The sequence below is a fragment of the Pelmatolapia mariae genome, linkage group LG6 (genome assembly GCF_036321145.2).
Source record: "Pelmatolapia mariae isolate MD_Pm_ZW linkage group LG6, Pm_UMD_F_2, whole genome shotgun sequence".
Classification (NCBI taxonomy): domain Eukaryota; kingdom Metazoa; phylum Chordata; class Actinopteri; order Cichliformes; family Cichlidae; genus Pelmatolapia; species Pelmatolapia mariae.
The window spans coordinates 38,741,759-38,952,011 of NC_086232.1; the positions used below are offsets into that span (position 1 = coordinate 38,741,759).

At 39.0% G+C, this 210,253-nt stretch overlaps 9 protein-coding genes across 10 annotated transcripts; 3 read left to right on the plus strand and 6 right to left on the minus strand.

The window, feature by feature from the left end:
- Positions 1–70,738: 70,738 nt before the first annotated feature.
- si:ch73-109d9.3 (zinc finger protein 880) lies at positions 70,739–78,830 on the minus strand. Its single transcript, XM_063476882.1, has 4 exons — positions 77,999–78,830; positions 77,762–77,904; positions 77,429–77,531; positions 70,739–76,482 (listed from the first exon to the last, which is right to left on the minus strand). The coding sequence occupies exons 1-4, from the start codon at positions 78,300–78,302 to the stop codon at positions 75,281–75,283; spliced, it is 1,752 nt and encodes a 583-aa protein (XP_063332952.1). The 5' UTR covers positions 78,303–78,830; the 3' UTR covers positions 70,739–75,280.
- A 1,918-nt stretch (positions 78,831–80,748) lies between these two features.
- On the minus strand, positions 80,749–86,446 carry si:ch73-109d9.2 (uncharacterized protein LOC565042 homolog). Its single transcript, XM_063476883.1, has 4 exons — positions 85,724–86,446; positions 83,785–83,918; positions 83,189–83,285; positions 80,749–83,038 (listed from the first exon to the last, which is right to left on the minus strand). The coding sequence occupies exons 1-4, from the start codon at positions 85,986–85,988 to the stop codon at positions 81,870–81,872; spliced, it is 1,665 nt and encodes a 554-aa protein (XP_063332953.1). The 5' UTR covers positions 85,989–86,446; the 3' UTR covers positions 80,749–81,869.
- Positions 86,447–87,265: 819 nt separating this feature from the next.
- Positions 87,266–99,947, plus strand: LOC134629508 (mucin-2). The gene is made up of 5 exons (XM_063476884.1): positions 87,266–87,904; positions 92,775–92,935; positions 93,024–93,117; positions 93,821–96,180; positions 96,358–99,947. The coding sequence occupies exons 1-5, from the start codon at positions 87,634–87,636 to the stop codon at positions 98,389–98,391; spliced, it is 4,920 nt and encodes a 1,639-aa protein (XP_063332954.1). The 5' UTR covers positions 87,266–87,633; the 3' UTR covers positions 98,392–99,947.
- Positions 99,948–103,014: 3,067 nt separating this feature from the next.
- On the minus strand, positions 103,015–132,402 carry vwa11 (von Willebrand factor A domain containing 11). The gene is made up of 19 exons (XM_063475500.1): positions 132,305–132,402; positions 117,824–117,855; positions 115,335–115,525; positions 114,517–114,653; positions 114,271–114,415; positions 114,043–114,136; positions 113,543–113,677; positions 107,553–107,739; positions 107,265–107,434; positions 106,943–107,055; positions 106,704–106,820; positions 106,432–106,605; positions 106,170–106,302; positions 105,849–106,001; positions 105,620–105,712; positions 104,940–105,211; positions 104,626–104,759; positions 104,092–104,251; positions 103,015–103,950 (listed from the first exon to the last, which is right to left on the minus strand). The coding sequence occupies exons 3-19, from the start codon at positions 115,515–115,517 to the stop codon at positions 103,570–103,572; spliced, it is 2,781 nt and encodes a 926-aa protein (XP_063331570.1). The 5' UTR covers positions 115,518–115,525; positions 117,824–117,855; positions 132,305–132,402; the 3' UTR covers positions 103,015–103,569.
- On the plus strand, positions 127,120–128,472 carry LOC134629814 (prostaglandin D2 receptor 2). The gene has a single exon (XM_063477327.2). The coding sequence runs from the start codon at positions 127,120–127,122 to the stop codon at positions 128,470–128,472; it is 1,353 nt and encodes a 450-aa protein (XP_063333397.1).
- Positions 132,403–136,978: 4,576 nt separating the features above from the next.
- Positions 136,979–158,016, plus strand: cabp2a (calcium binding protein 2a). Of its 2 annotated transcripts, none has more exons than XM_063476886.1 (7): positions 136,979–137,125; positions 137,457–137,636; positions 152,544–152,574; positions 154,013–154,147; positions 155,735–155,844; positions 156,784–156,931; positions 157,083–158,016. In XM_063476886.1, exons 1-7 carry the CDS (start codon positions 137,066–137,068, stop codon positions 157,106–157,108), a joined length of 690 nt encoding a protein of 229 aa, XP_063332956.1. In that variant the 5' UTR covers positions 136,979–137,065; the 3' UTR covers positions 157,109–158,016. The 2 variants fall into 2 exon arrangements, with proteins under 2 accessions (XP_063332956.1, XP_063332955.1); XM_063476885.1 differs by lacking the exons at positions 136,979–137,125; positions 137,457–137,636 and adding exons at positions 147,838–148,376; positions 148,607–148,828.
- A 21-nt stretch (positions 158,017–158,037) lies between these two features.
- On the minus strand, positions 158,038–173,721 carry LOC134629815 (up-regulator of cell proliferation-like). The gene is made up of 6 exons (XM_063477328.1): positions 173,649–173,721; positions 172,810–172,867; positions 163,006–163,256; positions 162,657–162,923; positions 161,098–161,220; positions 158,038–160,508 (listed from the first exon to the last, which is right to left on the minus strand). Exons 1-6 carry the CDS (start codon positions 173,719–173,721, stop codon positions 158,038–158,040), a joined length of 3,243 nt encoding a protein of 1,080 aa, XP_063333398.1.
- Positions 173,722–180,564: 6,843 nt separating this feature from the next.
- LOC134628747 (CD209 antigen-like) lies at positions 180,565–184,913 on the minus strand. Its single transcript, XM_063475502.1, has 7 exons — positions 184,804–184,913; positions 184,493–184,621; positions 183,747–183,845; positions 182,849–183,643; positions 182,620–182,762; positions 181,337–181,446; positions 180,565–181,246 (listed from the first exon to the last, which is right to left on the minus strand). Exons 2-7 carry the CDS (start codon positions 184,587–184,589, stop codon positions 181,108–181,110), a joined length of 1,383 nt encoding a protein of 460 aa, XP_063331572.1. The 5' UTR covers positions 184,590–184,621; positions 184,804–184,913; the 3' UTR covers positions 180,565–181,107.
- A 2,511-nt stretch (positions 184,914–187,424) lies between these two features.
- nat8l (N-acetyltransferase 8-like) lies at positions 187,425–190,560 on the minus strand. The gene is made up of 3 exons (XM_063477329.1): positions 190,344–190,560; positions 190,078–190,242; positions 187,425–187,819 (listed from the first exon to the last, which is right to left on the minus strand). The coding sequence occupies exons 1-3, from the start codon at positions 190,558–190,560 to the stop codon at positions 187,425–187,427; spliced, it is 777 nt and encodes a 258-aa protein (XP_063333399.1).
- Positions 190,561–210,253: the final 19,693 nt, after the last annotated feature.

A 210,253-nucleotide genomic window follows, 5' to 3' on the forward strand; every position in this document is an offset into this window, starting at 1 on the left:
CAATTACCTTCTTTGAAAAGTCTTTGAAAATGTGGAACTATGTATTAATGTGCCTGTAATTTCTAAACATTTGATAGGAGTTTAATAAAACAATAGTTCTGAAAATCACAACTCAATTGATTCAAAATCCACTGTGGTGGTGTACAGAGGCATAAATATGAAAACTGTTATTGTCCCAATATTCATTGACCTAGATATCCAATATCCAAAATATCCAAGCCCAAATATTTACATATATTGGGCTTGGATGAATATTTTTTACACAAGCCCATAATATTTTCAATTCGCACACTGACAGAAAAGAGTACGAACGTTTAATTTAAAATATGGCAGCAAAACAACCACTATTGGGTGCTACAAAATAATAAAGAATAACTAATATCAAATGTAAACAAACAAGCAAGACATGAATTCTGAAAAAGAGATTGAGAGACTGAAAGAGTTAATTCAAGAGTTACTTTTTCTACCTTATTTTATATTATTTGTATATTTTTATCACTTTTAGGAGACCATAAGTCCTCACTGTTACACCAAACAGCTAAATACAGCAGATCAATAGAGCATTTGACTTAATATATTACCATCTAATGTGACATGTGTTAATGTGTAGTAATAAACAGTGATCAGCGAAATAAGCAAATGCTCAGTATTAGTCGGGATAAAGAAATAAGAAATCAATATATCTGTTAATTTCAGACTCTACCACAGACATTGTAAAGCATCTTATATCCTGACTATCTACAAGTCCAGCACTAGGAATCAGTATCCAAAAACTCAATTTAATTCTTGCATTATGAATTCCATCATTTGGTCTTACATTAATGATAGAGGTGATTGCCTACAGCATTGCTGTAGAATCTCCCATTAGTCTAGTCTACTGGGTTTGAAATCAGGTGAATATGATATTATTGGCGCTCCATTCGTAGCTCTCTCCTCAGACCACTCACTGAGAAAGACTGTGGCTGATGGCAATCATAAAATGTTTAACATCTTAGAATGCATGTAATTATATGATGTAGATTAGGTTCTACTTTTCAGTCCTAAGTTTTGCATTACTTTTAGGCATCTGATAGCATGGATGGTAACATTAGTAGGTTTGCCAAACTGCTTTATTGATTGTATCTTATGCTCTACTTTGTCATTAGTGGAATTTATTGTTAGCATGGCAATATGCCAAAATAGGTCTAAGAATGTATCAAATATTATAATACTGTATAATTAATATAACAAGTTTATTGTAATACTTTTGCATCACATATTATTAACTTGTAATTACTTGTTTAACAAATGGGAAATAAGGCAAAGATTTCCCTTCAAAGACGGTGCATGTTTCCACAGGTTTGACATCAAGTTTCTTGATGGTGATAACATTTTTACTGCTTCAGGAGGAAATACTGTTGCATTTCCACCTCTAAAGGGGCCCTGTTTTACAAAATGGGTCCAGTGTGAGTGTCGCAAGCACTGGCAGACCCTCAATAATTTTGTGAATGAATTACATACATGTATCTTATTGTTACATCTCAGCAGTTTACACCTGAACACTCAAACAAACATGATGACTACACCGTGCTACACAAACACTTGTGTCATTCTTCTGTTCTCTCTCTTTCTCCTTCCCTATTCACCTTTTTATTCAAAGCAAATGTGTTTTTGGCACGTAGTCCATCCTTCACTCGACTGGATTACCTGCCAGCACCAGCTGCCAAATGTGTACAAGCTTTTAACACTGTGGCTCAATTGGCTGGTTTCCATGCCTTTTAAACACACACATGCCCGACTGCACAATAATGAGACTCACACACATGAAGATGAGTGCAATCCTCAACAGCTGCATTGAGATTTGTTTTAAAATCGGCACCTGAACACATTATCTGTTATCTCAAGTTTCTCTAGATTGTTGAACTGTAAAAGATTAACATACAATTAGGTCAGAGCAAGAGAATAAGAAAAGTACCTGTGGTTTCAGTGTAGAATGTGCAGGTAATTTCTAGTTAGGTATAAACAATATAACAACAGAATTAAATTATTTAAACCATACCAATGATATGAAGTAATGGTGGTATAATTTTTATATAATATTCCAATGAAGTGAAAAGTACGCACATATACATATAGACATATAGGAACATATAGCTTTTTTTCCTTTGGCTGGTCAAATTACAGGTCAAAACAGTGGATGATCTGCTTACATCTTACCTTATTCCTAATATCCTCTTCTCTCACACATCCATGATCAACCTGATTGAAGAGCTTTGCATAAATAAATCCCCACAAACCTCAATGTGTAGATAGAGCACTGGAGAAGAGAGTACAACATGATGCTTGGGACAGTGAGCACCGGACACACCTCAAATTGTAAAAACCAGTGTTGAAAAACAGTCTGGTCACTTATTTCCTTTGTTACAAGTTATTCCAGCTACAACAAAAAAACAGAGTCCACACAAGTATAGTAAGCATTAACTATTATATTTATAGAAGATGAAAATGGAAAAGCCCCTTAACCTGTTAAGCACCACGCCCCCGGTAGCCAGAAGATGAGGGGAGCAACAGCAGTAAAAGTAATAGTAAAAAAAGAAAGAAGCCAAACAGAGCAGCAAACATATTTTTTCCCTCAGGTTTTTCCACTTCTGTCTACATTCCTTCATGTCCATTCCCATAGTTTCTGTGATTTGTGGACATAATTGTTGTTGCGTCCATGTGACGTGTAATGACATTTTATAGGGAGGTGCATGTCAGGTTGTGCTATAATTTTTGGGAGAGAGTTTCAGATGGGTTTGGGGTTGTGACGTAGCTATGGCGTAAATTTCCTGCTAAAGCACAAATCCCAAGAAACTGACCAAGTAGCTCCAACCCAGCCTTTGTACTGTTTGGTGGCTGATTGCTGAGTGGGACCAGGTGCACACTGGCTCCTCAGGGAAAATAAGTGGCAGCTTGCACAGAAGAGAGCAACACACACACATACATACACACCGCACTACTGCATCTAACATCAGTAAATCAGTGGTGTGGCGTATGCATGAATGAATGAGCAAAGAGTCTATATCTGTCAGCCCAGGAACCTGTCTGGCATGTGGGGGAGAGAAGAAGAGAGAAAGAGTGGTCAGGCCAGCTCCTTTTTTCCTCTATGCCATAATAAGCCGTTGATGACAACAAGCCGGCTAGACTACCTCAGTCCCCCATAGCCACATGACTTATACAGACAAACTGATAGTGGTCATCACACTTTATTGTTACTTCAGTTTGTCTTTGTATTGATTGTTGCGACCTGTTTGACAAACCTACCTTTAAGCCCCAGCATCTATGTCTTAATTTGTGCCTGCAATGGTGTAGTAGTTAACACATCCACTGGACAAGGAAAAACTTGCCAGTTTGATTTTAGTTGGAGAAAAAAAATGACCTTTAGAGTTGCATTGGGGGAATAAAATCTCTTGTAAACACTGCAAAATGACACAAGTGGTGATGCCTGTTGTGGTGACCTCATCTGGCAAGGGAGCAGCTAAAAGTAGACTTATCTTTTTTTTAATATGCATAAACAACTGGATTAAAATCCGTGTAATGTTGAAAAATAATTATTGCAATCTACTTACTTAAATAAGTTTATTTTTCATACCTCCCAGAGGTAGAATTTTTCACCTTTTTTACTTTTGTACTATTCTTTATAACAATAAGTCTGGGGACCTGCAATAGACTGACAACCTAACCGAGGTGTACCCTGCATGTCACCCCATGCCAGCTGGGATAGACCCTGAATTGTACAAGGAGAAGAACATGGATGGCTGGACAAGTCTGGACTGAAAAATAACAGTAAAGATTATTACAGAACTCTATATGCATTTGCAGTATTCATTGCACAAACTCCTGCTGAATAAGTTGTTGTTGTTGCAGCAATCAACATTATTTTATCTGCCCCGGTAACTTTTTTGCAGTATGTTTTTTTTTTCTTTTTTATATCAAAATGTTCTGATAGTTTCCTGTCTGTCAGCACGTTTTGCAGGTGAGTGTAGCACCAAAGGGAGAAATGAGTGGAACCTCCTTGTCAGTGTGGCATGATGCTACTGTTAGGAGAGAAAGTAATGAGCACAGAGGTCAGCACTTTCTATTTCTGCGACTCTACACACAGAAAAACAATGCAAACACACATTTATAAATGCACTCTCTCACTCACACACACACACACACACACATCCTAAATGACAGGCACTTCTGTTCCTTGGGCCCTTTTCAAACCAGAGTTTTGCTCCACTTTATTTTCTGCCAGTTTCAATATTATGCTACCATCAGTGCCCGTAATCTTTTTTTTTTCCGTATCCAAGCTGTGACTGACAGTCTGCCTTGTGAGTGTGCCTGGCAGATTGGAGTAATAAGGTAGAATGGAAATGTCTCTTTTACACAGACAGGAATGGTTTTACTGTTTAGTAGACAGTAAACAAAAAAATCTGCCTATTTAGTATATATTTTTAAAAATCTACTGACATGCAGGCATACACACACACACACACTAGTTAGGAGTAGAAGGTTCATGCAGTTGCATAATGTAGTACCGTGTGAGAATTGTGACTCATGCAGAGTAGAATATTTGTATTATTCTTCGTAGACATTGCTGTTGATTCATGAATTTCAGAGATTTTGGGATACGGAATGTGAAGGAAATCCAAGAACGGAGTGTAAAGGAATGTAAATCTCAGATAAATACTCTTCATGGCCAAACATATTGAATAAGCAAACAAAGTATGTGGACAACCAAATATTACACCCATATGTGATTGCTCAACGTCTTATTTCAAAGCCATGGGTATGCATCATTTATTAATGTTTATATTTAGGAAAAAGTATGTTGCATGAACTGGTATCACATATATCAACATTTATACCCTAAGCTAGTTTGCTCCATTCTTTGCAAGACAAACCTTTCAGCAAACAGACAACAACAAAAACAGCACAAAAAAAACCTCATAGGTCACAAATACCAAAAAGATAATAAGTCTTTTTAATATGAGAAAATGACATTTTTATGCTTTCTCCAAGATTTTGGAACCTGGCTGCAGGTATTTGCTCACATTTACCTAGGAGATCATTTGAATATATTAGTCCAAATGGGCTTTTCCCTCTATAATGGGAAAACCACTTTGTACACTGAGATAATGCTGTAAGTACTCTATCGAAAATATTTTTGTATGCTGCTCTTTTAGACCGACCTCATTTTTAAATAAAACAGCAACGTCCAGCAGTGATAAACAGCTGCCTCGCCATCTATTTTAAGGGGCGTGACAATAAAACCTTTATCTTCTGTGAGCGTAGACTCAGAATCCTGGACTTCACTGCACTTACAATTGATGGGCATGTTCCTAGGAAGTCCACAGATGTCCAGGACTGTCCATGCCTTTCTCCAGACATGTGACTAGCTAATCTTCTGAGTTCAGAAGATTAGCTGAAAGAAAAATAAATGCCTGCAATACCTGACATCTTGTACTTTTTAGATTCGTAGTGAAGGACAGAGTGGTTAAGAACCCCTAGCATAAGTCATGGGGTTCTTGGGAATCTTGGCATATGCTTTGTGCATTGGGGTTATTTGGTATTTACCATGGCTGTTTACCAGCAAAACTCTCCATGTTATTGAACTAAACTGATTAAATGATTTACTCTACTTCCTGTAAATTTCAACACGCACAATTAAAATTCTGCCTATCCATCATCTCTTTTGTGTGTTCAGGTATCCTGTCTTTGCCCCTCTGTCATGGACAAAGCATCTTCACTGTCTCCCTCTGTCCCACACTCTTACCTGTATCCTCCTTCATTCTTCTCTTATTTAGCCTCCAGCCCTGCTGTCAGCTACAGGCTACTAGTTTCACCTGAATGCTATTTTATACATGGCTAACAAAAACCTGTCATAGTTTAAATTTCCATTCTGTAATTTGATCAACAGTATGTATATCTGTGTATCAATTAATAAAATATTAATATTAACAGAAGAAAAAGTCTAGTCCTTCAAAGTATGGCATTTAGGAGACATACTTCTTTTTCTTAGAGTTAATTTAGAGGGTGTAAATTTGGACTAAACATGCTGATGTTGGGGTGGTAGTGGGGAATCTGAAAATGATTAATGAAGAGTAGCAGCAGTTCCAAGTAACAGAATAGCTTACAGGTGAGCTACTAGGCAGCAGTCGTGAGTGAGGAAACCAATGATGGCTTAATTATGGCACCATAATTACGCCACACGTGTTAGAGCGAGAACAATATGCTCTGTCAGGGGGCAGCCTGAGCAAGCGCACAGACTTTGCTTCCTTTTTGGTTTATGAGTTTAGGGCAAAGCCCCGCCCCGCTTGCTGGTTTCTTTTCACAGAGACGCAAACTGACAGCTAAAATGAAGGTACACGAGCATGCACTGATACATATGCACTTGTAAAGCTGCCTTGTTTTTTTCACCAGATCAAAAAGACTTGTAACATCTTGGCATCAACCTTGAACTGCATCCCAATGGAGAAACACCAAAATAAAAGCAATTTAACAGGAAAAAGAAAGAGAGAAGAGGAGAGCCAGGGACAGAGACCAGTGTTAGAAGTCCTTATATGTACGATTTGCCTTGCCCTCATAACAAAGCAAAACAAAACCCTATTTCATAAATAACATCTTGTTTGCCACTGATAAAGTAAGTCATATTCTTTCTCCCAACAAATGTGGCTCCCAAATCTCATAAACCTCTTCTAACCTTTCATAAATCTGTTTTTTTTTTCTTATATCCTTTCATTCTTTGCTTTCTCTCTTTGTGACCCTCTCCCTCCCTTTTGGATCTGCAGTGCTGCTTTATTGTCTAGATAAGTTGACAGCAGCAGGATTTCTTTTTTTCCAAGCACAATGCGCTTTTGTTATGAAGGTGGAGGAATTAGTGTTTGAGATTAGCTGATATCATCTCTATATCTTACCAGAGAGAGCACAGAAGAATTTGAAAGAAAAAAAATCACTTTCGTAGCTTCTCAATTACCAATCGCTGACCTTAAGGTTTCAGACATTTTCTCACTGCTTCTCCATATATTACTGTTGACATTTCTACATTTGATTAATAACTTGCAATAACATTCCTCTGAATCCATGTGTTAAAAGAAGACTTCAAAAGAGGAATGAGCAGAGCTCAGAATTGAGATAAATATTGTCATGTCCAATCTTCTACTTGTTCTGATTGGTGTAAGATAAAGGTTCTCGTGGTGTTAGGTTGGATTTGGACCCTCCTGAATCGTGGCACATTGACAGGGTTTAATAGGGGCCAGAGGCTTTAAAGGTCCAAGTGCATCAGAGTTATGATGTTCCTCACGTCGTTATCGCCATCAATCTGAATTTGATAGACGAGAGCACAGGAGAATAAGGAGACAAAGAGACAGCAAAACAGACAGACTGTGTGTATTTGTGCACTTCTCTTCAGGCTGCCTGATTCCTGATTCTTCTCATTATCTTATTCTTATTTTGCCTCCACTGTTTTCAGAGAAAAACACTTTTGTTCCCTGAACACAGCCCTATCTTTTTGGCTATCTCCCTTGAGATGAGTAGCCAGAATAAACTCCTAAAATTGAATTCTTTGGATTTCATTTTTTTTTCTCCCTCCCGCCTGAGGTCTTAAGAATACCGTCTTTGCCAATATCTCGTGGCAAAGACAACAAAGACAGCTTTCGTAAATAATGACAGAGGTAATAGAGCTTTAAATTCACTATTCACTAATAGAAATAGAGAAACACGCGGAATTGATGGAATAGATAGAAGAAAGAAACGAGGATAAGAAACAAAAAAGAGAAAGACGCTTTTAAAACCAACAAGTGTATTTCTTTCCAACTTTCTCATTTCTATCTGTAGAGTGACCTTGACTTTCCTGAATGAATGGTGGAGGAGAGAGGTGTTTTTAAAACATGCACTTACCTTGCATTGAGGTGATTTTAGCAGTGCATACAGTCTTACACACATGCACCAGCTGTCTCCATGCCATCTCTGTGTCCCCACCACATCCCCCTGGACTGAAGAGATTGTTTTCTCTTCCCTCTAACCGCCCACTGCTGACAACCCCCCATGTGTCCCTTCCTTTTTCCCCCTCAGTCTAATTATTCAGCAAGTGAGGGAGGCAATCTGCTCTCCCTTGTTGCTGCTCAAGTGCCCATTAGAGGGAATGTGCTTCATCTTTCTAATGAACTGATCACATTAAATGAGTTGAAAAACTCTGTGGCTTTGCTCACGTGTATTGAGGGAAACTGAGGGATGTGGTAGGTAGGGATGAAGGGGATTTAGGGGACAAATAGCAGCAGTGCATGAGTGCAGTGGAATAACGGGGGGAAAGGATGAGGTAGATACATTCATTGTGCTTTCCTTTCTCTTCAAATGCACGCTGATTGTAAAACAGGGAAATTTCCATTTCTTTTCCGCACTCTGAATGTTGATCTTTCACAGTTAAATCCTCTCTGGCGCTGCAGAGCAAAACAGCTAAAGTGATGATTTGTATTAAAATATGGTTCGTTAAAAAATAAAATACCGAGAGATTGTATTGATTTAGAGAACCTAGCTGACCTTATGAGTTCAGATCCGTGTACCTCACCAGATTTATACAGCGGTGAATGCACTGATAATCACAATAAATCATTATTAAATTTTAAAGGATCCACCTAGAAACCAATGTTTTGTTGTTTGTTGGTGTTGTTTTAGTTCATTTATTTATCAAATATACTCCAGAATGTTGGAGATGTCCATATTTTTCAATATTATTATAAAATAAAAGCCTTTTTGGGGGGGGGAAATTTCAAAGAACTATGTTAAAAGCTGTTAAAAAAAGAAAAAGTAAATTCACGTTCTGTTTGTCTCATTTTTGTGCTATCTCTTCAACAGGAACACTTGCTTGACAAAAAGATCTGAAGGCAAGTTGCCACAGATGGAGAGGCCTAATGCACTTAGCAAATTGCATTCTGGTTTTATGAAAATCTCATTTGCCTGAATCTTTACAACACAAGTCTGTGCCCCATAAAGGCACAATAGACACACTCGTGGGAAACGTGTCATTAAAGAACAACTAATAAATAATAAATTCCTGGAATTTAATAAAGCCCTAAAACCATATCTTGCAAATTTATATATTTTGATTGTGTTAACGGGAAAAAAAAACTTATTCATGCCTCAAAGTGCTTTAGATTTTTCTAGTCACTCCCTCAGTCCTTTACCACTTGCCTGTAATGAATGACCAGAATAACCAAATCAACAGTAAGTAACAGACGTTGATGTCTGTCACTCCTGTCTTCACACACACACACACACACACACACACACACACACACACACACACACACACACACACACACACACACACACACACACAGAGTGGAGCAGGAGATGAGAGAGAAATAACAAACATGGATCCTGTGAAACAAAGAGCAGAGAAGAGCAACAAATCAGGACGATAGACTCTCACGCTGAACTAAAATTAAAAAACAGAAAAATGAATCAACTTGGATATCAAACAGTCTTTAATAAAATGAATCACCATGAAATAATTAATAGCAATATTATAAGTATTATAGTGTCTTTGCCTGATAAGGGGTTGAAGTGAAAAATAGCTTCTAAAAGGTGTGCGTGCGTGTGTGTGTGTGTGTGTGTGTGTGTGTGTGTGTGTGTTTTAATATCCACAAATATTATACCTTCAGACTCTGCAATTGACTGGCGCCCTGTCCAGGATGTTCCCTGCTTCTCTTCCTATGACAGCTGGGATCAGCTCCGGCACCCCAATGACCCTGGATTGGCTAAGGGGAAGAGAGTGGCTAGATGATGGATGGCTGCATGGATAGATGGATGGATCTTCAACAAATATGACAAAATGATAAAATAAATAAATGTATAATAAAAAATCACAAACATCAACATATTACAATCAAAAACTAGAAATTGCTCAGTCGAATCTCTACAACTTATGTTTCTATGAAAGTTCAAAATGTGCTTTACTAAATAGCTGAGAACTAGATCAGATTACCAATCTCGACAACATGAAGACACTGTCCACTCGAACTGTGAAACATCACTAATAGTAAATTCTAAATTTAGTGCATGAGAGATGACATGAGGTTGGTGGTGATCAATAGCAAGAGTTTGAATTGCCACCAGTGCAGAAAATAAATGGCAATGCATAGTGACAAGAGAATGGGAGGAAGAGTGAGAGATGATGGGAGAGGAGAGAACAGAAGGGAGGGAGGGAAAGAAAAAGAGAGAGGAGGAGATGGTGTTGGTGGTGAAGAGGAGGAAAGAAAAAATGGTCCTGTCCCCCAGTTTGGGTTAGAAACACTTATAACTCAGGACCATAGATTATGACAGTCCAATCTTCTGGGCTGCTGCCTGAAAAATAACCACGAGCTTCCAGCTGCCACGCACACAAACACACACACACATACACACATGCATGCAGAGGGAGATGGGTATAAAGTGGAGCAGCGAAATGAAGGGCCAGGCGAAAGAGGAAAAAGTGGGAGGCAATGGAAATGAAAGAAGGATATGGGTGTATGCAGAAAAGGTTGAAGTAAAAAGAAAGCAGAACTGTAAGCGGGATGGATGAGAGCATAAAGAGCAGAGGAAGTGTGAGTGTGATGGGAGGGTTTGTGAAAGTAGCAGATGGAAAAATAATGACAAAAGAATAAAAGAAGCAGAGCAGATAACAAACAGAAAAGGAGGGTTACTTGGTGTTAAAGGTGCAATCTTGCTCTGCAGGATACAGCACCATTTTTCAAAAGATTTTTGCCCTAGCATGTGACTGAGAGATTTATTTATTTAATTTCATGTAACCCTGCACCATCTCGTTGGGATTAAAAATCTGTTTTGCAAGACAGACCTGGATAACAGGGCAGAAAAACACCTTAAAATCAACATCAAAGTACACAAACTAGAAGAGTGAGACAGTGTACCAGTACTGACAATTGAAATTATATTATTACTCTTAAACTGATTATTTAAGTGATTTCACTGAAGACTTCACTGACTCAAATTAAAAATACTGACTAAATAGCAGCTAGCAGAGGAACACCGATATGCAAATGTAGGGAACTGCAGCCATCTTTAAAAATGTTGTGCATTTACAAGTCATAATGATCAGTCTTTTGTAAAAAAAAAAAAAAAAAAAGTTATATTGCCTTTACTTCTATGTGTTTCTACTGCTACAGAAAAGATGCTGTATGTATCCATTGTACAATATCTTGCTTACTGTTGTGCCTTTGCACTACAACATCTGAAAAGCTCTTCATTAGATTTGTGAAGAGGATGTTTTCATGTTGAAATCACCCAAGGATTACTCTTTTCATAAAGGTGGCCTCACCTCTGTATAACATTTAATACGGTAGAGAAACAACCTAGGTTTTGTGCTGATTTTGTGAATATTTAGTAAATAAAATGGTCAAAATCCCTCCATCACTAAACAAATCTCTTTCAAGTGTAACTTTATTACATCTGCAAAATAAATAAATAACAAATGTGAGAATAAATAAGTAATGCAACATTTTGTCAGTTATTGTTTGTACTGGTTGAATAATAATTTTCAAAGTGCAAAGCAAAATAACATCACTTGTAGCTTACTGATCAGCAGGAAGCAATTTTGTATTTTTGATGAAAAGGAGCTCCTTTAAGCAACTGATAGATTTTTCTTTATGAGGACAGTTGTTTAACTGTGTCAGGATAATAATCGTAATAACAGTATTATTAATAATAATAGGATAATAAGTTCATTTAAGAAATAAATGAACGTTTTAAACATAACCTTTAAACTACCAAACGTTACTGTGGCTCTCCTCAAGAGATACTTTCAGAACATATCTGGAAAAGCTGAGTCCCAAGATCATCCCAAGAATCCTGAAATTGTATTTTATGATGAAAGGAACGCCCAAACTCACACACCTCACCATTAATCAGAGACTATGAAGGAAGTTCCATTATGAAAACCTTCACCTGGACCTGTAGTTTTGACACATCTCAGCCTCTAAAATTAATTAATCTTTCCCAAATGGCAAAATTGATAAGACTAGAGAGAGGCTTAAAATATTGACATTATTATTATTTTACCTTCAACATCTCTCTCACCAGCTGCAAGACAATCCTTCAGCTGTCTCCCATTTGCCCTTTCCAAGACACAACATGAACTCCCCCTCAACAGCAAATAAGTCTAAATACCAAATGACAGACTTTACTCGTATCATACAGTATGTTGTGGGACCAGTGTTTTCCAACATTAACATTAGCAAATGTCAGGGCAGTATACCGCCGCGCTCTCAATCACAGCTGAACCATCAGCACATTACAGTACAGTAGTACATCAAAAGGGTTCATGCATTTAACTTTGAAATGAAAGATAAGATAAGATAAGATAAGATAAGATAAGATAAGATAAGATAAGATAAGATAAGATAACCTTTATTAGTCCCACACGTGGGAAATTTGTTTTGTCACAGCAGGAAGTGGACAGTGCAAAAGTTATGAAGGACAATTAGAATAAAATAAAATAAGAATAAATACAGTACACAACTGTACAGAATAGAATAAAAATAGAATACTATATACAGTAGAATAAAATAGAATAAAATATACAATAGGATAAAAATAGAATACAAATGCTATATACAACAGAGTGAAAAATACAACGGTGCCAGAAAGATCATTGCACATTTGTGTTATTGCACATTTGTGGATGTGTGTGTTTGATCAGTTAAAGTCTTTGTTGTGGAGTCTGACAGCAGTGGGGAGGAAAGACCTGCGAAATCTCTCCGTCCCACACCGTGGGTGCCGCAGTCTCCCACTGAAGGAGCTGCTCAGTGCTGTCACAGTCTCATGCATGGGGTGGGAGATGTTGTCCAACAGGGATGACAGCTTAGCCACCATTCTCCTGTCACTCACAACCTCCACTGGGTCCAGAGGGCATCCTAGAACAGAGCTGGCCCTTCGGATCAGCCTGTTCAGTCTCTTCCTGTCCCCAGCAGAGATGCTGCCATCCCAGCAGACCACACCATAAAAGATGGCTGAGGCCACCACAGAGTCATAGAAGGTCTTCAGGAGTGGGCCCTCCACTCCAAACGACCTGAGTCTCCGCAGCAGGTACAGCCTGCTCTGCCCTTTCCTGTAGAGGGCGTCTGAGTTATGAGTCCAGTCCAGTTTGTTGTTCAGATGAACACCAAGGTACCTGTAGCTGTCCACAGCCTCAATGTCCATACCTTGGATGTTCAGTGGTTGCAGTGGAGGATGTTTGTGCCTGCGGAAGTCTACCACCAGCTCCTTGGTTTTACTGGCATTGATCTGGAGGTAGTTCAGCTGGCACCAGTCCACAAAGTCCTGAGTCAGTCCTCTGTACTCCTTGTCGTCCCCATCAGTGATGAGGCCGACTATAGCAGAGTCATCAGAGAACTTCTGCAGGAAGCACTGGGTGGAGTTGTGGGAGAAGTCTGCAGTGTAGATGGTGAAGAGGAACGGAGCCAGAACCGTTCCCTGTGGGGCCCCCGTACTGCAGACGACCCTGTCCGACACACAGCCCTGAGTCCTCACATACTGTGGTCGGTCGGTGAGGTAGTCCAAAATCCAGGTAGTGAGGTGATGGTCCACTCCAGAGTTCTCCAGCTTGTCCTTCAGAACCGAGGGAAGAATAGTGTTGAAGGCACTGGAGAAATCAAAGAACATGATTCTCACAGTGCTCCCAGCGGTCTCCAGGTGAGCGAGGGAGCGATGTAGGAGGTGAATGACGGCATCATCCGCTCCAATGCCAGGCTGGTAGGCAAACTGAAGTGGGTCCAGTGATGAGCTCACAAGGCGCCGAAGCTGAGCCAGGACCAGCCGCTCCAGGGTCTTCATCAGGTGGGATGTCAGAGCCACCGGCCTGTAGCTGTTGAGGTCCTTGGGGCGTGAAGTCTTTGGCACTGGTACAACACAGGAGGTTTTCCAGAGCTGTGGGACTCTTCCCAGCCTCAGCCTCAGGTTGAAGAGGTGCTCCATCACACCACACAGTTGGTCCGCGCAGGACCTGACGACCCTCGAGCTGATGCCATCTGGACCCGCTGCCTTCTTGCCATTAATCCTCCTCAGTTCCCTCCTAACCTGGGTGGTTGAGAGAGACAGGCTGGAGCCTTGTGTTGATTGTGTATTGGATGCTGTTGTTGGGGGTGGGGAGGAGTGAGCAGGGTGAATAGAGGAGGTGTGAAGTGTCTGAGGTGTCAGAGGTGGAACAGCAGCAGTGGGGGTGGTTGAGTCTGCAGCCGATGTTGGAGACTGCCTCATGGCTGAATCAAATCTGTTGAAGAAATGATTCAGTTCATTTGCCCACCTCACATCCCTCCCAGGCAGAGAGTTCTGATGTTTGTGGCCCGAGATGGTTCTGAGGCCTCTCCAGACTTCACCAACGTTGTTTTGCTGAAGCTGGTTCTCCATCTTCTGCCTGTAGCTATCCTTCCCATTCCTTATCAGTCCCCTCAACTCTCTCTGCACCCTTTTCAACTCCTCTTTGTCTTTGGATTTGAAGGCCCTCCTCTTCTGCTTGAGGACAGCTTTAATTTCCGGGGTAATCCAAGGTTTGTTGTTGGAGAAACACCGTACAGTCCTGGTAGGTACGGTGTTATCCACACAGAAATTAATATAGTCCGTAATGCATGTAGTAAGGCTGTCGATGTCCTCTCCGTGGTCGTCACAGATCACCTCCCACACAGTCGACTCAAAACAATCCTTAAGAGCCTCCTCGCTCTCCTGCGACCATCTCTGTACTGTGCGGGTGGCTGGTGGCTCCCTGCGCACTAAGGGCTCATACACAGGGACAAGGTGCACCAGGTTATGATCAGATCTGCCCAGGGGAGGGAGAGGTGATGAACTGTATGCCTCTTCAGCATTGGCATACAGTAAGTCCAGTGTTTTATTGTCTCTGGTTGGGCAGGTCACATACTGGGTGAAGGTGGGCAGTGTGGAGTCCAGTGAGGCATGATTAAAGTCCCCTGATATTATGAGGAGGGCTCTCGGAGATTGTGTTTGCAGTCTGCTGACCACTGAGTGGAGAGTGTCACAGGCTGCATCCGCGTTGGCCGAGGGGGGGACATACGCTGTTATCGCGATAACATGCGAGAATTCCCGGGGCAGGTAGTACGGACGCATGCTAACGGCTAACAGCTCAATGTCTCTGCTGCAGAGTTGTTCTTTTGCAGTGATGTGCCCAGGGTTACACCATCTGTCATTCACAATCACTGCCAGTCCCCCTCCTTTCCTCTTACCGCTGTCTCTTGTCCTGTCCGCTCGAAGCAGCTGGAATCCCGGTAGTGTCACACTCGTGTCCGGAGTTAGCGGTGTTAGCCACGACTCCGTTAGCATCATGATGCTACATTGCCGGTACTCCCTCTGTGACCAGGTTAGCGACGTGAGCTCATCCAATTTATTGTGCAAAGACCGTACATTTCCAATAATTACAGAAGGAAGAGATGGTCGATAACGTCTCCTTCTCGGGCGACGGCGCTCCTTCCCAGCACGACACCCCCGTCTTTTCCTCCTCAGCTCGCTGGGAATGTCGGGTCTGTCCGCCGGCAGTACTGCTGTGGGACGCAGCGCTAACAGCTGATCCTTACTGTAAACAAAGGATCCCTGCTCTGGGTCCCCACACACGGGTGAAAAAAGTAGAAAAAAACTAAGAAAAACGACCAGAACTAGCACAAAACGGTAGAACATGGTTGCAGAGTCTAATTACTAATACGTTAGTTATAGAAAAATTACGAGAAGAAAAGATAAGAAAGAAAGAAACTCGGAATGAGCAGAGCTGCTGTAACAGGCTGCCGCACACGGGGGGCGCCGGAAGAACCGGAAGAAAGACAGAATACTTCATTTGAATTTTGGCCCACTCCTCTTTACAATGTCACTTCGTTCATTCAGGTTTGCAGACTGCATAGTCCCGTGAAAACTCTCTGTTTGTTACTTGTTTGTTTTTAAAGAAATTGTGGCAGCAATTTTCACTAATATTAGTTACATAGTCACTCAATAAGAAATATTAACCATTTGAAACAGTTTAAAATTATTTTTTGATACATGGAAGTAGCGACAGACACCAGTATGTTTTTCTAACTTCAAAGGAAAGTTTGTTGGTTTGTTTGTTCTGTTAGTTTTGGTAACAATAAAAAGCTCTCTAACTTTACTTTTAACGTGCTACCCTGACACAATTATGATTATATTTCAGCAATAATTTCTTTATGCGTTAAGAGTCATGGGAGGAATCCAACTGGGCATTTTTATCGAAACAATGTTATCTTGCCTTGAAAAACATTGCCGGCATGTTTTTCACAAAGGATTTCCATAAAGTTTGTTACCTTCAGCTTCAAGGTTTGTTGATTGTGACTGTACACAAGTTAGACCACAGCACAGAAAAAACATCTGGAATTACGTGGAGCATAAATGCATTATTTCAGTCAACAAAGACAAACTTACAAAAGCAAAGTGCTGTGTATTAGTGGAATTATTACATAATACAAAATACAATATAATAAAAGCTATTTCAAATTCTTCAATGTCTTTTTACTCTACACAACCTTTCACTAAAACACTATGGCATTTATTATAGAGACAGGCAAAAATTGCATCAGTCTTTAAAGAAAGAGACTTCAGTCAGCTCCACAATTATTTGGACAATGATACATTTTTCTGCCACTTTATACTATGACTGGGGATTTTAAATGCAGACTTTCAATGAGATGAAAGGAAAAAATGATTGTATTAATTGTTTAGAAACTGCAGGAAATCCTTACGATTTTACAATCAAGAGACACTTTTGAATGACAAGGTGCAAACTATGGGATACATGCAAGAAAATATGTTTGTTTTTTCCAATAACTTTTGGGATTCAGAAAAGGGTGAGTTATGTTCAAGAATGGCTATAATTCCTAAACCAACAATAGTTTTTTCAAACCCCTTGATTTTTAAACCTAAAGCTGAAAGTTTGCACTTCAATCACACCTTGATGATTTGATTTAAAATCCACTAAGCTGGTGTACAGAGGCAAAAATTGGGACATGGTTTAAATGTTTGTTAATCTGTAAGTGCATTTCCCAAAATTTTAGATTATACATGAACAGTGCTTGGATCGTTACTCAAAAAAAGTTATGTCTTACACATTACTAGTTAATTTTCTTTAAAGTAATATAGTGCGTTACTTAGTTACTGGCTTGAGAATGGAATTTGTTACAATACTGATTACATTACTTTCTTCTTACTCTGTAAAATGATCTGAAACTTATTGTTTCTTATTACCAGTTAACAATATATCCCTGAGGCTTCAGGTCCACAGACCAACATAAATTAATATAAACATAACATAAACCGATTTTTCCGGGAGAATCCCGAATTTCAGTGCCCCTCCCGAAAATCTCCCGGAGCCACCATTCTCCCGAATTTCTCCTGATTTTCCACCCGGACAACAAAATTGAAAAACCATATCCCAGAATTCATAGCACGGCCCAGCCAATTCCAGTTTCCAACAATGGCGGCAGCTACTTAGTTTTAATATTGCTCTTATTACTCTTTCTGGGTCGCAAAATAAACTTTTAACATATTTTCAGGCGAGAATGTCGCTGTGTAAACTTCAAATATCTGAGCCAGGGATAACAGCGAACCCCCACGGTCTTTTGCTACTCAGGTTAAACATGATGTTTAAGTCACTTAGATAACTTAAAAATGTTATTGTTTGAATGTCTCCCTAATTCTGAGGTCTCAAGGTTGGCACGTATGGTGGTGTTGGAGGAAAAGGACCCAAAATGCAGGCAACGACTGATGATATGAGTGAGAGTTTATTTACAAGTGGCAGAGTGACAAAAACAGGCAATGAGACATGAGAAGCTACTGAAGAAATCTAAACTGGGAAAACTAAAGAGCAAACCTGAAATCATAATAAAACGGGGCGAAGGGCAGAGAGACGCAGACCAAAGAACAAAACACCATGAAACGCAGACAAGTCGACAAAGAGCACAGACCGACACCCACCATATATACAAGCTGAACACAGTGATAACAGACACAGACCTTCAAAGCAAAACAGGAAATTCCTAACTCCACCTCAGGGAAACGAACAAAGCACGGGGGGGGGGGGGGGGGGGGGGGGGATGACACAGAAAATAAATCTTAGAACTGGAAACCCTGAGAATGAAACCTACATACTAATAACCATGAAGAACTTAACATCAAATGAGATAATAATAATAAACATAATCACAAACACAAAACCCTGGGTCAATGACCCAGCACCATGACACTATCCTAATAAGGACACACACATATATATATATATATAAAATTGTATTTAATTTGTTGTTTTTACATATTAAGACAAAGCTAACAAGAAAAAACAAGAAAAACTAGCCACAGCCAAAGATCACCACAGTGATTTTAGAAACATGAACAGGTAGAAATGGAGGCTACAGTCCTGACTGCTCATCAGTGTGTTACCTGTTGAAATTCAGGCTCTGGCTGCTGAGCTGGGGTCAGCATTCACTCAGCTTCTGTTGCAGTTTGCACTTTGCCGTCATGCTCCTTTTGTTTTTGCAATAAAAAATAAATTAAAAAGTAAAAGTAATGTCCATATCTCCATTCCTACAAAGTTCCACATTTGGCCAACATTTGCCTTCTCCTGCACACAAATTAAAATCAGTTGATTTTTTTGAAAGTGCACAGGAATAATAAAAAGCATGTTTGTTTGATGTTTTTACATTTCTATCCACGTTATGTGCAGATAACTACAGAACATTTGTAACGCAAGTATAAAACTACACATAAATAACCTTAACCATACTTTGATTACTGAATTTAGTACAGTAATGTACATTACAGAAAAATGTAATGTAATTATACTATTGCATTAACACGTTACACCCACCCCTGTACAAGAACATTATGAGCCTGTGCTAAGGTGCTGTAAGTTTATTATAAAATACTTTTAAGTCATCAGTTCCTCCCAGCTCCAGTTCATTCTGGAGGCTGCAGTACTCCAGCCCCATCCCAATTCCCATATAAGATTTCCAGTTTCATTTTATCTGCTACAGGCAGCTCATCAACTATGCAATATGGTGACTAGCCTGGACTGTGATTGCACACACTAATAATGTTATTGTGCCAAGAAAAAGGATGAATTTCTGGAAAAGAGATAATACAGTAATATATATTAAATTGTTATGTATATCTCATATTACATTATAACACTGAAAGCTTTAGTATTCTTATACTTCATATTAGCTTTTTAAAAAAAATAAATACACAATACAGATCAATAATTAATGTGCTTTTTCATTCTTCCCAGTTTAAGAATTATTCTGCAACAGACTTAAGAATTTCTAATGTTTAAAAATGCATTATTCTATTCTTTCTTACTAAAAGTCAAACTTCAAAGCAATTTTAAATCTAAGGTTTAAGATGACTATTAAAGGGAGAACAACAGAGGAAAAAGAGACTAAAGTAGAGATAAAGAGTAGAGAAAATAGTCAAAGGAAAGGGGAGCAAGAGTTGATGAGAGGGTGGAATAAGTAAAGATGGAGGAAGGGAGGGTCGGAAAAGATGAAGGGGAGGAATAGTTAAGAGTAATAGAGGTGAGAGGGCAGCAGATAAGAGAATGGACAGAGTGTGGCAATGGAAAGATATACAGCTGCAGGACTGTGAGAGGTGTGTAGAAGGAGCCGGCGGAGCTCATTACTGCTTATCTCAGTGGTAGAGGAAATATAGTGTGCGTGAGTGTGTGTGTGTGTGTGTGTGTGTGTGTGTGTGTGTGTGTGTGAGAGCAAGAGAGAGAGAGAGAGAGAGAGAGGGGAGGTGTGTGTCACTCAAACACACACTCAATTTACATTTCAGCTCACCTCACAGCCATTAATATACGATGAATTGTGGAATTTGATTAAGTGGGTATGCTATCTGGGGCTGCTTCTGAACTATGTAGAGTAAATGCACATCCCAGCATGCACTTAGCAGCGAGTTACGTGCTCACTCTGCATGAAAGTGGAGACTTGGATTTGTCATGAGAGGCCTGAACATTTCAATTCGAATGCAGCGCTCTTTCACCGATCCCTTCGTCTCACTCGTGTCTTTCTCTCACAGCCTGCTGTACCTCCCTGCACTTTGCCATCAATCTCCAACCTCCCCCCCATTCAACCACTCTTACTCCAACTTTCCATCCCTCTATCTGAGGCCTCATCAATCTACTGTCTCGCTGTAGACCACACTCATGACACTGAACTTCTCAACTCTTCCTCTCACCCCTAACTACCCGTTCTCTCGCCCTCTTTGGTCGTCCCCTGCCCTGAGTTGCTCCCTCCATCAATCATGCATCCAACTCACGCATTACCAGTCTGGACCTCTTCCCCCCCTCTGCCCACCCACTCAAGGCATTAATCTCTATCAGCTGTCTACACTCAGTAAGCCAGACAAGAGTCTGGGTACACTCTTTGCTCTCTGCTTTTGTCCTCCTTTTTCTGTCTCTCCTCTCTTTTTCTCTTTTCTCTCTTTGCAACTTTAGAGCTGACCCCATAATTCGGCTCTTGCTCCACCTGTGTAATAGCATTCATTTGATGGAACCACCTACCCATACTCCATCTAATTTTACATCTTTCACTCTACTATTTGTTGAATTTCCTCCTATCTTTTTATTTCTACATCTTTCCTTATATTGCTTCAGTTATTTTCTTATTAATTATTTAGGAGTTTTTTATTACTTTATGAAGTGTAAACTAAAATTGGTCTTACTCTTTTTATCTGTTTACATTTATTTTAGCTCAAGTAAATGTATATTCATTGTTGTTGTAAGAGAGAGCTGGCAGTAACATTATTTTATCCAAAATTATAGCATATACAAACTATATAACCGTAACAATTAGCCAGTTAATAAACCAGGTGAAAATGATCAAATAGCGCTTACATTTCAGTTAATACATTTATAATCACATCAAACAAAGGTGCCAAATTCCTCATAATATATTATCGAAAGCTCTGTGATGTTTCTGCATAACTAAAGATCAAGATGATTGTCTTTTGGGTTTTGTACTGCTGGTCAAACTAGAGTTAAGGATGATAATATGTTTAATGGGATTGAGCAGGAGGGACAGGAATAGAAATGAATACATCAGAGGAACAGCCCAGGTTGAGCGGTTTAGACACGTTAGAGAGGCAAGGCTGAGATGGTTTGGACATGTGCAGAGAAGGAATGGAGGATATGAGATAAGTAATAAAATGCATCATAGAAAAGTGATGGGTTATCAATAATGGATCATTACTTCTTATACAACATGCAGACACTTAACATTTTATTGGGTACACAATACTACTGATGCATGCTGTGTCGATTATGTGAGGTATTGGAAGTATTACTAATGGATTCTAATGGATATATTTTGACATGATTGGATCACGTTTCCTGCAAACCACCTCACTAGATTATTCTATAGAATTCAGATGCCACTGAAATCCACTCAACTCTTTTTCAGATAATCCAATAGAATTCTGCGAGTGAGAAGCTGTAATGTGTGTAATTCTCTCCTTCCCCCATGATGAGTCCCATGCCCACTCCCATCCACATGCACTTCAGTATTTAGCAAATATTTGCACGGTGTCATCCTTCATTTATCCAGGAAAAAAGTCTCCTTGGGATTTAAATCTAATTTCCAAGAGAAACCTGACTAACAGGACAGCAAACGTTACAACAAATACAACACGTAACATCATAACAAGTAAAAAACAAATACTATATTCCATAGAGACAAATGTGTGAATAATATGCAATAGCAGAACATTAAGGACAACCTTAAAAACAGTCACACTGACTAAAAGAGTTATTCTCCAATAAGCAAGAGAATAACTCTTGGAGTTATTCTCTTGCTTATTTAAAATGCACTTACCCTCCCCTAGTGGTAACTATTTCTGACAATTTCAGTTCCTTCTGTAGATTATTATTATTATCAAACCAGGAAACAGAGGCCGCATATCTAAAAGCCTGTTTTTCCAATTCTGTTCTGATTCTTGGGAAAATAATTTGTATGACGTTGTGAGAGCTGAAATGGTGAACATTGTAATAATAAAATATTTTTGCATAACATTCTGGTGTTAGCATTTAGCCCAAGGCACACTTATGTCCATGCGTTAGTACTGAAGTCAGCAGATTCATGTTCCAAGTCCTGCTTAATGTTTGCAAAGCCAGGGTAAAAGAGGATAAAAAATAAAGCAGTTACAAGATAAGATAAAACTAATAGCACAAACTTAAACCTGGGTCACTCATAAAATAGATTCGATTCGATTCGATTCGATTAGCTAAAACTTTATTAATCCCTCGGGTGGGTTCCTCTGGGAAATTCTGTTTCCAATAGCACAGCACCAACAGAAGTTACAGAATGTGAATATACCATATATACACATATATAAATACAGAGACATACATAAATACAGAGTATACAAAAGGGATAAATAGAATAAATAGGAATAAGAATACAAGGGAATTGCACATTTCAAGTATTGTGAGTCTATTGCACCGTTGGATATTAACAAAAAGTATTGCACAGTGAAAAGGCACTACAGCTTAGTTTTTCCCCCCTCCCTTGTCCTCCTGTTTCCCCTCCCTCCCTCAGAGTTTTTAAGTCTGTTGGTTCTTGAGAGAAGCAACCCGTCACTGAACAGACTTCTCTGGTTGTTTATGGCCGTGTACAGAGGATGCCCAGCATTGTCCATAATGTCCAGCAGTTTCTTTAGTGTCCTTTTCTCTGCCACTGTCACCAGAGTGTCCAGCTTCATGCAGACCACAGAGCCAGCCTTCCTGATCAGTTTTTCCAGCCTGGATGAGTCCTTCTTTGCTGTGCTGCTCCCCCAGCATGCCACAGCATAGAACAGTACTCCAGGAACCACTGACTGGTAAAACATCCTCAGGAGCTTCCTGCAGGTGTTAAAAGACCTCAGCCTCCTGAGGAAATACAGTCTGCTTTGGCCTTTTTTATACAGGCACTGAGTGTTGCATGACCAGTCCAGTTTGTTCTCCACCCACAGCCCGAGGTACTTGTATGTGTTGACCACCTCCACCTCTTCTCCCTCTATCTGAACTGGCAGTGGACCTGCTCTGGACCTCCTGCAGTCCACAACCAGTTCCTTGGTCTTTGAGGTGTTGAGTTGCAGGTGGTTTATGTGACTCCATGTGACAAAGTTCCTCACCAGACTCCTGTACTCCTCTTCCTGATCATCCCAGATACACCCCATGATGCCTGTGTCATCTGCAAACTTCTGAATATGGCATAATTCAGAGTTGTAGCAGAAGTCAAAGGTGTACAGGGTGAAGAGAAGAGTTCCCTGTGGTGCTCCTGTGCTGCTGACCACAGTGTCAGACGTGATGTCTTTCAGTCTGACGTACTGTGGTCTGTTGGTGAGGTAGTTTGAGATCCAAGCTACCAGGCAGGGGTCCACCTGCATCCCATTTAGTTTTTCCTGAAGCAGACAGGGCCGGATGGTATTAAAGGCACTTGAAAAGTCAAGAAACAGGCTCCTGACCGTGATTTTCCCTTGTCCAGGTGTGAGTGGGCTCTATGTAGGAGGTACAGGATGGCATCTTCCACTCCGACATCAAATAAAAAGGAGTTCAAGGTTTTCGATGCTGCTTTGGATGCTTCTTATTCTAAGAGCCAACAAAGCAAGTAAGTACGTGCTGAGGCTTCCAGCAGGTAACTACGCAGGGGGGATGAACCATTTTTGCATCCCAGTATCACAGCAAAACGTGTAATTGACACACCATTCCTGCTTTGCCTCTCTAAATCATGAAATAGACACAATGGCAAAATTTGTTCCAGTAATCTGCAGTAAGACCAGAGGGAGATATTTACAGATATTATTACAGATGTGTCAATAACAGACACTATAAACACATTTACATATTTGCCACCTAGTTTAATCATTTCCGACGTTAAGGAGCCTGGAATGTACTTCATGTGTTTTTTGCTTATTACCGACTTTAAATATATTATCTAACACTGCTGGTAATTCAATCTCTGCATGTAGTAATGCAACTTCTGCATGCATGTCTATGTCCATCCCATCATGTCCATTGGACCGGTGTATCTATTACACATTTTGCCGTGATATCAGGTTGATTCTTCAGTTGGATGAAGATGTGCAGGATGTGTTCTCATCATGCTATTGACTCATGGAAGAGAAGATGGAATGCCGACGATCTCGCAGCATCCTTTTTGAACTCACTCCAGTTCCTCTGGAGGGCTTTTGTCAGCCCAGCTCAAACTGGGCTGGCATACACAAAGACTGGACAAATGAAGGTCAGATGTACTTGCTATACAATTTCACACAGGAGATCAGAGGCCTATCCTACAAAGCAGAAACGGGTTATTAATAAGGTTGTACTCAGTTTATCCCTGCTATTTTTTTTCTTTATATATATATATATTGGAGTCTAAAAAGGTCCCTATATAGGGGAATAACAAAGAACACAATGCTAAAGCTTTAACCTTATGTACTATTTGCAAATGAACCTAGTTAACAGTTTTGTGTAACATTGCTTCTTGCTTTCTCTTACCTGCTCTGAGACTTCCAGAGTTGCAGCTGAAAGAATAGCTAAAATAAGGCACAGTTATGCATCTGAGCCCGAGGGAGAGGAGGCAATCAGACACATAAGGCTTCTTATTCACCTTCCTTTCAGTAAGTCCAACTTTTCTTTGCTCTTAGAAGCATTCATTGTGACTCCCCACTAACCTTGTATTTATTCCAATGTAAAATGGGCTCAGGAAAGGTTCCACTAAAAATGTTAACTTTTAACCAGCTCACACACAGGAGCACAATGAATTGTTTTTCACTCAAAGACTGTGTAAGTTATTGCATGTGCTGTACAGCGAGTGCACAAGGAAAAAGAGGACTATAAGGTTATAGAATGGGAATAACCCAGGGATACAAACAGTCTTTTCCTGGTTAACTGTGGTTCAGGGCCAGCTACGGTGTTCTAGAAAGATGACAACTGCAATTGTATATAGTGAGCAAAACATAATGTTTGAATCTTGTTAGTCTTTATAGACTAGTATAGAGTTTTACTGGTTTCTGTGTTGTATAAGTGACTGTTTAACTTTAATTACGATGAAAACATCATAGTTAGCTGACAAAGGCTCCAAGTTATGCACCGCTAATGCAGCTCTTTGTGTCTGTGTGCTGTATTCTGTAACCTCAAGAGTCTGCCGACTGTCCCAGTTATGTTCCTTTGGCTCCTTAAACCTGTACCGATGAGTGTAAATATAGGACTCATAGAATCCCCATTTAGTTCCATTAGCAGTGACCTCAGTGCCATTTGACCTCCACACTCCACAGACCTGTCATAGAGAAACATGGCAGAGCCACCACAATAGGGGTTTTTCACCCACGCACACAATCCAGAGCTCTCTCTTACTTTCTGTGTCCATCTCATATACACACGCAGCTACACACACAACACAAACACACACAGACCCTTTGCTTCCGTTCTTTCTTTCAATCATCACAAGTGTGAGAAATGTGTACGCACGTTAGCAAAACAGTAGAGTGTATACACATACACTTGGACTGACCACACACGCGCACGCACACACAAACACACTGGGCTCTAAGGGGACCCAGGGAGACATACAGGGACCACATGTTTCAGCTCCATTCATCACCACTAAGCCCACCTCTCCATTTCACCACCTTCTATCCATCCATCATTTTCTCTCCCTCCCTCTCGCCATTGTATTCTACCTCCTTCCTCTCCCCTCCTCTCTCCTCTCCTTCTCCTCCTCCTCCCTCTATTTCTGTCATCTCTTCCAACTCTCTCTTTTATGCTCTCACTCGTCTCTTTCCCACTAACCTTTAAGCCAACCTCTGCCTTTGAGCACTGTGCTCTCGATCCATCTTAGCCACATCTCTCCCCTCTGCTTTCCCTCCCAATCTTCTCCATCTACCCAAAATTTCCTTTAGCGTGTCCATCTGCTTGCTTCACTGTCCTCTCCATTTATCTTTCTCTGAGCCTGCTTCTCATCTTCCATTTCTGAATTTCTCCCTCATTGGGCGCTTTCTACCCTTTTTCCAGCATGTTGCTTTCAATCTTATTACTTCTACCCCTGTTCCATGTCAGCTTTTCTTACCTTTTCTTCTACAGCCATTGTTGTTCGGCAATACACCTACATCCCAAATATCAAACCTGCATCAAACAACATTCACATGAAGATTATTTTGGAGGTGTATGGTAAATCAAAATTAGTTTTTTGTTTCCAAGACAACTCCTGTCTTCCACTGGCTTCACCCATTTTAGTGCAATCATGTTTCATCATGTTTCAGTTGTTTTAGAGCATCACCTTTCATTGTGAACCTGCCTCCAGCTGTTCATCTTCATCAACCCTGACTTTAATTTATCAAGTGATCTGGATTTGATGTGGATTTAAGTGGAGAAATCAATACTGGATCAGGGCTTTCACCTGGATTCTCTCAGTCAATCAGTTTAATGGAGCAAGTATTTAGAAAGGTAGCCTCTCTTTTACGATCAGTGTTTTTCCATTTGAGAAACACAGTGAACACACAAACAAGCTTCTGTGATCCTCCCAAAACTTTCACGAGTCCTGCTGGTGTTATTATGTAGCTCTTTGTGAGTGTGGTGGTGACGGTGGACCTGTGTGTATGTATGTGTGTGCGTGTGTGTGTGTATGTGTGTGTGTGTGTGCGTGTGTGTGTGTGTGTGACATTTAATATCATAGCTCTCCCTGGCATGCTCTTCATTACACTGCACTCAGTCTAATTTCATCGGGGCCTGCAGCCGTTTGAAAACAGGCCAAATACTCGATGAGAGATGAAGAGAGGAAGAGGAAGGAGGGGAAGAAAATGGGAGAGGTGAAACTCAGAATGGGTTGTTGATATTAAACAGCAGCTGGTGGGACATGATGTAGCTATGTTCGGCCACGCATCCACGTCTGCTGCCTCCCACACAGTTCTGCATTAATCCAATTCACAGAATTAAAAGCTGAAGGATGTTTTGCTTCTTTACCCCTGTAACCCCCTTCCTCCTCCTTTCTTTCTTTTCCCTTTTCCTCTTGCTCTCTCTCTCACTCTCTCTCTCTTGCTCTCTCTCTCGCTTTCGCTCTCACTCGCCGTCTCTCTCTGTCTCTCAGCAAGAAGGATAGGCGCTATGATTAATTCCCTATTTTTCCTAGGGTATTTGATAAACAGCCATTCATCTTTGGGACATAGGCGAAAGACACTGTATAAATCTGCATAGAGAACAGAGAGAAGCACCAAGATGAGGTATATGAGGGAGCAAAAGTACAGGGGAGAATGAATAGATGGAGGTGAAATCAGAAGAGCAAATGAGAACGATTAAGAGAGGAAAAGTTGGGGGGAAAGGCAAGGACGTGAGGAAATATGTGACTGTTATAGCATGAGGGCAACAGATTAAGATCAGATGAACAGACCATAAGCTTGCCAATTCAAGAAAAATCGAATTGAAACTTCCCATTCCTGTTTAAAGAAATGAGAATACAACAGAGATACCTCTACTTGTTTTATCAAGACATTTCAGCTCAGTTGGGTCCAGTATGATCAATAAAAGAGCAATAAATTCTTATATGGTTGCACAAATCTGTTCTAAAGACCCACCTTTCAACTTTTGCATGTGCATACGCTGATGAAGTTACAAACGGCATGAAAAGAGGATTTGGAGGGAGGTTGCAAAGTGGCTTGCATATGCAGAACAACTGTTATCAGGATTAATTAATGTGCCTCATCTGATATTTGCAAGTTAGGAGAGCAGTAGCAGAAACATTAGCTGACACAAGCTGGCACTGAAATCACTGGATCTGCATTACAGCTGAGCCCGACTTCCTCCATTGTGACATTTTCACGGTTAGTGTGAACCTTTGGTACTGACCTATTTACCAGCTGTGGCACTAACAGCAGCTGCCTCATACAGTTTCCCTCTTTTACACTTTCCTCTTTGTTTTGAGCGTTTGGCCTTGTGTTATGATACCAGCTGGGCAAAACACTAGCTAATTAGCTAGCCAGCTTGCAATTTTTTTCGAACGCAGGAAGAACACAACACAGATTGTGCAGAGGTTGCCAGTGACTCAGCAAGGGTGGTGAATGAAAAGTGAATGAAAGTCATTTCATGTACTGTAATCACTGCTTACATTAGCAAGACAGTCTAATGAGCTTGGCATAGTTTGCCAAGCTCATTTAATTTCCACTTTACTTTTAATCTTCTCTCTTTTTAATCTTTTGACAGGAATACTGGAGATGGGTGAGGAATTAAAGGTATAATAAAAGGTTATTTAGTAGGTTATTTAGAAACACACCACACCACAAGTGTGCTCAAAAAACACTTAAGCAACTTTAACTTTTGATTTTTGCCGTGAGTCAGAATCCAGCCGTCAAAGAGTTTCCACTGCTTGTTGTTACATCATTTTGTTCTCAACAAACTACATGGTGTATGTCATTAAATATTTTCAACTTAAATATTTCATTCAACAAGCTCTGATCTGCAGTTTAGGTGTAAATTTTTAAGCAGTTTATTTGCAAGCATGATATAAGCCCAGATGTACATATTGCCCTGCCTCATGAAACCCACCCAGCAAAACGTGAATGCAATTCAATTTTTAACTGTTTATTAGTTTGACTATCTCAGCTCAAAGAGTTTTGTGTATGTGTGCTTATGTGTGTGCATGACAAGTGCTTCAAGAAGTGAATGACAGCTGTCGTTCAGCTGCTTACACTGGACCGTCTTGCCACACTGATAGAATTAAACAGGACATTTGTGCCTCATTAACAGTTTGAGTCCAACCTCTGGTTTATACTTGCTGCATTAAAGGCTGAACCTCCTCTAACTTCCTGTTTGAAAACTCTAAAAAGATAAGGTGTATTTTTGTCTCAGAGCAAACCGAGGACATGTGTTTGAAAGCTCTAATTGTGTTATTTTTATTGATAGATGCTGGGAGGCTGGTGTATCTCAAAGTGTTGAAATAAGGTGAAAGCGCTCTCTCAGCCCCTGTGCAAGTCAATATCTTGACTTTAAAGCAATTGACAGGTTGTTTTTGTGAACAAATCCCTCAGTTTTGACATGTAATCCTGTCTGCGTAGCGCTCCGTCCCTCATCTAGTCTTTTCCTTGTCAAACAGGGCTAGTGCCTGATTTTATTTGGCTGCCACAAAAAAGGCAAAGCCAGTGACGACGGGAGTGGAATAACACAAATGTGATGTTCTTTTTTCTCAGCTGTCTCGCTCTCTCTTTCTTGTTGACTGTTTGTTTTCCACTTTCATTTTTTTATTTAACTCTGCCTAACCCTAGTTTTCTCTTCTGTCCTCCAATTTTCCATCTCCCCTACCATTTTCCTCTCCATAGTTGTTTTTCAGATCTCAATGAAGAAAGAAGTAATTGTTATTATAAAAACTCTGGCCTTCTCCTACTCCACTCTTGCTTCACTCTCTTCTGACAGGCATTTAATTTGTTTCTCAGACAGCCTTTCACCTTGACACTAAATCCTCCAATTAAATCACCCAAATTGGCACTGTGGGCACAGCCAGAGGTTGGGAGGGTGAGCAACAGCAAAGGTGATATATACAACACCACTATATACCATCGTTATGTGTGTGTGCGTGTGTGTTTTGACAGCAGGGATTGGCTATAGCTGGTGAGCTGAGTCCATCTGTCAAAAGGCCCCCAGCCCAAGGCTAAAGGTGCTATCTGTCATGCCAGATGACAGGGACTGGGAGTCCATGACAGGGGGGTTATCATATCACAGCAGCTAAGAACGGAGGCAGAGAGTAGTAGAAGAAGGAGGGAAGAACTGTAAACTAAGAAAGGATTATGGTTAGACTGAGAGAGAAAAGATAAAGAAAGCAAAAATGGGACAGTAGAGGGGAGCAGAGGAAGGAAGAAATTGGATGTATTGTATCATAGGAGGAATTAACACGTGTCTTGGGTGATTTAATCACAAGATGATCATTCTCAGCATCCAAAATCACACTGAGAAAAAAAAACAAACAATAATGCACCACTTTGGGTACCTATGGCTATCGTCAGCCATTTGGCCACTGTGTTGTGCAAGTAAAAAATAATCTGCTTTAGAGTGAGTGACTGGCCAAGCTTGACTCAAGATTATTAGGGCTAAAGTTTGGCTTTGATAGTTTATAAATCTACGCAGGTTTGCAAAAAAAGGAGCTGTGCAAGGCTATGACATTTGACCTTGTCCATGTTCATTTGCAAAGCATAGAGTAATAAAGTGAGATCCTATTTCAAGTCATCTACAGGCGTATATGGAGAAGCATTCTAATACTAAAAACTAATAAGCTCTCAGCTTGTGACTGGATCAGCCAAGATGCATGTCAATGTCAGGTACAAACAAGGGTCAAACATGCATAGATGGAGGACGGATGAATCGAGGAAAGACCTGCTTGGAGACTAGCAAAGAGGAGGAAAAGAGAATCGGGGTGAGGAAGAACACTTTGACCAGATTGGACTTGAATCAGTAATAAGACAAGGTAGGAGGTGAGGTGAGAGATGAGCTACTGTATCTATGACCAATGGAGGATGGAGGATGAAAGGGGAAGGTATAGCTGGCAGAGAGGCGAAGGAAAATCGAGGAAGAGGAAAGTGGCGTTAAAATCAGAGAAGATTTGCTTGGATGTGCTTTCAGAAACTCACACAGCCCTTGCACACACACACACACACAAGCACGCACACACACCTTAGGTGTAACTCTCTTTTCAATTACTTGTGACAGCTGCTGTCCCCCTGATCCATGCAGCTACTGTGGCAATGGTGACAGGAATTATGGTGGAGCAGACAGGTGAGTCAGAGGGGAGCACGGGGTGGGAGAAGTGGGAGAAAGGCGTGCAAATGGACAGAAGGCCATGGATAAGTCTGGAAGGTATAAGTTGGACAGGAGAGATTCAATAACAAACTTAAGAAACAAGATGGAAAATACATTATTCGTAATATTTAAATAGAAGATTTGCTAATAAGCATGGATGATTTATGTACTGTGGCAGTGGTGCCAAATTTTTAATAAATAAATAGACTGATTGAAGAATGAAATGGAGTTACATCTATGTAGTGTTTTCTGTTACTAATTACTCAAAGCACTTATCACCACTAACTGCATTTCGGCCACCTTTTTCACACAGTATACAAACACGGCACTTTATTCTATTCACTTAAGTGCTTTAATTACCTTGCATGAATACCAACGGCCAGTTTTGAATCACCAGTAACCTGATAAACACATCTTTGGGCTGTGGGGAGAGACCAGAGTACCTGAGGAAAGCCAAGAGACTCAAACAAAGACGATTCTTGCTGAAGTGCTAATATATTTCTATGTATTTGAATAAAACAGCTTACCGCTAATATTGATTGAATGGTTTGTGACCTACATTTACCTTTACAGGGTGCAATTTTTGCCACTTAGTTTAACTACTTTGACCACCACACTTGAGCAGACTTTATGCCAGCTTACTTATTTTGCTCTTTGAATTGTCTTACCCTTTTTTATCACTGTTTCTTACTCGCCTTTACGATCGTCACACTGCACAGTCTCTTTTGATGTCACCTGCCTCACCATTGAGGTTTGTCTTTGGGTTCAAGCCCTGACAGTTATGGACCTTACAGGCTCAGAATGGCTCTAAAGTGTTCTCTCTTCTGCCACTTATCATGAGGAATAACAACTTCCTTTAACCGAATGACTGGCTGCCTCCAAGGTATTAGCTGCATAATCTGTGGTGTCAGCGTAGTTCTAGAAACAGTTTTTCTTGTCTATAGCTCTTTGCACCTTTCCAGGTCTACATTTCAAGGTTGAACAGACAAGCTTCTGTCACATTTGCTTTGCCGTGAAGATTCCTGTTACCCAGCTTATGTGATAACTGTTTCATCTAATTCCATTGAGCCTCAATCAGCTGAACATGTTCCTATAAAACCGTAAGTCAAGTCAAACATCCTGATCATCCAGGTGGACAGGATGGTTCTTCTTGCCTACACCTCCAAGAGACATATCTGCAGAATTGTGCCCACCATACACTTCACAGTTCCTCCCTCAGGCTCTAAGCTTTTCAGTGATTACCTGCCTTCTCCTTCTCAACCCTAAAAAGCAAGTCAGCATCCTTTCACTCAAGCTGTACATGCTGTCACAAGTACAGTACATGTTATAATTAGCCCTTTTGACTGAATGCCAAATGTCAAGAAGGTACATCTTTTTTTAGGAAGAGAAAGACAGGAAGCGTCCACACAAAAGCAACAGCAAGTGCTTTTAGCATTTCTTTCTTCTGCTAGTCACCTAACGTTGTCACTTCCTTCCTGCTCCTTACTATTTTTGTATTTTTTTTTTAGTAAAGGAGACTTCACCACTATCTCTGTTGCACTTCAGTCTGGCTGTCCTTGTCTTGACCATCATTCAGACTTCTACTAGTTGCCTATCCACTGTTTGGTTTGTGTGTCTATCTGAGTATTCTGAGCTAGGAGAGCTTGAATAAAAATCTAATTTAACCACTGTATCTTGGGTCATTTAATCTAAACAACACAGATGTGCAGTCATCAGCAAAAAAACTGTTGCTGCTGTCATGAAATGTTTTGATAACAGTATTAAGAAGCATAGAGAAATTGGAAAAGAGGAAAAACTATATGTAGTATGTGATTTGGCCTCAAGATGTTTGGACTCCATACGGTTGTCTAACACTTTAGGGGAGAAAGAAACAAGAAGTTGTTGGGTTTTGTTTTTTGTTTTTTTTGCAATCTCTTATTTTTAGTTCTCTCTGTTAGACAAGAGAGTATCACAGAATCAACATCTGCAGGTACAATTTGAACTGGATACTGCAGACAGGGTTCAAAACAGAGAGTGGCGGACAAAGTGAGAGACAGAAACATGCCTTAACTGCATCTCTGTTGGGCTTTAAACTTATTTCAGTCATGTTCGGCTGATGTTTCAAACAACCCAGCGTAAACAGTGGGAAGCATCGGTGGTTGCCTGTTAGCTATTGTTATACAGTAGGGATCACACACGGGCATGCATGTGTGCACACAAATACACACAAAGATGAATGGCTTTGGGATCTGAAGAGAGTAAACTGTTTGCTCCTTTGGAGAAAGTCTTCAGCATGTCTGTGAACCCGGTGCTGCTAGAGTGTGTTGCTCACTGTATGTTTAACCCACCACCCTTTAGGGAGGCTTGTGGGTGGTTTTGGAAAGGGATGACAGGATCAAAAATAGGTGTACCATGCATACGCTAGAACACCTGCACACCCAGATAGACACACATGCATGAACACATGCCCCGTACACTAACTGACTGCTTGAGCTTGTTCCACTGGGTGCCTGCAGGCCCACCAACATACCCATCATTAGCCAGGTCTATTTTAAGAGATGAAAGTGATTTTTCCACGAATTGTGTAGACTCCATATATGTGATTATTATTCATGTAAGTATTGTAGATCCAAACAGAAAAGAATTATTTGATATCACTAAATTTATTATAACCGGGAATTTCCCTGTGTTATCAGTGAAATCGTGTTGAAAAAAAAAACCAATAAAAGTGATGTTACTTTTTTGGTAGAAAAAGTATATAAATATGTACATTCTAAGTGTGTAATCAGAATTTAATGATCTTTTTAGTAACATGGAAAATGATGCGCTCATTTCTCCACAAGTATATTTTCATGCTTGGTGAAGCGCACGGTGTTGAGAATCTTCCCAGAGATTCTGAGCACAGCAGACTGATCCCTTTGAAATGTTTGCTGTAATTAGAGTTTTCCTAAATGCAATGAAGTAAAACAAAATTATGGGAAGACTCTGCAGTCTTTATGAAGCAGAAATCACTGATCACGTGCTAAGTAAATGTGGCAATGTGTCAGCTGGAAACATTTCCTACTACATTAAGTTTCAGATCATCTTAAAGTGATTCCTGCATATGCACTCGCACACAAACAACCCTTACAGGACCTGGAGGTGTGGTTTGGCTCGCTGTCCTTTTGAAAAGACATAACGATGCAACGAAGCTTAAAACAGATGAAATGGCATGTTGCAGCAGAATGCTGTTGCCTTGAATACTGAAAAATTGACCAACAGTAGTAGCCCCAACTAGACAATAATTCTCCAACAAAGCAGTAAAAAAGGCACATTGCTAACTTTTTCCTTGTGTTGTGCATTTTATCAAATGCTCTGTTAAATGAAATGAAATGAAAATTAAATGTTAATTGAAATAACACTAGGCTAGGCATGAATAAATTGATAATTTCCCTTTACTCTCATAGTCATAAATGTGCAGTATGCACAATAATAAAGTGTCCAATAATATTCTTGAGGTGACTTCAGATTATGTGTATATGGTCATATAAAGGTGAACAGTGAAAGACAAAATAAAAAGGACGATCCAAAGCTCAGTGTTGGCAGCTTGGCTCGCAGCTATACTGCAGCTACACAGCAGTTCATCTGTTCTTATAAGAGTTGGATGCACTGAATACATATTTCACAATATAATCACATCTCAGCACACAGACTGGGCGCTGTTTCTTCCTCATAATTCCTAATCTAAATATTAGACAACACACACACACACACACACACACAGACACACACACGTGCACTCCCATCCATGATAACAAAGTGTGACCTGGCCTCTGTTTATGAGCAGATGTTAATATTTGTCAAATTACAATCATCTTGCGCAGGGTTTAATAATCACACAGTTGCACACAAACACACACACACACACACGTTGTCCAGGTGGAGCACTACCCCCAGCATTCAAGAAGAAGAGGCAAAATTACCTCGCCGTTGGCATGGCAATGGCTCATTGGAGAAAATGGCTTCTGCTCCTCCCCAGCTGAGCTCCTCACATCCTGCCAGGGATGATGGATCCGAGTGAATAAATGAATACGATAAAAGAGCACAAGAATAAAAGAAAAACAAGTAAGAATGTTTACTGAGGCCAAGAAACAGACGAACAAGCGAATGAGGAGAAGACAGAGCAGTTGCTGTGATGAGAAAAAAAAATGAAACAAAGTCTAAATGAGCAGTTAGTGGTTTTTCAGAAGCACCTGTGGCTCCAATACTCCTGCTCAGAAAAAGGCTCTCTGTTTTGATGCATTATGTAAATTTGAGAAATGATATCTATTTGGCTATTTACGCAATAGATTCAAAAGATTGAATCTGTGCAACTAAAACTATCAAGTTGATTTCTGTAGTGCTGTGAAGGTCCAATAAACCCATACAGTACTCCAAAAAACAACCAAGGTATGATGAGCTTGAAAGCATCACAAGATGGTTTAAATTCATCTCACTCTTTTCTTCTAATGAGCAACAAATGATCCTGTTGTTAAATTAAGGCTCAAGAAATGTACCGTCCCTCTGAGCTCAGTGTTTCATCTCATTATTACAAAGGCTAAGATACTTGGGATATTCACTTCGTAATTAGGCCATACTTTAGGTGTGAGGTGCCCAATTAGAGCGCCACTGTATGCTTATCATCTAATGAGCAACATATTTTGTCTAATTTGATACAAAGTACACAGTGTTGTGTATTTTTAGTAACAAAAAAGGGGCAATCAAATTATGACCATAAATATTGTCAGTCTGGTTTGATTTTATCACAATCTTAAAAATTATAACCTCAGTGAAAAAACATGTATCCACTAAAATATCGAGGTATTTCATCTCCGAAGCCCAGAACACAAGTCAAAAACAGAACAGAAAAGAAAATAAGCCTAACCTTGTTTTTCTTTTGGAGCCAAAAGGAAACACAAAAAGGAGCGCTGGGCCACAGGTGGTAAAATGCTTCAGGTAGGAACTACTACAAATTGTTCCCAATTGACATTTTTCTCCATTCCACATCTTTTTGGGATTTGAATCTCCATGGCTACAGGGGAGAGGAGTGGATCAAACCTAATTCAGTTCACTTTGAGCCCTGTTATAATGCTGGCACTGTTATAAACCAGCTGTTCACGGTGAGCAATCAAGTTCAAAAGTGTATCAGGGCCTATACTATGAGTGAGCCAGAGCCACGCAGGTATCTTATAGTACAAATGATCACACTGTTAAATAAATACATGTGAGCATTCAGCAGTGAAAAGGTCTCAATGTGTGTGTAAAATCAGGTTCTTTCAGCAAACTTTCTTTTCTGATTGGAAAAAGGCACCTATTGCCTTACCTCTTGTCTGGATATGTGGAGCATTTCTTTGCTCTACTTTTAGTTCCGACTCTGACACTCCCGAGCCCACCCAGGGAACCATTTAGGAGACGGAAAGGCAAAGAAAGACAAAGAAAATGCCTTTACTTCTACCTCATCAAAGCCTCCACAGGGGACCTGTCTCTGTTTTTTTGTTCCCTTTGTATCGCTCTGCCCATCAGCTCCAACAATGCTTCACAAAGCAACCAGAACAGGCTGTAATTTCATTGCGCTACCTGGTTGTCTTGGAGATTCCTTCTGACCAATCAACAACTTTGTATCTTGTTTGCTCTCACAGCTTAAAAGGTAAAAAAGAAAAGAAAAAAGGCAGAGCTCACTATGTTTTTTCCCCTCCCCTCAGGGGTCAACTTTAGTTTGGGCTGGCTGGCTTCTTGTTCTACACTTCTAATTGGGCAGAAAGATCACTGATCAGTTGACACAAGTTTACACCAATTCTTTCTAATGAGTCATACACTATAGTGGGCTATAGCTAGCCAGGGTTAAACCACAGTCCACAGAGTTTGAGTTCTCTGTTCAGGCTAAAACCATAAAAAATACCCTTGTACTGTACAAATATAAGATAATTGACTTTTGTGTTCTTTCGAATATAAAGTTTGAAGAAAATAACTAAAAGTTTGAACACTGGGAACAGTTTGCAGATGATTTTGTGCCAAAGATATAGTATATGAATTGTACTCGTCTAGCCCAAAAGATATCTGCCCTTCAAATTCAAGGACATAAATTTAAAGCAGGAACAGTCAGTATCAGACAGTCAGCAATGATTACAAGGATTCATTGGAGTAAAATATGATTTTTTCTTTTCTTACTTTTATTGCTGCACAAGGAAACGATGCTGTGTCTAAGATTTTACCAAGTATTTCTGTTTGATTTTGTGTTAATTTTGCATCCGCTTATTCTCATTCTCCCACCATATGTAAATGCAAATGCAAATCTGTGGGGATTGTCTTCAAACAGTCTATCCTGTTTGTGCCTGCATTACCTATTGTGACACATGACCAAGAACGTCTGTATTTGCACTGCAGAGAAGTAAAAACTGAGGGATTTACTTACAATGTGATTTGTCAATAAATGAGCTGTACATCCAAAATTATATTTTTAACAAAATTAAATATAGCAGTCAACAACTTCCGGTGGAAACTGGTTGGTTGTTGCAGTTCAGTGGACACAGAGGTCACTAAAAGAATTTTAGCCTTTCCATAAAAATGTGATGCTTAAGACTTTGGTTATCAGTGATTTGATGGCATGTATAGTTTTGGCTGTTTCAGCACACAAGTAAGCACACACACTGGTAACCACCAGTCACTTGAGGAAAATGTGTATTCCTCAACTGGTTGGTAAGTTGTTGCAGGAGGCTGCTTGCTGCCGCACCAACAACTTTCTTGTGTTTCTGTTAGTTGCTGACAGATTGATGAAGTTAAACATCATTTGAATGGAAGACACCATCTTGTCTGCAAGCACTTGTCAAGTGGTGAAATGTGCAACGAAAACCAGAAACAGGGACATTAGACCTTCATAGAAAAATTCCACTTGTTGAAACATGTTGGTTTCAGCTGTAAAGCAAAACTTTTACTTTGAAAGAGAACAGTCTCCATTTCCACTTTGCATTGCACTTTTTCAAGTTTCATTGAAGCTCATGGGTTAGTTAGCAAGCATTTGCAGATAAGCCGGTGTCTTCCATGTGCAACTATATCAATCTGCTAACAACCAATGCAATCACAAAAAGGTTTTTGGACACAGAAATGTCTTTGTGGCCAATTTCACAGTGCAACCCCCAGCAACCAGTCAACACCTGGTAAGGGGCTATCATTTTTTTCCCTATGGACCAGAGGTTTCCAACGGTTCTGCTACAGGTCTTTAGGCCTGTGTGACTAAGACCAAAGTTTGCTCAGACAAGCTACTCAACTGATGCAGTGCCATATACATTACAAATGCAGTATTTTTCATCTCTACCTGTAATGAACCATATCAAACGGAAAATGCAGAACACGGGATGCAACAATAAAAATCCATAACAATCCTGGACTTTCCTTCCATGTAGAGGAAATACAAATTGGTCAGTCAGGACAATCAAACTATGCCATAAATCTACCAAAGGTCACTTTCTGCTTCCCTGTGAGATGCCAGTGGTTTTGAAAAAATAGTAGCATCTGACACCACAAGAATGACAATGGGTCAAGTTGAATCTAGCTTGGGAATGCCAAACTTCTAAAAAAAGAGCAATGACAAAATAGCCGATGGCTGAAGCTAATAAATGGCTTCTGGTTTGTTCCCTTGGGTTTGCTGTTTGTTTTTGTAAACACAAAAGAAGATGAACTACTATCAGAGTGAAAAGTTTCCCAAATACTTTGTTCTTTAAACAAAAAAGCTTTATAGCTCAGTGTCAGAACAAAACTGTAAGTGGCTTCATGAATTCTCCTGAAAACTTTTATGCGTCTGAGTTTCTCCATAACATATCAAAGGTAAGGTAGATTTAAAGCCAAGCTTTTCTTTTTCATAAGCTTTGTCTGATAACTTTCCATTTGGTACCTGGTGCTCTTTTCACCTTCTACCGTTTACTGAAATTTGAGCTTCTGAATTCTAAAATGGAAATTTGTGCACTCTGTGGTGGCCTCAGAAGTTTCCACAATGGAGTGTAAAATCTGGTGTCAAAAGCATTTTTCTTCTTTTTGATTAAAATCCCACAATTCGAGGCTTTGAGGGTGCTGCAGTGAATCCACAGCTGCAGCATTTGTTCAGTATAGTCTGAGGAGAGCAATCTGAGAAGCTGGGAACACTGTCGATTAATAGTTTTTCAGGGAAGACATACACGAGAGAGACAATACTCTTGTTGGAGAATGCCTGTTAGGTTTGCACTTTTACACTTCAGACGAACTCAGAAATGACAAAAACAGTTTCCAGAAAGATTTCTATGATATTTATGGTGGCATTGGCTGTCAAGCTAAACAACAAAAACTATGTTTTGAAGAACAACAGAGACACACAGCAGGAGCTATTTACTGTCGCACGTAAATACTGAGATTAGCTCTTCTAGTTTTAAACATTCAGTTATGGTTTTGTAATCTGATCATTCACAATGTACACAGGCTGGTTTTCTCAGGCTCAGGCTATCCAAAGAAGAAAGTTCATCAAGATGAGGAAATTTACAGGGGTGCCTCCTTGACCAACTGAGGTGGAGGATAACAATTTGTAAAACACTGCTGCCTTCAGGCAAAAAAGGAAATACGATGAAAAATATGTAGGGAAGATTCAAAAGTCTGATTTTTTTTCCTTTCTTCTCTTTTCATTCTTATCTATATTTAACACCCCCTCCCTCCCTCCCTCCCTTCCTCCCTTCTTCCCCTCTGCAAAGCTCTCTGTGCCTCTAACTCTTTCTTGGTATCTTACACCTCAAATGGTGCAGAGACAGACTCACAGTTCACTTCATCTACTCTGCTTCCCAACAGAACAGACAGTTATGTGCCCTCACAACACGCGGTTATGGAAGCGCACTTACGTGTAACTTCCACACACACACATGAATACACCCTCTGACAAGCACTGAGTTGCGCATGGCTATGTGAAAAGTGGTTCACGCACACAACTGCCTAGTGGTAAGCTACATAGTCACTTGGCATGACACTCACATACACAAGTACACACATACATGAGTCATTTATATGGGCAGCCAAATGGACTACCAAGTGCTGCTTCACCTCCCATAAAGCTGCCATAAACCCTCTCTGCCTCTGACAGTTGACTGATTGGTGTTATAACAAGGCAGGTATGTGTGTGAAACTGGTGGCATATATGTGTGTCCATACACTGAGGTGGACAAACTGCCTCTTACTGCCAGGTGTGGATCTAAAGAAAGACAAATGTTTCATAAGGCAATTATCTTAGTAAAAATGGCACCCACAGTTAATAATATCTCCATAATTATTGGTGTAAAATGCAAATTTCAGCTCTTGTGAGCCATATATAATAGTGGGTGGTTTTTAGTGACATTAATGTTTCGATTGTCCATCTTAATTTATTTTCTGCTCATTCAGAGGTTGTTTTCCCAGTCAAATCAAAATATTCATACACCTGAAACATATACTTTAAAAAGCTGCATTGTCTGTGTTTCTCTCCCTGTAAACAAGGTCTAGATTTTTTCTCTCTCTCCTCCATGATAAATGTGTATTTGCTTGGAATTTGAAGCAAAGTTGCAATGATTCTTTCCCATCCAGCCACAAGAGCATACTGATATTGGGCACAGGTCGGGCATTAAGGTCACACAGTGATGTCAGATGTTGAGGTTTGCTTCACAGTTGGCATTCCAATTTATCCCAACGATGTTATATGGGGTTGAGGTCAGGGTAGTGTGGAGTCTAATTAAGTTCTTCCTCGACAAACCCAGAAAACCATTTCTTGTTTTAATTTTTTTTTTATTCGATATCTTACACTGCAGAGGCAGAGGAAGGAGGAAAGAGAGACACAAAGAAGGTCCCAGACAAATATTAAGCAGGCCATATTAAAGTCCCACAGTAACAAAGTGTTAGCCACTCAAGAAAATGGAGCCATAGGGACTGCTGTTGTTGTGTCGTGTATGAGAACGCTGTCATGTTAAGACAAGACTGAGATTTTTCTAAACTGTGCACTATTGTCTGTGATTCCCAACCAGGGAAGAGGATAAGATACCCTTAGGGGTATTTTTGTAGTATCCAGGTGTTACATGGGAAGATTAGCAGGCCAGAACAACATAGGGCAGAAAAGTAAATGGTACTTTTACTGTTTTTTAAAAGTAAATCTAGAGAGCTAAAATTGGTCATTGCATGATGAAAACAGAGTAATGCCATGCAGTGACTAAATTGTATATTTGAATCAAAGTTTTTAAAAAGTCAAAGTGGTTGATAAAGTATGGGTAAACAGCTGAAGTTTTAATTTATCACAATGGATGAACTAACTGAATGAATTGTTAGCTGGTTGCTAATAAATTAGTAGGTGAAAATAGTAGAGGAATGGTTAAAATGGTGAGTCAATAGTTAAACAGTTCATTGACAGTTCACTAGCATAGCTCTATGTGGCATATATGAAGGGATCCATCCACCTCCACAGCCCTATTCATGTGACAGGGAGGTGGAACCGCTAACACATAATATAGTTGTAGGTTTTTAGAATGAAGTCCAGTCAAATTGCATTTTTAACTTCTACTGTCATCTCATGGAAATCCGCCCAGCTAACTGAACTTTAACAAAAAGCATTCCTGGACACCACCAAAGACTATCGGCTGACCCGATGCATCCATCAGTGTGTGTGAATGTCAGATAGAAAGTGCTCTGACAGTTTGCTTCCAAGGAGGCTCAACAGGTAAGTTTTTCTTCTGGATTGTCAGCCAGGTTTCTCTACTGACAAATAAGGTTAATTTAGCAAATTTGCAAGCCACACAAAGGATGTGTTTGTGTTAACACAGCTAAGACCCAATACCCTGACCATTGAATGAAAACCAATCCAATACAATTTGTAAAACACCAAATGATATATTCAAACACATCAATCACAAAAGCCAAACAAACACACCAGTCAACCAGAAAATTCAGTGCGCAGAGCCCATAATTTTGCTTCATAGCAGTTGCTTCAGTTCATTCATAAAACAGAAAACAAAGAAATCCACTCCAGGGGTTTTTTTTTATCAGTTCCTCGGTTCATTCCAGTAAGGTAATATAGATCCCTCAGAATACTTTTTGTTCCTCTGCTCATTTATTACATTCTTTATACAAACAGCCGAGACCCTAAATCCACCAGGTTTATAGTAAGTTATAGGAGATAACTTACGGCGCCCAAGCAAGCTGACAGTCCCTCCTGGTCTGTTTCTTTAACTGTTTCCACTGTATTTCAGGGGAAATGCATGTCACTAACGCAAGGTTAGCTTAGCCTGTGAACTCACTGTGTGAGGAGGATAAACAATGGCGAATTTCTGCCGGTACGCACATTTGTTTGGCCACAACAAACACAAGGTCTGTCTGTTGATAATTACAGACAGAATTAGTGTATAATTACAAAACTAAAAAAAGAAGGTCTTTGGCAGTGACGTCTGAAGAACCCATGGGCATCACCGAATGCTGCTTTTCCTCTCATGAGATGCTCTGCAAGGCCTTCAGTTGTTGATTGTTTGTGGAGCTTTTTGCCTTCAGTTTGTATTCAGTTACAGAAAAACATGTTCTACTGGGCTGATACCTGTCCACTGAAGAATATTGCATTACTGTACCTTGAGAAATTCTTGGATTTGCTTTTGCATTATCCATTTGCACTGCGGACTACTGTGCAGTTTTGTAGCATTTAGCTCAATCTGACTGGAGAATAGCCTTGTGCACTTCAGTCTGGTATTTCTATCAGCAGTCACGTCATCAATAAATTCTAGAGATCTGGTTCAATACATTCCCTTGCCATTGCATTGCCTCCACAATGTTTGACAGAACTTGTGGTATTTTGGGGATTATGAGCTCTCACTTTCCTTAGTTCATCTTGGTTTCATCTGTTCAAAGAACTATGCGGAGATTTTTCCTTCTAAATTTAATCTGGGCATCCTATTCTCAACCAATGGCTTGCACCTTGTTGTCAACACTCTTAATTTAGATTCATGTAGATGTTTCTTGATTGCAGACTTTGACAATGACACTACCCTCTGAAGTGTTCTTGACTTGGCTAATGTGACAGGGTTTTTCATTGGTAATCCACTTTCTTTGTCTTCTGTGGTCTCACAAGCCTTTTGATGTTGCTGAGGAGGCAGAGTGCATTCTTTCTTTTTAAAAATACATGAGATTGTTCAATAACCACTCTTAAAATTGTTTGCATCTCTCTGATGGGTTTATTTGGTTTATCAGTCTAATTATGCCCTCCTTCACTTGCATCCGCATCATTTTGGACCACACATTGGGAGTTCAAGCGAACAGCTACCAAATGTTAATTCAACACTTGGAAACAACTCCAGATGTTTTATCAGCTTATCAAACACACACACACACACACACACACGTGTGTGTGCGCGCGCGCTTTTGCATTCCTTAACCCTTCAAAAATGGAGCAGTGGTCTCTCTGATTCATATTTTCTCTCCTCTGCTCACATTAAAATTGGTACACTCACTCTTACTGACTCCCTCCCACTCTCTGCCTCGCACACACACACACGCACACACACACACACACACACACACACACACACACACACACACACACACACACACACACATCTGGCACAGGCACACGCACACAACAGCCCACAGCAGTAGCAGTGCTACCCGGTGTGGACAGCTCCATCTATTGTCTGTGAATAATGTCCAAGGTCACTGTGTACTCAGAGGGTGATCATAAAAACCATACGGCTGCTAACCACAGGCCCAACCACTGAATTAGACAGATGCTGGATGAAACAGGGAGAGATGAAAACAGAAGAAAAGGAGGAGGTAAGCGAGAAAGTGTGCCAGTAAGTGAGCGATGGAGAAAGAAAGGGTACAGCACAGAGAAGAGGAGGGATAGTGATAAAGGCGGAGGAGGAGGAAAAGCAGGGAATGCAAGCAGTAGATGAGCATGGGTGAGGAGGAGAGAGGCATCTGATACCCTCTCTCCCTCTCTCTCTCTCAGATCAGCTTATCAGATCACAGATCACGGAGGAAGACAGCAGATCTGCACTCCTAATTTCACTCTTGCTTACTACTTGCAAATGTGGGAGCTTTTGAGCTTCTGTCACATCCAGGGACCAAATCTGAACTTCACGCCAGTTGACCAAGGACAGCTTGTCAAACCAGAGACACAATCTATTTTCCAAATTTGACTTCAGTGCACTTTCACTCAGCACACTAATAGATGGTCTCTCCCTTAATTGGGGTTTCTTAAGGTCAGGCCTCATGGAAATTAACAGAAAAGATTGTAATATTTGCTAAACTGACTGTGTGTAAAAAAAAAAAAAGAAAATCCAGCAATTTTTTAAAACAATTTATCAGTCTAGGGTTGCATAGAGCCTGGGGCCTATTCCAGCTGGTTGCCAGAGGTTGCCAGACCATCACTGGGCTAACATAGATGTGTTTGGATTTCAGAAGATAACACATAATGGCACACGGAGAGCTTTCAGTTTCCTAATGAGTTAGTTAGGAGACCAACAGCACTCCGATGAATGCAAGGGTGCAGTTAGGAGCTGGTTAGAGTTGTTATTATTGTAGATGTATACTCTAGGTACAAAAATAGTCAAGAATATGAAACTACAAATTAATACTTTGCAAAAAACAACAACAGCAACAACAAAAATACATTACCAGCACTGAAGGTAATAAATAGTGGTTAATGGTTCCTGTTTGCAGTTTCCGTGATGCAAGATTTAGTTAAGATTGTAAGAAAGGCAATAGCAATTGTAGGTAACAATACTAACTAGTGGTAAGTTGAACAGCCAGTTTGCACATATAGTGAAATGCAAGTACTGCCATTTTTTTCAAGGTTTTGTTCATCAGCTTGCAAAAACTCTTGAACTCCCTCCATCTTTATGAAGTCTCAAAATCTGATCATACTTTAGTCAAATCCTCATGAGGTAGAGCAATGCTAAAAGATATACAATCCAGGGAAAACCCAATTTTGGTTGTACCATCACTAGCATCAGATTAAAGGTTCTAAAAATAAGCAAATACAGTTCAGATTAATTATGTATTTTAAGAGTCTCATGCACCACTACTGCACCACTACCACTCTACCACTAAAAATGGAAGGCTTAATTTTAAGAAAATGTAACAATGTATATATGACCCAAATTGTCTTAAGGCTTACAATGAGTCAATCACTGTGAGGGTACTAGGATCACATCTGCAGAAAAAAAAAAAGTTGTTAATTCATATTTATCTCATTAATTTATCGTGTTTTTTTATTCTTGAGCTTCTCATTTTAAGAGTTCATGACAGAATATAACTTTTACAGGAATGTTTAGCAATTTTTTAAAAAGGAACACATGAAGCTAAAACCAAGACAGATAGACAGAAACATCACTGACTGGTAATGTTGCTGTGTATCTTTTGTACATAAGCGTTTGTTACCAGGTTCAGCCACTTAAGCACTTAAGCTTAAGGCCAGGTTATGCTCTACAAAATCTAGTTTATATGCAAAAGGAGTTTATGGTTTCTCTGAACAGTCATTGCAGTCACAGACACAAACAAGATGATACAATCATTTAAATATGGAGATGAGAGCACATATTTTTTAGACAGTTTCTCCTGGAAGGCATTAAGAGTGTTTCACTTGGTTGTTCATGTAAAAAATAACCGAAATACTTGTGTAAATGATCAAAAACCAGGGCTTAAGGGAGAAATTCAAACTCTGCCTCTTTTTGCAACAACACCTTGCCAGTTGCTGCATAAAATAGGTGGGAATGCTGGATTGTTAGTAGTAGAAACTTAAAGAAATGGTCAGATAAACTCTTCACACCTTCCATCACAACCACCAGCACCACCATCAATAAATGGACACATTTCATATTCCAGAGTCGCAGCTGCATTTAGTACAATCATTATTTCCTTTTCTTTCTTTCTTTTTAAATGAACAGCAGATAACAAGTTTAAATTTTGGGGCTGCTGCGTATTATATTTTCACACTTAGAGGGTACACCACAGAAAAGGGAAACCAGATTCATCTGTAAACTTTTCTTTTGTAGTCCACTCTTGGGAAGTTTTCTTACAACTAGACCCTCAAATGAAGCTATAATACACTCACTCTAATTAATTCAATTTGAAAATGATATTGTGGGCTGTTGTAGAAGTGAAGAAGTGTTGCTCGTGGTGTCAATGTCTAAACCCAGAAATAAAGATGCAGAAGTGTGTCTGCTTGGCATATTGGCAAAGTAAGCTGCTGGATACAATTTTCACTCAAAGCAACATTTTCTTTCATATTGGAAGGTATGCAAATTAAGATGTACCTGAGGCTACCAATGATGAGGAATTTGTTTGCGTGTCAGTCATGAATGAGATCATTTCAAAGCACAGCGAGAGCATGAAAATGGCATACCGAGGCACAGCAGGCAAAATATCTCCAATTAGTGTCTGCACAAAATGTTAGCACTGATGAGGGAATCTCATATATGTGATCACCCAAACAACCTCTACCTTGCATGTGTAAGTAGTTCTCCAGGTCCAGTGCCATATACAGCCTATGTATGGAATGCACACGATCTTACTCTCTTGGGAAAGATAATAATTTAGTGGCTTTGACAAATTTGGAGAAAAGAGAAAAGGAACTATAAATTCAAAAAGACATTTGATGCTCTAAAGGTCTTTTAAAGGAATCAAAATAGGTTCAGCTGAAATAACTAACACAACAGCCATGGAGACGTGTGCAATAACTACTACATGTTTATGGATTACTCTACTGACCTTTTGTTATTGTGAGTGGTTACAATAAAGTATATTGAGCATTCAATCATAATATACAACAAGAATTATTAATACCTTTAAAAAAAAGCAATTACATTGAAAAAGTTACCTTTAATGTTGCATGTGATTAAGTGTCATTTTCATTTAATAAACTGTATAATTATGGCACCAGGAATAGAACTATTTATTGGTTTGCTCCAGTTTAAAGATCATGACACAACATATACTGCTCAAAAAAATTAAAGGAACACTTTCTTTCTCAAAAATGAAAAAAAAAAGTCATGCTGGATATCTATATTTATATGGACTGGGGAATTAAGGCATGAAACAATAAAGCATGTTAGTTCAGCTGAAATGTCATTGCAGCAACTCAAAATGGGACACAGTAGTTTGTATGTCCCCATTTATCATCAGTTCCTTCATCCTTCAGGAGCTGTGTGCATGCTCTCACTGATCTGAATATATATCTGAATATAAGTTCAAGAATTAAATCCTGATACCTAATGGCATTCAGTGCTGTTGCCTAATCTGTACAACTCTGTGTGTCTCTCCATGAATATGCTTCCCCAGACAATCACTGACCACCACCAAATTGGCTACCAACAAATTGGTCATGCTGAACAATGTTATAGGCAGTATTATGTGCTCCACAGCCTCTCCAGGGCCTGTGCTGGACCTGCCAATTCTAAATGACTCCACTGCACCAGGAAGTGAGCGCAGGGCTCACTAGAGGACGCTGGGCCCTCAGGCCACCCTCATTAAGTCTGTTTTTGATTGCTTGGCTTGAGACTTTCACACCAGGTAGCCTGCTGGAGGTCATTTTGTAGGTCTGGCAGTTTTCATCCTGTTCCTCCTTGCACAAAAGAGCAGATACCAGTCTCGCTGATGGGTTATGGACTTTCTACAGCCATGTCCAGCTCTCATAGAGTAACTGCCAATCTCTGGAATCTCCTCCATGCTCTTGAGACTGTGTTGGGAGACGATGCAAACCTTCTGGCAATGGAACAAATTGATGTGTCATCTTGGAGGAGTCCTACCTGTGCAATCTCTGTTCCTCATGCTACCAGTAGCACAACACCAAAGCAGCAGAAACTGATTAACAACCCCCTCACCTATTTAACAGAACTAATCAGTATCCCAGAAGTTTTAATGACTTGTTACTATACCCGGATTAAAACGAGTTCCTTTAATTTTTTTAGGTATTTTAGTTTAAATAGCTAAAACTTTTTCACACAGTAAGAGTCGAGTTCCATTGGGTACAAAATTCTTTACCTTGAGTTTAAAATGAAGTCTGCAGTGTCAAAATAATTTAAAAATATGCCGTCTGCATATTTATTTATTTAATTAATTTGGCAAAATTTAAATAAGTGTGTTTGGAGGACATTTTAAAAGGACATTTAAAAATTAATTTAAACTAGCTGGTTATAAAAGCAAGCAAAGTTTTTAATGTTTGGAAATTGCTTCATAAATACAGAGGTTAATATAAGGATTCATTGTAAAGACAATGAAAAATCATAAATTATTCTTAAAAATGTATCAAAAATATAGCAAGCAGTATGTTTTATGCTGTACTGCTCAGTTATTGTTACATGAATAGCTCGCTGCTTAGAAACACAAAAAAGCTTAGAAGGTCCTGTAGGCATTTTTTTATTTTAAAGAAAAGAGTTTTAGAATATTTACAAAATTACAGGCATTTATATATAATAAACAAATACGGAACAAAAACATGAGAGTAAACCTATATGTGTGGTTTAAAAAATAAGACCAAGATTTCATACTGACATTTACGTGAGTTAGACAGTATTTAATTGTGTGATGTGGTGAGAATAACTGTATTTAGATGTGTGGGAAGTCCAAGTATGTACGACAGATGTACACTATTACATGTTATGCATATATCATTATATGGCATGTATGCTCATTTTTAATGTATTAGGGGACCAAGATAAATTTAAATGCTATACACTGCCCATCAGTTGAAGTCAATAAAAATCAAACAATCATGGGATGCAGCCCCTTAGTCAAAGTACGTAATTTAAAGTTAATGAGCACCACAAAAACCTAGAAAAAATTATTACTATCGCAAAATCTACTGAAATGTGCTGTACAGCACACATATAGAATACATTTTGGGATACTAAACATAAACATTTCACAACAAGCCCAGTAAAATACATTATATTATAATATAATATATCATTATGTTCCAAAGTAATTTATGACAACTGAATGCTAAAGCAAAAAATAATTTATGAAGAACTCTGTAGCAACATCAAAGTCAGAGCAGCTTATATAAAGCCAAGTAGACGTGAGGGTGGAGAGTGAGGAAACGATTTAGAGTGGGTATTGCAAATCAGAGGGATTCACAGGGGAAACCCTGAAAGCACCAAGGGTCAAAACCAGCTGGGGGAATACAGGCACCGAAAGAGAGAGCTAGAGAGGAGATAAGGAAACGAGGCAAGTATAGTGATTAAGTAAGCATATGAAAGACACTAAACTAGAGCCTGACGTTTACCACTTAAGCATCAGTGCAAGCTGATGAAGAGTGGGTGAATGAACTTGCTGTTAAATGGATAGGAGGCTTGTGAGCTAATGGAAAACAGGTGCGCAGTTGGAGGATCGGCCAGGCGCTGACTGCGAGCCCCACCTCCTGACGGGCCTCACCGGAGCTGGAAGATTCACCTACATGAGCAGGGTAAGAGATTAAGAAGATAGAAAGTGCAAAAAGGAAAGAGGGAAGGAGGAAGGATACTGATACTGCCAGACCGTGACAATATAATATTAATTATAAAATACAGCAAGTAAATGAGCGACATGAACAATGGGAGGATCCATAAATATTGAACAGAACCATGCCTATAAAATACATGTAAAACATGAAGAAGTAATGAAAAACCTATTAACCTGCTATAAAATATTTGTTTTGTATATGTGCATCTGTTTTGCATTTATTAGGTACGTATCATCTGATTTTATTGGATTTTAAAATTGCAATGTTTGTTTTTAATGCCACTTTTGTTTTTTTTATTCAACAGGTGTGAAGGTGCCATATTTGTCAGAATGCGTGTTACTGCATGTGTGAATTATTGTGTGTGTTTTGCCTGCTTTCCCCCAGATCCCCATGCACCTTCGTAATTAGTGTGTTCTTGGTAATGTAGTCTAATGGCTTCACGGGAACACTCTGAAATGCTGATGGACATCTGTTTGGCAGAAAACTCAGAAAACACACATTCCGTCTATGCTGGTCTCAAACCCAGATAGAAATGCACATTTCCTGCAGTTTGCCATCCAAGTGACTTTGTGTGTATGTGAATTTATGTGAAGAACATAAATGTCATGTGCTCGGAAGAATTCATCCAGCTGAAAAACTTAAACACCTGTAATTATATTCCTGCATAACATTTTGTTTCGTTATTTTGGCTGCATAGCAGAATCAATTAGCATTTTAGACATGCTCAAAGGTTTAAGTACACACGCAGAAACCAAATCCTTCACTTGTTTATCTCAGCGGTGAAGAAGAGAATTGTGGATGATTTTACACTATTTCCATTTCCTTAATGCCCATTAAGACACACACAGTCATGCTGAATTCATAGCAGCTCTCTTACATGGAACACTTTCTACATGAGAACAGGTGGCTGTGTATGTTTGTGGCCTTGTTAGGGCTGTACAGTGTGCTGCCCCTACCAAGGTCAAAAAATGTCTCAGCACATCCTAGGAGAAGGAGCAGGGCATTTTGTGTGTGTGTGTTGGTGTGTGCATCCCTGCCAGCTGGCAGGGACCCAACCTGCTATCAGTGTCGCGCCTTCTCCTGGAGACAGATCCGCTGCCTAGTTAAGAAGGTAAGCAGAGAATCTGATGCCTTCTCTCACTCTGGCCTCTCCTCCTCTCTTTTTGTCCTTCTGTCATTCTCTCAAATGTCAGGGCAAAGCAAAAAAGGGCAAAAAGTGTGCATGTGTGGGTGGTTGGCTCTGCAGCAATGTATTATGGTGCAACCAGCCATAGTCATGTCTAGGATCCAACAGTTTGCATGCTATAACCTGAGGCACATCCTTCAGAGGGACCAAAACATACAGTTATTGTGACACAATATGACTGACATTCATTTATTTCCTTCTCTTATTCTCAGATGCAGGATGGACAGATGAAGGGACGGTGGGATGCAGGGATGAAGGAGAAGACGATTGCCAAGAGAGGGAACCATGTGACGACGGCGGCTTAAACAAGCTGCCTAATTGGACACAAGAGGCCTCACAAGTTTAGTGGCAGAAGACTTCAAAAACACTTTTCTAATACAAATACAACCAGGAGAGGCACATAAAGGGGCGCAGATAATTACAGACAATTGGCAAAACATGTACATAAACACACAGCAATAAATGCAAAACAGAAACGGTGGTGCGAGCCGCAAACTTGTATAAAATAATCATTGTCAAAAAACAGAGTGCACACACACACACACGAACAGAAAGTAAAGAGCAGCGCTGTGGAGGGTTTGTGTCTTCCACTGACACATGTACATGTATAAGCTTACCAGCACACACACATACACACACACTTAATATAATAGGAGTCCCTCAGATCACAAAGCAGCTGCATTATTTAACAGTAGGACTAGGATAGCCTCCAGTGTGTGTGTGTGTGTGTGTGTGTGTGTGTGTGTGTGTGTGTGTGTGTGTGCGTGTGCGAATCTCCTTTTTCCAGCTATAAATACACCTGCATCTGAGAATCCCCTTGTTCTTTTTGCTGTTTTCCTCTGTCTCTCCTCTGCTTTCTTCACTGTCTCTCTCCATCTGCACCGGAACTGTTGTACTCCACAGCGATTCATCACCACTTGAAATATTTTTCGACTTAAATCTAAACGTTACCCAGCATGGAAGCAGGAGTCAGTAATGTATGATATTATAGGAGACGGAAAAGTCTAGTGTCACTGTCTGCTGTTTTTATTCAAAACCTGCCATCAAAATGATATGTATCATTGTCCCACCAGGTTAGGGTGTGATTTCACCTATGTTTCCTGTGAAAATGATTGTTATCTCTGCATTACAAACCAAGAAGTACTATAAATGTCACTGACATGTTTCTAGAGTAGAATGCAATACGAGCTTTCGCACCCACACACTGGATCAGTCTTAGGCAGCGTCTGATTCAGTGCTGGTTATAGCACCCATGTTGTAGATGAAAGACATATGTTTCATTTCTAAATGGAAAATATTTTAATCAAGAACACGTCCCTCCTAAATGAGAGATTTTTACACTTGTTTACTGGCGTATTTATAAATATGGTTAATATGCTTTTACACGTATAGTATGACGGGCTTTCTCTTTCACATTCCTGAAGCTTGCAGATATGTTTAATTGAGCATCTCATTTACATACTCCACTATATCCGGACAGACATTTCCTAAGGATTGCTACTGTACTGGTGCATAACAAAATAGCTGATCTCCTGGGTGATGCATTTCAGAAAACCCATTAATTTCATGTCCTGCTACTTTGAGGTCTGTTCCAAGTTATATCTTGTTCTTTTACCACTTCCTGTTTTATTTTGTGTATTTAGCTCAACTCTGTGTCAGATCCTCCCCTTTCTGCCCTTGTGTGTTTCCTTATGTTGTGACTGTGCGCCACCCTATTATGTTCCACCACTGCCAAATTATCCTTCCCCCTTGTGTATGTCTCCCCCTGTCTCTATGTCAGATTGTCTTTGTATCATGTGTTGAGCATTACAACGGTTTCCTCCTTGTGCAAGGCTTCCTGTGAGCCTGACATTGTCTGTCTTTGATTTTTATTTCTTCTGCCTTCTCCCTCTGGTTGTGTTTGCATGGTTCAACTGATAACCCATGTACCGAACGGTTTTTGCCTCAAGTAGAGTTTTTCTTTTTCAATTTTAATACTGCCTCTGGTGTCATGCATTTAAGTCTACCTGTTCCTGCCAACCAATCATTACCGGTATCTGTTATCTGTTATAATTCTAACATATTGACTGCAAGATTAATTTACCATGACAATCAGCTTTTCTCATATTTTAAAACTGAGTTGGAGGTAACAGTTCACCTAAAGAAAAAAAGGACTTCTTCTTGTTCTCGCATGTTAGAGAAAATTTGCAGTAAGAGGAAAATGTTCAGATCATCGGCACCAAATTTCATTGCAGAAAACCAAATTGTTACTGAAATAATGAACAAGAAAATCAAAATAAAATCTTATGATTGTCCTAGAAGGAAAGTTGTGTGATGACTACAGTAAATCGATGTCATCATCTGAAAAACATTGATTCTTCTACAAGCATTTATGGCCATCCATCCTATAATTGTTATTCAAATTCTAAAGAGGAAAACAGCGGCTCATTAACAGAGCCACACAAATTAAAGCTTAATGATCTAATTCCATAAGTGTTCATGCGACACTGAGTCTTCAGAATCCTTCCGTTTTCTCTGATTCATCATAAATATGAATTATAATCACAAATGAGTGTCAGGGGAAGTTTGCCAGTTCACTTGAATTTAATTAGTGTATTGATAACTTTCTGAGTTTCATGTTCTGTTCTCTTTTAATACTATGTTGCAGATATTTTGTAGAATCAATCCAGTATCTCAAACTGAGAGTAAAGAATATCCAGCAAACCAATACCTTCGAATTTTGTCACATGGGAGGCAATTAAAATAATGCCAAGCAGCGTACTTTAGATGGGCAGACGTGCATGCATGTACACTATCAACTTATGACTGGATGTGGTCTCTTTGACTCTACTAACTATCAGAAACTGTGGCAGTTGATGAGAGCACAGCTGGATAAATATTCAGCTCAACTAAAAAACCGAGACACAGCTAAAGACAATCTTGCAATTTGCTGTACCCAAACCCCCTGACTTGCCCCTTGCTGGACCACACAGTCGTGTGGGAACACACACACACACACACACACCGAGTGAAATGAAAATATTTCAATCTGGAGAAATTATTACACAATATAGCCTGGACTAAAATGGAAGGGAAGTCGATTACAGCTATCCAAGGTCTTCATTTTGTCATAATATTTTATTGAACTTGAAGTGAAGATAAAGTGAAACAAAACCAATAAAAAGCTGCAGCTCTATTAGAAGTTGTGGAAAAAAGGGAAAACGTCTTGTAAAAACTGGAAGATTGAACTATAAAGTATAAGTCCACAATTTATTAGTCAAAAAAACCAATCCACTGGATTCGTGTCACATTAGACGTAACATATATTATAGATGATTTATTTCATCTCAGTTACTTAACAGTATTGTTTTCATAGTTAGGTGGTGGAAGAAAATTCTTAATAAAATATCACTGGGGTTAAAGTATGAAAAGGCTGTGATCTCAGGTGAAACTAAAGTCACCATGGAAACCTCTGTTTGATGGCGCCAAAAGGAGTGTATCATCAGCAAAGAGCAAAAATGCAATTTTAAGGTGACTAAACCTTAGTAAAAAAAAATAAGATTATTAACATTCAAAGGATACACTTGGGCTCACACTACCTTTCATCAATATTTTGCAGGTTAACGTGTCAGGAAAGATTCTAAGAAGATGATTGTTACTTTATTTTAGCTATTCTTATTTAAACAATATTCATAGAGTTTTTGTGCATTTTGTGACTCTCGACTTTTACCAGCATGTTGCTGAATCTTTTCCCCGATGATTTTAGATTGCTCTTGAAGGAATAAGGAATCTTTTTTTGGCAAAATAAAGGTGTATTAACAGACATGTGAGCCCGTTCTCACTCCCGAGGCGTAACATCCCGACGTTTTGTCACGTCCTGCGGCGTTCCTGAGGAACGCGAAAGGTGACCTTCCACGTTGTTATGGTACGCGGCGGTTTCCAGCCCTGTACTGCAGCCCTAAACTTAACCTTATCACTAAGCCTAACCATAACCTTATGCCTAACCTTAACCATAACCTTATGCCTAACCATAACCTTATTCCTAACCTTAAGCATAACCGTATCCCTACGCCTAAACCTAACCTTATCCCTAAACCTAACCATAACCTTATGCCTAAACCTAACCATAACCGTATACCTAAGCCTAAACCTAACCTTATCACTAAACCTAACCATAACCTTATTCCTAACCTTAACCAGCAGTTTAATGAGGTGAAATAGTGTTTTCTAAAGCGATTTTAAGGGAAAAAGCGAAGATGTGTAGATTGAGTCCAAACGGTTCTCATGTGTCCGCAGTTTTCCGATGTCGTGACGTAGGAACGCCTTGGGTGCCCGAAAACGTAATATGTTGACGATTTGTCAGCTAGCGTAAAATGTTACGATTTGGGAGTGAGAACGGGTTGGACATGTACACTCAGTGCACATGAGTCAGTGTTGATGGGACTGCTGATCGTGACGTTCAAGTCGTACCCCTTCACACTCACATGAGAACACACAGGCCATTAGGACAGAAATGCATTTGAGGCACTTTGTGGTATTGATTTTTGTTTACTAGTAAAAATAGAACAACTTTCAAATGTAGATCAATAGTCACACTATTTCTGCTTTCACGAAACAGTACCAAAAGGAACACAAATGTACAGATACTCAGTCTAAGAACAGTCTTGCACTTACCGTAGATGAGGGGTGGCGAGGTCCAGGAACCAATCAGATAACAAAAGAGAAGACAAAAGCATGTGTGGGGAAGGAAAAATATGAGGACACAATAGCTGAGAACAGGCACTTCGGCTGCGGGGTACAAATGCACTTAAGCTGTAGCCTACAATCTGTCAGTCCACTGCAAGGAAAAATAGAAGATGATTAAGAAGAGAGCACAGTGAAAGAGTATTGTTCTTTTTCATTTTTTTCGTTCAATAAGACCAACAGAGAGCAAAGACGTGTTCCACATAAAGCTAATTTATTTTTGCTGCCTCTTGCCACTAATATGCCAAAAGAGGGATTCTTGTCAAAAGGGTGAGATATGAAGTGCTTGCTCTGACACAGGCAATTGACGGAGTCCAGCCACAAAAATAAGTGGGCCCAGTGCAAGTCATTGTAAACTGAGAGGGTAGGGTAAAGGAAAATAACTCTGTGTTTGTGCCCTTCTGGCCATGTAAGTATTTCACCTTCTGAGCCATTCTGATAGTTGTTTTTTATGCAGATGACTTGTAGTTGTCTAAAAAACTTTTAATATTAAGTAGAATTTGGCCTCAATTTTTTTAGTGTTGCTAAAGGTTTATTTTGATTTGTCTCCTGTTTTTACTTTTCCCCGCTGTTGCAGCTGTTTTCCATGGACAAACATGGAAAAACAAAACATGTTTTTTTCCTCTCGTTCTTTCATTCCTAGCTCAGACTTCTTTTTCAGTAACAATGTAGAAGAAAAAATATGTGACGGCATTTTCCATCACATGCAAACATTCAAACATGTTCACATTTGAAATCTTTTAAAATGCATAAATGTGTATTTTCAAGCAGATTTGGAGACAAAATTCTAATAGTTTTGCCCGACTTTGTCTCTCAATTATTTTTGATTAAAATGTTGTTGTTGTTATAGACAATCTGGCTGGGGAAACATAAACTGGGAAGCAAAACATAAGCTTCCCACAGATTACCAAAAAACATTTGACAGCAATCTTCTTCCCTGGAATAAACACGCAGAGACGTCTCCTGAAAGTTTCTGTAACTACTCTAATGGAAGAGGAAAAACAGATCCAATTTGCCATCTTTGAAATGAGTCAGGTTGACCTATGGTTAGGTCTGTTCTGCCACAGAGGATTAAATAGCCAATATAACTCTATTTTAGCTGTTGGGCTTACTTCCAGCTGACTTTATGTTTCTCTTTTTAAGGACTAGCTCTTTAAATTAAAATAAAACATTACATTTTTAACCATTAGTGACTGAATTGAATTACATTCATAAAAACAGAGGACAGCGCATATGCTGTCTTTGAAGAAAACTAATAAAAACAAGTTTTTTAAGTGTTTAAACAGCTGCAAATATGAGGGGTTTTGGGAGTGTGGGAGACACTTTCAGAAACAGGCTAAAGTGTTCAAACTGTGTAACCAGTGTGCTTTCATGTAGTTTTAATGGACACCTGCTTTCCAGTCAGAAACAAGTATTCACTGCAGGTGCCGTAACACAAAACTCCCATTATATCTCTTGCAAGAAATGGGTATTTCTTTACATAGACCAAAATGTTTAATGGGTAACTAGACAACAAAAGGCAGGCTTTCATCTATGTCTGTGTGCACGCTCTACCTCTAGCCAATGAGCGGCATGTATATCATTTGAGTATCGTGTGTACTGCACCCCACAGACAGTGTCTTCGCAGTGTAGCCAGTTTGTCAGCAGACCCCCTTTGGTGCTTCGGTCACTCTGTTCTATTACTGCACAGTATGCATGAAACCAAACAAACACCATGGCCAATAGGCAAGGCAAACAGTTTCTCAGCATCCTGCTGCCATTTAAGGCACAGTATGAGGTCTGTGCTATGCGCGTGTTGTGTATTTGGGATAATGGTAGTTGGTTAGCTTGAGAATTTTTCCAGTAACTGGATGAAGTTGAGTGTGTATGTGTCACAGATGTGGGAATATAAAAGAAAATTGAGCTTTGCAAATATGAAAATTTATGAGCATTGTTATGTCGCCGTGTGTATTTCTTTGCATATTTGTAGACGCTGATGATGTCCTGCGGCCAGAGATTCATTGTCCTTCTGCAGCCGATGAGATCAAACTCCATTCTGTCCTATTAACACCATTGTCTCCTGCTGATAATTATCTGCAACACTGCACTCCTCTACTCAGCTGTAGTTTAAAAGGGAGAGACAAAGAGCAAGTTTGTAAAACAGCCTGAAAACTTAGTTAGGGAGTAAGCAGGGGGAAAGAAAGGCAGAGCGACAGTGAGGTGGAGTGGCGTGGAGCGGGGAGGGTGGGGGTTCGGGGAAGGGGCAGACAGACGAAAGGAGAGGAAGGAGAAATGATGATGATGAGTGTGGATAGGCAGGGAGAATTGAATCTTTTAATCTCCCAAAGTGGGAAGAAAGCGACCTGAGGCATTTGTGATTGGATTTCCTTTAAGTCCACAAGTAGGTCAATAGAACTAGCATTGCTCATTAGCAAAGAGGGAGGAGAGGGGTAGCGAGGAGAGTGAGGAGAAAGTTTTTTGTCAATACAGTGAGCATCATTCATTTGCCCTTTCTTCAGAAAAGGAGGAGGAGCAGGAGAGAGGAGACGGAGCAGCAAGCGTGCACTGGGACATTTAGTTTTGTTGACTCTCTGAAAAGGGTAGAGGAGTGACAGCAAATATAATGAAGCAGAGAAGACTTGCAAAACTGTATTCACACTAAATATTAGCCACCAGGCCTGCAGAGGAAATAAAGATTTCTCGCTGTAAAATCTAAGTGAAAAACAGAGAAAAAGAGAGGCCCTATTAAGTCAATCGAAAATCATCCAAGGTTGCTTCTAGCCTAGAAGGATATAAATAAATAAAAGCAAGCCAACATGTATAAAGTCTTGTATTTATCAAGCCTTAAAATGACTGCCATCTACACTGGGATGTGAATGAAAGCATTAGCCACTGGTTTTGACATTTGGCTGAATAATAAACAAGTACTAAAAGCTCGGGATAATTCTTTCAACCCGGATTTGTTTCTGCACAATTAGATCTTCCTTTTAAAGCACAATTAGCAATATGGTGCCAAAGCCAACTAGGGAGAAGAAGGAGAGGTGTGGCAGAGCTCAGGGAAAGCAATAAAGAGAAGCAAAAAGGTTAAGTTGAGTGGCGCACAGTTTTTATGGAAATGTCACAATGTTTTTAAAGCATTTATTGTGCCTGGGTGCTAGATGCTTTCTAAACTGAAAGCGCTTTATCCTAATTCATTCCAAAACAGCCTCCAAAATAAACTGGATAGAACAGCTTAATTATGCCTCTGGTAAAATATTCAGTACATGTTTAATGCAAAATAAACCTCGGAATTATCGTATGGAACGACTTAACTCGCAAGAATGATATGTCCACTAAATTAAAATTATTCTTCTACTTTATATTAAAGAGATGCTAGTGATTCATTTTATTCTTTATTTGGATCTCCACTATTTGTTACCACAGCAACAACTATTCGGTACAGTACAAGATATTCAAACATTACACTATATTCAGTAACCAAGTAAATTGAAAAGAACAGCGTGAAGTTCCTTCAAGAGTCAAAAGCAAAACAGTGATGCCACAGATACATACATAATTAACTCATTTGTCTTTTATTTATTTCTACAATTTTTATTAATCCAATTTTAAAAAGCTGTTCCAGTCTGACACGGCCCTCTTCAGTAGTTTATGGTTTTCTTTAAAGCACAAGATGCCATGAAGAAGCATCTGACATTATGACACTGCCCCTCATTATTGTATAATAGCTCTGAATACAAATACACAAATGTTTGTCATTTAAAAGACCAGACCAGAAGCCAGCATGTCTTTTACCCTCATCCAAAAACAGTGCATCTCTTCTACGGTGTCCCTCATTTAGAGGCAAAGAGTGAAGACGGTGAAGCTCTGCTTTGAGTGAACTGGATCTTAATAAGGTCTTGTTTTGAAGTGTCAGACCATATTGCTGGACAGTAATTAGGGTGGCATAAGACCATGGATTGCAATACTTGTTAAACTGCTATTGTTTTTTATATACATAAAGAAACATTTTTTAATCGTGGAAACGCTCATTTTAGCACCTATGTTATGAACATGAGCTGACCATGAAACGTGACACTTAGCAATTTGGCTTCTTTAATCTGCTCAACAGCCTCCTGTTCCAAAAAATGCACCGCCTGTGATCTGTCCTGAGAGCATGCCTCGAGCTGAGTGCAAGAGTCTTTGAGATGTTAAACTTTAACCTGCTCTCCAAAACCCTTTGATCAACTACCATCAAGTCTTCTTGAAGCATTTTCTGAAGTTCCTTTGCATTTTCAGCATATATTTACATTGCAGTGCCATCAAAGCACATAGCAAAGCGTAAAGATGGAATAAGGTAGAGTTCTTAACAGCTCCTCTGGGGAATTCCATATTATAATGACTTTAAAGTTGACACAGTGCCATTAAACATAAAACGCTGCTAACTGTTGAATAAATTATTCGTTCTTGGGTTCTATCTGAAGTCTAGTTTGTTTTAATTGTTTCACTCCTGCCACTTAGCGATGCTTCCAACTCACTAGACATCCGTGGACTATGGTTACTATGGTAACTGATGGGCACTATATACAACAACAAATCTGACATTCGTTGCACAAATGGGTACTTCTTTTACAATAAATTCAACCAAGTTGCATTCCCTGACAGCGTGTGACTTTTTTTTTGTATCATAGTTAATTTTGTATCACTGACACACTGACAACTTTTTACAAAGAAGTTTTCAAAGCAGCTTTTATTAACTCTCTTTGGAGCAGTTTTGAGAGAGTTCAACATCTTCCAGTATGCAGTAATTGATAGTTTGACTAGCACTGAATTTTCTTACCGCTTGTTGAGCTGGTCTTGTCTGATTTTGGGTTTTTCCTGTTTTACGTTGCCTGCTTGCGAGTAGAATATATTTTGATCTTTAATTAAAGCAGTTAGAGTAAATGACACCTGCCTACCAGTCATGTCTGCATTTGGTTCCTCCTTCTTGCTCCAACCTTGGCACTAGATTATCACGTTGAGTGTTTTAAATCTAGCACCTGGTTACATTCGAATTGGATACCATTGTCTTATCAGAGAGCTAAATATAAAAGCAGACAGCAGGCAGTAAGCTTAGATTAGCAAAGGATAGAGGCAGGCATTAAACCATGGTAAAATAACTACTTTTACTGCCATTTCTAAGACTTATTAGTAATGAATATAGTTTCATTTATTTGTTTGATACATTAGGAGTCATTCAGTACGACACAAATCAAAAAAAAAGGATTGTGTTTGTTGTTGGCGTCATTTGTTTTTGTGTTTTGTGAGATAAGAGCTCACAGTGCTTTTTAAAGAGTGACAGTCCATTAGAAAGAAGGAGAGGTGCAATGATTTCTCAGCCACAAGACTCTTGTTCTGTCTGGGAGCTTTGTTTTCACTTGCTGATTACTTTAGCTTTCACCTGCTTTTTGGATTAGGTTTGGGCACTCTAACTATGTGGTTAGGTTCCCAGACAAGCCTCCAAAATGTTAAACTTTAGTGCTGCCTGGGCCACGATGCCCAACGTCAAAGGATACCTTGTCTGTAGAACTGAGATGGCTTTAACAAACAGCAGTACTTGACGATGTGAAAAGCATGATGTAGGACTTTGCATTATGAGATAGGCCACACCTCCTAACAAGCAGCAGAGTTTTGTCTTTGTGTTCAAAGATGGAGTGGTGTTTCTGTACAGTAATTGTATAATAGCAATCATTTTGGTGCTATTTTCCTAAATTGGGCCATATTGGGTAAATGCATGTGTTGGAACAAAACATTTCAAAACAGTTTCAACAAATTGCAGCTCGACAAATCTAAATGATGGACAGCACCCTTGCTCTGCTTGCATAAATTAATACAGAGGTTTACGGCAATCACAAAAAAGACAAGCTCAGTCGAGCACACATACACATATTAAACATTTACACACTCAGTCCTGTGCATATATTCATAGACCTTGTCTCTGTCCCCCTGCCAACCAACACACACACACACACACACACGCGTGTGTGCACGCACATGCACTAAATGTACAAGGAGCTGATGCTGATGAAGCAGTGGCAGCCTTTGGGCTGAGACAGATGATGGATGGATGGGAGTAGATGACTGTGTTGGGTGGCTGCTCGCTCCCTTTCTTTTTTCTCTGCCAGCCCTCCCCATAAAGTATCCTCGCTTTGTCCCTCCTTACTTCTTGCTATACCCTCTCTCACTCTGTCCTTTCCTCCCTTCACACCTACGTCCAAGTCTTTCTTTTTCCCTGCTGATGAGTGATGGATTGAGGATCTGTTCTGGCTCCGTGCTTCCTTCCTGACACTAAAGGTGTCAGCATCTCCACTGTTTGGTTCCTGTACAATTTATAAGACCATTGTTGGACAAGAGGATGAGGAAACCAGACATGTGCTGCAATGGACAAAGAAGGAGAGAGGGATAGAAAATCTAAGATAGATGAGGGAACAGACAGAAGAAGGGGAAGAAAGTAGTGGGGCAAGAGGAGGTTGCCACAGTGGGCTGAAATGTCACTGAGCAATGAGGAGGAAATTTGCCAAATGTCCATACAATTTATACCCAAGAATCTCCAAGTTAATGATCTCTAAAGCTGCAATTTATTTCAATTTTAACTTAAAAACTTTCATCATAAGCGTAAATCTAACCTTAGCGACATGGGAGACTTTATGTCAAACCACACTGATGCTGCGGTTGCTCCAGAAAGTGACAACCGATTAAACTGTGTGAGATGGTTATTAGGATTAGCACAAAGTGATTAAATGTTAATGATATAATGAATAATGGGCCCCCACTCATTCTCATTAGCAACCAGTTGATAACTGTATACAAGGCCACTGTGAGCTGTAGCAGAGAGGGAATGAAGGAAAGAGGAAGCATAATTAGAAAAGGGGGTGAAAAACTTGAGAAATAAGGGAAGGAGCTGAAGATGCTCGGCACAGGGGTTGTAATAATACTACTTAGTTGTGATTTTTGGATTAGCACACACTATGGACACTTTAATCCAAAGTCAAGCAGGCCTGCCTCAGTATACTTCCTGACATTTTGTACAGACCCGGAGCAGGTTGTAGAACTATGCAGCTGCTCTGGGAGCACAAAATCATTTCCTGAAAATGCCCAGAAATCTGAGACACCACCGATAACAAAAGTAGTCTTCTCAAAAACAGGATTTTAATAGGGGGTTAGGTCCTGTTTCTTACAAGCATGCGCTATTTCTTGTGAATAACCCATTTATATATTTATTTCTTTATTCGTTTGGTTGTCCCGAGGAGCCGATTTATTCGATATAACCAGAGCACCCCCAAGTGGCGAAGAAATGGAACTGCTGACTGTCCAGAGGGATGAGCATCACTTCGGGGACCTGGCAGCAGAGCACAGGAGTAGATTAAGGGGGGAAATTATTTATAAATTTCCCTTCAATTATTTATTAAGCAATTCCTCGCAGTGTTTACTAAGGGGTTATTAAATATTATGCTGCTAAGCTACTCAAAAGACAGAATCGTCAGAGGACATCCCGGGATACTTTTAATTCCAGCGCTCAGAGAATTTAGAGCTTCTAAAACCAGCATTCAGAATGCAATTAAAATTGGGGCTGCTCTGTCAGTTTTCATACCATTTCACTTTTCCATCTCTCTCTTTCTTTATTTTTTCATTTTTGTTCAGCAAGAAAAACTTGCAGTCTCTAGCCAGACACCGTGTGTGTGTGTGTGTGTAGACACACATGTGTATGTATGGCTGAGAGGTAATGGAATAACTGCAACTCAGCTAATCCGATCTGTCTCTCCTTCTCCATCTCCAGTCCCTGTCTTCCTCTCTCTCTCTCTATCACACTTGCTCAGTACACTGAGAGACAGACCCCTGTCTGCTCAATAGTTTGTCCAGATACTCGCTCCAGGCTTAGCCAGGAAGAGGTAATGTAGCCTTGGATTTTTTTTCCTTCTCAGCTTCCACAATAAGCCATCTAATAGACTTTGTTAAATGGGAAATGGAGCAGGAGAGTAACTTTAACCACACAGTACAACATTACGGAGTCAAAATTATTCTGGCTGACATGTATAACACACATTCAGATACATGTCCACATAGATACACTGGTCCATCCCACAGACACTTCCATTGTAAAATGAGATAAAATTTACAGAGAAATGGACACGTTCATTCCAGTATGCTTCTTAAGCCACTCTTCCTGCCTGTTCCCCCCTTGTTAGATCTGCTAAGTGCCCTCATGAGAAAAAAAAATTGTATATATCTTTCTGTGTGTGCACGCCAGTTTGCTCTAGGTGGATCCCTTTACCAAGAGAGAAAAAGGGGGAAAACACAAAACCATAGCTATCATCCCTCTCCACTCTCACCCACACTCTCAGCCTGTCTTGCTTCTCCTCCCTTGCTTTGCTTTGCTTTGCTATCGAGTGTGTCTTACTCAGTGTGTGTGTGTTTGTGGTTGTGTGACCAGAGGGTAGAACACTTCAGAAAGCAGAAAAAAGACCAAAAAGTTGGAGAAAAAGAAGCATGAAGAAGCATCCAAAGAAGAAGAAGAGGAAGTGTCATCTGCTTGATAGTTCTGGGAATCAGAGCTGGAAACTAGATTAAAGAGTGTGCTTTTGTTTGTGTGGTACCGTGTCAATTTGCATTGTTAAGATTTACTTTTTATGGCACATTTGCACATGCACACACACAGCTCAATCAACACACCCCAGAAAAGACTCGCAGTGTCACAGTTTTCCATGGAGCAACACTGACCCCTGCTGAATGCAGCCTATTTTTTAAATACACCGCATCACTATTGGTATGACGCTCCTAATCGCAGCATTTCGTACCGAGCCAGTGAATACCTAGACTCAAGGAATAAGAAGGCTTTCAAGAACAAAGTAATGAATGCGGCTAGCAATAGTGATGTAAGGTAATGTAACAGACAGGCCTAATAGAGAAAAGCAGATGTGAGATGTCCAGTACAGAAATGAGTCCTTTGAAGAGAATCTTCTGCTGTTCTATCTGTACAATCAAGGATAACTGGGTTGAGAGGTTTATCTTTTTCTTTGAAATGATTAATTTTGACTCTATCAATTAGATTGACTTTGAGAGCAAATGTAGTGAATTGGTAGGAAAAGACTTAATTTCCTGTATTTTCTCTCTAAACAGTTAAACCCCACATTAATTATGCTTGGTGTTATGGGTATAACTTTTAATCACTTCTCAGTTTTCTTCAAATGTAATAATTGTTCTGGAGCGCAAACTGATATAATTCTCACGACATTTTCAAATGGCAGTTTGGGGATTCAGCAGATGTTGGCTGATTGAGCCTCTAATGTCAGAGTGCTTTTGATTTCTGTCGGCAAGTGCGCGTCTCCAAGTCATTGAGTCAGACAGGTTTGCTAAAATACCAGTAAAACAGAGTTTTCTTTCACTGGTTTGTCAGGGGTTTTCTCCTGGATACTGTAGGATCTTTACGTTTATTTTAAGTCCCTCGACCCTTTGTAAATAAACCTGAACTGAACTGGGTGTGAATCGATGGAGCCGGTTTTAGTTAAAATTTTAAGAAAGGTTTTTATCTTCATCACTGCACTTCACCAATTCCACCGATGCTCCGTTCTTGTGTTGTTTTGGGAAAATAATAATTGTAATAATTAACACTACAAGCAAGCATTTTGCCCATAACAAAACAGGGAAGCAGGTGCTTCTTTTCAGCCCTGAGTAACGCCTGGAGACATCCTCTCAGGACTCCAATAACCTCCAGTAAAAAGATGGGGTAGAAAGCCACCTGAGAGTCAAACTCAAGGAGGAAAAATGCTTGACAATCACATGGCTGCTGCTAGTTAACTTTATTGCTCTGCGCACAAGGTAATAACTGAACTTGATTCAGATGGATGAATTTATCAGCTCATCTCTTCTCTCTTCTGCCATGTCAGAATATATTTAAAAGGGTTTCTGTTAGAAAAATGACCTGAAACTTACCTAGCTGAAATTATACCTTTGCACAGAGCTCTAACATCTCGTTGAGCAGTATGTTGTATATTCAAACTGACTGAACCTTCAGAAAGTCTTGTATAAGAAGTATGTTTTTTATAGATTTATTTCAAAGGTGAGTATTACGGTATACATTTTTACTTATTCCTTGAAATATTTCAGTATCTACTGGACAGACTGGTACAAAGCCATTCTAGGTTATAAGATGATGAATAATTTTTTTTTTTCTTTTGAGGTTTTGAGAGAAATGTTTCAATAATTGGAGTCTATCTTGGCATTCAATTTGTCAAACACATTGAAGCCCCTCTAAGAATACATTATTATCACATTTAATGTCCTCTGAATAGTTCCATTCATTATCAAATACCAGCAAAACTAATAAAATTCCAGTGAACTTTGGCCAGGTTTTGTGTTTAGAGTTGAATAGAAAGCATAAGCATAGTAACATGCCTACTACGATGCTGAACAATTTATTTTCATTGAAGACAGATTTTAAACTATACATCTTTCATTTTTAGCATTAATAATTGATCATTTTTACCGTCAGTGGAAGTATTTTAAATCTTGTAACGTTGTATGTTTAGCATTGGAAGAAACAAAAGGCAAAAAGGGAATCCTACCCTTTTAACTGTAAATATGCTGAAATTCCCTACGTCACAAAAGTACCAGTTTCATCTTCTTGACAAGGACACAGAAAAAGTAGTTAAACATAGTTTAAAAAACTGCTGCAATGATGACAGCTGCAAACGAAGCCACTTTACTTTGAGTGTGTGGGAGGATATGTGCCTACAGCTAAACAAGGGGAAATGACAAGTCAAAATGGCACTTTTTAAAGTCCTGGATCCTGCTATAGGCAGATTTTCAGATGCTACCAGAGTTATATTATGATTGGCTGTGGGTGGAGAAACGTGTGCAGAAGGAAGGATGAGGGTCAAAGAGGTGAGAGCAAGAAAACACAGGAGGTGGGGAAAAGGGAGCTGTACAAATGAGGACAAAGAGAAAACAAGAAAGATCAAGACATAGAATATAGCATGCGGATAACATGATGAGAAAAACAAATGAAAATGGACTTTAAAGGAATAGACACGGCCAATCTGTACCACGCCGGACGCCGATGAGTATTAACAAACATCGACAAACACTGTTTGAACAGAGAATGCTTTCAAAATCAACATTAGACAATTAACAGCGCTCCAGAGAAGAAAAAAGAAATCGTCAATGTCCAAATTACCAGGTATGGATTAATGAAACTGCAGAACAATCCAGTGTGAAGAAGGAACTCTCTGGACTTCTCAAATGTGCAAATACTGTGACCATGACAACATGACAAAATGCATTAGGAAAAAGGAACAAAGGTCAGGGAAAAAACTACATAATGGTGCCAAAATTGATCTACATCATCTCTCGCAGCATTTGCACAAACTGTACTGTGCTTAATGATCATTTGATTGACAACAGAGTGGAAAATATTTCGTATCCGAGCTCAGTGTATTCAGATTCAAAACTAAAATGATGTTCCAATGGAAGCCTGGTGCTGGATCGAGAGTATGTCTAAATATGTGAGAATCAACAATCAACAGGAGATTACAGCTGCTCTATTATTATTTAGTAGTAGTAAAATGGTTGAAGTGCTTCCTCCTAAATTATCACACTGGTCACAAATATCACCTCTTCAACACCACCAAATCAAACCTCGCAAAGTAGCAGGCCTCAGCTGGTTGAACATGATTTGATTAGCTTTGCTAATATAAGCAGGTCCTGGATTTTTATAACAAATGCTGTCATGATCTTTGTTCCCATATAATCTTTTAAGAAGCTGAAGCTGTTATAACATCGTTTTGCAGAGTCATAACGGTGACCTAATACACCCTTACAGACTTGATAGCTTGCACTGATTTGGAGTCATATTTCTGTCTTTGTTACAAATAAATGTCCATTTTATCCTGTTTTAACTTCTACTAATTCCTGCAAACAAATGTTAGCCAACATTTATTAGGACAGTTTGCCAAATTCCTAGTTTGTAATATTTATTTGGAGGCTAACCACTAAAACAAATCCCAACACTGTTAACAAAACGTTTTCCATTTTGTTTCAGGAATTTTCGATTTCCCAGGTCTGTTTGTTGATCTTTTGCCATTTCTGTATACAGTGGAGGAAACAATCGTTTCAGATCCTGTTGAATTTGTAAGTTTGGTTTGCAGATATCTCAGGAAGTATTTTGGTGTACAGAAATGCTCTAAATCCTACGTTTCTTGGCTGCTGTTCACGTTGAAGCTTCACTTTAGTTTTGGGCTGATCCACTACCTTTCTCATAACCATCTTCACGCTATGAAGCAAGATCTTGCGTGGAGCTCTTGATCGCAGGTGATTCACAATCATTTCTTCCATTTCCAAATAATCATACCAACAGCTGTCACCTCATCACGAAGCTTCTTGCTGATGTCTTGTAGCCTATTCTACGGATTGATTGTGATCTGTGTGTCACATGGGCACACAGCAAATCTGTAGGAGCCAGAATTTTGCCTGGGTGGTCGGGGGATCAAATACTTCTTACACTCAATGAGATGAACAAATCAATTTGTAACTTTTAAATAATGTATTTTTTCTGGATTTTTGGTTGGTATTCTGTCTCTCTACATGTATAGCGGCACAATAGTGTATGTGGAACTGACAATAATGGTGGCCAAACACAGAGAATTATGCAACAGCTAAACTGGTTGGTACCCATATCTATAACAGTTTATTAGATTGCTTCTAATATATTCAGGGACAAAAGGATATGAAATTATTACTAAGAGAAAACACTCCAGGCTCTCTGATTCATTTCAGAGACCTTGTTAACAAGGATCTTGTTGACCCTGTGCTACTCTTGTCCATGCCAAAGGTTCTCTCCTGACAAATACATAATGAATGGACATGTAAGGTGCTTAATATTACAAATGTAGTACATTGCTAGTCTTTATATAAAAGGACTATTTAGGCTTTTGGATTTATTCTTGCATAGAAACAGATTTTTCTATTATTGTGCCTGTCCACTGTAGGTGCACTTACACACACAGCAAGACAGGTTATGTGATTTCAGAAGCTTTTGCCAAACTTGAAGGACAAACAAGCATCAAACTGTGAGGATGGCAGGGGAAAGAGTCAAGCACAGCTATTATTACACACACAAAGAGCGATGAAAGATGTGCATGCCTGTCCATTGGCAATGACAGTGTGAACCCCACCAGTATCCACGATTCTCCATCCCTTTCTCTTGCTTTCTCTCTCTCTACACACAGGTGTAGAGAGAAACAGACAAATAGAAATAAATTCCTTTTTCATAAATAACTCCCAATGTCAAGTGGCTGCTCTCATTGCTATTCACTGAGTATCAAAGAGAAATGCTTATTTGTGTCCGGTAACAGTAATCACAGTGTGTTTTATCTTACCACCAGGAGTTCTCCTGAATGTCACTAAATATTTTTGTCTAAGCTCCTCAGAGCAACGGTTATTTGTCAATGAAGAGAATACTTCATCTAAAATGCAGTGAATGCTTCTTATTCGGGAACATGAAAACAAGTTCTTGAAAAAGGATCTTGTTTCAAGGATGCTTTTATGTATGCCAATCAACCACAACATAGAAACCACTGAAAGCAGAAGTGAATAATAACATTGATCAATTTCTTACTATAAAATGCTCGTCATTCATTTGGATGTTATTCTGTCCAGTACCGCCCACACTGTTGCAGATCAGCAGTGTAGCAATGGCACTTCCCAAAGGCAGTGGCCTCCCCAGCAGGGCGAGGCGCTTCATGAAACTACTACAACTGATCCAAACTGCCAAGATCTCAATCTGACTGCACATGCATTGGATGCTTGGTGAAAAACACGATCCGCAAAGGACCTACCCCGCAACCCACTGTGCCCATAGGATTTGTTGCCAATGTTCCAGTGCCAGACTCCACAGTACATCAGTCAGCCAGAGCTATGTTGATGGCATAAGGAAGACTTACACAATATTAGGTAGGTAGTTACATAAAAATAAATTAAAAAAGTGACAGGGCTTTTTTAATCACTTACTAAAGCTAAACACTCATGTTAGCATTCTAAAATACTTGCAGTAACAATGTCATTATGCTGATGCTTTTTACACCGGTCTTTGTCACTGTTCAGCAGACTAGCATGTAAACATTAACAGCCCCTAAACACAAAGCGCAGACTAGGCTGATTGGAAAAATACTTCTAAAAACAAAAAAACAAAACAAACCTGAAGAGAATGAAATTTTGACCTGACAATTCACATGATATTGCATCGTTATAGAAAAGCCCACCTGCAGAGCAAAACAAGGCTTTCCTCTGCAGCCTGACAGTTATTTCAGATTTGTTTAGCCAAAATGCTGGATAGCTGTTAAATTGGATGCACTAACAAGCCACTTAGTTTGCTCACAAGCACAGAGTACAGAAAATAGTGCACACCGCTCCCCTAGTCCTGTTATAAAATGCCATCTCACATCAATCCTCCCCTTCCACAGCAAGACAGGTTGTCAGTGGTGATCCCTTAAACTGACTTCGATTAGATTTATGCCATTAAATATTACTGCCTTTTCACTACAGCTCCAGAACTAGCTAATATTTGCTAATTAGCACTCACCATTGATTGGAGTTTTGAGTTTTGCGTCATTCACCTCTCACGGCAGCTTTATTGGCCTATCCAAATCAAAAATAGAGATAGGAAACCAATGGTTAACATCACAGTGGCTACATCCATCTTTCATATGCAGTCTATGATTGTACCAAGCATCAGTGTAACCCCCTACTCAATAAAGCAGTTGGCAAAGCAATTCATTTAAGCCCACAAATGGAGGCCTTGAAAAGGAAAGGTCAGGAGTTCATGAAAGACACGGGGATTGATCTTTACAGAAAAAAATCTATATAAATGTTGGTAAGGCAATGGTTGTAAGGTAGGTGTTGAAATAGGAAAGGAATAAAAGAGAGTGATGGGTTGTGCAAGCATTTCTCAATTGACTGAACACCATATCTAAAAGATTCAAGTCCAGTTTTCTATCAGATTTGAGTCTCTATGAAAACTTTCAAGATCTTCCCTTGAGTATTCTCTAAATGTCTGTGAATACAATCCATGTTCATATTATATTAGGTAAAAAAAAAAAAAAAAGTAGTCCCAACACCATAGCTGTACTTATTCATTCATATGAAATAAAATTAAAGAAGGGAAGCTCAAGGTCTTCAACTCCCATCTTAATAGCTTCAGTGGCCTTACAACAATGAATGTTAAGACATTTCAAGGGTGGGTGAAGTAGATTGAGACATTTTAGAGAAGCAGGTGAAAAAAAGCAAAGAGAGTAAAGAGAGAAGAAATTAATAATGGATGTTACTCGTTTTAGTGTGACAGATTTAATAAATGGTCATCAAAATGTTCTCCAGTATCCCATCGTAATAACTAAAAGATTAAGCTCCTTTCTGAATATTTTCATAATGAAGACGGGCTGAGTGTGGAGCATCCTGAAAGTATTCTCTAAATGTTTCTGAATACAGAGCCTGCTCACACCACCTTAGTATAAATAAGCCATAGTAGTGCCGTGTTCATAGTTGCACTTACTCTTTAATACACAAAGAATAAGGTCTCAAGGTCTTAAACTTACTTCTAAATAGTTTTAGTGAGCATACAAGGAAGAATAAACAGAGAATAAAGGTTGGAATGAAAAACACATCATACTGCTTTTATGAAATATGAAGGTGTGATGAATAAGGCACACTAGCCTTGCAACATGACATAAATCTTCCACAGTGCGCTCCTTGGCCTGGAAAGTACTGAATATAATATTGAAATGGTTTGACACAGCAGAGAAAAGTGCTTTTTTCCTTTTATTGTATAGCCATCACTTCAGCTATGAAGACAAATTATTAGGTCCAGTCAAGCACTTCTACTGTTATTGTACGAGGGGGTGACGGTTCTTTGAATATTAGGAATTTTACATGTCTTCTTCATGGTGCATTCTTTCAGCATCCTTTCTTGTCAGCTTCTTTCAGATTCCTTTGTCTCTCTCCCAGCTTTGGGAAGTGTTAACAGGCTCAAGGTAATGAAAGGCAGTAGCTAAAAAACACTTGACAATGCTGAATTGCATGTTACAATTAGGAACATATTAAAAACAGTGTGAGATGGAAAGGCAAGGCCAATATGAGTCTTGATTGTGAAGGAATATACTACAGGCTTTTGTGTATTTAAGCTTAAATAAAGGGCTGTCACAATAAAGCGTCATTTACTGTGGAGGAAGAATAGCTTTTCTGGAAGAGCATGAAAGGCTTCTTGCCCTATTGATTTTGTGTGATGTAGTATTTTGCTATAACCTACACCTGGTTCACTTACTTGACTATTATGCCCTTTTCTTGAACAACTCAACAATAGCAGGTGACTACATTTTTTGACAACTCCTCCAACTTAAACATGGCAATACACAGTTTGTTTATGCTCTCCAGTCCAAACATTTCTTAAAAGATTCACTGGGCGATCATTTCTTTGGTTCTTGAAAGCCACGAAAGGATCAGATCAGCCAGAGTCACAGATGAAAAGAGACATGGTGATGTGGTAATAACAAGTGCAAGGACTTACAGCTTACACCAATAAAATAAATTTTACAGAGGTGTTTTATACTACAGGTGAACTCAAACAGCAAGAAAAACAAGAAAAAAACATTTGCAGGCCAGGGCAAGAGAAAACAATCTATTACAAAAGGTTTTAGGTAGCTTATTATTTAGACCAAGATACCAGACACCAAGGCCATTAAAACAAAAATGTAAAATACCAAAATATTGTGCATACAGATGTGCTTGATTTTTCTATTATGCTACAGTCACACTAGGAAAAACTGACTGGAGACAGCAGCCCAATGAAAATATTTGCCACAGGGCCCTGGTCTGTGACCACTCACAGTCAGCTGTCTATCACCAGGTGACCTGCGCACTCACATTGAGATTGAAAGTGGTTGTTCACAGGTGGAGAGTGTTGCACACTCAGCCTTTAAAGAACCAGCTGGTTGTCACACAACTTGCAATTGCTTGCAAAGTGCAAAGAATTTCAATAAAATCCGCAGGCCATCCCTGATTTTTTCTAGTTGCCATCAGTCTCTGTCCTATTTTTGCTCTAGTTTGACTGAGCTATTGATTAGTAAAAATATAGAGAAATTATTATCACTCTGCTTTTAGGAAGAGGAAGGTGACAAAATTAAAAGAAACAGCAGCACAGTAGCAATGATGACTTTATTTCCAGTAGATCAACTTACTGCAGGCCTTGTGGCATGATTTCTTTATTTTGTTTTAAGCATTTAAAGTCAGTGGCAGGAGAGCCCACATTTTTCCTTTTATAACCACCATTACAGGCCTTTGTGGGGGCGATTACAAATGTTCTATTTCTAACTACTGGACAAACAAAAATGTATTTCATGCTTGAATAAATGAAACTCTACTTAACAAAATTGGTTTAAAAATGCCTGTATTATAATTCTTGTCTTGGCTCAGAACAAAATCTCTGTGGAGAAGTGCCAAAAATTTCCTCCTCTCTTAGAGTATGTTTTCTTTTTTTAAGCCAAATCAAGCTTAACAGCGTCCCAGCTTGAAGTGGCTTTCTGATGTCACCAAAGAAAAAGTCAGAAAGACCAACCTGCACACAAAAAAACAGCTTCCTATTATTCATAAGGCTACCGACTTAGTGAGGCTTATGATTCCCTGACAGGCCAGAAAGAGTCTCAGAAGAAAGGGAAACGTGTTCAAATCAAAGTGCAAAAGAGAGCAGGAAAGGGAAAATGAAAGTATAATTGTGGTTTGGTCTTTTTTGTATTTGCTTTTTTTTTTTTAACCAAATAAACATCTTCAGAAAAACCGCTTCAGCGATGGAATTAAAACAAAACGATGACTCATACAAGAGTGTTTGAAATGCACAGGCAGAAGGTAAATGTTTGCGCGATGCATACAGCAATGTTTAGGTATACTGAGCACCGCACACATTAAACAGACTAGTTTCACAATCCCCCACAAACAACAAGCACTATCTATTATGCTCACTGCAGATTCAGCTAAGTAGGTATTTCTTAATTACACCTCACAGATAACTTCTCTTGTTATTGGGTTCAAACATCAAAAAGGAAAGATACCATCTGTAGACAGAAGCACTGCTTTAATCCACATTTTCTCTCTCCACACACACGCATACATGTACACACGGAGAAAGAGATCAGCCTCTGCTAGCTTTTTCCTCACCTTGAAAATAAGATTAAAATGTTATCGGTTGTACCACCTGCACAGTGCTGCTCTGACTTCACAGATACAACACATCAAGCCTAATCCTGAGTGTAAGATATGTAACACACACAGGTCTGGGCACACAGATCAGCTAAAACAGTGCTTACAGACACTTGTTACCACGGATTGTTACTCTAATGGAGGGGTTTTCTTTTAGAGCGCCTCTATATTCCATTATTACATTAGAAGCAAGACAAGAGGATACGAAATCCTCAAAAAAAAATCTCTGCCAAGGTCCTCATTGCCAAAATAAGTTTGGTGAAAGGATGACACCAAGTGTTCAATTAAGATACTGCAATATTGTTTAAAACCTTAATATCAGGGTTATTTTAAGGCTTTTTTTTTTTACTTAAACAGATACGATTAATGAATATTTAAATATGAATGTAGTCATCACTTATGATACATCATTTTTCAAAAGAAACACTTTTCAAGACATTGGTAAAGAAATCTTTCCATCTTGAAATATCAGATCATCGATCATTGTACAATTTTAAAATAAAAAAAGGATGCATCTACATTAAAACTGTTTCGTTACCGGAGGGAGGGTTCTTAGATCAAATGATTTGGGCCTATATTTATTAACAAGTTTTAAAGAACAACTTGGAACCATTTATCAACTTACTCTGCAGGCAGTAAACTCTTGTATTAAAAATTATATGCTAAAAATTAATTAAATGGATGTTCTTCTAGATTATGGCAATCGCGACTTTTCTTACTTTATGATGTAATCAATAGGGCAGCGCTGTTAACACATTCCCTCAACATGAAAGATCCCCGGTACAAGACTGGGAGGAGGCACAAATCCCCGAGAGCAGGCACAAATCCCTGGGAGGGTTGCATCAGGAAGAGCATCCAGCTTAAAAGTCAGTGCCAAATCAAATATGTGGCTCCATCTGCTGCAGCAGCTCCTTACAAATAAGGGAGCAGTCATAAGCTTTTTCTTTGTGATGTAATTTTCCTCATTAAAAACAAAATCTAAGCACCGATCAATAAACATCAATCAGCGACCAGTAATTTTTTTTTAACGCAAAGTTGGCATAACGAGAGGTATAGCAAGAAAAGTTGCTGTTGCAGACATTAACCTCCTAAGACCCGAACTCTTCCACGGCATGCATTTTTAATTTCTCTTTGATATTTTGGCATATTGGGACCCGATGAATGCACAAACAAAGAACCACAAGATTTTTTTTTTTTTACCCGGTTTTTGTTTCTAAGAAAAATGAGAGCCACATATGAGGATATTCGTTTTAAAGTTTCATAAAACAAAGGCAGTATAATGTCCTCATAAGTGGATATCGGGCCCTTGTAGAGCAAAATTGAGTATTTTGGTCTAGACAACCCAAAATGTGATGTCCACATATGTGGACGCCAGGTCCTAGGAGGTTAACTACTGCACCTTAACCAATTTCAGTGTCCTGTGGATATCTGTTTAAATTTGTAGTATTTTGCAAAGTATTTTTAGAGCTAGGCTTTCCAGTTTGAATAAATGTTACAGCTGATAAATGTAGGATCTGATCCATGGCTGACAAGTGCTTGTGTGCTCACAGGCACATTGCAGTTGACACAACACGATAATATGCATATTCACAGTCTTTTACTGACCAAATGTATCAACTGACCTATCTTTGCACACGGTAAACGACACAACACATTCTTGTTTTTCATCCTTTAGTAACATTAAAACATTTTTATATGTTATTAGATTAACCTTTCTGGAATGCACAGTATTATTCAGGACAATCACTTTAAAAGATAAATATACAAAAAGAAGGCCTGCAAAGCCTCACACAGACTGTATTGCAACACAACATAGCTCTGTAGCATCTTAAAGAAATACACATATTTAATTTGTCCTTTCATGATGTATGTTGGATCTCTATCAACATGCATCAAGGTGGATCCTCTGGTGGCGTTTGAGATTACATTTCTGGGTAAAGCGTTTGCCACAGGCCAAGCAGCAGTATGGTCTCTCTCCAGTGTGGACGCGACGGTGCGCTTTAAGGTTGCTCAGCTTGGTGAAACTCCGGCCACAGAGCGAACAGCAGAAAGGCCGCTCACCTGTGTGAGTCTGCAGGTGGGCCTTCAAGTTACTGGGGTGGGGGAAGCACTTCCCACACTGCCCACAGCGTAGGAGATGCCTTGGAGCGGCGTGAGACTGAGAGTCTGGATGGGTACCAGGACTGACGTGGTGAGAGTTTGCAGGATGGTGCTGGGTTCTGTTGCTGACCCAGGAGTCTCCAGTTCGATTAAGGGTTGATGTCTGTTTGTCACCCAGGTGAACTCGCTGGATTGAGGATACAGCAGGAGATGCTTTGGATGTGGAGGGAATTCTTTGAAGGTTATTTAAGTTTACAACTTGAGAGGGAGCTATAGACAGTGCCGCAGCAGTACTGTTCGAGAGAGTGTGAGAGGGCTTTTTCATCGGTCGGTGGAGATGCTGTAAAGCGGCTTGCAATCTGAAACCTGAACCGGCTTTGGAATGTAGCTTCATAACCTCTTGCACAGCAGCTTTTTGAGAAATGTGGTTTAGTCTGTGTGCTTCTGAACTCACCTTGTGCTGCTTTACTGAACATGAAAAAGAGGACATACCTGAGTTTGTTATTTTCTTTTCTATATGCTCACCTTCCTCACATCCATCAGAATCAAGAATGACTTCCTTCTTGATAGTCAGGCCTAAAACATCACTGTTTTTTAGTCTTGCCTTAGGGGACCCTGAGGATGAAATTTTATCTCTGCCTGGGGTAACCTGAATGTCCGCTCTGACAGAATCAGACAGCTCATGTTCTGCTTTAGTTTTGACTGGATCACGTTCCGTTTCAGCTCCAAGTCTGGGATTCTGCAACAACTCAGCACCTGTGACAGTCAAGCCAGCCCAACTGGTATCTATTTCCAAAGATGAAACACGCGGTCGATCTGTAGACAGGTGTTTTTCCTGCCTGTCTTCAGGAAAGACATAACCGGCAGCTATCTGTGGGTCTTTCTTCATGACATTTCTCAATAATTCCTCACTGTTTTCTTCAGTCTGTTTGGGTTGTACCTCAACTGTCCCACTCTCGTTGTCTGATCCAGGTCCCTCTTCATCTAGAAAATAAGGATTTTTCTTTTTAATTAAGGGAATAAAAATAAATTAATTAAAAAATGCAACAATGTTATTGTTTCTTTCGGGCCTGAATTCCTTTTAGGTGCACTGAGGTAAAGTAGACAACAAAAATTCTATATTCATTTTGGAGATAGGGACCAGTCACTTTAATGTCATCTGCTAAATTTGAAAAAGCCATTTTATTCTAATTTATTTTATTGAATTTACTATACTAACGTGTTGTATTATATCCTACTATTTGCATTATATTCTATTGTACTTTATTAAGATTTTTACCTTATATTGGCTACTTTGTTTTATCATATTAGGCTTATTGAAGAAAAAAACTAATCTTTTCTGTTCTAGGTTGTGTTTAATGTTTTGCATGCTGTAATAAAGGAATTTCCCAACTTTTCAGATGTTTAAAGTCTATTTGAGCGTATGTTAGCATGCACATCATTGTAGGTACCATTAATGCTGAAAAACACCAACTGCAAATCCAGGTGACACCTTTCTGAGAAAATGTCTTGCTTAATTCAACACTCTTCATGTAAAAGAGTCTGAATGTTAAAGTGGCCTACCTGCAACACAAACCTGTCATGTACTGGGGTGGGGGGTTTGAACAACAACAAAGGATGTGGAAATTGCCTAGTGGTCACTGTTTGTCTGGCAATTAATTTTCCCCAGGAGCCACAGAGATAAAAAAAAAATTATATTAATTTATTAATGTTGAGCAGAACTGAGTTGTGGTTAACAAGTCAAGCTCTCCTAAAGCAAAGAATAAATTGTAAAACAATGTGTCAACCATAACACCTGCTTGAGGGGGTAGGGAGCTATATCACGGCACACGATAGGGTCGAGAGGGTATGTGTTTGTGCAATAAACAATGCTTAATGTTCCTTTACTATGGACAGACTGAAAGAAAGATAAGATCCTAACAATACGTACCACTACAGTTCCACCCTCCCATATGCACAGAGGAGCAAGATGGCTGACTAATTTCTTCCTCCTTCGTAGCAACAGCTGATCTCACATCCTTTTCTTCTGCTGCCTGAAGACATACAGTGCATGAAATACTGTGAATATCTACTGGTTACATTTCACCAATTTTTAGAGCCATTATCGATACTGTTGTTTTTTTATACAACATTACAGCTCTTATAGCACTTGAAATGTGTCCAGAAGCACCCAATAAAATACAGATACATAAAGAAGATGATGATTATTTAATGTCAGTACAACATCATAACTTTGCTCTGGTAGTCATTTAATCTGGCTCACCTCTGACTCCCTTTCAGGGCTCTGTGCAGCTGTAGCACTGTCTGCCTCTGGTAGCGACTCTGATGTGACTTCTAGTCTGCAGCTTGCTGTCCATCTTTCAAAAGAATCACTCTCTGTCTTCACACTAAGGCCCCTCACTTGTTCTTAAAAAAAACAAACAGAAACACAGCAGTGTTTACAATATTTAGGGCATCCCATGACCTATATAAAATTCATTTTACGTCTGTTTCTTCTTACCTTCCTGATGGTTTTTAGGCCTTTCTTCTGCAGTGTCAGTGGACAGTTCCACACCATGCCTTGCACAGTGCACGCCCCTTCCAGTCTTTCCTCCTTCTTTCCCTGCTTGATCCTTGAATTTGCTCTCAATCCACTGCAGCTGCATCCTCAGGGACTCTATCTCCTGGCTCCTGCGCTTCACCTCCACCAAAAACACATCTTCCACCAACCTGGTCACCTCAAACATGGCTGTCTTCACTACAGCCTCCATCACATCTGAAAGCTGGGTCTGAAAGGTGACTATGAGGGTGTCCAGGTCCGACATGGTGCACTCTATCAGCCTCTCTTGTCTATTAGCTGTTACTCACAGGGCTTATGTGCTTTAGTGAATGAATGCAAAGGAGAATGACGTTTGATGTTTTTTAAATTGGTGTATTGTGAAAATCCTGCTACATGTTGTAAGCTGAAGGCCATAACCGCAGAGCAATTTCTATTCAACAATACACCAATTTTCCGCTGTCGGTATTCCTCGTGAGGAGGGATAAGCTTTTATTAATAACATTATTAATAGTAAAAAGCAGCCTAACGCGATGTTTACTGATATGAGACGTCGATTTGAACTGTCAGCTAGCCAGCTAATATTTAGCGGTAGCATTCGTGTGATATCGTTTCCGGTACGAGTGCTACAGACACTGTAAACGGGAGTGAAATCTTAATTGTCGAGATGTTTCACGCGTGGGTTTTTGCTTTCGATTGTAACAGCTGTTTAGATAAGGGAATTACATTGCGTTGAACGGAGCTAGCTACTCATCACTCGCCTGTGGTCCTTGTTTTTGCTCGTGGCGTCACGCACAACGCAGTACGGTGGCCTCGACTGGAGACGAGTAAAAAACGAAACGCGTTTTACTAAAGTGAAACCATCAGGCTGCACCTGGCAGTCAGTTTAATCGTTTTGCGGACATTTTTTTTTCATATTTTCTTTCCGGCCGACTGGACAGCGTTTGAAAATGTGAAGAAGAGTGTAAATTTTGGACTTTTCATACTACATGAAAGTAATTAAGTATTAGATAATTAAATGACAGAAAATCTCCATTTTTTTTTACTGTCTACTACAGAATTTATGGGCAGTTAGAACAGAACTTATTCTTTTGCACATTATTTCTTTCTTTTACTAAAAAACTATTAGTTTTGTCGTAGTTTTTCTATCATGTAGAAAAACTAAGTTTTCTTCCTTTTTTTTTTTTTTTTTTTGTATCTTGAGAATTAAATATGTAGCTAAACTTCTTTACACAAACATAAGAGGCAGTGGTTTTTCCCACTTGCCTGCTTTAGGCCAGTTTACAGTTCTGTCTGATATCCCCACAACAAACCTTTGAGCATCAGAAAATTAACTTCCAGCATTCTTGTGATAATATGCACCAATTTTTACCACCTTGTGGTGGAAATGTCTTTAAGGAAAATGCTAGTGTATATAATACTAATAATAATATTACTTTTTTTAACAGCAAAATAAAAACATTAGGTAAACAAATGAAATCATAACTATAAAACGAATCAAAGTAATTTGATTGTACTCTTTGTGTTCCTTTAAAAATATATATTTAAATGTATCAGGCCCTAGATTTCATTAGGCAATAAACAGGCAACATGACTTTTAAACTATAAAAACAGTGCCTCTGAATTTGTTTTGAGAACACAGGCTCCTAATACACATGGGACCAAGACTATTCAGCTGCTGTCTAGATCACAGTGCTGTTTGGTGTGTGTGGTAGGGATGGTTATATTTACCATAAAAGATTCATCAGTTGTATGAATTCATATTTCAGGAGCAAACAAAACTGACTGTTGAAGAAAAAAAGCCCCTGTTAAAAAAGTATTATTCTGACATCTCTGCTTCTTTTATGCGCTTCATGAAGGCAACAAATGTGTGTATTTTAAATATTGGGCAGAACATCTTTGAGTCTGTATCTATCAGCTGTCAATTGTTTTATTTGTATGGCTCTTTATTATATACAAACATTTACAAAACAAATCTTATTTTGTCATACAGGATTCTCTTTAGTAGCTAACTTTAGACAATAAAGGTTAAAACACACACACACGTGCTGCATCTTATGTTTTTCCTGAGTCAACCTTTTCTCTTTACTCTTGTAAATCTAGAAGCTCTTGTTGACTTTTCAGATCAATACCAGATCTTACAGCATCAAATAAAGCATTTGAAGAAGCTGAGGTCAGACTTATGCTAGGTTCAGTCTACAAACTACAGATGTTTATATAATTTCTTGCTCCACACAGATGGTGAATTGACCAAGAAACACAACAAAGTACACATAGATATCCATCCATCTCTTCGACTTATCCTTTCCTGGGTCGAGCGGGGGGGGGCCCTATCCCAGCTGTCTAAAGGCAAGAGGCAGGGTACACCCTGGACAGGTCGCCAGTCTGTCGCAGGGCTAGCACATAGACCAGTGGTTCTCAAAGTGTGTGCCAGGTGGGGCGCAAGTTACCTGGCAGAAAAGTTATGCGGAACTAATGATTAACATCGGGATCACTTTTATGGCGGTACAAAGAAATTCGCGGCAGTTACATAAATAATATGCGCATCCGCTGAAAAGCTGCAGCCGTTTGTGTAAGTTGATAGTCGCAATAAAGAAGTGTACTGAAAACTGCGAATATGTGGTCGGGTCTGTCGGGTCAAACCCAGAATTGGAGCACGAGAGACCCGACCGCGTTTGCACTTTTCAGTACACTTCTTTATTGTGGCTGTCAACTTACACACGCAGCTGCAGCTTTTCGGCTACAGCCTACACACATCAACAACAACAGGACCTAGTTCAAGCCGGCGAGACGTGATTGGGGATGCCGCTCAGGTGCGTCCGCCTCCCCCACAGACCATGCCCCACCACAGCTCTGCAGTCAAAAACAGGCTCACTGCAGCCACTAAGTGAATAGTACTAAACTCGCACTAAATTATATATACCCTTCATTTCTGTTCACAAGTTTATGGATTTGTTTTTTTTGTTTTGTTTTTTTTAATAAAAAGTATTTTAAGACTAAGACTGAACTTATTTTTCCATGTTTGGCAATGTTCACATTCTGTTTAACTGGTTGCTTTTTTGAAGAAGTGTTGCAGAGTAATGAAGTAGTCTAGTGACAAAAGTTACAAATAGTTGTTTGAAATGAAAGTTGTTTGTTTAAAGCAAAAATTACTGAAGGATTCATTGTGAATCAGTTTATTATCTAAATAAAGTTGCAGCGAGGCTTTTCTTCCTTTGTTGTGTTTAGAGGGGGCGTGTCATGTGGGGAATGATGTAAAATGTTTGAGAACCACTGACATAGACAGCCATTCTGACTTACATTCATGCCACCGGCAATTTAAAGTTTCCAATTAACCTATTTCCACTATCTGCATGCCTTTGGACTATGGAAGGAAGCTAAAGTAGAACCCACACAAACACATGCAAACTCCACACAGAAAGACCCCTGCTGATGGTGGAATTGAACTAAATACCTTCTTGCTGGGAGGCAACAGTGAAAATCAAAACATTAAAAGCTCCATTACTACCTGGGTGACGTCATTAGGAAGTATGTGCCAAGAACTAACTTCAGGAAACAAGAATATAAACAGACGATCGCATCTAAAGCCAGTTTTATTTTCAATCAGCTGAGTAATCACAAAGATATTGTTGGTTAAGTTTTTCAGTTATACTCCAAGGCAGTATATTTTTAATGAGTATAAAATATGCAGCAGTAACTGATACAAATAAGACTTATTTAACTGAATGTGATAGACCTTATCTATCCATCACAGGCTCATTAATATAAATATTCACTTAAACCTTCAGATATCACAAATAATATTAAATAATTTGATACTTCTTCTCCCAAGGAATTATAGATCTGTCATGTGCTTGCGTTGATGGGATTTCAGATGATCCAGGCGTTTGAAGCTGAGACCGCAAACAGAGCAGCAGTATGGTCTTTCCCCTGTGTGGGTACGCTGGTGAACCTTCAATATGTCTGCTCTTGTGAAGCTCTTGTCACACATGGTGCACCGATGAGGTTTTTCCTGTGTGTGAATTCTCTGGTGCAACTTGAGATTCCATAGACGGCTGAACTTATTCCCACATACTGTGCAGCAATATGGTTTGTCCACTACTTGACCACATTTGTGTGCCTTTAGGTCAGAAAATGAAGGAAAACCTTTACCACAATGGCTGCAGAGGTGAACCCCTTGCCCTAAATGAGTCCTTTGGTGGACTTTAAGGTTACAAGCTTGAGTAAAGGTCTTTCCACACTGGTTGCAGGAGTATGGGGGCCCTTGTCCAGTGCCTTTGTGTGTGTGTTTGTGAGCCTTGAGGGAAGCAGAATCCGGGAAAGACATGGAGCACTGGTTACAAGTGTATCTCCTTGCTCCTCTCACTGTTGCCTGATGTTGTATCTGTTGTCCCACGTTTAAGGTATCGCTGTACGTATCTGAAGGCTCATACATATCCTCAGTGCTGTCTAGAGAAGGGCCAATGCGAATACCCTGGCCGCGGAAGCTGTATCTACTACCTGAATCACTGGACACTTGTTCAGGGTACAAGACATTTGTGTCCTGCAGATACCCCTCCTCATTAATTAGTAAACAGCTGAACTCTCCACTTACATCAATGTTAGTCCTAGAGGGGGAACCTGAGGGTGAACCTTCCTGATCCTTTCTATTCCGCTGAGTGCCTGTTTGGTAAGCTTGATGATCAGCTCCTTCTGGTGCTTCCACATCCTCATCATAATGGCCAACATAACTCAGATCTTTGCCCAGGTGCGATGGTGAATGTATCCCATCAAAATTACCCATGTCTATCATTCCAGTGTCTCCATATCCAGACTTGTCAATGCCATCTAAGTCTTCCATGCTGTACCTGTTTGGGAACAGAGGTTCAGTCGGTTCACCCGAGTGTCCATCATTGTTTGATTCTGCTCTCTGCTCAAATCCAGTTTCCCAATTTACTTGGCACTTTGGGATCTTTTGGTCATTAAAACGTTTACTGGGTCCTGGAACAGCTGACGCATCTGTTTCTGAAACACGAGTAGTGAGAAAAAGTTAAAATAGCCTCACTGCATTCAATATACACCATACATTGTGTTGTCTCTATTTGTACAGCACTTGAAAAATTAACGAGAAATTAATTTGTTAAATTTTCTGCATGTACTTGCACAGAGACTTACCATCTAAGCTGATGTGCCACCCTTGTGACTCATCATTTTCTGGTGGGATCTGAAGAGCTTCTTCCTTGAACAGTCCAGTGCCTTGAATACCTGATAACTGGAAAAAAAAAGTGGAAAGGCAACATTAATCCATCAGATTTTACCTTAGTTGCCTTAAGTAGAACCCTAACTTTGGCAAGCAGATCTAACTTAATGCTTAAGAGTTTTTCAAACAAAAAATAATTAAAATACTTAAAAATATTACATGGATGCTGTGTAATGTGCACAGTCAGTTCCCATACCCCCACAATTTTTAACAATATAAATGATTCAATTTTCATGGTGCATGGGTCACCAAGAGAGCATTAGTGAACACGTCCCCCCCCCCCCCCCAAAAAAAACAACAAAAAAAACAACAAAAAAAACAAAAGCAAAAAAAAAGAAAAAGTCACATTTTGTCAGTTTACCCATACCACAAATGTTTCCTTGGTTTATTACACTCCCTGCAGTGGCTCTATACCCCATAATATGAGACTAAGTGGCTTAAACACACATTTTATACACAACTTTAGTTTTGTAAATTTATGAAGCTGTATAATGTAATAAAACTATCATACCTGCGTTGCTTTTGTGGCACTTTGGGGCTCTATTTTTTCCTCTCCTTCCTTCTCATGGCTCAATGTACATCCATCAGCTCCCTGGGAACTATTTATTTCTTCATGAAGCACAGTCTCCTGTTTCAGGCTTTTCTCTGAAAATAATAGATTTCTTTTCATTTTTTTCCATTAGAGAACATGGCTTTTCTTGAATTTCAAAGATTTAGAAAACAAAATAAGGCAAAGGTCAGTTGAGTCATATAATGTCAAGAAGATTGCCTCTGAGCTCTAGCAATCTTCTTTAAGCAGCAAAAAAAGGAAACTATTTTTGGTGTTTAGTGAAAATCATAATTAATTCATGCAGTGGGTGATCAGAATCTGTTTATTTTCCCAAGTATGTTTAACTTAGGGTTACAAATCCAAAAGCCAAAAGGAGAAATATGTGAATATGTGGCTATGAACATAGTCAAAAGAAACATATGATTATGTTTCTCTTAAAACCCACAAGAAATAGAATTATAGATTTCTTCTTTGGGGGAAGAGATGTAGCAGTATATTATAAAGTTGTATAGACATTGTACACTTGTGAAAAGATGTATTGTAGTCCTCAGGAGGACAGCTTGAGGATGTTTTCTTTGAAGGCACAATGTCTAGTATATTCCGTAAGTGCTACTGTGTTGGAGAAAAAGCTCTTAGCATCTTGTTGTGCTGGTCTAAATGGATCTGAGTCTTCTACCCTATCAAAGTGAGTGGAAGAGGTTATGTCCAGCAGGAGAGGGCCCAGCTATGAAACTGACAGTGCACCTTATGACCATATTATTATGAATCTCCTAAAGCCAATCCAGGCAGATGATCCATTCCTGACTGCATTTTTTGAACACTTCAAATTTGTAACAGATGTTATATTATAAAGCAAAATAAATAAGGTAACAGTGTTTTTTGATTTTGGAATGTTCTTTGCCTGTTTCTGGCAAATAAACTGAATTTTATTTTTCTGGTGGGTGTTTTGCTTTTATTTTGATAGAGAAGAAGGTAGGGAGAGAGAGAGAGTGAGGGAAGACACACAGCAAAGGGCCCCTGATTGGACTGAAATATATATAATAGTTTCAAAAGGAGAATTTTTGAGACATCCTGATCCACTGACACAGGGCAGGATGGAGCCATGCTTTTACACTGTTTACACCAAATTGACCTAACATTGAGCGGCTATTTGATTTACTGTTGTCTTCCTATCAGCTCAAAGCAGTCTGTCCATTCTCGTTTGACCACTTGCATCAACAGATCATTTCTGAAGATGGTTGTACAGGGAAAAAAAACAGTTTCTAAAATACAGAGAAGCCTGTGTGGCATCAACAACAATAACAAGTTCAAAGTATTTTAAATTAACTTTCTTCTGCATTCTGGTGCTTGATTTGAACTTAAGCACGTTGTCTTGACCATGTCTGCATGCCTAAATGCATGGAGTTGCTGCTATGTGATTGGGTCAATATTATTTGTGTTAATGAACAGCTGAACTGGAGTAACTAATGAAGCAGCCAGAAAGTGTTTATTCATTTGTGATCAAATTCTCCAACCTGGCTTCATAAGTACTAGTTACACAAGTAAGATATGCAGAAGTCAGGCACCACAGTGTGAATAATGCAGATTAAAGAATATGTAATGCAAGTTTATGCACTGGAAGTACCTTTATTTCCAGGCAAAATTTTAAAACAACCACAAAGTGTTTAAATTGTATTCTGTGTATGCTGCATTTATACAGCTGTGGCCTGAGGTAGTGTAGTCCAACCCCAAATACTTAAATAATCACATTTCTTAAAATATTTGCAATATTTATACATCTAGTTTTGTTTGTAATGGAATTGTTAATGTCATGTTAATTCTAATGAAAGGTTAACTTTTCATTAGCCTTAAGAAAATAAATACAGGTAAAACATGGACGACTAACCCTAGAAAGACCCACCTGAGGTTCTGGGTTGGTTCTCACTGGATATCCCGACTTTTCCACAGTCAATGCATCTCCCTCTCCAGTCTCCCTCTCGTTCTTTGCGACGAGTCTCCGACCACTTCAGTCGTCTCTTTAAGGACTCAACCTGCTCCCGGCACCGCGTTACCTCTTCCAAAAAACTGTCCTCCACCAACCGGGTGATCTCATACATAGCAGCCTTGAACACAGTCTCCATGACGCCAGAAAGCTGTGACTGAAACGTTAGTATAGTCTCCGCCATTATAACTGCGCTGTGGCTTAAAGTCTTTTTAATAAACCGAAAAGGAGGAGAAAAAAATGACTGGCAATTCAAAGCCTGTTGTTGTTGACTGGCTACAGCTAAAGTCAGTGTCTCTAAGGTAGATGTGTCCGTTTCTTACACGTGCTTTTTGTGTAGTTAATGATTTATGGGTTGTATCGGTTGTCCGAGTTTACAGCTTGGTTGCTTTCATGAACCCTGCTGTTTAAACAAAGTGTCATGCTAACGTTAGCTGCAACTAGCTCGCTCCATTAGTTCTGATTTTTGTTTAACGGATTCTGGACATTTAATTTTAAAAGACATAAGCTCGCTTGAAAATTTTAACATAAATGATCGCATTCTTTACATATCGTGTATTTAGAACTCAGGCTTGGTAGAAAAAGTAATTCAGTAGCTTAGCTTTACTCTTGCGTTATGACATTTCTCCCGATTCCGTAAACAACGACACTTCCGGTATTTAAATACGGGTCGTCGTTTGGAACAATTTTCATGCTACGGAAGAAAGAAAAGAGAACTGGTTCCAGTGGGAAACGTGCTTAAAGAGTACTAAATGACAGGAGTGGATGAAGTAGTATTGTCATATTAGGATAATGTTTCATAAATAAACAGTTTCACATCCAAATTAAACCTTTTTGTTGCTTCAGTTAAATCTCATTTAGCATTTTAAAGTTCACCTCTTTCACTTATGAGACAGGAAGTGAAACGTGTTGTAACTTGTGTGCTTTTTGTGTGATTTTTTTAGACAACAAGTAGATTAGAAAGAGAACTGTTTTAGCATATGAGCACATGTTATGGGGGGCACAACCAGCCCATGAAAGGGTTCAGTTTGGCTTGATGAAAGGCAACATTTGAAAATTGCAGTGCAGTCATTAATAAATAATTTTATTAATGTAAAAACGAGTGATAGTAACTACAGAGATGGCTCCTTAAACTAGTCAAAGAGGACATGCAGAGGGTGTGTGTGACAGAAGAGGATGCTACAGATAAGATGAGATGGAGTCTAAGTAATGACTTATTTGGAAAATATTCTTTACGATTTTAAAGTTCAGTTCATTCACTTTTGGAGGAAGAGGAGTAAGTAAAAGTAAGTAAATCAATAAATAAAAGTAAATAAAAAAGCACATAAAATATATTAAATTATGCATGAACTAAAATAAGTTCGACACCCCGGATATCGTAAACAGTTCCGATTAATCCTCCAATCCAGACGGTGGCGGTAATGCCCTTAAAAGCTGTTTACCAACTGCGGTTAAAGCAAAATCGACGAACAAGAAAGCATAATCTCAGCTGCAACGAAAAGATTGAGGTCTCTTTGTGTTGTGTGGGATTATACGACAGTAGTAATAATAATTCGGCGCCGACAGATTTCCTAATTTATTTTTTGTTTACTGACTGAACGTCTTCAAAAAGCAAAGTTTGGCTTGAAGTGAAACACCGGATGCTTGCGTAAGTCAGTCAGCCAATGTGCGTCACACAAAGCAGAGACCGCGTCCGTCCGTCCGTCCATGTGAAGAAGCCATGTTGGCGGAGCTTCTGACGGCGTGCCTTTAAAAAAAACGCCAGAGTAAAGTCATTCTTTCAGGTGGGCTCGTATCAGTATCCAGGAAGTACAGTACGACATACCAAGATGTCTTCGGACGATTTTCAGACGAAGTATGCCTCTTTCATGGAGAGCATGCTGAAGAGCGCTGTTGCAGAAACCACGAAACTTTACGAAACTATGGTTGACGAGCTGAAGGCAGAAATATGCAGAATCAAGAAGGAGAATGAGGACCTCAGAACAAAATGCAGCCAGTTTGAGAACGCGAAAAGCCAATCGGGCAGTTATCAAAGAGAAAAACAGCCTCTTCCTGGCCAAAGCAACGACTCCGAGAAATGCGACACAGCCGTGCAGTGTGGTGAGTTACACAGCATGTTAGCCTCCCCGAGCTAACTAATATTAACAGTTATAACTGGCTTATGATGGTATGTGTTGTGTTTAGCTAACATTTTACGTGTATTCATGTTATGTGGAACACACTGAACATCATAGCTGTTAATGCTTGCTTCTCAGCATAGTCATCTAGAGCGTGGGATCCAAAATGGGAGGGAAACCATACTAGTTTCTCCATTTTTAGAGGACAGTGAACGTTGGTCCAAACTTCAAAAAATCGTCACTTTATGACTACTTAGCGCTCTAAAACGTTTTACACATATACATATAATTATAAGGGACGGAACAGATGCTCCATAATTATTCAAATGAAATCAAGCATTGGTATAACTGATTTGAGCTAAATTGACTGCTCTTTTACAGCACAGAATCACCACTTCTACCTGTATATTGGTTTTTATCTATAAAATACAATTCGGATTAGCTAAAGGAAGCCACAACTTGTTCTAAATTGGCCAATCAGTTCTTTAAGCCCCCCGAGTATATCATTTCTTTTTGTCCGTTCTGCTGTAGTTTACAGACCGTTACACATTACAATTCTTTTACGTCAGCCTCCTGGTCGTGGACACCCATGTCACATGCAAACCTGTTTCTTATTCTGTTTGTAACTATGTTCACACTCAGTGGTACTAAGGTTTTCCCACACAGGAAGCTGGTGAGGTGCGAATGAGGGGGGCTGATAACGAACTGCAGTCTTCTAATGGCACTGGCATAGTGCCAGGCAAAACCACTAAGACGTATATAAGAAAAAAAGAAAAAAAATTAAACTCAACTGAAATCTTATCAATGTATAGCTTTATTCCACACTTGTATTTAGATATTGAAAAGTTGTGTAATAATTCTGAAACAGAAACTAGAATACAAAGATCCATAAACTTGTATCACAGATGTTTTTGTGTACCCTAATGCAGTGTTTAAAGAGCATTCTGATAACAACTCTACTTTCAAAACATCAGAATGTTTTTTTTTTCTTTAGAGGAGATGATTAAGACAAAGTATGAACCACACAATTGTTTAAGCGAATTGCTGCGTCTCTGTTGTTGTTAGAATGTTTTGCAGAAATTAGAAACCTTTCCCACTAGTAGCTACTCAACGTGACTCGACTCTACTCAGTTTCTGCCATTTTCTGTTATAACTGAGTACCACCTAGTGTGCGTGGGGTCATTATAGCAGTGCGTCCGGAAGTCCCAGATTTGAATTTGCAACAACAGTATTAAGGTCTATACATAACGACTGTGTTGCGAAAAAAAGATATGAAACCATGAATGCGAACTTGTTTTATTTATTTTTATTTTATTTAGAAAGAGGGGCAATACATATTAATTAACATTTTAACAAATGTAAATATGCCAGATTATAGCATTGGGCTAATTTCTATCTGCAGACCCTCTGGCAGGTTGGTGTTAAACACAAGTTAATAAAAACATACAGAGACACTATTTACAGATCATGTGACAAGGACAAAAATAGTGATCACATTATATTAGAACAAACAATGACAAGAAGAGTGGACACAGAGGACAGTATAGATGACAATAACAGAAACACATCAGTTATATTGCACAAACCCCAGTATTGCACATGGCCTGACTGTCCTGATATTGCACTGACCCATTACACTAATAGTTGCTTCCCTTTTTTTAATACACTAACGCTTTTTCACGTCCAATATAAAGCATGATTATTAAACATGATCACATGTTTGTGTGTCCCTCAGCCACCCTTTTAAGTGACTCTTAAAGATGGGGATACTTGTACTTTCCCTCACTGACAGTGGAAGACTATTCCAAAAGCTCACTCCCTGATATGTGAAAAGGTGGTCCGTCTAAATGCCAATTCACAATCACCTCTAACAGTGGCTCGAGTCAGTCGAGACCCGGCAACACTGCTAGACTTTTGTTGAATAAAATCACTCATTGGTGGAGGCGCCAGACCATTGAACTTTGTATATTAGACAGGCAGATTTAAATAAATATAAAGCGTTTCATTTTTTCCAAAAAAATCATGCTCAAATAATGCACTGGTAAAAAAAAAAAAGTCGACATCAAGTTATGATGAGCTGGTCCTGATATTTCTAAACAAGAGAAGAAAGAAATGGAGATTCTGGTTTCATCCAAATCTCAAGTAAAGGCCACAGCAGGGATAATTTCATGGTTTGATCCTGGCGCTGAACCCGTATCACGATCACTTTCATACTGGCTCAGGAGGTCAGTGGGGCAGTTTGAGCTCGTGTTGGCAAACTTAGGACCACATTGACGAGGTAGAGAAATAATTTCACAGATTAACATTGACCGATTTGGTATACCAGCATCTAGTTGTGTGTCTGAATTTAAATGGTATTGCTATTACCATATTATTGTATATGCAGTACCGGTGCCTGTTTTTACCCACGAGTGCAACATAAATGCGGTGGTTTGATTGGTCAGATCTGTTTATATGCATCCAAAACACTGAAAGAAGTGTCACTGCCATCCTTTAGAACAAGCACGATGTAAGACTTCATATATATTGGTGGTCGTTCATACTATTTGTCTTATAGTCCAATCGTGACTATATCCTCACTTTTTCCCATACTGTACTTTTGTCTGCCTACAGAAGAGAAAGACACAGTAATATTATGATGAAGCAGCCTTCTTTATTGTAACAAAAAAAAAAAACATGACGCAATTTAAAAAAAATAAAAAAATAAAAAAAAGTTATTGACTCTCATTACCAACTCACTGGCAGTAATCATTTCTCTCAGACGGCACTTTCCCAGCTATGCACAGAATGTAGAGCGACTGTTGAGCAGCTGTGTCATACTTGGCTACCACATTGGGTCTGTGGTAAAGCCGCATAGCAGATCCATATATGAGCCTTCATTGAGATAGTACTGCACTTATTGTGCAATTTAGCCTCCCCCCAAATTAATAATTTTTGCCTTGCCATTGAGTTAATATGTCCGTTTATTAATGTTCTCCTTTGTTTACATTTGAACATTTCTTCAACTTGTACTGGAGATATATATATGAGAAGATTTTTTTTTGATCTCTGTATTTGTGGAGTTGTTCCATGCAGTATAGTTGTAGTATTTTCCTAAAGACTTACTAAGAAATAAATCATCTCTGATTTTTGTAATGGTTTTATGTTAATAGACGGAGACAGAATATCAACCAATGATCTAGGAAAAAAACCAAAGAATTTCACAAAACATTCCACAAATGCAGAAAAGTAGGGGCCAAGAAGAGATGGTCTAGCCACTCTCCAGATCTTCTAATACAAAGTCTGTGGAGGGAAGCAGAAGCTTTGAGTTGCCAAGAAACCTAAAGGATTTAGTTTCCTAACAAGGAGTGAGCCAGAATCCCTCCTGAGATGTGTCCAAACCTGATTACCAATTACAATAAATGTCTTGCTGCTGTGCTTACCAACAATGCTTCTATACCAAGTAGCAAGTCTGTTTTACTTGCAGATCAAATCCTAATTGTACTCAATGATATGCAAGTCAATTTATAACTTTAATATTTTTTTCTTAGTATAAAATAATACTTAAACCAAAATTAAAATTTTATCCTTACTTAGGAGTAAAAACAAAGCTTGATAGGGTAAGACATGGGTAAGTTATGCAGACACCCACCAGTAACCAGAACTTCAAAACACAAAGTAAAGCAGTCTTTTCCATGGAACTGGCCTGGTGACAGTGGTCCGGGGTGTGCATATATGTGCACTAGGGCTGCCACAAATGATTATTTTAATAGTGGACTAGTCACCGATTATTTTTGCGGTTAGTCAACTAATCAGATCATGCATCCATTGGACGTAAAACGTACAGTTTATTGCACCAGCATGCATCTCTTCTTATATAACTATCATTAGCTTACAGCTTGAAGTGTTTAAGGTATGTGCTAACTAAAAATAAAGACAAGATGATAGTTTATTAAATTTTAATGAAATTTGCAGATTGTTTCGGTATACTCAATAAACTCAGCTGTCTGCTCCTTGCTATCTAAAATGTAACAGGACACCGGAGTATATTCTCGAGCATCTCACACTTCTGATAATCAGTTGTCTGCTTGACATTTATTCAGCTGTGTAAAAACTATAGCTTTAATCTCAGCCAAACCGATTTACTCAGGAACAAATAAAATACTGAAAAAAGCCAAACAATAACATTTTTAAGTTATCTAAGTGACTTATATATCATGTTTAACCTGAGTAGCGAAAGTTCCTGAATTTGGACACAGCTACGATACTGGACACAGCTTCTTCTTCTTCGGGGTTTAACGGCAGCTGGCATCCTTGTACATGCAGTGCTGCCATCTTGTGTTTCAGTCCGTTATTACACTCTTAAATCCTACTACTTATTCCTGCATCTTTTGGGATCTTACAAAGCTTCAAACAACGCGTCGACTATTAAATTAGTCGTCAACGATTTTGATAGTCGACATAATCGTGACAAGTCGACTAATCGTGGCAGCCCTAATGTGCACACAATTTTCTCCATAGTGAGTTCAAGACTTCAACTCCACTGTCTTGGACTCCAGGTGGCTGCTGTATTCTCTGTTCTCCAGCCTTTGTGAGCATAGTATAGCAGCACTAGCTCTATACCTGTTGCCAGTTCTGGTTAGAGTGGCCTTCCAGCTTGCAGCTGATCTCCAGAGAATTGCAAGGTCTGCCACTGCCAGCTCCAGTTCAAAGCGGTGGCATTGCGGTCTTCACTTTTTTCTGCCAGTGCAATAAGACTAGTTCATTACTCCCCTGGAAATTGTCGCTGTACTCAACTCTCTTCTCAACTCTGTATTCTTGAACAATTAGTTATTCTGTTTTTTCTTTGTGTGTTCGTATGTTTCTCTTTACAGATATTGTCTCCTTCCGCACAGTGTTGGTCGAGCAATGTCAGCCACTGGGGCAGTCATCATTAAAAAACCAACAAATGTTACACGCTGGTGAGAGGATTGGATATGGTTTGCAGGAGCAGGGAGGAAATTCTCAGATGACATTTATACTTGTCAAACAGGAGGTTTGTGTGTACCATAGCAGCATTAAAAAAAAAAAGTTCTGATTTTTTGCACCTTCTCAAAACCTACATTTTTGTCCTCCTCCTACAGGAACCATACAGTGATACTTCTCTACAGTCCAAGTTGAAAGAAGAGGAAGTTGAGTCTGCAGTGGCCTCTGAACAAGCCCTTAGTAATGTTTCAGGTGAGGAATTTAAACTGACGGTTTTGGAATAAAGAAAGAATTGTAAGAATTAAATAATGGCATTTTGAATTTGCTCATCAGCAAATTTATTATTTCCCAAATATCTTGTGGTGGTCAAATGTGTTTAGTTAACTGAATGTCATAATCAACTGCTACTTCAGTGAGATTCTGCCTCTGTATATGAACCCTGGCTCCGTTGTCTGAGAGAGCTGTTGGAAACAGTAGTGCAGGTCTTCCCCACCTGCTGCAGATTGTGTTAGAGCAGAACAACTGCCATCCCTAGCTACAGTTTAACTTATGTGTATGTCTAGCCAGGAGATGAAACCTCATTTGGGAAGCAGCTTGACGACAACACAGTAGCAGTCAGTAGGGAAAGCATAAGGTAGAAAGGGTTGAGGCTAAATGGTTGGCAGAGTTTAAACATCCAAAATAACAGTGGAAGACTATTCACCAGTAAACAGGTTGTGTGTGTGCAGCATTTCCCAGTGGTATTATATGATGAGTGCCGAATCAAAACAGGATCTAGCACATCTTTAAAAAAATAAAATAAACAGTTCCCTTTAAAAGAATTGTATGGACCATGTAATGTTAAGGGGAAAAGAAAAAATGTCCAACTAAAGTTTCATTGTTCAAGAGTTTTCTCTGCCTTAGTAACTTTTTCCTCTTATGTTTCTTCTGACATCTTTATCACTGCGGTGCCTAGGTTCTTTACACGTCTCTTTAAATGGAACTGAAAATGAAGGGATGCTTATTAACCAGGAAGATTCAACAGAAGAAACTACATCAGCTCAAAAAGATGAAGAGACCACAATGGTCCGGGAGGTATCCTGTATGGGAGAGAGTAGCCGTTCAGAGGGAGCACAGAGCCAGACCACTGATCCAGAACATTCAATAGTTATTTCACTTGCTGCAATGACGGACAATATCAAAGAAGAGTCTGAAGTTGATCAGGAGACATCAGAAGCAGAGACTCAGGTTCCTCAGCAATGTCAAAGAGATGGTGAAACAGTAGAAAATGAACAAACTGCTATTACTGTACAGCCATCTGCACATGTGCACTGTGCAGATGAACAGTTAGGAGGGTTCATATTGGTCAACAAAGAAGTTATTTGTGAAGAATTAAAAAACAGCTTGGCAGAAGATGAAGCTACTTCCAAAACTAATGTGTCAGTACGGCGTAGAAGAGGACGGCCACCAAAGAAAATTAAACAAAAAGAGGCACTTGTGTCATCATCTTTTGATGCCTTAAAAGGCCAGGAACAGTTGAACACAACTTCAGAAATAGTTGACAAATCCACTGCAGTAGATGCAGTGAAGATTTCTGCTTCTGCCTCTCCAAGATCATCTGGGATTCAGTCGAAAGAGACTTCATCTACTGCCAATCCATCTGTACAGGAGATGGCAAGCACTGATTTGAAAAACATGGACAATAGAAAGGCTGGTTCTCTGCCTGCTTCAGTTTTGTCTTTGAGTAGCAGTTCTTCTGAAAAGCCAGTAGGCCCTGAAACTCAGCAGCTTCCCACGGGTGTAGAAAAAGAGGCAGTTGAGGCTCCATCCATTGAAGCTTTATCTGCAAATAAAACATTGAACTCTCCTCCATTGGACTCACCACAACTGACACCCGGTCAGCACAAGGAACGTCGTACTTCTGCAACACTTCAGGATGCAATGCTGCTAGTTGAAGCAATGAATCAGTCAACAATGGGAAATATTATCCCGTCTTCCGAAAAAATTTCATCACCTATGACTCATTGTGCTCCCTGTGTGGATACCCTACAAACGGTGGACAAAATCCTAGCTAAACCACAGACACAGAATCTTCCTGTAAAATCTCAGTCGAGTGTAGAGGCCAATGAAACCCTCAAAGCATTTGTTACACCACAACAACAGCAAGTTTTATCAAATGCTGCTACTCAAACTTTTGTCCTGCCATCTTCCCACCCTGTAGCACCCAGAAAACTGGCTAAAATTAGGCCTAAAATAATAACTGTTGTGCCAAGAGTAGGACCATCTCACAATATAGCATCGTCTACAACAAAGCTTTCTTCTATAGAGTCGAGGACTACACACAATAATTTACTTGCAACTTCTGGAGTTGCAGGGTTACCTCTGGAAACGCCTCCACTTTTCTGTCTTCCTCAACAAACGAATGCTACCTCCATGACATTAGTCCCAGTTTCACAGTTGACTAAACCATCAGCAAATCAGCATACAGGTGGTCCACCACACAAAAAAATAACAATCATAGTTCCAATACGGTTGGCAGCAGTGGCACCAAGTAAACATCAGCCACAGACAATAGTTGTGAAAGCAATGCAAGAGGCAGCAACGCCTCGCGATGTTCCTGTCACAGTGAAATCTGCACAGTCGACTACAGCTTCACAGGAGTTAAGTGTTTCAGCTTCCGATGACACAGCATTCTCTCAACGTGAAAACACAACCGACAGCCCTGAATCTCCTGAACAAACTGCCTCTGTTTCTGAAGTGATAAGCACTCCTACAGAAACCAGTTTAGAACAGTCAGTTAAGATAATACCAGCATCACAGCCGACTGTTGATAGGAAGCTCACTCCAGTGGTCAGATTAACCAAACTTCCATTTTCAATATCCCCCAACGAATCTGTTTTGGTATCGAAACTGCTTTTAAAGGGATTTTCTGAAGGTACTATGCAAGAGAAGTCTTCAAAACCAGCAATCTCAGAGAAGCTAGATTCATCTTCAAGCAGTAGTTTAGATGTAACCGAAATGCCTAGTCCTGTGACTCTAAATACACCTCAGAAGTCAGAAGAGTCAAATAATCATGAGCGGGCTCAACTGTCATCTGAAACATTCACTGTCATGAGAGAGGCAACTGTCGGTGAAGATGTGCAGCCATCTACATCAGCCACATCTGTTGAACCCATTCCTAATTTGGACAGCAGTGACGTGCAGGAGAATGAATCTTCCATCATACAGCTTACCTCCATGTGCAGAGAGGCATCTGACCCTCACTTACAGATGACTAAAGCACAGTTCTTGGCACAACTGGCAGTTTCACCGATCATTCAAGATCCAGAAAAACAGGTAAATGCAATTCAGTACGTGGGGGGTCTTAATTTCTGTGGTTACACATTGAAATTGATAGTCATCATGTTATGTTGGTTTTGTTTTGGTTTTTTTTGTTTTTTTTTAAATTGGAACCCCTACAGAATGTGGTACCTATTTATTTATTTTTTGTTTCTTCTTTCCATGTTGATACAGGCCAACTCTGACTTTGCAAATGGTAAAGCTTCTTTGACGGAGAGAAGCTTACAGAAGAAAAGCTTACAGAAAAATTCCTTGGTCGCTCGGCTGCGAAGTCATCTGAAAACTCACTTGCAAGTTAAAAGAACTGAAAAAAGTCTGGAATGGAATTCAGAAAGTGAGACTACCTCTCTCATCTCTAAGAAACTTGGAATGGAGAATGGCAGTCTTAACGGTGAAAACTCAACTAAGGAAACCAGTCCCGTTTGCCTTGAAAGGAGAGATGTGGTTAAAGATAATACAGCTCTAATTAATAATGCCCTATCTTCCATCAGTCCTGTAAGATCTGTACTGTGTAATGGTGGTGATTTACCCAAGGTGATTGATAATGAGCCAACTTCTAAGAAGAGCAGGGCTAACAGTGATTCCACCACCACGAGTCCTAAGGCGGACAGTACACATAGAGATGGTTTAGGCACAGACAATAAAAAATCCACATCTGTGAGTCCTAGAGAGGGTAATTTAAATGAAGAAATTGCTAGTCCTGAAATGACTTCAGTGACTCCTAGGAGGTCTTTGGGTAGGGATAGTGCCTGTCCTAGATATAAAAAATCCAGTTCTTTAAGTCCGAGGAGGTCGCCTTCAGGTAGAAAAGGTTTAAACTCTAACTCCAGTTCTTTGAGTTCTAGAAGTCCTAGCTCAACTAAAGAAAGTGGTAGCCCCAAAATGACTAAAAATGATACAACCCCTAGAAATGAAAAATCAAGTTCTGTAAGCCTTGTAATGTCAACCAGAGGAAGCACTAGTCCTAAAAAGACTGACTTGCCTTCTGTTACTCCAAGAACACCTAGTTTGAGGCAGTCTGGCATCCGTAGGAGTTCACTTTTCAGCAAGGACGACTCAAGGACAAAAAGGATTAAAAGGGAATTAAGATCTTTTGGTATAACCACAGATGGCGCTATTACCAGAAGAAAAGGTGAAACTTGTTCCCCAAGTGTCAAGTCCCCTACAATAGCTAAAAATGGCATCAGTCCTACAAGGACTGAGGAATCGACACCTGCTAAGAAGCCCAGACTAATCCAAGATGTTACTGGTCCTAAAAGGGGTTTTAAAGTTGTTAATGCTATGAAGTTAGCTAAAGCAGCAAAAGCTAAAAAAATTGCTTCAATGAAAAAGTCTAACAAATCTAAATTGGCAAAAAGTCGGTTATCAGAGAGTCGGACCAGCTGTGAGGTTGGGAAAAAATGTCGAGCTAAAGTGTGGATACCTCCTGTCATGACAGAAAATGAAATGCCTCCATCGGGGGAAAAGGAGTCATCTTTGTTAAACGTAAAGACGGAGACAGGATCTGATAATCAAAACCCCAGTGGCTCCCCTGATTCGCCCCAACCCAAATTTGTTACGTCACCAATTGTATCACCTCTACAGCCTTTGTCAGTCATAGGTAGGCATCTGCTAAGGAACCAGTGTGGGGAATGTGGTCGAATTCTCAGCAGCAGTGCTGCACTGGAGAGCCACGTTAGTCTTCATACGGGACACAGGCCCTTCTCATGTACATTCTGTGGGAAGAATTTCCCAGACTCCAAGAGCTTTAAACGCCACGGCCGGGTGCACCGCAATGGTCGGATACATATCTGCCAGCATTGCGGGAAGGGATTTGTCTACCGCTTTGGCCTTACAAAACACATCCAAATGGTGCACGGCAGGATAAGACCTTTCATTTGCCAGATCTGCAAAAAAGGATTCTTCACAAAACGAGATGTAGAAGTACATATTAGGATCCACACTGGAGAGAAACCATTTCAATGTACCCTCTGTGAAAGGAAATTCATAAGAAGAGTAGAATTGAATGTGCATTTGCGATGGCATAATGGAGAGAAAAGACACTGGTGTCCATTCTGCGGAAAAGGATTTTTAGACTACAATAACCTTAAAAGGCACAAATACACCCATACAGGGGAGAAACCACATGCCTGTCCACACTGTCCAAAGAAATTCACGCAGACGGGTCACCTGAAAAAACATGTTAAAAATGTACACGGTGGTCAGTGAGAGATGGACATTTAAGAAACCATGTTCACCTTGGAACAATGGTATGCTTTGAAATAGGAAATATACGTTCTTGTAATTCAGAAAATGCATGCTGTGGAGCGGGGTTTTCTTTGTTTGTTTGGTTTTTATAATGGAATTTATATGCAAATGGAGAATTTACTTATTTTGCCTTTTTGAGATAATTATTTTGTATCTTTGTAGAATGGTTCGAGAGTTTGGGAATTTGTACTCATTTGCTGCTTTGTTGGAAATCCATCCATCTGTCTTAAAGAACGGAAGCAACTTAACTAAAGCCAACAGATGAACATGCGTGCCACTTGGTACTGTTGAAAATAAAAACAATGCAATATAGACAGGCTAGACAAGTAAATCTCCCCAAAATCACAAATTGTACTTTAAAATGATGCAAAATAATGATTAGTGACAGTTGTTCTTTATACTAGCTACACTTTTGTTCCTCCTCACTAGCAAGCAGATGAGGAAACTTTCCAGACTGTTGAACTTTGTTTTTTTTTTTCTTTTTACAATGTTCTGTATGGCACTGTGTGCTCTTTGCAAAGTAGAGTGTAATATAGATGGAGATTGAGGTTTTTCAGAAATATACATCTTTAAATTGAAGTTGGTTTGTCAGAATATGCAGGTATCTTTTTCTCATACTTTTTGATTCAGTAGGTGATGTCACAAGATGTGTGAGAGCATAACCCCAGTTTGGCATGGTATTTCTTCCTGAATGTTGTACCTGGGTTAGTTTAGGGGAAATTGTTAAGGTAAATTTGGCTTCAACTCAAGTAAGCCTTTGTGGCATACATAATGCTTTTGTTTTGGACATGGGCTTTAGTGTCCTAGTGGCATTTTAAAGCTGTCATCTTTTTCTTTTCTCATTTTGTAATGAGTTCGCCATAATACACTTGCATTCGTTTTTAAATATTGTCAACTGAACACATTAAAAACAGATGTTTTGTTAGTTTTTTAATTATTAATTTATTGATGTTGTTTTCATATATACAATTCCAAAAATTGAAGCACTTGCCTATTATTAAAAAAAGAAGTATTTGATAAACTTTCCACAATAACTCTGGAAAGCACATCTTGTGACCAGTGTTGGAATTTGGATGTTGGATTTTGAAATATGCACTAAGGTTAAAACATGTCTTAATTAAATTGAGACTGAAAATATGATCTAATTTCCATTACCCATCTGTCAATTTCTGTCAGTATGCCACATGTCATTACTGCTGTCTAAATGGCAAAGAAGTCTAATTGTATTACTTGCACAGTAATTAACCACCTCATTCAGGGAGGACTAAAAGTGAATCTTTTTTTTTTTAAACATATTTTCATTCTGTTTAACATTGTGCTGTATTAAAAAAAAAAAAGATGTCTTTGCTTTGGTGTAAATGTTTTATTTTTCTTAGATATGTTTGAAAAGCTAACTTTCCCAAAAATATCAAACACAATATTAACACATTCTTTTACAGCCCTAAACCTCATTGTACATACTGTGAATTTACATTGATTTGATTTTTGTCAAGTCAAGTTGCATAGTTTGTTCGTACTGGCTGTAAAAATGAAAGAAATGTGAATAAACATTTTGTTTATAAAATTATTTTGTGATCATTTAAAAATGTGTAGCACAAGTAATAGCTTTGCAGTCCTGGAGTTTAATGATGACTTTGACTTTATTATGCTGTACGGTTTCAAATCAACTAATGCAAACCAATATTCTCCAGTGGGAGTAATACACAAAAGATCTTGCACTGTTTGTTCTTCACATTATAACCACCATTTTTCAAAAGTCCACACTGCACTCAGGGCCGTTTCTAGACAGGCATATATGAGGGGGCAGAGAGAAATGTAAAGGGGGCACATAGTGGCAATGGAGGCGAGAAAGGTGTGGGGGTTGAGTGGGGTGCTCTGGATCAGGGCTGCCACAAATGATTATTTTGATAGTCGACTAGTCAATTATTTTTGCGATTAGTCGACTAATTACATCATGCATCCATTGGACATAAAACGTGCAGCTTATTGCACCAGCATGCATCTGCTCTTATATAACTATCATTAGCTTAGGACGATCGTGGCTCAATAGTTGGCAGTTTGTCTTGTAATTGGAAGGTTGCCGGTTTGAGCCCCAGCTCCGACAGTCTCGGTCGTTGTGTCCTTGAGCAAGACACTTCACCCATTGCCTACTGGTGGTGGTCAGAGGGCCCGGTGGCACCAGTGTCTGGCAGCCTCACCTCTGTCAGTGCGCCCCCCCGGGCAGCTGTGGCTGCAACGTAGCTTGCCATCACCAGTGTGTGAATGGGTGGATGACTGAATGTAGTGTAAAACGCTTTGGGGTCCGTAGGGACTAAGTAAGGCGCTATACAAATACAGGCCATTTAGCTTACAGCTTGAAGTGTTCAAGGTTAGCACATGCTAACTAAAAATAAAGAGCAGATGATAGTTTATTAAACTTTAAGAAAATTTGCAGACTGTCTCGGTGGATTTTAATAAACTCAGCCGTCTGCTCCTTGCTATCTAAAATATAACAGGACATTGGAGTAAATTCTCGACCATCTCACACTTCTGTTTAATCAGTTTTCTGCTTGATGTTTATTCAGCTGTGTAAAAACTATAACTTTAATCTCAGCCAAACAGATTTACTCAGGAACAAATAAAATACTGAAAAAAGCCAAACAATAAAATGTTTAAGGTATCTAAGTGACTTATATATCATGTTTAACCTGAGTTAAACCGCAGGGGGTCTGAAAACGATGTGCCAGGAGTTCGCTGTTCGTCAGCTCTAGTTAGCCTTGAACCCCGGCTAGCTATCGAGCTTGTGGGTAACAGATGTCTCTGAAAACATCGGAGCACTTTTGCAAATATGCGATGTCTTGATAAATTGAGCAGATATTTAAAGTTTACACACCCACATTCTTGCCAGAAAATATCTGAAAACTTTATTTTGTGACCCAGAAAGAGTAATAAGAGTAATATTAAAACTAAGTACCTGCCACCATTACTGGAAACTGAAATTGACTGGGCCACGCTATGAATTCGCAACCCGTTCTCACTCCCGACGCGTAAAATACTGACGATTTGTCACGTCCCTTAACTTCTCATGCTGACGCTAAAGGTACTTTGGGTCACGAAGGATACACCCGACCCATCCTTCAAATCAGGAGAAATGAAGGACGCATTTGTCGGCCGCATTTGTAGGATTCTACAAATTTGGACAGGCATCATAACGTAACGTAACTGTAACGTAATCGGCCTACAAATGCGGACTCTATAGGATGTGGCCCTTAAATTTGGACACAGCTACGATACCAGAGACTGCTTCTTCTTCTTTGGCGTTTAATGGCAACTGGCATCCTTGTAGATGCATTGCATCTTCTGTTTTAGTCCATTATTGCACTCTTAAATCCTACTACTTATTCCTGCGTCTTTCAGGATCTTACAAAGCTTCAAACGATGTGCAGACTAAGAAATTAGTTGTTGATGATTTTTATAGTCGACTAATCGTGGCAACCCTACTCTGGACCAACTTGGGTGTCCCAGCTGAAGGCTGAGCTTCTGCTGGTCAAGCTTTTATGGTCACTAAGGCACGCAAACCCCCTGACAACATTAAGGTGGCAATCCCTCAGGGGGAAAACAGAAAAGCAAAAAACAAAAAATAAAATAAAATATTCCTCATCAGATTCTAACAACTAAAAACATGACATTTAACTTAATTGGATAGCCTATATCGAATATATTTGAAACCAGCAATAACACTTCACACTATTGCCAATATTAACAAAACTAAAAGGGTTGGGCCCGGTTATAAAAAAGAGAATTCACAAAGTCTTGAAAAATAAAACTTAAAAGTAGAAATAAAAAATAAAATAAAATATCCATTCAGATCTTTAAAATCAACAATATAAAATCTATCTTAATTGGAGGGCCTTATTCAAATACATTTGTAAAATTAAGTAAGAATAAAATAAAACCTCTCAATATAGCCAATACTTACAAAACTAAAAAGGGTTGGCATAGTAATAAAAAAAAAAAAAAAAAACATAAATACCTTTTATCGCGGTTTCATGGAAACTCAAATTAACAGAGAGACATTAAACGCACCTCATTGCCTGCTCTGCCAAACGGGAGAAAGTACGTTCTTTGCAGCTGCACTTCGTCTCAGAGGTAGGTTAATAAATTGGATTTAACTTAATCACAATACTTTGACATGGGTTCTTTATAAACTGGAGTCCAACTTGAAGGCAATGGCAAGATGCCCGGCATGGATGTTTCGCTGGGGGGAGGGGGAGTTCTCTGCCGAGTGCTGTGTGAGCCTGCGCACAAAGAGTGCACGGAGGCAAAGAGCAGATGAGACGTGAAACCTATCATTTAATTTGTGAATTTTCTAGCGGATTATTCAGCTACTGTAGTAAATCTTGTCCATATTTAGTTTGTGGGTAATTTATTATTTTCTTTCTAAACTTCTAAAAGTTTGACTTAAGGGGACATGACGTTTGCTAAGGGGGCATTGCCCCCTCTTGCCCCAGCGTATAGCCGCCCCGACTGCACTAGGCCACCACTAATATTTCAGTAACCAAGAAAGTAGCACTATTTAGATGAAAAAGAAACACCACCAATCAGTAATTTTTGGAAACACATGTTTATTGTATTTATTTGGACAATGTACAGTCTTCAGCTTTTAGCCCAAGCAGTCATAACCTGATGCATTACTTCTGTAAGGCATTGTGAAGCATATTTCACTGATGTTTTTAAATCTGACTAAAAATCATACCTATTGTTCAATTAACCTATCCCCACCTATTAACACTCAGAAACAACTGACTTTTTATTTTCACATAAGTTAAGTATAGATTTATAATTTTATTTCAGTGTTTTATTTAAACTGAGTTTCCGTAGTCTCCAAAGTTCAGTGGTTAACATTTCATACTGGAAGGAGAAACAAATACCTGGAAACGTTGTTTCAAGGAGGTTATCTGACATAAATCTGTGCCAAATCCACCAAGTGGCTATCTGTTATGGTGGCCCCTTTTAAATAAGGGAAAAGCTGAGAGAAGCTTTATTTAAGCTGAACACCAGTAAGCAAAATAGACATTATAGCAGAAGCGCATTATTTTAAATGATTTAAATTTGGCGCAGATTAAAGACACAAGATTAGCATAATGTAACCTGAGTCTTTCAAGGCCTTACTAAGAAGGCAGATACCAACAGGCATATCCACAGTGGCAGCGACAGAGTTAGAGCAGGAGGGACACCTGACCGAGCAATTGATTGGTAGCATTTTCCCACATTGCCAACTTTATCTACAGCTATTATTTCAACAATCTGTGAGCAGCAGGAGGCATTGTAGTTTGCCACGATGATAGGAGCGCTCTGTGAGGTGTATGTGAGGGTTCCATTACCCTGATGGAGGGAAATGCTCTCTATCCCGGTGCCGTTTCCATCTGTAATGTTAGCTGAGAGCTCCCACTGGAAAGGTCCACACTGGGACAGATCATGAGGGCATTTGTTAGCCTGCACGCTAACCACTTTACATAATGGCTGAATAAAATCTGTAATCTGGACATAGAAAAGAAGAAAGATGTGTTTGACATGTGTGAAAGGACTGTCAACATTCAGCTTTTGATCAGTAGGACATGTCTGTATCAGCAATTTGTGTGGATATGTTCAGAAGCACTTTTGCTTATTTCACTGACTTACCTTGGTAACAATAGACAGTCTCAAAACAGCATAATTTGAGTCAACGCCATTGGATGACTTTGCGTCAATAGTCAGTGTGACATCAGTGCCTGACTCTGTGCTGGCAGGTGGTGTTATGGTCAATGTAGCATTGGCATATTGCCCAGTTACCAGGGTGAGTCTGTCAAGACAAGAGTAAAATATACTAATACCACAGGGGCTACATTTGTTATATGCCTTAAAGAAGTGACAGAAACCTAATGCTGTATAGCACATTTGGGTGGAGCAATAACAGCTATTGCTTACCCTTACCTTCTATACCAACTGATTATTGGGATGACACAGGTTACTCCACCCTTTTATAATTTTAAGGGCCCAACAAATTAGACTCAAACAGGACATAAGCTAACTGTGAACCCAATTTATGTGTTTTGGTCTAAGTTAAGCTAACTAAGCTTCAAAGATATAAAAATGCTATAGATATTAGCAGACTATCAGTGACAGTCTTTACAACATTTAACATTTAAAGTATTATTTTAGCAGTGAACCTCTTACTCATTTGGGAAAGACATGGGGAATTTTCTGTCATTTCTGGCACTGATGGAATACTTTCCGCCAGAGCTCTGAGTCATCACACTGAATGGAAGCTTAAAGGCCTGTCCTGGCTCCACACTGCTGTCCACCACAGCCTAGAGTGGACAAGGAGAAGCAACAACTTAAAAGGACTGGTATCGTTCTTGTACCTTGTGAATGCTTAATTATTCTGTATCTATTTATGGAATGAATTTGATTCGAATTAGACTCATTGTATCTGATATTATAGTCAAACAAAACACATTTACATTAAAGGGGAAATTGAAAAGACAAACCTGGATCTTCACTTTGGAGAGAGACATTTGGGTGTTTGACTGCCTCTGAAATTGACTGTTGGACACTTTGTCAGTTCCTTTTACAACGACCACAAACTCGCCTTCAGGGACAGCCTTAACAGTCACCAGAATTTCTCCACTGTCCATCTGAGTTAGTACACCGTTGCTAACACTCTCAGGACCTGAGACTTTTGCCAGGCTAACTTGTTCAGCAGTCATCGAAGACGGACCTCTTCTACCCATAACTGACAGCATTAGTGTGGCTGACTGGCCTGGATTTTCAGATTTAAGAGGAAAAGAATCAAAGTGTGAGGAAAAGCAAATGGAAAACAAAATTATATTAAAGATAAAAATAAAATATTATTACAAGAGCTTTAAAAATCCTGTCTAGTTGAGCTAAACAAGGTGCCAGTGGTGACGTAGTCACACATTTCACCACTAGATGATGCTCTTGTAATACAGAAACTTCACATCAATTAACTACACTTGTTACTTGTGTTGTAATATAAATACTTAATGTGCAATGCTGTTAAAATGTCAAACGTTACTCTATTGGTGGGGTGTGGGTGTGGAGCACGTTTTTTTACTGAAAATAAATCTCTTAAAGCAAAATAAGGTCAGGTTTATGAAGTTACCTTCAACCGTAAAACAATAAAACTGCTTTATTGTAGGTGCTGTACCTTCTTGTGGACGCCCACTGAGCACTGCGTAACCTGGGTGAGGTCCAGCAAAGCTTTCCACAAAGTCATAGATAAAGGTAATTGTACTCTGGCCTGGAAAAGGAAGTGCTTACAGTAAATACAGACTTACAGGAAATGCACATACACAGCAAAAACTCATTGAACCTGAATCACTTCTGACACTTGTATAATAAAGACTTGTAGTAAATAAACATATACCCGATTCTACCTGTGATTTTGAGTGTGTAGGGTTGGTTGGAGTTGATGTTGATCTGCCAGGTTCCTGCCTGCTTCTCAGAGTTGAGGCGAATCCTGTGCAAGTTGCCCACAGTCTGAATGGTGCCCAGTTTACCACTGGCCTCACTTTGACTCTGGGTTACACCTGAAAACGTTTAACATCCATTATCACTAATGGGTAATTTGCAATTACATTTGCAACAACAATGAAAACTTTATATTCTTCTATTTACATTTTTATTTTTATTGTTGAAATTTGAATTGTTTTGGATTGGTTGTGTGAAGCACGGAAATGTTTGGAAATGAGAGGTACCAGCAGGGTTTGTCAGCGTGAAAGTAATGGATCTTCCTGTGATGTAGATAGTGATGTTTTTCAATGACTCATCCAGTGTGAAGGGGAAGGTCTCTTGCGTTCCAGGATTTCTTGCTCGCTGAAGAACTGTCACCTGACAGAATTGAGGGAAAGGGGGGAAAAATGAGCGACTTACTCAGCGATCTCTATTCTTCAAACAATAGTCCAGTCATATAAGACCTTATACAAGTCTCATTATATTTACTGAACTGTAGACTCATACCAGAGCTGAAGTTGAGGTGTCAAGGATAATATCTGTGGCTTGAGAAAGCTCTGATTTGGAAACCTGGATGGCCTGGCCTCCAGAGAGCAGAGCTATGTCTTTGTAGTCGTCAAAGGAAGCAGCTCTGAGGGAACGACGGCGTCTGCTAAATGGTGCAGTAATGAAGAACGACACCTGTGGAGATCAGTTAATGTCACAGTTATACCCGCAGCTGCCATGCCTAAGTAGGCTTAATGAATACTGATTATCATGAAGCGTCATTCTGCATTTACCTTTGACTTAGTGCTACTAATGAGAGCATCGATAGTGTCTTTGAGCTCAATGTCTTTTGCTAAAGCATCAGTGAAAACATAGATGTCAGAAGAGGAAGGAGCACCTGTCAGAGCAAGCTGGAGAAATAAAGTATACATAAAATCTTCGATGCATCCACATTTTCATCTTTCTGAAATGTTTTTGTCTGATTAACCAAAATCCCAGTTACAAGTGAAAATGTCACAACTGATTGTAGTACCTGAAGCCCTGACAGGCACATCTCAGGGTCATCACCTCCACCACTTGCTTTAAGCTTCGAGATTTCTTCTTTCATCTTATCCGCGTGTGTTGTCCTGATCATAGGTCCAAACTCTACATACAAGAATAAAAAAAGAGCTAACCATGTAGACTGACCTCAGGACTAAATATAGCCGGTTGTCTACAAGCACATTGGGACAATATGCAGATTTGCACCACAAATGCACTTTATGTTTCATAAAACAGAAATTAAATACAACTAGTACAGGTAGTTTAAATACCAGTAAATGCTAATATCATTAACGGGATAGAGGAGTTCATACCAGGGTCATTGAAAGGCACCAGGATGTACTCGGAGGGCTCGTCTTGTGTTCCTCTGTATTTGTCAATGATTTGATAAACAACTGATCTTGCTTCTTCAATGTCATCTGACATACTCCCAGTCGTGTCAATTACGAAGCACAAGACAGATGAGCGAGCAATCCCCATCATTCTGTGAGAAAAGAAAATTCAGTTTTCATTTGAATCCCAGAGTACTGAAATACTGAAGTAAAATACTTCATACTTCATAGTATACTCTGAAATACTTTGTTCATGTGTCATTATAGTACCTCAAAAAGTCATCGTCTCCTACAGCTAAGCGAAGGTCCTGCAATAACTCAAGACTGGCGTCTGTTGCTGCCTGCACAGCAGCGTTGTAAAAAGCCAAGTTGTCTTGACGACGCTCATCTTTGCTGATGCCTCCTCGAGGATCAATTGTGCTAGTATGATCAGCTGCACCTCCATGGCTGCATTTACCTTACAGAAGGAAGAGATCGTTGTACCCATATCTTGATTAGATATACGGGTAGATAGGAGATGTCCCCATTTAAATTCCAGCAACAGCTTAATTATGTTTCTGATCTTGCATGTGTGTTTAAGTACTCCTAAAAAACCCTAAAAGCATGTAATAATAGTAAAAAATTTTATGAAAAAAATTGTGCAATCAAACTGATGTGTGTGTTAGTTTGGTTCAGTTCAGGTTTTATCAGTTTGGTTCAGTTCAGGTTTTATCAGTGGCACAGAAAACTGTCATACATGTCTGATAAATACAAAGTCACAGACAGAAGCAAGTTAGCTTAGCTCACCATAAACATGGCACTACTGAAGTAAAAAAAAAAAAAAGAGTCTATCCTGTTAGTACATCTAAAGCTCACTGACATACAGTGGTCCCTCGCTATAACACGGTTCACTTTTCGCGGCCTCACTGTTTCGCTGATTTTTTTGGTGCAATTTTGCATGTTTTCTTTTCTTTTTCTTTTTTTAACAGCGCATTGTGTTCTGCATGCCGTGTCTCCTGTACAGTACAGAATGTGTTCAGCTTGTCAAATTTACTTAAATCTTCGATCGCTAGCAGTGCGACTCTGAAGTGCTGTACTGTATGTTTGTAAGTTTTCTCCCAAACAAACACAACAATGTCGACGAAACGTTTTGCACCATCAAAGACTCCTGTGGTAGCACCCAAAAGGGAGAGAAAGATGCTAACCATCGCACAAAAAGTTGGACCTCTGGACATGCTAAAGGAAGGTATAAGTTACCGTATTTTTCGGACCATAAGGCGCACCTGATTATAAGGCGCATTAAGCAAAACAAAACAGTCAGATGAGTCAAACTTTACTCAACTCATTCTTCTTGCTTCCTCTACTTCCGTACCACTGATTCATTAATGTTGAATTCTCTGGCAGCTGCTCTATTCCCATGTTCTGGACCTGAAAACAGGGTTTGATCTTAGGCTTCATTCTGTAATACTGGACCTATTTTTCTACGAAGGTTTGAACTTTGAGAGTCTTTAAACAGGAGAGAAAAGTGTGAAAATGTTCATGCCTGTCTGAGAAAAGTGTATAAAGTATGTAGTGAGGGGTTTTACAGCCTTAAAACATCTAGAATAATTGTGAAAAATAAAGCTGGCTACTTCGTGGATTTCACTTTTCGTGAGTTATTTTTAGAACGTGACTCCCACAATAAACGAGGGAACACTGTATTCTGTTTATTATTTTCATTGAGAAGTAGAGCATTATGTAAAAGCACAGGTTAAACGGAAAATATAAATAATATTAGCATAACTAGATTTAAATGTCCGTGGGAGTGTGCGTGTGTGTGAATATTAGATAAAAAGCCCTTAAGCATTGCAAAAATAGTGTTTGTATGAATGGATATGAATTGGTGAATGAGACATGTTGTATAAAGCGTGAGTGCTCAGGTAGAATAAGAACTATATAAGAAGTTCATTTAACATTTTAAGCTACAGTAAGTAAAATCTGAAAACTTGAAAACTGAAGCCCTTGGGTGAGAGGTGAAACTTGTTCAGGAAATTTAAAGAAGTCCAATCATGTTCTTTCCAAGCTTCTTAGATGTTCTCAATCATCATGGCTGATCACGACAAGGAATGATCCCAGCTTTGCACTTCCAAGCAACTATTCTGCCAAGCTAGAGAGGCCTTTCTTAAAGCCTTCAACATTCAGGAAACCAGTTTTAGTGCAAAAGACTAATGTCTCTTCAGCTGTAGATCCGAAGGTAACAGCTAAAGATGAACCAGATAAATATTGTCCCATCCATAACAAGCCTCACCCACTGAGGAAATGCCACAGCTTTAGATTGAAAACTATTGAGGAACAGAAAGCCTACTTAAAAGAGCAAGGGATTTGTTTCAGATGCTGCTCATCATCCACACATCTTGCCCGCATCTGCAAAGCTGCATTAAAATGTGATGAGTGCAACAGCGACAGCCACATTACCGCATTACATCCTGGTCCATCACCATGGATAACCAAGTCCTTAGACACTCCAGCAGAGGACGGCGGGGAGGAAGGAAAACAGGATGCCTTATCATCGCCTGCTGTGAGCTCCCTGTGCACTGATGTTTGTGGTAGCAACATTACAGCAAAGTCCTGCTCTAAAATATGTCTCGTCAAGGTCTATCCAAAAGGTCAGCAAGAAAATGCCGTTATGACGTACGCTATGCTCGACGACCAGAGTAACAGATCATTAGCAAGGACAGAATTCTTCGACCTGTTCAACATTCATGGTGAGGCATTCCCCTACACCTTGAAGACATGTGCTGGCATTAGAGAGAGTTCTGGAAGAAGAGCCAATGGCTATCAGATTGAGGCACTTAATGGTGGTATCAGCCTCACACTGCCAACACTGCTTGAATGCAATGACATTCCAGACAATCGTGAGGAAATCCCAACACCCGAGGCCGCTTTCCACCATCCTCATCTCAAGAGAATTGCTGCTGAAATCCCAGCTATAGATGGGGACGCTCTCATTCTACTTTTGCTTGGCAGAGATCTTCTTAGAGTCCACCTATTCCTATAGCAGAACCTATTCCTACACAGCGCAGTCTTGGTTTGAGCTGGGAAGTGGCTACAGATACATTCACTTTTCAAGCATCGACCAACCAGAAACCTTTCACACGACGTGGGGCTTTATCCACAGTAAATAGCCTCTTCGATCCTCTTGGGTTTGTAGCCCCTATCACCATTCAAGGAAAGTTTCTACTAAGAGAACTATCCACTTCAGTAAGCGACTGGGATGAGTCACTCCTATTAGAGAAATACAGTGAATGGGAAGCATGGAGGGACTCACTACAAGACCTTCAACAGCTGCGTATTCCTCGAGCTTACACAGTCCAGTCTCCTTCAAAGGCCAAGAAAAAAGAAATATGCATTTTCTCAGATGCTTCAACCAAAGCCATCGGTGCTGTAGCATACCTCAAAACAACTGATGACGAAGGACAGATAAACATTGGCTTTGTTCTAGGGAAGGCCAAACTGGCACCATTAAGTGAGCCCACCATACCCAGATTAGAACTCTGTGCGGCAGTGCTAGCGGTGGAAATGGCTGAACTTATTGTCCAGGAGTTGGACTTGGAGGTTGATGCAGTCACCTTCTTTTGTGATAGCTAAGTGGTGCTTGGATATATCTATAATGAGTCGAAACGCTTTTATGTGTATGTTCACAACCGAGTTCAACGAATTCGACAATCGACACAGCCAGAACAGTGGCGATATGTGCCCACAGAACATAATCCAGCAGATCATGCTTCAAGATCAATCCAAGCCTCTCAGCTCACTAATACGAACTGGCTGACTGGACCAGCGTTCTTATATGAACAACACAAAAATTCTGCTGAGCAGCAAGAGACCTTCAGTCTTGTTGACCCAGACTCGGATAAAGAGATCCGGCCACAAGTCACTTGCTGTGCCAGTAAGAAAGAGGAGAAGAAACTCACCCCAGAAAGGTTTGAGAAATTTTCTTCATGGAACTCTTTGCAGAGAGCAGTTGCCAAACTTATTCACATTGCACATTCTTTTCAGTCCATGACCCAAAGCAACAATGAATGCAAAGGATGGCATCAGTGTTCAAAGCCACATACTGTCAGTGAATTGTCCAAGGCAAGGAGTGTTATTATTCGCTCTGTGCAGGCAGCTAGTTTCTCTGAGGAGTTAGACACTGTCTCCAAGAAAGGCAATATCAGCCAGAAAAGCCTATTGGCAAAGCTGAATCCATTCATAGACGCAGATGGTCTGCTTCGAGTTGGCGGCAGGCTAAAACTAGCTGATCTCATCAATCAGGAGAAGCACCCAGTCATTATGCCTGGCAAACATCATGTCTCTACATTGCTCATACGACACTACCATGAACAAGTGGAACACCAAGGCCATGTCTTCACAGAGGGCGTGATTCGAGCAGCTGGAATATGGCTGATAGGTGGCAAAAGATGCATAGGCAGTGTTCTTCATGGATGTGTCATTTGTCGGAAGCTGCGAGGCAGGACTAAGAGCCAGAAGATGTCCCATTTGCCAGAGGAACGACTTAGTACTTCTCCCCCCTTCACTTACACAGGTCTGGATGTCTTTGGGCCTTGGAATGTAGTTGCAAGGCGCACAAGAGGAGGACTGGCCTACAATAAGCACTGGGCGGTGTTATTTACTTGTCTAAGTACTCGTGCTGTTCACATTGAAGTGATTGAGTCCATGGATACTTCATCCTTCATTAACTGTCTCCGAAGATTCTTTGCTATCCGGGGCTCATGTAAACAACTACACTCTGACTGTGGGACTAATTTTGTTGGTGCCTGCAACAAACTTGGGTACCACAAAACAGTAAAAGACTCAAAAGTACAGAGATATGTGAACAATCATGGTTGTACATGGGAGTTCAACCTTCCACACTCCTCACATATGGGGGGCGCATGGGAGCGCATGAGTTGCAAGGAGGATCTTGGACTCTATGCTAATGCGCACAGATTGTTCCCATCTCACTCACGAAGTACTGTGCACTTTAATGGCAGAAGTAACGGCTATTATTAACTCCAGGCCTATAGTTCCTGTCTCTTCAGATGCAGACTCACCTGAAATACTTAGCCCAGCTATGCTCCTTACTCAAAAGGCAAGCGTACCACCTCCACCTGGGAAGTTTACAGAGAAGGATCTCTACAAGCAGAAATGGCAGCAAGTCCAGCAGCTAGCAAACCACTTCTGGAGACGCTGGAAAACAGAGTATCTACACACACTCCAAGCTCGTCAGAAATGGTTGAAGTCATGCCCTAACATTGAGAAGGCCGATGTTGTCCTACTAAAGGATAATGAGGCAGCCCGCAATGACTGGCCTATGGCACTTGTTACAGACACCTTTCCCAGCAGTGATGGAAGAGTTCGCAAAGTGGCGCTCAAGGTCACCAAACAATGATCAATAAAAATGTTCCTCAGGCCTGTCTCTGAGGTCATTCTTCTCATGAAAAAGTAATGTTATAGGAAAAAAGTTCTCTTTTTAGTTACAGACTAATTTGTGGCGTCTTACAGATACCAGGCGGGGAGTGTTCTGCCTTGAGTTTAGTGCCCCCTACTGGGCCTTGTAAATCGTTGTTAATGTGACATGCACTTTGACCCAGAACAGGAAGTCAGCCATGTTAGTTGGGGTAAGCAGGTTCACATGTGCTGAAGTGTTCCTGTAGTTATCCGCTGCAATCTTCTTTCTTGTTTATGCCTTCGAAAGCATCATCTGTAAGTACTTGTTGACTTAAGAGTATAGACCATATTTTAGTAACATTTTGATAGTTTTGTGTTCTAAAGCCTAACTTTGTGTATAATTATATTGCTAAGCTAATCTCATGTCATGTATACATAGGAAGACCTATTACATGGATATGTCTTTGTCTTTTGTTGCTAGCCTTGACTTGCTGTAGAGTACATAAGGGAATTTGTAATATCAGTGTGTTAATCACCTTACTGTTGTATTCTTGTTTTGTTTTAGTTTCACTCTGATTCAATGGTGTATGGCGGTGCAATGTAAAATAAAGCACCTGGAGCTTGGACGCTATATCCTGACTCCCGTATTCTTTTGAATGGAGTTTGGCTGGCTGCTGAATTGTGTACCTACGCACGCTTGCACACACGCAAGGAGAGCAGTACAATGGCCTTGATGACTGAGAACCTACACAGGCATTGTAGACATTGTTTGGGCATCTGCAAAATGCTCAGATTGTAGTGTTAACTGCTTCGAGTACGCACTGCCTTCTCAACTTGAATGTAATTTATGTACGTGTGTGAAATGATACCTTTAGGCTTGTCAGATGAAACGACTCCCATATAGCCAGATGTGAGTTTCTTGTCTTTTAGGATGTTGGGGAGCAGCTGATTGGGGCATGTTCCACTGGCACTGGCACAGTCACTGCAGGTGGGGGTGTTCACATCTACACACACACATAGACACACACACAAACAAAACAGGATTACTGTAGGAGACGATTGCTTGATAAATATCCAGGTATCTTTTAACAACTAGTGAGACTCTAAGCAACTCATCTCTTTAATTTATTATTTATGTACACTGTTTGGAGTTGTTTTATGAATGCAGTGGTCTGAAAATGAAACATAATGACCAGCCAATGATAATCAGCCCCTGTCACATCCTTAACAAGACTTCAGTCTCTGCTATTTGGTCTATACATATTCTCTCACGGAAACAAAAATGCATGGATATTATGTTTTTATGGCACTTTACCCATCCCAAGGGAATGGGTTGGGTTCATGATGGATGGTGATAATACACACTTGCCTGCCAGGTTATCCAGAGGGAGGCCTGGGTTTATGAGGTTGCTATATGGCTTTGTGTACCCCAGCTCAACCCAGTTACTGTGACTGTAAAAGTCCTGAGAGTGCAGAGAAACACATGTTATACAAACCTCATATAACCTCCATACTTAAATTTCTGATTGTATGGCTGCTCCAATACCTTTTTAAGTTAATTATTTTATGCTCTGGTGTTTTGTTGCACCCCACTTACCTGTAGTGTGTGAAGGACTCTACCCAGTGTTGTCCTTGCAGCCTGAAAGTTCTCATTGTGAATGTTAGCTTTAATGGTCACCATGCCCTGTGTGATTAGGCTCCGCCCCTCCAAGAAAGCCTCAGAGTTGAAGTGATGTGGAGCACTAAAAGATTTTTTTAACATATAAGTGAGATCCTTACCTTACCATTTGTAATAATGTAATTTAATTATTCCATAGGTTTTTATTTCACAATTTTGCTTTACCTGTTGACAAAGTTGCGGTCTACCAACCCATTCTGGGTGTAGATCTCTTGAAGAGCAGAATGAAATTTGGCACCAGACACCTCTCCTGTTGCTGTGGGACCTAGACAGGCTTGCACCAGCTCTTCAGGAGAGGAACCCTAAAGGGTAAAGTTAAGAAGTTCAAAAAAATATTCCTGTTAAAAATGAACAGGTGAGTACAAAATACATTTTACTTTATGAGGGGAACTGCATTTGTCAGAAAAAGCAAGCTCAAATTGTTAAAAAGCCTATAAGTTCTATTAAACACACACACACACACACAAGCCTTGGTATTAAGTTTAATACAATCATAACAAGGACAATAAATGGGTACATTTATTCTGTGGGTTTCTTTTTTCCTTTTAAAGCCTATCCAGACAAACATCCACATTAAAATGGATCTGACTTTCTATTTAAGATAAGATAAGATAAGATAAGATAAGATAAGATAAGATAAGATAAGATGACCTTTATTAGTCCCACATGTGGGAAATTTGTTTTGTCACAGCAGGAAGTGGACAGTGCAAAAGTTCTGAAGCAAAACTTAGAATATAATAAGAATAAATACTGTACACAACTGTACAGAATAGAATAAAATAAAATACTATATACAGTAGAATAAAATATACAATAGGATAAAAATAAAATATACAAATGCTGTATACAACTGAGTAAAAATACAACGATGCCAGAAAGGAATATTGCACTTAGTATTATGGCATCAGTTAAAGTCTTTGTTAGTGTTTTTAACTGTGGCAGGCGACTAAGTTTATGCTATTTTGTACATTTTGTATACCTACCGTGGGGTTGAACTCATAACCATTTTTCTCAGCCACCGCCCGACACGTCTCTTGCACTTTCTGCAATAGAGCCGTTCCTGTAATGCTGACATGAGTGGATGCTCCACCCCCAATAGAGACAAAGGCCATACCTGGCCCTAAAAGAGCCAAAGGCAGCAGCGCTATGACCAGCAATGAATTCATGACAAAATCTATTTTAAAGAAAGAAAAAAAGGAACAGCATTTGTTAATTTAGCTGATTCAGTTAATTATGATTAGAATACTGCAAACACACTAAACTGTGTGGTTTGAGAAAATTACAAAGTAAATAATTAAGTAGTTTTTTTTTCAGAACAGGTTCAATCATTTATAAGGATTTTAAAAGGTTTTTATTTTAATAAAATATGTTAATAATTGAAATAATCATTGGAATCTTTAACAAAAACTCTACTTTACAAACAATATGCAGATGTTTCCAATGTGTTACATTCAAGAACAATACTGTTCTTATTTTATCTTATTTCTTTATAGTTGTATATATGTGTATTTTAATTTTAATTTTAATTTTTACAGTTTGCACCTTTGATCCAGAGGACGATATTTCATCCCACTGTATACTTGAGTGTATATTGTTGGGTTGACAATAAAACTCCACTTTAGTTGCCCTTTTTCATCCTATGATTTATATTTACACAGATTTCAGAGTAAAAGTTATTATGTAGTAATGAATAAAAAGACAATGAAAAATAATGAACATTTTCAAATTAAGTTAAAGAAAACATAATTTAAAAGCTACCGTACATGCAATAATGGGAGAAAATGTAATTTCAGTTACATAAATTAACTTAAACTATAAAATACAATCATACCTTGATGTTTCCAACCTATGACGACTCCAGTGGGCTTTAAAGTGTGCTGCCCTGTCACTGAATATATACTGAACTAAGGGAGGGGACCTGAACATGACATAAAGAGCTGTAATCTAAGTTAACTGGAAGGCAATATATTTTTTAAAGCGTGCATCACCACAATAAATCCATTCGGCCACACCTTGAGGAACACTTTTTTTTTTACTGTAATACTTGCCAGACTAAAATGAAATATAAACCTTGAAGCTATAAAATACACACTGGTTGATTAGCAAGTGATTACCACATTATAACAAAAAGGTTTGCCTGCAAGGTTCAAATAAAGGTTGGGCAATTGAACGATACGGCAAATAGTTCAATTATCTCAGTATGTCTTTATGGACAAGTATAATAACTCCAATGGAGATTATTTTTGACCTGCATTTACTTTATGAGGTCAGTTTTAGGTACTAATACAAACACAACATTGTTTTTGGATTTAAATTTTCTTCTTTCCCAGTATGAACCTTCCAGATCCCTCAGGTCATCTGGATCCGGTTTTTTATCAGTTCCCAGAGTCAGAACCAGACACGGAGAAGCTGCATTCAGCTTTTATGCTCCATATATCTGGAACAAACTCCCAGAAAGCCTCAGATCAGCTGAAACACTCAGTTTATTTAAATCCAGGTTGAAGACTCACCTGTTCTCAGCTGCTTTTGAATAAAGCACCAAATCCACACTTTTAAGCTTAAATTTCAAAACTTACATTGTAACTACTGATTTTATCTACTGTTCTGATTTTATCTACTGTTCTGATTTTATCTACTGTTTTGATTTTTGATTTTATATACTGTTTTGTTTGTTTGTTTGTTTGCTTGTCTTAATCAATTTTAAATCATGCTTTTTATTTGTTTTTGTTTTTAATGTCTCTGTAAAGCACTTTGAATCACCTTGTTGTTGAATTGTGCTATATAAATAAACTTGCCTTGCCTTGCCTTATATCCATTTTCCATTTAATTCATGTCACCCTGATAAAATCTTCCCAAAGCATTTTCTCCTTTCTAGAACCTGTGTCATGCATAGTAAATCAACTGAAATTCATGGCAACATAAGTGACAATTTTAGTTTATAAAATGAGAAATAAATATTTTATTACCTTTATGCGCAGCATGTACTCATCTTTTATTTTACTGAAAATGGTCAGGGTTACTCAATGGGCCATTTCGCTATGTTGCCAAAAAGGTTTATGCATATTTTATTTTTAAAGTACTGTCATTACAACATATTCATAAATATCATCAAACATTTGTTAGTTGTGCAAATGCTCAAATAATGGATAATTTGGCGAAGCCTTAATGTCTCCCAAGAAGAACAAGAGGCAGTGAGGCAGAAGAGGTCTCTGCTTTGACTCCCGCCCATAAGACCAGCCCCTGGACAAGCAAAATTTTGTGTGATAGGGTTTTGTGTGATAAAGCAATATTCAGTTTATTTCCACTCAGTTCAATTCATTTCAACTCAATTTTATTTATATAGCACGAAATCACAACAGCACAATTTTGTGACAGTGGAAAGAAAAATCCCTTTGAATAGGCAGAAACCTCCAGCAGATAAGTGGCAACAAGAGGTGTGGTTACACATATCAACCAACTAAATCCTACTTACTTTATCCTCCTGTTCTAAGCCAGTGGGAGAACCTAAAGAGGCCAAGAAAACAAAAACAAGAAAAACATGAAAGTCATGTTCTCACCAACCTGACTTTATGAGTCAAAAAAGGGAGTGGAAGGAGAAATGGCAGTCTTAGTCATGCAGAAAACCTTAACAAAGTGGCAAGAAAATGCCATATTCTTCTTTTCTTACTGTGCTAAAAAGCAAAAACAGTGTTTACTGAATTCATTTCTGTGTGCTCAATGCAAAGGCACAAAAGGTGGAGGCAGGGGCAGACAGGATTAGTCTGAATTACTCTTCGTTAGAAAGAGTTAGTCTGAACACTTTTTGGCAGATCATTTCAAAATGCTTCGGAGTGAATGGGAGGTGTTTCTAAACTACCATCTTCAAATCCAGCCCACCCCATGGTCTTTTATGCTTAAGCAGAGGTAGTGTACTTCCTTGTGATATTGTTAGGCTGTGAGCCAGCCACAGAAAAGAGAGGACATAACATACAGAAAAATTATGCTCTATCTCGTCTGACTGCTTTGGGTCACTGCTGAACTGTAATTTGAGCCATTTTGCAAGCCTGAAGTTGCAGGCACTCTAGTAAAGGTTTTACCTTTTTGCATTTGAAAGCAGTCATCCCTTCCTCATGTTGTTCATAACTTATATGAAGAAGAATTTCTAGGCACAGCCCAGTGGTGATTTGGTGGCCTGACGTTTACTTCTACACTTTTTGCAAACCATGTTGCTTTTTGTTGACCTCGAGGTCACACTTGGGAAATTTGCAAAGTGTAAAAAGTGAAAATGTGAAAATGAAAAATTTCTCCTCCAAGTCTGAAAATGTAAAAAGGATTTAATGCACTTAAAGTGGGGAAAGAGTAACCCCATATGTAGGAGTTTAAGTATCTCAGATTCTTGTTCACCAGTGAGGGGAGAGTACAGTGGTTTCAATTCAGTTCATTTCAATTCAATTCAGTTTTATTTATATAGCATCAAATCACTACAAGAGTTGCCTCAAAGTGCCTTATATTGTAAGGTAATGACCCTACAAAGATACAGAGAAACCCCATCAATCAGATGACCCTTCATGAGCAAGCATTTTGGCAACTGTGGGGAGGAAAAACTCCCTTTTAACAGGAAGAAACCTCCTCGCAACTTGTTGTGGGTGAGGAGAAGAAGACAGAACAAAAGACGCTGTAGAAGATAGTAAAAGATAATAATAACTAATGATTAAATGTATAACATATATGTTTACATGTTACTACACTTGAAAGATGTACAGTGCTGCTGAGATGGTTACTTTTTTGGATGCCAGCACAAGACCAGTAGAGTTCTGTTAGAGTGAAAATGGCTCAGGTTGACTGGACAGCTTTCTAGCAAACACAATATTAGTACTGAGGGCGATGCCCAATCTAAAGATGGCGCCAGTGTGTACGGCCTGCCGTCTGACTCTGTTTGTACTAGTGTTTTATTTTTACTTTGTTTTAAAACATGCTAACTCTCTGCTTCTATATGATCGCCAAATGCTGCTGGCTTTAAGATCCTCTGAGTTAAAAACTCTTTATTGCAATCGTGGATATCAGGGAACCTTCTCCCCACCACTCCTGTCAGGAGTTCCAGCTTGTCTCCGTTGCGTTACGGCGCTACCTCAACTGAGAGGGCGCCGTAGACGCCGTGGGAAACGCAGTGGCTTATTGGTGAGAATGAAGGCTACCTGGACACGATTTCGAAAAATACCTCACCCTCAACCAGTAGTTGATGAGTTCACCTCATCAACTACTGGCACTCTTTGGACATGGCTTACACTTGCCTGACACCTGTTGTCGGGCTTACGACAATAACCCCGCGCCAGCGTCCCCCCTGTCTTCGCTCAGGTGGAGTAAACCCTCAGAACCTACGGCCGATAGGTCGGGCACCCACATCGGCCGCTGAGCCACCTGTACCACTGAGATTAAGTCTTGTTAATGCACGATCGCTAGCAAATAAAACTTTTATTCTTAAGGACTTCTTTACCGATCGGGAACTGGATCTAATGCTTTTAACGGAAACTTGACAGAGAGCCGGTGAGTCCAGCTGTTTTACTGAACTTTTACCGCCTGACTGTGAATATCTTAATGTGCCGAGGATGACTGGGCGTGGTGGTGGAGTGGCAGCTGTTTTTAGGAAGAAGCTCTCTTGCAAACAACTCTTAACTGACTCGTATTCTAGTTTTGAACTTCTGGCGTTTGAATTGGGGCATCCCCGCCCGACACTCGTTGCAGCTGTATACAGACCTCCAAAATATCACAAGGATTTTATCCTAGACTTTTCAAACTTCTTAGCTGGAACTGTGCCAAACTACCATCAAATCTTAATCGTTGGAGATTTTAATATTCATGTGTGTTGTCCCTCCAATTCGCTGGCCAGAGACTTTTTAAGTTTGATAGACTCCTTCAGTCTTGCTCAACTTGTGTCTGGGCCAACCCAGAAACAGGGTCATACATTGGATCTTGTGCTGTCTTTAGGGTTACCGGTCCTAAACATGGAAATATGTGATGCTGTTTTTTCTGATCACTGTCCTGTTGTGTTTGACATACTTTTATCTCTCCGCCATTTTACACCTCTTATTTCAACACGTCGTTGTTGTGTCTTTAACCAATCTACAACAGAACAATTTTCTATTGCTTTTAAAAAAGTTTTAAGATCTCCCCTTGGCTTTGGTACCGAGGAAATGACAGTTAATTTTTATGATAAATGCAAAACTGTCCTTGATGAGGTTGCTCCTTTTAAAACTATAAACTCGAAACCACGACCAGACCCATGGATAAATAAGGCCACTCGTTCAGCCAGACGAGAGTGCAGGAAGGCTGAACGTAAGTGGAAAAAAGATGGGCTGCAGGTGTCCTTTCTCATGTTGAGAAACAGTCTGTACAGGTATCAGGACATTGTAAAAGCAGAAAAGTCTAGGTTTTTTTCTAATGTTATTGAGAATAGCTCCAATAATTCTCGGGTTCTTTTTTCAATTATTGACTCTGCCCTGAATATTTCCCCAGCTTCTTGTATTAATAGTTCCTCAGACACCTGTGAAAGGTTCTTGCAGTTTTTTATCAATAAGATAAAACAGCTTCGATCTATGATTGCCCTGCCTTCACATGACGTTTCTAAAATATTCACCTGCTCTACTGTTTTTGATCAGTTTGAGCCTGTGTGTCTTGATCAGGTGGAGGAAGTTTGTAGTGGCACAAAGACATCATTGTGTCCAAACGACATTATTCCAACACATCTTCTAAAAAAGATTTTTAAGGTTGTCAGTTCTGACATTTTAGCTATTTTTAATAGCAGCCTTAGCTCAGGTGTTGTGCCAGCCTGTTTTAAACATGCTGTTGTACAGCCTGTACTTAAAAAACCTAATCTCGACTCCTCTGTCCTCACTAACTTCAGGCCTATTTCAAAGCTCCCCTTCCTGTCGAAAATTTTGGAAAAGATTGTGTTTGTTCAGCTGCAATCTTTTGTAAATGGACACAATGTTCTTGAGAGGTTTCAGTCTGGTTTTAAAACTCTTCATAGCACTGAAACTGCACTTTTAAAAGTTCTTAATGATCTTTTATTAGCCACTGACTCAGGTAACTCAGCTGTGCTTCTGCTTTTAGGTCTGACCGCTGCCTTCGATACTGTTGACCACAGCATCTTAATCACACGGTTGGAGCATTGTGGCGTAAAGGGCACCCCATTAGAGTGGTTCAGGTCATACCTGTCTGACAGGACCTTCTCTGTGAGCTTTGGCGATTTTATCTCTTCCTCAGCTCCCCTTACTTGTGGTGTTCCCCAGGGATCTATACTGGGGCCAATATTGTTCTGCATTTATATGCTGCCTCTAGGTCTAATTTTTAGAAAATATAACATTTGTTTTCATTCATATGCCGATGATACTCAGATCTATCTTCAACTGAAGGGAAACAGTCCTGCCTCAAGTAGAACCCTTACTTCAGTGTCTCGGTGAAGTTAAATCTTGGATGGCCTCTAACTTCCTTAACTTCAATGAGAACAAAACCGAAGTGATAATTTTTGGACCAAGCGGCTATCCCAGCACCTCTAATTTTAACCTGCACAGTCTTGAGCCTTTTGTCAAATCGCATGCCAAAAATTTGGGGGTTATATTTGACAGCAATTTCACCTTTGAAAACCAAATTAGCTCAGTCGTACAGCGGTCTTTCTTCAAACTGAGGCTTTTATCTAAGGTGAGATCATTTTTATCTTTTAAAAACTTTGAATGGGCGATTCATGCTTTCATTATATCCCAGCTGGACTACTGTAACTCCTTATATGCTGGAGTTAGCCAGACCTGCCTGGCAAGGCTGCAGTTGGTCCAGAATGCTGCAGCTCGTCTTCTGACACGTACTAAAAGATGTGAACACATTTCCCCGGTGCTTGCCTCCCTTCATTGGCTCCCTGTCCGCTTCAGAATTAACTTTTAACTTTTTTTTTTTAACTTAATTAACTTTTATTGTTGACTTACAAAGCCCTGAATGGACAGGCTCCCGGGTATTTGTCTGACATCTTGCAGACTTATACCCCCCTTAGATCTCTTAGATCAAGTGATCTTTTGCTTTTAGCTGTACCAAGGTCGAGGCTGGTTCATAGAGGTGATCGAGCATTTACAGTCGTAGCGCCTAAGCTGTGGAATAATTTACCCCTACACATCAGACAGGCTCCCACTGTCAATCTTTTTAAATCTTATCTTAAAATGCATTTTTATTTACTGGCTGTTAATACAGCATGAGAGTTATTTGTTAATTCATATTTGGTGTTTGCTTTTAATACTCTAAGTTATTTTATTAGGTATGTTGTATGCTTGTACAGTTATTTTATTATGTATGTTGTATTCTTGTACAGCACTTTGGTCAACGCTCCTGTTGTAATTAAATGTGCTATATAAATAATTAAACTACTAATTCTGATTCCATACATTTTCAGTGAAAATGACTGCCATCTATTCCAGCAATTTTTTTAGTGCCAGTCTGCCATTTGGTAGGGAATGAACGAATATACAGTTGTTTTACACCAGCGGTCCCCTTTTTTGCGCAATGGACCGGTTTATGGCTGACAATATTTTCACCTTCAAGGTGTCGTGGATAAATACAACAAAATAAAACCAGTACCAGTACCAAAAAAATAACACACAGGAAAAAACCAAGTTATTGATGAAAACGATTAAAAAAAAACTAACAATAAAGAAACCCTGAATTTCACACCTGAGCCTCAACTCTCGCGGCCTGGTACCAAACGATTCACGGACTGGTACCAGTCCGTGGCCCAGGGGTTGAGGGCCGCTGTTGTACACCACTGGTGAAGTGCTCAGTGTGGGATAGTGAGTGATAGTAAATTCATTTTAAACTTTATCAAAACGCTAATCAGTTTATTTAGTTATTTTTTATTAGTGCAGTTTTTGGTTGAATTCCAGGTAATGACATGTCAGCTATTCCATAAATGATTTTACTACTGAATAATATCTTTTTACACAGCTAAATTTAACTCATACATGAAAATATATCAGTGGTGGTGAAACACACGTAGTGCAGTGTTTCATCATGCAAACTGTCTCACCGTTTAAGTGTCGCAGGGACTAGTTTCTGCAAGTCCAGCCCTATCAAGAGTTATCATCACGTACGACAGTTGAAACCATGCCACAGGTATCACTTCTATGTTTCAATAACATTCTCTTTATCTTCTTGTTTTTCATTTGAATATTTTTCTATGCTTTTATGTACCTATTTTCAATTTTAGCAAAAGATGAGTTCCTGCTGTTACACCCAGTGTGTCATTAGAAATGTTTTCAGTGTATGGGGTGGAGCAAAGGGAGGTATGTCAGCATTCATCTCTATGTGTCTGGGATTCAGTAGGTGTCTCCAGGACTGGAAAGTATTATAAACTGAGAGAACTGAAGTGCTGAGTAAGAAAAATAGGCTCATAAAAAGTGCGCAACAGAAATTTATGAAAAGTTTCAACTTTCTATTTCTTCTGTGAATCTGACTGACTATACAGGTGAGTGTTTTCTACAATACTAAAGTTTAGTTATGAGTACAAGCTGTATATGCAGTCATCATGGTTTTGCTCTACTTCTTGCTGTTGTTAAGCAATAGTTATGTTTGGTTTTGAGCATAATTCAGTTTTCATTTCTTAAAAAGCATTTCTTTTACATTTCTAATAATCCAACAGTAGGTGTTTGTTTAGTTATGAATTACATAATTTATACCTGATTGTATAACATCTAATCATATGCAGTAATTAGCTAGCAGGTTTATTTTTTCTATGAATGGAGATCATCAAATGAGAAACAACTGTTCCAAGATCAGAGCTCGTATCTGCACTTGTCACCTGTCTCTTTATACATTTAATTTTAGCAATTGACAGTAAATCTGATATATGGATTATTGCACATTTAGTTAGCAGGTTTTTTGGTTATTTTTTTAAAGGCTACACTTCAATGTAATTTAATTCACTGAGACAAGGGTGTAACTTAGTTTTGTGGCCAATATAGAGGCTGTTATGCTATTATGTTGCCGTTGAATTGAATCACCCTGTTACTTTATAAAATGGGACCTGACTATATGGAGCACACATAAAGTATAGGATTAATAGAATTCACATAAAAGTGTAATGTGTAGCAGCTATCAAGGTAGTAAAGATAGAAATAATTCCACACTGATAATACACTTTGACATAATAGACTCAATGTTCATGAAAGTATAACCCTCAAAAAAGAAAGTGTTCATAAAAGCACAAATCTCTATCTTCATAATCACTACAGCTGGTGCGAAAGCATGCAGAGTTGCCTGGTGAAATTGTTCTGTCCTGTATTGGACGGGCCTCTCGTAATGTAGGTATTCAAAGACTGAATTCACCCAAGATATTTAAAAAGTTCTCCTGAAAGCTAAATTAACCCCTAAATTAGTAATCCAAGAAAGAAAGAAACACTCATGCATTCACGTCAGCATTGTGTCTCGTTTTTATCAACTCATCCTTCTGTATTCATGTGCAGACTTGGTGTTGTGTTTACCTCATCTACATCATGACTGCAGGGATGTGACTAAGAATGTAACCATAGCTAAGGGAGAACAATGTTGCTTTGAATTTTATACGTGAATAGTCAAATGTTTTTATTATAAAAATCTCAACCCATATTTCAGTGCCTGTAAAATGTCTGGAATCTGTTGGAAAATAAGGGAGAAATAGCAACAGTAGAGAACACTTAGAACAGGCAGAAACTTAAAGTTCATATTAATAGTGTATTTCTCTATTTTACCTCCCTTAATGTTCAATACTAGAACTACTAAAAAGCTACTGTAGTAATCAGATACTTTTTTATTAGCTACACTGTCTCTGTTGTTAGGGCATCACTGCTTTGTGTTACACCCCTTAATCTAATCTAACAATAAATACTTGTGTTAAAGCTGAGCCACAAATTATTTAAATGTATCGGCCCTAGGATTTTTTTTCCTTTGGAGCTAAGTGTATTGGAATTGGAAATCCATAGTTCTTGAAACAATGTGGCATGTGGTAATCAGGGGGGAAAATGTCTCTTCGTTTAAGACGCAGTTATCTTGATTCCATTTACTACATCTACTTCCTACTTGCGTAAGTACAGTGGTCCTGGTGTTAACGTGCCAGGTAACTGTCATTAGTAGGTTTTGTGCCTGAGGTGCAGATCGTGTCTTCAGTCATGACTTTAAATAGTTCCTAACCGTTCACACTTACAGGAGAGGCTTACAACTTTAAAGTCAAATCTCTGATGAGACAAGCATATAAGCCACAACTAATCTTTGTGAGGAGTGAAGTGATAACGAGTCTCTGTTTCTCTAATTTGAACATCATATCTCATTCACGCACTGTGAATTATGCAGTCTGCCAAATGAGTCATGATCTAGCAACTTCATAAACATGTCCATTTTAAGAAATGACCCTTAAGTATGTTGATAGCAGTAATATCAGAAAAAAAATGAAAATGATTATTTGATGTCTTCCTTTTTCTTTTACAATTTTAAAATGACTTTTATAATGATTTATAATAACATTAACAACAATCACTTGAAACCTTAAAAATAGGTGTTTTGCATTGTGTACACAGTATGGTAATGTTTTAAAACTGAAAAGTGCCCGTACATTTAAGTTTTGGCTACCCTTATGTCTTTAGTGTATATTTCACTGGCAATATTATGGGCTGATAACGACAGGCATCCTCACAGATTGTTGGTATCTCTGTTCTCTCCTAAGGATTGTCTTTAACTAAACATGTGTAGTTGCCCAATAGATGGTATGTGGCTAGTCCACAAAAACAAGCTTTGACATGTTTCAAAGAGACTGTGTCGCTGTTTTTCTTATTTTTTTCTCACAACGAACTTCCATGACAGTTATGGTGAAAGGTAACTCTAGTCAGAAAATGATGCTTTCATTTCCAAAAATATTACTGCTCGGTGATTCACTATTCACCAATAATCATATTAGTCATAATGCTGAAAGCAAAGTATGTAATTGCACAATAAAAACAAAAAGAAAAACAGGCAAGAAAAGTGGAATCAATGCACCTTAGGGTGTGGGAGGAGTGTCAGTGGTAAGCACAATCACATAAAGGTTTCATAACATTATCTCAAGAGGACGCACCTCCGCAGCACATTTATCTGTTGTGCCAAATCAAAATTATGAGTATCAAAAGGGAAATAGTAATCACTAACGCCAAACCACAGGGACAGTTGACAAATCTCAGCTTATTTTTCACCATTCCAACAAATATGCTAATTTTTTTTGCCTTCACCAGAGCCTGTATATATATATTTATTCAAGCTCTTGGGAATATATGTTGTTTTTAATTTACCTCAACTCGTTCAAAACAAACATTTAAAAGTGAAACCATAATTCAGTCCAGCAGGTGTCACTATAGCAAGTGCTGAGATCCAATACTTCTCTCTCAGAGACAGCAACTTTGATAGATACTCCATGTATGTCTGGCTATAACATACGTGGAGTATTCGGCAGCTGGGTGTATAGCTATGAAAAACTCCATGTTCCCAGTGCAAATTGCTGTTTTGTGCTTTGAAATGTGTTGTTTGAGTATCTCTTTGCTTGTTCAGCGTAAGCGTGCTCACAGGGGCATTTAAACACATAGATTACATATTAAATTCTCACAAAGATGGATATGAGATCAGGAAAGTAAAATACTTTGTGACCTTTTGTAAAACAAATGGTACCTGTGCTCCTAAATCTGACTTTAACTGGTTATTCATAAGCTTCGTGTCTGTGTCTTGTTTCACTTTTCAGAAAAAATAATCTCAAACATGTCCAACAAGACAAATGTCTCAGAGGTTTTCTGTTCCCAGCTTGAGGTGATGAGGAGCCATGAACTTAATAACAACACACAGGTCAATCTGACTGTGGTTTGCATCCATGGACTGGTCTCTGGCCTGGGGATTTTGGAGAATGCCTTGATCATCTGGGTGGTGGGCTTCCGCCTGAGACAACGCACCGTGGCCTCCATCTGGGTGCTCAACCTGGCCCTGTCTGACTTCCTGGCTACCCTGACGCTTCCCCTGTTCACTTTATACCTAAACTCTCGTCACAGCTGGGAGCTCGGCAACCCACTTTGCAAAGTGCAGACATTCATCTTTTTCTTCAACATGTTCGTATCAGCCTTCCTTTTGGCAGCCATTTCGCTGGACCGCTTACTTCTGGTCACCAAGCCAGTGTGGAGCCAAAATCATCGATCAGTAGCGGGAGCGTGGAAAGTGTGCATATTGGGTTGGTTATGGGCAGCAGCTAATGCATTGCCATATTATGTTTTCCGCTCAGTAACTGAAACGAAGCATGAAACGAAGCATAAAAGAAAGTTGTGCTATCACAATTTTGCCATGTATTCCTCATATGCCACACTTGAGAGAGACTGTAACATGAGGCAGTGGACCACAGCTATCTCCAAGCTGCTGCTGGCATTCATATTGCCACTGGCAGTGATTGCAGGAAGCTACATCAAAATTGGTCTCAGTCTGAGGAGCAGGAACAGGAGGAGGAAGCAGAGTGCCACTAGACTAACTGATGATCTGATTACGTTAAACAGAAATCAAGAATCAAGAACTACACATGGAAGAACTGCAGCCACAAATAAATTATCTCTCAAATTTCTAATCCCTCGTCCATCATTAACCACTAAAGAAGGCCCCTTGACCCCTACCACCCCTAATCTGGCGAGTCAGAGCCAGCTATCCCAGAGTTTCACCAAAATGGTGACATCTGTGATTACAGCATTTGCACTGTGCTGGGCTCCTTATCACATCTTCTGTATGATCGAAGTGGCAGCCCAATATAATATGGACTATCTCAAACTAGTGGAAGTAGGTCTACCTCTAGCTACAACACTGGCATTCTTAAATCCACTACTGAACCCTATTCTCTATGTCTTCAGTTGCCCACGTTTCTGTGTAAGAATACGGCAGAGTCTGGGAGCAGTGTTTGACGGACTGGTAGAAGAAAGAGGGGTGTTACTGATGACCCCAGGAAAGAGCTTAATAAATCACATTAGGAGGAGGAGCAGTCGAGATGTTGGCCTAGGAATCCCAGCATCACCCTGTCAGTCACAAGGCACCCAGCCCACCTTCTCATCAGCTTTGCAGGACAGTAAAGTGGAGCATAGCTGAGACACCAATTGATTTTTGGCTTTGTGCCTCGGGAAGTGCATGAATTACATTTAATCAAGCACACGTGCCCTACAGGTACTGTAAGACATACACCATATTACCAAAAGTGTTCATTCTACTATCCAAATTATTGACACACTCCTAAAACTTGTGGAAGAGTTGAAGCTGTTATAGTTGCAAAGGGTGGTCCAACATCATCAGCTTAAGTTCATGTGTTTGTGAAGGCAGACAATCAATACTTTTGGCAATATAGTTCAATTCAATTTAATCTATATAGCACCAAATCCCAACAACAGTTGTGTCAAGGCCCTCCCAATAATACAAAGAAAAGCCCAACAATCATATGACCCCTATGAGTAAGTGCTTTGGCAACTGTGAGAAGGAAAAACTCCCTTTTCATACGCCTTGATGCATTCTCAATCATCCAGGAAAGTAAATCTCCAAAAAGTTGATTCTGTTCATCTGGACGTAGCGTTTTGTGGGAGAAACGTTTCGTCACTCATCCAAGTGAGTGACGAAACGAAATGAGACGAAATGAGTATCCCTTTTCATAGAATTAAATAACAATGTGTAAATGTATGGTTTGTGTTGTGTTTGTGCAGCAAACTATAGTTATACATATGGTACGGTGCTTTGTTCCTGACTGAAATCACTGCTCGCACTGTTGCTGAAGTTTCGAGACCTGAAACTAAACATTTCCATGTTAACAGTGACATCATTGATTGTTCCACCAATCAGTGTTTTGATTTAGGGCTGTAAGAAGAGTAGTTCAAATGTGGGAAATGATACATCATCATCAACTATATAGTTTTGTTAGTAATCAGTGAAGTTACATTTCAAATGTTTTTATATGGCCTTTTAAAATTGTACTACATTGTCACTACTACCCCTGAATGGCGACCCTATAAAGATCAATACATCAGCTTGTGCATGTGACTGAAAACTGGAAAATGTATATCCTTCTGATTTAGTGCAAGACCATGGTGATTTGTAGTTAGCTTTCCCGAGCGCGATCATGAGGTCAAAATTCAGTTTGTACAGTAGAAAATATAGTTGCATATCCTGTCTCATGTAAAAGTTACAAAATCTTAGCATTTATGCACAGCGTTTAACATTGTAAATGTGTCAGTGTTCGAATTTCAAGTATTTCTATACTTATCTTTCTATAGTTATGTATAGCTGTTTTAAATGTTTTAAATAAAAAGCTGTAATTGTTTGTATCACTTTGGTAACTTGTCTTTTCAGTCACTTTATTAACCTTTTTGTAAGAAGAAAAGATGCCATAGATAGATGGCCCCGTACTGTCAATTCATATTGTACAGTTTTTAGACACCAGAGGGCAGGATAGCACTGATTTTGAACAGGAGCCATGAAAGCACAATGCAGGATTATGCTTTTCAGGTCCTGTCCTCCAGGAACACTTTAAATCTAAACTGCTGATCGCCCAACCACCTATCTGAGTGATTGGATTTGATCATATCTAATATCCATTTTGATTGACTATCTCATCACTGCAATAGCAATTGTCTGCTTTCATCACACTGAGCTGAACACAGACTAACGTATAATGTAGGCCACAGAAGGGTGGGATTACCATAGAGGTAGTTGTAATTTGAAGAGAATATTAGACAGTGGAGAGCCAGAATATAAAGACAGAGCAGGATTAAACAGGTCAGGCAAGCATAAAAAATTCCTCTTTCCCCTCAGCTTTTCACTTTGAACAGATTATCATTCTTTCTCCACCTCTGCTTATGACTCACTTCTTTTTTCCCCTTCAGTAATCATCTGTTTCTGACTGCATGTTTGCGTTGATTTCCAGCAATGATTTATTTTGCTTTGTAAACGATAGAGTAAAATAAAAAGATCACAGTAAATCAAAGACACAGAAAAAAGAAAAGAAATACAAAAAAAAGGAAGTCTCAGACAGGGATGGAAAAGTGTTGCCTGAGCCTGGCAATTCGTTTATTAGTTTTACAATACACAGGGTTGCAGAACAGTCAAAGTAATTACTAGCATGAGGAAGTAGAGTTTCTTCTGTATTCTGTCTATTAAGTAATTTTTTATTATCATTTTTTGTTGCCCAATATTTACACTCTGCTTATTTGATAATACTTTGTATATTTGATTACTTTACATATTTTTTATTGTTAGCCAAATAGTGTGTTTTGGGGTTTTTTTGTTTGTTTTTTTTTTTGGTAATTGTAAAAATCTGAAGAAAGCATGAATAACCCTGAGTTATTGATATTTTACAAAAATTGTATATCCTAGTATTTGATCCACTACTGTGCTAACAAATTAAATTTCATATTCCATCTAAGTGATCGAGTGTTGAGTGGATGGAGGGGCTAATCTTTATAGTCTGAATATCTCTTTAAATTCTTATCAATTCTCAGTAATTCTCAAAACCAAGAGATGTGAATCTAAAGATGAAAGATATAGAAGTAATAAAGATTAAAGGGTACTGACACTCAACAAGAGACAATGAAACAGCAGGCCAACAGTGAGAACACTCGCAGCGTAATATGCTGCAAATGATATCGTCGGAGAGATTATATAAAAATCTAAAAAAAGAAAAGGATGAAAAAGAGTATGGTGAGGTTAAGTATTGCTTTAAAGTATTTAATGCACTGCTAGAGCTGACAGATGCTGCCTAGAGAATTAAGCAAAGCTGAGGTTTATCACAGTGAATTTCCCATGACCATTATGTACTTAAGTGTATGCCTATGTGCACATTAGTGATAAAGGTACAAACTGTCTATACATATGTCTATACAACCCTGCCTCAGCCTTGGGGACAAGGGGAAGAGCTCAGAGTTAGTGAGAGCTAGTGGTCCTCTGCAGCCCAGACAGGTTGGTGAGATAAAGCATTGCCCCTCAGTAATTGAAAGCAGATGATTAGATGTATAACAAAGTGTTCTTCAAAGTATTTCTAAGCATTAGTCTAGAAATTTCCAATTTATATGGCTTTTTTGGCCCTTACAATGTGAGGAGTGTCGAGCTGTCATATTTTAAATGCTACCAAGAACCTCAAATCAAACTGTTAAGAGCATTTTTCCTTTAAATGTTACATAGTTACATAAATGTTACAAGTTTCAATAACTGTTTGAAGACAAAAGTAAGAAATATATTATAAACATCAACCAGCTGTATCAATAACATGCTCCCTACAAACTGAAGAATCACACCTAACAATGCCGCAAGTTAGAAATCTATCAGTCATGTGGGCCTTCTGATACTTTTACTTTAATAATTGTTTCACAGTTTATTATTTTGTTGTGCTAATCATCAATCAGTCAATCAACTCTTTAAAGCCTGAACCATGAAATAACTGTCATGAAATTCAAATACTTTAAAAATGGATTTTTTATAACCTTCTGACAAAATTTAAAAAAGAAAAAATTATTTGCATATGTATCATATTTGCTATGTTTTTGTTTTTTTTAAAGTGCAACTTATTTTGGTTTTCAGGGAGAAAAAGTAACACTGAAGTTATAGCAGTCTCAAAAGCTCATAGAAACTCATGTTTCAAACATGATGCACTTGGTTTTAAAGGGTTAAATGCAGCAGAGTATTTTTGAAACGCTGCTCTTGGTACTTAAATAATGCGCTTGGTCAGTGCAAATGTTGACAGAATAATGTAAATTTGGTATAAGATACAAACCAAGTAAATACTCTCAAATCCCCAGAATGCAAATATTTACAAACAAGATAACACAATGCAAAAGAACAGGTGACATTATGATCTATACATGCTTACTGATTGTTTTGTATTGTATTATACATTCCAATAAAAGATCACTTAAAACTGGAGAAGTGGAAGTATTTTACTTACCCCTGCATAGAAGAATGAGTCATCTAGGGTTTTTCATGGTTACGAAGAAACTCCTGACACAAAGGCTGTTTGTTTGTGTCAGACTTCAGCTGTGGTCGAGGACACTAAAAGTTTGCACTCCTCCTTCTCTTTTTTGCTTGCCACTGCACAATATGTCTCAGTGCAAGATCAGGCATGTGTGTGTTTGTCAATGCTGGAAAGACACCATTTCCTGTATTACACTACATATAGTTGTAACTGAATTTCATTTACTTCTTTGAATTTTTTTTTTAAAGGAAGTACATTTTGTAATCTTCTTTCTGCATTTCCTCTTTGTCTTTAGGCAGAATTAAGGTGAAACATCAGTGAAACTGTCCAAAGTTGATAACTGGTTCATTACTGCTGAACTGGATCAATAACGCAATCATGTCACTGTAGACATGATTGTAAATACTGCTTTGCAACTTTTGAATTTCCAAGGTTGAGTAAATACAATATGTACTTACCAACCTTATTATCAGCTCCAGCTTTAAAATCTAGTGCACTGTAGCACTAGTAGTATCACTTTTGTTAATGTTAATGTTTAATGTTAACCCCCAGAAAGGCTCTTTCAGCTTTAAAGCTGATGCATTCTGGCTCCATTCTGTTTTTTCTTGTATTCTGCTGGAGTCAATGTGCATGATTCACAGTTTATACAGCTTCTCGATTCATTCTTTCTCTAAATCGAGCTGTTTTAGCAGCACTCCCCTTAAGCCTCTGTGATGCATGGCTGAGTAGTGAATGCAGAAATGAAGGACCTTTAAAGAGTTCAGCAGTTCAAGCATCTTTTTAACTGTCTCTTTCCCGTTACAACAGTGGATTAGTGCAGCAGATTAACCGTGCAGGTCAATTTGGCCAAAACTAAGAAAATGACTAAAACTAGATTGAAAAAAAAGTAATTGGGAATCTCTAGCAATGAAGATGAAAGTCTCACAATATATCAACTAAGAAAACAGATTTGTATCATGCATCAATTCAGTTGTGCCTCTGGCAGTAGAGTCGCTGTGGCTTGCTTAAAACTGTTTCCTGAAATAAATGGATTCTTAAGAAAAGATGTCGATAGGTAGGAGATCCTCCCATACAGAAGAAATAACATTTTTTTCACTATCCCAAGTGAATTATGTAACTAATCGAAAACCTGATTTCAAATATTTTGAAAACTCCCCGTCCTTCATGTCAATTTTGGCAGATTACACAGGAATTCACGGGTGACCAGAAAAGGAATTCAAAATGTTGCACAATGGTTTAGTTGTTCATGAGTCAAACCAAAGGAAATCAGCAAAAGTAGTCATTTAGAGTGGCCTGGAGCCTGAGCTTATGGCTTACAGGGATAACTCTTATTTATGCCAACCTCATTATTGCAAACTCTCATGTTTAGCATGAGAATTCAGCAGTGAAACAGTAAATGCCACTAAACAAAAACATAAGGAAGCAATTATGCTGTTTACTTAGCCTGGCAGGGCGAAGGACACTGTCTCAGCTGAACTCTGGACACGCACACACATACACATACACTGATACGCACTCACTCATCCCCCCTCCCTTTCCAAATGCCTTCGATGCTCGTTCCCTCCTGGAGAACACGGCGGGTCTGGGCCCATTTCACTGCAGGGCAACTTGCATATGGTGAATAAAGTTCTGATTGATTGATGCATTGATTGAATACATAATTTGCAGTGCATTCAGAAATATTCAGAAAGTACACATCAAAGTCACAAATTTCTTATTTCTTTGTTCCCCAGTGCTCAGGATTTTCTATTTGTAGATATTTGAACAATACCACTGCTTAAAATTTAAAAGACCCAGGTACATCAAAGTGCTTCACAGACGAGCTACATTTGCAGGGTTACAACAATAAAGGAGCAAAGAAAATACAGTTATCATCACAGGTAGTGGCGTGGCACAAGCGCAAACCGGGTTTTTAAACGTGATTTTAAGGATTGAATGGATTCCGACGCACGGACATCAATCGGCAAGCTGTTCCAAAGTTTCGGTGCGGCAAAAGCAAAAGCACAATCCCCCCTTCCGTCGAGACATTGGTTGCACTAAGAGCCCCCTGTTTAGAGGATCTAAGTGCTCTCTTGGGGGTGTAAGGGTCAAGGAGGTTGATTAAGTAGTTGGGCGCCAAGTTATTTAAAACTTTAAAAGTGTATTAAAGGATTTTAAAAATGATACGGTATTTGACGGGGAGCCAGTGAAGGATAGCGAGGACGGGTGTGATATGATCATGTCTTCTGGTGCCATTTAAAAGACGTGCTGCGGCATTCTGGACTAGTTGCAGGCGTTGGATGAGGGAAAGTTGGAGGCCTAGATAAAGATATTTGCATTAGTCAGGAATGTAGTTACTCACAACTCCCAGTCAGCCTGTACTTAATAAACTCAATGCATCAGCCACTGGTTTGAGTTACGGATCTGATTAACAGAAACCACTGGGTTATGATCTGTGTAAACTGTAACTGGATAGTGGGAGGAGCTGAAGTAAACTTTAAAGTGCTTCATGTCTAAAATTACTGTGTGTGCCTCCTTTTAATAGTGCAAAAGATGCAGGAAGGATGGGCTGCAAGAGGGCCCAGGTTCAAATCCTGGACGAACCCCCAAATAGTTACAGTCCCTAAATCTATGCCTCAACGGAACCTAACATATGAGATGCCACAATGATGCTAACAGTGAGAATTTAAGCGTGCATGTGACTCAACAGTTTAGTTATCAGTTTGTAATTCTCCCAGGCACAGAGACAAGAGGAGTTAGGCTACACGGTAAACCACAACCTCAATTAAAAATGCCCTAAAAAATATGCAGACAAGTAGCAACATGAAACTAATTTTGTTTCACTTTTTCTACATGTGTGAGGCCCAATTCCAATTTGATTAATGTGAGCAAAAGGGCCACATGCTTTGGTATATGTCTAACAGCATTATGGTCACAGATATTTTTATAAAATATTACATTTAGTCTGTTTAATCCATGTGCAGTTATTTTGATAGTACCAAAAACTTTCAGCCAAAGGGAGCATGTGCCACACAACTAACATAACTTTATTTTACTAATTTCAGTGTAAGTTCTCTCCCATTGTGTCTATCATTGTTAATATGTGTTTTGCAAATGTTTTGTCCTTGTTCCATTTCAGAAACCTAGTACAACACCAAATATTGAAACAGATAAATGGAATTCAGCCTCAGTGAACATTTTCCAACTGTTTCTAAAAATGTCTTCTGTGAAAACAACTTTATAATTTAAACCACATAATGGTTTAAATGATAAATTACTGTAATTATGCAGAATGAAACATTTTGATAGTAGTTTGGCTTGGAAGGACACGGGAGTAGAGTGTTCTTCATAGATCCTTACAGTAAATGTGCTTCATCTTAATTTCTTCTAAACCGCACCAGTTGGCTTTTTCTCCTTTTATACTTTCCCACCCCGCTTTGTCATCTTTTTGGCTTCTCTTATGGGAAAACTGACTTAATTGCAGTCTCTAAATCCTTTACTATTACCATTCCTGCCCCAACAAAGCTAGTAATTTGCTTTTTTATACACCCGGTAAATGAAACATGTTGTTTACAGAGATGTATAGCAGCTTTAGCATTAATCTGATAAACATCTTAACCTTTTTAAAATAAGATAGATAGATAGATAGATAGATAGATAGATAGATAGATAGATAGATAGATAGATAGATAGATAGATAGATAGATAGATAGATAGATAGATAGATAGATAGATAGATAGATAGATAGATAGATAGATAGATAGATAGATGCCCCCTACTGTCAATTCATACTGTACAGATAGATAGATAGGTTGCAGGATATGAAAGAAAACAATCTTTTTTTTTTAATCAGCATTTTTCGTGTCTACATATTGGGTCTTTTTCTGTTGATCCCTTCTCTGTTTTTCTTTGAATTCCTTTTGGATTCTCTTGTGGGATCATTTTATTAATCTCTGTTTGGTTACTGATGTCGTTTTCTTTCCCTGAAACCATTCCTGCCCCACCTATTTTAGGAATGGTACTGTCCTAAGGGAGTCCTTCCCTCTAGATCTATGTCTGCGTCTTCACATTTTGGTCTCAGAGCCAAAACTTAAAGAGACTTCTTACTATCATTCTGTACACTGTTTTGCAAGACACATTTCTATATTGGGAATATAGTAAACAATGGGAAGCACTATTAGGTCCAGAGGATTGAGGACAAGCCTACATCAACATCGGAAGAGACGAGATCAGAGTGAGAGCGAGGAAATAAATACGGGATTACTGGAGATGTCACATACATGGACAGGAAATGGTGTCAGGCTCAAAAAAGACAAGATCTGTGTTAACCACTGTCATTGACACACTTATAAACATCTCAATATTTTGATATCTGCTTGTTAATTGGTCGGTTTCCACATCAGCAGGAAAAGAGACATTTAAAAATATATTTATTAACATTTTGGGAAGACTTCTGCCTTAATGGGTTCTGGAGAATTTAGCACATGTGTGAGATGGAAGTATTTACAGGGGAACAACTAAGACCAAAGGATAGTACAAACACACAGATTGAAAAGTGAGTGAGGGATGTAGATACTGTACAGGAGGAGTGAAAGATAGAGAGAGTAAAACTGGGGGATGAGAGAAGGAGGAGCGATAGCAGTAGGAGATATGCCTCAGATTATCAACCGGTGTCAGATGCTCTGGGGACAGATAAAGAGGAGGAGCGTGACACAGAGAGAAAGAGGACGTCTCTTTGAAGCAGGACTGTAAAGATGACTGATGTGAAAAACGCATCATCTGTGGAGTTGCCAGAGGGGAAGTTAATGAAGAAGGTCAGTACATGTAGATGCCAAAATATGCAAACTCCTGTCAATGATGCTCTTAAACATCTCACATGGTTTAACTTCTGAGGTCTGGCTGGTACTAATTAAATTTTTTAAGTTAATGACACAATGCTTAAGGCTCATAATGTTACAAACCAAATGGAGTTTTATGCACTTAAACACAACATCATCACAGACCAAGCCTATATTTGTCAGAAACTAAACCATCAATGATCAACAGCTACATTTTTATTAATTTTGTGAGAGCCAACTTTTCTGAGCTGGTACATCATAAACTTTGCATTGAACGCTTATGATTTGTTCGTACTCTCTTCTCCAGGGTTCAATCAAGAAGAAAATTGAATCATTCAGAAGATGGAGTTCAGCTAGCATCAAGAGACCACCAAAGCCCAAGGCCAAGACTTTGAGTCTGTCCTCCCCAGTGGGAGACCCAGATGACATCTGGCTGGAAGGTGACAAGAGGAAGCTACGCCCTATTGTTGACTCTGTCTTTGGACAGGTAGGTGACTGAACTGGGAGCTATGTAAAGCCAAGATATATAATTAGACTGTCATTTTTACGGTTCTTTGTTTTTTTTAAAGGGTGTGTCTTTCCTTATAAGGCATGGAATGTTACAATATCATATTGCTATATGTATAAATTACATATAGTAGCACCCTTTTTGAATAATGGCTCACAAATATAGTGTTAAAACATTATATATCCATATCTCTTTAACTATTTAGATTATGTTTAGATCTGTTGTGCAGTAGTGAGAGGTGTTTGTTTGCAGTAGTGAGAATTGTGCGCATAACGTTTTTGCAACAGAGTATATTTTAACTGGTGACACATTAGTAAGAACCAGCCTGTATTATTAGAAAAGGATTATTTAAATTTAGATCAGTAGAACACTTGGAGGAAACACAAATTCCTTGAGGGTTGGAAGGGTAATAAATCTGCCAAGGCAAATATGTGGAGGTACCTGCAATAGTGAGCCCTTGTGACTAAGGGAGCTATCGAAAGTGGCTTTAGTGGAACAGAAGAACACACATACCAAAATCTTGTGTTTTTATTTATTTATATTTTTTAAATTAGTTTTGTAGGTGCAAAATATGTTTTTGGTTACTCCAGTGCTTTCAAACACTCAGCTTCAGTTTTGCTGAAACAAACTTGAAATCAGAACTTCGTACTGACTTCACAATCTGACCACCTAGATATTAGGACTTACTGCAAATAGCTTTTGTCTACCGGAACATTTGATTGCTCCACAGCTTTAATTCAGACATAGTGTGAAACAGATGAAAAAGATAAAAATGTACATAAAAAGTGTGTATTTGTTAGTGGCAGCCTTGTGAACTTTTGCAGTCTTTAATAAGTAGTCAGTGTAGTTAGTAGTCTGTCCCATGTATAATTTCTGGCCATGTACTTTTTTCTGTTCTCACTGGTTTGATCCAGATATTTTTGGTGTATTTTAATGTGTTGCAATAGCAAATCTTCCACATAGTTTTTGTCAGTCATGGCTTCCAGTTTCATCCACTTCCTGTTTATGTTTGTGGTGTTGCTGAAGAAAAGACGAAAGCTTGTTATTTCTATTCCCTTAATCATATATATAAAATATTTCTTTTGCCTGTGTAGCTTCTTTTAGACACCAAAACTATTTGGCAGAAACAGCTGGAACCAGTGCATATGGAGCCAGTTTTCCCATGCTTAATAATAATAATAATAATAATAATAATAATAATAATAATAATACACTTCCTGGGAAGGTTTCAAAAAAAACCCATGGATTATAAATACATAATGGAAAGATTAGAGCTGACCTTGTTTAGAGGTGTCCTGACAACAGGTTTGCTTTTTTGTTGTATATGGGAGAAATGTAAAAGCATCACAGGAATTTTTTTTATCTTAAAAAATGAATCCCTGATGATGACTAACTGTACCCTTGTGTACCCTGTACCCTTTTACCTTGGAAGGCAAACACTGCTTTACGGTAGTTCAAGCAATCAAATGTGTTTAAATTTAAACAAAATAACAGTTCTGAGGCACAAATGATAATCCTGCTTTGTGCCTTTCTTTATTAAATCGAAAACCTTTTGGGTTTATTAGTTATTGGGGATGTTGAGTGGTAAATCTGGCATTTTAATTAGAAAAAGAGAATGGCAGAAATAGCTATACCAATTGCAACGCAGTTTTGATCAATGGTCAAAAAAGGTCACCTGGGTTTAGAGTCATACACTAACAATCATTAAATGTTCTTTAAAGCCACCTGAAAAGAAAACTAGGCTGTGTTTTGACATGTTTTTATATTTCCCTTTTTTTTTCTTAGTTTAATCTCCAGTTCTCATTGTTCAGATGAGTCATCCATACACTGAGCAACAGACTGACTGAATAATGAATTACTGGATGTCTGGGTCTGGGATAAAGGCTTGAGAGTGAATGATAGTTGAATGTAATAAAGGAAGAAAGGAGAGACCGATTGCAACATAAAGCAAGATTAGAGCTAGAAGGAAGGAACTAAACTTTGAGCAGACAGATGTAGTTTAGTCCAACATCAGTGCTGAGAATGTCACGTCTGGCGAAGCAGACGGCATGGTGTGCATCGAGCTACACGTATGTGTTCCAGCTATGTGGGGATGCAGGGGGTGTTCATGGTGCTGGGCTTGTTCAAGTGGACAAGAAAATGCTGAACTCAACAGTGACTGGCAAATACAATGTGGACCCAAATGCAGGCACGGTGGCAAGGGCAAATAATAACAAAAAGAGAGCCTTTATTTTGGCGGTGAAAAAATACAAAGAAACAGTAACACGACTGGAGGTACAGAGAAACTAACAAAAAACCGAAACTGGGAAAAGCTAAGAATAACAAATGACCTGAAGATGGAGAGTTAAGGCAAGGAACGAGGCAAGGAAAAGGGCAAGGATACCTCAGTAGGTAGAGTGGTGGCCCCATGATCGGAAGGTCGGGGGTTCGATTCCCCTGAACAGCTACCCTGAGGTACCCCTGAGCAAGGTACTGTCCCTACACACTGCTCCCCGGGTGCCCAATGGCTGCCCACTGCTTCACTGGGTTAAATGCAGAGAGGAATTTCCCCACGCGGATCAATAAAGTATACGTTATTTTCGAAATAAAGAGGCAGACAGATCGACCAGGAACGGAGGGAACGGACGGAGGAAGCAAAGCAGAAAACACTGACATAGGACAAGGACTATCAAAATAAGACAAAAAATCCAGGACGGGCATGGAAATGCAGACCAAGGAGACAGCTGACCGGGAAGACAGATGACTAAACATATAGACAAAACAAAACCTATACTAGAGACATGACACACTAACATGGAAGGCCAGGGAACAAACCTAAGAACCAGGATTCACAAAGACACTGACTGAGGAGATACATTGTGCACATATTCAGGGATTATTTATTTACTTCTGTTTATAAATGCATTTAAATGTTTTAATGTTTTTTTTAACTGTATAAGGTGTACTTAATTACAGAAAAACAGCAAATTATTATAATTATATTGAGAGCTTTATTTGAGTGAGGAATTGAAACAAGTTAATCAACAACTTATTTCATATGTAGGCAAAATCCAAATATCATGCACATGTCACACACACATCCACCACATGAAACCATAGAAAGAAAAAAAATATTTCAATAAATCCTAAAATTTATCCTCTAACTGAAATGTTAGCAGATGCCAGTGATTAGCTGGCCTTCTTTTTAAACTAATATATTCTAGCAAACAAGATTCCACACCTCACTTGCATGAAGGCATAACTAAACAGCAAGGAAACACTGTATAAGAGTACATCCCATTGTTTACCCAGTATGTGTGAATAGCCGTTTTATAGGGTCTAATTTACACCACTCCACACGTTTCTGGTAACTTAGTATTCAGTGGCTTTGAAAAATATTGTATTATCTCACTTCTGAATGATCAAACACATTTGCTATATTTGAAAGATGAAATGAGCTACAGCTGCAGTTTTACGTCATAATATCACAAAACAGTAAAAAAAAAAATACACCTTTATTTCTGATATATATTAAAAAACATAGACTCAGTTTTCCATACTGGTCAACATTTTTAACAAAGCAACGAGGACATTGGTATAATAACCAGCACAGCTTTAGTAAACTGCTTTATAAGTGGGTTAACTGTTGTTCTATTTCCACTGGGGCAAAGCAGCAACAGTTGTTCCCTGTTCAAAAAACAAAAACAATCAAACACATATTCCGACATTACTGAGACTTTCTGTCCCTTATTTTTGTTTGTAAGAGAAGTCTTTGATTTAATTTAACAGGAAAGCCACATTTAACTTTTAGGTCACATGAAAATGCAGAAATAATATCTGGACAGGTGCAAAAGGCATTATCCTCCTTTTGGGAGTGGGTAAGTGGGCGAGAATGAGAGCAGAGAATGTGGGACAATCCAGACAGCCATATGTGGTCGCAGCCTGTAAAATGATGTCAGGTTAAATGGGAATCCTTCACTGACTACACCAGCATGTTATATTCCTCCCGTCAGCACAGTGCTGCTGGAATTTTGGACTGAGTTCAGGTTTGATTAGCATGTCTATCAACCTTTCAAACAGAAAGCATGAGATTTTGATGAATGTGTGCTTACGCATCAGTAAGCACGGGGCCAATTCACCATACATTCCATAAAAGATCCAAGCTCATGTGGTGATCATCATTTAGTTATTCCTGGTAACATTGATCCAGCATATTTAATTCTTCAAAGCCACAAAAGGCAAGCCAGAGTCAGTTACCAAAAAAATCTGATCACAGGCTAGTGGAGACATGTACTGAAGCTGTTAATAATAGCAAAAAGAAGAAGAAGAAAAAAGAAAAAAAAAAGAAAAAAGTTCTGTTACAACTCTTACATGACATAATCTTAGTATAAAGTATGTCATGAAAATCAAGGTGAACAACAAAAAAAACAAAACAAAAAAAACAAAAGTGGGTAGCAATAAAAAAACACAGCCAACGTATGTTGTTTTCAGTTGTAGCAACCTGCAGCAATCTCTCTGTTTTACTGTTACTGTTTTTTGCTCCCAGTTCAATTCAATTCAATTTTATTTATATAGTGCCAGATCCCAACAACACTTGCCTAAGGATGACTTCATATTGTAAGGTAAAGAATAATACAATAATGTACCAAAATGCATAAAATAACCCAGTACTCAGATGACCCCTATAATCAAGCACTTGGTGACAGTTGGAAGGAAAAACTCCCTTTTAACAGGAACAAACCTCCTGCGGAACAAGGCTTAGGGAGTGGCAGCCATCTGCTACAACTGTCTCATTAGTGTGTGGAAAAAATGGAGAGAGGACCCAAATGCACGACTCATGGATTTATTATAGAGACAGGAGAACTGAACACTGAACTGGGAACACACACAAGGAGTTGTACTATTTAACAACAAGACAAGAAACTGAGAGAAACAGAGGGCTAGACTGGATAACAGCTGGGATAAATCTAACTAATGAAACAGAGGACATAGAAATAAAAAAAAATGCTGCACACAGACAGATGATTAACACAATAAAACAGGTAAAAGGCATGGAAACTGACAAAGGATCCAGAACTGAAAACACTGGGTCAACAACCCAGGCACTCTGACAACAACCAAAGAAATTATTAGGTCATAAATGTCATTAAAATTCTCTCTCCTTTCAAAGTAAATAAGAATAAAACGCTACTATTATTGCACCACTTGGTGGAATTTGCCCTCTAAGACACAGGCAGCATACATCAGGTAAAATGAGTTAATTATGATATTTGTGTCATATCACAGGTCACACTGTGGTTTCAGTTGTATTCTTATCACACTTTTACCTCGCCATGTGTTTTGCTAATATAAGACATATTAGATAGTATTATTCTATCCTGACTGAATCAGTAATAAGAGAGTATACTCTAAAGAAACATGATGATCATGCACTAGTCTCTCCACTTGAATTGTTCTTAGTTTTATCAGTGCACAAGTCGCAACCACTTCCTCCCACAAACATTTTTTTCTGTCATTTAATCTTGTTTAAACAGACAAGACTCAGAGACGGTGTAACTTTATGCTCAAGTTGCTGTGATAACCGATCCAAAATCTGGTCTGAAGAACTGACATATTCAGGAAATCGTCTACAGACCGATCTGGCTAAAATGACAAATCACTGTCAGAGGTCAGACCCATGGAGCCACATGTGTCTCGTTCTACTTTTTTTTCTCCACTATGTTCCCAAGCTAGTGTCTGCTAGTCGCAGTGTATGCTTTATAGTCAGTTACTGGGTTTGTGACTGACTTTTAGTGGTAAGCAGGAAGTCTAGAGTGAATTATGAGTAAAAATGTGGCTTGTAAAACCAATAAAATAAGATGGAGACAAAAAAGGCTCACAAATTGCTGCAGCCACACTTACATTAAAGTACATTGATGCAGTTAAGTTGACTTCATAAGTATTATTTTATACCTAGAGAACACAGTTTGGATTCCTCACTGCATAATGGTATTTGTCTCTATAATTACGCTTTGAAATGTAATAGAATGGGAAGTGCTAATACTCAAAACGGAGGGTGAGTTCTTCTAGTTTAGTCATTGTCTCCATTGTTGTGTTAGATATATATTTTCACGCATTAATATGTTTGCGGTGAGCTATGTTTGTGTTACAGCTCAGTCTTATCTCTGTTCAACAGGGTTAAGCTCAATTTAGCTTAACTTCAGCCACAACTCAAGAGATTATCGCACATTGAAGGTCAAAGGTATGAAAAGAAACAGAAATAGAAATAGATGAATAGAAAAACCCAATGAAGGAAGGAACTCTTAATGTTTCCATTAAAGATTGGGACATCAAACATGCTTAGTGTACTATACATATTCCCAGTCTTTAATTCAGTGAGAAACTTGTAAGAAGTGCAGAATGCTAGAATGGGTTGATGACACCGATGTTGTTCAGGCTGCAGCTGATTTATATAAGAAAGACTTCAAAACCGCTTTAGCAATTTTTCTTTAGCTTTTTATTTGTTTGTTTGTTTGTTTTGTGATAAACTTGTGTGTCTGCACATTTTAAATTGGAAAGCACCCTTTTGTGCTCATCTGACCTTACTATGAGATCATTTTTTTGTTTGTGTGTCATTGTGCAAAAAGTGAGCATGCAAATACGCATAGACATCCCCCATCTCAAATGGCAAAATGTTTGACCTGACCCACCCTAAAGCTGTTTGCATAGCATGCAAAATCCTGGGTTTTGGAATCTGTCCATCATGTTGTTTACAGCCCCAGCACTGGATTTTCAGTTGGCCTGTCTTCCATCCTTGTCTTTCAGGCATCTGGTATGCTTGCAGTTGTCGAGGGATGGCACATGAATTCTCACCCAGCTGCTTTGTTTGGGGTTTTGTGGCTGAAAGGCTTTGTGCTCACACCAAGCTGCTGATGAAGGCATGGTGGAAGCACTTCTTTTTTTGTTGTTGTTTGGAGAGCAAAAGAACCTCTGTTCTGTATTCTGGGTGCTTTTCAAGAGATGCACATCAACATTAATACAAGATCCCTATTTAATACCACTTGAACTCATTGGTCCAGTTCATCTAAAGTAATCTGTGCATGACTACCTAAGAGGCAGCACAAGCACAAAGCTTCAAAGAAATAGCAGGAAAATCTCAATTTCACCAATTTTTTTGGCATGCCAACAAACAAGCAGCATTTCTGCCTTGTGGCCTTCATCAGAGCATGAAACAAAACTGAAGGTTGTAACATTTACAGCAATCTGACATTGTTTCTGATCTCATGTGACGACATTCATACATTTTAAAACAGAGTAGAGTGAATCCAGCCGGGGTTAAAGTTTTCTATACTATTACATTTCATATATACTTGTTCAGAGAAATTATTCTGAGCTAAAATCATTATTCAGCCCAGCAGGTGTCATTGTGTTTAGTAATGAGATCCAACATCTATTTATTTGATAAAATTCCCTGGCAGAAATAGCAGAAAGAATTACATGTTCAAGTCCAGTGAACAGCAGGAGGAGCAGCAGGAGAGCCATGATTGGCTTCATAGTTGTGTTTGGCTAAGACAGACTCTATGTGCCGAGTTCTGTTACTCTTGTTTGAATATTCCACTTAGCATCTAAAGTGTTGTTACACTCACTGCATTTTCCACATCTGACGTTTCCTTTTGTGTATGTTTTGGTCTGATATGCTGAAAAGCGTGTTTACAATTATCTCTGATTGTTCAAGCACTTCAAAATCACAGCGATTCCACTTAGTCATCACTCAGATTTTAAGATGTGTCAGTATTAGTATTGTCTCTGAGTTTCTTGTGACAGTGGTTAAATTCAGTGGTGAAAATTATTCTTTCCAGTTGATATTTTAGGTGTAAGCAGTTCAGATTTTAAAGCATTATTGTAGGCAGTGCTGATTATTGAGGGATGATATATTATTTCATTAAATCTCGATTTCATCTGATTGCCATGCTTTAGAATTATTGGGAGGTAGACTACAGGAATCACTTTGTATTTTTGTATTTTGTATGATTTTTCAAGCAATTTAGTGCATCTTTGTCTCTTTAAAGAAATGAGGTGTTGATGCTATAATATCTTTTAGAAAAAACTTCAGTAGAGGTTCAGTAATAGATTTTATACCAGAGACAATAGTTCTTGATTAGGAATTGTACTATTGCACTTTGGGTGTATTGCACTGAGAGGAATTCAATCTCTTGTGTAGCTCGTGAGAGCTACGCTAGCATGCATGAAGAGACTTTTAATTTAACTTTTGATTTCATTCACTGGATTATTTTTTAGCTCTTTATAGCGCTCTCTATGCTCACTATCCCACTGCTTCTTTTTGTTACAGTGTAGCTTTTTTTTCTTTTACTAATATGATGGATTTGGGTCCTCCATAGTTAGGGATGACACTGGCATCTAGTGGTAGTGCATATGTATTACCGTTAAGCGTGTGTTAATCCCACTATTTTCAACAACCTAGCTTTGCTGCACTCTGCTGGCAATACTGAGGCAATGCAGAGTGTTGCCTAGGAATACATTTTACATATTAGGCATATTAAAAATTGCTGAAACTATGTCTTGTAAAAAAATGTTTTACAAACTGCTTTATAACAAGTAACTGTGGAGTAATTTGTGAACCCAGAAGAGATTACCAGCATCAAAAACATGGGTTTTTGAGAAAAAGATAACTAGGTTAAACTCAGGAAACAGATGGAAGAAAATGGGTGGTCTAATGACCAGATACATGGGAAAGTAGATAGACACAAAAAATGTGTTGGTTCTCCTGAACTGACCACAGAGGATTAAGGCTGCAAGCGATGAGCCTTCGTCAAACTGCGTAAATCCCTGGCACACATATAACACCCAATACACATGTATATAACAAATGCAGTATATATAACAACAGTGCTTCACATCTGGGATTCAGTTTCAACAAAGACAAGTAGATGAATTGGACTGGACAAAATAATCAAACAATGATCCTAAGAAAACAAGTACCAGTATTTTTATTTCTAGAGAGAAAGGAATAAGCTTTGATGGTTTTAAGGATGGAAAGAATGTAACAGATGGTGGGCAATTGTAAGGGAAACAATTCAAAAGCTGTGGTGAAGAGAATCATCTTTAAAAGCACAGATATAACAAGAGAGTTTCTTACAAACATTCCTCATACCAAAAAAAAAAAAAAAAAACCCCTTTCAATTGTGCCACAAGTCTGAAGCGAGACTCCATCAAGATTAATAACACTGGCCCCTTCTTTGGTGCCATCTGGTGGCTTTAGAGAACTTTATTTATATAACTTCTACTTAATCAGGGTTGAGATCAAAGTCAAGAATATAACCAGACAAGCAGCAAAGTCACAGACACCAATGAGCAGATGTGAAAGTTAAAAGTTTGCTTGTAATACATAAAAATGTGCAAACTAGTAGAAGGCAGGTGATGGTGAGGACTTACATTCAGAGACAGATGCTGCAGGTGAGCATCTGCACCACGTCAATGCTCCCACCGCTTCATGAGCAACACAGTTATGATTATCATTATAATCAGCAATTTCATAAAGCTATAATTATTTTTAGTAGCACTAGTAGTAGTTGTTGTGGTAGTGTCTATACTAAGTCAGAAGTTTACATCATACAGTTACACTCACAAATTACTCACAATTTGGTTTTATTATACACCCCTGCAATTTTACTTTCTAAAATGTTTTCGCATGCACTGTTATATGCCTCTCTTTTCACTTTTCTCTTTCCCAGCGTGTCTCCATATGTTTTAATTTTTTTAATCGCCTTTTTTTTTTTGTCTCACAGTGACTAGTTGTGTAAAATAAATATTCCACTTCTATTTCTTCTACTTGCAGCCCCATGCTCTCGTAGCCTGTCAGCATAGTTCTTTCCTTCTAATCTGAACTGCTGGGGATTAAACAGACAGCCAACTCTTCATCCATAATTCTACCACCCCCTCCCTCCCTCTCTCTCTATCTCTCTCTCTTTCTGACTTAGAGACATACACACACACACAAAGCTTTGCCAGACTAGTCATTTGGAAACCATAAGCACGATGTTTGTTTGAGAGAGAGGGGTAGGTGGGTGGGATGGATTAGATTAAGTTGGTCCAAATTCAAGGGATCACTTGTAGCAAGAGGGGGTTACAGATAAAGGGAAAAACAGAGCGCATGCCCATGTCTGTGTGTGAGAGAGAGAGAGACAGAGAGGGATAGAAAGGGAGAGAGAAAATGGTCGAGTCATGCAATCAGAGCCAGAGTCTGGCGCAGCGGGTTGTTTCAGCCCAGATATGACCCAACTCTCCCACCCCAACCCGTCAATCTCCATCACCCTGCCCCGATTCCATAATATCACCGTAAACATCTCAAATCTCATCATGGCAGCCGCCAACAACCCATAGGAGTTTAGGACTGAATGTGGCATCATATACACACCACTGGACCAATAGGATCTGGGACCGAAGCACATGCACTGAGAGGAGTCGCTTTTTGTAGTAGAGGTGCAAGTGGAAACATTTGCCCTCCTCCTTCCTGGGCGATAAAAGGCGTTGCCACCTAGGATGCATTGGATCTAGTATGGATTTTGGAGTTTCATGTGACGTTTGAACAGAGAAGGGTGAGAAAGAGGAAAAGAGGAGGATAAACTTTGGAGAAGTGTGAGGACCAGCAAGGAGGGAAGGGAGGGGGGAAGACAGGAAGAAGAGGGCAGGGTGATGGGAAACACCAACCAGACTTCTAAAAAGAACAGTAAAAAGAAGAAGGTAAGGAAACATTTTGTTGCTCTTGGATAACTAAAACTAGGATTTCATAGCAATTTCCTATTTCATCTCTACTTGACACAAGAGACGTTTCAAATTTGCTTTTATTTGCAATATACAAAATAAATAAATCTATTGAAAATGTCTGTAACAGTACAAAAAATGGCAAATTTGCCAAAATTTAGGTAATAGCTTTATGTGTTTTATAATCCGATTGGTTCCTCTTCTCTAAGGTAATGTCACCCATAGAACAAAGTGGTGCCCCATTGGCTGCTGCCATGCTGGGGGAACTGGGTGGTGCAGGGGAGATGGACACAGAGGATGAGGAGGAAGGAGGGAACGAGCGTGAGTTTGATGAACCCCTGTGCGCTCTGGTTAAGAACTGCAACATGCTGCACAACATAGTGGGGCCTGCATGTATCTTCCTCAGACAGGGCTTCGCCCAAAGTCAGCTTGTATGTATTTACCCACACTACAAACACACCACACAAACATACAGAACTGCCAGAATTGTCATTGCCAAAATCTCCCATAAATCCTTTCATCCATCCATTTCCAAAGTGCCATCCAAAGGAAGGTTTAGGTGAAGCTGAGGTCATCGTCACGGCTCCTCTGCCCTTCATCTCCACCAATCACGAAATCAAACTGTGACTGCATCCACCTACCCTATATTCACTAACATTCAATCATATCTATAGAAATGTTTTAAAATGTTATGAGGGCCTCTTACTTACAAACTTATATGTATTCTACTATTTTGAGTAAAGTTATTGTATACTGAAATAACTTTTTACACAAATAGCCAAACTAAATTGTAAAACATGTGAAAAAGGACATGTTTTGGTCATTCTCATGTCAGTTGAGCTTAGTGAGATAGACATCTAAACATCAAAGGCTGTGACTACCCATGAAAAAAAAACACTCCATACTATAATTAAAAAATAATAATCACTTAACCTCCAACTAAAACTAACGAAAACCAAAAACCAAAAATCAGCAAATAATTTAAATGAAATAAGAAATAAAAACTGTTGAAACATATAAAACTACGTTTTTTCACAGTTATAAAAGACGGATAATGATAACGAGACCCGATACGTGACACAAAAATTTGTCCTGATTCAGATACCTTTATAGTCTTGGAGTCTTCTATGCGCACCTCTTATTACAAATTAATGTCATACATGGGGAAAGCGGAAATGACACAGACAAGGAACTAGTTTAAAAGCGCTCCTAGGACAGTGGTATATGATCAGAGGTGATACTGGATGCCTGTAAAGTGAAAATGGGCAAGAAGTGTATGATAAAAGTATGAAAAAAGAGTATTCAGAATGTGATTATGTAAATACTATTTTCTTTGCTGTATTGGTCGTAAGGTGAATGCGAGTTTCTGTGAGAATGTTAAAATCTGTCTCTATGTGTTAGCCATATAACAGACCGCGGTGTACCCCTCCTCTCACCCTAAAAAATCTTTTTGGGTGTGTGATTTGAAATAGTCTATTGATATATTTAATTACAGCCTTGCAGAGTCGGTGTCTCGTTTATCAACCAATTGACAACCGCAGTTTAAATTTGCAGTTTACATTAGCATGTCTTTCACAGCAAGCAGTATATGATAACAGCTGAACAAATGGCTATGTCTAATGTGAAAGTGGTCCCTTACAGTTCCACACTCAGTCTCTGCAGTTCGCTTAAGATTTATAAGACGTTTTAGCTGATTGCTTTGCTTTTATGACACGCAAGTTGCACCAGCTGCAGTGGACAGCTGTTTCCAGAGGAAATACACTGATAAACCTTCTGTACACCACTTTCACAGCACCAACAAGGAACTGCTTTATGAATATAGTGAGGCGTTTAGCAGCTAAAGAGCTAGGTAATTTTCCTCAGGAGTTTGGACTATGTCTTGATTCAGCCTCACTCATTTCATATGCCACATTTTCAGCAACAACAGGCAACCATCAAGTGTGTGTAGTGGAGCATTCAGCAGACAAACAGCTTGATTCAGTCAGACACCAAAAAACAAGGTAAAAGAAGAGTGAACATTAGTCTTTCAGAAACATTACTCCATACTGTGTGATAAAAAATGTTGCTTCGAATCTGCCGAATGTGTAAACAGGCAAATAATTTTGATAAATTTTGATATTTTTGAAAATCTTGTGTTAATACAGGCAAACCTATTTTCCAGCCAACTTCAGCTAATCTTAAATTAATCAAATCAGAATATTGTCATTTTGAGTAAAGACTACGTAAAAGATAGACTAGTCTAAAAAGGGAAGCCAATGTGTTAGTGTCTTAAACCTGCATTCTTTCTAATGGTGAGCAGCACAGAGTAAGTTTGTTAATACTGAAGTCCATTACAGTCACTGTGTTACACACTTGATCTGTGACCTCTTAAACGCTTTCTGTAGTTCATTTTCTCAATTGCACAACTACAATTGCAACATAATGTTCATTTTATACATTTTAGTCCTAATTAAGATATAATACACAAATAAGCAGGGTGTGTTTTAGGGCAGGCCTACCTTGGGGTTGACAAATCACTAACATAAGAGTGTACAGTGTCTGTGTTTCCATAATCAGATCAAGGTTGTTCATCATCTCTGGGTTCAAAAATCCAAAATGCAACTTCACAAAACATGACTTCATATTTTGTCTTAATTTTTATTTACATTCTTTTTGAGCAGTATTAGCAATGCTATCTGTAAGTTTAACTACCATCATAGTTATATTTCAAAGTGGCCAGGTCAATTCTCTTGCATATGAATGAATGAATGAATAAATAAATAAATATGAACTCTCGTTATTAACTTTAGATGGGGACTGTGTTGACACTGATAAAACTGAGTTCTATAACATGTGCTTAATCTTGTAAACGGGTTTATTTCAACCCAAACCATAATTTTAGGTATTTTTTGTTTGTTTTTTTGGCTAAACCTTAGCAAACGAGGACTGAAAGCAAAACTTGTCTCACATAAGATTTAAACCTAAATCTCGTGGCATTTTCATCCTATTGTGTCGTGCTACATGCCTTCCTTCATAAACTTTTATTGTTGCTCAGTTTCTGCTGTCTTCTAAAGTCACGATTTAGCAGTAGTAACTGTTGTAGATTGGTAATGGGTCACAAAAAAACAAAGGTAGGAGAAAACCGTTGTTTGCCTTTGTCCGTGGATAAATCTGTCACAAATTTTAGCAAAAGGTACGACAAAAAAAAAAGAAAAAAAAAAAGTGGTACACGTTTTTCTGTTCAGCCTGTGCAGGTGTGTTAATGTTCGTTTAATCAAAAGCCAGCTGGACTGCAGATGCAGATGAGAAAAAAAAATTGCTGGCAGATAGAGAAATGAAAAACCGATAAGCCTTCATGATTTGTAATACAATTTACCGCTGTAATCTCCCTGCCACTGTTCGCTCTCCTGCATCCTCTAATCCAGGGCTGTATTATTCCTGCTGATGATGTCACAATCTCGAAGAACACATCACGTACAAATTTATCCTGGTGTCACCTTGCATTCCTTTAGCCAATTCAAATGGTGTTTTATGTTGAATCAGAATCAGAATTAGAATATTTTATTAATCACTAAAGAAATTATGTATGTGTTTGTTACCGCATTAATTTTTAGTTTAAGTCATAACTCACTCTTATTTCTATGATTTCATTTTCACTTTATTTCTTAAAGTGGCAATTCAATATTTCACCAGTTTACTCAGCATATGATGTAATTCATTTTTCTTTCTTTCTTATAACTTTGTTACGTGCTGCATGTTTGGAAGGTAGATCTTTTAGGTGGCATGCCATTATGAATCTGCTGTTAGTACATTGTATTTCAAAAGCTTGTTGTGGAGCATATGCACAGCAGACTTTCTCCAACAGAAGGGGCAGAATGAGACTGGACATGAGTGCTGCTGTGTAGCAGCAGTTTTCAACTAAAAAGGCTATTAGGGTCAGTCAGATCAAAAACCAAATAATCCTCTAATAGAATCTCTGCTTGAGCAGATGAACATAGAACAAAAAAAATGTTTCACAGGATTGAGAGGAGTGGAGGAGTAAAAGCGCAAGAAGCAAAAATGTTTCCAGCATTTTTTGTGACTGAAATAGAGCAGATTCAAAGTATAACTTGTCTGACTATTCATTTCTCTTTATGTATGCCCTTTCTTCTATCCATACCACCGCAGGACAGAGATCTACGACCAGAAGAGATGGAAGGTACAGATTCTTAATCCAAATCCTCACCTTGTCTCTCAGTCCGTTCCTTCCACTCTCTTCTTTTTCAACTACCTTCCTTTCAAACCTTCTGTTTAACTGTGAACATTTTTTTAATTTCCCTGTCTTGCATTGAAATGTGTAAGAACAAAGTGAAGGATTGTCTTTCACAAGGAGGAATAATCCTTCACAATTTAACTTCAACTCATACATCGCTTCTATTCCTCAGGTCTGGCTCACAATTTAACAGCGTACATGCACATGAAAATGTCATTTCTATTTTGAATATAGATTCTATGACTTTGGTTTAGTGTAGTAGAAACTTGATATATATATATATATTTTTTTTTAATTTAAGAAGAAAAAAAAACACCCAACACCCACCTTTTTCAATTTGCACAATACAAAAATGTGCTGAAAAAAAAAAGCAACAACAACCCAAAAACAGCTCGATGCTTTGTTAAAATGAGCAAAGTAGGTTATAACTAAATATAACTGTGATATTTGTACATCTCCATATGCAAATATCACAGTTTGCAACAAATTGCTGTACTTGTGTCTTATTTTCTAAATTGATTTCAGTTTGTACTCTCTTCTTCTGCACTGATTTAATGGTGACAGGGGAATCTGTGTCACCATCTGTTCAGGTTCAGGTTAATTTTATTTGGATAAGTTTGGATTTGGACTGCAATCATCCATGTCACACTATTCACAAACAACAGGCAGCAGAGTGCAAAGTACTCAGTGTTATAATGTTGTAAGAAGATTGAAGAAGAAAGAAAAAAGAAAGGCTCCATGCAAATAATGAGATGAAAGTTTAAAAGCTCATTCAAAACATTAATGCCTCATAAGAAAATGATGCAAAAATAAAAAATTTGCAAATGAAATAGAAAGTCCCAGGTGCAATTTAAAAATATAATGTTTCACAATCTTTGCAGCTTCAGTTTCTGTTTTTTTCATTGATATAATGATGAACAACCATAAGTATTTCACAAGTTTTAAAGAATTTTATTGGGGGCAAAAATATCATATTTATGCAAAACAAATATTGAATATTTACAGTGCACAGTGTTACTGCCAACAAACTGTGATCAGCTTCAAGCACTGATAAGACAGAAATCAGTCATTTGGTCCAAAGATTGTATCCAGCATGTCACAGAAAACAGAAGTCTGTGAAACATTATTGAAAAATTATTTTTTTACTATGTCATACTAACAACGAGTCAAAAAATAATTCAAATAAAAACTAAAGCAAGTGGAAGTATTAAAAAAAGCACTTTCAGACAGATACCCCATCCTCATCTCAATGTACACTCACTGATCCAGGGCAGCTGAGACTGAAACTGTGTCTTGTTTTCTCAAGAAAGCAAATGTACTCTGTCATACTTTTGCCCAACGGCAAATATTTCACATAATCTGTATTGATGTGTTCTACTTGCAGAGTTGCGTGAGGCCTTCAGAGAATTTGACAAAGATAAGGACGGCTTCATCAGCTGTAAGGACCTGGGCGAGTGTATGAGGACTATGGGATACATGCCAACAGAGATGGAACTTATCGAACTCAGCCAGCAAATCTGTGAGTCCTGAACACAGACAGATAATTCTGTAATTCCCTAAAATCTTTCACTCGGAATACCAGTGAAGGAGCACCAGGATAAAGCAGAACTGCAAAGCAGTTGATGTCCAAAATATCTGTTTGTCCTTTCTTCACCTGTAAATCTGTTAACTCTGATGAACTGCCAAAATGTTCTCCTTACATTAACTAGCAATGATTTAATTAATTTCTTTACAAATAACATTTAACTATTGGAGAAATAATGCTGTCAAGTAGTTAAATGAGCTTTTGAAAAGGTTTCTTTGAAAAGTTACAGTCAGGATTTAGAGTGCATCATAGCACAGAAATAGTGTAGTGAATTATATGAATGATGAATCATCTTCTTAGGAACTGTACTGCAGTGGTTTGAATCACTGCAGTATAGTTTGTGCATGTAAATGGTGAGTCTTCCTCACATGCAAATGTTAATCACAGTTCCACGGGGTTCTGTGCTGGGACCATAACTTTTTACATTATAGATGCTTCCCTTACAGTATTATTATAAAACACTCCATTTTCATTCCTATGCAGATGATACCCAGTTTTAATTAACCATAAAGCCAGATGATACAAATAAACTAGTTAAATTATAGACATATCTTAAACAGATAAATGCCTGGATAACCTTTAATTTCCTATGTTTAAATTCAGACAAAACTGAGGTAATTGTACCATCTATACATACATACATCTTCTTGTGCTTACCCAATTTAGGGTTGCAGACCTGGTCCTAAAACTCTTAGAAACATGGTGGCATTACCTTGGCCTCCGGCAACACTACAATGAATCTCAAGACACATTCTTCAATGTGCACATTAACCACATATATAGCACTGCTATTATTCATTTGTACAACATTGTTAAAATTAGAAACATCCTCTGTCTCAGTGTGATGCTGAAAAGCTACTTCATGCATCTGTTTCTTCTAGGCTGGACTTCTGTAATTCATTATTGTTAGGTGACTCTAAAACCTACCTGAGTCAATCAACATTCAGTTGATCCAGAATGCTGCAGCAAGAGTACTAACTGGGACTAGAAAGTGAGACCATATTTCTTCATTGCCTTCCTGTTAAATTCAAAATGGAATTTAAAATTCTTCTTTACATATAATCACATATACATCTTAAATAATAAGGCATCATCATATTTTAAAGACCTTATAGTGCTGTATTATCCTAACAGAGCACTTTTCTCTCAGACTGCAGGCCTTCAACACTCCAGGTCAAAGCCCTGCAACAATAATGATATGTGTACTTAGAAACCTGACTGGTTAAAAAAATTGGCGTGAACAGGAAAACAAACAATGGCGGAGTTCTTCACAAACAGGAAGAAAAGAACATGCATGAACAACACAGCTAATGGCTGCAGTGGACAGTTTTCATTGGATATTTTCACATCACTACAAATATGCTCTTATTATGACTTCTGTCTATAACATATTGACGTGGGTCTGCTAAGCTCTGTCTTACATGCATGCACAATTAATTCAGTACCACTGGATCTTCAGTAAATAATCCAATTTGTTATTTACTTGTATATACTATGCATGCATATTTATCTTTCTTCTAGGTGGTGGCAGAGTGGATTTTGAGGATTTTGTGGAACTGATGGGCCCCAAAATGCTTGCAGAGACTGCAGACATGATTGGGGTTAAAGAGTTACGGGACGCCTTCAAAGAGGTCTGCAATTTTATTTTAGCAAAACAGAAAACCATATCAAGGCCTAAACTAGGGTTTAGAAATGAATGCGGTCCAGAGTTTTTTCTCCTAATGTATGCTATTTAAGGTGCAACAAATGGCTGAGGTCCATACCTCAGTCATGCTTAAGCTGGGCATACACTGTGCGATTTTTTTCAGTCGCGTTATTCAGCTCCTGCTCAAACTGTACGATTGAATCACAGGGGTTAGAAGTTCGTAGGCCACGATGCAGGGTCTCACAATACTATACGACCCGATGCTCTGATACGACCTGAGTGCTCACACTGTGCGTCCATAACATGAAGCTTATAACACAAAATCTGTCTCTCGCTCTCCCTCTCTGTCTTTAACTGACACAGACACACACACCATCACCATCGACTTTGTTAAATTGCTAATGTAAACATTGACCAGGCGGCTGCAAATGAGCAGCAATGTCCATCCAACTCTTTTCACGGTTGGTCCGGTCGTAATAATTTTGTGAGGCCACATCGAAAAGGCTAGGCTGAGCTTGCCAAAGTTCTACACGCTGCACTGCCATGCTACTCCGTTTCTGTTTGCGCATGCGCAGTGTGAGAGGCTGAGCTGACACCCTCACAAGGGCCGACAGGATTTCAAACAGGTTTGATTTTCTCGCGACCATACGATTGATGATCGGGAGCTGGTTGTGAAGTGTTAATCGCTTCTCGTTACCCCATGTATACTACACGATGCACGACACGCGATTAAGGTGAAATTCGGGCTGAACCCCAAAACGGTCGGACGACTGAAAAATCTGCTCAAAATGGGCCAAAAAATTGCACAGTGTATGCACAGCTTACCCTGAGTAGGCCTTTCCTCAAACTGACACTCCAAAATGTTTTGTTTTATTTTTTTTAAATGCTTATTTTCCTTTTATAATCCTTCCATTCTGCTTTCTAGTTTGACTCTGATGGCGATGGTCAGATTAGCCTTGGAGAGCTGAGGGAAGCCATGAAGAAGCTAATGGGTGAGCAGCTTAACCACCGCGAGATTGATGAGATCCTGCGAGATGTTGACCTCAATGGGGATGGACAGGTGGACTTTGAAGGTGATACAATTTATCCTTTAGTTAAGATCGGTGTTGGTGGTGGTGGTGGTGGTGTGGGTGGCGGGGCGGGCGAGGGGGGACTTCTAAAGATGGTAGTGCCCTTTTGCCCTTTTCCTAACAAACAATAAAATATATTTCTCTCTTTCCACAGAGTTTGTGAGAATGATGTCTCGTTGATTCTTCAGTAAACCTCACACTACTGCACTAAACACAACACTGGCAAGACTATGGACTGTTAATGTTTTTCTCACATGTACAAAGACCTCTTGGTGTTTTTTCAGTTACGTGCAAAACCTCTGGCTTATAAAAATCCCTTAAATGTGTTACTGTTGTATAAATCTAATATGTTTTATGTGTGTAATCAGAGATGACAGAGTGATATTTCAGCTGGAATAGACCAAACCTATGGTGTCTTTAAAAGTTTATATTCATATGAATTTGAAGAAGAATTGCATGTAAAAGCCTGAAAAAATAAGATCCTGTTTGCACTGACTAGATACTGTGAAACTTCAATTATAAGACGTATTTTCTGTTTCTTTATTGTATTTGTAATTTGGGTGAATTGGTCATTAACTATGCAGTTTAGTATCTACAAGTTTGTTGAAACATTAATATGAATGTAAAAATTAGTTTTCTGAATTTCAGTATTTTAATGCCACTTATAGAATCTTCATCTTAAACTTGAATGTGTTAACTGTGAAATATCTAATACACATAGAAAACATGAATATGAATATGAGTTACATATTTATTATACAGAGTAGCATCTGAAACAATATTTTTAATATCTTTTTGATACCTGTTTCAGAACAATTACTAGTGATTTGTGTCTACCACACAGTAAATATCAGTTTCATATCCTTGCACCATTTTTCCTCTTGGTGAAATTTAACTGACAACCTGCCTCATAGTACATGGTTATTTTATGTAAGCATACACAGTATGCATATATACCTCTTTGATGTTTCATTTGTACAGCGTTTAATGACTCAGAAAACACATTGTAAATAACAAAAATGAGTGAACAATATTGAAAATAAATACTTTTTTGTGGTCAGATAACTTATGGCCGTATACTAAGTCCATATCAGTTTCATGTATTTTCTTTACACAGTCTTCCAGAATTGCTCTACCTTCCCGATGAATTGAATTAGATCCCCTCGTTCCGGGCACTTTTGGAGGTCATTTATTAGAACCTTTTTCAAAGTATAGACAGTTGCACTGTAGCCAACATTGACAGGAGCCATTGGTGGAGTCCCATCCCACACTGGAGGAATGTACCAGCTCCAATTGTTTAGATCAAACTTGATCACATCTGAGAGCTTATTGATGTTGGCCTTCTTCATTTTAACATCTTTTCCGATCATTTCATTGAGCTGTTCCATCAGCTCTTTACTTCTCTTCAGCTGCTCCAAAGCAGGCATGTCATACATGTTTGTATGTACAAAATGACACACTGGCTTCTTCTTGCTAACACCCTTCAGCCTTGCAAAAGCATGACACACCATTTCCCAGAGGTCTTTCTCTCTGGAGCTGTCGTTGGAAATGCTGACAACTACAACATCACTGAGTGCCACTGCAATGCTCGCAACTTCTTTGTCACGTTCATGGCTGTGATCATCACGAACCATCCGATGTGACTTCAGGCCCTCTGTATCAATGAGCATGATGCAGTCACAGCCCAGCTCTTTCCTGATATCTTTACTGACACTGATCAGCTGTATGAATGCCCCTCTGGTGCATGTACCCGCGTTGACAGCAAACCTGACCCCAAACATGGTGTTGAGCAAAGTTGATTTACCTGAATTTTCAGCTCCAATGACTGTGATGACCTTAAGCTTGCTACTGGAATTCATGATGTTGTGCAATTCAGTAAGTACCTGGCTGATCCATTTTATTGGGATGTTTGCTGCATCTCCATCAACAAGCTCAAGAGGGAAACCATCAAGCATCATCTGAGCACACTGTCCAGGAAGCTGTTCGATGTTTTTTCTCTGACGACTGTATTCTGGCAGGCAACTCACATTATTATACAGCTGCCCACACTCTCTGACAAAGTGGTCTACTCTTAAAGAGCAAGCTGAAATTTGGTTGTCAGTTTCCACAATTTCTTTTGTTTCCTCGAGAGATTTCTGCCTAAGCTCTTTGTATCGATCCTGGAGAGCTGACAGTTGATGCCTGGACAGGTTATCCAGTTCCATTTCCAGCCATTTGAGAAAATGGTAGCGTTGAACCTCTGAGGTTGTCATCCCATGGTGGAAGCGTTCCACTGCAGTTGTCATCTCAAAACTTCGCTGCTTGTTCCTTAGCCCTTTCTCTTTTTCTTTTATGGACTCGCAGTAATTGTCAGGGTTATTGTTTCCAACTTTACGTAGCCTCCAGCACTCAGTTTCCACCCATGAAATTGCTTTCCAGATGTTTCCCTGATAAGGCAGTTGCTTGTCTTTGAATTCAGAGATGTTAGTTACCTTTGCAGTGATTTTACTCGCATTCTCCCAAGCACTCTGGCATTCATCCCTATCCTCATCAACGAGAATCTGACAACAGTGAGCTGTGTAAGCCAAATCTGCCAAAGACACTTTTTTGGTTTGGGGGCTTACTAGCATTTTAGAGACTGATTCCTGGAGTGCCTTTAGTAGTTCTGTATCAGTCTTTTTAATCTGACTAATATCAGTCATCTTCAATCTTGGGTTCACAGTCAGTTGTTTGAGTCTATAGCTTTTTCCCTTTGTGCTGCTTATCAAAAAGATATTTGCTTCCAGATGTTTTCCTTCCAGATGCTTGAAGTAATTAGTTTCTGATTCATCACAGTAGATGTAAACAGCTGCAGAAGCCTGACAGAGGAATGCAAATTGTCTTTCAGAAGCCTTGATATCTCCTCTCAGATTGGTAAAAGCCAATGGTTCTGTGAATTTATCTATCTTCATGTTCCCACACGGGAGGTACCAGCTGATTTCCACCAGTCCATCTGAAATTCTTCTGGGGACATCACAACATGCCATGCTACGGTGACAAAATGTGTGATGAATCTGCTGATTGTTGCACAGCAACTTGTTCAACATCTGAGATTTGGACAAAGATGTTTTCCCCAGCCTGACAAACGATACCAAAGGAATATCAGACAGCACAAGTCTTTCATCACAGTATGACTTTAGGAACGCCTGCTGAGAGGGTCTGAAAGTTCGGACAATGTCGCGCATAGACCACAGCATCATTGTGATTTCTTTTGTTTCAGAGTTTGGAAGCAAGAGCGGGACAGCAAACTGACAGAGTGACATTTTCAGGACTAAGTCCTGCTGAAGAGCACTGTCTGAACAAAGGAACAGTGCAGTTACCAAGTCCAAAAGATTGATAGCATTGCACTTGTCCTCATCTTGAGACACACATGTGGCACTTCTAGCGTTTGTATTCAGCGACATGAGTTGCTTTAAAAAGGCCTCAGGAACTGCCCTTGCAGATTTTGGTTTCCTCTGTGATCGATCATACTGATTAATCTCCAGGAAAGTGCTAAGTGTGAGCTTGGTGTCATACTGGTCTTCCAGTCCAATCTTTGACAACACCTGCCTTAGGCTTGGCTCTGTGAATTAACAAAAGAAACCAGTAAGTGCACTAGGGCATTTTTATTGATTATGATGCATTTATTCTAGTGCTGTCAGTGTTAATCTCGTTAAAATGACGTTAACACCATAACCACATTAACACGGCAAATCTCCGCTAATTAGCGGGTTATCGCGGATCGCCCCATGCGTGGGGCTTCACGGCGTAAACGTGTTAGCACAGTTAGCTCATTAACGCCGCGTTAATGTGGTTATGGCATTAACGCCATTTTAATGAGATTAACGCTGACAGCACTAATTTATTTTTCACAACCGAGCATCAAGATACCCACAGAGGACGCATGATAACATACTAAGATAGTGAGTGGATCATGGTAAAGCTTTAGTGTGAAGGGCTGGTAACCAACACAAAACATATATAATTCATAACTGCCTTACCTCAACCTCAAGTCAAACTAAAACCTGGCAATTTAATGGCATTTATTTAAAATTAAAACTAGTGAAGCAGAATGCCTTAATAATAAAACATGACAGTCTAAGGCCATCTGCCTCCCTCACATATTCTTTCTTCCTTCTGCTAACGTTCATTTCTCTTTCTGAAGTGCATACCTTCACCTCTCCAGGTTCTCTTCACCTGCTCCCTTGTCTCACTACAGACCACACTGTTGTCTGCAAACATCGTAGTCCACAGAGACCCCTGCCTGACCTCATCTGTCAGTCTGTCCATCACCACTGGAAACACCAATCGCAGCACCACTTTTAACCAGTGTTGGGGAGTAACGGAATACATGTACCGGCGTTACGTATTTAAAATACAAAATATGAGTAACTGTATTCCGTTACAGTTACCGTTTAAAGAGGTGGTATTCAGAATACAGTTACTTTGCTGAACTAAATGGAGTACACGGCGGTCTTTTCCTGTTTCATATGTTAAGCTGTCCCCTCTCTGTGTTTGGTAATTCCACGCCGGTGGAAACCCAAACAAAACACGCATTAAGAGGCTCTAATGCCTGTGTCTCAATCTCGCAGCCCGTGTCGCCTCTACTTGCGGCCCGCATAATGACGTTAAGAATTTCTTTTTTAAATTATTCTTCAAAAAATTATTTAATATGAAGGCAATACGCAAAGTGTTACAGGCATAGCCCTAAAGAATATAGCCTTATGGGCAGTGTAGCCCAGTTGTAAGTAAGCTATTAAGACTCGACTGTACAGTATATTTGTGTTTTCCTCCAAAACAATAAGTTCCGCTGGAGCAGCCTTTCAACTCCTCTCTCTGTCTCTCGCTAGCAAAGTTGATCCAAACAACAAAGTAAAGCTAGTTTTCGGCTACAAGCCCGACACGGAGCCCGACACGGAACCCGACGTATTAGCCAGAGGTCCCTTTACTTCAGTTCGGAGCCGCGGACCTGTTTTATATACGCATGAAACAGTTTTCTATATGAGATCACTGCAAAAAGTGCAGCCTTACCTAATGTCCACCCTACTGTTACTCATTTTATACTAAGATTTAAAAATCTAGTTGGTATTGATATGGCGAGTATCCTTCAGTAATAGTAATAAATCACACAGCAATAGTACATTCATGTAGTTGTAAAAAGCTTGTTACGAAATACATTTGGGGGCATGTATTCTGTAATCTGTAGTGGAATACATTTTAAAAGTAACCTTCCCAACACTGCTTTTAACTCATCTCTCACTCTTACCGCACACCTCACCACTGTCTCTGCTGTCCTCATGCATCTCCTGCACCACCCTCACATACACATAGTTCCTCTCTTGACACCCTGTCATATATTTTCTCTAGATCCACAAAGACACAGTGAAGCTCCTTCCAGCCTTCTCTATACTTCTCCATCAACACAAACATAGCATCTGTAGTGCTCCTTCTCGGAATGTAGCCACAATGCCGCTCGCTGATCGTCACCTCTCTTCTTAATCTAGCGTTAGCAGCTCTTTCCCGTAGATTCATGGTATCATTCATCACCTTTATTCTTCTGTAGTAAATGCACCTTTGTTCTTGAAAATTGGTACCAGTAAAGTATATTTGTACATGTAATGTGAGAAAATAAATGCTAGCAGTTTTAATTCTTCAAATATATCAAATATGTCTATATAGTTGACATTAAAAAAAAATAAATTAAAAAGCAAGTGCTTTAGCATCATCTCACCTGTGCGTGTGCAGATAGAAATTGGCTCGCTGCACCTATCATTCACCACTGTTGAGACAGAGATGGTGTACTTTGTGTCTGGTTCTAAATCAGAGACTTTTTTGCAGTAATCATTGGTGTGTATCACCAGAGGCTCTTTTCCTGGACTTTCAACAGCTATAAGAAATTGTTGAGGAATTCCCTCCATTTTTTCTCCATCCATCCATTTCAAGGTCAGAGATGTAGCATCGGAGTGCTCTTTTGTTAAATGTCGAGGTGGTGGCACAACTGCAAGAGAGCAGTGATTATGTTTAATCCAATTAAAATATGAACAGTGAAGCAAATCTAAAAATGGATTTTCAGATTTTACCTGTGAAGACAGTTGCAGTGACCCATTCGCTTAAATTGCCATCTTCATCTTCTGTGGCCACGCTGAAGAAATACTCTTGTCCAAGTTCAAGGTTGCTTATTTCTATTTTATGAAAATTTTTGATGACTAAGCGACCTTCCACCTTCTGCAAAGAGCTCCACATGATCCTGAAGCTTTTGGGTCCTTCTAGTCCCTTTGGGTTTCCCCAGCTGAGGACCACAGAGTTTGGCTTCACTGAAGGGAACTGAATCCTACCAGGAGGGGGCACCACTGGAAAATGTAATGTAAAACAAGAAAACATTTTCTTTCCGTTGTACTCATTTACCTAACAATAAAAAAGGTATATAATTGAATTCCTTTGACTCCAACATTATCATGACTTTTAAAATTCAACTGCTGTAGCAAAACAAAATTTTTAAATATGGTTAAAAAAATCATTTCTTGTCTTAAAACCACAGAATGACTCAATAATTTAGTCATTATAAGTTATAATTGATAATGCATCTGTTAATACCTGAAAAACATGTTTTGCACTTCAAAGTCTGTCTAATTAATTGGCTTTGGAGAGGCATAAATCTCTGAAGATAGTGCCAACAGCACACTTTTAGCTTTGACCTTTGACTTTAGAGTAAAGTCCACACACTTTCATAAAACCATTTTAGATGTTTCTATTTCTTTATTGGTCTGCTGTGACATGGTAGCAGTGCGCTCAACTTCAAATCTAAGGTAATGACACACACTGGTGATTATACTTCTGAGTATTTACAGATGGCAATATAAATGCATTTCAGCTATAAGCTGTCAGCAATCCATCCATATATATTCATCAATGAAGGTCATTACTTTCTGTTTTCTGCTTTGAAACTGAACTTTCCAAACAAAATTTTTCCCTGTATTAATTTCATATATATTTTTTTTAAATTATATGAAAAGAGGAAAGTGTCAAAACTTCATTAAATGGTGAATCTCTCCATTGATTTCTTATTGTAGCCACAGATCATTGTTACTTAGATGCCATAGTGAATCATTATATAGTGTCAGTCACCTTTGTGTGGCATTTCATAGTCCTCGGGTTCTTCATCATCAGACAACTGTAATTAAATAGCGATTGTAAGCAAAATGCAGCACATCAGCGATGATTTCGATATCACCTTTTCACTTGACTCACGGCCTGTTGTGTCCTCCATGCCCTGTGCTCAGTGATGTCATGTCCCCTGTGTTTCCCCTCTGCACAAATGCTGCAAATAGACATCTGATCAGTCCTGCAGAAGAAATCCAGAGACTTTTCATAATGAAGACACCGTTTTCTCTCGACTTCACTGCACACATCTATGAGCTTATGTCTATTCAGGGCATCCACTTTGTAGTGTTGCCGGCCATCCTTCTCACAGAAGGAAACGTTGCAGGTCAGGCAGGTCTTCACAGCAGCAATTTTGCAACAAATGTCACAGATCACCTGTCTGTTTTCAAACAGAAAAATAAAAGGTTGATTAGTATTGGCATTGCCTTCTTTATCAATGAACTGAAATTCAGCAGTTATCTTACATATTATCATATATAACAGTCTCAACATCAGAGTCGAAATCCCTTGATCCACTTGTTTTAGATGATGAGTAACCCGATGTAGATGACTTTGTGGATTCTGCTCTCTCTACATCATCCTGGTGGAGACTGGAAGGCAAAGGGGGGGGTGGGGTTATTCCAACCATCTCAAAATTTTGTAATATGAGCAGGAAGAAGTCAATGGAGGTATGTTGCTTTACTATCTAAAGTCTCTGACTTTAGGTCTGCGTGACAATGCAATGAATACACTGGATCTACTTTCTACGGTTTATATACTGTGCATGTAGCTAAGCTGGAGATGACAGGGAAGGCGCCCTATTCACATGTGTTCCCTAGTTTGGGGGTATCCCAGACACATTTCTGAAAGGTCATCAATAAAAAAAGTCTGTAAGCAGTATCAGCAAATCATATTTAAACTGCTGGGGATAAAGTCTGGCATACGTTTTGTTGTCCTCAAAAGTTGATTCTGTCTCTTGTTCAAAATAGTCCCAGTCTGGAGTCTCCAATCTGAAAGAATAATGACATCATTTGTTAAGCTACTTCTTTTTGGATTCACAATTATGAACAAGGTAGGCAAGACGTTCAAACTCAAACACATTGAAGTACCAAGCTGGAGGGACCTGGTTGCCAAGATGGCTTTACTCAACAACTTTGAGGGTTGGATCTTTTTTATGCTTTCCAATTTCAAAATTAAATTCATGCATGAGCAGATTGAGCTGGATACTCCTAGCTTTAGCAAACATACGTGTCAGTTGTTCTTAACTGGGTGGAATTTTCAGTTAACGTTTTGGTGGCTACTCAAACCTGATTTTAACAACAACCTGCTTTAAAAAGTTCAAAAAGCTTCAAATAAAACTAGCCAGATTTGACGGTCTTACTGATTTTGGGGTTGGTCATCAATGGGAGTCCTCTTCAGCAAACATGGAGAAAATTTAGCCTCCTCAGTGATATTAGATGTCTTCACTGGATATACAGCAGCTGTAGGCCCCATTAAGTTTAACCTGAAAAATCATTGCAAAGAGCAAATGTTATGCATGTACAGTGGCTTGCAAAAGTATTCGGCCCCCTTGAACTTTCCCACATTTTGTCACATTACAGCCACAAACATGAATCAATTTGATTGGAATTCCAGGTGAAAGACCAATACAAAGTGGTGTACACGTGAGAAGTGGAACGAAAATCATACATGATTCCAAACATTTTTTACAAATAAATAACTGCAAAGTGGGGTGTGCGTAATTATTCAACCCCCTGAGTCAATACTTTGTAGAACCACCTTTTGCTGCAATTCCAGCTGCCAGTCTTTCAGGGTATGTCTCTACCAGCCTTGCACATCTACAGACTGAAATCCTTGCCCATTCTTCTTTGCAAAACAGCTCCACAACTGCTCTGTGACGGCCTCAGAGGTTGTCTAAGAGAATATTGGGAGCAACAACACCATGAAGTCCAAAGAACACACCAGACAGGTCAGGGATAAAGTTATTGAGAAATTTAAAGCAGGCTTAGGCTACAAAAAGATTTCCCAAGCCTTGAACATCCCACGGAGCACTGTTCAAGCGATCATTCAGAAATGGAAGGAGTATGGCACAACTGTAAATCTACCAAGACAAGGCCGTCCACCTAAACTCACAGGCCGAACAAGGAGAGCGCTGATCAGAAATGCAGCCAAGAGGCCCATGGTGACTCTGGACGAGCTGCAGAGATCTACAGCTCAGGTGGGGGAATCTGTCCATAGGACAACTATTAGTCGTGCACTGCACAAAGTTGGCCTTTATGGAAGAGTGGCAAGAAGAAAGCCATTGTTAACAGAAAACCATAAGAAGTCCCGTTTGCAGTTTGCTACAAGCCATGTGGGGGACACAGCAAAGATGTGGAAGAAGGTGCTCTGGTCAGATGAGACCAAAATGCAAAACGCTATGTGTGGTGGAAAACTAACACTGCACATCGCTCTGAACACACCATCCCCACTGTCAAATATGGTGGGGGCAGCATCATGCTCTGGGGGTGCTTCTCTTCAGCAGGGACAGGGAAGCTGGTCAGAGTTGATGGGAAGATGGATGGAGCCAAATACAGGGCAATCTTGGAAGAAAACCTCTTGGAGTCTGCAAAAGACTTGAGACTGGGGCGGAGGTTCACCTTCCAGCAGGACAACGACCCTAAACATAAAGCCAGAGCAACAATGGCATGGTTTAAAACAAAACACATCCATGTGTTAGAATGGCCCAGTCAAAGTCCAGATCTAAATCCAATCCAGAATCTGTGGCAAGATCTGAAAACTGCTGTTCACAAACGCTGTCCATCTAATCTGACTGAGCTGGAGCTGTTTTGCAAAGAAGAATGGGCAAGGATTTCAGTCTGTAGATGTGCAAAGCTGGTAGAGACATACCCTAAAAGACTGGCAGCTGTAATTGCAGCAAAAGGTGGTTCTACAAAGTATTGACTCAGGGGGCTGAATAATTACGCACACCCCACTTTGCAGTTATTTATTTGTAAAAAATGTTTGGAATCATGTATGATTTTCGTTCCACTTCTCACGTGTACACCACTTTGTATTGGTCTTTCACGTGGAATTCCAATAAAATTGATTCATGTTTGTGGCTGTAATGTGACAAAATGTGGGAAAGTTCAAGGGGGCCGAATACTTTTGCAAGCCACTGTATTTAGTTAATTCAACAGACATGCTGTATGGTATACTGTCTACTATATTTCAATGTTTAAAACATACTTGGGAAGACTCGCAACACCAGTCATATGTCCACCCCAATATTTTGGCATTCCATATACTTTTCTGAAAGACAACAATAAGACTAGGACGTTCAAGCTTTATTTGGCCCTTTTATTAGTAAAAATGCAAGGATAAAAGTTTACATTTCACCCATTCCAGCTAGACACAGTTAACTTTAATAAAATTGTCACTAATGAAGGTTTAACCACGTAAAGAAATTTTATAAAAATCTGGTATATATTACTGTTTTACTGTAAACAAATTCAACAAGCTTTCTATAAGGCTTCTGTGCGGCAAATTAAAAAAAAATAAATAAAAAAGAACTAGAATCTTGCAGGTATGGGAACCATAACGTCAGACATTTGAGCCTAAAATCCACCATCAAAGGTAAAAAATAATAGAAGAATCGTGAGTAAATTTGCCTTACTGATCTTTCCTAAAATGGAGAGGTACATCTTTGGAAGAACTCTCTGATGCACAGACAGACCTCAGTGTTTCCTGACTGAGAAAAAAAAATTGCATTTCTCTTAAACAGATGACAAAAAATTAAAAATACTCAGTCAGCAGATTTCATCCATTTTTTTAAAAATCCAACAAAACTAACAACATCACTGAGTTTACATTTAAAGTTAGATGAGGTATCCTTTAGAATATCAGGCATACCAGTCTAAAATCCACCAGTAATAAATTAATAAATACTACTACTACTACTATTACTACTAATACTAATCATCATCAGCAGCAGCACCATAAAAGAAGAAATAAGAGAGAAAATTCACCATCAAAGATGAAAAAATAATAAAATCTGTCTTACAGATGTTTCTTGAAATGGAGAGGTACATCTTTGGAAGAGCTCACTGACTGACAGTCAGATTGGTGTTCATTTTTAGACCATTGTGTCTTTTTACTGTGTAGAAAAAAGGATTTAATGAGAAACAAAAACAACCTTTAAATTGTGTATTTTTAAAGAATAGGAAGGTTTGCCACAGTAGGGTGCTCAAAGGTAGATCTTACAGATGTTTCCTGAAATGGAGAGGTACGTCTTTGGAGGAACTCTCTGACGCACAGACAGAGTGTGCAGACCCCGGTGTTTTCTCACTGAGAAAAAAAGTAACAATAAATTGTTTGTCTTTTAAACAGCTGGGACATCTAAGGGAAGATGATACCATTTTTGAATCTCTAACAAAACTAACAACATCACAGAGTTTACATTCAAAACTACATGAGGCATCCTTTAAAATATCAGGCATGCCAGTATAAATCCACTATCAATGCTAAAAAATCAATATAAATAAAATAATTAAGTCATACTAGTACTACTACTAGTTATAATAATAATAATAAAAGAAGAAGAAGAAGAAGAAGAAGAAGAAGAAGAAGAAAAAGAAAATTCACCATCAAATTGATTGATTGGTTGACTGATTGACTGATTGATTGATTGATTGATTGATTGATTGATTGATTGATTGATTGATTGATTGATTGATTGATTGATTGATTGATTGATTGATTGATTGATTATACTTTATTCATCCTGAGGGAAATTGGGTTAAGGCTGCCAGCCTCGCCAGCGCCATCTTACCCTTCCGACCATACATATATTACACAAACATCACATGGGGAAGACAGGACAGAGAGGTATAACAATGGAAAATGCACAACATGAGGAAAGACGAGGAGAAAAAAAGAACTCCTCCCAGACTGAGCTCCAACAGGGAGATCAGTTTGAGAACAGAAAAAAACACCTCAGCACATAGCACATGAATCATCACATCTCACAACATAGAAGACATAGACAAAGATGAAAAAATAATAAAATCTGTCTTACAGATGTTTCTTGAAATGGAGAGGTACATCTTTGGAAGAGCTCACTGACTGACAGTCAGATTGGTGTTCATTTTTAGACCATTGTGTCTTTTTACTGTGTAGAAAGAAGGATTTAGTGAAAAAAAAACATCCTTTAAAATGTGCTTGCTACAGTAGGGTGCTCAAAGGTAGATCTTACAGATGTTTCTTGAAATGGAGAGGTACGTCTTTGGAGGAACTCTGTGAGGCACAGACAGAGTGTGCAGAGCCCGGTGTTTTCTCACTGAGAAAACATCACAAAATCCATGAATGTAAAAAAATTAATTAATGATTCCATGATATGATAATACACAAATCTCTCCACACACGAGCTTACTTGATATTTGTATTACATGTAAATGGAAGTTAATGAGTCTTTATCAAAGCTCTCAGTTGAACTGACAAAGCAGAGTACAGTTCCTTAAACTGCATCATGCTTAAATGAGATGCTGAGATCTTACCTGAGGAATGCATATTGGTAGGCAGGATGTGTCTACCTACTATTTTGAGTCTTTTTGCTAAGATAAGCTAAATGGCTGTCACATTTAGCATGACGTTAGCAATCTTTTCATCTTCCTTAAACTACTTTTTTAATGTGTAAGTGAGCATGTTACTGTTTAATTTTGAAACTCTTTACCAAAACAGTCACAGGACTTTGGCCTTGGTGTCTTCAGTCTGAGTTTATGAAACCTTGGCTTCCTTTTCACAAACTGCAGCTGTTTTGAATATTGTCAGGTTCAGTGTCCTCTAACATTGTTATCAGTGCCAGCAATATTACTGTACTACTATAGTTGGCCCTTCCTGCACCTTCTGGTTTGCTAAGTGGGCCATAAATCCTGATAAGTGCATATCATGGAGCATGTTTTGTTTCAAAATACATTTGCAAGGTTTATGCCTGGTGTCCAGTTATTTTCACTGCCTGACTGGGTCTTATCAGTCTCTGCCCATCCTTTGCCACATCTCTATCACATGAATCTTTTCCTGTAAGGAAACGAAGACATTAGTCTTGACTGGAGATTATATAACAGATGTAACCTTACTAAAGGTCTATGATAGAATTTTTTTCTGGAGTTAATGTCTCTGTTTTATCATGCTGCATGTACAGGAGGCATGACTAGTGTGTGTTCCTTCACAGGCGAATTGTATGGATGGAAAACGATTCTGGAAAGAGATCATTTTCATTTTTAAATCAAACCATGTCAGTGTGAATGTCACCGGAAAACTGAAATAGCAGAAGAGTACAGATTTGTAAGTTATAGCATAAATCATTTACTAGACCTTCACCCAGGAGACTTGGCTTCATAATCGAATGTGGACTCGTTTTGTGTTTTTTCATCTTCTTTTTCTTTCTGTTTTGTTTTGGGGGGTTTTCATTCTGCATTCACTTTCGATTTTTTAATTTTTTAGTTTCTGTTTGGGTTTATGCAATTGGATATTTTGGGCATCAGAAGATGATGCTTTGCATTACATTTCTCAGACAACACCTGTGTTTTCATGCCTGGATGGGTTTATTAAACCACTTTGCCGTTATGCTGGGCTGGAGGACACCTGAAATTTTATGTGCACTCATTCACTACCTTGAGGTGTCAAAATAATCAAATTTTCTATTGACCATTCATCTGAAGCATAATCATGGGAGTAGCAAGCACAGACTTAAGGCATGTAATGGGTTACTAAGGTTTGAAACAGATGGTTAACAGCACTAACAACTTGCAGCCTTTTCCAGTAAGTCACCATGTAATTGGCATATCTCTATATTTTTTCAGTAGCGCTGTCATTTGGAAGATCTTCTCACCTTTTGCTCTTGTCGCTAGAGCCAGACGATATTCCTGTCAATTCTTTATCACAGAATTTAGACACAAGGCTCTTCACTCTGACCCTTAAAAGTATCAAAACAGTATTCTGTAAATCTGCTTCATTATTTGTCCTTGAAGAGCAAATCTTGCTTAGTAGATTTTGAGAACAAAAAGTTCAAAAAAGGATCCCTACCTTGCATCATCGTTCTCCGAAGACTCCATATTTTTTTCTGATTTTCTGATTAAACCTTACACCATCCTCCTTTGGACAATACTGCTACTGGGCCATAGACGATGAGTACCAACCTGCAGATGTAATTAAAAACCACATATCAAGTATCAAATCCTAAAATGATACTGAGTCATCTAATAAACATATGGTTGTATTCTGATTTCAGTGCATAATGTTAGACACACTGGGGTAAATTTCACAATTTCAGAGGTTATAAAAACTGAAAAAACTGTAAACAGCTGTAAATTATGTTGCCCACAATGCCTTTAACTTTAAAGTTTAATGTGATTGTAAAATTAGAGCAAAATTAAAGCTATTTCTTATATTTTGTAAACTTTGTAATATATAATAACTGTTACTGTTATTTTCTTGGCACAACTGTAACCACATAATTTCCTTAGGGATTAATAAAGTATTCAGATTCTGATTCTGTTTCATTTATAAGACATAATAATTTGTCATTATAATAATAAAGTACTGATTTTAAACAAAGTTTTACAAAGTTTTTTAAAATGTTAATTCTAATAACTACTGTCACTTTCAAATTCAGAGGAAAAATAGGTCATGGTGTAATACAAAAACCTAAAATCTGGACTCACTACTACAAGATAGAAAATATTAACTCTCTGAGGTCCATGTGTCATCAGTAACAGGACCAGCCCTAATCCTAACTGAACTAATATATCATTTCTGTTTTTATTAACTTATTCTCTTAAGTCTTAACAATCAGGGAGCAAATAAAATTATTAGTCTAACTGACAGGCATCAAAAACTATTAACTGTTTTAAACCAGAAAAGTCAGTTTGCCTTTCTTAGAAATATAGCATCATCAAGTGTGATGATTTTCACCATTTAGAGGGTTAGAAAGAGTTACTCACAATTTTGAAGAAGAAGGGTTTGGTAGGTATGCAAAGAGTGATGAATTAGAGTCAAGGTTAAAGAAAAGAAAAAGCAGGACAAAAGAAACCCCTTGATAATAATTTGTGTGGCCCATGAAGGAAAGACGAACCATTTACAGTTGATGTTATATACAGTAAAAATCAGCACATAATTATGACCAAACTTTATTTTTGAAGTCACCATAACAGACCAAACTTTCCTGAACTTAGCAAATATAGTTTCAGTTAATGGTACGTCACTAATTTGTCAAAAGCTGTAAACTAGCAAGTGTACCGAAGTGGCAGTTACCAACAAAAAACACAATTCTCTCAATAAAAACATTAGAAACATTATACTTGCCAGATTCTTAATTAGGCACTCTTTCAAAAGCACTTTGAGAATCCTTGCACTCGAGTAAATTTTTAAACTTCTACTTAGAAAGGCTCACAGAAAATGTATATATCATGAAAGGCAGAAGTGAAATATTACATGATAATATGTGTAGCTACTTGGACAGTCCTTTCAGGTCAGGAAATTTTTGAAGGTCAGGAAACTATATCAGCCATTGTAGACCTTTTTTGAATGTCGCCTGCACTGTCAAACTATTATTTCAAAACAAGAGCAATTTGATGTAGAATAAAAAGTATATACCTGAAACCCATCTGCATTCACATTCATCATCAACTGTCCACTTTGACAATGATAAACCTACTCTAAAGTGTTTTTGACTTACTTGACTTGTATGTGGAATTAAAATTACTTACCTGAGAGAGTCTCCTGGAGATCCAGTTCTCAGACAAACCCAGACTCCACTGTAGTGAGCTGGAGGTGAGAGAGTTAAAAAGGAGGAGACTGAATTGCACAATATGACTTACACAATATGACAGTATAAAATGACTAACAAAGTTACTGGACTCTCATTCTCATATATTTAATAATTAACCTGTTCACATGCTAGCATGCTATGTGGTTTGGATTTATGATTAGTTATGACCTTGTGTCAAAAAAACTTATTCATACTTTTGTGAATGTGCCCTCTTGCAAACTGCATTTCAGCAGACTTTGAAGGAAAAAATAAATAAATAAACGGGCTCATAAAAGTTTTATTTTAGTAATCCAACCACAACTAAGTTGTAGGTCTTAAAAACACAGATTACAGCCATGTTCAAGGATTCATTAGGTGAATGATCCTGTACAAGGTGGCACAGAGAACAGTATCGAGCACATATCACAGGGAGAGGTGGCGTTACTAATAACTCTCTCAGTCAATCACATCCCTCGGCTCCTTGCTCTGAAGCAGCTGTTCCCATCCAGTGTAAATATTCAGTTGGGCTGACAAGTTTTTGACAGCTCAAGACAATGAGTCAAAAAACTGAATTTCTGCAAGATAACAGGGATATCAAATGCTACGTCCAGATGAACAGAATCAAGTTTTGGAGATTTACTTACCTGGATGATTGAGCATGCATCAAGACAAGATAACAGGGACTTGATGAATGTAAATACATTCATCAAGTATGAACTACATTACCCAGGAAGCTTTATTTAGTAATGGACTACAGTATCCAGCAGCATTTGTGCAGTCATGGGAGTGGCTCCTGACCTCGTTGGCCTGACTTTGCTCCTGGACTGAGGATATAGGAGAGGGTTGCTGGGAACTGAAGGGAATAGCCCATCTTGTGGTTGTTATGACTGGTGTCCATCACATAAACGTGAGTTCATGTTCCATGTATAAAATGCTTCACACTCCTTTGATCCATATTGTTTCTAGCTAGTGATGGGCAAAGCGAGGCACTGAAACATTCGAAGCATTTGTGTGTGTGAATTGTATCAAGGTTTCGAAACAATCTGAAGCCCATCTCCACAGTGACACCTGCTGGTAAGGCTGTGTTAACAGTGATGCAGACATGTCCTGCACAGTTCCAAACAAAACTACTTATCACACCAGACTGTCAATAATGATGTTAAAAACATGATTTGGAGAAATCTTCGCACAAAAAAAGGCGAGAAAAATATTGACCGTTAACGCTAGAAGCTTTAGGTTTTAATTCTAATTAATTTAAATATATATATTTAATGAAAAAGATTAAATGTGTGTCCCTCTTCTTATAAAAAGAGTGCCATTTATTATATTTTCACATGCCAATTCTGACCAATCATAACAGTCCATGTCACGCACGTTCACCAGTACATTTTTAAATCATCCTCTGCTGATCGACCTCTGAACCATGACGAAACTTTCATTAACTTTACACTGCTGTGGATGCTGTATCTTGTAACAGTGGCATGAACACACTGCCTCCTGTTTATGAGATATTCGCACCATAGGTGTCAGGAGGAATAAAAAAAAGAGAAAAAAGTTATTTGACATGATACTTGTTTGCCTGTAATTCATGGATATGTTTCTCTGACATTTCTTTTTACAGTATAAATTTATTCTTTATGGCAACACCTAATGTGAGTAACAGGTTATAGTGAGAATGACGTCAGCTGATGCAGCAAATAACAGTTTTTTGTTGAAAGCAGAAAAAACTAGAGACCACAAGGAGTCAGAGCTAAAGACTCCTCCCGTTATATTTTCTCATTGAATGCAGAGAGGAGCTTTTTATTGAGATATTTTAATCTACAGCACAGCATGCCGCTCTCTCTCTCCTGATATGAGTGAATGGAGCTCACCCACCAATCTCTGTTTCTTTCATCTATGTGACAGTCATTCAATCATTCGAATAATATATTTACATATTATTTATATATCTATATATAATATTCATTTAATTACACTTTTGATTTCAGCGTTTAAATAATTGGATAGTAATAATATAATATCTTATAATATATTATTATATATAATAATTGGATATTATTCTTCATAATCCACAGTGAAAATAATAATGAGAGCGAGGGCATTCTTTTCTTTTGCACATGCATATGTAATAAATAGATATGGTAGTATCAGAAACATTGATTCAGTAATTACCCATCCAAATCACTCTCACTGATTAAAAAAATGTGAATCATTGCACCTGGCAATAACTAGAAGCAGCAGGTACGCCACCTGCTGAAACTGCAGGAGTCACAACAAAACCTTGTTTAATCATGGTCACATGACCTGGGTGTTTTGAACAGCGCTGTAGAGCAGCGTTTCGAAACGGAAGCTTGACACAGTGCCGTAACGTCTGTTTCGAGCTCTCATCCCTAATTCTAGCCACCTTCTTAATTGCGCCTTGGGGATATTTAAAGTCTCTCTGATTCTGATTCTGATTTTGTGTATGTGCTAGTTAGCGATAACTGTGGTGGCCCAATTATTTGATAGTTTCTAGCCTTCTTCCAGCTTTATTTGTTTTCTTTACCAGTTTAACCACTGTACTGTGGGTGTATTATGCAGTGGTTAACTGGTCGGCCAACTGACAAACTGCTTCAGTATAAATACTGTCATCACCCTTGTTGGAGTGCCATCTTGTGACAGATTTGGGAAGGGCTATACTAAGGGCATACACCATTCTGTACACTTTGACAATGAAACAGCTATCTGCTTGAAAGTGTATTTTTTTAGGCCACAAAAGAATTTTGTCATCATCCACTTTAGTTTTTCTGCTGTGGTTTTTCGGGCCTTTTGATGTTGCTGAACTAGCCAGTTCATTAACTCTTTTCTTAAAGCCATTCAGAGGCAGACATGCTGGGGGGGGGGGGGGGGGGGGGGGGGGTTGGTTTATTGTCCTGCTGCAAAACCCAAGTGCACTTTAGCTTGTGGTCATGAACAAATGGCCGGACATTGGTTCCATTTACCATAGCAAGTCTTCCGAGTCCTGAGGCAGCAAAACAGCCCCAGAGCTGGGCTGGAGCCTATCCCAGCAAGGCAGGGTACACCCTGTGCAGGTCACCAGTGTGTCACAGGGCTAACACATAGACACAGACAACCATTCACACCTGCATTCACACCTATGGCCAATTTAGAGTTTCCAGTTAACCTATCCCCACTAACTGCATGTCTTTGGACAGTGGAAGGAAGCTGGAGTACCCAGAGAGAACCCACACAAGCACAGGGGGAACATGCAAAGTCCACAGAGACAGAAAGACCCCGGCCTGATGGTGGAATTGAACTCAGAACATTCTTGCTGTGAGGCAACAGTGCTAACCAAGTGCTTTGCGCCTTTTTTATTTAATTAATGTATGCGTATTTAAACATCAATTTTATTATCTGAGACCACTAATGAAGATAGTTGTGTTATGCAATATGTGTGAAGCACTTAATCACAATTAATAGTACACTCTTAACAATTTTAGTGAAAAGTTTCATTTCTCAAAAATTGTATATGAATTTATGAATGTCTCATTCTCTGTTGTCCCATTTTGTCCCCTAATTAATAACAGCATACACTGCAGATGTAAGGACTCTGGTTTTTGTAGAACCTGATAACGTATGCTATCCCATCATGACTGAGATCACCAGAAGCTTGTGTGATGGCAGTTATGTTATTCTTTAATTGTTGTGAACATTCTGCTTGTCCTCCCATCATGTCCTTTTAAAAGGGTAGGAAACACTGGGATTAAATTAAATCATGACTATTCACTAACAGTGAAAAACAGGTGGTCTGGGGTTTGAGCTATTATTCCAGCTCTTATTCCCTATTAAAAACCTTACATTTTGTTTGAATTTTCCTGCCTCCTGCATTATGGGTCCATTAATGCACACTCCACAGAGCTACATTGTGACTGATGTTGCTTTTAGCTCAGTAAGCAAAGCATGATGTGTTGCTCTTCTGATGGTGTGATCACTTTTGGTCAGTCTGGCTGTGCTTTACATGCAACCTAATTCAGTTTCCACAGATTGTTTAGAGGTCCATGTGCAGCCCTGTTAGTAATCTTTAGCATAGCCATGACTTGACACTGTGAAAGAGCCTCTTGTCTTTGTATAGCATTTTGACTTTGACACTTTAATTCAGTGTCAATGTTTCCCACTGTCCCAGTGTTTCATAGTAATTAATGTTCTGGAAACTTGAAGGGCAGCTGTATTTGTAATAGCTGACTGCAAGATTTTTTATTTGGACAAGCTTCAGATATTATGATCAAATCTACCTGAGTGTCACCTGAGTTTTACTAAAGGAACAGAAGTCAAGGAAATCAGACCTACAGTTTGCTGGATGTGAAACACTGCATATCTCCTTTATTCTACATTTGATGTGTGTTTGAAAATGTGTCTAAATCCTCAAACTGTTTGATTATTTCCAGGTTTATATACAAACATGACAGGTACTTACACTTAAAAGATATTGCAATGAGGCTTTCTGGGTGTATTACAGAGGTTATAACCCAGAACACCAATGATATTATGTGTTTGATATTATAAACAAGTGCAGAAAATGAATGTGAGGTGGAGACTTTGTATTGGAGCTCTGGGAGGGTTGGTGTCAGTCTACACAGAGCTGCTCCCACACAGCAGTATGGCCAAACTAAGAACTCACCACCTACTTGTACGAGTGGGTGGAGAAGTAGAGATAGACAGACAGATGGATGAAACAGACACACATAGAGAGACTGTGTGTGTCTGTCACACTTTCACTGTGCATAATAAAAAATCTTAATGGGGTCCTTCAAACCCATGTTGGACAAGCATCCGGTCCAACATGGGATATGTCAAGAGAACACTTGTTAGGAAAATAACAACCAAAGAAGTCATGCGCATGTCACAATTTTATATAAATTTACATTGTTAAAATTATAACTACACTCTGCAACTTTTTGTATATGGTATTTGAACAAATGTCTATAGCACGACATGCAGAGATCGATATGTTGTTTAAAAATGTAAGAATTTCCCTGTTACACAGACAGCCTGCCTGTCAACCCCAGAATAATTGTCAGAAATGTAGTCACAGGACAGATGGAGCTCAACTGTTGAGGAGCACAGCCACATGTAGGATGTAAAAAAAAAAAAACTGTGAATAAATGCCAACTAACAAGATAGTGGGAAAAGCAACAGACAAGGTTATGTTTGTGAGGCTGTGTAAGTGTTAGTTTAAGTGTGATTTTTGGGGTTTTCTCCAGGATATTGTTGGGTATTTACTTTGCAGTACTAAGTCCTTTGAGGCAACTGTTGTTGTGATTTGGCCTAAATTGAACTGAACATTTACAGACACTGTAACTGAACTCAGCTGTAAAACTAGCAGATTCAAAATAGACCAAATCAAAGCAGCAGGTTGAGAATTTATTTGGTCAAACTTTAAAATGCTCCTTTAAGAATTCCAGAAAACTAGGTCTGTAACACTCTGTGACAAGTAAACTGATCCGTATGTGTAAAATTAGTGAACAACTCCTTTAATGTATTACTAAAGGGGATGTATTATCAGTTAGTTGGGATAGGTTAATTTGTGATTCTAAATTGTCCATACATGTTTGTGAATAGTTGTCTGTCTCTGTGTTGGCCCTGCAACAGACTGGCGACCGGTCCAGGGTAAACCCTGCCTCTCTCCAGCCCCCCCCCCCCCCCCCGCCCCAAGCCCCCGCAATCCTGATAAAGATCAGAAGAAGAGAATGGATAGATGGATAAACCATTAAATCACTTTTAAAAGTAGTTAAAGAGTAAAGATAAGCTATATCTACACTATATAGAAGACTGAGAGCAAACTCCTGCAAATGTAAAAAGTAGCCTGGAGAGAAATGAGTAGGATCTCTTGTGTGGGACTGCAAGGCCAAATGGAAAGAAATTCAGGCAGAAATGTAACAGACCCATCCTCTTGTAACACCGTTTTATTTCTTAGTGATGTAGAAGCGTATCCTCTGATGGGCTCAAAGAACAAAAATTTTGTGGAGCACATGTATTAGCATTCACTAGTGCCAGAAAGGACTGTTGACATGGGAAAAAAAATGAGGGAGAAGGTACTTGAACCAACACGGGCTAATATCGTTGCAAAAGTTAATTCTACTAAAAGTTTCAGAATGAAAAATACAAAGCAGACAAAGCTGACGGGAATGTGTTGGCTGTACCTCCCTCTAGTGGACTGTTATTGTTAAACACTGAAAAGTCATTTTGGACCAAGACATGTCATTCAATGCACATATTAACCCTTTATTGACCATGGGCCCACCGGCGGGCCCATTTTACAGGTAAATTTGAAGGGCCGGTCAATAAAGGGTTAAACAAATATGTAAGACTGCTTTCTTCCATTTGCGCAACATCTCTAAAATGAGAAATATCCTGTCTCAGAGTGACGCTGAAAAATTAGTTCATGCATTTATTACTTCCAGGCTGGACTACTGTAATTCATTATTATCAGGATGTCCTAAAAACTCCCTGAAAAGCCTTCAGTTAATCCAAAATGCTGCAGCAAGAGTACTGACAGGGACTAGAAAGAGAGAGCAGATTTCTCCTGTATTGGCTTCCCTTCATTGGCTCCCTGTTAAATCCAGAATTGAATTCAAAATCCTGCTCCTCACATACAAAGTCTTAAATAATCAGGCCCCATCTTATCTTAATGACCTTATAGTGCCATATCACCCTATTAGAGCACTTCGCTCTCGCACTGCAGGCTTACTTGTTGTTCCTAGAGTATTTAAAAGTAGAATGGGAGGCAGAGCCTTCAGTTTTCAGGCCCCTCTTCTGTGGAACCAGCTTCCAGTTTGGATTCGGGAGACAGACACTATCTCTACTTTTAAGATTAGGCTTAAAACTTTCCTTTTTGCTAAAGCATATAGTTAGGGCTGGACCAGGTGACCCTGAATCCTCCCTTAGTTATGCTGCAATAGACGTAGGCTGCCGGGGGGATTCCCATGATGCATTGAGTTTTTCCTTTCCAGTCACCTTTCTCACTCACTATAGACCTCTCTGCATTGAATCATATCTGTTATTAATCTCTGTCTCTCTTCCACAGCATGTCTTTCATCCTGTCTTCCTTCTCTCACTGCAACCGGTTGCAGCAGATGGCCCCGCCTCTCCTTGAGCCTGGTTCTGCCGGAGGTTTCTTCCTGTTAAAAGGGAGTTTTTCCTTCCCACTGTCGCCAAAGTGCTTGCTCATAGGGGGTCATATGATTGTTGGGTTTTTCTCTGTATCTATTGTTGTACGATCTACTGTACAATATAAAGTGTCTTGAGGCGACTGCTGTTGTGATTTGGCGCTATATAAATAAAATTGAATTGAATTGAATTGAATTGAAAATAGTCTGAGCTGTCACACCACTGCTTCCCTTTTTCCCTACTTTAACACATTCATTCCTGAAACTGACTGTTATCCTACCCTAATGTTTATAGCTTTGATTCTGCCAATTCCACTACATCGGTGAAACAGGAAACCACTGTGAGCACAGAGGTTTCAGCACGTCACCCTTGACTATACTCTTGCTTACACACAGTGTAACATATGAAACAGGCAGTTGTATGTAAAAACACAGCTTGATGTCAAAAACTACAAGGTCATAACAAGTCTTTGAATATAATTTCTGTAAAAAGTAGTGCAGGCTGTGTTATTTAATTTGCTTGGATTAATATCTAAATGAAAGAGCAAGATAAAAATCACATTTTATTTAATTGTAATAATGAAAGCAAGAACTGAATGGTGGTTAATTAATATATCCATAGTTACACAGCATTTAATTTGGTACCATTTTCCCAGTCACAAAAAATCACTGATAAGCAAGTACAGCATAATTATGTGATAATAACAGAACTGATTATAACAGTACAAGTCTTTGTAAAGGCTTTCGTTAATCAATGCACTAAATGGTCATGATAGTAAATTAATTTCATACAAACTGGCATATGGGTAAGTTACATGTGTCAAATTAATTGTACTTTCAAAAATATCTGTTGGCAAGTGACAGATACTGTGTCACCATCAGAGTCAGGAATAAGATGATAAACAGTATACGCAGATATTTTTGGAGTCCCTTTTGGGTCACTCATTCAACAAGCTACATCAATCTGTATTTGCGCCAGCAAATGACGTTTGAATAAATTGGTGAGTTGTAAAACATACTATTATAATCCTTAATATGTTTCTATGCTTACATTACATGATGTTCATTGGTAACAGACAGTATCACCTAACGCATTCCAAAGTTCTGGAAAACTACATCTCACAGATCCAGTTTTGTTCAACATTACAGTTCTCATCATTCCAATCACCGATGCCTGATGCGCGGTGCCAAAACTCCACACAGTCTTGGTTTCTCCCATCATAGCTGTTGGGCTGGCCTTTACCCCAAAACCTACAGGAGATGGGGAAATATCAAAGTCAGAATAAAAATGTTCTTGGATAAGCAGAACAAAAAAAAAAACATATATATTAAATTTCCTACGTTAAGGTCACTGGAGTTCCATCCACCCATTTCCAATGCCCCTCTACTCCTTCATCAGTCAGTCCAATCCAGACTTCTTTGTCACTGCTATACAAGCCATTGATGAAGGTCTATTAAGAACGAGACATGCAAGTTACAGCAGATGTTTGTCATACAAAAGGATCAATTTAATTCAATTTTATTTATACAGCACCAAATCACAACAAACAAGGCGCTTTATATTGTAAGGTATACCCTACAATAATACATACAGAGAAAAACCAAACAATCATATGACCCCCTATGATCAAGCACCCCGGCAACATTGGGAAGGAAAAACTCCCTTTTAACAGGGAGGGCAGCTTTCTGCCACGACCGGTTGGGGTGAGAGAAGGAAGATGGGATGAAAGACATGCCGTTGAAGAGAGCCAGACATTAATAACAGGTACGATTCAGTGCAGAGAGGTATATTAACACATAGTGAGTAAGAAAGGTGACTGAAGATTATCTGTATTTGTTTCTAATTTATCTATATTTGTCTCCCTATTGTTTTCTCTCGTTCTTAACCAATTGTGAAGCACTTTGGTCAACTCTGTTGTTTTGAAATCTGCTATACAAATACATTTTGGATTGAATTGAATTGAATTGAATTGAATTGAATTGAATTGAATTGAATTGAGGAAGAAATACTCAATGCATGATGGGAATCCCCCAGCAGCCTACACCTACTGCAGCATAACTAAGGGAGGATTCAGGGTCACCTGATCCAGCCCTAACTATATGCTTTAGCAAAAAGGAAAGTTTTAAGGCTAATCTTAAAAGTAGAGATAGTGTCTGTCTCCTGAATCCAAACTGGAAGCTGGTTTCATAAATGGGAAGATTGCAGATCAGACAGCACCAATCAATAGTTTTATACAAAGAATGGATAATAACATCTACAAAGTTAGTTATTACCTGTTGGTAATACATAGGAGAGAAAAAACTAATAAGCACTGGTGATGAAAGAGTGAGCTAGTAGACTTTGAATATTGTTATTAATATTTGTATTAAGCAAAGCTTTCTGTTTTTTAAGGTAACATTTTTACGAGTATGTCATTTATGTCATTATGATTATGTTATTATGTTAGTTTTATGAAAATAAAAAAAATGACTTAATAAAAAAAACTTTCAGGAGATGAAATTCATAGCATGCGTTGTCAGTTGATGTACTGGTGAAAATGGGGAGGAAAAAAAATGAGTTCAACTTTAAGAAAAGAAAATGACCTCAAATACTATATATGGAGAGAAGACAAATGTAAACAAACCATTTCTTCTTGGCTTTTTATTATTGCCAGGTCTGCTCCTCTGTTCTGGCAGTCAGCTCTGCTCCTTTCCCACGTTTTTTTGCTAACTGAAGTGAAGTAGCAGCTGTACTCAAACTTCTTCCAGCCAGTGGGGCATTTCTTCTCTGTAATTTACAATTTTTGTTGATCAATAACCAAACACTGGGGCAAAAGTAAATAGATGTTTGATAGCTCTTTTCTTTTTGTTTACCTTGCATTGTTGCATTCAGTCTGTTAATTTCCTCCAACAGCTTTACTCTCTCAGCAGTCAGGTTTTCATTATTCACCTTCAGCAGGTCTCTTTCTGATGTTACATTCTGAAAATTGCTTTGAAGAGCGTTTTTTTCCTTAACCAATGAATCATAATTAGCCTGCAGGACATTTTCTGCTTTTTTGATTACATTGTAGGTAGACTGAAGACGCTCAAGTTGCACAGTCAGATTTTGGTGACCTTTTGCTAACTTGTCCTTCTCACTTGTAGAGAAGTTGTAGCTATCTTGCAGATTTTCCACTGTCTTAATCAAGTCGTTGTAACTATTCTGCAGCTGCTCTCTTGATCTGGTTACATTGTTGAATTTGTTCTGTAAGTTGTTCCTCTCTTTGGTCACAGAGTCAAAACTAGTCTGCAAGTCATTTCTTTGCTTGAGGACTGAATCATATTGTTTTTGTAGCAACTCTTTGCCTGTAGTCAAGGCATCATTGTTCAACTGCAGCTGGTTTTTAAGAGTTTTTAGCTTTTCTAAATCTTGGTTTAAAGCAGCGTTACTGTCCTTTAACTGGGCTTGGCTTTGTGTAAGCTGTTGTTTTTCCTCCCTCAGTGAATTGTAATTGGTCTGCAACCGTCCTCTGCTTGTAGATAAGGAGTTGTAATTTTCCTGTAAGCGATCATAGCGTATCTGCGTATCCTGTTTCTCTTTTTGCACAGCTTTTATGTTTTGCTGCAGGTTCTGATTCTGCATACTCATGGCTTTTGAGCTATTCTGATGGTCTCGTTCCACATTTTGATCTGTTGGAGAGGAGTCATGACAGAGGTGAGGGCAATCAATTTATTTCACCTTGATATAAGGAAATGTTAATACTTGACAGACAGAACAAAAAGGTAGACTCACAGTGGATGCTTTGACCTATGACACCAGCCAAGAGGAGTAAACACAGCAACCCCAGGCACACTGTGGCAATCTTGAAAGGGCTGGTTCTTACTGCATAAACTGAATGATGGATGGCAAAGGAGAAGGAGAAACTATAAGTTGGTGAAGCATGCTAAGGAAGTTGTGGTTTTAGAGGGTGGTATTGCAAAATTACACTTTAAAAAACATTCATCTTGCATAAAAATGGTTAATTCCTCTTTCAAAATGTACCTAATTCAAATATTTGTAATAAAGCAACTTCAACCATATGTGCTTTATACAATGACTGTTAATGGAATAAATAATACTACGTTCACTGCAGCCTAAAAAGTGTTCTGTTTGACTTTAAATACAATATATTCACATGAAGCTTTTTGTAGTCATATAATGCTGTTATTTTGATAAAAGGACATAATTAAGTTAAATATTCATCATTTGCATTTTGGTTCCACCAGTTCCTTGTGCAAATAATAAAGAGATGAGAGTGCATGGTGATGTTGTGCAGGTACTAGACAAATGGTTGATTTTCTATAAAACTACTGCTTAGCACTATCGTTACCAAAAAAGCACACCTTCAACTACAGGAAGATTACCATTTCCCCATTGCTCCATGTAGATCAAAATTTTCCATGGGAGCCAAGCATAAAAGTTGAGAGCAGAGCAATGTTATGTATTTGTGATTTCCTTTGAAAAAAAAAGACAGGAAATTTAAAATCAAGGTTCATTACCTGCAAAGTGAAATTTGCTGCCTTCTTCAAAAAACTGCTTGTAGGCAATTTTACTGTCCTCAATGCCATGTGTGGATGCATGGTACTCGACACTCATCCTTGCATCTGCCTTATCAGCTGGAGTCCAATCTGTGAAATCAAAAATGTTTTATGTGAAAAAGTTTTCACTATAATAAATCCCCTCCCTTTCAAACTATTTACACTGAGGTGTTGATTGCTTTTAAAATAATATAAGGTTAATGATAAATAATCAAATATATATATATGCCTAAACTTTAATGAATGCAAAATATAATTGAAATAATCCTTACCTCCCCTTGCAGATCAAACACAATCAATGGACGAGCTGGAAATAGAATGATGAGCTTTTTCAGTTTGAAGAGTTTAAAATGTAATCTACTTCCTTTCTTTTTGCTTATAGGGCAAACTTTGGGGGTATTTTAGGAGGTGGAGCAAGAGCATACCTCTTTCCTGAGTGAGTCAGCTAGAGATGATGGGAAATCAAAAGATAATCTAAACATCTGTGATGAATTTTAACAGTGCATTGCACAGAACACAAAGCAATTATGATAAACTTAATATTATAGTGTTTCTGATTTAATACCCACCAATAAACTCTCCAAATATTTGCCACCATAGAAAAGTTTTGATCCTGGCTGTCTGAGTAGGAATTTCGCAACATGAACCGTCTGCTCTTATGAATAGATATGCGGAACTGTAGATTTCACAAAAACTTAAAAATGCTGAGATTGAAGTTTCAATGTGAAGATATTATGCAAAAAGTCTAAGTCAGATATATTGTTCAAGTTTTATTCTAAGATCTCTTTGTAGAAAAAAAAATAAGTAGGCTAAATATGTGCCAACTTCTTAACCTTCTAATCTACTTTGTCAATTCATTCTCTTAACCATTTTCTATGTGGGGTTGTGAGGCCACTGGAGGTGATCCCACAAGTTGCAGGTTGAGAGACGAGGTCCAAAATGTGTGTATTTTGACATATGATGAACTGTTAGATACCTGTGTGATGCTATGAAGAATACCTACTGCTGAAAAGCTGTGTTGTGTATGATTATTGTTTATCCTTTTCTTAGGTCAGCTCGATTTCAAATACAATGTGAAGCCAAAAAGTATGCATCTTTCAAAATAAAATCACTGATTTTAATAGTTTTATGCTCAGTGGTTCTCTAACTATTGTTCCCATCTTTGACTGTTCATGAAGAAGTGATACTACAGCCTTTGCATTTAGGTGGACCCTGCTGTTCTCCAGTTCATCTAACTTTACTGTAGGGGCAACGAGTTTCTGCTGAGCAAGTGAAGTGATAAAAAAAAATGTGAGAAAAGCAAGAGTGCAGAAAGTGTGGGTTTGACAGATACACCCTTTTATTATCTCAGCCAAGCAGATGTTATACATCGAGCAGATGACGTTCACAATCAGTTACAATGTCAAAAATAGCCACAGAGTATAATAGAACATGGCCAACCCACAGAGTATGCACAAAGAGTGTGGTTTCAATTGGAGTGCTGCGGTACCGTTACATTTACACACATATAGTGATAAATGTACAAATAAAATATAATGAATTTCAAACCAATAAATAACTATAGCCAGATACACATTAAACTATGGTTACTTGTTATCCAGTAGCCAGTATCAAATCAACAAAAAGCTCTTTTGGATTCCATCAAACACTCACATTATTACACACCCCTAAACTGTGTCCTTTAACCTCAGTGCCTTCTCAACTGCCTGGTGTCCCAAGCAGATGGCTGGAAAATCAGTTCACAAGTTGCTCATATAACTAAAATTATTTTAAAATTCTTTAAAGTTCTTTTTTTTCTCCATGACAATAAGAACTTTCAGTTTCAGGAAAGCTGTTTTTTGATGTTACCCTGACAACAGACAAATAAGCAACAACAAAAACATGGGGAGGTAATAGCGGCCATATAGTACTAAGTCAGTAAACACTATGACAATAATAATAATAATCTTTACTGAGTTCCTTACAACAAGGCACAAATTGGTCCATCACAAAATCCAGTACAATAAAAAAAAATAACACAGTTTAAGACATGAAGTAGAAAGTAGAGAGAAAAGCAACAAAAGGAGACCCATAAAAATGAAGTGAAATGAGAACGGCTCTCTGATAAAAGTGTGTCTGGTACAGTCTCAGGTTTGTTTATGTTTCTGAGTTTTGGATTCTTATTATGTTGAATTTTGGTTCCGGTGGTCATTGTTATTCTTTTACAACTTTGAGTTTTTTGTGTTAAGTTTTTTATTTCGGTTATATCTTTACTTTAGTTTTCCTGCCGCTTCCTTGTCTGTGTTCATTCTGTCTCATTCTGTCTTTATGGATTTTTCTTCATTATTTCTCTTTTTTTTGGAAATTAATTTTCTTTTTATCTCTTTTTACTTTTACTTTTTGGGCCCTGTACTACAAAATTAGTTTACAATACTCGGGGCATTGTTCTGTTATCAATCAGGCTAAGTGGTAAGATGAAGCTGGTCATCAACTCATTAATAAAGCCCAGCATTTTTCCAAGCTAGCTACAAACATATTCACATGAAAGGGGTGGCATTGCCAGCACCTGACCAGTAACAAGTATGAATAAGTTCACTGGCAGCAGAGCAGCTGATTTTCCAAAGTAAAACTATAATATTAGAAAAATATGTAGAGATTAAATATAGACTAAAAACAACACAGCTGCTGTAGACAAATTAGTCAAGTATGTGTGTGGGAGGAAAAACTGTGTACAGTAGTTTGCTGTGTGAATGTTTGTACTTTACCTTCGTCAATAAGACCAGAAAAGATTTACTATATTATTAAAGTTTAGCCTATTTTAAGGCAGAAAGGAAAGCCGGCAAATATGGTGACTATGCAAGTTAACAGACCTGTCAGTCTCAAAAATTCCCTTCATTTTTAGTCACCTGCACATTCACTGGAGTTGGTGTCCATTTGAGATGTTTTGCACATCAATTCTATAGTGATGATGGCGTACTCTGTAGAAAATTTGTTCAAGTAAAGACTGTCGTCCTCCTGGTGTGGCATACCCGTTGGTAACCCCCACACAGCAGAAACCCAGGCGCTGGTAGAGGCGGTGCGCTGCCGGTGCATATGCTGTGGTCCCAAGGATAACTGAAGAATATCCATAATGAGCAGCAAACTCCAGAACTTTCCTTCCCAGCACAACACCAACCCCGCATTTCCGATATCTCTGGTCAACAGAAATTCTCTGCAGGACAACAGCACCTCCTGATTCCTTTTGCTGGCCAACTGCTGCTACAGTGCCCACCACTTTGCCTTCTAGCACTGCTACCCAAAAACAGGAGCCTGGAGCAAGCAGACAATAAACTGAACTCAGCCTATTGCTTAAAATATTGGAAAAAAAAATATTTGGCATAATATTGAATGCTGACTACATGAAGGTTAAAAGGGCTCTCTCAGAAGTTAAGAGAAAAACAGTTGTGTATACATTAGGTGCACCTGTTCAACTGCATATTAACACAAATATCTAATCAGCCAATTACACAGGAGCAACTCAGTGCAGTGCAAGGCAACTACCTGAAATTTAAAGTGAACATTAAAATGGAGCAGAGAATGCAGTTCCAGACAAACTGGTTGTAATACTTCAAAACCTGATTGAACTGCCATCTCTAAGGTTTCAGCAACAGTGCTTCCTCGTGTGGTGTGTTTGTGTCTAGATAGAGTCCAAACACAAACTGGTAGAGTCAGTCTACCCCTCTCACACCTCTTTCCAAGAAACTCTCCAAGAAATAAATGTGGCAACAGTTCCCTGTTCAAGATATGTAGCTATGTAAGTTTAATGGTGTGACATTCCATTTAAAACTGCATATTAGATTTTCAAAGGCACCTTTCAACTGGTTTGTCTGTAGCGTGAGCTGTAGTAGAGCGTTATACAGCTAAGTTACCCTTAATAAGATGTTCAATACAGAAATAACAGAGACAGTTATTTTTAAGTGAGTTTGAATGTTGTATTGTTGTTGGTTGGAATACTTCAGAAATTGCCTGGGGGGGTATGAATTAAAAAAAAAAAAAAAAAAAGAACGTTTGAACACTGCTAGCATAATGGACAGGGTTTTGACGGCGGTCGCACACAAACAAAAAACAGATGATGAAGGATCGCCAAATATGCTTCCTAACCAACTTTTTTCCAAGCCAAATACTAGAAAATATGATGAAGCATATCTTGCCTTTGGCTTCACCTGCACAATGGTGGTGCAAAGGTGAAGAATTTGTTTCCCCTGAGTCGACATGTAAAATAATTACAACATAAAGATGGTTTGTTTTTCTGTTATTTAAGGCTACGTCCACACGTACATTACATAAATGTAATTTTAAAAAATAAAATTTTTTTCAAAACCAATGATGATGTTGGCATCAGGATTTGTCTGTGTTGAATGTAGAAGCCACGTCCGAACTTCACTCTGACACATCTGTCTTTCTAAATGGAGGAACAATAACTGTGTGTACAGCGTGTAAAAACTGCAGCTAGTAAGATTAACAGCAACAGTATTTTGTCTATATCTGCCATTGTAGAAATTCATCTCACATAAACAATAACATGGTGCACAGCATGAAGTCAAAAAAGGCACACACCTTTGACATTCCGTGACTAAATCAACTTTTTCCTCATCCACACATAAACGCAAAAACTGACTTTTTGAAAATCTCCACCCTGGCAGTTTTTAAAAATCTCTTTTTTCAGTGATCTGAAACGCCATTTACATGTGGACAAAAGGCACGAACGCATAAAATAATCTGCATTTTCAAAAAAAATACTTGTGTAGGTGTAGACATAGTGTAAAAGAGTTAATAGTTTATTTTATTGCTACCTGTAAATTATTGCAGTTTACCTTTATTTGTGTAATTGTTTACAAAAAGTTTGAGGTGTGAAATAAACTGCAGTGGAGTTTGACATTAAAATATGGGTGTATGTGGTTGGAGGATGTGTTTGTACCGTGCCGTGGAGGGGGGGGGGAGGAGGAGGATTTTCTTGTAAAACAAAGGGGGGACTAGTAAAAAAATGTCTGGGAACCACTTATCCAAGTAAAATAAACTGCTTGCACAATCTAAGCATTCTTCCTAATAGGTAATGTTCATTTGGAAAGAAAAGCGATGTTGAAAGTTGCCATAGACAGTGGTTTGTGGTTTTCACTTATCGCATGCAGTAATGACATTTGGGCAATAGCCTTTGGTGGCTCATTTGAATGCACAGAGTAACCCTTCAGCACTATTTGAATCTGAAAAAGTTCTAAGCTGATGACTCTGTCAGTCATGAGTTTGACATCAGTTTTGCAATGCAGAACAGTCAGAAAAAGAAAAAAGACATGCCACCACTGATAAAAGGAAATGATGAGCAACAGCTTTGATTTTGTGTTTCCCGGGACAGGAGGTCATCTATGTGGATGTAAGTAACACCAAAATTGTATCTGTAATATTTCTAAATGTGTGTTTCAAACCAGTTCAAGCAAGGGACCATGCATTACAAACAGAAACTGCAACAAGTCTTTTGTATTATGGCAAAACAGAACGTGGCAGTTTGTGGTTTCTGCGTAAATGTTACGTACCTGGTGGCTTCATGTAGAACTTCTCAATGTTCCCCATGTCTGTGTTCATGGCTCGCCTGAGGTAACCATGGATGACACATCTGCTGTAGAAGTAGCGCAAACACATCACACTTGCTGGGAGGACTCCTATCACCCACCAACATTTGGTGATGACAAGAGATATAACTGCCAGAGGAAAGAAAATTTTCAAATTACAAAAACAGAAAAATAGAGAACAATTTACCTTAAAAGGATGTTTGTTTCAGACATTAGATAGGTGATCTTACCTGTCATAGCAGCATAAAGCCAGAGACTCTCAGGGTGATGTCTTAATCCTCTGAAGGCAGTGTCTGGCACCATCTCCATCAGCCCTTCATAAAAAATTTGCTGCACTACTAGATTGTCATCTGGTTCAAATTTGCGTACTAATGGAATGTATTCATTTTGCTCTTTCAGTCCATTGCTTTGTTTTTTGTCATACTTTTTTAGTGTTTTTTTCTCCATATCACACTTGATGACGCCAGCAGAGAATCTGAGTGTGTAAAATAAGAAGCTGAGGGCCAACAGGAAGACCTTTCAGCAACAGTGTTTCCTCATGTGGTGTTTTTCTGTGTAACAGGTAGAGTTAGTCAACTACTGTCTTCTGTCACACCTATTTCCAAGAACTCCTCCTCCCCCAAGAAATAAATCTGGTAATTAGAGATTCAAGAACTGGTTCTTGTAAAGAACTGTTTTTCTTGTAGTTCCTGTTCCCTCTAAGCCTGAAGGGGAAAAGAGGGAATACATACAAGTAAAGGAAGCTCTTAAAATATGCGGTTATCCTAATTGGGCTTTCATCAAGTCAACAAAGAGCCACAGAAAAAAAGATCAAACACAAATTAGGGAGGATCAGAAAGACAAAAGCAATGACATTGTCATCCCCTATGTAGCCGGTGTATCGGAAAAACTCAGGAGAGTTTTCTCCAACCACGACATCCCAGTTTACTTCAGACCGAGCAACACACTCAGAAAAAAACTGGTTCATCTCAAAGACAAAACTCCTAAGCACAAACTTAACAATGTAGTGTGTGCTGTACAGTGTAGTGAGGAATTCCCAGACCTCTACATTGGAGAGACCAAACAGCCTCTTCATAAAAGCATGGCACAACATAGAAGAGCCACCTCCACGGGACAAGACTCAGCAGTCCATCTGCATCTAAAGGTCAAAGGTCACTCTTTCGAGGATGCCAATGTTCACATTTTGGACAGAGAGGACAGATGGTTTGAAAGAGGAGTGAAAGGCGTTTGGCTCTCAGCGAAGGCGGTCGCACTTTTCTCCTCTCCTCCTTCCCCTATCTTCCCTGCTCAGCCGCTTATGTCCTTGTCTTGTCTCGTGTTTTTCTTCTTACTTCCCTGGAACACTCTCTCACAGCCTGTGTCTAAAACCTAAAGACAACTATGGATGTGATCAACTGGTCTCTGAATGCTATTGACACCCTCTTCTCAACGAGAAGTTTGGGCTCGGGAGAGCCTGAGTGCCCTGGAGGGACTTTCCCTGCTGGATACACGATGGACGGGTGGCAGAAATGGAGGATCGTGTGCCTGGCGGGACTGTCGATCGAGGACGCTGAAGATATCTACCTATTCGGAACCATGATAACAGGGTTCTTGCTGATCGGAGCTGGCTTGGCCCTGGCTTATCGGAGAATTAAGACAGCGGAACCGGCTGCTCAAACCCCCACAAAGCTGCCCGCTGAGATTGAATTGACTGGACGGGGCGCGGCTTCTCAGAAAGGGCTCACAGACGGGGACATGGTCAAGAGCTTGGAGGCTATTGCGGCTGCAGTGAATACTCAGAATAACATCTCTGAGCGGATACTGGGTTACATCAGGGAAGAATCAGCTCAAATCAACAACTATGGGCGGAAGCTGGAAAACATCACGGATCAGTTAGCTACGGTCGTGAGGTCTCAGAATCTGCTCTGTGATCAAAAGATTGACAAGACCACAGAATTGAAGGTAAACAACATCATGGAGAAACTGGCGGCTATCCAACGGGAGATGGAGAGACCAGTGTCGGTGTGCTAAAACAAAACAGCTAGAAATTCTCATGAGCTGTTGGAAAGAAATCGCCATCTTAATGCGGCTACCCCTCCGGCGCCAGCTGCGGGCTCAAGGCTGGAGCCGAACAAAACAATCCCTGATAACCACTGTGTTGACACTGTTCCTCCCCATTCTATGCGGCCACCTGGGTTGGCTGGCAGACTGTTTACTTAGCCTGGCAGGGCGAAGGACACTGTCTCCGCTGAACTATGGACACGCATACACATACACTTACACTGATAACCACACACTCATCCCCCTCCCCTTCCAAACGCCTTCGATGCTTGTTTCCTGTGGGGGAACATGGCGGGTCTACGTGCCGCGCTGGATAAGATAGCGCTGTGCAAGGCGGCTGCTGGGTTTGCTTCACATTGCTCCTTACCCATTACCCTATCGTGTGGCTTGTTATGTCTTCCCAATGTTGGGTTGTGGACATTTATGTGCTTTTTTTGTGCAGAGGAGTTTTTTTTTGTTTCCTGTTCTCATGCTGTCCTACCATGGAAGCACAGCATGAGAAGGGGTCTCTTTTTTTCCTCTTGTACTTTCCCATTGTAATGTACATTTCAATGTTTTTTTCTCTCCAATGCTACCAATCTACGACTTGTATCCCCATGTAATGTCTGTGTGTGTATGTAAGGTCGGGGGGGGTCCCATTTCACTGCAGGGCCCCCCTGCATGTGACGAATAAAGCCTTGATTGATTTATTGATTAATTGATTGATTGATTGAAGAGGCCATCTATGTCCACTGTGAACGACCATCTTTGAACAGAGGCAGTGGTTTACGACACCAACTGTAATCTATAATCCAGTTTTGAGATCCCTTTCCAGAAGCCTTAACATCTGACCTCAGGAAATCACATGATAGGGTGGGACTAGGTTTCACAATGAGCTCACCCGAAACCTTGGCTGATTGTGACCTACACCCTTTTTCACATTTTGGCTTGTGTGATTAAGTAAAGGATCACTGGGGGGTCCATTGTCCTTGGGGGGACACTCCCATAGGGTTTAAATATGGGACTCTCCACCATTTGACCCTAGAACTGAAGAAGCTTCTCGGATGAGAGGTGAAACGTCTTCAAGCAACTTAAAGAAGTCCAGACACTTTTCTTTCCAAGCTCCTTAGACTACGATGACCTGAATGACTGAGAACCTTCACAGACATTTCATACTGCACACAATGTTTATTTATTCGTGACTTCTTTTAACTTGACCACTCTCTTTATTTTTTTTTATCATAGTTTTTAAACTCACATTGCTTTAGTTTTTTTTATGGTTTTTAGTTGTTTGAATGCATTTTTTCAAATGCTGAAGAATTTGTTTTTGTCTCATCAAACACATTTCATTTCAATGTTAAATTTGGAAAATAAAACTTCCCAAAACACTTTCCCCAGTCAGTTATGTCCCCATGTCTGTTTGAAGCATTAAGCTTGCATGTCCTTCTCCTCGTCTCCGTATCTGTGTGTTTCCTGTTTTCCTTTGACAGTCCCGCGTCCTGTGTTTAGTGTATTCCCTGTTGCTTCCTCCCTGTCTCATTTTGTCAGATTAGTTCCAGATGTGTTTCCCTCCTGTGTCTGATTCCCTTGTTATGCTTTGTGTATTTAAGCCCCGTGTTTTCTTTTCCCGTTGTCGCATTGTCCCACATTGTTGTGTTTTGTGTGCTCCTGGTTTTTTGTTTCTAACTTTTGTATTTAGTAATCTTGCTACAGTGCAATAAAGCTACCTCCTTCAGTTTAACCCTTTGTGTTTGGGCCGTCTTCCTGCCTGCCACAGCACCTGTACATGACAATGTCATGAAAATGTTTGTTTGATTGCTGAAGTCTCACTTTAAATAGGTGCCTTTAAATGACTTGATCATCACTTTGCAATACCGTGTACCCCAGCAGTAAGAAAAATACTGCACCCACTGAACCTGGATAGCTACTAGGTGAGCTCACTGTAAAATAGGGGACAGTGCATGTGTTTGTGGTAAATAGAAGACTGGAACTATGACAGGCAGAATGGTCAGGGAATGGAAAACCAACATGGTTTTAAACCAAACTCTGTCATTTAAATTCTAAGTTATCTGGCAAGAAATGAATTACCTTTTATGCACAGTTCCAACAACTGCTTCACTTCCTCACTGTGCATAAAATCTCAAACCCAAAGAGCAAATTGCTCAAAATTACAATGCAAATGATTGCAACAGGATTAAAATTATTTGAGCACAATAAAGAATATACACAATCCCCAACTGTTTATATGTTGGCTTAAGGCTTAAAAATGAGCCACAAAATACCCTGCTTATTCATGAGCACTACAAAGGATGTCGCTAATGTAGTGTAATCACTTTAAGAAATGTTCCGCTGTATTAAAATAGAATACGACAGTGGCAGCAGAAGGCAAGAGGCTGAGAGGAAGCAGGGAAGCTGGTGCGGAGTGACTCACTAGTCCGAGAATTCTGTTGAGATTAAAAAGAATCGTCGTACATCCGAAAGGACCAAACATGCCAAATGTGACATGAGGGTCGGATCAGTTGGATGCTATATTTAACAGTGATGACGTTTTTCAGTTGTGATGCATACAAAATGATACTGATGCAAATCCTGGGGGAAGGCTTGAATAGAAAACCACTACAAGGGCATGAGGGAAGCAAATGGAAGAACTGTGCTTGGATCACAGCGAGAAACTATCCTTCAGATAAGCTCATTGCAGAAAAGTCTGCAGACACTTTTCAGTCTCTTTTAGATGCAAATGAGCAGCAATGCCGTCTGCTTGGAAAAAAATGCCTCACCACATCTTTCATACACAGGTGAATATCATGACTGCTTCACAGTCTAGGAAGGAGATACACTGAACAAAAAGCTCAGTAATGTCAAATTTCAATTCAGTAAGAATACAGTGAGTGTGGGGGTGTATTTGTATTTGTAATTCTATGTTACTAAGCTACATTTTTATCCTCTGTGGTTTTTCAGTATACATACTATGAGCACATGTTGCCTCCCACTCTCAAGTAGTCACTTTCTTCTGAAATCAATACTATCCTCTTTGTCTAGCTCTATTTAACCCTCTTTATTCTGCAGCACTATTGCATAAATGCAACACATTAAAACTCTGTTGTTATTGTGCTTACTACAGTAAAAATGCTTCTCTTTTCAGTTTAACAAAATATAACTTGTATGTTAGCTGTGTTCGATAGCTGAAGTTTTCATTCATTGCAGAGGTAAATGAGAGAATTGAAACCATTCTCTTTTCCACGTATAGTGTTGTGGAGTAAATAGGCTGTTAACTTAGCTTAAGCTTAGCTTAAAAACTGTCATGGTTCCCCAGTCTCCTGTGCATCTCACATATTTCTATCCGTCTTTTCTTCTGTGTGTGTATGCAATAACCACACCTTCTGTTGCAGGACCGGGCCTTCCCTCTGTTCCCACCTCAGCTGTTGACACACCTGGACTGATGAACTCACATGTGGGTAATCTGTGACGGATCAGGCTGCTATTTAAGCTGGAGGTTTCCCTTCATTTGATGCTGGATCATTGAAGTGGAAGGAGTTGGAAGAGTTGTTGGTTTGCAGCAGGTGTGGCGCTGTTTGAAAGCATGAAATCACAGTGGGTTGTTTTTACAGTGGTTTTGAGATGTACTGAGAAGCAAGTTCAACATAATCAGTACGCCTTACTAATTCTGGGTTGGAAGCATTTTTGCCTTCAGCACTGCCCTAATTCTTCATGGCATAGATTCAACAAAATGCTGGAAACACTGATTTGATGGCATCACACAACTTCTGCAGATTTATCAGCTGCACGTTTATAACATGAATCTCATCTTCTACCACATCCTAAAACTTTCTTTTGTGTGTTTCCTTGTCACGCTGAAGAACTTTTATAATTGCTTAACATTTAAGTATCAAAGTACATCTTTCCTCTGGTAGTTATCTCTATTATCATCACCGAATGTTGGTGGGTATTACAACTCCTGTGGTGTGCACTTCTACAGTAGATGTGTCATCCATGGTTACGAGCACAGACATGGGGAATATTGAGCTCTACAATAAGTCAACAGGTACATAACAGGAAATTGCAGTTGGAAACCACCAACTGCCATGTCCTATTTCATGAAAATACTAAATAATTACCTCAGCTGCTGTTTGTAGATCCATTGCATCAGTCCCTTCGATCTTTCCTCCAAATGTTTATGTAGAATAAAATACATTTTCTGATGAAAAACCCCTAACCTCAGTATTTTGTTGTACTTTGAGTTTTAGGACCTCAGAAAGCCAGCTACAAAATCCAGACTGATACGATGACAAATCTACAAACTAAGCTACAGATAAACCCTACTTTCCCCCACTTGCTGTAGTTTTGGACAACATAATATGATGACATACTCCATCATGTTAATAGCTAAATATAACGTCCTACACATTTAGAAATATTACAGAGAAAATTTAGTTGATACTTAGTCCATGTAGAGAACCGCCTGTCCTGGAAAACACTAAATCAAATCCTTTTTAAAGGACTATAACAGAGAAGGGATGAAATCTCCAGTCAAATTCTTCAGTTGATTTTCAGTTGCTTTTATCAATCATGGCATGTTTTTCAGATTGCTTAACGTTGTAAAACATTGACTTCAAACTTCTGACTGCACAGCTTTTGCATGCCACCTTTTTTATACTCTGCCTCTGCCCTGTGTTCAAATTCAGAGGTAATATGCTTTAAAAAATAAATAAATAAAAACTGTTAAAATATTCATTCAGTTTTTCTGATGAGGAATCAGACCTCTTGGCATTTTGGCCTGTTTTAGGCCCTTAAACAACTTGAATATCTTTCAAAAAAAAAAAAAAGATCATGTTTTCAGTTAAAAAAAAAAACAAACAAACCACCTTATCACCATAAGCTGGAAGACAAACTTCTCCCATCTGCAGCAGTTACCACAGTTACAATGAGAACTATTTCAGATGCTGATTCAGTCCTGACAGTTTACCTTGTGCATTCAAATGCGCCACCAAAGCAAGTTGCCTAGGTGTCATCATTGTGTACTGTATGACAAGTCAAAGCCACAAGCCATCATCCTAGAGCAGGCAGACATATTTCAGCATCCCCCTTCTCCGCAAATGAACCTCACCTATCATGAAGAACACTCAGAGTGTGCAAGCTGTTGAACTTCATGTATTTTGGTTAGTACTAACTTGCAAAATATCCTCAATTAGGTACACCTTGGTACTGTCAGTTCTGACCACTTTTTGCCTTTAGAACCACCTTAATTCTTTATGGCATATATTTAATAGGGTGCTGGAAATACTCCTCAGAGGTTTCAGTATATAATCATGTAGCTGCTTGATGCAATTGCTGCTGATTTGTCTGCTGTGCATCCATGATGTGAATCTCTTGTTCCACCATATCCCAAAGCTGCTCTGTTGGATTGAGACCTGGTGACTATGGAAGCCATTTGAGTACAGTGAACTCATTGCCATGTTTAAGAAAGCAGTCCGAGGTGATTTGAGGTTTGTGACATGTCATATTATCCTGCTAGAAGCAGCCATTAGAGAATTGGCACACTGTGTCGGACTGACATGGTCTGCAACAACACGTAGTAAGGCCATGGCATTAAATGACGCTCATTTAGTACTAAGAGGTCCAAAATGTGCCAAGAAAATGTCCCTCAAACCTTTACAGCCCCACCACCAGCCTAAACCACTAATGGAAAGCAGGACGGATCCGTGTTATTCCAAATTCTGGCAGCAGAAATTGAGACTTGCTGGATGGAGATTGTCTTTGCTGACAGGCACCCAGTGTGGTCTTAGCTGCTGTAGCTCATCTGCCTTAAAGATTCAATGTTTTGTGCTTTTGTACTGAGTTCCTGGTACCTTATTAGCTTAAAACCATTGTCTTTTGACTTCAACATCTTCACTCAGAAACCTCCTTTTTGGATATTTTCTCTCTTTTATTTGGAACATTCAATGTAAAAGCTAGAGATCATCCCATATGGAAAAGAAATAGGAAAAACTTATAAAAGACTTGCATCAGCTTTAGCTTGCTTCATGTAATGAATCATTTAAGGCTTATATGATTTACTCATGAAAGTGGCCACTTTCTCATTACTTTCGTATATTGTTTTAGGAAGTATCCAAAGCATACAAGTTCCATTTATATAATTTTTCAAGGGATCTTATATCTGTTTTCACTCTTGTATGCTTTTCATTTTTCACACAAGACATATATGAATCTTATAAGGTTTGTATCTATCTTTTCCATATGGGATTGTAAAGGAAAATCCCAGTAGATTAGTACTTTCTGACATACTCTGACCAGTCACAACACCTTTATAGTCACTTAAATCACCTGTCATCCTGATTGTGAAGTTCCATTTGCGTTTGAATAGGTCAACCATGTCTGTTTGTCTAAATGGACTAAATTGCTAGCGTGGGATTGGATGGATTCTTCCAGATGCATCTTTATAGTGTTTAACGCACATTTAACCTTAATCTTTTTACTCCACCACTGATGGTGTTAAAGGGTCTGTCAGAGAAAGAAAAATCGCTTGCAGCCTGCACAAAAATTTGAGGGGATAAACTTACCAATGTCCAAAATTCCTCATTGTTGCTAATCAAGAAAAAGACAAATGGTAACCCTGACTGTATGATTACTCCAATTATCAGTCCATGTGTCAAAACATCCTTGGGCAGGGTACTGAACCACAAATTGCCCTAGATGCATTTACTAAAGTGCGCGTGAATGTTGGAGAAAAGTCCTTAGGTATAGATAAAAGCACTGTACGTATGCACGTGGTTGGGTGAATGAGATTTGTAGTAGAAAGTGCTCTGAGTGCTTAAAATTGAGCAGAAAGGTGCTATATTACTACTAGTCCATTTAATAGATGAGGTCATTGCAGCCCTTCTCCTGATGTGTTGTTTCAAGATGCAACCGTATTATTTCAGTCTAAACTTTAGTCGGTTAGCAGTTTCTGAAATGACCAGTCACATCACCTTTAGAGTCACTTAAATCACTTTTCGTCTCGATTCTGAAGCTCTGCTTGAACTTGAATAGGTCGTCTTGAGCATTTCTGCTTGTCTAAATGGACTGAACTGGTGGCATGTGACTGGCTAATTAGGTATTTGCATAATATAGGATATATAATATATTAAAGAAGAAGTATAGTAGGTGTAACTAATAAAGTGTCTGGTGGGTGTGTTTCTGTTTCTGGCTTCACTTACTCTAACATCAAAATAGTCAACAACACAAATGTAGATATTAATTTTATCAGTCAGCCCAGGGTTTCCCAAACTAGGAGATGTTTTTACAAAAATGAAGACATGTCTATAAACATGTGGCCAAAACAACCATCCATTCTCTTCCACTTATCCTTTTCAGGGTGGGGGGGTGGGGGGACTGGAGCCTATTATAGCTGTCTTAGGGCGAGAGGCAGGGTACAATGTGCTTAATTTTACTCTTCCCCTGTGGCACCATTATGTTCATTTGTGTCAGCTGTGTCTCCAGGTGTTTCCAATTCCCTCATTAGCTTCGTGTGTATTTAAGTCCTCTGTCTCTTACTGTTCTGTGTTGGGTTGTTTGTTTCCAGGTCATGTCACGGCACGTCATAGTTTTCTCTCCTACTGTTCATGTTTGGTTTATTTCATAGTTTCGTTATCGCATGTTCCTGTTCAGTTTTATGTTCTAGTCTCTTGTCGTTGTTGCTTTTTTGTTTGTTTTGTTTGTTTTGGTTTGTTTGTTTTTGTCTGTCATCAGCCTAAATAAACGGCTCACTTTTTGCTACACCGTAGTTCGTTTCTCCCGTGTCTGCTTTTGGGTCTATTCCTCAAACACACCGGCTGCTCGGCCGTGACAGCCGGAGTACCCGGAAACACACAAACACGGGGAGAACATGCACAGAACATTCACAGAAAGACCCCCGGCCTGATGGTGGAATTGAACTCAGGGACTTCTTGCTGTGATTCAACAGTGCTAGCCACTGTGCTGCCCAAAACAAACTGGCCAAACAAACATGGATAAATTTACAAAGCAACTTTTACAAATAAAAAGCAAATTATGATATTTTATATAGCATGAGAGTCCCATGAGTGTGTATGTGTGTGTTTGTCTGAATACATCAGTGTGGCTTATAGTAAGAAGCCTTCTCAGTGGTCAGTAAATCTGAAAAGGAGCTACAGTGCATTTAAAGCCAAGAATGAAAGCTGGAAAAAAGACAAGTTAGTAAGTTAATGATGGTATTGAGATCCATCAGCCTCAGGGCCATCATTACAGCATGTACACATCTGATTAAGGCAATGCATTGTTGCCTATTTATGTATTGCTTGCTAGATGGATTCTTCTAGATTCATTATGGTGCTTAAAACAAATTTATCATTAATCTTATTGCTCCACCACTGATGGTGTTAAAGGGTCTGCGCAGAAAAGGAAAACTGCTTGCAGCCTGAAAAACAATTTAAGGAGGGGATAAACTCATCAATGTCCAAAATTCCACCGTTGTTGCTAATCAGATAAAACCAAATGGTAACACAGACAGTATGATTACTCCAGTTTTCCACATTCAGTGCTTTTATAGTTGGAAACAATATCCTATAAATCCTATAAATAGGGGCGGCTAAGGTTCAGGCAGTTGGTGGATTTATCCCTGGCTGCTTCAGTCTATAGTGTCATCCTTAGGCAGGGTACTGAATCACAAGTTCCCCTAGATGCATTCACTAAAGTGCGTGTGAATGGTGGAGAAAAGTGTTTATGTATAGATAAAAGCACTGTGTGTATGTGCATAATTAGGTGAATGAGATTTGTAGTAGAAAGTGCTCTGAGTGCTCAAAATTGAGCAGAAAGGCGCTATATTAGTACTAGTCCATTTAATAGATGAGGTCATTGCAGCCTTTCTCCTGATGCGCTGGTCCAAGATGCAACCATAATATTTCAGTGTAAACTTTAACTGACATAAGTGCTATGCTATCTGGAATTCAGAGAGTTTCCTGTCAGTTATTCATGCATCATCTTTCGGTGCTTGCCAGAAGAATATTTGCTGCTTTTGATCATCTGTGTCTATTGATTTCTGGGCCAGACTGACTGAAGATTTCTCAGAGCTGAGAGAGTTTCCTGTCAGCTATAATGTCATATAAGCCGATTGATTTGCCACACTTTGATCATCCATATCTGGTGATCCCTGAGACACATTTTTTTATTTTTTCCTGTTTGTTTATCCTGGTGTTGTGGTGACATATGTGATAGCTCATTTTTAGGATAATTTAGCTTGTGACTCAGTCAAATCAAAAGACACCCACTGCTAAAGCCGTTATAGGACACACATTTTGTTTATGCTGAAAAATGTTGGACCTTGCCAAATGAGTATAGTCTTAAAACCATCCCACAGAGGATGTAAATACTTCCCTAATTTAAATGGGCAAAATCTGACTAAGCAAGCCCATACCTGAGAAAGAGCACAGTGAGGAAAGTGTATAAACTCAAGGGCCAGGAACACCGCTTCTTGAGAAGAGCAGCAGTTTTCTCACTTGAACTGCAGGGAAACAAATGTCCTTGTTATGTTTGTTAGTGAGTGATGCCCTGAGTTAAATCAAGCTGTTCAGTTTGTGCTGTGTGGGCTAAATCTTGGAGGCTTCTGTCCTGGTCCGTCATTTTCTCGTTCCCCCACCATGCCTGCAGTCAGTTTGTGTTCGCTGCTGCTTCTCCTGATTCTTGGAGAGCATTAGTCACCCTCGATCAGTCTAGAGAGCAGTGAGAAAAAAGAGATTAAGTGAAATGATTTCATTTCTTTAAATTTAGCATGCTGAATTACAGTAAAATATTACATCATCTTCTGTTCCAGGGGCTTCTTTAACGTTGTGCTGTTTGGATCCACAAACAGAGTGATGCTGTGCTGTGGCCCAGTAATGGCTGACAGATTTGAATCTTAAGTTTCGGGTGGATATTTGCATTCAAAACCGAATGCAGCTCATGTAGGGTGACTTGAATTTGGATGAAATGTACTTAAGTTTCATCATCTGATCATTTTTTCTGAACTGTCTCCCCACTAACAGGGCATCTTGAAAAGAGAGCCATCATAGAGTCAGGGGAGATGCCACGTTGTTTAAATCCACAAATAACAAAGTGCAATCAGGAGGTTTTCAAAGTCAAATGACGATACAACAAGAACTACTTAAGAGGCGTACTAGCTCTCTTAAGAAACGAGCAGGTGGTGTCTTTAGAACGTGCTAAGATCCCTGATTTTTATGTATACTATTATATTAACAATTTATATATTTGATTTTATATGACATAACAATGCAGATTTTCTTTTTCTTAAAAATCCTTAAGATCAAAGTGAACTGTTATGTTAAGTATTCACTGTATCACAGCAAACTCTGGTTAGATTCATCCTGTTTGCTCTAATTAACTTTAAGTCCTTGACTGATTCCTCTTGTGGAAAAAAATCATTAACTGAACACACAATTTTTTCAGAGGTAGTCTGCTTTGGAGATATTTTGTGCTATTTTCTATTTTATTCTGATTTGTCCAAATATGAAAATTAAAATAGCTAATTGGCTACTCTTTACGAGCTATTTTATTTTTCACCGATGTAAATTGTTTAGACAAGGTTTTTAAAAAAAATGAATAAAATAATAAATTATAAGCTTATGTCTTCTTCTCTGTTTATAATATTTCACTGTTCTTCACTATGTAACAATTTAAAAATCAGAAAACATCTACTAGGACAATATTTAAAGGTACAATGTGTAAAATCTCACTGCTAGATTTCGATTAATTCCAGCTGACTTCTATTTTTTTACCTCTCCCAATTCAAGTGCCTAGCTACGTTGGCTACTGTACAGCAATTAGGCTTAAGTCAGCCAATAGATCAAAAACGTAAAATGTAGATCAGACTGTTTGCTTAGAAAAACATTTTTGTACACACTATATTTTTATACTTACACTTAGCAATAAATCAAGAATAAAAAAGGATTGAACAATTAACCAAACAATTTAACATTTTAGTATTTTGCTCCTAAGTCACCTCAAAAACTCTGGTAGTTGTTTGTGTGTTTGTCAATCCACAAACACACACTACATACTGGCACCTCAGTTGCCAGTATGCTACTTGTCCCTGTCTATTTTCTGGAGGAGGCTGTAAACCCTGGTGAAAGGAGTCTAATGGGGGTCAGCGTGTCAGTTAAGCATATTTCTGTCCAGTGACAGTGTTGCTGATTTGAGCTGTTGAAGAACTTTTCTGTCGGTAAGCGTGGTTGTTTTGGCCACTGTTGGCTGGCATTATTGCAACTTTCTTTGAAGTCACTCTAACATTGTTGGACTCGGACAAAACATGTGAGTTTTGTCCGATGTAATGAACCTGTTTTGAGTCTTCCTTCCTTCCTTCCTTTTTTTTTTTTTTTTAAGGGCACTCGAGCTTAATATTAGCTGGCATAATGTTAGCTTATAATCAGTTGTTCTCTAGCCAGCTAGCTGTCAGCTGTCCAAAGACAGTATGGCCACATATCAACTCTTCTGAAACATGTTTGCACATGTTTTTTGTGAACTTCAATTCAGGAGATGAGGCTTGAAGTGAGGACCAAGAGGATGAGTTGGAAATTAAGTGAGAAGGCAGATTAAGATGAGAAGAAGAACGGTGTAATGAGAAAGAGGTGATGAAAATATACATGTACAAAAGTTTTGAGAATGTCACAAATACTGGTTTTCACAAAGTTTGCTGCTTCAGTTTTTATGATAGCAATTTCCATATACTCTAGAATGTTATGGAGAGTGATCAGATGAATTACAAACTCCTTCTTTGCCCTGAAAATGAACTTAATCTCAAAAATTCAATTTCCACTGCATTTCATCATTCAGCATTTCATGCCATGAAAGGACCTGCTGAGATCATTTCATTAATGTTCTCATCAACTCAGGTGAGAATGTTGACGAGCACAAGGCTGGAGATCATTATGTTATGCTGACTGAGTTAGAATAGCAGACTGGATGCATTAAAAGGAGGGTGATGCTTGAAATCGTTGTTCTTCCTATTAAACATGGTTACCTGCAAGGAAACACAAGTAGCCATCATTGCGTTGCATAAAAAGGGCTTCACAGGCAAGGATGTTGTTGCTACTAAGATTGTACCTAAATAAACCATTTATCAGATCATCAAGAACTTCAAGGAAAGAGGTTCAATTATTGTGAAGACGGCTTCAGGGCGCTCGAGAAAGTCCAGCAAACACCAGGACCGCCTCCTAAAGATGATTCAGCTGCGGTATCAGAGTGCCACCAGTGCAGAGCTTGCTCGGGAATGGTAGTAGGCAGGTGTGAGTGCATCTGTACGCACAGTGAGGCAAAGACTGTTGGAAGATGGTCTGGTGTCAAGAAGGGAAGCAAAGAAGCCACTTCTCTCCAAAAAAACCATCAGGGACGAACTGATATTCTGCAAAAAGTACAGCGAGTGGACTGCTGAGGAGTGGGGTAAAGTCATTTTCTCTGATGAAGCCCCTTTACGATTGTTTGGGGCATCTGGAAAAAGGACTGTCCAGAGAAGAAAAGGTGAGCACTACCATCAGTCCTGTCTCATGCCAACAGTAAAGCATCCTGAGACCATTCATGTGTGGGGCTGCTTCTCATCCAAGGGAGTGGGCTCACTCACAATTTTGCCAAAAAAAACAGCCATGAATAAAGAATGGTACCAAAACATCCTCTGAAAGCAACTTCTTCCAACCATCCAAGAACAGTTTGATGAAGAACAATGCCTTTCCCAGCATGATGGATCACCATGACATAAAGCCAAAGTGATACCTAAGTAGCTCGGGGAACAAATCATTTTGGGTCCATGGCCAGGGAACTCCCCAGACCTCAGTCCAATTGAGAACTTGTGGTCAATCCTCAAGAGGCAGGTGGACAAACAAAAACCCACTAATTCTGACAAACTCCAAGCATTGATTATGAAAGAATGGGTTGCCATCAGTTAGGATCTGGCCCAGAAGTTGATTGATAACATGCCAAGGCCAACTGCAGAGGTCTTGAAAAAGAAGGGCCAACACTGCAAATATTGACTCTTTGCATAAACGTGATGTAATTCTCAATAAAAGCATTTGAAACTTATGAAGTGCTTGTAATTATACTTCAATATATCACAGAAACAACTGACACGAAGATCTAAAAACACTGAAGCAGCAAACTTTGTGAAAACTAATATTTGTGTCATTCTCAAAACTTTTGGCCACGACTGTACAAATTTTTAATAGTCATATATAGTTTGAAAAATAAATTTATGATTTTTAAATTAAAAATGTGTTTTATGTTTGTGGCCAGTCTCTAGTTACACACATAAAACATAATTAGGCAGAATGACAATGTCCATCTCAGCCAATGTATTCAAGATACCCGGGACAACATGTCGCCTTCCACAACCCGGCACCTGCTCCTGTGTTTTTTAGCATTATATTATATTGTTGTTAAATCTCAATTGAAAAAAAAAAAAAAAAAAAAAAAAAAAAAAAACTTTCCTATCTAGGTGTTGTGTTGTGACATGAAGAAACAGTAATACTAAAGATTGACTACAATCATTTTATAATTACTTTAGCTGTAGATCGGTGACATAATTTAAATTCAGTTAAATTCATTTTATTTGTTTAGCATGAAATCACGAAAACATTCACCTCAAGGCACTTTATATTGTACGTTAAAGACCCTACAATAATACAGAGAAACCCCAACAACCATACAATGCCACATTACCAGACGCTTTGGCGACAGTGGGAGGGAAAAACTCCAGCAGAGCCATCTGCTGGGCGGGGCGGCCATCTGCTGTGACCGGTTGGGAGACGTGTTGTTTTTTAAAGGTTTGGTAGTTTAGAAAGCTGATAGAACAGGTCATCTATGAATCAGACGGTTGGTGGTTCCTTTCCTGGCTGCTCCAGTCTGTATGCCAAGGTATGCTTGGGCAAGATACTGAACCCAAAGTTGCTCTTCAATGCATCCATCAGGATGTGAATGTGTATGAATGTTCAATAAAAGCACTTAGAGCATGTTTGTATAAATGTGTGTGAATAGAGTGTGCTGTACAAAGGACTTCGAGTGTTAAAGTAGAATAGAAAAGTGCTATTTAAGATCAATAGAGCAAAAGTATGAGCAAATCTATGTAAATGAGTGAGACGTTCCTGGTCAAAGATGTGAAGAAGACAGTTTGTTTAAAAGAGCTTTGCATGTCCTCTGCAGAGATGAAGTAACCTGCCAGATGGATGACCATCTGAGCCGCACTCGTGAATCAGGCCTTTGTGGCAGAGTAGTAGACTGAAACCACTCTGAGAACAATGCTTATGACAGCCCACTTGGTGGTTTCCAAATTGCATCTAGAGGACTAAGAAATGATTATCTGGTGTATTGAGACAAAAATTTTCTCTTTGGGAAGAACTCCAAGGACTGCAAATGGTTGGCAAATCCAAGCATTGCTCATCGCCTACTAATACGGTCCCAATAGTAAAGCATGATGGCGGCAGCATCATGCTGTGGGGATGCCCCTAAGTGATAGAAACTGAAAAACTGATGGAAGGATGGTGAAAAATAGAAACAAAGTGATCACTGAGAAATGCCTGATCGAGAGTGTACAAAGCCAGAGTTATTTGAAGTTGAATTACTGGTCAGTAGTCCACTAAATGTCCTCTAAATCCACCAGTCCTACCAGTAACCTCAAATTAGTGATACATAAGCACAGACTAAAGAATAAAACAATAAAAACTTATTTACAACATGTTACTGTCATGGCACCTGGAAGCTGCCCTTCAAGATTTGTTTATACATACTGTAATAAACTAACCAGTACTTTCTCTAACTTTTCACAAATTGTGGATACCCTGGATGTATTTCAGTGTTTACTACACAGGTTTTGTAAAGCATGAACATATTTGCATAATAGAATTCTGTGTGCTGAAAATAACTAGATGACTTCACGTTGTTAATATTCAGGCTGAAAAATATGTTTACAACCCACTTTCAAGTATGAAGTGTCTTTAAACACAATTACAGTGCAAGAAAGATGACTACAAATGACTGCTGACTGAGGCAACACCTCAGTGACACAGCAAGTCATCGGCGGTAGAACAGAACAGAACGTACTGGTGGATGACAGAGGAGAAGAAAAGAGGAGGGAGGAGTTGGCAAGAGAAAGACAAAGAGGTGGGAAGATGTTGAAATGAACACAAAGTTTTATTTGGTGCTCCAGGATGCAAACGTGAAGCTCCATGTGAGTCCAGAAAACGTGGACTAGAGGAAAAACATGAAGCAAGGGCTGGTTAAAACATGTGATGTTGTTATTCTGCGACAGTTATAATCGGTGAAGCACAGTGGAGAATTAGGACACGGAGAAGTGGAAACTGTGGGTAGGAGGACTAATTTATTGGTGCTGTATCATGATTCTGTGCGATAGAGAGATCAGACATGGCCACCCCCTACTTTCCGGAAATATTCTCTGAGCCTTTTTGAGCCTGTTTATTAACACTGGCCAAAAGATTTTCCTCTGGGGCAAACCATGGCTATGAAATAGTTGCATATGTGGAGTATAGTTGCAAACCCACTTTTGGAGGAAATGTTGAATCAATTAACCATTTCTAAAGAGGAGTTGTCTCTTATCTCATTTTATAAGCAAGCAGCCTGCTCATCCTTCCCCCAGTACCCTCCTACATTTTGCAAAAAATTAAATCTCACATTAGAGACTTTTGTAGTGTTTAAATCTGTGCTCTCCTCTGTGGTTTAAAATGGGGCACAGTCATTTAGCATGCATGCTTCAGTCAAGTTTTATCAACAGCTGAATGAGTGGTAAATGGACTGCATTAATGAGTCGCTTTCCTGTCTTTTCAACCACTCAAAGCACACTACAATGCAAGCTTCAGTCTCTATTAACACATCAGGGTTAGTTTTAGGGCTCAACATTGTGCCCAATGAAACTTCAACATCCAGACTGGAGGAGCTGAGGATTGACAGCTGACCTCAGCTATGACCCTGAGGTACAAATGTGACCAATGATATTAAGGCTCATATTCCTTCCATGGAATCTATAAAAATCTTCCTTATTGGTTAATCATCCTAATCTTCTTTTTAATCACAGATTTAAAAATTATTATATCAACTGTTAGCTTTTGTTGTAATTTCTGCTGTTAGATATTACAAAATGTCATCTTTACATTTGATTTTAATATCATATTGACATGTTACATGTAGGATGCATTTACTGTTAACACATCAGCAGTAGTACTACTGTAGTTTGCCTGTATTTTATTAATATTTTTGCTATAAAAGAGGATTTTTAAACAAATTGTCAAGAAAGAAGCCAAACCAGGATCTTTATACAATATTTCAAAGTTTGTTCTTTTTACAAATAATGTGAAATACACGAGAAATAATGTCATTTACCATATTTGGAAGAAAAAGCATTCATAAAACTGCATCTAGGCCTCAGGAAAATACTGCTAAAGACAGAATAAGCAGTTACAGCAACCTTTAAAGTAACTGTTGTAACTCAGACGTTATGTTTTTTTGGCATTCTAGGACACAAAATAGATTCCTGGGTCTATATTCTCTGACATAATCGTGCATGTCTGTTTGTAACAGATGGCATAATTTGATTGAGTCAGGATTTATCACAGTCACCGAGTTCACCAGGTTCAGCATTGGGTGATAATGACAGGGAGAACTTTACAGTGGCAAAGTAAAACAAGTAGGAAAGGTTAGATAAACATGTCAGAGGGCATGATATAGTAAACATCTTCCTTCCTTCTATGCCCCTCATCTCTCCGTGCGTTTGTTTCTCCTGTCATATTCTATTTTCAGTCCATTGTTTTTTCTCTCCCTTTCTTTCCCACCTCCTCGTCTCGCTCTTTCATCTCACTTTAAATGACAAACAGATAGATGATGTTAGAACCATCTGGGACATCTGTATGTGATTTCGTCCATCTGTTTCCTTTGTGTTTTAGCTTCTTCTTCTTTGCTTATTTGGTATATACTCAGCGCTCTGCATGGACTCTTTTTCAGTGTATACATAAACATTTTTGTGAACAGGCAGATTTTTGTTTAAATTCAAAATTTTCAGGGGGATCAAGATGACAGCAGAGTTCCTGACGTACTTGTCACCTCAGAAACACCAAAATACACACTGAAATGCAAATGTTTATGCCATGGAAAGATTATTTTGGGGCCACCTGGTTGAGAAAACAGGGTGAGTCTGCATGTAGGTGTCAGTGTGTAGTATGCATGTGTGTCTGTGGGCATGTATGTGCGTGGATCCCACTTGTGTGATCCGATGAGAAACGTCTGTCTCCCAGTGGGTCTCTCTTAAGGCGTACTAGCAACGCCAAATGCTGCCAACGGGGGTGCATTCGCACGTGTGTGTGTGCTTGCACACTTAAGCCTTCCAAATGTTCTCGCTGAAAAGAGATCCAAGTACATGACTCAAACGTCACACCTCTTCTGCTGCTAGCTTTCCGTCTCCCTCTCTTTTACACAAATCCTCATTTTCATCTCATTCTGTTAACAGCGAGCGGTGTTTTTTAACTTCATATTGGCGTCAGTGACTTTTCACTTTTTTCTGAGTGCACACATGATATGAGTAAGAGTGTGCTAACTTTTTATCTGCACAGAAGATGCTGTCTATATTGTCTGACATAACCATGCATATCAGTTTGTAATAGATGGCATGATTTGATTTATTTAAATGAATAGCATCAAGCATCAAATACTACCATTTCCATAAAGTTTAATACATGTGCTGTACTGCTGTTTTTAATGGGCTTACCTTATGCATAATGCATGCATAACTCTTAACCTTTCCATATGTTTTATATGAATGAAGTTAATGAAAATAAAAACTGGCCTCATGGCTGTAAAATGGATCAAAAAGCTTTTCTCTCTCAGCTTGTTATAGCAAGCAACTTTTGTTGTCGTCTCTTTGATATGCAAGATATTTCTATTCCTACCTGCCGTAAAAAGGGACAAAAGAAATAATGAACAGTTATGTACAGTGAGCTGTTTTTGCAGAAACTGACAAAGAATACTTTGAGGGATCAAAAGAAAGCATCAAACATAAATGTAAAGTAATTTAGAAAATTCAGCTATCAGCCAAACACAAATACCTACAAATGAGAGGTTGAAAGGGTCACGTTTCTATTTATCTCTA

Excerpts from the sequence above, each read along its gene's own strand:
- LOC134628747 (XM_063475502.1), bottom strand. The coding sequence starts at position 184,589 with ATGAGTGTCGAGTACCATGCATCCACACATGGCATTGAGGACAGTAAA. Across the intron at positions 182,763-182,848 it reads ACTGAATGCAACAATGCAAG|AGAAGAAATGCCCCACTGGC; the intron begins GTAAACAAAAAG and ends TGTAAATTACAG. Across the intron at positions 181,247-181,336 it reads GGAACTCCAGTGACCTTAAC|GTTTTGGGGTAAAGGCCAGC; the intron begins GTAGGAAATTTA and ends CATCTCCTGTAG.
- si:ch73-109d9.2 (XM_063476883.1), bottom strand. The coding sequence starts at position 85,988 with ATGGCGGAGACTATACTAACGTTTCAGTCACAGCTTTCTGGCGTCATG. Across the intron at positions 83,286-83,784 it reads GTGCCACAAAAGCAACGCAG|TTATCAGGTATTCAAGGCAC; the intron begins GTATGATAGTTT and ends TTTTTTTTCCAG. Across the intron at positions 83,039-83,188 it reads GTGGCACATCAGCTTAGATG|AAACAGATGCGTCAGCTGTT; the intron begins GTAAGTCTCTGT and ends CTCGTGTTTCAG.
- vwa11 (XM_063475500.1), bottom strand. The coding sequence starts at position 115,517 with ATGAATTCATTGCTGGTCATAGCGCTGCTGCCTTTGGCTCTTTTAGGG. Across the intron at positions 106,303-106,431 it reads ACACCTCAACTTCAGCTCTG|GTGACAGTTCTTCAGCGAGC; the intron begins GTATGAGTCTAC and ends CAATTCTGTCAG. Across the intron at positions 104,760-104,939 it reads TCTCCAAAGTGAAGATCCAG|GCTGTGGTGGACAGCAGTGT; the intron begins GTTTGTCTTTTC and ends TGTCCACTCTAG.
- si:ch73-109d9.3 (XM_063476882.1), bottom strand. The coding sequence starts at position 78,302 with ATGTCGGACCTGGACACCCTCATAGTCACCTTTCAGACCCAGCTTTCA. Across the intron at positions 77,905-77,998 it reads GCCTAAAAACCATCAGGAAG|AACAAGTGAGGGGCCTTAGT; the intron begins GTAAGAAGAAAC and ends GTTTTTTTTAAG. Across the intron at positions 77,532-77,761 it reads GCCCTGAAAGGGAGTCAGAG|GCAGCAGAAGAAAAGGATGT; the intron begins GTGAGCCAGATT and ends GTATGTCTTCAG.
- nat8l (XM_063477329.1), bottom strand. The coding sequence starts at position 190,560 with ATGGAGAAAAAAACACTAAAAAAGTATGACAAAAAACAAAGCAATGGA. Across the intron at positions 190,243-190,343 it reads GCTTTATGCTGCTATGACAG|TTATATCTCTTGTCATCACC; the intron begins GTAAGATCACCT and ends TTCCTCTGGCAG. Across the intron at positions 187,820-190,077 it reads GTTCTACATGAAGCCACCAG|GCTCCTGTTTTTGGGTAGCA; the intron begins GTACGTAACATT and ends TGCTTGCTCCAG.
- LOC134629508 (XM_063476884.1), top strand. The coding sequence starts at position 87,634 with ATGTCTTCGGACGATTTTCAGACGAAGTATGCCTCTTTCATGGAGAGC. Across the intron at positions 92,936-93,023 it reads TTATACTTGTCAAACAGGAG|GAACCATACAGTGATACTTC; the intron begins GTTTGTGTGTAC and ends CTCCTCCTACAG. Across the intron at positions 93,118-93,820 it reads AGCCCTTAGTAATGTTTCAG|GTTCTTTACACGTCTCTTTA; the intron begins GTGAGGAATTTA and ends TGCGGTGCCTAG.
- cabp2a (XM_063476885.1), top strand. The coding sequence starts at position 148,329 with ATGGGAAACACCAACCAGACTTCTAAAAAGAACAGTAAAAAGAAGAAG. Across the intron at positions 148,377-148,606 it reads AGAACAGTAAAAAGAAGAAG|GTAATGTCACCCATAGAACA; the intron begins GTAAGGAAACAT and ends CTCTTCTCTAAG. Across the intron at positions 154,148-155,734 it reads CGAACTCAGCCAGCAAATCT|GTGGTGGCAGAGTGGATTTT; the intron begins GTGAGTCCTGAA and ends TCTTTCTTCTAG.
- LOC134629814 (XM_063477327.2), top strand. The coding sequence starts at position 127,120 with ATGTCCAACAAGACAAATGTCTCAGAGGTTTTCTGTTCCCAGCTTGAG.
- LOC134629815 (XM_063477328.1), bottom strand. The coding sequence starts at position 173,721 with ATGGGCTATTCCCTTCAGTTCCCAGCAACCCTCTCCTATATCCTCAGT. Across the intron at positions 172,868-173,648 it reads AGCAAAGTCAGGCCAACGAG|CTCACTACAGTGGAGTCTGG; the intron begins GTCAGGAGCCAC and ends TCTCACCTCCAG. Across the intron at positions 162,924-163,005 it reads CACTGCAACTGTCTTCACAG|TTGTGCCACCACCTCGACAT; the intron begins GTAAAATCTGAA and ends GCTCTCTTGCAG.